General features: G+C 33.6%; 18 protein-coding genes across 24 annotated transcripts; 7 read left to right on the forward strand and 11 right to left on the reverse strand.

The window, feature by feature from the left end:
- Positions 1–43878: 43878 nt before the first annotated feature.
- On the reverse strand, positions 43879–47903 carry LOC106718120 (aldo-keto reductase AKR2E4). The gene is made up of 7 exons (XM_014512126.2): positions 47817–47903; positions 47446–47532; positions 46791–46973; positions 45947–46063; positions 45332–45499; positions 44561–44758; positions 43879–44181 (listed from the first exon to the last, which is right to left on the reverse strand). Exons 1-7 carry the CDS (start codon positions 47871–47873, stop codon positions 43942–43944), a joined length of 1050 nt encoding a protein of 349 aa, XP_014367612.2. The 5' UTR covers positions 47874–47903; the 3' UTR covers positions 43879–43941.
- Positions 47904–52113: 4210 nt separating this feature from the next.
- On the reverse strand, positions 52114–72437 carry LOC106718157. The gene is made up of 8 exons (XM_045679794.1): positions 72426–72437; positions 71736–71836; positions 56000–56153; positions 55063–55248; positions 54552–54775; positions 54143–54359; positions 52874–53077; positions 52114–52586 (listed from the first exon to the last, which is right to left on the reverse strand). Exons 1-8 carry the CDS (start codon positions 72435–72437, stop codon positions 52449–52451), a joined length of 1236 nt encoding a protein of 411 aa, XP_045535750.1. The 3' UTR covers positions 52114–52448.
- A 21129-nt stretch (positions 72438–93566) lies between these two features.
- On the forward strand, positions 93567–110486 carry LOC106718220 (phospholipid-transporting ATPase ABCA3-like). The gene is made up of 31 exons (XM_045679630.1): positions 93567–93717; positions 93915–94134; positions 94285–94544; positions 94854–95027; positions 95282–95526; positions 96481–96591; positions 96665–96806; positions 97396–97575; positions 99073–99285; positions 99663–99766; positions 100496–100628; positions 101489–101718; positions 102167–102332; positions 102793–103026; positions 103252–103393; positions 103550–103656; positions 103768–104156; positions 104535–104744; positions 105062–105166; positions 105460–105631; positions 105714–105839; positions 105911–106034; positions 106393–106514; positions 106806–106930; positions 107198–107381; positions 107603–107764; positions 108282–108439; positions 108985–109081; positions 109410–109601; positions 110071–110173; positions 110250–110486. Exons 2-31 carry the CDS (start codon positions 93923–93925, stop codon positions 110428–110430), a joined length of 5103 nt encoding a protein of 1700 aa, XP_045535586.1. The 5' UTR covers positions 93567–93717; positions 93915–93922; the 3' UTR covers positions 110431–110486.
- Positions 110487–115541: 5055 nt separating this feature from the next.
- Positions 115542–133446, reverse strand: LOC106718226 (phospholipid-transporting ATPase ABCA3-like). Its single transcript, XM_045679538.1, has 31 exons — positions 133202–133446; positions 129226–129474; positions 128625–128938; positions 127626–127799; positions 127094–127341; positions 126881–126991; positions 126407–126551; positions 126152–126325; positions 125633–125848; positions 125244–125320; positions 124938–125067; positions 124227–124456; positions 123800–123965; positions 123419–123652; positions 123156–123297; positions 122767–122885; positions 122277–122496; positions 121667–121832; positions 120164–120379; positions 119891–119995; positions 119561–119732; positions 119306–119431; positions 119106–119229; positions 118844–118974; positions 118516–118640; positions 117909–118089; positions 117371–117532; positions 117052–117209; positions 116502–116790; positions 115996–116107; positions 115542–115887 (listed from the first exon to the last, which is right to left on the reverse strand). The coding sequence occupies exons 2-31, from the start codon at positions 129459–129461 to the stop codon at positions 115692–115694; spliced, it is 5199 nt and encodes a 1732-aa protein (XP_045535494.1). The 5' UTR covers positions 129462–129474; positions 133202–133446; the 3' UTR covers positions 115542–115691.
- Positions 133447–138795: 5349 nt separating this feature from the next.
- LOC123721321 (cyclin-dependent kinase inhibitor 1C-like) lies at positions 138796–139287 on the reverse strand. The gene has a single exon (XM_045679797.1). It carries the CDS (start codon positions 139285–139287, stop codon positions 138796–138798), a length of 492 nt encoding a protein of 163 aa, XP_045535753.1.
- Positions 139288–140853: 1566 nt separating this feature from the next.
- Positions 140854–142284, reverse strand: LOC106718093 (28S ribosomal protein S7, mitochondrial). The gene is made up of 4 exons (XM_014512096.2): positions 142102–142284; positions 141829–142023; positions 141350–141584; positions 140854–141179 (listed from the first exon to the last, which is right to left on the reverse strand). Exons 1-4 carry the CDS (start codon positions 142173–142175, stop codon positions 140961–140963), a joined length of 723 nt encoding a protein of 240 aa, XP_014367582.2. The 5' UTR covers positions 142176–142284; the 3' UTR covers positions 140854–140960.
- A 272-nt stretch (positions 142285–142556) lies between these two features.
- On the forward strand, positions 142557–144527 carry LOC106718092 (DNA-directed RNA polymerase I subunit RPA43). Its single transcript, XM_014512095.2, has 4 exons — positions 142557–142806; positions 143037–143228; positions 143784–143936; positions 144118–144527. The coding sequence occupies exons 1-4, from the start codon at positions 142628–142630 to the stop codon at positions 144476–144478; spliced, it is 885 nt and encodes a 294-aa protein (XP_014367581.1). The 5' UTR covers positions 142557–142627; the 3' UTR covers positions 144479–144527.
- Positions 144528–145433: 906 nt separating this feature from the next.
- Positions 145434–148887, forward strand: LOC106718060 (dual specificity mitogen-activated protein kinase kinase 4). Its single transcript, XM_014512052.2, has 8 exons — positions 145434–145696; positions 145801–145993; positions 146213–146365; positions 146622–146766; positions 147122–147291; positions 147417–147546; positions 147743–147963; positions 148257–148887. Exons 1-8 carry the CDS (start codon positions 145663–145665, stop codon positions 148438–148440), a joined length of 1230 nt encoding a protein of 409 aa, XP_014367538.1. The 5' UTR covers positions 145434–145662; the 3' UTR covers positions 148441–148887.
- A 261-nt stretch (positions 148888–149148) lies between these two features.
- On the reverse strand, positions 149149–150731 carry LOC123721322 (transmembrane protein 186). Its single transcript, XM_045679798.1, has 3 exons — positions 150695–150731; positions 150162–150389; positions 149149–149871 (listed from the first exon to the last, which is right to left on the reverse strand). Exons 1-3 carry the CDS (start codon positions 150729–150731, stop codon positions 149576–149578), a joined length of 561 nt encoding a protein of 186 aa, XP_045535754.1. The 3' UTR covers positions 149149–149575.
- LOC106718221 (transducin beta-like protein 3) lies at positions 150731–153600 on the forward strand. Its single transcript, XM_045679879.1, has 2 exons — positions 150731–150870; positions 151181–153600. The coding sequence occupies exons 1-2, from the start codon at positions 150848–150850 to the stop codon at positions 153537–153539; spliced, it is 2382 nt and encodes a 793-aa protein (XP_045535835.1). The 5' UTR covers positions 150731–150847; the 3' UTR covers positions 153540–153600.
- Positions 153601–153626: 26 nt separating this feature from the next.
- On the forward strand, positions 153627–170611 carry LOC106717984 (pH-sensitive chloride channel 2). 2 transcript variants are annotated; one of them, XM_045679880.1, is made up of 8 exons: positions 153627–153946; positions 166982–167174; positions 167496–167808; positions 167941–168102; positions 168190–168345; positions 168511–168676; positions 168882–169080; positions 169842–170611. In XM_045679880.1, exons 1-8 carry the CDS (start codon positions 153873–153875, stop codon positions 170085–170087), a joined length of 1509 nt encoding a protein of 502 aa, XP_045535836.1. In that variant the 5' UTR covers positions 153627–153872; the 3' UTR covers positions 170088–170611. The 2 variants fall into 2 exon arrangements, with proteins under 2 accessions (XP_045535836.1, XP_045535838.1); XM_045679882.1 differs by having other exon boundaries at positions 167941–168096.
- A 1880-nt stretch (positions 170612–172491) lies between these two features.
- On the reverse strand, positions 172492–193466 carry LOC106718134 (kinesin-like protein KIF19). Its single transcript, XM_014512144.2, has 15 exons — positions 193202–193466; positions 191328–191396; positions 191057–191167; positions 190278–190463; positions 183084–183209; positions 182649–182764; positions 182245–182418; positions 181399–181564; positions 181185–181300; positions 180825–181103; positions 180258–180450; positions 179936–180149; positions 179583–179715; positions 172938–173072; positions 172492–172654 (listed from the first exon to the last, which is right to left on the reverse strand). The coding sequence occupies exons 1-15, from the start codon at positions 193271–193273 to the stop codon at positions 172567–172569; spliced, it is 2178 nt and encodes a 725-aa protein (XP_014367630.2). The 5' UTR covers positions 193274–193466; the 3' UTR covers positions 172492–172566.
- An 813-nt stretch (positions 193467–194279) lies between these two features.
- On the reverse strand, positions 194280–195479 carry LOC106718067. The gene is made up of 2 exons (XM_014512062.2): positions 195392–195479; positions 194280–195057 (listed from the first exon to the last, which is right to left on the reverse strand). Exon 2 carries the CDS (start codon positions 195054–195056, stop codon positions 194313–194315), a length of 744 nt encoding a protein of 247 aa, XP_014367548.2. The 5' UTR covers position 195057; positions 195392–195479; the 3' UTR covers positions 194280–194312.
- Positions 195109–199176, forward strand: LOC106718066 (mitochondrial dicarboxylate carrier). 3 transcript variants are annotated; one of them, XM_014512059.2, is made up of 6 exons: positions 195109–195383; positions 196202–196377; positions 196600–196712; positions 197149–197288; positions 198124–198331; positions 198762–199176. In XM_014512059.2, the coding sequence occupies exons 2-6, from the start codon at positions 196206–196208 to the stop codon at positions 199005–199007; spliced, it is 879 nt and encodes a 292-aa protein (XP_014367545.2). In that variant the 5' UTR covers positions 195109–195383; positions 196202–196205; the 3' UTR covers positions 199008–199176. The 3 variants fall into 3 exon arrangements, with proteins under 3 accessions (XP_014367545.2, XP_014367546.2, XP_014367547.2); XM_014512060.2 differs by lacking the exon at positions 195109–195383 and adding an exon at positions 195906–196101; XM_014512061.2 differs by lacking the exon at positions 195109–195383 and having other exon boundaries at positions 196109–196377.
- Positions 199177–201923: 2747 nt separating this feature from the next.
- LOC106718121 (diacylglycerol kinase epsilon) lies at positions 201924–206376 on the reverse strand. Of its 2 annotated transcripts, XM_014512128.2 has the most exons (13): positions 206164–206376; positions 205932–206094; positions 205503–205615; positions 205134–205257; positions 204921–204994; positions 204478–204612; positions 203933–204072; positions 203490–203658; positions 203126–203300; positions 202987–203042; positions 202820–202909; positions 202570–202715; positions 201924–202045 (listed from the first exon to the last, which is right to left on the reverse strand). In XM_014512128.2, exons 1-12 carry the CDS (start codon positions 206365–206367, stop codon positions 202581–202583), a joined length of 1578 nt encoding a protein of 525 aa, XP_014367614.2. In that variant the 5' UTR covers positions 206368–206376; the 3' UTR covers positions 201924–202045; positions 202570–202580. The 2 variants fall into 2 exon arrangements, with proteins under 2 accessions (XP_014367614.2, XP_014367613.2); XM_014512127.2 differs by lacking the exon at positions 201924–202045 and having other exon boundaries at positions 202479–202715.
- Positions 206377–207092: 716 nt separating this feature from the next.
- On the forward strand, positions 207093–210801 carry LOC106718112 (lysophospholipid acyltransferase 7). Its single transcript, XM_014512118.2, has 7 exons — positions 207093–207322; positions 208049–208362; positions 208526–208677; positions 209259–209470; positions 209660–209833; positions 209994–210132; positions 210527–210801. The coding sequence occupies exons 1-7, from the start codon at positions 207093–207095 to the stop codon at positions 210776–210778; spliced, it is 1473 nt and encodes a 490-aa protein (XP_014367604.2). The 3' UTR covers positions 210779–210801.
- A 405-nt stretch (positions 210802–211206) lies between these two features.
- Positions 211207–224883, reverse strand: LOC106718219 (keratin, type I cytoskeletal 9). 3 transcript variants are annotated; one of them, XM_014512250.2, is made up of 6 exons: positions 224669–224883; positions 216143–216209; positions 213970–214104; positions 213101–213652; positions 212890–212998; positions 211207–211395 (listed from the first exon to the last, which is right to left on the reverse strand). In XM_014512250.2, exons 2-6 carry the CDS (start codon positions 216201–216203, stop codon positions 211338–211340), a joined length of 915 nt encoding a protein of 304 aa, XP_014367736.2. In that variant the 5' UTR covers positions 216204–216209; positions 224669–224883; the 3' UTR covers positions 211207–211337. The 3 variants fall into 3 exon arrangements, with proteins under 3 accessions (XP_014367736.2, XP_014367734.2, XP_014367735.2); XM_014512248.2 differs by having other exon boundaries at positions 212890–213652; positions 224669–224882; XM_014512249.2 differs by lacking the exon at positions 224669–224883 and adding an exon at positions 219963–220016 and having other exon boundaries at positions 212890–213652.
- Positions 224884–263519: 38636 nt separating this feature from the next.
- On the reverse strand, positions 263520–268276 carry LOC106718630. The gene is made up of 2 exons (XM_045679799.1): positions 265703–268276; positions 263520–263717 (listed from the first exon to the last, which is right to left on the reverse strand). Exons 1-2 carry the CDS (start codon positions 268274–268276, stop codon positions 263577–263579), a joined length of 2715 nt encoding a protein of 904 aa, XP_045535755.1. The 3' UTR covers positions 263520–263576.
- Positions 268277–288358: the final 20082 nt, after the last annotated feature.

Here is a 288358-nt window from a genome sequence, read left to right on the forward strand (position 1 = left end):
CAATCTTACTAATATTATAAATGAGAATATTTGGATTGATTGATGAATGGATTTTGTTTGAAGGTATCTCCAGAACGGCTCAACGGATCTAGATGAAATTTGGTCTAGTTCTAAATCATAGTCTAGAGAATACATTGGATATTAAGTTACTTTTTTAATTCCGCGCGACAAAGTCTCGAGCGACAGCTAGTGTTATATACACTCCAGGGAAGTAAAAGAATCGAATGAAACTTCACTCGTCAAAATCGGTCCAGTCGTTATTATATACAAACAAACTTACGACAAAAATTTTAGTCTCCTGTCAGTCGGGTAATAAAAAAGGTATTATAATAAATCTTTAGCTTTACATTCATTTATTGAATTAATATTGAATTAACGAATTTTCCTGTTAAACAAAAAAATGGCGTCATAACTTTATGTAAATGGACATGGCAACAAAGGCTAGCGGTTAAATTTAACCGAAGGGGTGCGAATAATTCAGCAATATTAACTAGGCGTATGTGACAGTACGCCGACCGACCAGCCGAACTGATTTACAGCTCGGCCGACTCGGCCGGCGGTCAACGATGTTTAAGGGAAAATTAAACATTAGACCCTAACGTTTGCAACTTCCTCTCTTTTTTAGAACTGATTTATGAAACATTGTTTGCAAAACACACATTTTGTATGATTTAAATTTATATTTATTTGTTTACTGTTTAAAACGTCAAACAATTCAAACAGTTCTGGAGATGCCTTATATCAAACTTCCATCAAATATACGAGTACATAATATTTAAAGAGCAAAGATTTGTATTCTTGTATGTATTGAATAACTACCAGACCAATTTCAAAAATTCGTTTCACATTAGACATCTACATTATTGCTGAGTAATATAGTCTATATTTAATCTTGTTATAAGATATTTGGAAACAAATGTCTACCCGTGCGATGCAGGGATGGACCGCTAGTATTAAATAAATGAAAGAATTCAATAATAAGATATCGTGGACAAATTTGTACATTTGATGTAACACGTCATAAGCCTCAAAGTATAAAAATCACAAAGCTCGCTGGCCTCGTGAATAAAGCTCTAATAATGTTGTTGGCAGCACAAAGTCGTGTTTATGACAGATGTTACTAAACACATATATGAGAACATAAAAAGTACTCAGGGTTGTTATTTACTGTAAAGTACTACGATAAATGTAATCACAACCTTATTTGCTTTGAATCTAGTCTCTTTTGTGGTCTATGTGATATTTACCATACATTTTTCGTGACCTGCTCCAAAAAAAAAAACTATTTCACACTGCGCATATGTAGTGGGTGTTTTTAATTTGATGTCAACATTCATCTACAGTAGTTCATAGCCTTTGGCTTAGTTAAGTAAAATATGGATCACGATTTTTAGGTAGAAGCGTGTAAACATAAAACTTCTTTAATAAGTGGCCCGTTATGTTCACAGATTGTTTGAAACATTTTTTCTTTTAATTTCAAAATAGCTCAGATTAAAAAAGTTTTTGTTATATACAACAATAGTCGATTTAAAAGCTAGCAAATAGAACTAAATTGAATTATTAACCGGATAAAGAAAATTAACATTTTCTATTATGAATTTTAAAACTTTTTATTTTTATTGACAAAAAATTGAGATAACAACGTGTTTTGTTTTTTTTTCTTTACCTATTTGGTATTATTGTGTTTAAATATTTTAAGCTCTTTCGCTACTAAAAGTGTGTACGGAAGCGAGGCAATCTACGCGACCTAGATTTTGCGATTTGTGAAAATTTTCACTATTGAATGTATAAAAAAGAGAACCAAGTATAAAGACCTTGACACAATTTCGTTTATAGTGTAAGGTTTGACACGTTGTTTGGTCGTACACTTTCTAATGACCTAATTAGTCTAATAGAGGTAATAAAATGTTGAAGAAATTGGTCCGCTTTGGCTTTGTAATTGGTCAAATTGATGTAAACGTGTAATTCATTTTATGTTCTTTTTGGTAAAATTCTAAATACCTAGTTAATACAAATCTTATTTCTGATTTGTTTTGATTGATGAAGTATAAAATAAATGTAATACGAGTATATAATGAAAGCTTGGAAAGATTAAATCACGTATAAAGAATTATCTTGAAAAAGGAAAGAATAAAAAGACTGCTCAAAGGAGCGTTTCAATATTTAGCGGTATTGTGCCTCCCCGCATGGGCTCGTTCAGTATAAAGGTGGATTAATTTATTTGACCTTTTTTATTCCATGCAGTAATTACGTTGGCGGTGAAATTATTACATTTATGTATACATATAAGACATGACTATACATGTGTAATGAAACATTTCTTAATTATATCACAACTGCAAATGTCTACGAAAACGCCTACGCTTACGTCTACGAATAGGTCTACGAAAACAATGGCAACGAAATTAATACTTTCTTTTTAATACACGCGGATAAAGTAGCAACAACTATTGAGTTTTTATAAACTTTTTGTTATGATTTAAATGAGAAAGTATTGTGAGAAATAGTAATCATTGACCCGGTATTGTGGATTTTAATAGACAACAGTGATTTTTTAGGTTAATTATGAATGAAAGAAAGTCGGTATATAGAAAAATCAAATGGAATAAAGTTTATCAATCAAATACATTTAGTCTTTACTACAAATTGTTTCTTTATGTTACATAGAAATAATCTCAATGGGTATAGAGATTTGATTCGGATCAAGAGTAGCTTGAGCCCTCGTCAGAAAAGGCACCGTATTCAGCTATTTTATTGCAAGGTAAGACCTTAAATTGTTGATAGAGCTAAAAGGATAGTCTTGTAAGGAAAATACAGGTCAGCAATCGCATTCAAGTCACTGGTAAATAGAAACGTTCATCATTTAAATTCCATTACGTAATCGATACGAACTCGACTGAATGTTTGGGAGTGGAGCAACCGATGTGTATACAAAAATATTTGCCTACGTATTTTTATTGATATACACCAAAATGTATCCTATTTATAGTTACATTTTGTACATGCTAAATGTATACAATATAGTATTAATTAAACAGAGCATTTTTGTGTATTAATGATAGTGTTTTGTTACAATTTTAAATGCGGTAATCTTTTTAAGTAATAATTTCATTAAAATATTATTTTCTATTACCATTCATGTTATACCCATGGGACAAAGCTAACACAGATAGTCAGTAAAACTATTCCGTAACTGGATATTGCGCTCAAAGTTTGGAAGTTTAATGGAGTATCCCAAGACGTTGACCAACATAGTCCCTTGTTAATGTTCCAACTAACAAGAGTAATTTCTTTATGAATATTAAACAGATATTGAATTTTACAACAGTGTTTATTTGAATACTTTATCAAATTAAATATAAACGAAATATGTATTATAATATTAAACACATTTCATTTCAAAATGTTAGGTTCAATAATTCAACAGAGCATTGTAAGAAAACATTTCTACAAATATTAAAATTCTGTTATTTCTTAAACCTAAAATTTAAGCCATTTATACTTTCCGACAACATGTACTAAAATATATAAGTAATTATAATAATTGAAAGATTGGCCTTTAGTTAAGCTCACTTTGGGACATTCGGATCAACCCTTCTAAGATCTTCAGAAGGATCTCGTAGGCAGCCTACTCTGAATTGTCCTGTATATCCGACCTTTTACCGTCATCGGATATTCTCTTTACAAGCAATGCTTCTTGCCTAAGCTTACCAAATCTTTTGCTATGGATTAAACCATTTGTGATACAATATCGCAAAACTTCAAACATAGCCTTTTCTAAAACCTTTTGCAATGTAGAACCTCATTTTATCAAATAATAACAGAATTTTAAAATTCACGATTCCGCAATATAAAAGGGTGCCGAGCGAAAATAAATGAATTATACCTACCGCTTTCTTTTGTCATTTTTTTTGTAAAACCTCATTTCACTGTTCACGACATTGATAACGAGGTCGAGGGTAGCAAAATATTTTTTGATTTTATTTCTTCCTTTCCTTATTTACAAACTTTACGAGAAACCTAATTACGTGTGCAAACAATGTAGCTTATGTAAATCTCAGGTCAACACGAATTTAAGAGTTAACGGCAAAATAACTACGTTGATATATTTTTAAGTCACTTAGAATTTAAAGATATCTATAAATTAACGAAATAAAAATGAGACCTTATTAATTTTAATTGACAAGGACATCTATTAATATTTCAAATCGAAAAAAATAATAATTTTGTCACAATTAAATTAAAAAAGTAAGAAAAAAAACGAGTTAAAAAAGAATAACACTTAGATGAAAAAGTTAAAGAAACAGCCTGGAGTGAATGTTGTTCATTAGTGTTTCCTCGGGAGTAATTTGTGTTGAAACTCAATTAGCGTGGCATATCTATTGTAGAATGTACTTCCCGGGAAAGCAATGTAACTTTTTATACGGCTTTTAATTTTATTTCCTTATGTTTTAACTTTTTTTCAGTTTTGTTAATTATAAAGTTACCATTCACTTGGATCAACTAACTTGCTACATTATTAATAGTTGGTTTCTGAGACTAAAATCGCTGTATAAAACATATTGTTGTCTCCGTTTTGTCATTGATCATGTGAGGGATAACGATATGATCAATACATTAAAATCTTTTTTTTTGTAAATTAACTAACTAAACGTAATTTTATAAACTGTACTAAGATCTTTGCAAACCCTTCTAAAGCACCGGCTAAGCTAGTTTAATAATAATAGCAATTAAAATAGTTAACTCTGTAAGTTGTATATAAGGTATATTATCTTTATAAGTAATCTTTTGGCGTGAGTAAAAATGTTTCAGCCTGAATTAAAGACCACGTAGAGTTAAGATTGTATCACTTTAAGCGTCTATTAGGTGTTGTCTAGATTATTATCGCCTGCAAACTTCGTTGGCGAATGCAGACGGAAATGCTCTATCATGCAATCTAATGTCTTACTTGTTCATGTTTTACTAACAATAAAATAAAGCATGCTTAGTTTCTTATAATCGTTGTAATATTAATAGTAATTTTATTTAAATTACTTTGCTGTATAATTAGGAACAGTTAAAGGCATTGTAACAGTCATTTTAAGTACAAAGAAAATAGTTTAATGTTTAATTATTGGTAATCTTAGAGTTGGATTTGTTTTAACTTTTTGACTATATTAGCAAAAATACTACACCAACGCATAACTTTAACTCAGAGAAGTTTTATAAATACTAAAGCAGTCCATTAGTATAGATTTCTCATACTAAGAGAAATCATTGGTGACTATTAATGGCTCTAAAATGGTAGTAAGTGCGTTTAGAAGAAATATTGACCAAAAATTAAAATTCAAAACGCACACATGACACGTTTCATGTATGAAGCGCCTCAATAAACATAGTTCTGCATGTGAATTGAGTATGAAAAAGGCAGTAATGATAGTTTCACACAAGAGCAGTGAACTAGTGTACTAGGACAGTGCAGTGCTTCTTGATTGATCGTACAAAGCAGTAGCAATACTACACTATTTACTGCCCTGCCTCACCGTCTGTCCTTGTGTGAAACTAGTATGATAATATGCGGCGAGCGGTCGGTCGCGGAGGACCTGGTCGCGTGGCGACTGTACCTCGTTAAATATTCATGAGCTAATTCTAGCTGTTGCATTACGCTCCACTATTCCCACGTAAATACAAATGTGAACACGTTAAGCTACGCTTGTCGTGTTTACACCGATTAAACCGATCGCAATTATATATCATTCAGAATAATAAACTTTATATTTTATGACATTTTTTTTATAAATTTGTTTTTAGTCGTCCATCTAGAAATTTGTGCATTTAACACCGAGAATCGTCAGTACATCAATAGCCTTTATATGTGTATGTTTTTTTAATCTTATTAATATAAAGGCATTATTCATTACCAATTAACTTCTCAATGAATCACGGGAAAGATTTAATCTTGCAATCGATAAAATGGGTCTTGATTCTTAAACTATCAATATTATTACACATAAATTCGTACGAAGGTATGCTCGTTTTATCTTTTTATAGCAATATTTCTTGTCCCTCGTATTGTTCGTCCTTTTCAGTTTTATGGTAGAATATATCTAATTGCAAAGATATTTTACGATACTATTCCGTGAACGATAACTTCAAAAAAACGTCCGTTTAACTTTTTTATCAGATGTAAACGTTTTGGCAGATTTTTTCAGTTAATTACACTGAATGGCAGGCAGGAAATTAAACAATGTTGATGTGTTATATTATTGGGGCGTAGGCACTAATACAAAGTGCGTTAGCTTTTATTATTTTAAACAAAATTCTGACGAAAGTTTATTGCTGATAATCTATGCTTATTTTTTATTGATTTCGTTACGTTTAGTAAAGTAGCATATCTTCCTAATAAGCCATTAGTACATTATATTATATAAGTACTGAATTATTCAATTCTGTTATTTACCCACATTTATTCATGCCTTTTTGTACTAAGTATACTCTGCAGAAAAATAAAAACTTAAAAGCAGATGATAATATCATTCTTGTAAATATGAAACTAAACTTTATAAAAATTTACTTTTTACGTTAAATGAAAAATCACGAGTTTTCAATTAGCGTCTTATTCACATGTGACCTTTATAGAAATGAGTAAATCAGCGTTTTTCATTGGCCTTGTTTCAAGAATCCTACTCTCGATATAAAAGTCTCAGCAAAATTCAATGATCTCATTTAATTAATTTCACCTTTAATTTTATTGCACAGTTTTCAAAAGTCGTGATAAGTTTCAGACCTATCCTTAAACTTAGCGGCTACGAAAGGAGAACATATAAGAGGAAATAATTCACAAAATTAACTTTATGCAGTATTATACAAAATGTGTCTACTTCTGTATTCAATTCTGTAATGTAATATACAAATTTTGTCAATGCGGCTTGAAGTTACACGAAAGCAATTTAGATCAGTGAATGCACAGATGTTTGCAGAAATGCATTTGAAAATCTCGAGCACTAGAATTTGCTACGTTCAATGGTTACGGATAATTTCTCAACAGAAACATTGATTTTGGCTCAGAGTGTAATCGATTCTCTTGTCTTGCTTTGATTTCATTTAATCTCAATTTGCTTCAAATTGGAATATTTGTATAATTGAAAAAATCTGGAATACTTAAAATAAATTATTAATGAAAAACATTGTTGACGCTTAAGCAATATAAACTTGTGGTGATATGGAAGGTGTCATCCTAAATGGACTTATACCAATCATATTGATGACATAAAAGGCCTATCAAAAGCACTCGTACTCGACTACCATACATGCATATTAAATTAATTTACTACTAGCCCCACCCCTAGATCTAGATCGGCTGGTGAAACCCTTGCTCTGGCTGTTTCTGTAGGTCACTGAAAGGTATACCAGGAATTTAGGACTCTAATTTCAAATTAAATTTTAAAAGTCACATTTTATGCGTCACACGAATATTTATCAAATATTGTCAAGCAAATAAAAAAGTGTTGCTTAGACTTATGTTATACCTTATAGTGCCGCTATTTTTTGTTGTAAACTAAATTATACATAATTTAACACTTTAGTTGATTTGAATATTACGTAGTAGAGGGTCGAGTACGCATGTTTAATATTCATGAAATAAGTTTTCCTCTTGCCGATGTAACGATCAAAACAGCAATTAATGTAATAGTTACTGGCCAGCAAACAAAGCAAACAACTATAAATAGTAAGTTTAATTTTATAATGAATATACAATGATTTAAATATTAATTTTATGCTTTAAATATTCGTATTTAAGAGACTAAAAATATTTTACAGGATTTATAAGATAACTATTCTGCGCGGAATGAAAAATTATTAATATTCCACGCTTTAATCTGTCTCTAAATTTTACCCAGATCCGTACAGCCGTTCTTGCCTTACGTGATAATAAACATCCATCCATCCAAACTTTTGCATCTATATATATAAAAGAAAGTCGTGTTAGTTACACTATTTATAACTCAAGAACGGCTGAATCGATTTGACTGAAAATTGGTGGGCAGGTAGCTTAGAACCAGGAAACGGACATAGGATAATTTTTACCTCGTTTTCTATTTTTTATTCCGCGCGGACGGAGTCGCGGGTAAAAGCTAGTTTATAATATTAGGAAGTATGGGAAATTAGGTAAATTCCATATCGTAAATCTCAACTGGTGAGCAAATGATCCAAAGCTTAGAACACTGTTAACTGTTAACCTTTAAGTAGTAAAACTTTGTATAATAATATAGTTTGCACCCAATATAAATTCCGGGTGAGATTTTCCTTTGGGTAGACAAAGGCTTATTGTACCTACAAATATGTAAATTTGATACGAATGTGAGAGACTGTCGCCTGTCAGAGGCGCAATAACTGGTGAAGGTGATTTCGTGTTATTCGGCACAGGTGACGTAGACCTTAATACTGTAGCTATGAACATAAATACAGTTGGTTTTAGACACCATGATACTTCACCAACTTTTTTTTATTATGAATAATACCAGCCAGTAACAGTTTTGTTCCAATTACATTTGTTCAAATTGGTTCAATATTTCCTTAAAGGGTTATCATTCTTAAAATATTTCTATTGTACGACTAGTCATCATTATACGAGTAGTATATAAGTATAGCATTTTAATTTTTGAGGTGCATGGAAATTGTCATTTTATAAATGGAAAAGTTGCTATTATGAAAATTTCAAGTTTTAACTGTAAAAATGTATATTCTTTATAGATGTAAGAATCTGCAGCTCGGTTAATACGAACATAGCAAATGTTAGTAACATTAACTTTGCACTATTCAATATTCATGAATCAATTTAACTGTTGCACTCAAGACCCCGGTGCCCGTTTATCCAAAGCCTTTGTTTCAAGAACTTCTGCAAACTCGGCTAAGTTGCAAAATCTCATTTGAAAGTAAAATAGCAATTGATCGGACAGAAATATTGTTCGATTCATTTTTAGTTTTCTTTGTCCGTTGTTTAAATTTTTATAATTCAATCAAGAAAATTCTATTCGAACGAATAAAATTTACAAAGCTTAATAACTCTGTTAACATCTAATTAAAAAATTGAGAAAAAAAAGTTGTTCACGCTACGGGTGTTCACATGCTATACTGCTTTTAAATTACAATTTACTAAAAAGAAGTTATGTTTTTCATATATATTATGATGTAGAAATAAGTAGTGCGTACGTATCAATATCAATTATTTATTTGGAGCGGAGGGTGTTATTAGTTTGTACTGAGTAATGAATACCAGTTCATTAATCACTTAACGCTACGCTGCCTTATACGGGTCGTGGATATTAGCACTATTTATAATCAAACAAGCAGTTATACGCAAAACTATTGTACGTTTAACAATACATTGTAATTACGAATAACTTTTATATAACTTTACATATACGAGTTGAGTCTATCAATATCTTACTAATGTTATAAATGCGAATGTTTAGATGGATAGATGGATGGATGGATGTTTGTTTGAAGGTATCTCCGAAACGGCTCGACGGACATTGACGAAATTCGGCTCAAATATAGAACATAGTCTGAAAGAACACATAGGCTACTTATTACGTTTTTTTTTAATTCCGCGTGGACGGAGTTGCGGGCGATAGCTAGTAATATATACTTTCAAAGGCAATTCAAAGACAAGGTACAGTCAAAACGCTCCAATATTATTGAAGTCAAGCTAAATTTAACTTGAAATTTTTTGAATTGAAAAATATTAGTTTACTAAAATACAACAAAAACCATAAAAAATGAATAATATCCCGAAGCTTAACCAGAATTTAATAGCCAATGTGTTTTTTATAAAAAAAAAGTAATAAAGCAATCGACTTAATGTAATAAAATATAGACAATACTTCTTTTGTTTCCAAATAAACTTTGTTGTTGTAGAATAACAAAGATATAAGAAAATTTTGCCTTTCGTTCATAATTCATGTTTTATTTGATAATAAATACCTGTAATAAATTTGTGCGCGTTTTGAAAACGCTTGTTATCTTAATTTTTCTTTTGTGAAGAGACAAAGTTACGCGAAAAATTACAGTAGGGAGAACAACTTGAGAAATTATTCATTTCGTTCTACATTGCTTAGTTTATTGACTATATATATATATATATATATATATATATATATATATATATATATATATATATATATATGTATATATATATATATATAAATATACGTTTATGACAACTATTATAAATAAAAATATAAAAAATATAACAAGAAAGCACCTAATTTTCTTTTTTTTTAAAGAGCTGAAAAGAATAGAACCTTTTTACCTTGTACTCTGGGCGTTGAAAGTAAAATATTATTTTGTAATACGTTCTTTTATGGACATGATTATTTATCGAGGCTCTTTCACAGTACACGTGTTTCGATAACATGAGTGGCATCTTTTGAGACTCCGAATTTAGAAAATCTTTTTCATTACACGGAGTAGGAAAAACGTAAAAAGGGATTAAGTAAAAAGGATAACATTAAGAGTATTACTGATTTTACGGTTCAGGTCTATGTGCCGTTCTTGTTTATGATTTAAAATGATATTTCTATGATATACACAAATCTTGATGGAAAGCAAAGATCACTGCGAAAATCATATTTTATTGGTGATCACGAATAGTATTACTTCTATAAGAAATGATTTTGTAAAAAGTGCTGTAAGTCCCTCACTACCTACTTGGACGTTCATAACGTAGCGTAAAAACTTGTTTTAAGATGTTAATTTAAAAGAAAGTTTGCAATTGATGGTAGGACCACTGTGTTGGTTTCTACAATAAATGAAAATTTCTAGACTTTTTTATGTAATAAATAAGATGAAACATTTGTAATGTGGAATTTCGTTGTTAATTGCAATATCGTTATAATTTTAAGGTGCAAATTTATATTCAAATTTATTGGAACGAAGTTCCTTATCGCGCGTTGTGAAAGGGGGCTAGACGGAGAAAATTCTTACGAAAAGTTGTCACGACACTTTTTGCTATATCACTATGGCAACGACGTGACAATATATAACGAAAATTCATAGAAATAAAATGTACTTCTTGTGAAGACTTAAGTTTTTTATGCATAGAATAAACATTGGTTCCTTCACTAATTAATTTAAAGGAACTTCGTTCTATCCGGGTGACCCTTGACACCTCTCAAGTTTTTTTTTATTCAGGTATATTTTAGAAACATTTATATCTATTAACATTGTATTTCAGTTTCCCATGAAAGCCCTTATTATTCCGAACAAAAGAGCATTATTAATAAATGAAAAATGTTCTGTATGATTTTTATTTATAACATGGCTTTATCTCGAACTGACATAAACCGTGTTTTGTTTTGATTCCACATAAAAGGTAACAATGAATATTGTCGCCACAAATATTTATTTCCGATTCTAAATGTAGAAATAACATCTAGAACTGGAAAATGTAGCAATAACATCTAGAACTGGAAATCAAGCAAGTGGCTTTCAGAAAAAATAACGCTAAGTTATAATTAGTTGGTATATGTGCAAAGGATATAGGTACTATTTGTCAAAAGTTTAAATACCAATAAACTATGTCCATTGTTTTAATGATTTAAAGGATTTAATTACCAGCATATTTTAATTAAATTATGACTTCGTTTTGTTTTGTATTGATATAAATTTTCAATTTATTCCAATACGTGTCTATCATACTCGTACGAGTAAGTTTGAAATAAATACTGAAGTAAAATGTTATTTATAGTTCACTTTAATGCAATGATGATTGTTTCTATATTAATTATAATATTTAAATAAGCAAATAAAATAAAATAACTTTATTGTTTTCCCTATACGTAAGGGACTGGTGTCCAAACTAGGGTGATACCCGCCCCACAGACCACAAAATATACAATTGAAATTAAACATACTACAATCAAATTTTACAAAGTGGTTATGATTTTAATTAATTATGATAACAATTTTAAAAATATAATAAATATTTAATCGCTACCATGATTTTTAATGAGGATAATTATGGATATCTTTTAATTCCTAATAAGAAATTAAAGAAGAAAATATCGGTACATTACATTTAATAATCGTTTCAAAGTAAATAAAATAAGCAAAATATGCTTTTTCTGACTATCTACAAGTTAAGATTTTGAAATGAGTATAGTTAACAGTTTTTTTTTATTTCAGCGACATTTTCAATTTTCATCGTTAAAAAAAACCATTTACATTTGTGGTTCATCGTTAAGTTCTGATTGAAATAAATTGACAGTAAGCAAGCTTTTACACTCTCATTCATTAAATATGAAGTATTGCTTACGCTAGTAAGTTGTTGCTACGTAGTTTAATAGTTTAAATACTCTGTCAGTTAAAAACGTACGTGTAAGTGCAACGTACTGTATTCATGTCTCCGACGTAAATAGATGTGCCTTTTTTGGTTTAAAATATCATAAAATACGACAAAATAAACCCATTTTGATAATAAATAGAAAAGGGCTTAAGCGGCAGCTCTGGCCCTATAAGTAGTAGCCATCAAGGTCTCCTAGAATATTTGTATAGCAAAAAATAATACACTCAAAAACTTATAAATTAGTAATGCAAGTTAAACTTGATGTCCAATTGTGCAATAGCTTGTAATTGTTTAGTACGAATAGCCATACATTTCGAACCTCTTAACTGTTAGATCGACCACTCAGTTCTGTGGACGCTTCAATGCTTCAGGAGAGTGTTTGTAGTGCGGCGGACTCTCAATAAGACGACCCGTTCACGTACAATGGCGTGGAAACTGTCTATCAATTAAATTAAAAGCTACTCACTGTAATTACGTCACTACGATGTCGATTTATTAGAAAGTTAATTGATCATTTATCAATCAATATACATAGTATAAAACAAAGTCGCTTTCGCTGTATGTCCGTATGTATGCTTAGATCTTTAAAACTACGCAACGGATTTTGATGCGGTTTTTTTTAATAGATAGAGTGATTCTTAAGGAAGGTTTGTATGTATAATAAATGCATAATATAGTAGAGAAACACTGATAAATTTAAAGGTTTCTAATGTGATGTCGTAAATAAGCACGTTTTTTTGCGCTTATATTGCAAACGCTGGCTGAACCCTACGAGATAGAACAAAATAATGTACTACAGTATTGTTCACCTTAAAAAGTTCAACAAAAATCTCTTAGGGATAACCCAGCATAACCATTTTTATTCTTTTACGAAGTGATTTTAAATAATACAGCATTAATCCTTATCCATTTAAGTACCTTAAATAAATTGTGCATTTATTCTGTAGTAGGTATATTTTGCATTGCACCCGTGCGAAGCCGGGGCGGGTCGCTAGTCTAATATATAAAATTCTCGTGTCACAGTTTTCGTTCCCGTACTCCTCCGAAACGGCTTGACCGATTCTCATAAAATTTTATGAGCATATTCAGTAGGTCTGAGAATCGGCCAACATCTATTTTTCATTTTTTTTTTTAACTGCGCGCGGACGGTGTCGCGGGCGACAGCTAGTCTTATATATAAAATTCTCGTGTCACGGGGTTCAAACTTGAACTCCTCCGAAACGATTCTCATGAAATTTTGTGAGCATATTCAGTAGGTCTGAGAATCGGCAAACATCTATTTTTCATAACCCCCCCCCCCATTTAGTTTTTTTTTAACTGCGCGGACGACACCTAGTATTTCTATAATTATTCCGTATTTGCTCAACTGACAAAAGGATGACACCCTATTTCTCCAAATTGGGGAAATAATTTACGCATAGCTATCTTTATAGGGGTAAAGATAAGTTATGTCGGACTTGCACCGACTAAAACCCCATGGTTCCCCCATCGCTCATAGCGCTAACGATGGGTCATGGGATCTCCAACTGGAACGGAACCTCATCCCCCAACCCTTTGCTACGAAAGTAGCACATTTCGGTAATTCACAGCTTCCTCGGAACCTTTCTATTGAGACATAGAGCCGTTACCCTATGCACCGGAGACTCTAAAGCACCTGCGGCATCGAGGCTGGTCGAGAGAGAGGTCTCTAGCTCGCTTACCAGCCTCTTATTTCTGCACGACGGCCTCCGAAAAGGCAGCCTCTGCTTTCCTCGTTCCTAAAGCATGGCATCCTAACAACGCACAAGCAGACTACACCTAGAGTGCAGAATGGAATGGTGGTATAGTATGATCTCCTGGAGCCTACACGAGTTTTCCGATTTTCTAAAATCAAGGTATAGTTGGTCGGTTTGCTCCACTCCTCGCCCACCCGTCACCACACAGCTTCATGGTAGGCGAGGAAAAGAGCAATGTGGTTTAAACATTAAATTATCTTATTTTATTTAAAAAAGATTTAAAAAATTGTTAAGCTCATAACAAAATATTGTGTTTAAGCTTTACGCAAAGGTCAGTTAACGTCAAACGCGGTAACGGGTATTCATTTTTTCTATTAAGAGCTTTGCACTGGACGTGGAAAGCTTTTAAAAGCTGTGAAAGTAAAGTTATTATCGACGTCGATGCATCCTTTCATATACAAAAATTTGTATATAAATTACTAGTACGAATACCAGTTGTGTCAAAACAAGATAGGACATATTTATCTTTTAAATCATTAAAATTAGATACATCGATTAATTCATACTAAAAAAAAATATCTTTTATTTACCTCTATAAGTCTGACCAGTCAAATCTATAGTACCTAGATGTAACTATATGTGAGAACAATATGTAAGGTTCAACATGTGACGTTCACCGTACTTGAAATCGGCCAGAAATAGTGAACTGTAGTGCAACAGCTAAAATGACCTCATGAATATTTAACGACGCCGCCACCGCTCTCGACGTCCAAACTCGAACGCTTGCACATTATTACACACAATTTCACGTTACCAGTAATGCAATGTGTTGTGTTCATATAATCAATACATTCATATGTACCAATGATAGAGCGAAACTAGAATAAACTGATTTTAATAATTTGAGGCAAATAACTTCGTAGATGTTAATAGACTAAGATCACGGAGTAGCCAGTGTAACTTAATTTTTTTTCATAATCGATAGTTACGTCATGTAATGAGCCATTTATTTGCTATAAAAGTGATGTAAAATAACGCTCTAATTCTGTTGAAGCTCTATTTTCTAGTTTGTAATAAAAACTAAAAGAATTCATACCAATTTCTGGTATTCGATATAAATTTTATATAACAAAGTTGTGTCAAACATTACCTGACATATAGTGGAATAAACTTGACACCCTAAAATAACATTAAAAGTAGGGTGTACTTCCATAATTATACTGTGATTGTAAGAGATTTGCTCAGTAGGCTGAAAGTGGTATCACCTGGACTGAACAAGATATAAAATATTTCAAAGCGCTGTAAAATTTGTATTTTTAATGAATATTTTCCTATCCTCGACCTCGTTATCAATGTCGCGAGCAGAGAAATGAAGATGAAAAAATGTAAAATACAGATCGGTAGGTATAATTCATTCATTTACGCTCGTCGCCTTTTCTTATCACAGAATTACGAATATTCAAGAGCACTTTTTTTTTGAAAAAATGATAACTCAAAAATTAAAACTTTTTCATGACTTATTTCATAAGAACTAAATCTTCTAGTTTTTAAATTATAATGTTTGCAATCGATTAGTTTAAATATCATTATTATTCAGCTAAACAAGTTAAGTTTTTTTACTGCTCAAGTTTTTCTTACCAATTTTAACTACCGTTCGTCACTTATTTCTATTTTATATTATAATTATTTCATTAGTTACCTCTAATACATCGACCAATATATATTTCTGTATGTATCTTATATAAGTGTCTATGTATGTACATAATTTAACACACATAATGTTGGTATGCGGTACATAGTCTATATAACGAATCACATTGATACACGCTGTGTTTCCCTAGAGAATAAAACCTAGACCAATATTCCGAAGTGCACTCAGTAACAATGTTTTTTTAAGTCATGCCACCAGTATATTTCACATTTTGCAGCTGTAGCAATATTACATGCATTTTACAACGTCTTGCTAAGATATATTCTTCACACTATGTTTAAATTATAAAGATATTAGTTCTGAAATAACAGAATCAATATAATAACTATATATTATATAGTTTAGTTTTATGATCCAATAGCAAATGAGAAATATTCCCATAGGATAAATCCAATGTTCAATAAATATTTGCAGAACGTGAGTTTACTCTTGCGAAACTATTCAAGATCTTCTTTTTTATTTCATTTATGAAACTTAATTATTATTAATTCGTTAAAATCAACATTAAATAAACGTGTCTAAGAACACAAAAATAGTTTTACCGAATTAGTGTATTCCGAGTTCTGATAAGTCTATAAATAATTTTCAAATTTACATTTTATTTTAGTTATGTAGACGTATAAATCTTTAGGAATAGATACAAAATACACGGCTATTGGTTTCATGTTATTGGTTTTACATTATTTCTATGTATAACTACGTTTTGACGAAATGCAAATTTTATTTCATAGATTACTTCTAGAATTGGAAAATGTTTCACTGCGATGATCCTCAATCGAATTTTAAATGAGGCGTAACAAATGACATATTGGCGGCGAGGAGAGACCCCCTGAACCCCCAAACCTACGAACTCCTACCCCCCAGTTACTTGACCCCGTTTCAATATCTCAGGATATTCGGGGACTACATAGGAAAGTCAACAGAAAATTGGAAGATTACATTTGATGGCCGTAAACCTAATTCATTTTATCCTCATACCTAGATAATGCTTTGGTTTTCTATGCTTATTATATCTCCAAATGTATAAAGAGGACATAGACAGTCTCTAATTTTAGCAACTTTTCTAAATAGGCAGACAGAAATTAGACAGAGGAAAAACATTAGAAAAAGTAAAAATAAAACCAACATTATTAATGACAATGGTCATTAATACGAAGGCATAGAATTTGAAATAATTTTTATTAATTCAGACATTTTAAGAAAATTACTTTTCTTCGTAATGTAAATCTTACTAATATTATAAATGCGAATGTTTAGATGAATGGATGGATGGATGTTTTTTTGAAGGTATCCCCGGATGAAATATGTCACAGATGTAGAACATAGTCTGGAAGAACACATAGGCTACTTATTATGTTCTTTTAAATACCGCGCGGACGGAGTCGCGGTCGACAACTAGTATTAGATAAAATAAAAGACAAATAATAATAATTACATTCCATATTATTGAATGTCCCACCTTAAAGCTAACATAGGTAATAATTCATAAACAAACGAAACAGACCCATTACTGGTATCGCTTAATATTGAACATTTCGTAGTTGTAGCAATTTGAACCGCGATACACCAGTTATTTCCCACGGGACATAACTTCAAAGAAAACTAATTTAGCTGTTTTAGTTCAGTGTTATTATCCTTATCTTAAATAATAAAAAGAGAAAATGTACGAGAATTTAAATTGGTTTTTAAATAGTTTTCTATGCGTATTGCCATTCAAAGATAAATACAATATACCTATATATTGAGTTGTAATTTTATTTATCGTTGATTTGAAAGTTACTCAATGTTTAAATTTGTCCATTTATATCATATTTTCTCGTCTTTCTAGTAATAGGATTAAAGACAAATTAATATGAAGAAAAACGATGTTACCAGTATCACATCATTTTTCACATATTCCACATCGGAATTAGTGTCATTTATCTTATTGGCGGACAGGAATTACTTTGGATCAAGAAGATAAAGCTTGGTTAATTCCATGTGATACACGATGACTAGGCTTTGCCGTCCGGGTTGACTAATTTTAGCGGTTGGTAAGGAGATCAACAACTACCCTCACACATTTTGAAAATTCAATTAGACAAGAGTAATTTTAAATGTAAAATGTTTATTACCGACGCATCTTATAGAAATAACGTGTGTGCTTGTGTGTTTTTCTCTTTTCTTACACTCACCATTTATTATTATAATAGGTGAGTTAAGTTTTTATTTCTAATTCAATCAAGTAATTAAATATTTAATGATAAGGATCGTAATAATGCGGTACTAAATACTTTTATATCTAAAGAAATTAAAAATTCTAATGCTGTCATTTATGCATTCATATGTTACATATGCATATTAGTTGAAGTAAATATATATATTAATATATTTTTGTATTATATAATAATGATTGTAATTTTCGTAATATAAAACAAAACACGTATGGTACTTAGGAATCAGTAATAACGAGCAATTCCAAGCACGTTTGCAATGCGCAAGACGTTGATGAATAGAATGTAATTGTATTAATCGACAAAGCTCGTTCGTGCGTAGAACAATAACGCCTAAATACATTCTCTTGTACACGATATTTCGCTACCGGGGAATCTTGTCAACATCGTATACGTTATTATCGGGAATTAATTAGTGCTTTTGAGATTCTTGATATTAGAGTTATATTTAATTAAATTTCAATATACCAACGAAATATGTACCGCGTTGTATTACAAAAGAAGGTATAAGTAAATCTAACTCTTAGTAAAATTAGGAGTTGCAAATAACGTCGTGTAATAAAAGTAATTAATACCTTCTTTATCATGAAGTCCTAGCTTTAATTTGAGGTTATTTTTACTCTATTTTCCCAGAACAAATATTCATGACTGATACAAATTAAAATAGTTTCTAATTTTCCGAGTTGAAGTATAAATTGTGTTTATTACAACATTCAAGTCCTTAATGTAAATTGGAAAAACCTGCTGCATATTTCTGTTTAAACTTTTCCAGCGAACTTTTCCGTCTTCGAGTTGCACAAACTAATTTTTAACTATGCTAATTGTGATTGCATTTCAAACTTAAATTAAACTTGTTATGATTTGAGTTACATTTTTATTTCCTTAGTATTTCACGATAGAGTTGACATTTTTTTATTTAATAATCAATGCCGGTCTCAAATATTAAATTAAAATGAAAATAAAATTCGCAACATTTAAAAACAATTTTTTTAATAAAATAAAACACGTTTCTATCAAACTAAAATCTGTTCCAAATGAAACCTTTTCTTAACCTTAAATAGCTCATTTCGTTACACCTAAGCCCGGGTAAGGGTATGGTTGTTTGATCTTTTATACGCCGATATTTCTTATCAAAAGTATTATTCCTTTATTCAACCTATAAATGTCTCATTGAACAAGAAATGCTTACGTTTTTCCATTACATTTGTTACAAGAATTTAATAAAATTTAGCAAAATTGTTTCTCGTATTGCGATTTTTTAATTAAGTAACAATATTTGATGGAAGTAGTAAACATGCAATGTAAGAGTTAATTGGTGTTACTTTTCATAATATCTGACCAATTTCTTGATGAAATTTATGAAAACTAAAACTATTCGTATATCATGAATATAGCTAAATCAAAGCGAACCTCGGCTAACGTTTCTCCAAAGACTTTTGGCACGACGGAAGGATGTTATATGAAAGCCAATAACGGTATTTCATGGTTCGTTACATACCTTTCAAACATCTAGATTCCACACAATACGTAGTTTAGTCTTTGAATACTCGAGAACTTGTATTGTTACAGCGAGACTTTGTACATAAAACATTCCAATCAATGCAAATTTATTTCCTTCAAAACATGACGAACATTTTCTTGAATCAATGTACTTGAATTTTATTACGTAGCCCAGCAATCTTGTGACTTCGAGTCTTTTAATTTTATATACTACATTTATGACCATTCCAATATTGGAGATTAGAGAATACAGGACTTATGCCGCTCAGTTTCATCCACAATGCTCTAACTTATCGCAAGGAAAAACAATTATTCACTATCTTGAATATGATATCTTCCGTTGTATTGTGTTAGTCTTATCTCTTTTTTCGTATAATTAATCATTTCAGAGTAGATAATTAAAAACTAGTTTTGCTATATTAGTCTGTACCAGATTCTTTATATTTTCAAACCAAATTAATAAAGTGTTTTAATTTTTGGAAAATGTAATTTGAATTCATATTATAATAATAATTATAACAATGAAACTGTTAAACAATGAACTTAAAATTAATTGAATACATTATTCATTTGAGGGAAGTTCGTATTGTTGTTAATGACTTCTTAGTATGTGACCGTGTTATTTATTATAAGACAAAGAATATTTGTATCTGAATGAACTGAATCTAACAAATTATTAGTGGTATATGAACTGTCTAATATGCTGGAGGACGCGTAGGACGGGGAAATATCGTATATCTGTCCATCTCCTCCTTCGTCGATTAAAGGTAGGCAACGCATCTGCAATTGCGGATATCTATGGGCAACGGTCGCTTCGCCATTTCGGCCACAGCTTTCGACGTCAACTACATCTGCGCGGAATTGAATAAAAACTTAATTAGTAGTCTATATGTTCTTCCAGATTATCTATGCCAAATTTCAGATGCGTTGAGTCGTTCTGGAGATACCTTCTAACAAACACCCATCCATCCATCTAAATATTCGCATTTGTAATATTCGTAATATATTTATTTATAAATATTTATTTCTTTTCTGACTGTAAATAAAATTAAATCTGCTTTTAGAAGTTTACTATTCTCAACAAACAGATTTTACAACATTTTGATAAAATCGTTTATTTGCCAAGTTAAAACTTCGTCTATTTAAAACCAAACTTATTTCAGTTGGGGGAAATAGAGCAAAACCTAATGTTTCATCGCGTCAGACGAAGTTATTTCGAGCGTAGTTATTTCAGTGGCAATTCCATGGTATTGATTTTTAAAAGTTATTTCTATTTCTAGTTGGAAAAGATAAGTTTTGGTTTAATTTAAATGTCATAATTGTTAGGAACCGTGACATTATACAGTTATTTTTTATTTACTTTAAAAATGATTTGTACTCATTTTCTGTAGTTCTATTTTCTACAGAAATAAAAAGTTTGTGTATTATATAATTTAGCTATTACTTTAGTAACCTATTTTAAAGTTTTACTCTCATTTCAGAGTTATAGGTATGAGCTTTATTTCTTAGTTAATTGTTTGTATTACATGCCCTATAAAGTATTATTTTTTTTTGGAATTTGTTACATAAATTACATATATCTAGATACGCATCGTGATATTTATAAGGTTTATAATAAAAAGACTTGCGACTTAGTCTTAACTACTTTTAGTAAGAGTTTAAAATTAATCTACAACACTCGTGAAAACATGAAATCGATTACTAATACTTACTCAATTTAGATATTTATCTAATTATATAAGATCAAGAAACCAATGCTTACGAATGTATACCGTGAATTAAATTATCATCATTTGAAATCTTACTCGTGATATAAGAAATAAGAAGCTTTGCTGATTGCAAATTCCGCTTACAAATGGATACAAATTGGGACGAATTTATAGTCAAGTTGATTTCCGGACGACGAATTTGTTGAGGCAGATTTTACAATCTCATTACTTAAATGTAAAATTACTTAGGACTAAATTTTTTGCTGTCGATGGTAGGAAAAGATTGTACATTTTTATTTTAACGCCTACTAAATAAAGTAAAACAATCTTTCTAAAAAATTCGCATGGCTTCAATATTTCTAAGCCACAGAACAAATGATGGAACATTAGAAGAATCTTTTGAGGACATAAAAAAAGGTTTTTCGTCTTAAAAATAAATTAAAAAAAAATATTCGATTTTGAAGAAACAAAAATAAAAATGTTTATTAGAACTATTCGTATTACATTTTTTATTATTAGTTTGATTAATTAGACATTGGTGCAGAACACATGCGGGATTCAGCTAGTCATTTGTTATCTTTATTCCTTAAAACACATAAATAAAAGAGAAACACGAATGTAAAATTTTCCAAAGTCATTTTTCCTCCGTGTTATTTTTCCAAGAACATTGTGTCTCTTTGAGAAGAGGAGAATTCAGATAACGAGCGTTTTTATTGCGCGAATGCTTCCAACAAATTCCCAAAGGTATTTTATATAAATTTTAAACACAAATTGCACTTCGTTTGTCTTTCCAACCTTGCCACTAATGAAGATAATTAAAAAACAAACGACACTATCTAGTACTAGGCCTAATTCAACGGTCTAAACAATATAACAATTAAAACCTTTTTTCCTTAACCTTAATCCTAAAGGAAAAACTTTTATTGACTATCCTTTTACAAAATAAAAAAGCTCAATAGTCAGTTTCTCTTATCCTTAACAAAATAATATGTACGGTTCTATTTATATAACGTATTGACATTTTATCATCTAATGTGAAAAGGTCACAGGTTGGCGCCTTTGGGGATTTGTCGGGACTAGCGCAGAGAGACGATGGTAGCTATAGAAGATTCTGTTAGTATAATGTAAATGTATTTAAAAAAATAAAATTTCTTGAAATTCGAACTTTTAATGAACTGAAAAGTAATTTTGTAACAAATTATTAAACTGTTAATGAGTTCGCAAACCATTATCACGAAACAAACTTAGTTAACTCGGAAAATATATTATGTAAGTAACGGTAGTCTCCGAGCAGCGGGTGTGTTTGTCTGTTCAAGCTCAGCGTAATATGGCTATTTAAAGGTAAAACAACGTGTTAACAACTTAGGTAACTCTCTACTAAAGCTTTCGTGTAAAAAAAATTATAAATGCGACGTATCAATATGTGAATTGTATTTTTTTGTTTCTGATTTTATAACTCTGCTTCTGATTTAATATGTTTTTTTTTTTATAATAAATAACTTCATTTATTAATTTTAGAAGAGAGCAAAGTGTTTAAAAAAAGAACATATTATTCATACAAAATATTTTTGCACCGACTGCGGATACCTTACCTCAAGTTACCAGTAGTCACAGTTACAAACAAAGGAACCTCGAAAACTGGGCAGTGTAAAATTATAACATTCCTAGCTCACGTAAAATTACGTCATACGCTGACAGAGACAAAATGTGGGTAATTACGTATAACATAATTGGGTCATTTATATTTGAATTGTGGAGAATTGCCTATTGTTTGAATTCTTGATATGTTACGTATATTAATTAAACAATAATAACGTTGTTGGTATATTAAATTACTCGTTGATATGACTTTGAAATCCGGTCCACATTAGCATTTATATCATAACTGTTCTTATTATTTTAGTGTCGTTTCTATTTTGTCTTTTTGTATTAAATTAATAAATAAAAATAAAATGTTATTATTTTTCATTACTATATGTTGCTCACGACTCCGTTCATGCGGAATTTGATATTAAGAAAATAATAATTAGTAGCATATGTGTTCATCCAGACTATGTTCTACAGTTGTTCTAAATTTCATCAAGATCTGTTGTGTCGTTCCGAAAATACCTTTTAACAAACATCCATCCATCTAAACATTCGCATTTATAAAATTAATGTAAAATTCATTTCATTCATTAATTATAAATAAACATTTTTATATTTGCTTAAAATTAATTTTTTCTTCCTTCGTATAGCTACAGACTTTTGTGGGCTTAGATTGGTCGAGAAATTTAATTTAAAATTGATGTCATATAAATATTGTGTAGCAAACAACGATTGCGAGTAACTGGGTGGAATTTTTCGCAATGAAAACGGCAAATTTCAATTTGTATTAAGTTAGTTTGTTTTTGGATTTTAGGAATTGTTTTAGCGTGTATTTCGTCGATGCACAAACGTTTGCGGAACGTGAGCGAGCTCGTGAGGCAGGACTTAGGAATATTAACTAGCACACCTTATGACAAAACGTTTAATCCGAACTACTTTACATTTATATCCTTCATTATTTTTAGATTTCAGTTTAATATTTTATTTCGATTCTAGTTCGGTTACGTTAACGTACTCTCTTATGAATGTCAAAATGATGATATTTATAATGTGAATATAGACAGGGAAGTAATTTCTTGAGTAGAAAACGACCCTTTGACGTTACATCCAGACATTTTACTATTTTAATTTTTACAGACCATAGGAAAGACAGAGGTTAGGCAGGGGTTAAGTACTTCCACGGACCTGCTCGGTTGTCCGAGTGGGCGGAGAGGTGAACTCCGACGTGGCGCGTCCCCGGGTGGTGGATAGGGGAATGCCCCGGCCTTCTGCCGGGGTAGGGCTTCGGCCCCGCGAACCAAACACTGGGGGGGGAATGGGAGGACGGACCCCGGCGCGCACTAACCTGCCGTCGGGGAGGGGTGGGGGGGTATCCGTCCGAAACTAGGGGTGATGCGCCGCACCCCTAGCACACCCGTAACCTATGTGCAACCTCAACGACCCCCATCGTAGCGGCGCTATGGGGTACGAGGCCACTAGGACCGGAGGGCTTGCCTTAATTGGCCGGCCCGCGAGAGGGAAAACTCTATAAAACCCGACAGCGAAGTCGTTTAAAACCTGTAGATACCTGGCGACCTCTACAGTATGTAGCCTTGCTCTCTGGAATGGGCGTCACCCAGGAGCCGACCTTTGTTTCGTCCCACACTCGTGGGAACAGTATGGTAAAAACAAACAAAAACAAAACGTTGAGTGCAAGTGAAGAGGGAATGAGTGACTCGATGGTTAGTATTGAGTCAATATCGGAGAACAGTCGTGGGGCTAGCCCTACTATTAGAAAGAGAAGGGGTCGGCCGCCAACTGCAGGCCAGTATATCGGTCTGGCTCAAGCAAAGCTGGCGCTTAAAGAGGCGGAGAAAGAAGAGAAACGACGAACAGATGAGGAGGAAGTGGTTGCCGCTTCTCGAGAGGCCCGGGCACGTGCCAAAAAGCTAAATCTACCGGCCCTGCCCTCCGAAGAAGAAGAGTGTCAGACGACAACCTGTCTGAGTCAGGTAATTGAGGATAACGTTGGCATCATCAGGAGAGTGGCTGCCACGTCTAAAAACTTGAAAGGCGGATATGTGCGAGCTCTGAAAGATGCGGCCTCAGAGATCTCCAAGGTAGTTCTGGCCCTTCAGAATCGTTCCACCTCGGACGAGACGAGAAGTCTACAGGCGGATAACGCCCGCCTCCATGCAGAGGTTGCGCAGCTGCGCAAGGAGATGGCTGAGATGAGAGAGCGCCTCCTTCGGCCGATCCCACAGAGGGAAACAGCCCCGCCGATTCAGCCAGCTCCTCAACCGCAACAGAGGGACACTGAGGAACTAGTGCGCACTATACTCTGTCAGGTGGGCACAATGATGAATGCGAGATTCGAGGCGTTAGAGGAACGGCTATTACCAGAAAAAAGGCTACGCCCCTCATTGGCGGCGGACAGACGGTCAGCGGGGACGGAGGCCTCGAAAACAAAAAGGCCAACAACGAGAGGGCAAGCCTCGGATGAAGCTCGCAATGAGGAGGTGGTTGAACCCCAAACCCTACCAGAAGAAGAGCCCCTGGCGAATCAGCCTGGTCAAAGCCATAATCAGTTGCCTTGGAACGTGGTGGTGAGGAAAGGGTTACAAAAGAAAAAACAAGGCCCATTAAGGACCCCCACTGCTGCAGAGAGAGTAGCTAAACTCAACCCTCCGAAGTCAGCGGCAGTTGTGGTCACACTGACGCCAGAGGCTATTGACAAAGGCATCACTTACAATGCCGTTATTGCGGAGGCTAAGGCCAAAATAAGATTGCAGGACATAGGCATAACAAATGGGGTTCGCTTCCGCGTCTGTGCTACGGGTGCTCGGCGCTTCGAAATCATGGGAGTAGACAGCGGTACTCAAGCGGATGCACTTGCTGAAAAACTGGCCCAGATTTTCAACCGCGATACAGTCCGCGTATCCAGACCAGTTAAGATGACGGAAGTTAAAATCTCCGGTCTGGACGACTCAATTTCCGTTGATGAAGTACTCGACGCGGTCGCAGAGGCAGGGGGCTGCCCCAAAGACAGCCTGAAAAGCAGTGGTGTGGTCAAGGATACCTTCGGCGTGGGACACTCTTGGGTGGAATGCCCGATAGCAGCCGCAAAACGAGTGGCTGCAGCAGGACGCCTCTCTTTTTCGTGGGTGTCGGCCTCGATAAAGCTTCTGGAGCCTAGACCTCTACGCTGCTATAGATGCTTACAAAAGGGGCACGTCAGAGCACAATGCTGTGCAGACGTCGACAGAAGCCAGGAGTGCTTCCGCTGCGGAACAGTTGGCCATAAGTACAGGGAGTGCTCGGCTAAGCCGCACTGCTCCATCTGTGCTGCAGCCAAGAAACCAGCAGATCATCAACTGGGCGGCAAGGCCTGCTCTACACCAGCCCCCAAAATCATTAGACGAAAGACTGTACCTCCGGTACAGTCAGCTCACCAAGCACCAGCAGAAGTTGCCATGGAGACGGATCAGGCTTCAAACAAATATGGCTCTGCAGGTACTTCAAGCCAATATTAATCACTGTGCACGGGCTCAAGACCTGCTTCTACAGAGCATGGCTGAGTGGTCGTCACACGTGGCCGTGGTGGCGGAACCATATTTAATTCCCAACAGAGACAATTGGACAGGTGACGAGGAAGAGTTGGTGGCCTTGGTATTATCTAGGACCTCCGGATCCTTGACATTCGGAAATGTCAAAAAAGGCCGCGGATGTGTTGTGGCCAGCGTAGGAGGAATTCTGATGGTTGGTGTGTATTGTCCCCCCAGGAAAAGTCTTTCTGACTTCGAGGACCTTCTTAGCCAGATCGGGACCCTAGTCGGTGGCAATTCTCGGTTCGTATTAATAGCTGGCGACTTCAACGCCAAAAACGTAGCCTGGGGATGCCCAACAACGGATGCACGAGGGGCAGTACTCGAAGAATGGGCCTTAACGGAGGGACTCTGCTTACTAAATCAGGGCTCGCGCCCGACCTGCGTCCGGCCGCAGGGTAGCTCCATCGTGGACCTTTCGTTCGCCAGTCCTGCGATAGCTCGCCGGGTATACGGATGGAAAGTCTTGGAAAATGTGGAGACGATGTCAGATCACCTTTACATCCGTTTCCACATATCGGAGTCATCTGTGGTTCCAGCTCGCCCGGGATCCCGGTTGATGAACGATAGTAGCCCACGGTGGGTGGTAAAGCGCATCAATATGGACATCCACACCGAGGCCAGTCAAGTTGAAAACTGGATGCCTCTGGATAGCGTAGTAAGCGTTGATGAGGGGGCTTATGCGCTACGCCAATCAATAACCCGCGTCTGTAACGCGTCAATGCCGAGGCAAGGTCCCCAACCGCCGAAAAAGCAGGTATACTGGTGGTCAGTCGAAATCGCGGAACTACGCACTGCGTGCGTCACCGCCAGGCGCCAATATCAAAGAGTACGACGAAGGAGACGACGTGACGAAGCGACGGAGTTACTTCTGAGGAATGCCTATACGGCCACAAGACGCACCCTGTGCCTCGCTATAAGCGAAGCAAAAGAGAGTGCGCGGGAAGAGATGATCGAATCTCTGAATCGTGACCCATGGGGCCGCCCATATCGAATGGTGAGAGGAAAACTGCGATCACGGACATCCCCCCTGACGCAGTCTCTCCACCCTCAAGTGGTTACAGAAGTTGTGAGAGGTCTCTTCCCCCAAAAGGAACATCACAATCCACCTACCATGTCCACCACCGCAAGGAGCGAGACGACTGGGGTTGTTGAGGACATTCCGCCGATAACCTCGGGCGAGTTTGGCGCTGCGATCCGTAGGCTAAACGCCAAGAAGACGGCTCCAGGCCCGGATGGCATACCTGGTCGTGCATGGGTATTAGCCGCGGACGCATATGAGGAAAGAGTTCTCGAGCTTATGAATGCCTGCCTTTCCCAAGGACGATTCCCCCAATTGTGGAAAAATGGAACGCTTGTCCTTCTTAGGAAGGAAGGCCGACCCGAGAACGCTCCTTCAGGATACCGCCCGATTGTTTTACTTGATGAGGTGGCGAAGATGTTTGAACACATCGTAGCCAAACGTCTAACCAATCATATGACGGGAAGCGGTCCAGACCTTGATGACAGTCAGTTTGGCTTTAGAGCGGGGAGGTCCACTGTGGACGCTATAGTGAGGGTAAAAAAGATAGCGGAGGAAGCAGCTGCCCAAGGTGAGATCGTCTTGGCGGTATCCTTGGATATCGCCAATGCCTTCAACACCTTGCCCTGGAGTTGCATTAGGGAAGCACTCCGCTATCATCGAGTGCCAGGATACCTCCAACGCATAGTGGCTGACTATCTATCGGGAAGATCGATCTCGTATAGAAGTCGAGACGAGTGGTGCAATTACACGGTGACTTGTGGTGTTCCTCAGGGGTCGGTCCTCGGACCGTTACTATGGAACGTTGGATATGATTGGGTGTTGCGTGGGGATTTCCTTAATGGAATAAACGTCACCTGCTATGCTGATGACACCTTGGTAACGGCGAGGGGGAAAACTCATCGGGAGTGCACAATCTTGGCCACTGCTGGAGTGGCTCAGGTAGTAAACCGAATCCGTAGGCTGGGTCTAGAGGTGGCCCTTAGTAAATCCGAGGCTTTATGGTTCCATGGACCTCGAAAGAGGCCACCTCCTGGGCTAAACATAACAGTCGGCGGAGTATGCATTGGCATTAAACGCCAAATGAAGTATTTGGGACTCACGCTCGACGGACGATGGACCTTTGAGGCACATTTTCAGGAGTTGGTGCCCAAGTTGTTGCGGACGGCGGCTGCTCTTAGCAGCTTACTTTCAAACGTTAATGGCCCTAAGTCAGCCTGTCGACGCCTGTACTTGGGCGTTGTGCGCTCAATGGCTTTATATGGGGCACCGGTGTGGAGCGGCGCCCTGAACGGGCGTACGGTCGCCCTGTTAAAGCGGCCGCAGAGAGTGATGGCCATCAGGGTTATCCGAGGATATCGCACGGTGTCCTATGAGGCGGCCTGCGTCCTGGCGGGATCCCTGCCATGGCTACTAGAAGCAGAGATTCTTGCGGCGGTCTTCGTCTGGCGGAGCACTTGGCACGCGGAAAACGGTTCTCCACCCCTAAAGAAAGAAGTTGAAATGGTGAGGGAAGCAAAGCGGGAATCAGCTGTTGCCAAATGGCAACGCCAACTTCTACAGCCGAATTCCGGCATCAGGACCATCGAGGCAGTTCGTCCTGTTCTTAGGCAGTGGATGGACAGGATACACGGGGTGCTCACCTTCCGGTTAACACAGGTGCTCTCGGATCATGGATGCTTCGGCAAATACCTGCACCGGATCGGGAGGGAGCCGTCCGCGGAGTGTCACCACTGTGACGGCTGTCTAGTGGACTCCGCCCAGCACACGCTGGAGGAGTGTCCTGCGTGGGCAGTAGAGCGCCAGGATCTTATGGCCAATGTGGGCAATGATTTATCTTTACCGGCTATTGTCAGCAGAATGGTCGAAGCTGACCAAGCATGGGAGGCAGTACAAAAATTTTCTGAAGCGACCATGTCTCGCAAAGAGGAAGCGGAAAGAATAAGGGAAATAAACTCCCGCAATCCCATCCGCAGAAGTCGCATGGGGAGAAGAAGACGGGCGTACGCCCAAAACCTTCCCCCCTAGCATGACTCGAGTGGCGGGTTAGGGGAAGTCCGCCACTCAGAATGAGTAGAAGAGGGCGCGTACGGGTTCCCGCGCGCAAAAAGAGGCTTATAGTAAGAGGAGGCTGAGCCAATCACCACCGGGACGTGTTGAAGAATACATTAGTGTCCCCTCGCCCCGGTGCATGGTGAGGTAGAGGGAACCAGAGGGGTTTAGTGGGTATGCTCCCTTTCTTCCTGTCCCACCCGGGGCCAGGAACGGGGAGGAGTCCCACATACCCACGCGCCTTTCCCCAAGGCTCGTGGTATGCGTAACCGCATTCCCCTCTCTAAAAAAAAAAAAAAAAAAAAAAAAGGGGTTAAGTACTTGTCTTGTAATCTATAGGTCTTGGGTTCGAATCCCGCTATGTACTAATTGGTTTTTCGATTTTCGGTTAACATATGTATATTTATTCGACGGTCTTACAATCTGTCGGATGCAACCTGCACATATCTAAGAAGAAATTCAAAGCTATGTGTAAAGTCAATCAACTAGCGCTTGGTTGACTATGGCCTAGTCACCCCTAACTTAGTACCGGTGGGAACGTATAATGAGCTGATGATGATGAAGGATATGACCATATTTTTTTTAATATTTCGGCACTAGAAACTAAACTTTAAGTTTTAATACGTTATACTTATTTTATAATATTTGTGAAAAGCGGATAGTGATTACTAATAGAATACTTTTTTCTTGCAAATTAATAACGTACTCTTTTATAGTTTTACGAGAGATAATGGGAATTCCATTTGAGTTTTCAGACAAAATACAAGTGTAGCTATTATTTCACTTTTAGTTTTTAAGCTCTCGCAACAATTTTAATTGCCGAAAGTCTTTACACCTATTTAAATACCTCTCATATTTTAATGGTCAGACAAGATTGTTTTGTACTCTGTTGTACTAATTTTGTGAATAAATAAATGCTATATTCCTATACGAAAAATATTAATTTTTGCACCTACGTAACTCTAGATGTTATACGATATATTCAAACTGTAAAATCCAGATTAAAAAAGTTGCGCAGATTTAAGTTGATTACATTTTTAGGCGATTGTACTGTTGCATAAATGGACAAATGGACAATACATCATCTGAAATGTATTGAACGGTAAAATATATGACCATTTGTCACTCTAGGGTTTTATGTTCTTCCCGTTGGAGTTGCCTTCATTGTCTGTTTGTCTTTGTTTAGCCGGCATTGTTCGCAAATAGATTGATCACATAACTCTTTTAGGTTTTAACCGTTTATATTTTACCCATACCAGTATAACCATTTTAAATATTATATACATTGAGACAAAAGTTTATTATTACATCAACTTACTATTTAGAGATTCTTAGATCATTCTCTTGCTGATTTTTTTAAAGACAGAAAACATGAAATAGAGTTTAAAAAATCGTGGAATTAATTACCATCGGAGACATCATAGTCTCGCGTTATAAAATATCTACTTTGTGTAGTGCCGTTCCCATGTGGAAGATCGAAATCTTTATTGTCAGGGGGCCTTTTTCGTTGCTGTCCTAATCCGCGATCCTTCGCCCATATAGTCATCATCATCATCATCATCAGCTCACTATACGTCCTCACCGTGGGGCTCGGAGCCTACCCCGAGTTAGGGGTGACTAGGCCATAGTCAACCACGCTGATCCAGTGCGGGTTGACCACCTTATGTATTAAAGTGTTAAAATATCTTAATTCTCTATGAATATTTTAAATGTAAAAGTTTAATCTTCTAAGAGAACTTGAATGACAATAATGCTAAGTTAACTAGGGGAATGTGGCATAGAACGGTAACATTGTGCTGTTACATATGCATGAGGCAATTTCAGCTCACGGTAAACACTACGTTGGTCAACAACTTCATAGAAACTAGCCTGCAAATCATAATAATACAGCTTTATCAAATATCGACTTGTAAAATCCACGAATAAATATCGTGTTTCATTTCTTACGCTTTTAAAAGATTTTGATTGAAAGACAATAACAAATTATGCCAAACAAAGGTTTGTTCTAACGCGTCTACTTTAATAGTCAGGTGACTAATGACTATTAAGTACTATCTTCTGTGGACTGCACACAAACCAGTTAATATTTTACTACTGATATATCATATATGTATCGTATATGAGTTTTTACAGGGAAATAAACTTGTTAATAAATTGACATAGAGATAAAAACTGCATGATTATTTCATACGTTTTACTCGCAAATTATTGAGCTTTCATGAAACGATTGAAAGCATCGAGTTCTATAATAGCATTACGTTAAGAGCTTTTTACGCTTGCAACAGAGGAGAGGAGCACTTTGCTGTAAAAATAAAATAAACTATACTATATGTTTGAAAACTAACGTACGTTATTTGTTATAAGTGCAACACTCGTCTAAACTTCATACCTATAAATTGTTTTATGTATAATTTATTTCAGATATTACTTTTTAGATCAATCGTTTCAGTGTGCAATTCTCATAAAGCTTGACATTTGATAATTATTATCCTAAAATGAATAAGCAATATTCATACATTGTAACATTGTGATATTGTAATGTACTTTTGTTGTATAAACAACTTTTTATTAATAATAAAAAAAAATCAGGTTGACTTCATAATATTTCGGGGGAAAATATTAATCACTTTTTAAGCCATAATTTTATTCAAGGCTTCATAATTTAGCAATGGAACGGACAAAAAAATCTTTATCCATAAATCTACAAATAATTACGTATAACCGCTAGTTAACCTGAAATGTGAAACACAGCGGCTTTTTATTGCAGCGACAATTTGAATGTTGCACGTCGTTAAGCCCTGATTGAAATAAATTGCATTCAGAGTAACGGATAGTTAGCAAGCAAGCTTTTACACTCTCATTCATTAAATGGCCAATAAAATTTATATCACTCTATTTGCTCACGTTCGTTTTACAGTTCAACTGTGAAATTCCACTTGTGAAACAATTCTACAAAAACATATTGCTATCACTGCTAATTCAAACAGAATGTAAGAGATTTTCGATAGAGAGACGTTTCGATATGTTTAATTATATATTTAATTATATATTTTAGAATTCTCACGTTATATAATTGATGATATTGAATACATTTTCGTATCCAACAAAATGAAATTGAAACAGATACTTTATATTAGGGTTTTTGGGTTGTTACATTCTTTGTATTTAGCAATATTTCAATGGTATTAAGGGAAGGATCAGAATAAGATTCGAACTTTATAGTTTTCTATACTTAATAACAGGTTTGATAAACTCGAAATATCGTAGTAAATGAAGTCTGTAGACAATGGTAAATACTTTGAACTTTAGCCTCTTAGTCTATTATTAATGTTTTTATATATTTTATGGAGTAAGCTATCCATTACACTTGGCCAATTTTAGTTAGAGTTCCCCTCTCCACTCTTCTATCAAATTGTAAGTGAGCCGTAACAAATAAAATATTGAGGGGGTTTGAAAAAGGGCCTGACCTCGTTTTCAATATCTCGCGGTATACGACGGATAGACAGACGAAACCACACAAAGTGGAGGATTACTTTTGATGGATATGAGTGTGTAAATGTTTTCTTGATTCTTTACTTTCATTTTTACTTTGTTTCGATAAATCTGAAAGTATTTGCCACCCTAAAAGTAAATAATATATATATTTTGGATCCTAATATCATATTAGTACAGCACAAAATGACAAATTGTTTTTTTTAACAAATCGTAATATACAGTTTTCGATTATTTAAGCAGTCGATAATGTATGAAAAAACATTACTCAATGATTTGAAAAGATAGTCTGTTAAGTAATAATCAGAAAACAAGTTAGTCGATTGTGTTCTCGAGTCTTTAGTTCTAAATTTCAAAGTAGTAATTAATTTCTGATACAAATCGTATCGTTGATATAATTCCGCTTATGCGAAATAACGCGTACACGGAAATGTATTTAGGCGGGCGTTATTGTTGTACGCACGAACGGGAATTGAGGATTAATCGAATTGTGCTCTATTCATCAACGTCTTGTGCGTGTTGGGCCGTTCGGAGCCCGTGCGGTTTGTATTAAACGATTTAAGCTCTGTATAGGTAATCAAATAATTGTGTAACATATGTTAATGAGCATGTATTAGGTCCTTACATATGAAATTGGCGTTTTGTATGGGAGGAACAAAAAGTCGAATATTTTTTAATATAATATATTTAATTAATCAAAGTATGAACCATTATTTTCTATGCACTTTTGCCATCTCATAGGTAGTTCATTGATCCCTTTACTAAAAAAAACCAGTCGGACGGGAATCAATAAAATCTTTGAAGGCGATTTGGACTGCCCCATCGGAGTTGAATTTTTTCCCTTGCAAGAAGTAATCCAAATTTCGAAAAAAATGGTAATCTGTTGGAGCAAGGTCCGGGGAGTACGGAGGATATCTTAGACTTTCCAATTGAAGCTCTTCTAATTTAGTAGCCGTCTGTTGCGCAGTGTGTGGTCTAGCGTTGTCGTGAAGCAGCAGTGGCGTGGAGCGATTGACCAGCCTAGGTTGTTTAGCCGCTAGCTTTTCCATCATGGTTTGCAATTGCTGACAATAGACATCAGCCGTAATAGTCTGGCCAGATTTGAGAAAACTGTAATGAACAATACCGGCACTAGTCCACCAAACGCTTACAAGTAACTTTTTTGGGGTTAATTTTCGCTTGGGGCAGGATTTGGCTGGCTGGCCAGGATCCAACCATTGCGCTGAGCGCTTCCGATTATCGTAAAGAACCGCTTTTTCATCACAGGTAATGATTCGGTTTAAAATACCTTCATTATTGTGCCGGTTTAGTAATGTAACGCAACAGTCGACGCGCGTTTGCCGGTTTGCTTCAGTCAATTCGTGAGGTACCCACCTTTCAAGCTTTTTAATCTTCCCAATTTGCTTCAAGTGAATTAAAACAGTTTTATCACTAACATCGCAGCCTGCAGCTAACTCGGACGTGGTTTGCGATGGATCCGCTTCCACAATAGCCTTCAACTCTTCATTATCAACTTGAGTCTCAGGCCGTCCACGGGGCTTGTTCTGCAGATCGAAATTTCCAGAACGAAAACGTTGGAACCAAAAACGAACTGTGTTTTCTTTTGCAACACGACCGCCATACACATCATTCACCCTTCGAGTCGTTTCCGCAGCACTAGTGCCACGGCGGAACTCGTACTCGTAAATAATGCGATATTTTAAGTTTTCCATTTTGTAAAATGAGCGACGCAAACAGAAAAAAACAGAAGAAAAAAAACAAATGAATGACGGTCATCGAACCACAAATACATGAGTCTATAGCTGTACAAATTTGAATTTGGAATTCCTTACCAAAGAGGAGAAATTCGTGATTAAAGTGGCCAGTACGAAAAACGCCAATTTCATATGTAAGGACCCAATATTACGAATAATACAATTTAATACCTATTAATTTGAATTACAACAGAAGATATTAGAAATATAACTAAGGTGGAAGATTTTAAGAAAACTAAGACAGCTAAAATGGCGTTGGACGGGACATATGACCAGAGACAGCAAAATAAATTGGACAAAAATGATAACGGCATGGCAACCACGCGACGGCAAACGAAAAAGAGGCAGGCAACTCAAAAGATGGTCAGACGATATAAAAAAATATTGGAAGGACACTTTGGACAAGAAAAGCGCAAAACAGAAACGAATGGAAACAGCTGGAAGAGGGTTAGGTATCACAAGACACGCAGACAACTGATTTGGGACAAAATTAAACAAATGAATATACATATAGAATATGAATATACTTTAATAAATATAGAAAGTAAGTTATGCTAAATCGTAAATGTCAATGCTTTTAGTTTCGGCAATTAATGCTTAATAATAATAATAATAATAAATCAAAAATACAAGAAGGTAAAGAAAATTGAAATGTAAAGAGTCTGAAATGTTCTGTAATCAGTACTAATCCCAAATATATTATGTAACTAATTACTCGTATTATTAGACTGATGCTGATAAAGTATGTCATTCCGTTTGTTATATACTCTCTTCACTATTTAAATAATTATCACTGGTGATATTTCACTCATTTAAAAATAATTACTTAAAAGTTAAAATAGGTTTATGTACTAAAATTCAAACTTCACTTATTTTAGAATGTAAGGGTATAAAGTATTGATGTAGAAAAGTTCTTCGTATATTCAAATATCAAAATATACATATTTAAATAACCTCAACAGTAATATTCAGTGTTATATCTTCCACGATCTTATATTTCAGGTTACATCCTATGAGCTTATATTACTTGTATCTCTTGAGAACTCAGAGCAATTGCTGTTTGCTGTGTAATCGCAAATATGCCAGAAACGATTTGAATAATGCATTTAATACTAACGTATACATATATCTATAACACTATACATATAATTAACTTATAACTGATTGATGTCTATACATGAACAATATAAAAAACTTCTACTTATTTGATAGTCGGTGATTTTGTTTGCCGTTTTGTCTGTAACTTTGTGCGCGCTAATCATCGAAAAGACTAAGTCGGTTTTAATGTGGATTTCACGAATTCATTGTGTTAAGTTTTATTTATTAATTGTTGTATGTTTTATATAAATCAATGGAAAAATGACAAAGTTATTTTCCTAGATTTTGATTTTCAATATTGATGAATAGGGTTCATCCTAGCCTGGGCAGTGTCAGTGTAACACAACTATTTTAACATCTATTTATCTTACTAGCATCATAAATGCGAATGTTTAGATGTATGGATGGATGTTTGTTAGAGGGTATCTCCGAAACGGCTCACCGGATCTCGATGAAATTCCCATAGAAGTAGAACATATCTAGATGAACTCATAGGCTACTTATTAAGTTTTTTAAATAGTATATATAAGATATGCCTATAGTATACTATAAGAATACTATTAAAGGTATTTCATAAAATTCGTATACATTGCGAAACCTAACCGTATCTTCCACTTTGCTCTTCACTTAAATTAAACCTCGCTTCAAATGTAACCAGACCGGAAATTGAAAGCTCCGTGCTTTGACTCCTGCCCCAAAATATGGTTTTTAATTTTATACGAAAGTGATAATCGTTTTAGTTATTAATTTTTAAAAATAGTAACGAGTTTTAAATATTCTTAATCATATTCCATACTAGTATATTTATTACACTTGATATATTTTTACTTTTTACCTGTCTCTCTTCTTCTCTTATCAGTCGCTTCAGTCCTTATACAAACTATTACAAACTGGTCGTGATCATTATGTAGATGGTCAATATAAAAAATTATGTAACAACTAAAATAATTAAACCTGATATTGAGTATTGAAATAGACAAGATTAATTATTGTTTTAACTAAGATTTAGCTTTATTAATTAAACTAAATAAAGTAGTATGATAATCAGGGTTGATTATCATACTACTTTATTTTGTTTAATTACTTTAAATTGTAGAAAAAATGCTTTTGTATTTTTTGCGAATATTCAAAAGCAACTAGACGAAGTAAAATCATGTAAATTCTCGGTATAAGGTAAGTAATATATTGATTCAATTAACAAGCTATATAATGTATTTAAGTAACAACGACAGCTCACTAACGGCCTTTAAAAGGTGTTTCCATTCACATTAGCAAACCATTAGGTTTTATATTGGTGAAGCCAAGCAAATACTTCGTAAAAGCTTATTGTGACCGCTTTTACTATAAATTTCAGGTAAAAAGAGTATCTATTAATAATTTAAGAGTTTCGAAAAATTCAAAGGAGAATTATAAAACTTCAGTGGCATTCATTAGTCAATAATATTTTTATTTTAATGACCAATAAGTTTTCTTCGATTGAATAATAAAAGTAGAAAAGCATATATCAAATTTAGTTCAGGAAATGCACAACTCTTAGAAATTTCATTCAAGAATAAAAAGTCTTTCAATATTTTTAACATGAAAGAAATTCAGTGTGAAAGAGAAATGACTGATATGCATTAATATTAAAATTCCTCCAGCAACCGAATGTTCAACGGACTGTGAAAATTTCACTCCGTCTGTCTAATTTTCTAGAAATTTTCATCCAGTACCTTTTCAAGTCCAATAATTCCTTAAGCATTTAGGTGAGAAGAAACGTCAGTAAGATACGACTTACCTTATATGAATAAAAGACTATGAGATTCGGTTTTGTAATTCGAAATACACACGTACATATACCTTGATAAGAAACTAAAGGCTAAATGTACCTTAAATATGTTGAGTGATTCTTAAATAAACTTGTTTACAAACAACAGAAATTTAGCTATGTACAAATATATATGATCAGGGATAAATAAAACTGATAAATCACAAATTGCTATATATTATACCTTCCAATGTAATTAAGTGATATATTACGTCCATTCATATTTCTTGGCTTGTTTGAAAAAACCAAACCACCTGTGTCCCTACTTCGTTTATCGTTTAAATTAATGACTACCACATTGTCTATAACCTTTTATAACAAACGATTCAGCAATTAATAATATCTGTTTTTTTTACTATTGTATTTTACTGAGTTAATTGTAACAATTTTTTATAATTTCATTTGATAATTGGAAATAAACGAACTGGTGATTCCCTTTACATTTTTATTATCGGTTTCTCTCGGAATTCATATCAAAATAGGAAATGTTACTAATATTATAAATGCGAATGTTTTGATGTATGGATGGATGGATAGATGGATGTTTGTTTAATGGTATCTCCAGAACGGTTGCACGGATCTTGCTGAAATTTGACTTAGATATAGAACGTTGTCTTTATGAATATGTAGGTTTGTTAACAAATCTTTATTTAAATACCGCGCACGCGAAGTCGCAGGCAAAGGCTAATATAAAATAAAAGTTTAATTTAAAATCCTTAGCGTGTAACTTCGATTTATATAAACATAGCTGTAAAATTTGTACCCAACCTTCCTTTACATTCAACTACATTTGAAATTTTGACTAAGTGCAAACTAGATTATGCGTAAAGTTTTGCCCTAACTAAAACTGCTAAACTTTAACACACATGGTTTAAATTTACATACATAAGTGATGTATGTTATTTTCACAACAATAGAATTATTTATTATAAAACTAGCTGTCACTTGCGACTCCGTCCGTCAGATGTATACGTTCCAGATGCCTTGAGGCGTTCTGCAGATACCTTCTATCGATCGATCTATTCATCAGTACATCCTAACAATCGCATTTATAATATTTGTATCATAAGTGATCCTTCTTATCATGTAGTAAAAATGTATAACTTCATTATAAGAAAAATCTAGTAACCGATTATTCGACGCAATCTTGGCAAAATCTTTCGAGTCAAATAAAACGCGCACCACTGATCATTTTATGCCCGTTTGAACTTTATTACGGCAATATTTATTTTTCTTTGTTTACTGCCCTCATATTGCTTTTACGGGAATTGGTATTTAATTGTAATATTTTTATTAAAAGATTCGTATAAAATATAAAAGTATTATAGTTTTAGATGACCAAAAATAATCTCATTATAATTTTTTTTATCCATATTATTTTGTATTTACATTTGTAAAGCAATGGCTTCACGTTTAAAAGGACGTATTAAAGTCTATAGAAAACCTGATATATCGTCTACAGGACTATCAATCAATTTTTATACTCGAAGCCACGGAAAGTACTTAAAATAATAATAAGATCGACCATTGCGTATAAAATGTTTTTGACTACATATCACTTTAGTAAACAGTCGGAAAATAGTTGAATAAATCAATTTTTATAAGCAAGTCTTGGCAAAGTGCTTATACTTAACAAAGTTTTGCATATAAGTTTTGTAACCAAGTGGGCCGTTTTCATAAATTGTGTTAGACATCGTAAATTTCGTCGGGTAAGCAAATAATCCCTAACTCAAAACACTATTAACTCTTAAGTAGTTCGGGAAAGTTTCCTTGTATTATAATGTAGCTTACACCTACTCATGCCGGTTCAAATTCCAGAGGAATATAGAGAGCTTTACTAATCTTAGATTTATGCATATTTGGGTCACAGTTTATAAATGTTACAAACATATATAGTTTCAAGTTTATTGATTCAAAAGAATTAGCTAACTTAATATCTTACTCATTTACTTACTTTGTATTACTTATTTTCATCAATTCTATAGATGTGTTAAAATTATTCTTTAAAAAATAACATCTCCATTTACCTTAAGTTTGACAAGATATTGTGTTTTGTTTAAACTTCATAGTTACAATGATTAATATAATACATATTAATGCTCATTGAACCTCTTTAGTAGCACGGTATAGGTTGCCAAGGAGGTCGAGCTGGCCACTACACACCGTGGAGGAAATAGTAGTTTGAATAGAAGAGTGAAAAATGTGAGTTGAAGGAGAAAAATTGTTTTTTTTTTTTAATTCATATTTATTTATTTTGGGATGAAGGTGATTTATTTTAGTATGTGTATGGGTAATTGAAAACCAATTTATCTTACTAATATTATAAATGCGTATGTTTAGATAGATGGATGGATGTTTGTTTGAAGGTATCTCAGGAATGGCTCAATGGATCTTGATGAAATTTCGCAAAGATGTAGAACGTAGTCTACTTTACTACGTTTTATTTAATCAATTCGGCGCAAACGGAATCTCGAGTGATAGCTAATTTGTAATAAACGTTATGTGAAAAGATTGGTTTACAATGATTGAATCCTCTGTGTCAAAATGTAATCAGAGTCAGTTATACACAACTTTTTATGATTGTGTTTTGTTTTTATTATGGACTTTAAATTATTACAGTGTAATGAAATATCAGAGTGATTTATATTACGCGAAAGGAAATGTAAATAGCTCGTATGCAATTAATATCAATTGTTGTTGCAAATTGTAGTACGTTATTAGTTTCTATTAGGTACTGAATACACACAGTTCATTAATCATTTAACACTACGCTGCGCTCTGAGGACGCAGCTCGTACCTAACTAAGTATAATGTTGTTATTTTTGAGCACAGTTTTAATTAGATATCTAATCCTGATAAGAAACCTAACTACTTAAGGCCTTTGTTTAAGTTGGATGATGACCTAATAAAAATTATTATCATTTAAGAAGTTTAATCTGCCAAATTACAAGCTTATTCGTAATAGCAAACTAAAAAAGTAATTTCCTACGAGTATCGCTACGACATTTTCTGCAAGTGACGGAAGTAAACGCAAGAACCTTTTAATTAATACATCTCCATTTAATATAAGAAGTGCGGTATCAATTACCACGCCTTTGTTCCTTACAAATATATGGAATATATTTATTATATAAATATGGTATTTTCACTTTTCTTTTTGTCACCTGTCGCTTATAGTAGTACTTGTCAAAATAAGTTATAAGTTAATTGTGAAGGAAATAAATTTCTGTTATATTTAATGTTCTTACTCGGTTTTTTTTCTTTCTAGCTTATCTACGAAAACATTTTTTTTGCCTAAATAAAGAGAAATTTAAAACTAATTTTCAGGGCAAGCGAGCCTTAACCTAAACCACAATGTTGACAGTTTTGTGGTATAGTTTACTAATAAACTTTTAAAATTTCAAATATGGGCATACTGATTTAAATTTATATCTAGGTATTTGATCTATCGTAAAGATCCAATTTTATCCAAAAAATAGAAGATTTCATTAGAATGTTATTGTAAAACACATACAAAACCAAGCTTTTGCTAAACAAAAATTGGTAATTATTTTTAATTGCGTACAAAAATATATAAACATAGTATAAACTGATAATCATTATATTTGCGTACATCAAACTCTGTGATATAAATTGGCATAGACAAACATCAATCAGTCAGCTGCCGTATGATAAACATTTATTTGCTTCGATAATTCACTGTTTAGATAATCAATCCATTTAATAAACAAGTATCTGATTAACATATTTGTTTTGTGAATATTCATTGTTTTGATTTTGTACCATATTTTAATTGATCGAATTTAAGAAAACCCATATGTTCTGCTATTGCTTCCTAAGAGTTGCAAAATGACGTTTAACTACAAGTTATTTTAATTTTAATCTAAGACTTTAACATGAAGAAAGATTCACCTTCTAAGCTTAGCTAGAATTTCTCAATCATTTTATACTAGCTGTCGCCCACGACTCCTTCAGTGCGGAAATAAATAAAACGTTGCAAGTAGCCTATGTGTTCTTCCAGACTGAGTTCTACATCTATTCCAAACATCATCAAGATCCGTTTTGTCTGTGTTACAAATAAACATCCATCCATCCATCAAAACATTCCCATTTATAATATTAATAAGATTATCATATTTTACTGCTGTTTTTCTACTAGACGATAAATAAAGAGTGACTTATGAAGGAAATGACGTATTTTCGATTCATGTCGGTCTACTTTAATTGCCGGATAATATAAAAATTACAGTAGAAGTTACCGACCTACAAACGTTGAGTATAAAAAAGCTATCTATCCAACTTTATCTCTGTTATGTTCGTAATGTTACAAAAAGTACGCTACAGACTCAGTTATTAGCAAACACGTTGTAACGAAAAACTAATTTTATAAAGTAATAAAAAGTTATAAAACTGTGAGTAAAACGTTTGTATTTCTAAATTTGTAAAGGCGAAAATATAGCAAGGTGAAATTTGTCGCAAAATTTCCTATTATATAACTGAACAATAAAAAGATTCAAGGATTCAACTCCTGAAAACGTTTAAATAAAGTCTAGTCTAGGCCTTAGATTATCAATGAATATTAAAAAATAAATAGTGTAAAAAAAAATAACAAAATATTAATCTTTTATTTCGGATAAATACAAGAAATATATTTTATAAAATCTTCTTTTATCTGAAAGTAAATTATGTTTTTTTCGTTTGGGTATTAAAAAAAATCTGCAGTATTTATAAAGGTAAACTTCCATCTATAAATATTTGCAGTAGGTTATACGCCGGATGTTCGATTGTCATAATACTCAAGGGAGAGAAACAAACGATCCACATCATTTACCGTGTATCGATAGTCCAATCCACACTTTAGGGAAAACTCTTGTATTCTATTGATGTGTACTTAATGATGCTGTTACAACATAAATATAGGTAGAAACCGACGGATCTAACACAAAAGGTAACACATTTTTCGGAGGAATTCCTCCGATGATCGAAAAACCTGGAGCCTAAACGACTGAACCAATTTTGATGAGATGTCAGTCGATCACTTTTTTCCCCGGATAGGATATAGGGTACAGTCGTGTACAGTCGGATTTTTTTTTTGTTCATAACAAATTTATTATGTCTTCCGACAATATTCGTAGAGGTCATTAGCAAATGCACAAATACAAAATTATTTACTAGGCATACATAAATTATTAATCTAGGTAAAGTTAATCTTATTAAACTTCATGTCAGTGGAGTTGAGTGCGGTCAACTCAAGATAAAGTTTGTTGGTAAATTGTTAAACTTGAATTTCAGCTATTGCCTTTCGAGATTAAAATACAAGAGTAACACCGCAAATAAGTGCCAACTTCTTGAATTATTAATGCTCTGTAAACTCACTGAAGATTTATATATAATATATATATATATTCTTTAAGTCCTGAAAGTCTGAGAATGAGCGAACGTGAACCTTTAAAAAATACAACGTAATTAAATTATTCAAACTTTTGTGAGACATTATCATTAACTTATATGGAAACGGCTAAAACACTCACGTATATATATATATATATATGATGTCGTCACCGACTAGTTTCGAGCCCTTCGGGGGCCTTTCATCAGGGTAAGTGGGACTGGTATTATTTCGCGGACGCGGCCCGCGCCTTGAGAGGGCGGGGGGCGCGGGGTGCGTCAGCATCGTTGACGAGGTTGATACCAAAGCGTCATTGGTGTTGTCTAGTCTAGTCAACTAGTCGGTGACGACACCGGATATATATACGTGAGTGTCTTAGCCGTTTCTATGTAAGTTTACAAAGTAATTGTTTAACTTTCATAAAATTTAATTAGCAAATTAAATTACTCATTATAAGTTTAGAACGTTACAAGATAATGACAAAAGCTTTACGAGGATTAAGCAGGTGGTCGTTATTCAAAGAAACGGTTGCAAAAAGGTGTACATATGTCTCTCAAACAGGATTTATATTGCAAGGTGTAACATGTCAATCAAAACATATTCCTCCGCACATTTGAACAGCTCTGAAATTTGAAAATGTTCGTATTTTATTGTGCCTTTGCAGTGTATTTTAATTATACATGTGAGACACATTAAAAGAATATTATTTCAACTTTCACATTTACTTTACCTGACTATTTACAACTACCAAGGCTAAGAATTACGAACTCAAAGAAAATGTTCGTAAACTTTCCTTTTAAGTTCCAACGAGCTTTTATGAACGTCAAAGTTTAGAAAAATAAAACCTATTCAAGTGAGAGAATACATGTATATTATTTTAGATTCTTTAATACATATTAGTAAACAAGTAAATTAGTAAACAATTCTTATACAGGATGAGTAAATTAAAGTTTTAAATCTTTTTAATAGCCATACATCGTATTAGTCTTCAATACTATGCTCAATTATGTACTGAATTTCTGCATCAGTTAGATTTTTCTTTTCAAAAGGAAAGTGAGGATGTGAGTACCACTTTGCGGGTGTCCGGAGTCTGTAATTTTTATTAAAAGAAGACAATTCTTTAACTTCGTCGATCGTGAGCGAGAAATCCAATATATCAATGTTTTGTTTTATACGTTCCTTATTTGTGGAACGTGGAATGGCAACCATCTTGCGATCCAACTAAAACAATAAAAAATATATTTTTTACACACAAGAATTCGAACATAGGAATAAATACAAATAACATAGAAATATAACAACCTCCATAGAACATAATAACCGTCTAAATTGTGATTGACAGCTTGGCGTTAGATTTCTTAATTACGGACCATTTAATATATTTTATTAACCGCTCTATTTGCTTTAATTTTTGATTACTTATTGAAATTCGAAGTAAATAATTAGCTCCAAATATTCACCATCGAAAATACAAAAATTAACCTTGAAAAATTAGTACTTGAAGTGTCTATTTGATATCGAATTTTCGTGGTTCCAAAACTTTGATTTATTTGTCGTGTTATTTCAGAAAGCGCTTATTAAACTATGTAAAATTTCTTACCAGATATCTTAATAAGATCTGCGGCACTGTCTTATTATATTTAGCAGCAATTCTTTTTAGTATCGGATGGTCGGCGCGAGGTGGTGGCGCGTCTTGCTTACGTCCTAAAATACCACCGAAAGGACTATACGCCATCACAACCACTCCATGTTTCTGACACCAATCAACCAGCTCGTCTTGTGTTATAGTTGGATTTACCTTTGAAAAAATTAAATATTCGCGTTATTTAGTAGTAAATATGCGCGTTACACTTTCGGGAATTTCGGCAAAGGGCATCACTCTCTCATCCCATTAACATTTATATACCTTACCAAACTTGCACGCGGTCAATTTCACGTGCTGTTAATACCACTAATAATTAAAAATATTTTTATATCGCATTAAAGTATATCACTTAGCTTAGATGGTAACTAATATTATAAAGTGGAATGATTTGATTGTTTGCATTGAATGAACTGAAATGGATAGACAAATTCTTTCACTATTGGAAAGGTACACTGTCTCCGGGTGGCATAAGCTATATTTTTTAATTCCGCGCAGACGAAGTCGCGGGCAATTGTTAGTGGTAAATATATTGCGATTTAAAGAGAATGCTAACACTTTTGTAGCGTAATTTGTCTCTGAGATATGTATGTTTATCATAGATATTTGTTACAGGTGTAGAGTATATGATGTGAGTATGTATAATGTTTCAAAAGTACCTAAAAATATATATAAAACATGTATGATAGTATGTAAAATAAGTATATTATATAATGTCACTTTCTTTACCTCGATTTGCAAAACAGCTGGTTTTATAACACTATTATCCCAAAGGCGTTGCATCTGGCTTATGTTGAAGTTGGAAACACCAATTGACTTAGTGAGGTTTAAATTATAAGCATTTTCCATTCCTTTCCAAGTCTCCAAGTAGTCAGTTAAACTTATACTTCCGTCTTTCTAAGTAAACAAAAAACCATTAAAAGGTAAACTTGTTTTTGTCGTCGCTTTAATGAAAAAGAAAGAAAAAACTCATAAATAAAAACTCGAGTAGCGAAGTATTAAGGGACTTTGTAATGAATAGAAAAATACTCGTTAAGAGCAATCAAAGTAAATAAAAACTTTTAACGAAGAAAAAATTAACTAAAAACAAAAATTCCATTTTTCGAGCTCGCTTTCAACTTTATTTTTATTCGAAACAAATTATTGCTTTTGTCACTTTCTCAATTATAATGACACGGTAGTAAAAAAACATGTATAATTTCTTTTTAATTTTTTCATAATTCCAAAAATTTTAACTGTAAGAAAATACTTCATCATAATCTATGGCACTACAGCCGTGAGTGTGCCTCGTCCTGGTCTTATTGTTTTAAGAAAATACTTGAAAAACATAAATTAACCAATCACCTCGTAAGCCATTGGATAATGCATAAGGTATAAATCGACGTAGTTCAGTTGCAGCTGTACCAGTGAAGCAATTAATGCGGGTATTACTTCGTCTTTTTTATGAGCATCGTTCCACAGCTATGTAAAACAAAACTATAATTAAAATACAAAATAAAACCATTAAGAAACTTTCATCATCATCATCATCATCAGCTCAGAGTCTACCCCAAGTTAGGGGTGACTAGGCTATAGTCAACCACGCTGGCCCAGTGCGGGTTGGTTGACATATATCTTTGAATTTCTTCTCAGATATGTGCAGGTTGCATCACGATGTTTTCCTTCACCGTAAGAACATCGGATAAATGTACATATGTAAATCGACAATCGAAAAACACATTGGTACATGGCGGGATTCGAACCCAGGACCTGCAGATTGCAAGTCAAGTACTTAACCCCTGAGCCACCGACGCTTAAATTTACGGAAGGAGAGTCATATTTATCGCAGATTTATTGCGAATGTCCGGCCCGACACATTGAAAAATGTAGCTTAAAGTGCTTGAGTAGTATCTGTGGTAAACCATTTAATAGTCAGATTTATTTATTAGATAAATTTACTATTGCCTTTCCAATTAGTCATCAAGATGGCATTGTGATGTAACAATTGTAATACGATCTGTCAAAATACCAGACATGGAACTTAATATATTATGAATTCATGACCAATTTTGTTAAGGCGTTAATTACTATCGTTGGACGTTATCTTCTGCAAAAATACTTTTAAATAGGATTACACTGAAAATTTTCCCGACTACCCAACAAGAACATCCCAGGAAGATGAGGGAATATATTTGTAACTAGTACCTACTTTAGTAGTAATGTATATATCATCTCTATTGGTATGTGTGTCCTTCAGATAGTTATGTAGTCCCAAACCGACTTCATCTTCGACTCGGTACAACGTGGCTGTGTCGATGTGCCTGTAGCCAGCCTCAAGCGCCCACTGCACCGCGCGGGCAAGGGAATGATTCACAGGTAAGATTCGAGTACCCTAAGGGCAACAATTGTAAACTGTTTAAACTTTCGTGAGACATCATAATTAATTAATTAAGAAACGGCTTAACTCACGTTTTGATCGTCCGGTGGCGGCACCGACTAGTTTCGGACCCATCGGGGGTCCATCTTCAGGGCGAGTGTTTAATTCGAGGACTTCGCGGTCGCGTCGCGTCTCGCACAGATCAAAACGTGAGTTAAGCCGTTTCTTAATTAATTGTAAACTGTTGTTAATAGTGTACTTTTGTATATTATATCTTCTTTATTCTTTACCTTTATATATGTATGTATTGTTTGAATGTTGCTTCTAGCTTTTTTAAATTGATTTATAATAACTCTCCTCGAAGCGGACATTAAAAGATTTTCGAATATTTTTTATTAACGGACAAAGACACATTTTTGCTACGTGTATAAGAAGTTCTTATTTTGTCAGTACCTTACTGTGAAATAATAGTATACAAAATACTTACATCAGAAAGGTGACCCAAGCTAGTGCCCAATGCGACGGCTGGAATCTGGTTGCCATCGTTTAGAGTGAATGTCAACGTAGCTAAAACCTGTTTGTTACACGAGTATATGTTGTACTAACATGGGCATTATTTTCGCGTATGTAATATACCAATGGATGCAATAGAAGCAAGTCTGGTTATAAAATACCCAATAAAAAGACAAATAAATGGATTAAATTCTATAAAATTTTAAATTTATTTGTTATAAAAACAAATTATATTATGAGACATAATTTGAAGTACAAAATTTAAAATGCAGATTAACCTCAAATTATTCAGAATTTAGTCTGTACCACGTATGTTATACTATATGTAAAAGCGGGATAACATACCCGGGCACAGTTTAGACAAGCAAACAGTAGTGTGTACACAAGCCGAGCGCCGTCCATGCCGCTAGATAATCTACGTACAACTAACTCGCTGTTAACCGCACGTTAGTTATAAGCTTATCTATGTGCTCTGTGCCTCAGCCAATTATTAATACTAAACAGATATAACATAAGATTAAATTTCAACCAAACATCTGTTTATAAATGTTAAACAAAGTATATAAATACACACGCACAATGTTTTATTATTAAATATCTTTCACCGAATAAATTATTTCAGATATGTTTCTCAAGTAATGATATATGTCTGGGTACTTATGGTTAAAGTTTACCCATGCAAAGTCAGGAGGCGAGGCTAGTTATTTATAAGTTAATAATGTAACATTCTTTTGATAACTTGAATTATCCGCATCTGCAACAATGCGGGCAACTTTTCAATCGTATTTATTCAAATCCCCAAAGTTAGTTAGGATTTTAAAGTTATAATTGAGATCTATGTATTCAAGTTGAGAACAACGCCATCTAACCAAAACTTTAAACAACAGTTAAAGTAATACGCACTCGTTGCTTATAAGTACTTAAAAAACTCTTTGTACCGAAAACGAAAATTTGTTTGTGACAATCGCCATCGTATCGTTATCTACTAAATCTATATATATAAAAGAAAGTCGTGTTAGTTACACTATTTATAACTCAAGAACGGTTGAATCGATTTGACTGAAAATTGGTGGGCAGGTAGCTTCGAACCAGGAATAGGACATAGGATAATTTTTACCCCGTTTTCTTTTTTTTTTTTTTTTATTCTGCGCGGACGGAGTCGCGGGAAAAAGCTAGTTTATATTAAAATTTGTGCAGCTCCCTATAAACATACAGAAATAAAGCACACCAAAAATCCCATACTTATTTTGACGTTATTGACGATACGAAGGCCATGTTCACAAATAGTTGTACTCGGCTCATTATACAAAAATGAAACACGTAAAAATTCAGTATTATTTTATTATACAAAAAAAAACAGATCCAACATTCTCACTAACAAAACAATTTCTCCTCGAATCAAATATAACCCCAAGTCTCTAAAATAGACATCACAGATAAAAATACAGACACAAAAAATATCATTTGCCACTAAATTTTGTTACCATCAAAATTTATTTATAATATTTAGTCAATACAATTACATCAGCAGGTTTGTTTCGCAGGCGAACTTTCAAATACGATATAGTCAAAACTTAAATTTATTTGTTCTGTATTTATATTTAAATAAGCGTCATAACAATACAACCGTTTAAGGTAAGGCCATGTACACACCAAACGTATTATCAACCGCTAACCTATTACAAAACCAGATTTTAACTTAGATTAATATTGTATTTATGGTCGGCCACTACGCGATGCTTAGTGACCTAATTTAAGTTACTGCGAATTATACTTTAAAAGGAAATAATAAATTACGTTACGCTCACAGTTAGTGGCTAATAATACGCTTTGTTTGAACATCACCTAAGCAGTTTTATGTAAAACAAATGCAAACCTTAATACATTTAATAACATTTCAAATACAATTATACTTAAAATTACTTCTAGGAACCAAGTAGTTAGCTAGACGAAAACAAATACAAAAACCATATTTTTTTTAATTCAAACGATCCAATACAATGTTCTTTGACTAAAAACTTATGTACTCCTTATTGCATTTTGCTATTCTACAACGCAGAGCATGATATGTGCTAGTATAACACTAATGTGCGAAATAATTAAAAAAAAAGAATTGTGTCAGTTAATGAAAAATTAAATGAGCTTCTGTAAATTGAGTGAGACTCGTACGCATTAAACTAAACTGATATACAGGTTATAAACTTAAGTAACGAAACTTACCAGTGAAATAGCATATTCAGAACACGTAAAATAACTTACTGATGTTATTTTCCTTATGTCAATTTTTTTTTAAATAGACGTTACTTAGTTACTATATGAAAAGTCTTCATGTAATTTTTTAAAATATTAATTAATACAAATGCTATTAATCAAAGAAATATAAACGTTTAAAAACAATTAGAGTGTAAACTGGAGTTGGGTTGAATGTAAAAAAAAAATAATAATTAAATCTGAAATACAATAACAAATAAATAATATAGATATGTACATATTAATTTTAATAATACTAAAAATACATTTACATTATGAAATTGAATACGGACTCGACAACACCTAAACAATAGCAATGACTTTATGTACTTATTGTATACGAGTAAATAGTTTATTTACACGGAAAAATTTTAATATATTTACATTACACAAATTGAAAATTATATATTTTTGGTATTTTATAAGAATTTTTGACCAACTGAAAAGATATTAAATTAAAAGTGTCTGTAACTTCAGTAAGATTATTTTCATTTTAATAAATATATTATATATACGTAATAACGTATATGAACTGAAAAGCACGTATAGTTAAATCGGTGACGGGACCATATTTAATAAGTTAATAATTATATCTCAAGAAATTTTATATAATTTAATTGATATTAATTATGACGCGTTTTATACGATTTAGTGCGATTTTCTTAGACTGTTATATTTTCTTTATTAAATGACTAACATTCCTTATACAGACATTAGATTAAATATGATTTAGATATCTGATAAATTTGATAACTTATTTTTAAGTAAATTTGATTATATTAATATATTAGACGTATATATATATATATATATATATATATATATATATATATATATATATATATATATATATATATATATATATATATATATATATAATAATATATATATATATATATATATATATATATATATATATTATATTAAATAATACTGTTAACGCTATAAACGTTTTTGAGCAACATATTGTGAATGTCATTAATTTATCCAAATAGAATACTGACTATTTACGTATATAATAACTTAAAAACTAAATATTTGATTATAAAAAACAAACAATCTTGGACTGAAGAAATTACGAATCTTTTGACACTCTCTAATCAAAGTTGGTTCTGGAGTTTAGGCTCAAGACAACAGACAAGAAACATATAATAAAAATTAAGCATAAAAACATATCTAATATACCAATGAAAATCATAATGGTGCAATTTCATTAATCGTTAACACGTACTGATAATATTCAATGGTCGATGTAAAGCAAGTGTCATCGTGAGGGAAATTAAAAGACGATTATAATGCGCGGTTAAGAAAATTTTATAACGCATGCAAATAACGGTTCTCATATGCGACCTACAGCATGTGTGAACAGAAATCACACGAACTCGCGCTGAACGCTAACGACAATCAGTTGGGCATAAATTTTAGATTTTAAATGGCATTGATACTAAGTGGTCCTCTTATTATTATGCAATGCAGATGACTACAATATATATTTGAAATATTGTTGCAAATGTGAAATGAAAATGACCGATATCAAAAGTAAAACAGCAGAATATTATAAAATCTTATTTTGGTACAGTTTCATGAAAGAAAAATGAACAAATAATAAGTTTTTTTTGAGTAAGAGTTATGACATCATGGTTTCAAATTTAGAATTTATTTTTTATTAAAAATTTGGAAATTGTATGTATTTAAGAAAGTGTTGTTTTTTTTTATTTTTTATTTTAGATATTCGGTAATCTATTTAGTAATACAATTATGCATAAAAACTATTTGGTTGATTCATAAAATAATTAAAATGTCAAGAAAATTAAATTACACAAGTGGATATAAATGCTTTTGTTGTTCTAATTGTAAAATAAAATTAGACAGTGTTTCAATTACATTTTAACTTAAACATGTCAACCCGTTTATCGCCGCTGATATTGGACATTATCAGAAATCATGATTACTGAAATATGTTTATGAATAGGCTTCTAAAATGCGATCTTGACAGATAAATATCATAATTACGTATAGCGAAATCAGTTTTGGTGATACATTTGAGAATAAAATATACTCTTATATAACCATGTTGACGTTCTAAATATCAATCAACGGCGGTCAAAGGGTTAAAACACACACTAAACTGTGTCTCACTGTATTTTTGTAGTAATACAGTAAAATATTTACGCATTAGAATAGACACTGATGTCATTATGCGAACAATTTCTAAATACAATCAGATCTCTCAGTTTTGTATCTGATACAAACACATACCGAAAATGGTTAATGTTATAAAATATCCAGATATATTATAAAATAACAATAGTGAAAATTACCGAAGTAAATATTTTTTTTACAAGATATAAAGAGCTATTTTTTATTTAGTAATATTTGAAATGGACTTTGTATTGTATATAACAAAACTATACAGATAAATTTCAATGCAGGCTTAATACTTATAATTACTTAAGACCATAGAGTTTCAATATTGTCACGACGTGACGCTACCGAAAAAGCTTGCAGACATGTTACCTTATCTAATGCTATATTTCATGCGAAATTTCGAGAAACATTACGATTTAAGAGAAAGAACACGATTCTTTTATCAAGTTTCTCTGGTAACGATTAACGCGATAATATTAACCTTCCATGGCCGTATAATTTTAATATCTATGATATAAAGAGACCATTTTAGATATACTTGTAAATTTGTACAATCAGGGAGATGCTTCGAGAACCGGTTTAAGTGGGACACGTTTTTAAATATACATCCTTTTCAGCGTTGACCCGCTTGAGAAGGTCATCTGCCCAGCGGTGCGCTGTGCGGTCCACTGTCGACGGCACCGTCAGACATTGCTGTCCGCCGTACTCACACGCCATCTGTTACATTTATCACTAATTAATACTTAATATGTTGTGAATGACTTCAAAAAGTCCTTGAACTTAGGAAGGAACATAACACTTAAAACAAAGAATAACCTGCATGCCAAGTTTATACGATTTTTTTTGTTAAAATTGTGTTCTAATGATACTATGACAGTTTTACCAACTTGTCAGATATTCCTTCAACGCTGAAAACTTTAATAGTATAAGAACAGTAGAATTGAGCTCTTAAATATTTATCGAGAAATATATTATGTAGTCATACAAAAAGGTTCAGCATATACCCGATAGTGGTGCAGCAAGGCTCGGTCAGTGGGCACGCCGACGGAGCTGGCGCCGGGCGCGAGTTCCCACACGAAGTGGTTGCCGAGCTCGACGGCGTCGCGCGGCCGCAGTGCGTACTTGCTGCGATTCTTGACCGCGTGCGGCGCGGCCCAGCGACGCGTCTTGCGTGACGTCAACAAAGGCGCCGGGGCTTCGGCGTCGTCCTGTACATCAATCATGTGAGTTCGTTCACAACTTATTAATATCTTACTAATATTATCAATCAATACATAGTATAAAACAAAGTCGCTTTCGCTGTATGTCCGTATGTATGCTTAGATCTTTAAAACTACGCAACGGATTTTGACGCGGTTTTTTTTAATAGATAGAGTGATTCTTAAGGAAGGTTTGTATGTATAATAAATGCATAATATAGTAGAGAAACACTGATAAATTTAAAGTTTTCTAATGTGACGTCGTAAATAAGCACGTTTTTTTGCGCTTATATTGCAAACGCTGGCTGAACCCTACGAGATAGACCAAAATAATGTACTACAGTATTGTTCACCTTAAAAAGTTCAACAAAAAAGTCCGCGATGGTATATGTCTATCTCTTAGGGATAACCCAGCATAACCATTTTTATTCTTTTACGAAGTGATTTTAAACAATACAGCATTAATCCTTATCCATTTAAGTACCTTAAATAAATTGTGCATTTATTCTGTAGTAGGTATATTTTACATTGCACCCGTGCGAAGCCGGGGCGGGTCGCTAGTAATATTATAAATGCGTACATGTTTAGTTGGATGGATGGATGTTTGTTTGAAGGTAGAACGGCTGCATGGATTTTGCTGAAATTTGGTATAGATGTAGGACACAGTCTGGAAGAACACATAGGCTACTAAATAAGTTTTTTTTTTATTCGGCGCGAACGCAGTTTCGGGCTCCAACTAGTTCAAGAATTAAATCGGTAATAACAGAAGATAGTTTGAATATATGCAAAATATCCGCTAGTTGAGAGTTCTCTAAAAACCTCTATGAATTTCTAAGAATTTTCTAATTACACCCAGACCGATAAAATATGTTCAGTGGCGACATTTGCTAGTTATATAGACATATATTATAGCTGAGAACTAAGTTTTGAAATGAACAAATGTCGGATCATATTACTGGCCTGGATTCTAATAATATTTGTCACATTTGAACATATTGTGTTCCGCTAGATGGCACCAATGTTAAAACACGGTAATGCTATCTGATCTATTTTAATAGCATAGATTTTACGAACCTCCCAGCCCAAGTAGAAGAAGGCGTTCCTAAACAAGAAGGCGGAGGGTGCCTTGGAGGGAGGGTTGTATGCAGCTCGCAGGGCAGTGAGCAGCGCGGACAGCGTGCGCTCGCGCCGCGGCAGCACCACCTCGTCCACGTCGATGACTAGAAGCCAACCAGCAGCTGACATTGACCGGTACAGGCAGTCGTTAAATGCCGCGAACTGACCCTCCGTCCTGCAAATATTCATTTGATATTTCAATTTGTTTCTTAATCTTGACGAAAAGTACATCCTGAGCAAAGGTTAGCAGCCAGTTATAAATATTATAACTCTTTATTTCGCAAGGCGATATGAACATTTTAATGAGAAATAAAGAAAGGAAAGTCGCGTGCAAATTACTGCGAACAAGCGAGCCGCGTCAACATACCTTATTTCGACTTTGGACACAATGGGCAGCTTCCAGGGCAGCAGCGTGACCAGGCCCTGCTTGCGGTAGTGCTCTATGAGGCAGGCGACTGGCGCGCTCAGGGACTCGTTGTACATATAGAAGTGGCTGACGCCCAGCAGACGGTTCAGCTCAAACCACTCCAGCAGCCAGTCGGCGCGAGCGTACGAAAAGTGAAACGGCTTCACGCACACGTGTAGAGTTTCCTAGTAAAATCGTGGAATCGAGTAATAATTTAAAAAAATATAGTTTACGTTGTAACAGATTTTTTTGTTGGAACTGATTAGAACGAAAGATAATTAGCTGTAAAACTAACGCATTAAGAATATATGATATAATGGGTTCTTAAACATTCCCTTAGTATAGATTTGCCATACTTGATATACACTGTGGGTTTCCGAGAACAACAATTATCAATTCTGAGACGTACGAGACCATTCGAGAGACGTTTACTTGTTTAAATTTCTCTATCATCTTACAAATGTGAACTTACCTCAATACCCTTCCTAGGATTGGTGTCGAGGACAATGAGCTGGTTAGTGGGCGGGCGGTGCTGCGCCGTGCTGGCCAGTACGGACAGCGACGCGCCGACCGTCTCCTGAGGCTTCACGCCTGTCTCACGTAGCAGGCATAGCACGTATGTCGCACTGTACTTCAAGTTCCAGTTCTCTCGGATAGGCTGGAACGACGAATTATATAATTTTATTTGCTTTATATGCTTAATAACTTTTAACGATGACTATACATTTTGTACACAGTCAAAGAAATTAATTCGCTTCCCACTTAGGATTGAATATCGTACAGCAAACTGTCACCATAAGAGCTATAATTTAGCACGAAGGTTAGCTATAACAAGTTTACGACCTAATTGCATTTTGAGCGTCAAATAACATAAAAATGGGTGTTAAATAAACGGCGTCGTCCGTACATAAAAGTTCAATTTCTCCTTTATAGCAGAATTATTACAATAAAGAATGTATATGTAAATTCCCACTACAATTCTCGCCGACTGTACTCGGATAACGTACCCTGTAAAAGATGCTATAAAATCCTTGCGGCTTCAACAAACTCACTTCTACTCTAAAACTTTGTTTGTCCTTTGTTTAAATGTAGAACCATTAAATTTAAATACAACATTAGAGCAGACTAACTATTTTATAATTCAACTTATTATAAAAAAAAAACAAGTACATTCACAAGAAAAAAAAATACTTTTCGATTCAAATTAAAAGATGAATTTATACTTTGGGATCTAAGGATTCAATTTTGAAATACAAAAATATGTTTATAGTATTATGAAAAAGGAGAATTATGTTCCAGGATAGGATGAAATAGATATCTCTACACAACTCTGAAGATCATCAGTCATCAGTCGGATATACAATAATTTAAGCTAACTACTAAAATTGTACATTAAATCTTCTCCATACCTTAACTCTGGCCTTCAAAGTGAGTGTCCTGTTGTCCGGCAACCACATTCGACAGATAACAGAGTCAGCACCGCGAGTCCGCGTGGCCGCAATCACTCGCACGGCGGCCAGCGTTCGTCTCTCCATGTACGCTGAGTACACGTAGAATCGAAACCTGAAACGATTTGTAACAACACTGTTAATATCATAACGTCTAAATATACGACGATTTCATGCATTCTTAAGTCTATCGAACTTTAGCTTTCAATGTTTCGACAGTGGAAATTATTAAATATTAAACCTTAGATTAGCTGTTGCAAGCGACCCCATCCGCGCAGAATTCAGAAAGAAAATTAGTAGGTAACCTATTTGTTATTCCAATGTATATTCTACATCTTTGTTAAATTTCAGTGAAACCCATTTAGCTGTTCAGGAGATACCTAATAACAAACTTTCAAACATCCATCTAAAAATTCGTATAAATGATATTAGTAAGATTTAGTCATTCCGAGGTATTCTCGCTCCTAGAAACAAACATCAATCTCACACTTAAATTAGTCAATTTCACAATTGGGTGTTCACAACATCACGAAAAATCATTTAGCAATTTAAAAAGAAAATGCAACAAAACTAAGATAAGTCCTTGAGGTACGTTATTGCGCGCTTTTTTAAACAATTATCAATCCTATTGATGATATGTCTTAAGTATCATTTATTAGTAAAATGAAGTGAATACTATTTAAAAAAAAAATCGTAAAAACTGAAATAGCCTAGTATTTAACTCTAAACACAAACACGCTGAACTAACGACACCGCCACACCATTAAAAAAACAATGCGTTTAAGCAAAAACGGTATCATTTTTATTTGAAAACTAGCTGTCGCCCGCAACTCCCTCCTCTCGGAACTAAAAAAAACCTTATTAGTAGCTTATATGTTCTTTCATACTATGTTCCACATCTGTGCAAAATGTCATCATATGTTGAGCCGTTCCGGAGATATCTTTAACAAAAAACAAAACAGAGAACAGAACAGAACAGAGAACAGAGTAAAGAACAGAACAGAGAACAGAATAAAGAACAGAACAGAGAACAGAATAAAGAACAGAACAGAGAACAGAATAAAGAACAGAATAGAGAACAGAATAAAGAACAGAGTAAAGAACAGAACAGAGTAAAGAACAGAACAGAGAACAGAATAAAGAACAGAACAGAGAACAGAGTAAAGAACAGAACAGAGAACAGAGTAAAGAACAGAACAGAGAACAGAATAAAGAACAGAACAGAGAACAGAACAGAGAACAGAATAAAGAACAGAACAGAGAACAGAATAAAGAACAGAGTAAAGAACAGAACAGAGTAAAGAACAGAACAGAGAACAGAATAAAGAACAGAACAGAGAACAGAGTAAAGAACAGAACAGAGAACAGAGTAAAGAACAGAACAGAGAACAGAATAAAGAACAGAACAGAGAACAGAATAAGGAACACCAATTTCATTTAAATCGGTTCAGTAGTTTTGGCGTAAAAACGAGACAGACATACAGAGTTACTTTCGCATTTATAATATTAGTAAGGAAAGTAAGGATTACAAAACTCATATAGACTTAAACAAAACAAGTCTTTAAGCTTTTTTTTATACTGACAGTTTATGCACTTGTATGATGATAAGTTAGTTAAGAATTAATTAGATAAATTAGTTTTTAGTTATTTTTTCTGCATAAGTTATAATAGCAATAAGAGTTAATAAATAAATATTTTTTAAATGTCTTTGTTAATCAAATATGTACAAATATAATGAAATAAGTCAATCTATTAGTTAAATTAAAATTATTTGCTCTAATCCTAAAGGTTAAAAAGCTTGCCGTAAGCTTGCTTATCTAAAATTAATTAATCACTCAACCTAGAAAGCATCAAATTAAAATACTTGTATTTACAGAATTTAGAAGCTATCTTCACGAGAAATAGATCGTCAAAACGCAACATTCAATTTCAAAACAAGTCATTAGCCAGGAATTAAATTTAAAAGCACCTGTGTAATCTCTGTCTAATCCTTACAAAACAATACATTTTTCCATTTCCCTTACACAAAAAAATAAATCTAAAGAGCTTTTCCCCAGACCTTGATTAAATTTCCACGAACCCGGACAGCCTTGCTAGCAACTATACGTGTTTTTTTTTTTTTTGTTTTAGTTCAGAATAGTATCAATATAAAACTATAAACTCTCGAAACTGGTCCAATCCGGAAGGGGAGGACTGTAAACAAGCGATTGCATTGAATTTAAAAATAAAAAATTCAAGTTATTGTAAACATTGTACAAATAATCATTGTTGCAAGGGATTGTATTTTTTACCGGCGTTCTATCTATTCCTAATACAATCCAGATTGGGAATCACCAGCGAGAATTAATTCGTATTAAATTTTATTATTAAGATTTAAATTATAATGAATCTGTTCATCGTTAAATGGCACGGCGTTATCTTTTAATATAATCAAAGCCGGGATAATTAATTCCCTAACAGTCGAGAACATTGTCCATTTTACGATTAATGAGTTTTCTTTTTTATTATAATACCAAAAAACATTTGAATAAATGTAAGCATATTAAATTTTTTTAACAATTGCACCAATAGATAAGTGGTCTAACATTAATTCTGTTTAGGCGCTTGTCGCGCGCTAAGTTATTTTTTCCCTATCAGAAAATACATGACGTTTATTTATAAAAGTGAACTCAAAAGATACACAACACATCTATTATAAAATCTTTCCAAAGAAAACAGTGGTTTGACTGGTTTTTCAAATTAAAACTCTCAGAAGTTCTTTGTTTCGAACTGGTCTTTGTTTTGGATCATTTTCATTCTTTGTGTACACAGCTACCATTTATGTTTCATTTTAATTCAGCTTCTTTCTAACTTCAACAACTGTTAAAACTCTGTAATACGTTTTTTCAAAAGCCTATAATTGTTATCTACATAACTCATTAATGAGTATATAAACAACTTAACGCATGCCAGGTTCAGTAGTGGTATAATAGTTACTAATAACAATTGTATTATCAATACATATGTTATTATTTAAATCGGGATGAAATGGTGGACCAGGATCGCCTGCATTACTTTTGTTAAGCTAAATCAATACAAAAATATACCGTCATCTGTCACATTCATCCATGAATACGAGTATGTCAGCAATGGAAATCTATACTTAATAAAAAAGCTTAAATGAACTTCCAACTATTTGTATCAACTTTCAACCAAATCAACGCTCAGTATCGCAGAGTTAGTTTTAATTTTTCACTGGATTGCCGATCAAATGAAGCATAAACTGCACAGAAATATTTATTCGAAAACTTTAAAACTGCGAACACATTTTAAATGTTCCATTTAGTTTTCCACTCGGCATCAAAAATAGCTATGACGTGATGATTGACGTAGTGATTAATAAAAAAATACGACGAGCTATTATATTTTCCATACTGTAATTGTATATATTGTATATTCAGATTTTACTGCATTAATGAAGGAAGCTGCAACAAAACATATAAAACTAAGAGTACTTTGCTAAGAACCTCATGGTAACATGTCAACTATTCGAGCATTATACCAATGCAATTCTAAAACTTGTTACCGGAAATTGATCCTATTTCCACTTTAATTTTCCATCAAAATCAACAGCTATGTAATATCTCTGCGAATTTTTTACATGAATATTGAACAATTTTACGGTTTGTGCACAATCATGAGCGGATATGAAGCCTCTTAGAATCCCCACTGACTCGCGATACGCTACAGGAAATGGAAAGTGGAATGACATCGAAAAGCGAATGAGCTGTCGCATAGTTACTAAGTTATTTGTGTTATCAAAAATATCCTCCTAAATAAAATCCATTGTATCTATGAATTTCTCTTTAATTATAATATGCCTTAGCAATAAAGAGGTGTAATCCTAATCAAAGTCAGCATATTATGTATTACTTTTCCATACACCTCTATCAGCCGTCATATCTCAATACACATTTTCACACAATCCATCCATTCTTTTTAGATCATCCTCCTCTAATATACTGTTCGTAAGAAACGGGATTCTTACCACGATTAGGCTGTTTGAGCTCCCGATATTTCAGCACAGTTGCATGCGCCATGTTCACGGGTTGCCTGGTGTTGAAACAGCCTAATCGTGGTAATAATCCCGTTGCTTACGAACAGTATATTAGTAAAAACCACGAAAGTTTGAAGTTATACATCCTCCTCTAGACACACATCTATTTATTAAACCAATTTATTCTACAAAAATCCTACGATCCTGCAAATTTAGACAATGTAACATTCGATTATCGTTATCGCTAGTAGAATCAACAAAATGTGTCAAAATGTAAAGGAAAAATACGTGAAATGCACGTGACATATTGAAAATTATTCTTCCATACATTTTTGATTGGCGACTTCGCTTATCGAATGTTACTTTGTCTAACCCCCCAGAACATTAATATCGATTTGAAAATGTTATATATTCTTGGTACCGAATAACTAAAATGTTTTACTTTGAAGCAACAACGCTACACAACACGATAGACAGTTTCAAAATTACAAGAGTTACGACTGGTAACTTCGCTTTCAACAAGTTTGACTAGAGTCTAGGAAGTAGACTTTACCTCAGTAAAGTCTTACAGCAATAGACACAGAAATATAGCTTGATAGAGGCAGGAAATATTACAGCCAGTAAACTTAAATTGTAAAAAAGTTAAAATTAGCACAGTTTCTTGAAAAGATCATGATTGTTAAGAGAAGATCGGATTTTGATTGGTGTATAGCATATAAAAAGTTATTGAAGTTTCATGGACTTCAAAATTAACTAAGAAAACATTAACTTTTGACTCCAGAATATTCTTTATTCAAGCATCTTTGAGTACAAATTATGGTTAATACACAAATACTTTGGATTTAAAAGATTGCAAATATTACGCATAGCGTGTGCACGGCTTAGTTTCAGACAAAGGTTTCGCAACACATTTAAACCTTGACTTTGGTGCGCAATAACGCAGCATAAAACAAATAAAGCAACGTAATAAACATTACAACAGGCGCTTCAAGCGGTAAAGCTGAGACGTAGGAAATAAACGGAGCGGCCTAGGAAATGCCAACGACACCTTGAAATTCAGCTACGAAATGGTATCTGACAACACCAAAATTGTTGAATATTAACATTCCATTCCTTTCACAGGAATCCTTATTTACTATCTAATTACGAGGCATTTAATGGTTGATTAAGCAGTCGCTCATAAACCACATAACTTTGAGTACCGAAATGAGTAAATTTACATTAATTTAATGTTTAGTTACATTTTTTACATTTATTGTTGATTCAATGTTTATCAAAATATTGCATCGTATATCGAACTTAAAAAATAAAATAAAACAAGTTAAGCTTTAAATTTTAAATAACACAATCAACGTTTCATGTATCATTAATTACTCATTGTTAATCAAGAATTTATTAAGGAGTATGCTAAACGCTTTGCAAACACTTGATAGCATAGTTAAGCGGAGTACAGTTGCCGTACCGCAATCTCATTAGATCAGTCAACAAACAATGCGCCTTCAACTATTTGTTTTGCTCTAGAAACAATTTAATCTACGGACAATCTTTGTCTAGTTATTCAGGACACTTTTTATAACTCCTTGTTTTATAACTTAGAACTATTGTTCTTAACAATGTTGCAACTGACATAGACACGTCTGTGCATTTTTTTATAATAAAAATATAAAAATTACTATAGTTATAGAGATTTAAATGATGACTTGATTTTTTTCTTGAGCTTTATCGTTAGCCTTGTCCACTACTAGATATAGGCATTTGAAAATCCCTTTCCCTGTCTCATACAGGTCTGTACATTCAAGCATTTCTAGTCTTATATCTAATATATAAAATTCTCGTGTCACAGTTTTCGTCACCGTACTCCTCCGAAACGGCTTGACCGACTCTCATGAAATTTTGTGATCATATTCAGTAGGTCTGAGAATCGGCCAACATCTATTTTTCATTTTTTTTATTTTTTTTAACTGCGCGCGGACGGAGTCGCGGACGACAGCTAGTGTTTTATAAAAGACTGGTTTGGTACGTCTGGAAAGTTGTTGCAGTTTATTCCGCACTTGGCCCCTATTTCAAGCCTCGTGTCTGTAGGTTAAGTTTATATGCAAAGGTTGTGTTGGTAAAAATAAAAGTATGAATATAAAGCAACATAATTAGCATGCGCCGGCACCGAGCCTCTCATTAAGTTTTGCAAACAATCCGTGATGCGCCCCACTTTTTCACCGGTTCACTACCTAACGGAATATGCAATATTTCAGTACTTTTAGAGAACTGTATCAATAAATACGGGTATATTTTTAAATTTAATTTCTCTCACGTATTCCAGGTACAGTATAAAATAGTCATACGATGACTGAGAGCTTTGGTAATGTTATTTGTAACAATCTGTTTATTTTTCATACCCATTATATAAATTCGTTGATTCCAAAAATGGAGGTGTGAATACGAAGGGGATAGCTCTAGTAGTTTCACCATGAATGTTTAGTTAAAAGGTATGCCTATGTGTCAAAAGAATAAATGTATTTTTAAATTTTGTATGAAACTTATACATGTATTATATTTTACTTATGTCAATATATTAGGTAAACTATATTTTATATAATACATATCGGATATAGTTGTTTTACAAAACAGAAAAGGGTAACAAAAAACGATTCACGAATATGAAAAAGAAAAACAACAATAACATAACAGCTTTAGAATTCTCGTTTATTCACAATCTGATTGAATTAACACTTGACTGGCTTCGTCTTTGAAACAGTATACAAAGCTTCCAACACACAAACTCGTGTACAAAGGTCTCCCTTTACATAATGTATATAAGTTTTTGATATGACCTTAAAACTATTACTGCATGAAATTATAAATAACCTATACAAAATTAAACGCTTATTACCTTTAGAAGGAGCAAATACAAGATTAACCATATAATTTTCATATTAATCTTAAACATATGTTGATGTGCAGTGATCATATTTTTTTTTCTTCAAATTTACTTCTATTTTTCAAATTGATGCTACCTATTCTATTGTAAAATAATATATAGAAATACTAGCTTTTGCCCGCAAATCCGTCCGCGCGGAATTACAAAAAAAAACTTAATTTGTTGCCTATATGATCTTCCAGGTTATGTTCTACATGTATGCCAAATTTACGGTTAAATCAGTTAAACTGTACTGGAGGTACCTAACAAACATTAATCCATCCATCTATCTAAACTTTAGAATTTATCATATTAGTAAGATTTAGGACCAAACAAGATTCTCACAAACAAACATTTGACTAATGCTCATTTAATTTTACCATATTAGTATTACCAGTCCACCACGTAGTGATAAACAAATGTGTTAAAAGTAAAAAATTCACTACAATTCAAAGCAACAACGTTTAAAGCAAAAGAGTACTATCTCTCTTCTTTCTTCTTATTTCTAAAAATTCAAGAATTCAAATCCTACCTGTTCAATATGCGTTCGCTGTAAACTTGCTCTAAGCTAATAATGTAGTTTAGTTTATAACTCTATTATTAGCTTTATTGATGCAAATTAGGATGTAGCGTATATGTAAATTAGTCAATGAGCTAACTAGTTAATTGTACATTATGAAGTTTGCGTCCAGCGCACCGTACTCCTAACTAAAACTAAACGATATTATCGGAATAGCTAAGTTGTGTCGCGTTATATACATTTATATAATATCTAATCCATTAAATTAATTACATTGCAATTTTCCAATTCAATGAAAATTAATTTAATGGAAAATCGCTGCTGAATTTTCATATTACATTGATTTATTTGAAAGCTTTCATTAAATGGGAACATTATATGTCAGCATGTAGGTTGTTTTCATCAAGGTTGTCTAATTTCAAATGTAACAAATGTGAATCCTAAGTTGTAAAGTAGCTGTACATTCATTTATTAAACTGAACTGAAAAACATTTTAGTCTAGAAAATAAAAACTTCAATAATAATTTTCTTCATATTCGTAGCGAAAAGCCATGTTTTACTTAATAAATCATAAAATATAGTGGTATTTATAAAGAATTCATACAGGCTTCTGCCGCTGGCGGAATATTTTCTCGTTCTTAACATTATTGTAACACGTTATTGTACTTAATATTCGGTTGCCGACATTCCGCAAATAAGAGAACTTCCTCAGTGTTGAGAAACTCACACAAATTATTTATTATTACATACATTTTGTACATATACAAAATATTAATACAAATATAATAATATACGAATTAATTTATTTTCATATTTTTTGAAGATTTTCCAGAACAAAAACCGATTTTCATATTCAATGCTGCGTCTCATCAAGTTACGAGAGTTTTAAAAAATTAATGTTACGTTTTTACTCAGCAATTCTTAAAATACAAGTTTAATCAGGTGAAGTTTATCTTGTAATTACCAGAAAAAAAAATATAGCGTAACATATTGCCGGTACTGATCATATTTAATGAATAAAAACATGAAATTACAATGCGAATGAAAAAATTATCTTACTAAAAACCTAAACCAAATTGTTTGATTTCAATAAAATTTTCATTCGCGATAGCATATATCTATCTTTTATAGTTTTCTCACAATAACCATTTTTTTCTTCAGAAACATCAATTATTATTAATAAAATGACTCGTAATATTTTGTTTGTAAAAAGTATTGCCCGTCTATTTTTCTAGGATTTTTTTATTTAAATTTGTTTTTAACTTTACTATTGTTGAGTAAAAAAATAATAACTGCACATTAAAGATCCTATATTATGTATTCCAGTAATTAAAAAAAGAGTATTAAATATATAAACCTTTAAAGCAACGATAAACGAAACGGTTGTTTCGTATAAACTTGATCCACTTAAATCTTTTCATAACCGAGATTTTCAGTCTATTCGGGACCAGTTTAGTGGAAACGGATCCTATTACGGTGAAACAAAACAAATATTTAGGTTCCCGATATAATGTTATTGAATACTTATTTCATTTCTATTTTATTTTATACATTTTCTTTTTTGAAGCGTGCTTTTAACGATGTTGGAAACTGACGCGTTAGGTATCAAGATAGCACGTATAGAAAATACGATACGTGCTTATAATCCCAGAATAAATTTGTATGTTAGCGATCGATTATTAACATCGTCTGTTTATAAACGGTCTACAAATGTAATAAACTGTCAACAATATTCCGTTGCCAACTAGACAGCTAGACTGATTGATGTGTCATCGGTGTAGAGATTCAAATTTTTTACACTTTAAAAGTTGACTATAATTTGATTTTTATACTTATTATGGTTTAAATTACGCAGGCGTCTATTCATTTCAGCAGCATGATATGAGTTAATGTATTATACGCATGCTATTTGATGATTTATTAATGTTTTAACAATGGCATGTAGGCAATTTAAAACGCGCGAACCTTGTAGTAAATAGTTACAAGATACAGGATGTTGTAGATACACACAATCTGATAAAAATGATCGTTCGAACGTGAACAAAGGCTTAGATGCGAAAAACAAGCGCTACAAAATGAATAGCAGATTATTCTGACATCGATCGAATTTTTATTAGAAAATTTATTTGAAAATTATTGTTACCTATTTCATGTTATCCAAATACAAAACTTGGTAACATATTAAATTAAAGTTGTGGTTTGCGGTATTGTTTCATCCAAATATTGCGTCGGTTTTGTGGCTTGCCATTTGTAACATGTTGCTTCAAAATAACAAATAACTTTAAAAGTTCATATAAAGCTTTTTAAATTTAAATAATTATATGCATGAATCATGTAGAATAATTGCAAAGAAATTTCATTTATTCATGTTTCTATCTCATTCTTTATATCTATACTAGCTGTCGCCCGCGTCTCCGTCCGCGCGAAATTAAAAAAAAAACATAACAAGTAATAAGAAATCTTTCCGACTGTAATCTACGTCTATGCCAAATTTCATCGAGATCCGTTAATCCGTTCTGGAGATACCTTCAATCAATCATCTATCTATCCATACATCCATCCATCCAAACTTTCGCATTTATAATATTAGTAAAATTTTCATGTAATCAAGCACACGCCGAATACTATAAGTGTTTGATTTTGTATTCTGTAAAAAATACGAACTGTAAATACCTTTCCCATAGAAATAAATCTATAGTACGAGTATAAGTTAAACTAAATAAAAAGATATTTTCCCTAAGTCTATGAAACTAATCTCACAAGCGAAGGGTTTGATAAGAGAATGCGTTGAGGACACTCGAAAAAGGCCTAACGACGTCTATTCAAAACAGAAACTACGAGTATGTTACCAAATTGTCGTTATATAACAAAAACAACTTATATATAATCATACAAATGTCCATATGAACAGTACAGTCGAGAATGTTTATTTTCTATCCATTTCGCTAAAATGTCATTTGACACTCATATTTCGATTAGATCGAATACACATACGTACTAAAATATCCACTTACTAGAGATTACATCCTAAGTCGATCAAACAATCTTCACAAAATATATAGCAAGTTTGTAAAACTTTGTAGCATTTCCCACCACAATAATATAACTACAAAAGTATAAAGTTTTTTAGTCTGTTAGAATAACAGTATCGTAAAAAAGGTTATAAAATTTGACGCCCTTTAGTTTAGGTACTATTTGAGTGAGTACCTGTCTCGTCTTTGACTCCCTAGAGATTACGTTCCAATAAAATATTAAATGCAGCAGTAAGAAACGTCTCTATCAAAATATCCTACTATTTGTTGGATTACTCATTAATATTTTATAACTCCCTCACAGTCCTACTTCTTCACGCACATTTGCCTTAACTGAAAAGCGTCTACATTTTAAATAAAATACATTACCACGTCTGAGTGCCCTCCGTATAAAGAATATCGTATTGCTTAATTCACTGTGAACTGAAATCCATTTAGTGCTCAGAGCGTTCGCGGAATGCAAACGCACATTGCCAATTCACTGTGACTGACTTTGACTGATGGAATTAACATAGAACATTAATGACTAGAGACAACTCTAACTGTCACATAAGATTCCAGAAAGCAGCCCCTTAGTGTACATATAATTATACTAATATAAAACTCATTTAATAGTATAATTACTCTACACTAAGAGGCTGTTATGTTACCTTAATGCCATATATTAGTGATTCTGAGGAAAATGAAAAACAGTAACACATTCATAGAATGTAATTTAGTTAAATAAAAAAGTCAAAGCCGTCGTCATTGAAAGTCTACAAACCGTTTACGTTTAAGGATCAAATACTTAACCATTTCCGTTTAAAATATCTTTTAAAACTATTCCATGGAATATTTCCATCTCGGAAACAAAGAAAATTTATCTCACAGATGCCGGAAATTTCTTTTGAGCGAAATATTAAAAGACTTCATTTTCAAACCGCTATGATTACAAAGTGCATATTCTAAAGCTCAATGCAACGCCTCAGACGGGTAGCTCCGATGGAATTATTGTTATTATTTTTTTTTTTTGAGAAAACGTTACACTCGGAAGCATAACTGTAAATAATTTTATTTCAAAGAACATTTGCTATATATAACTTATCTCTACTAAAACAAATAAATTAATATAACATACTTAATATTAAGAACAATTTTATTTACACTATTTAACTCGCGTATTTTAGTGTTTTACTTCAATCATCTCCAATAAACTTTGCCTTAGAACTTTATATCGGATACGTAACGTATGAGTTTTAACAGCCTGACATATTACTCGAACATTGTTCGCGTTAAACTCACGCTAATATCCCAAAACCGACAGACTTCAGTGTACTAAAACAATTAAAAACTTTTGACTAACAAACTTGTACGTACCTACGTAACAGGCTACAACCAACATAAATCCGTAGTGTATCTCTTGTTAGAATTAATGTGTATAAACGTGAGGGAAAATTCATAAAAATATGTCACATAAAGGAACACTTTATATTGAAGTACTCTTTAAAAATAGAAACATTTCCTTAGGGGATTACAAAAGTGACTTTCAATTGAAGGCGTCACAAGAGAACCGCGTATTCGCGTCGAAAGCTTTTCACATTTCTTACCACAATATTATTTATGTATACGTAGAGAGCAAACACAAAGTATTTGATTTGAAAGCGACATGATATTTTATTTGACATATTCAAAAGAAGTTACAAGAATGAAGCGGAATAATATAGTTTTAAAATTATTACAATAAGAAACGTATAAACGTAAGAAAAGTAACTTAAAAAAATCGTAACCGAGTCAAGTGAATTGAGGTTAGTTAAAATATACTTTTTTGTATATAATGTATTTATTAGTCGTATTCGATTTTCAATATACAGGTAAACAAGAACGAGTTGGTAATAGTGACTATTAAAATTAACCGAGACTACAACAATGATACTCAACAGCGCTTACTGTTGCCCAATTAAGTGTTTAATTACAAAAGTTTTACAGCGGGAAACTGTTGTAACTTTAATTGCTAACACTTTGCGAGATCCACGTCACTTGTGAGACATTTGATTTGATGTTTCATTTGAAATGTAGATAAATTGAAAAGATACGTGCTACAGAATGTGAGACTAATTGGTTTAACGATGGCAGTCAAAGTGTTGAGAGATTAATTGATAAATGAGGCCATCAAATGTAGCAAAATTCCCCATAAATGAGTATTATTGACATTGCCTTTTGTGAACGTAAATGAAGCTTTTGACTTAAGACGTTTGAATACGGCTATATTTGCTAATTTTATGGCAGTTAACTAGAATTTAAACACAGAAAACATTCGTAGAATATTTTAATATCAGATATTTATATTGTAGCATGTCATGTGACTTTCGAAACCAAATAAATTTAGATATTTTTAAATCAATATCCCTTGTTTATGTTAACGAATTAAGTAAATAACGATTTGAATTTTTGATTTGAAAACGGGGAGTGGTGTGCCGAGGCGAGTGCTCTTCAAGCCACGAGCCTCTTGACTGAACCCTCGAAGTGCAGATTCAGTTCTTAATAGCAAGAGAAGGCAAAGTGATCCAGAATTTAAAAAAAAAATCCGTAAACCAGAATAATATTATAGGCTTATTTCACAAAAGTAACCGTACCTATACAAACAAGAAACTTTTTCTTGAATGATTTTTTTTTCTTTTGGCCATTTGACAATTACTTTAATAAGCGTTGGTTTCTGAGACCAAAATGGATATAGGAATGACGTCATTCCTCTCGCTATCTTTGATTAAACAGAGATAAAAATTTGATTTAATTAGGAATTTTGATATCAGAAACCAACGATAATTGATACATCTTTTACTTATTGGGTCTAATTATACAAAATGTTTCGTAGAAGTACTTCCTGTATCAGTTTAATCTTTTTTACGTAACATATTACTTGTAGGAAAATGTGCTCCAAACAAATCATTTCAAAGCAAGTTTTGTTATTGATTCGGAACATGTGTCTCGTAGTGTCATTATTTAACACTCAACAGACGTTAACATGACCGCTGTTGCGCGAGGATTAAATTTGTAACGAGGGTCACATCGTAAATTCGTTAAAAAATTAGACCGATTTAATTTTATTATCACTTTATGTAACTATTGATAACTAATTCTAATTTTGTAATGGAATATTGTACGCATACAAAAACTACAAAAACAAAAGTATGCCTTCTATATTTCGAGCTGCCGTGGCCAGAGTTCAAGTTGATATGATGATCGCCAATCTTCATTAGGAGATGGCACCAAAAGAAGAAGAAGAATGTAATATAGTGCAATGTTTGATTCCTTGTGAAAAAGTTAAAAATAGCAATAAAAGAAATAAAAGACATGAATAAAACTAAGACAGCTATAAACAGTTAACAATTAACTATTTTTAGCCTTAATAAATAAAAATAAAATATGTATGTGAATTCATTCCTCTTTATTACTGGAATCTCATAGAACGTGTAAGTTATTTTACTTTATTTTTGTGTATTAGTTTAATTACTTTCATGAATGTTAACAAAAAACTCATTACTTGTTAAAAGAGAGTTATTCATGATCCAGTAATGTATTGCCTGCAGTAACATTCCGTAACATCGTTGCCGGGAAAATCCTGCAGGATTTTAATTCGAAAGCAAGACGAGTTAGCACTTCACTATTAATTATCTAAGCAAAAAACATTCTGCATTAAAAAGGATATGCTTTGAAAAATTAAGCAAGAAAACTAACACAAAAAATGATAGCATGAAAGAAAATCTGTTGACTAATATTACCGCCATCGTTAAATAAAAATCAGAAACTTATCAGTTGTAGTGATAATTTTTATTCCTACTACTAAAACCTATAAACATTCTAAACTATTGTAAGTATTTTTTTAGTATAACAATTTTATAAGTCTATAGAATACTAGCTTTTGCCCGCGACTCCGCCCATCCGGAATTTTTAAAAAATGTGCCAAATTTCATCAAGATCCATTGAGCCATTTCAGAAATACCTTCAAACTTACATCCATCTAAACATTCGCTTTTACAATATGTATTAGTACGATTAAACGCTATGTGATAAGTGAATGTGACCAGAACAGTGTATATTCGACACAGTTGTGGTAAGCATTAATATAGATAACAATATGCGTTGGTATCTATGGTATCTGATGCGTTGATCGAAATACTGTCACGCCACATTCAAAGATTTATATGCTATGTCCATGTCGGTATGTCATTTGATATACCGACATGGACAGAGCATATAAATAGCATAAGCATATCACAATTATCTTACTAATATTATAAATGCGAATGTTTGCGATGGATGATCGTTTGAAGGTATCTCCGGAACGGCTTAACAGATGTTGATGAAATTTGACACGTTTGTAGAACATAGTTGTAGAAGAACACATGGGCTAGTTATTAAGTTGTTTTTAATTTCGTGCGGACGAAGTCACGGACGACAGCTAGTAGTCTATACTTAGTAGTTAATGAGTATTTACTATAGTTTTTTTATAAATAACTATGGGTTTCCGCTGCCGAAAGACTTGTACAAAAATCTATTGTCAATACTATTCATTTAACGAATTCAATTTATAATATATCTGGATTTCGCTGCAATGAAATTCATAGTTAGAATAAAATAACATATTAAATCACATTTGAATTTAATGTAACTAATTGTAACACATTGTCATAGGCAGCCATATTAAAAATGTAATATGATACTGTTATACTGTTGCATAAAAAATATTGTTGTCAAACAAAATAATTAAGAATCATTTTATCGAGACATTATCGTAATTTAAAGTGAATGTTAAAAAAATACATATCGAAACTCAACAATTACGACTGTTGAAAAGGCATTCATTTTTGTTAAACCACTGAAAGGATTATTGTCACCAATAAATCCTCTCGCAGCAGTAAATCACATTTATATTTCCACAAAATAAATGTAACAAAAGGGATTACTATTTATTCTATTTACATTCATTTATTTATTTAGTGTATTTATTTCATTATATAAATAATACTATTAAACTTCCATTCAAAGTATATGTACTTTAAAACAGCAAATTAAAAAACTATACATAGACACAAAAAGATCCATAGAATTTGATCAAAAATGTAGCTACAAATTTTTATAAGTACAGTTATACAATATAGAACTAAGCTGTCCATATTGGCAGTGAGTTAATTTTGAAACTAGTAGCTTGTACTCACCTTGTGCTGGCCACTGGCTGCCACACAGCATCGAGCGGTGCTTGCGCCGGCGGCGGTGGGTCGCCACCATCCCCGCCTGTCTCTGTTCGCCCTTCCCAATTCTGTAAACAAAATAAAACAGTAAAAATAAACTATATCATTCCTGCCTTTATCTCACTCTATGTACGGACGGCATTTAGATTCACCTTCCAATCGATCTTTCATTCGTATTTTTAGTTATCGATTTCCATTTCCAGTAGAATGGTGCGTGTTCCAAAAACACACTAATGCCTATAAGAAATGCCACCCCTCATCACCCCATCTGTTGTCCTGCGTGATTGTCATAATTAAGGCACTGACAGGATTCATGGATTATTGATATTATGAATAAAAGATGAGTTTAAACAAAACGGATATTAAATTATTTCGTTCAATCTACGATTTATTTAGGCCAAGAACAAAGCTGTGAACAGAACATACTTAATTATTTATGATATTTAATTACATCATTTTATATAACTTTTTTCTTTTACTAGAAAATAAATAACATGTTTAGTTAATTATTAAGTATATGCTTGCAAGAATATACGGGCCCGTTAATTATTTCGCCGCCATACGCCTTACTTGTCACATTAAAAGGCAGAAAACACCGTTATGTACAGAGATTACAGTTAGTTTACAATTAAATGCAACATACTGATAACCACATACCTTAGCAGCCATTGAAGAAGGCTTCTGGGCAAAAAGGATCCTGCAGTGGACAAACACAGGCAGACGATCATGGTGATGATATAAAAGTAAATAATATTTTTTAACCATTTAGTGTGTTAATCCAAACTTTAAAAAACTAAACCAATTCTTATCCCGACAATATCAAATTAACTCATCCCTAACTAACGAAGCTTGAATCATTTACTATCAACAAATGATAAAATATGACATGAATATCATGACATGAATACTTCAATTTTCTACGACGTCTAATGTAATATTCCGTTTGTGTCGAGGACTGGACGAGCGACTGCAGAAATACATTACGCCTTGTACGTGTAAGTGTAGACAAGACGCCACTACGTCTGCATATCACAATACTAGTCTACATTTTTAACAATCCGCATTAAAATACATTTTATAGTCGCTTATAGTAGCGAGATCAAAGTGAAAAAGTTATGCCCATTATAAAACTAAATCGTGAATACAACTTCAACGACATTCAAGTGGACGAAGAATTCGCGGCAGCGACGTGCAGTAGCAAAAAGTCTAATTTTGAACAGAATAGTCACGACAAACTATTTGCGTGGCAAACTTGCAATTTCTATGCACTGGTTATCTTGTATGACTAGCAAACATGCTGCTTACGACCTGGATGGTATTATGCGAAGGGAAATATCGCAACAGAAATAACTGGTACTATGATCAAACTATCTATGGCCCACTACTTTATCTGTACGGGTAAGTAATGGTCTTGTAGACCTTTTACTGGACTGACAAAAGAGTTTTTGGGAGTACATTGTCTTTATGTCTGGTAGATAATGATAAAAACTCTGTTACAAAATCTCTCAAATGTCAAAGTAAACGTTTAAAAATATGTTAGAGAAGAATGCAATTATCTTCAATATGTACATTATATCACGAAAGGATAACAATAACGTCACTCTAATTGACGTCGGTCGACAGGATGAGGGATGTTTAAAAAGCAAAAGAGAATAATGGACGGTCAAAAAGGTTACGCAATGCTTTGTGTGGAAAAACGTCAGTGTAAAAATAAAAAGTGTAATATGTCGAGGAAAATGTTTGTACTTTACACGATAATGTCGGTAAACTGCAGTGTAACGCTGTTATTTATCATTAGCAACACCGCCCTAGCTTCACTCACTGTTTATAAGATAAAAAAACGGGCCAAGTGTGAGTCGGACTCGCGCACCGAGGGCTCCGTACAAACCTGAAGGTATATAAGTAAAATTTAAGGTTTTCGCAATTTTTCATTTATCTGTGCTATTTCAAGATTCTGTGTTCACAGCGAGTACTCTGTAGATTTTGATTCCCCTACAAGTGTCGAAAATTTGCGGCATAAACGGCTGTATCTTTTAATTACGTTGGCTTAGTAGTTTGATTTTTTCACAGCTCCAAAGGACAGCAGACCTGAGTATTTTATATAAATTCTTAATACATCTATGTGAGCCTGAGAAAAAGGGTCTTGACAAACAGACGGACGGGTGGACAACAAAGAGATCCTATAAGGGTTCCGGATTTTCTTTAAACCCTAAAACATTCAAACCATTTCATTTTAACATTATATAATATTTAAAAAACGCAGAAACTATATGCCGCGTTCCGAAAATATACACATAATATTTTGTAAAATTTCGCAACACAATACAATAAAAGAATGGCTGAAATAAACGACAATAAAGTGCTTGTTGGAAAAATAGTTGTTTTTTCAAACTGTATTTTTGCTTGTTGTAATATTTGTGTCTGAATTTGTTACCAGTTTAACTGGAATTGATCAACATTACCAATTAAACTTTAATTTTGCTCTAAAAATTCGTCAGGTTAAATATAAAACGAACTAACGAGTTTAAAATAAATATTTTTTTACCACAAGTCAAAAACTAACTGCACGTTACAATTTACAATTAAGTAGAATATTTTGTTACATAAAAAACAAGTTTAAACCTTGTTTCACTGTTGTAAAAAAATATTAATAAGTTATTAATATTAACGAAATTGACCAGAATTACCATTCTGCTTTTTCATATTAAGATCGAGCTTGCAAGTTAGAGCTTTTCGTATTTCTCTGACCTAAGAGTTTCTGTATATTAAATACCACGCCAAGCTACAAACAATGCTTTGTGCGCTCAAAAATATGCAACGGCTTCCCTTACAGGATAATACAATTCATTTTTAAATTAAAATATATTTTTATCTAAAGAATGTGGTTAATTATTCGTATTTTGTAAACTGTAAACTAAAGCTACAAAATTTAAATACTTATCACAGAAAATTCAATTGAATTTATACGTAACTTAGTAATTAGGAAGAATGAATGCCTGAGATAACAGTTGATGTTTAATGAATAGGTACACTAAAAAGAACTAAAATTAAAAACCCGATAAATCGTTAAATTCCGATTACATTTTATTAGTTCTACGTCAATGAGCACGTTTGCTTTGAGAACGAAAACTTCGATTAGATGGAAAAGTTTCCACATCATTTCGCTAGAAGAATATCACTCGACCTAATCCTTGTAAATCCTTCAACCGATACTATTACTTATCTAAGATACTCGTAATTGCTTTATTTTTGTTAAAATGTTATTTGATATGTCAATTTACCATTTCAAAAACTACATGAATTTATTTTACCAACTCAAAGTCAGTTTTGCAAAACATTCATAAGGCCTACGAGCTGTATGATTTGAATTGGAAAAACTACGCACAATCTCAAAAAACGAGCGTGAAATAAAACTTTACCACCAGGAAATTTTCATGCGACAACTAAATCACTTTCCTATCCCCTTCCTTTTACCTGCCTCTATAAAAGTTAGTAACGCAAGTGCAATTCTTCCGGTGCTCGCGAATGTTTATGGGTTGCGGTTACTTTATACCAGAGGAACCGCTTCCTTGTTTAATAATACTTTTTTTTTTATTAAAAATCAATGAAATTGAATGATAATATTATAGTGAGTTAATAAAGTGTTTTAAAAATTCTTCAAAAAACAATTCTTTTTCTCAATGAGAGGGATCAAAACATGTTTTTTTGTCTTTCGGCAGTGGAAACTAAAATGCGCAATAAATTATTGGTAATTATCTATTTACATTACACATATAATAGTACACATATAAGAACACATATAGAGTGATAAAAGTAGACTAAACAGCTACGTTAAAGTTTCACATCTTATAAAACCTCCTTTGGGAGTTGCAACGCATAGATAGCTGACTCGATGTTTCAATGCTAAAATCTCAAGGGACTCTCCTCCATGCAATACCATGTAACATGAGGTCATCTATATACGGAACGAGTTTACATAAAAACTCTACACTCTGTGTTTGAAATGTATAGATTTTATTAACTGATTCTCACTACGAAATAGAAAAAACTAGGATACATCGTTAACTAATGTTTTATCAAATCTCTTAATCTAGAGAGATTAATTTAGAGAAATTAATTATTTAGAGAGAGTCGTTCTTTGTTACTTAAGCAATCCCTTAGTACATTTTTATCGTTTTAAATACACACTAAGGTACTGTCCAGTGACCAATAAATAATTATGAATGTGGTAGTAGTATGGAATGGTTAGTTATGAAATTTACTTAGGCATTGTCTAGGCATATTGGTGACATGTCGCTCGTATATTCCTCAAACAAATGATCCGATTCAATCGATAATAGTTTTGAATGCACGGTCAGGGACAGATGAACAATACAATCCTTTCAACTATTGATACAACTTTGATTTAAAAAAGTGTACTATGTTTTTATATCATCAATAAATGGTTAAAAATTATTATTAGTTTTTATTCTAACCGTATGTTTCTGAGACCAAAAACTTTTGTATAAATCATATCGTCATCAACATCAACATTTGAAAAAAACAGTGATAACAATATGTTTTAAAAGGAGGTTTTGGTTTCAGAATCCCACGGTTAGTTTAATTTATTTAACATTCTCTGTATATTCAATGTGGCATGTACTTTATGAATTCCATAAATTTAAGTCAGCTTAATCAAGTTTATGCAACATATCGTAATTTTCATGCTGGCATTCCTGTTTTATGAAAGTACGAGATAAGTTAGCAACTCTCGCTATTATTGTTCATTTCACTATATTGTATTTCCTGTGACCTACTTTCGCAAAGACCTTTTTGCAGTTTATCTAAGAATAATATTGTTTTGTTTTTAGTTATATTTAAAACATTTTATTTTCCAAATTTAAGAAGTCTCGTGATTCTTTGATATTCTTCAAAACTTAAATAACCTTTATCTCTTAGGATGGGATTTTGTATCGATTAAAATAATAAAAAAATAAGTGCTTCTTTATTTACCGCTATCTACAAGAATATGCTTTCGTCTCCCTGGCTTTTTCCCACTCACGGGGGGACTGCACACAGGGTTTTATTAAATCTTAAAGTTTTGGTTTAATTTTTTTACGGCCGGCCGCTTGCCTGCCAACCCTATTTGGGAGAAATATTTTAAAATTAAATATAATATAATAGCTAAATAATTCAAAATTATACAAGTAGGAACATGCTTTATATTGTAGAATACTATTACCATCAAGTGATTACAAAATGTATTGAAAATTTTTTCTTTGTCATTGCACTGTCATATCGACTACCACAAAGAGACGGTAATGAACGTTAACCCGCAGATGAAATTTAATATTTTATGAAGGTTCATTAGCAGTTCGATATAGGATACTTCTTTTCGTGTCATTAATTATAACTATTTATTCATGAATCGTTTTGAATGTTTCGTGTTTTCGAACGTACTAGATCGATTAATTATGGATTAGATATCGCCAGCGACTCGTCTGCGAGGAATAAAAACACATTAGTTATCAATATATTCTTCGTAAAATTTGGTTTCCGAAATACTGAATTTGTAAATAAAACAATGCCCAGACAAGATAAAAACATATATCTGTCTCGGCTGTAATGTTATTAAGAAATAAAATATGAGATGAAAAATAACACAACCAATTTGTGTTCCACAAACATTAGCCTCAATAAATTCAGCCGACGAAAAAAATATATAGCGCATGTTTCTCAAGAATAATACAGCATTCTAATTTTAAAAGAATGTTCTTAATCCATTCAGTAGTTTTTTCATTATAACTCATTCAAATATTTTCCCTTAAAATAAATTAGTAGACAAATAATAATATTAATGAATAAATTTGTAAATATCATAACTAGTGTTAACAAGGTACAAAAGAACTCGTAAAATCTAGAATATACTGATTATTGATGGAGTCATTCATTAGCCAAGATAATTTGTTTTCACGCCCTCTGTCAAATGCAGTAAAATATAAATTTAAATTTGCTATCGCCGGGCCCGCACGCGGCGCAATATTCCAATTTATACAAAAGAAGGCTTTACTATGAACCAGAAAAATTGGATGCATCCTCCATAAGCATACACAATACGTTTATAGCAGCTATTTATTTCGAAAGATTTTCTACACGGTTTGTGGAATAAGAGTTTGAAAAAGTTTAAATTGGTTCCCAAATAACAATAAATAATATTCGTGCTTTTTTTTATAAGAGAAGGGGAAAACGAGCATCGGGAACATCAAGGTATTCATCGACGCCCATGGACCTTTGCAATACCAGAGGGATCGCAGATGAGTTGCCGGCCTTTGAAATGGTGATACGCTCACTTCTTGAAGGACCCTAAGTCGTAGCGGTTTGAACTAAAAGGGATGATCAGATGAGACAGTTAAATTTTAAGCAACTTTTGAAATTTAATGAAAAAGTAAATTTAATTGCAATTAACGTTGTATTTAATAATGCAATAATATAGTGATATAGTATTTAGAAAAATCCGAGTATTATTTTTATTTTTCAAGAATGTCATTGCAACTGAATAATAAAAACACTGCATTTTTGCAGAATAAAATCGGCGTGGCGTAGTTGAATATTTGAGCCGAGAGCGCTAGTCACGTCTTCGCCATTTATTTCAACGTCCGTTATTTTTACACGTCACGGTTACTGGTATTCTTTTAAAAATACATGCTGGAAAATGATAGTTTGAAAAAAATATCACTAACAAGTAAACAAAAATGCAATATTTTAATAAAATATCGATTGTAGTCTTTACTATGACAAACAATACCTAAAGAAATTTAAATTTTAATATATATTTCCCTCACTCGTTGATCTGCTTGAAAGAGTATCCAAAGTCCAAACGTAATAGTTAGTATTGGAATAATTTTGGATAACGATCTCCCCTAAGGATTATATCCTCATTCCCTTAACTGTTACTACCAAAGTCCCTTCATATACCTACTTTCTAAAATATGTGTATTAAAAAGGTCTTTTTTGATATTCTTTTTTAATCTTTTAATTCGTCTTTCTAATTTTACAAACAATTCTGAATATAGTGTTTAAAAAGTCATGAGATAAATTGTTTGTAAACAGACTAGATTCTGTTAAATACAGTTTGGTAGACTAAATAATAACAAGTTTATTTAAACTCAAACTATAATTTGATTACATTGAACATACAATCTGCATAATTCTGTTTGAAACTGTCAAATTAGTTATATTTATTTGATAAAATTGGCCTACTAAATGTTGTTTGCGTTGTGAAGCCCACAGAGTGCTGCTAACAAAATTAATGGAGAGCTATCGAGCGCACGGGCGAAATTGGATACAGTCGATCGTTGATTAAAAAATGACTATCTATAAAAAACGGCTGATGCTCATCTACCGTCGCGAATATTCTAATATTTCGTCGAATTTTGTTATTTAAAATAATAAAATGACCTTTTCCGTAACAAGATTAAAAGTAACATTTTAAGCGAACAATATGACCTAAAAACAATGATAAAGCTTCTATAATTTAAATGTATAAGAGGAGAAAAATGGAGTAAGCGTGTAAATAATTTCTAGTTTCCGACACAACTTAAGTCCTCCGAGTCTTACATGCAATATTTATATAAATAGGTATCACAAAAAGGCGTTAAACAAAATATATAACTTATTACATTATATGTATCAAAACTTTAATAAAATACTTTAAATTGCCCTAAATATAAAAGTATTTAATGTTGAAATGTAGCAAAAGTTTTACGTTGAAACATGTCACTCAACAGAATGGAATTTAATATTAAAACTTCTACCATTTGGTACACAGTTTTAGCTCTAAAATTTACGAACGTGAATATTCATTTTAGTATACGTAACGATTCAAACGTGTCACGTAAAGCTATTTCATAAATGTACTGGAACGTAATGGAACTTTGATGTTAAGCAATGCTACGTAGTTAACGTAAAGTAAATAATCCTCAAGCTGACATGACGCGATTATGCTACGAAAATGAGTGACGTTGTCGACAGGGAACGTGAAAGAAGAACTTATACAGACAAAGAAGCTATTTTTGGAAAGAACGCTCGATTTCTCAGTCGTAAATTAATGTAAACCTTTAAATGATCGTAAGATAAGATGTGTGTTAAATACTAAGTTAGATACAAGCCAAAGAGGCCACAGCTCACTCAGTCTTATTTACATTAGCAACAACAATAAAAAAATTAAATAACATCACTCGACACCTGGACTTAATAAAGATTAAATATAAAAGTTTGCTTCAAACAATTTTCTACTTTTAGGATGATTTACTTCCGCACAAAGACATTTTTGTGACACCCGGCTGAAAATAAATCATAAAAGAAATATCTGTAAGCTGGGAAAGGCGAAACTCAAAAGACAGCAGTAATTATGGTCTAGAAAAACGCTGCCTTAAAGAAATTAAATAACATCGAGGTCAAAAATAAAAAAGTTTAAAACAAATTCATAACGAGATTTACTTCAATCCAATTAGAAAGCTTTCGTTTCTTTTAGTTCATTTCAAGCGAACTGCTTATGGTATTTCGTTTTTATTAGGTTTAGAAAAAAGTTTACATTTTTATTAAAAGAACTGTTTTAAAAACAAATAGGAACTGTTTTCCTATTTGAACAAAAACAATTTTCACACAGCAATAACCTTACTTTTGTTTTGAGCACCGGAATACGGATGTCCGCCCGCGTTATTCGGAAGTACAAAAGTCGATACAACTTAGAAAACAAGGAAATTATTTCAATTTATTCAACTATCGCCAATAACAAACAATTCGTTTATATAAGATTTATATGTACTCCACAAGAGTAAAGTTTTTGCGCATTTCCTTTATTGATATTTCCAAACCGATACATTTTAGAACATGTAACAAAAGATCGCTCACTTCTTTAAAAGTCATTACATCTCTTCTACTATTCTAATAATATGATCAGTGCCATTGTTCGCTATCAACGTTCAATACCAAAGTTCGCTCGATCTCTTCCATTACAAAAGGGGCATCATATTTTTGTCAACGTAATTTGAAAACACTCATCAATGTCATACCATTTAGCACTAGTTCACTGGTACGTTACGAACATGATATATTTTAATTCACAAATTTCTTTGATAGGGGCAACAACAACTACAATAGCGAGCATTGGTTCAAAGCATGAATGGGTAGAGTTGAATGATCTTGCTTAAGCCGGCACACGCTGTGAGAGCCATTCACAATGTACGCACAGTTTATTTTTATCTGTACAGTTATCGACAGGTGAATGGTAGCGATAAACATTAACCAGTTACACACGCATAACCAAAATTAAAAAAAAATGCAAATTCAATGTAAAAAGGACTAATGCGAAATAAATGATGAAACACATTTAAAAACCAAGACTAATTTCAAATTAAATCTGTATTTTTGTCAATTTAAACCTAGATGACGAAAAGTGTTTTATCTTACCTAAAAAAAGATTGCATCGCTTCTTGTAGCAAGATTGTAGCGAGACGTAGCAAGACGTAACCCTTTCCCAATGGATATTTATAGCTAACGCGAAAAATATAAGCTCAAAAAGAAATAGAAGAGTTTTCGTATTTAAAAACGGTATTTGAAAATATTTATCGAAGAGCTAATTGAGCGCTTGATATTTCTATTAACAGTTTCATCATTGCCAGCACGGGGGAAACGAAGGGAAGGGGAATCGAGTTAGCTCGAGCTCTACGACTAGCAAATTAAAAGCAAACACACAGACTGTCTGCTGCCTACTGATAACTGAGCGGTATAATAGAATACTAGTGCTATAGCATAAACATCTTTCTATAGGTATTTTTATAGAAGCCCTATGAAAAATGCATTCCATTCTTCAAATTATTTTTTTTATACAGATACATAAAAAGAAACAACTAAAGCTAATAATGGTACAATTATCATTATATACGTGAAGCGAAAACTTCTTACCTACGTACGTTTAAGAATATTGTAATAATAGATGAACATGAAATTTGACACAGAAAGTTAATGTGATGAAGAAGTGCGTTATTTTTAATTAAAAACGAAACGATCTTTGATTATGAACTTGAATATTTCAACCACTAGTGTAGCTTAAGTCTATTATTAATGGATTTGTAGATTCTTAATACGAACACAAATTTTTCGTTTCAATCTCATTGTAACGAAGGTTTTATAGTAATTTTATATACAGTAGGTAGCAATAATGTAAACTTGATATCACCACTTGTGTCCGTAACATAAAATTGACAGTTGCCGATTTGAGCGCAGAGACACGTAAAGCAGTAAAATACAACGTAAACCATCGAATGGCACGCACATTTCAGTTCCATATCACTAACGACCTCCTGTGTTACTCTCGAATAACATGAATAATAATATCTTTATCGAAAAACATCACATACCATTTTCTATTGATATTTTTGTGCGTATACAAATACATAAGCATATAAGTGTAAATAGGACAGGGTAGATGAAATAATGACACTAGAATTAATGAAAATCTCTACCAACGTATAGACTTACTAGATAAACAAGCAAATAATAAATTCTCAAGTTTAAACCGACCCAGAGTTGTAATTTAAAAGTGAATTCTAAAATATTAAATATAGCACAGGTTCCGTTTACACGAATGTACCAAAAGAGTTCTAGCGAATGAATGAAAGATGCAGGAGCAAGTTTAATCTCAAAGATTGATTTCGTTGAAGGAAATAAATTACTTTTATATTAACCGTCATCTTTCGTCATCTGGTCGTAAAGTAACTACGTTAAAACCCTTACCCTACAGTGGTAGTCAGGTTTTTTTTTGGACTGGCTTCGACTGGTGGTTGCCTTGTATAGGTTGCCAGTTTCACCAGTATTGAAATGGCCACAAAGGGCGCTTAGTCTAAAACTCGAGTGAAGTCAAGAGTTACGATCTCCCATTTCAAACAGTTTCATACGGTCGTAGGTGCATGACTGATTGGTAATAAATACCAAATAACCTAAATTGCTGGTATTTTAACTCGGTAAAGCTTAGATTTTTAATTTTCATATTATTGTAACGAATTACATAATACATAAAAAGCACTATATGAACATGATTTTACAATTCCCGAATAAAATGTTCACCGATGCTTAAAAAAAACGATTCTTATCATTAGTAACGTAATTTGTAGGTGTGAAAATAATTACAATGAACTTAATGTAAACAAATTAAAAAAGCAATTTGATATCATCGATGAGTTCCACTTTGTTACACCATCAGTCAATTATTTATCATTAGACTTTGTTTAAGAAGGCGTGGCTACGACATGTTTGCTTTCCTTCCGGAACTTCAGTTGAGGTAATAAACTAATTTACGGCTTTTTCTTTACTAACAGATAGTCTTTGCTCCGGCTCAATTCTGTTTACGAGCCTATTCATGGAGAAACTGCTGTAACAAAATAATTTTCTGAGTTGATATAAACTTGCTAAATATAAGTTCTTACGCCTTTGTCTCGGGCGGGTAATACAAGCACTCTGTAAAGTATATCCTCATTACGTAGAGGGTCTAGTGAGTCCCAAATGTGGCCGAAGGTGGATTTTGTGGCATAATTTGGGGGAAAACTAAAAAAGAATCTTGCGAGCTATGAACGGAAAAACATATCTTCATGATCTTTTTTTTTATTTACATGTCTATTAACGAAATAACTTCATAACATTAATTTTTTTCAAAACGAATAAATTTCATCAAAAGGGAAGAGATCACTCTACTTTACTGAAGCCCATAAAACAGAATGCTTCAATCGTATTGCTTGACATTATCCTCAAGGAATCTTAGAGAATATAGACGCTATAAAAACTAAATACTGAGTATTGGGAGTTCAGAAAGGTCACTTCTTATAACATAAAGTTATTTGAAACAAGCGGAAAATTACATTTTTGTATCACTCAGTTGGAGTTGATCATATATCATTCAAATTATGATCAGAACCGATGAACGGACTTTGATCGTAAAAATACTAGATTTCTGAGATTGACGATAAGAAAAGATCACAGATGAGTGTCGTTCAATTTATTTTAAACATCACATACTAATTTTCAAATAATTTTGACAGGTCTATATCGTACAAAGATATGTTGCGCAGATTTTAACTAAGAATCCTCAACAGAACAGGGTTTTAATAAAAAGTGATGTCGCTCATTAAATGAAATCCAGGCGATAGTGTTACTTGCAAAGATACTGTAATCATGATTACTGATATACTTCTATTTTAAAGTCAACTATAATTTAAGAAACGTTTATATCCAAGTCAGTATTTACCAGTAGATAGTAAAATAGAAAGTCAATGCAAATATTTAAATTTCATATTTTCACAAACATGAATTATTCAATTCAATACTGCAGTCATCTTTTACTGATATCAAAATTCTATATTTAGATGACCCATGTTTATAAATGAACTTTTTTACAAATTAATATTAAATATTTGCAACTGTTCTTGAATCTGGTTAATTGATAACGTTATAATTTATTACTAGTAGTATTATAAATTAACGTAATGTTATACCAACTGAAATTATGAGTTCGTGTATTATTAGATAGTCACGTTATTTTGTAATCTTACCAACAAATTATCACATTGTTAGTACTTACGTGTAAATAGATATACAGCATCACATAGAAAACAATTACTAAGCATGTAACACCTTCTATGTAAATTTTAACCATTCTACAATAATAGTTGTATTGTATAAAAGTAAATTTTTATTAAAATAATTGAAGATCAAGATTTAGTTAATGTAAGATGTTGAAATACATAAGATTTATTTTATCACAAAGAAGATAAATAAAATATTACAGTCGTAGTCTTTGTATCATAAACACGAAAATACGAGAAACAACTTACTGACAATTCCTCATTGTATTTGGAGCGTGTCGAGCCGGTCGCACTGGGACGTTCGAGAAGCAGTAGTTCAGTGAGGATGATCACGCCGAAGACGGCAAAGAACATGATAAAGATGAAAAAGCTGATGTTGGCGCGCTCCTTAGCGCGGGAAGGAGCCGCGCGCGCGCGCCAACGCATTGTGCAGGCAGTACCATGAATAAGCAGCGACAAGGGCACAACACTACCGAGCCTCGGGTCACCAGGGCCGCATCCCCCTCGCGACGCGTCACAACACAACGCCCGCTCACACTGACGCAACAACCAATGACAGCACTCAACTAGACTTCCACCCGACAGACAGCGAGACAACGGTTCGGGTTGCAAACGCTAATTCTATTTATCTACTATTTTATTATAAAACATAGAAGGCATACTGTGGTATTATCTTATGAATCTTGAAATAACTTATAACAAATTATTTGACATCAAAGTATGAGATGTAAAGAAATAGTGTTTTTTAATAATATGTGAAAATAATCACAAATTGTAAAGGCGTGCAGAGATGGATTTTACGTCAGGCCTAGATTGGACTAGCCATATCTTAGATTTTATATTATATATTGAACAATCATTTAATCACATCAACATGTTGTACAAATTGTTATTAATATCCTATACAATCAAGCAAAAATGTAGATAAAATTGATCATTACAGTGGTACTCGCTGAAGTCCTACATTCAAGAAATTGGTGATGGAACGACGGAATTTAACTCGAATTTTAATCTCATCAGAATCTGATGTAATAAAAAACTAGAGTTCTCAAAAACACTAGTTTTGTAAAATTTGTCAGCTTCTAGCAACACAGAAACGTGAGAATCGTAAAACGCATGCGCGCCGCCCGCCCCTCGTTCAATGACTCGTTTCGTTGACAACGATTACTGACAACGCAGAGCTTTCCACAAGCTTCGTCTCTAACTCTAAATAAATAATGACCATTATTGTATTTTGACTATTGTATAAATTAAACACTAAACTAGATAGAAACTACTGACCCACGTTAATGATTTCCAGTATTTAAGTTTAAACAACAGATATGGGGCAGGAAGTAGAATAAGGCAATTGTTTACTTTATTTGATTTTACAAATTGCTTTTTCCAAAAGTAGTTGATTGATTACGTATTATACTAAGCAGAGGGCAAGTTTTCTTTATGTATACCTATGTATTGTAGTAGATCTAGGAGCAACAGACAAGGTTATTTTCGCATCAATAGACAGCGGGCGGCCCTTTCATCTGGCTTTTCCACAGCCAGGTATGTTTCCTAAAAATAAAACGTTGTTCGATCTGTTTATTAATGTTTGTTCCAATATTTGGTCTATTTTGTCTTTTCAGCTTCACAATCGAAAGTATTGTTGTTTTATTTATGTGCAATTTAAGGATATTAGAGCATAGATTTTTTACAGAAATAGCCAAAAAAGGAAATGTAGGTCAAGTCAAAGTTTTCCTTTGTTTGCATCTTCATAATATGATCGCTTAACTAAATATAGCTTGTTACAATATTTGCTTTATTTAGTTTATTCAGCTTTACAATACTTTCGTTATATTTATGTACTGTTTAAGGATAATAGAGCATAGATTTTTTTACAGAAATAATAAAATAAACATGGGTTAAATCAAATTTTTCCTTTATTTGTATCTTCATAATATGATTGCTTTACTAAATATATTTTGATTTTCATTTTACATTTACAATTTGTTAAACATACAAAAAAGATTTTTCTGTTTAAGAGGAAACAATCCTTTCAATCGTCAACAACGAAATTTATAGTCATCTCTTTGTAAGCAACTTCGCTCCCTCGCTCTGCCTCTCTTTTCCTCTCAGTTCTCTCTCGTTTTTAAACTGGAAGATTTATAAATTTCCCTTGTACGGTATGTTATTTCGTTATATTTACTTGAAACGATTACACTATCGAATATCTTAATATATATATTTCTTGTGTGCGTGTGTATGTGACTGAACTCCTCCTAAACGACTGGACCAATTTTGATGAATTTTTTTGTGTGTGTTCGTGGAGATTCGAGAATGGTTTAGATTTACAGTTTGGTCTACTGGAAAATGTTTTTTCAATTAATTTCTTATTTATAAGGAGTTGTTGATTTTGGAATGTTTTACATTAGATCCGGCGGACGGCGCTATCATCGCATTCAATATTATTCTATTTCAATTTTAGTTTGTCCCGACAGATGGTGCTACGATTAATTTGAAAAAAATTTTGTTATTCAATTCATGTGCTGATTAAAATATTAAATGTAATTATTTTTTAAAGAGTTTTGAAGTGTGTATAAATAATTTTGTGAATTCAGATGTTTTTTTAATTAATTTTTATTTGTAAGGAGTTTTTGATTTTGGAATGTTTTACATCAGATTCGATGGATGGCGCTATCATCGCATTCAATATTATTCTATTTTAATTTTAGTTTGTCCCGACAGATAGTGCTACGATCAATTTGAAAAAGTATTTCGTTATTTTGTGTTATAATTATGTTATTCAAGTGAAGTCGCTAATTAAAATATTTAATGTAATTAGTTTTCGAAGAGTTCTGAAGTGTATATAAATAACTTATACATTTTGTAAATTTAGTGCGGAATCGAAGTGAGTATAACCTTCAAGTTTATTTGTGTAGTTAGAGGATTGAATTTTTTTAATTATTTTTATTGACAATTAATTCATTTTTGGAGATATTAAATAAAAAAACTCACAAAATGCGATTACATGTTCTTTATCTAAAATTTGTCATAATAAATCTTTTGAGTTAATTAATTAAAAATTCATTATCAATAAGTAACTCATATTCATTGTATATTATTTTGCAATATTTTATTTTTGTAGAAAAATGCCACGTCTTCGTGGAAGAGCAAGAAATATTGGTCGACGTACTCAGCACGCGCAATTAGTTCATGATCATCGATTGAATAGAACAGTAGAAGAACATTCTATGGATAATGTAAATTTAAGACATCGAGCTGCATGTACACGTGCAAATGAAAATTTAGAGCAACGTGCTCAACGTCTTCGTGCTAATACATTAAGACAACGAGAGGCACGTCAACGAGCGACCAACGCACATAGAGAACGTAACCAACAGCGAGTACAAGATAATCGAGCATTGGCACGAGCATCACTTAATCGTCTCGCGTTTGAATATGATCCTGAAATAGATTATTCATCACATGCATTGATCACGATTGGTAGTATGGACAAAGAGTGTCAACATTGTCATGCTTTCAAGTACAAAGGTGAATCAGCTGGTTTATGTTGCGCATCTGGAAAAATATCACTGCCACCGCTAAAACCACCACCAGAACCTTTAAAAACGCTTTTAGCTGGAATCACATCTCAATCGAAATTATTTTTACGGAAAATTCGTAAATTAAATTCATGCTTCCAAATGACATCATTTGCAGCAACAAAAATTATTCATAATGAAGATGGCCGTAATTTTGAATCCACATTCAAAATTCAAGGCCAAGTATATCACCAAATTGGTTCGTTACTTCCAATGCCTGATGCCGATCCAAAATTTTTACAAATTTATTTTATGGGGAATGAAGAGCAACAATCACATACACGCTGCGTTTACAACCATATAGAACAGATGGAGGAACGAGAAATTGTGGACATTTTGGAAAGGTTTTTGCAAAACCATAACCAATTAGTACAATTGTTCAAGACTCTTTCTAACAGACTGCAAAACGATAACTATGTCATTGTTATTAAAGCAGACAAAGTACCCTATGGAGAGCACGCAGGCACATATAATGTTCCAACCATTAATGAAGTGGCAGTTGTTATGGCTGGTGACCCATGTGAACGTAGAGACATTCGCATACAACGCAGAGATAATACGATGCAAATAATTCAAGACAATCATCGTTCTTACGATGCTTTGCAGTATCTGTTAATATTTTGGGAAGGAGAAGACGGATATCATTTAAATATTAAACAACGGAATCCAACTACAGGTACAACTTATAGATTATCTTACAATTTTTTTTTGAATAAATAATTTTTGTTTATCTCATAATTATATTTATTTAAAGGTGAAGAACTGACCAAGAAAGTTAGTGCCATGAATTTCTACGCATATCGGTTAATGATTCGTGCTAATGAAGATAAGAATATTCTCCGCTGTAGACAGCTATTTCATCAGTACATCGTCGATATGTATGTAAAAATTGAAAGTGAAAGATTAAGGTATATAAAATTCAATCAAGCAAAACTTCGAGCTGAAGAGTATATTCATTTGCGTGATGCAGTAATCGGTAATGTAGATGCAACAAACGTCATTAACAACATCGGTACCACATATATTCTCCCATCATCATATATTGGTAGTCCGCGTCATATGCAAGAATATATTCAAGACGCTATGACATACGTACGTGCATACGGTCGACCAGATCTTTTTATCACATTTACATGTAATCCAAATTGGGATGAAATCAAAAAGTTGCTGTTGTCAGGTCAAACATCGATGCATCGCCACGATATCACTGCGCGTGTCTTTAAACAAAAATTAAAATCTTTGATGAATTTGATCACACATTACTCGGTTTTTGGTGAAACACGTTGTTGGCTTTACTCTGTTGAGTGGCAAAAACGAGGTTTACCTCATGCGCATATTTTGATTTGGTTGGTGGATAAAGTACGCCCAGAAGAAATTGACAAAATTATTTCAGCGGAAATTCCAGATCCGAATGTTGATCAAGAACTGTTTAACATTGTTACTACTAATATGATTCATGGTCCATGCGGTACTCTAAACATGATGTCACCATGCATGAATGATGGAAAATGTACGAAACGTTTTCCAAAACCATGTCAAACTGATACTATCACCAATATTGACGGTTATCCATCTTACCGGCGCAGAGACGTAGATAATGGCGGTCAATCGTATGAATTGCGACTGTCAAACGGTGTAAGAGTAGATATTGATAATCGGTGGGTGGTTCCATATTCGCCATTACTATGCAAAACCTATAAAGCGCACATAAACGTTGAACTGTGCAGTTCGGTGAAATCTATCAAATACATTTGTAAGTACGTTCACAAGGGCAGTGATAAAGCTATATTTTCTGTTCAAATCATTCTGTTCTGTTCATTCATGTAAATGACAATGACGAAATAACACGTTATCAAATGGGTCGATACATAAGTAGCAATGAAGCTGTCTGGCGCATTTTTACGTTTCCTATACATGAAAGGGATCCTGCAGTTATACATTTGGCTGTGCATCTTGAAAACGGACAGCGTGTTTATTTTACAGAACAGACTGCACTACAACAAGCATTAACGGCTCCAAAAACAACTCTTACTGAATTTTTCAATCTTTGTAGTCGACAAGATGTTGTTGGTCAATTCGCGAAAACATTAATGTATACTGATGTTCCTAAATTTTTTACACGGAATAAGCAATCGAAAAATTGGGAACCACGAAAACGAGGGATTCCAGTCACAGGATTCGCCGACATATTTATGACAAATACTTTAGGTCGACTATATACAGTTCATCCTAAGCAACGCGAATGTTTTTTTTTGCGTTTGTTATTGGTTAATGTTCTTGGACCGACATCCTTCCAATATTTACGAAAAGTCAATGGTATTTTATACGACACTTTCTTCGATGCGTGTCGTGAATTACATTTATTGGAGGATGATAACCATTGGGATCTCACACTTGCAGATGCAGCACTGAGCTCATCTCCACAACAAATTCGTCAATTATTTTCAATAATATTAACAACGTGTTTTCCGTCTGAAGCATCTGCTCTCTGGAACAAATATAAAGACTCAATGAGTGAAGATATTTTGCATCGGATTAGAATTACTAATCAAAATCCTGATATTCAATTCTCCGCAGAAATATACAATGAGGCTTTAATTATGATTGAGGATATTTGTATTCTTATTTCAAACATGCCACTCATCCATTTTGGCATGCCGGCGCCGAACCGCCCAGCAGTAGATATCATCAACAGTGATGTTCAACGTGAACACCAGTTTGATAAGACTTCGTTGGCTACTTTTGTTGCTAATAATGAACAATTGCTTACAGCTGAACAACGAAATGTATATGATCAAATTAACGTATCAATTGCAGCACAACAAGGTGGATTCTTTTTTTTGGATGCACCAGGTGGCACTGGTAAAACCTTTCTCATCTCACTGATACTTGCGAGCATTCGATCACAAAATCATATTGCATTGGCCATTGCTTCATCAGGCATTGCAGCGACGTTACTTGATGGTGGACGGACTGCGCATTCAGCACTTAAGTTACCTTTGAATGTTCATACAAATCCCGAAGCAATGTGTAACATAAAGAAGCATTCCGGCATGGCTGAAGTTTTGAGAAAATGCAAAATTATTATTTGGGATGAATGTACAATGGCCCACAAGCATTCGCTTGAAGCTCTCGACAGGTCCCTGAAGGATATCAAAGATAATACTAGGCTTTTCGGTGGTGCTCTACTGCTACTGTCTGGTGATTTCAGGCAAACATTGCCAGTAATTCCACGTGCGACATATGCAGACGAAGTAAACGCATGTTTGAAGGAATCTTATCTATGGCGGAGTGTCAGTAAATTGAGCCTTACTATCAATATGCGCGTTCAACTACAAAATGATCCATTAGCGTCAGGATTCTCTGAACAATTGTTAGACATTGGCAACGGTAAAATTCAACTGTATGAAGATACCCAATTTATTAAATTTCCAGAGAACTTTTGCAACATGGTGGCTACCAAAGATGAATTAATAAATAGTATCTTTCCAAATTTAAGATATAACTATACTAATCATGATGACGAGAGCGAGCTATTTTAGCTGCAAAAAATTTAGATGTAGACGCCATCAATTTTAAAATACAACAGTCATTGCCTGGTAATGAAATTACATTTAAATCAATTGACACCGTTGTTGATCCTGACGAAGTGGTCAACTATCCAGTAGAATTTTTGAATTCTTTAGATTTACCTGGAATGCCACCACATAATTTGCGACTGAAGATTGGCTCACCTATAATTTTGCTTCGTAATTTAAATGCCCCGAGATTGTGTAATGGCACGCGATTAGTTATAAAAAAAATCATGGGCAACATTATTGAAGCGAATATTTTATCTGGAAAATTCCAAGGTGAAATTGTACTTTTACCGCGGATCCCAATGATTCCTTCGGATTCACCTATACCATTTAAACGCTTACAATTTCCGATCCGTTTGGCATATGCTATGACTATTAATAAGTCACAAGGTCAAACAATGACATTTTGTGGCTTAGATTTAGAAAATCCGTGTTTTTCTCACGGCCAATTGTACGTTGCGTGTTCCAGAGTTGGAAAACCATCGAGTTTGTTTGTTTATACTCCTCATGGACTAACTAAAAATATTGTACATCCAATGGCATTACGATAAATTAAGTTTTTGTAAATTAAAAATAAATAAATATATATGTTATAAAATGTTTTGAGTGCAAGCTTTTTCACCTTTCATTAAAATGAGTTAAAGTTTTCATTTACGATGCTGTTATTTATTTAACAAAGTTATAACTTTTCAATAATAATTTTCATCAAAGCGGTCCAAATTGTTTCAGCTCATTAAAAAAAGTATGAAATTAAAGACGTGTGTACAGGACAACGTCTGTCGGGTCCGCTAGTATGTATATATGAAATTAAATACAAAAAAGTATAACTAACTCAAGAATAAATTGCCGTTATCGTAGTGAAGAACGTAATTTTACAACAATCAGCTTCGGATCGCATCTAAGACATTATTAAAAAAAAGCACGGCTGGCGAACCTGAATATATTTGCCACTATAATGACTTTAGAAGTTTTTGTTAAAAAAAAAAGTCGGTAGCGTAATTTTTCCGAAGCAGTATTTAACCAAATATTTAAACTTTTCTTTCAAGGAAAGGTAAAATTGGATACAATTTTTATGTGTAAAAGTATATAAACGAAGTAGGTACCGATTACTAAGTTATCATTTTATTCAAACTGACCCGTATACTCTTTAACCAGTTTCACGAGTACATCACCTAGATACTCGTATATTTGTCATTATGGTGCTAATAACCTAACGGCCTGTCTCTATAACAAATACGTAGTTACGACAAACACTATGACCCGACGCGTGACCAGTGCGAATTATTGTCAATTAGCACTTCTGTGTTTGTTTCGTTTAGTGAACCTGGCGGAGAATATATATCCTCACATATTACAGATCAGAACGAAAGGAAGGCAACATTAAATTTTCAAAAGCTTTCTATCAATGTTATTGAACAATTGACATGTTGTATTAATGTGTTAAGGTTCAAGTTAAGAGGACGTCCAACATTTGAAAGAGGACTTAAAAAAGACTGGAAAATTGCATCATAATTTTTAAACGTAAAATTATTTATTTTAGGATTCAATAGTAAAATTTAGATAAAAAAATCCTTCCATTTCAGAAATATATAAGTTAAAACGCCATCTTTTGGCAAAAAATAGCATTTTAGAATAGTTCAAGTTTTGTTTTAAAATTACATGAAAATTTTACCACATGGATTTTAACAAAAAAAAATTAAATGTTGCTTCTTTTATTATATTAAATGAGTTAATCAAAAAAAAAATCTCAAAAGCAAATCTTATTCAACGAATCCTTAGTGCAGCTAACAGCACTAATAAAAGTTCTACTGATGTAAAATAACAAGCTATATTATATTCTTACAAGGACGTTTAATAATGCAATAAATTATTAATGTAATTCCAGAAGTTAATGAAAACATGTATTAAATATTATTGGTAGTCCAATTCAAAAGCTTTTAAAACGTCCTGCTTCACATTAGGTAGGCTTTGATTATCTGTGGATGTTGGACAACTGTCAGTCATTGACCATTTTGTCAAATACTAATTTCATCAATCAATTGTAAATCCTGAAACGCCTCTCGCTATTAGCTTCGTAGTTTTAGTTTCAGTTTTTAGATGCTAAATATCTAAACCAGCGTCCTACTAATCATAAAAGTAAAACTAGCCCAGCGATTGATAGTAAGGGTGCGATGAATAGGTAAGCTTTTCTTTATATTTTCAGGAAAGCGCAAAAAATTCCTTTACTGTAATTTAATAATAGCGGTAATTATAAATAAAATAAGACGTTTTCATATCTTCAATAATATTGGTAGTCATTTAAAAGGCAGTTCTTTTTAGTGATAACATATTTTATATTTAATTTTACCACGAGCTTTGTTTCAATTTTTTTTTCAGCGAAAAAAATGTCGTCCTATGAGAAATTAAAACTTCTCGTTTGGAAAAACTTTTTATTACAAAGAAGACACAAATGGCAAACTATATTCGAAATAGCTTCTCCTGTGATATTTTCATTATTTTTAATACTAATAAGATGTCTTGTGGACCCAAATTCCAAACCAGATATAACATACAAACCATTTCTCCCAACATATTTCAATATAAGTGGAAAAACGCTGTGAGTACTATTGATTGAAATTATTTAAAATATTTTGTAAAGTGGAAAAATTTTATTAAATTTTTAAGATGTATTTAAAAAAATCTTGTTTGTGTAACTGATTGAATTAAATGTAAATTATCGTAAATACATAATTATTGTACTTTTAAGGGGAAACCTTACTACAGCAAAAAGAGAGGGTACTCTAGCATTTTCACCAGAAAACCCACTGACTAGAAAAGTAACTGAAGATGCAATGGCTATGGTTGCTCTTGATAATCTTAATGGTCTACTGGCTTTACTATTTGACACGAAAATGTTACCTCAGCCGAAAGGTTTCAACAATTCATATGAACTGGAGCAAGCTCTCACTCAACCGAATGTTATGAATCAAATTTTAGTTGGTATTCAATTTGATGATAATATGGCAAGTAAGTGATTGCTTTTCATTTAGAATGTTTCTATTGTATTTGTTATTAGTGACATGTCATATGTAACTGTCTGTTAAATGAATTAAATTAATGAATGAATTGCTAAATTATAAAAAATGTATGTTACAACAAGATCATTTGTTACTGTGAATCTAATGCTGTATTTCTATAATTATACTATCGATCATAAAACATTCATTTTACTTAGAAATTTACTTAAAATGTCAAAATGATATAAAGTATCAAGTTGTAGAAATTTTGTATTCTAATTATTTATATAGGATTTTTTTAAATTAAATATTGTTTTAGATGCAACAAGTTGGCCAGATGATATTTCAGTAACATTAAGGTTTCCAGCAGTAATGAGAACTCCTATGGTAGAACATCCTCTTAGAGCTAGTTGGAGGACTAATTTATTGTTCCCTCTGTTCCCTCGACCTGGGCCAAGAGACCCAGATGATTTATACGGTGGAAAGACTCCAGGTATATATAAATTGTAACACATATTTGATTTATTCTCCAATTGCTTCTATTCTACTAGAACTAAATTATGTCACTTTGTATTTTTTATTGGCAAGCTGGAATAAATAAAATTAAAACAATGAAAATCTGCCCTAAACATGAGTTACTTTGTTATAATCTTATAAATACTCAATTTCTTGTGGTTGCATGATTTTTTTATCTTTCTGGAAATAAAAAAAAATTATGTTTGGTTACTAACTTTTTACATCTTTTAGGATATTCACCGGAGATGTTCTTAGCAGTACAACATGCAGTATCCCAAGAGATTATAAAACAAAAATCAGGGAAAACAATAGATACGAAAGTGTATCTTCAACGTCTACCTCAGATTGCATATAGAGATGATGACTTACTGATAGCTTTAGAAAGATTTATATCTATGATAATAATGCTGTGCTTTGCGTACACCTTCGTCAACACCGTCAGAGTTGTGACTGCAGAGAAGGAGTTACAACTGAAGGTAAGTTTGCATTATATATACTTTTTGTATTACATTAATACATATTAAAAAGTTATTATTCAATATCTCACAAAGTTTATCTATATTTTTTGTACTTAATTGGATGTTTCTTTTGTTGACATAAGCTCCATTATGTATCCCTGACTATATGTACACATATAAGTCACATTTGCAGTATTAGTCATGACTTATGTTTACATGTATGATAATCTTACAATTGGAATTCAATTATTATGGTGGAAGGAGGAAAATAAGTGATTTGTCATCCAACTACCATTACCTATTAAAATGTATTACTATTACAATATACTAACGTAACGGCTCCTACGTAGACTGACGTAAACCTCAATTTTGCAATTTACTCCCAATCTTTTGTTAATTAGCTTGATAAATGTCAATTTCTATGTAAAATTTGAAAGTAACGTAAGAAAGACGTAGAACTGTAGATTTTAGTTGTCTATTGTATGTTCATGTTTGATGTGTTACTTAACTTTTCTTGCAAAATTGACGATTCAAAACATACCATAGTTTACGTAGGAGCCATCGTTATTATGAGTACACAAGGAAAAGTGATTAATGTTAAAGGAATAAGCATTTACAGTACTTGTCAATAGAAGAAACTTATCATCAGTATAATAAGATTCAAACTGTATGGCTGCTCAGCCTCACTGCAAGTGAAGAAAATCAGGCTTTGACGAGTACGTCGACCGATCCCTGTATGTCCCGTCGATACCAAAAATTCTCATGCGCAGCGTCTAATTTGATTAAAATTAGAATAGCACTATACTCAAGTCATAACTGTATGCCGACACGAATGGGACGATTTCATTGTGCTATCAATGATTTTTTTCTGCATATTTTATTGTCTCCTTTGTGTAACAATGGATTTAAAATATGTAAAGGCGACGTATTGTATTGTTACATTTGATATGATTAAATCGGGTTCTATTTCAGGAGACTATGACGATAATGGGTCTACCATCGTGGTTGCATTGGGTCGCTTGGTTCATTAAACAATTCTCATTTCTTTTCATATCAGTTATTTTAATGGTTATACTATTTAAGGTGAGAGATTGAAGTATATTTGTTTTTTTTTTTATATGTGGTACTCTTACTAGTTCAAAGGTTTTTTTTTTAGACTCCATTCAACTCAACGGCAACTGGAGACAAATATTCCGTCTTAACATTTACACCATGGACTGTGTTATTATTTTTTATGGTGTTATTTGTGATGGCGTCATTAGCTTTTTGTTTCATGGTCAGCGTTTTCTTCTCAAGAGGTATGTTGTATATTTAAATAGCTTGCAACATATTTCGTAATGAATCGTCGTTTCATATTTTAAAATTAATGATATCGCGCAATAACCCATTTAATATGTCAGTAACGAAATAAATTATTAAAATTTCATTTTGTTAGCGTATTTGAATCTTTTTAACCCTGGTTAAATATATAACTTTATTTTCATCTGTTTTACGCTATTATATTATAGGAAATAACTACCATTTGATGATAAACCTTTTCATTACTAGCTGTCGCCCGCGACTCCGTCCGCAGACAATTAGAAAAAAATAATAAGTAGCCTATGTGTTCTTCCAGACTATGTTCTAAATTATGCCAAATTTCAACAAGATCTGTTCAGCCGTATTGATCCATCCCTTTAAACATTCTCATTTATAATATTAGTAAGATGTATTGCTTCATCAAAACATCTTATGCTAATGACTATAAGAGCTATTTTCGCGTACTGTGGCACACTTGAATGACAACGTTCCCATGTAAGTATACTATAATCATGTCAATTGATGTCAACTGCCGCAATACAAAGTTTAGTTAATCATTTTGTATGACACAATTGTTGTTGATTACAGCGAATACCGCCGCCTCTTTCATGGGCCTTGCGTGGTTTTCAACGTACTCTGTATTTATGCTGACTCAAGTTTTATATGAGGACATCAACCTGTCAACTAAGTTAATGCTGAGTCTTATATCAAATACTGCTATGGGATATGCATTTCAAATGATCGTTATATGCGAGGGAACTTCTAAAGGTAAATTAAACGATTACTGTCGCACTCGGAGACGTTAAGCCCCTTAGTATGAAACATCTCCACTGAGGGTTTTCAACACTTAAAATCATAAAATCTTAAACATGGGTCTGAAGTTCAAAGTCATTTCTTAAATACCAAAAACAAATTGCTAGCATATTTTAATTTGGCAACCTTTTTTAAGCGACATAAAAACATGGAGACGAAATGTGTGAGGATCATCATTTGTGTTTATTTAGTGAATATGTTTGTACAGTGATAAACATGTCTCGTTAGTGGAAAGAAATATCAACAGTTTTTTTTTTCAAACCGTATCAAGTTGTTCGCTATTCAGGAATTTGCTATCGTTGTAACAATTTTAATGACGTATAAATTCCGGAAATATATACAACGTACAAAGTTCGAAAATATTACATCCTTTGTATTATAACAACAACATGGAGTGATAATTATTTCAATAAAAAGTTTCCATTACAGATGCGTCAGATGCATTATATATTAAGATAAATACTTTGTTTAATTTTATTTTATTGTTTATTGTCTTTATTAATTCCATAGAGAAAATACTTTTTGTAAAAGATACAAAATATATATATTGTTTAATTAGTATTTATACACCGTTTCGAGTTAAATCGCTTTTAAATGCAGATTTTTTTTTTATTATTTATTAAACAATAATTGCTACAGAAACGCTAAGAATGTCGTTTAATATATAAGTTGTATGACTTTATAAATCTAAAAAACACAAAGAGATGGCTCTAAAGCTAAGGTATTATCGATCCAGTGACCTTATGTTACACTAAGCACGGGTAAATAATTACCTTTACATGTTACTTCACGAGCCTTGAATACGATTACCGGTAGATGAAAAATTGCTGACTTTTAAAAATGAAAATTCATCACTCTGGCTTGCACTGTTTTAAAAAATCTTATTTTAAATTTTATACCCTAAATAAGTATTGTTAAAATATTAGCAATTGACTGTGAGTTACTGAGACCAAAATCTCCATTTAAAACATAATATCTCTGTTGTGTCAAAATAATTAAAGAAGTGATGATGTGTTTTATACAGAGACTTCGGTCTCAGAAACTCACGGTAATAGGGTCGTTTTATAGTATTTATAAACATCTTCAGGTAGATTCACATTGACACTGATTACGCAAAAAGATGCAAGGTTAAGAACCGCATATAAAACCAGTTTTTAAAATGTAACTAATTAAATCTTTTTTGTTAAAACTGGTATCATTTCGAGCGCATCTTTTATAAAATTATAATGACGCAAAAATTATAGTTTTTTTACACAATTTTTTGTAAACAATTTTACTCTTTATAATGCTGTAATAACAGATTTATTAAAAAACAGACATGTTTGTATCAACAATTTAAAAACTAAAACATTCCAAAATAAATCCATAGACAATAAATTATTTTCAGCCAGTGAAATGTATATAATTTTTAATTTCCATTGAATTCGACTACATATTGTTATTTTTTGCCAGGTTTACAATGGAATGAGTTTTTTACTTCCATATCATATCATGATCAGTTTCAACCGGGCCATGTGGTTCTCATGTTGATTCTGGATACAATATTATACATGTTAATCGCAATGTACGTGGAAAAAATAAGGCCCGGTTTATACGGAGTACCTTTACCGTGGTATTTCCCTTTCACTAAAAGCTTTTGGTGTCCCAATAAAAAGAAAACTGCAAGTGAGTATGTACTTAGTTATGGAAAAGTTGACATTTTTGTAATTTTTATTCAAATAATATATTTAGTGTGAAAAAACTTTACGAGACATATGTATGTATAAATTACACACGGACAATATGAACCTTGAAATTGAATATTTAATTATAAAACCTTTAAGGAAATATTGATTATTTTTCTACGACCTTCTTACATTTACAAAACAACGTAACAACTGTTAGTCTTTTTAAACTTCGATTTAATCCATTTCCTTGTAACATTTCGATCTAAGGGGATTGACCTATTTTAAATTGCGACATGTCATTCCTTTCATATTTATCCCCGGAGTGTCATAATGACACTTTCAGTTGGGTATATAGTTTTTTTTAAATTAATTTAGAGATAACAATGAGCGATGGAGTGGATAAAGATTATAATGATGCGCTGTTGCAAGTCGTTCACGATGAAGAGCCGAAAGGTGTACCAATGGGAATCTGTATAGAGGTCAGTTTTATTTAGTGGATAAAATTCTATCTAACCGTGGGCTTTCACTGACGACATACTTATATAAAAATGTATTGTCACATCTCTCATTACCATTGACAAAACTGAGATAATTACATGTTTTTGGTACATTTTTTTCTATATGATCTAGTGAAGGCTCACGGTAACAACATACCGTATTTAGATATTGTAACTAAGCAAGGTATTTTATTCTTGACCTCTTACATATATCTTAGTAAAGAATAATACTATCTGTACGTTCTGACTATGAGTACTTATAGAGTTGTGTGTGTAAAAACTAGGCCAAGTTTAAGAACGTTTTTTATTCACATTAATATTCAGACAAAGTTTATTAATATTATTGCGATGAGTATATAATATTGAATTTTATTGTTAAACTAGAATTAAAAAAAAAAACTTGCTTATGTTCCTCCCGCATATAGATACTTTCCAGTTCCAGTCGAAATCTATCCAGCCGTTTCGGGGATTACTTGGAACAAATACGCATTTACAGACAGACATACAAAAATTTTAAAAATATATGTTTTTCGTTATAACTAACGCAAATAAATCATGTGTTTATTTTAGATATTATCATAGACCCTTTAATTTTAGTAATAATGTTTAGATGCATAGATAATCCTTTAACCGTTCAAAGAACAGATTCTAACAGAAAGGGAACAGATAAATGTTCAGTTGGAATAAAATCACAGGTGTTTTTTTTTACAGAATCTCACAAAAATATACAAAGGTCGTAAAAAAGCTGTAGATAATTTGAATCTCAGGATGTATGAAAATGAAATAACAGTATTATTGGGACACAACGGCGCTGGAAAAACTACCACCATATCTATGCTTACAGGTACTTTGTTTGTGACTATTTAAATGAACTTTTTATTTTTAAACTAGCTGCCGCATCCGATTCCATCCGCGCGGAATTAAAAAAAATCATCCAAATCCGTTTAGGCGTTCTAAAGATACAATTAAACATCCATCCATCCATCTAAAATTTTGCATTTATAATATTAGTAAGATATTAATTCTTATAAAAAATAACGTTCTTTTTACGCTTCTACACAATTAAAAGGTAAAATTTATTCCAATACGGAACCAAAGGTTTGTAAAGAAAACAAAGGTCACCTACTTTCACGTTGTGTCATTGAATTTTTTGTGTATTATGTAAAGTGTGCGATAAAGTAAAATTGTATAACATGAATATTAAAAATGTACTAGTCTTCTAGTTATTTAAAAAAATAATCAAAAAAATGGGACCCATCTGCAAGCATAGTGCTTTCGATTGAAATATTTTTTGTCAAAATCAGACCAACAGGGGCGGAGCTTCGCGGTAACACACATAAAAAAATACATTCGAATAGATAACCTTCTTCTTTTTGTCGGCTAAAAAAGTTGTTACCCTTAAATATTCTGTAAATTACGAAAGATTCACGTGAAAGGTTAGATTAAACTTTTGTTTACAGACTTAGCTATATTAATAAACTATATTTGTAATCATTATTGGAATACAGTGGAATCTGGATAACTGAGAGTCTAAGGGACTGCGATATTTTTCGCTTATAGAGTATTTTCTCAAATCCGAATTTTTCGATTACAAAAAACCGAACTGTGACTATCTCTTATAAAGGTTTCTCATTTACCCTGGTTCAACTGTACTATATTCTACTAAGTAAATTCTTAATATTTTTTTTAAATATCTTTTATCAGGTATGGTACCACCCACATCAGGGTCGGCCTCAATAAATGGGTACAACATAGTAACAGAGACGGAACTAGCTCGCAAGTCTCTCGGCATCTGTCCTCAGCACAATGTACTATTCCCCGACCTGACTGTCGCCGAACATATTATATTCTATTCACGATTAAAAGGAGTACCTAATAACAAACTACAGGACGAAGTCAATCATTTCGTTAAACTATTGGAATTAGAAGAAAAGGTAGGTTTAGACTAAACAGGAAGGAACTTTTAGCATTTAGTTTTGGGTTGATTTTGAATTAGGTAAGAATTAAAATGTTGCTTCAAAAAAGCCACCAAGAATATAACAATTAACGGCCTAACCCAGTAATCGATCTTTAAGATCGATCTGAGAATAATTTGAACTAGCTTTTACCCGCGACTCCGTCCGCGCGGAACAAAAAAAATGCACACAAGATAAAAAAGTTCCTACGTCCGTCTCCTAGTTCTAAGTTCTCCCCATCAATTTTCAGCTAAATCAGTTCGACCGATCTTGAGTTATAATTAGTGTAACTAACACAACTTTCTTTTATATATATAGATGTGAAATGGTTCATTTCGTTTTTAGATTGCTATTGTTTTTTTTATTAGTTGATAAAGAAAATAGTTTTTAAAAATCATTACATGTATATTTTTGTATTGTGATACAGAGAGATGTGGTGTCAAATCACCTCTCGGGTGGTCAGAAGCGACGTTTGTCTGTAGGCGCGGCGATGTGCGGCTCCTCCCGAGTTGTTCTCCTAGACGAGCCCACCTCGGGCCTAGACCCAGCAGCTAGGCGATCTCTCTGGGATCTACTGCAAAAGGAAAAGAAAGGTACATTTGAGGATAGTTAAAAAAATACAATATATTACGTGTTTGAATTGCGCTTCTATTGTATTAATTTGTACAACTGTTGTACATTTTTTTTTTTAATTTTTACCGGCCTTTAAAATACGTAATTTTTATTACATTAAATTTTGATATAAAAAGTTTTCAATTCTTTATATTACATTTGCTTGGTATTGGATGTTTTTGTATCATTTTTAATGAGAGTTATTTTGTCCAGTTATCTTTTGTTATTTATAACTCAACTAGCTGTCGCCCGCGATTCCGTTCACACGGAATTGAAAAAAAGTTATTGAGTTAGTAAGCTTATGTGTTCTTCTAGACTATGTTCTACAACTGTGCTAAATTTCATTAAGATCCGTTGAACTGTTCTGGAAATACCTTCAAACATCCATCCATCCATCCAAACATTCGCATTTATAATATTAGTAAGATACCGTACTTGTAGGACGGACAATGATATTAACAACACACTTTATGGACGAGGCGGACGTCCTCGGGGACCGCATTGCCATCATGTCCGGGGGTAAGCTGCAGTGTATCGGCACTCCATACTTCCTCAAGAAGCACTACGGCATCGGCTACAAGCTCACTATTGTCAAGAAAGACGAATGCAACGTCGAAAATGTTACAAGTTTCTTCAAAAAATATGTGCCTGATATAAGAGAGAACACTAATATAGGTTTGTCATATTTTATTTAAAAAAACTAGCAATCTTAAGATGAAGGAAAACATTGTGATGCAACCTGCATCTGTCTGAGAAGAATTTCAAATATATGTGTGAAGTCAATCCACACTGGTCCATCGTGATTATGACCTAGTCATCCCCAACTTAGGTTATAGTCCCTCAGTGAGCTGATGATGATGAAGGAATATTTGTGTTAACTTTTTTAATTTTTTTTATTAGGGTCGGAGTTAACCTATATATTGCCAAATGATCATGTCAGTAAATTTCCTGATATGTTGAAAGAGTTTGAACAGAAGAGAGAGGAAATGCAAGTCTCCAGTTATGGTCTCTCGGTTACCAGCCTCGAAGAAGTTTTTATGAAGTAAGTCCTTTGTCTAATTATTATAAAGAGTGCTGATAAATTTATTCCCGGTTTAAAGCACTTAAAAGGATTTTAATTTTTGGAAGCATCTTAGTTCAGTAAAATACTTAGTAGAAAAAAATATTTTCATCATAAAAATGCTTATTTTCGTTTAAGGGCTGGCGTAGAGGATAATACTGAAGTGTCTTCGGCCAAAAAAAATAATTACGTAAATAGAAACGACGCTGCTATAGTACCAATTGAAAGCCATCAAAATAACATAGGTAAGGTTACGAAAAAAAAAACATTACATTCATTTAAACTTAACCACAAGTTAACATATACAAAAACTTACATTAAAGCGTTTATTCTAACTAAAGTGAAATTCATTTCAGTGACAAACGAGCCAATACAAAAAGTACGAGGATTAAAATTACTTAAGAATCATATAAAAGCAATGTTTTTGAAACTAATTTATAATACGATGAGGAACAAACTGGCGGCTGTCATACAATTCATAACACCGATAATAAATATCACATTGTCAGTGATCATAGCACGATCATGGCAGTTTATCTCACAGTTACCTGCATTAGATTTAAGTTTAAAGAGTGGCTTCAGAGCGACTGAGACATTAATGTCTCAAGATCTAAATGTAACAGATAATAGTTTGGAACATAAAGCCATGCTCGCCTATAAAGATTATTTTAAAACATCAGATTATCCTGGAATGACGCTCAATGATCTAGGAACTATGAATCTTGGGAAATTTTATATGAAATTGGTATGTTTTATTTTTAAATTTTAATGTCCAAACATTTGTATTAAAATATATTTTTGTCTCTGTTTGCTCAAAATGAAAGTTAGAAAGGAACAAGATGGTTTTATAGAAGTGTTTTTATAGTGGAAAGTCACACTATATTTTCTAATTAAATGTCTATCTAGAACAGCCGTAACGCCCGGTTTACATTATACCAATACAGTAGGACAGTAGCGTTCAAAATCATTGCTGGCATACAACTGACATAATGTAAACATTAACTGGCGCTACTGTCTATGACTGGCCAGCACTACTGTCTTATTGTACTGAAGTACAAATTAAAAAAAAAGAAAAAACATGAATATTAAAACCTCTTTACTCTATACTTTTTGGTATTTTTAGTGTGAAGCAGACTTATCACGTGTGCGATACGAGAATCTGATTGGTGCGACGTTCGCGCCGCACCGCATCACCGGCTGGTTCAGTAACTACGGGTACCACGACTCCGCTATCTCGCTCGCACTCGTCAACAACGCCATACTTTCTGCTCTCTCGCCCGGCAGCACGCTCAGGATTATAAACCATCCGTTGCCTTATTCCATTGAAAATTTGGTAAGTTATTGATATATAAATACGACAGAGAGTTAATTTTTCTCGGGTATGTTTGTTTTATGTATGTGGATTTATATATATGTAAATCACATTTGACGGTCTAGAACGGAATTTTAAAATCTTTGTTTAAAACGTAGACAATAGATGATACTTTTTCATCTATTAGAGCATCAGGCAGTCGGGTTTTTTTTTTAATTAAGGTTTTATTTGATCTCGATCGAGGAAATTTTGCCATTTTGATTTAACTTTTCTGTGAGACAAATTATTATAAAAAAAAAAATCATTCTAATTAAGAAGCATTGTGTGTGAATTTGTAGGTGAGGGTGATGGCGACGGGTAGCAGTATGGGATTTCAGTTTGCGTTTAATATCGGGTTTTGCATGGCTTTCGTGACGTCCTTTCTTGTCCTGTTTGTTGTCAAGGTAAAGACTATTTCTATTATTTAAAACTTCATATTACAAAATCTGCCATTATTTCTAACTAGCGATTAAATCCGTGAGGCATTCAAAAATATATAAATAGCCTATGTATTCTTCCAGAATATGTTCTACAACCGTGCAAAATTTCATCAAGATCCGTTGAGCCGTTCTGGAGATAAAACAAACATCCATCCATCCATCTAAACATACGCATTTATAATAAATATTATTAAGATATTGCGGTTGTTTGGTAAATTTAAGGAATTTATAAAATGTTGTTTCAAATAATGTACTAGGAGCGCATAAGCGGTGCGAAGTTACTGCAGCGTGTATCTGGAGTACGTCCGGCGGTGATGTGGGGCGCGGCCTTCGTGTGGGACTGGGTGTGGCTCTTCCTAGTATATCTCTGCATTGTACTCACATTAGCCTGCTTCCAAGAGAACACTCTCTCAACTCCAGAAGAACTTGGTAATCATAGATTCGGATTAAATATGTCTGATTGTATTTGTGTTATCTACAATGTAGTCTACATATTTGTATTTTTTTCCAGGTCGTGTTCTTTTAGTGTTAATGGTATTCTCAGTGGCGACTATACCTTTGCACTATTTAGCGTCATTTTACTTCGAAGCAGCCGCCACCGGATTCTCTAAAATGTGCTTCATGAACATATTCTGTGGTAAGTCTTGTCATATTTCTTTGAATGTACTCCATCTATTTTGTTATATTTAATTTTTTAATATGTTACAGGTTGTATGCCGTTTCTTATAACTGAGGTATTGAGGTTGCCAGAAGTAGGCAGCCCCTACTATGCTCATATCTTCGATTGGATATTCTCTCCGTTGCCAATTTACTGCATAAGTCGCAGTTTCAGGTATTTTTTTTTCATTATAATTATTTTTTAAGTTACATGTCCGATGCCGAAAATAATATTTAATCCTATATTAAAAAATTCAGATTAAACTTTTCTGACATAGTTTGGTTAAGCTATTCATCAAACATAATAAACACAATTGTATCAAGTAATTTTAAAAACACGTAAAAATTTACAAGGCCTTGTAGTGTTTTTTTTTTTCATTGACAAACAGTTTAATATTGCCATATGCACATTTTCATTATCTACTATTGACAAACCGTTTAATATTGCCATATGTAAATTTTCTATTGTCAAACTGTTGCTAAAGACATGTAATGGTAAGAATATATTTCCAATTGTTGTATATGTTATATAGAGACATGAGCGTGTCCTCGTTCTCTATGCTGGCGTGCGATGGTCTTTGCGAGCAGTTCGTCAACATCGACAACTGTACACGTCACACCATCTGTCAACATCTCAACATCTCGGTTTGTTGTAGTAAGTGAGTCTGCAAATATCACTAAACACTGTCTTACTTCCTCATACACGAATTTCCCATTGATTGACGACAAAAGACTTGAAAATCTTGATCTACACTTCAATTAGTCATGTTTGTTTTAACCAGAAAACTAGGAACCTCTAGGAAAAAATAATTTACCTTGAGATTATGTGGTTTTGTTAAAACAATAGTAAACTATCATGGATCTGATCAGTGTTATTTGCCCATGAAAGAAATACGACTTATTGTTAAAGTATTTTATTCAATAACTATTATATTATTTGTTTTAGTCGAAGACGACCCGTTCCTCAAGTGGAGTGAACCAGGCATCGGCCGTTACTTATTTATGATGGCGCTAGTTGGAATTATAGCTTTCATTATTTTACTTTTAAAGGAATACGAAATTATAAACAAGGTAAGTCTCATAGTTTATTATAGAACATCGGTAATTTAGTTACATTACAATATTTTACGTCTTATGTTAGTATTTAAGTGTAGATAACTTAAGATACCTAACAGTCCAGGACGTCAAGTACCTGGAGCTCAATCGTTTTTGCTCTTATCCTCATGTCTATTCATCATATTCTTTTCCTTTTATGAATTTTCCAAGGTTTTATGATAGATGCAACAGTGTTGCGTATATTTAAGTGAAGTGCTCATCCAAAAAAAACATTTCCCTAAGGTATTTTACAAGGAGAGTCCGCATCGACCGCCGGCTGTGGACCCTAAAGAGGACACCGACGTGGCGGAGGAACGCGCTCTGGTACAAAAACTAACTCGACCAGAGATCTCACAGCACAGTCTCGTCTGTAGGGACCTTACCAAGTTCTATAAAGATTTCCTCGCTGTTAATCGATTATCCTTTGGTAAGTATCTACTTGTATAAAGTTAAAACTTCACACACTTTCGAAAAATTGAGTCGAGTTTTTTTTTTGTCTTCGAAAACAGTTTATATACAAAAAAAATGTTATGTATTTTCACTGCGTATGCATGTAAGGTCATTTGACTTGAAAGCTTGATAGTTAACTCTGGCAACATTTAACCGTTTGTTGTTGAATTATTAAGCAATATTATGTATTATGTGTAGCGGTACACAAAGGTGAATGTTTCGGACTGCTGGGTGTGAATGGCGCGGGCAAGACGAGCACCTTCCGCATGCTGACTGGTGACGCGCGCATCTCCTGCGGCGACGCATTCGTACACGGACTCTCTCTTAAAACGCATCTTCAGGACGTCTATAGGCATATCGGTAATTTTTTTTTTTGTTCAAATAGTTTTTGTAAAAACCATAAACAATTTAGGCAGTGTTTCAATTATAACTATTTAAGGTTAAACGACAGATTTAGATATTAGAAATGTCTGATAATGATCAGAAATCATGTTTACTAGAGTATTAGTATGCGTAGCCTTATGAAATTCATGATAAATAACTTATAAAGCAGGTAGCAGTTTTAGTGATACATATTTATCATTAAATGGTATACATACATCGGGACTTTCTATCACAAGTACCAACCGGATACTTAAATGGAAGTCCCATCAATAGTTTAACTTTGTACTATGTATTGTTAAGCCAAGAAATTATTTTCATTTCATACATTTTTCATATGTATGGGTTGAACGCACTTTCACAACCACGTTAACGTTCGTAATATCAATTACCGGCAGTAAAGGGTTAAAACAGGTGTTCAACTAAATAGCCTTTTCTTGAATTTAGATTTTGTGAATACGGTCACTTGTATGTTCTAGTGATTTTGAAATGTTAGGTTACTGTCCTCAATTCGACGCCCTGCTGGAGAACCTGACTGCGCGGGAGACGCTGCGCATCTTCTGCTTGCTGCGCGGCATCCCCGTCAGAGTGGGCTCGGCGCGAGCGCTGCATCTCGCCAACCTGCTCGGCTTCACCAGCCATTATGATAAAATGGTTCATATCATATTTGTAATGCCTAACTTACTAATATTATAAATGCGAATGTTTAGATGGATGGATGTTTGTTTGAAGGTATCTCCAGAACGTATCTCGCTGAAATTTGGCACAGATGTAGATCAGCCTGGAAGAACACATAAGCTACTTATTAAGTTTTTTTTTCTGCATGGTCTGAGTCGCGGGCGACAGTTAGTCTGAAATAATGATAAAACTTGCAAATGACATCATATTTTGCATGTGCATTGTTTTTGCATTCCGATTTAAGTTCTTTCATGAAAGGAGCGTGTTCATTAAAGACTGACTAATTTTGAAAGCGGAAATTACTTAAAATTACATTAATACTCTGCTTGTTTTTACCTTTATCATACTATAATATATAAAAAAGTTTGAAATTTGGCATAATGTAGAACATAATCTGAAAGGACACATAGGCTACTTATTACGTATTTAATTCCGCGCGGACGGATTCACGGGCGACAGCTAATCCTTCATAAAAGCAAGTTAACTGTTCAAGGCCGAAAAATTTTTTTTTTTACTATTAGGTACACGAGTGCAGTGGAGGCACCAAAAGGAAAATCAGCACCGCTCTCGCTCTATTGGGTGATTCCCCGCTTGTGTTTCTTGATGAACCAACTACGGGTGAGTGAAATAAATATATTCGTGGACCTTGCAGTTTGCTCAGTTTGCTTTAGATTGTCAGTAATTTTTGAAATAATTCATTTTTAAAGCTCTAATGTCTATTTAAATAATAGGATAGAAAAATTCCTCTGGTGTTGCAAATGTCCATAGGCGTTGACAACTCTGTGTTCTCGCCGATCGTTTGCCCTCTTCTCTTATAAAAAAAGAGATTTATAGGAGATTGGGGGGGGTCTGGAAAGAGGATGGAAGGAAATATTTTCTATTACTCCTCTACTCTGGTCTTTCATAAAAAAATATATCATTTTATAATTTGCAATGTACTTGTTAGGTATGGACCCGGCGTCGAAGCGTCTGGTGTGGTCGTGTGTGAGCTCTGCAGCTCGCGGCGGGCGCAGTGTGGTGCTCACCTCACACAGCATGGAGGAGTGCGAGGCGCTCTGCTCCAGGCTCACAGTCATGGTCAACGGACGTCTCTACTGCCTCGGCCCACTACAGCATCTCAAGACTAAATTCTCACAAGGTACTACGATACACATGCACTGCATAGGTCATTCCTTGGAAATTACAGCTTTTGCGTCGTCGTTCCGTCTTTGTTCGAATCTCCACTACCGCTATCTACCGCAACCGCCAGCGCTAAAATGGCAAAGATCAAGTAGGCACAAAATACTATGGTTTATAGCCTGTCCATTTATAGAATTCAGTAGCACACATATACATATACACAACCACACGCACGCATTTTAATGTGTGCATGGGTACAAATACAAGAACCACCGTTTAAACTATATTCAGCGCTTCACATTAACTAAAGGTTCACTTTAGAGAACCTTCTAGAAGACCATACATTTTTACTCATATTTGAACTTGAATAATTAGTTGTTTCTTTTTTTTTGTGAAAAATAGTATTCTGGTTATTGATTTATTTTATTGTAACTTTATTGTAAAAACTTTAAAAAAATGTTAAGTGGGTTTTTAAAATGATTTTACAGGTTACACGTTAATAGTGAAAAGTAAATCTGGACCTGACAGAGATAGTAATGTATCTCGTATAAATCAACATATAGCGGAATACTTTAAGGAAGCTAAGCTCATGTAAGTAGAACTTTCTCTTAAGGCATGAAATTGTCGCTTCGTCTATCGTTTGAATTATTTTCATGTTTATTTTCAGTGAAACTTACTTAGGAATAAGTACTTACTATTTGAAAGATGAAGATTTGCCGTGGTGGAAAATATTCCACATCATGGAGAATGCACGCCAGGATCTGCCAATAGAGGACTACTCAGTATCACAGACTACGCTCGAACAAGTCTTCCTCGGCTTCACGAGGATGCAAGGTAATACAGTGTGATTTTAATTATATCTCTAGCATCAATGCAATATACAGTATGTTTTTTTTTTACTTTATTTTTTTTTAATTAAAAAGTTTTCCATTAAATATTTATATACATAGGTATGTCTTTGTTGCGATTTAAAAAAAATCGTGTTATGAAATTAAATTATATTAGAAATAGGTGGTAAAGTAAATAAAAGATCTGATAATGAAAATGAAGGCAAATCTATGTTTTTAAATATTATGTTTTTATATGGAAACTTTTATAATTAATTTTCTTGCCATATGTCATTTACAATTTTTATTTTTTACCAGTGACTGAAATACTTGATAAATCAATCTTTAACCTCGTTTAGATGAATCTCTACAATAATAGATAAATTTATTAGAAATTATAAGTTTGCGTGCGCAGTAACATGAGATGATAGCATACAATGCATAGTCCTGTCTCATTCTCTCCACGTAAAGTTATATCTTGCTTCTCGCTCTTGTAACGTAATTTGATTCGATAAGGAGTCGTGTTATTGTGTACGCATTGCATTATAAATGTATTAATATGGAAAGTTTTCTAGTAAATAAAGTTTTGGAAATATCGATGTATCTTATTTTATATTGGTGTTTAATGTTTAGATGTGTATTTGGAATAATGTTCTATTACCGTGGGTTTCTGAGACGAAAATCACAGTTTAAAACATATTGTTATCTCTATTTTTAGCCGACTTCAAAAAGAAGCAGGTTATCAAATTGACTGTATTTTTTCTATGTGTGTTACCGCGAATCTCCGCCCCTGGTGGTCCGATTTTGATAAAAATTATTTTAATCGAAAGTAAGTGCTTGCAGATGGGTCCCATTTTTTGGATTTTTTTAAATAACTAGACGACTAGTAGATTTTGAATTTAGCTTCAAAATTTGTTGCGAAAATTGACATTTTTGCTTTCAGCGCTTACGTAGGCTAAAGTATAAGACCTACATAAAAATGATGTATGGACGAATTGTAGCTCTTTAATTGTGCTAAATAAAAATCCGCGATAGCATATATCTATCTTTTATAGTTTTCTCACAATAACGATTTTTTTCTTTAGAAACATCATTTAAATTCATGCCCTATTTCCGATGTTATTATTGTTAATAATAATGACAGGGATGAAGATATGTTTTATATAGAGATTTTTTATCTCGGAAACCCACTATTAGTGTTGTGATCGTGTTTTACTGTAACTAAATAAATTATTATCGACAATTATAAATATTGATATAACATGAAATAGATGTTGTGAAATAGTGAATCTTTAAAATATAGCTTGGTATTGAAAATCAATTTATTTGTGTTACTTAGCAATTGCTGTACGCATTATAAAGTTAAAAAAACTTATTGTCTTTGAAATAATTATTGTAACAAAGTCATTGTTTTGAATAAACTTACAAAGCAGCTAATAGTTATATATTAGACGCTGTAAAATATTTCAAAATGTCTTATTTTTTTTTTTTTTTTTTTGTTAAATACTTCTCTCAGATTATACATAGGATATGTATGACTAAATCCGGGAAAAAAACATAAAAATATATCTTTGCGTCAATTTAATTATTCAATATTTAATTATCTATGTACTTGTTTTTTTTTTTTTTATAAATTTTCATTATGTTGACATACTTTCTAATGGTTGACGATGAAATCGTTTTCCTGTTTTATTTATGTCATGAAGTGGAAAGTTTAAGCATTTTCTTTACTATAGCCGTTATGAATAGAAAGTCTGAACTAAACATATAGAAAATTTAATTCTACAATCATTATAACTTTTTTTTATAATATCCAGCTATGTTTTATAGATTATTTTACGTCAAATAAAATATTTCAGCTTTCCAAGACTGAAAGAACAATTTGCCTATTATACTACGTTTTCTTTACACTTTTACAATTGTATCCAACTGAAAATCTCAAAAGCCTTTCATACATAAGGCAACGTAAATCTTCGATACTCGGCGATTTCAGTCGCTAAGCAACTTACGCAAAATAATTTAATAGAGGTTCGAATAAAGGTCCGTGTCGCCGAAATTTTGCTCTTTAGTCGTCAAAACCTTTGCAACCTGTAGTCAAGATTGTCGTGACAAAAGTCTGCGATTTTCAAGATGGCATATCAAAATGGACGACTCGCGTCGGCGATTCAATATTGTGTGTATGAAGTGCGCGATACTCGTGACGTCATCATACAATATTATTTTCCAAGATTTACGTTACCTTGTGTATAAAGGGCCTTGAATTTTAGTACATGTCTAGAAATTATAGTTATAACTAAAGATTTTGTATTACAAGGTACTTATTTTAATTGCATATTATATTATGGTGCTTTAATATTGTGTGCTTAGATTATTGTAAGTAGATTAATTGTTCAGAATTAAATACTAATGAAATAATAGCTTATTTATGTTATGTTGGTTAAAAACTTCTTTAATTACGAACGCATCTGAATTTTCCTTGACGTTTTTTTTTTCTCGAATACATCGAAGAATGTCGCAAAAAAAAATCTAGTATTTAAACTAAAGAAGTATTATTCAAAAACATTTTTAGCGAACTTTATAGTTTTAAGTAATTGGCTTTCTTTTTTATTTGGACTTATGTTGAATACGATCCAGACCAAATTTAAAATTATATTTATTTATTTAATTATATGTATTATAGTACTGTGATACACATACGTATATCTGGAGTTAGACAAATTTATTTATTGCCAAAAAAATTATATTATTATTTTTATTTATTATTCACAAGAATTACTCATGATCGATATGGTTTTGGCTTTATTTTAAGTACAATTGACTTAAATGAAAAAAAAAACATGAATATGGTAATCTGTTTTCTTACCTAAAGAAATGATATAATTAGACAAAGAAATAAAGTTCCCATGTATTTGACTCAATAGAGATGAGATAAAACCCCATACAAAGAGGATTTATTATAAATGTTTATTAAAAAAGTAAAATTGTGGAAAATAAAAAATAATTCTGTACAATTCATATTGTGACAATAAATCGTCATCCTTAGGATTGTTGCAAGTTACAGTATTATTGAAATCTATTCAAAAATTTATTTATAAACAATTAATTAATAAACAAAAAAAAATGATATCTGAAAAGGATAAAAATGTGGGAACTTTTTAAGAAGTACATAAATTTAATCATTTTAATTCAATTTATATCCAAAATGTAATAATTTTTTTTTTTTCAAATAATAAATGTGTAATTATAGGTAATTTAGAATTAATAAAACCATATTCGTGTTTAAAAATAAATGTTACTCAATTTGCTTAAGATCTTGTATTGGAGTATAATTTGTGACGGCTGTAATACAATTTGATTGTGGGTTTGTGATATTGATTTGTGATGTGTTAGCAACTTCAATTAATTGCCTATATTTATTTATTTAATGTGATTATCACTTTAAGGAATGACGTTCCTAATGTTGCCAGTTTTTGTCACAATGTCGCCAGTTTTTAATAGTATACCTTACTAAGTATTATTAACTCGAAAATTTATTTTTGAATATTGCACCTGATCGCATAACCGTTCAGATAGACCGAGATGGAGAGCAGAGCATATTTTTCTTGCAAATAAAATTTAACTTTAATCGATTTGAACAAGGTTTGATTTAGCGTCTTATTATCAAGAGCAAGCGTAAAATAGCTGTGAAAAAGTAAAATTAAATCTTATTTCAATTTTATTTACGATAAAAATCTGTTTTGATAATCACTCCGGTCTGTGTGAACGGGTCCTAAGTAATTAAATTTTGAATGTTAAGTTTAAATATGGCTTTACTTGTGATACCTTTATGCAGGACATACTTATTTTGCTTAACTATATTTCATAAGAAAAACCTTCGTATGTATTGTATCGATGTAGGTTTACATGATTTGTAATAAAACTAAAGTACTTAATAAATGTGTTTTATTTTTTACATTAACTCTTATATAAAAAATATAGGTACTCTGTTCACAATACAATGGCTTGGGTGACGTTTAAAACGTCTTTATACTAGCTGTTACCTGCGACTGTCCGCGCGGCATTAAAAAAAACTTTACAAGTGACCTATGTATTCAGACTATTTTCTACATCTGGTACAAATTTCATTAAGATCCGTTGAGCCGTTCCTGAGATACCTTCTAACAAACATCCATCTAAATATTCGCATTTATAATATTAGTAAGTGGTAAAATATTTTAGGTGGTAAAATACAACGACAAACTTCTTAAAATGTTACAAATTTTAGATGATTTTCAATTATTATCCTATTTTCTATCAAGTTCTTACATAACTTCAACAAACTGTCACTTCTGTATTTAAAAAAACGCACAATGTCATGTTTTATATCGATGTCCTACATCTGACTGCAAGTTAGGCAAACTGGCATTATAAAATTACATATATTTACAGCACAATACATTAAACATATACATTTAACAAGTATGTTCCTATACTTTTACATACATTTTAAAGTGTAAAAGTTTACAGTTTTAAATCTTTAAGATATTAAAACTTCATAAGTAAATAACAAGGAAGGCAATTTTAGAGAGCAAAATTGTTTTAAATACATATTGTATTTACACATTTTTTCTTATCTTGACTGCATTTCATTAGTTCTACAAAACATTAGTTACACAAAATAGAGTTTATCTTAATAAAATAATAAAAAAACAAGCACTTACAACTAAAAGACTGATATATATCTCATGCATAATCCGATTGTATTACCAAAATTTGGTCTATATCACTTTTACGGCCGCGTTAAAATAACAAAATAAACACAATTGTGCGCACATTTCAACAAGTACAAAAAGGAGGAAATGTTTGGTATAAATAAAATTGTCAAAAATTCTGTCGTGTAAGGTAGAAACAGAAACAGGTAAACCTACAAGTATTAACCAATGTTATCGTTGTTTCGACTACCTAAACGCTACTACAAAAAAAAAAGATAACAGTAGTAAATTAAATAACACTATATCGAACATACGGCACAAAACAGAGAGCAGTGTGCCTGCACGAATATATGCGACAATCATCTTCGTACCATTAACACCAATTATGTCAAAATTAGTACGATATTTTGTGTACTTCACGCGCGACTGCACTGTCCTAAATGCACAAATTTTAATACAAAATTTTTCGATAACGATATGATGGCGATTGTCACAAATATTTATGCTAGGCCCACAGATTGCATCTTATAATCTTCAACGACCTATCATGAAATTAGTAAGGCAGTAAACAATTTTCCAAAACACCGGGCACTACAAAGAACTTTGCTGAATACCTTCCCTTTGGTATTTAGTGAACTGCAGGAATATCTGCTCGAGCGTGGTCTGCGATATGCTGTAGTCTTCCACCTCCAGCTCTCGCTTGGCGCGCTCAATAATGCCGAACATTCTAGACCAAGCCATGCTTCTGTCCGGTAAGTAGTATGTCAATAGACCTTGATACTCTTCCCTGGAAATAAAAAGCAAATGCATGATGACACATCCAGCCATAAAAAAATAGAGCCAATTTTTTTAACCAAATTGTTGCTTGTAAAAAATAAAAATGGAAGCTACTTACATGAGTTTTGGATCGGTGAAATTGCAATTGATGAAGTTCTTCACAGACACAACTGTATTCTCATTTGGTGTTCCATCTTCATCCATTTTCATTTTAATCGTTAGAGTGAAGCCTGAAAATAAACGTAAAACACTTTGTAAATCAATCGTAGTTTTAATATTTGTTAAATTTTCTACAGAAACGCAGATAAATAAATAATTAAGAATTAAGTTTGTGCAATTTAAAATATTATTTGTTTATGACATTGCCTATTTTTAAATTAGACCAAGGCTGCACACTTATGATTCTTTTTTAGATAATCTTTACCTAGATAGATACATCGTCGTGCATAACACGCAATAGATAACGTTTGATGACATATACTTAGTTGTAGTTTTAACATGTGTATCTCATAAGAACCACACTTATACTGGAGCCCATATTAAATGAAGTTTTTTTTTTATTTCAAAAAGATCGGCCATGGGTTGTATGAAATTAAATAAGTTATTGTATATTTGATATCATACCTTCGGAGAACTTATTCTTGAGATGTTGGGGCGTGCCCAGGCACTTGAAGCGTCCATTGACCATGATGGTGAGCCTAGAGCAGAGCGCCTCGCACTCCTCCATGCTGTGTGAGGTGAGCAGTACGCCGCGGCCCGCGCGCCGCGCCGCCTGCACCGCGCGCCACACCTGCCGCTTGGCCGCCGGGTCCACTCCGCTCGTCGGCTCGTCCACGAACACCAGCCGCGTGCGGCCCAGCAGCGCCACCGCCGTACTCAGTTTGCGCTTGTTGCCGCCAGAGTACTGCTCTACCTACACGGAAAATCACCAATTTCGGTGTCTGAGATATGAAATGAGCGGCCGCACTATCTCGTATAAACTTCAACCCTTTTGCTACTGTCTGCTTCGCAGGCAAGAGTAGATTTGAGGCAGAGTTATCTCTGGCAGCGAGTTAATAATTTCGTATCTGATCGTATAAAACTTGAAAAACATTGCAACTCCAATTACCTAAATTAAATGTACTATTAAATTAAAAAGTAACTAGACTATACCTCATCGTGTAATATTACTTACCCTTTTATCTAAATGTTTAGTAAAGCCGAGCGATGCCGCAAGAATTTCGGCTCGTACGTCTGAGTTCTTGTATGGCAGACCGCGGAATAAAGAGAACAGCAGCAACGTTTCTCGTCCTGTCAGCTCTCCAAACACTGCGTCGAACTGGGGACAGTAACCTATGGATATTTTGAAAGAGAATTGTGTTCGAATTATTACAAACCAATAAAATACGAAACAAACAAATTGCAACTAATGTACAAACAATTTTTAATCGCACAAACTAAGTGTTTCAACACTTTCGTAATCTGTCACTCTGTACTTTAATTGTAGCGCTTACCAATATTCTCGTAGACTTTGGTGATGTGTTTTTTGACCGAATAACCACTGACGTATGCTTCACCGCTGGAGATAGCCTCATCGCCCATTAACATCTTGAACGTACTGGTTTTGCCAGCGCCATTCACACCGAGCAGGCCGAAACATTCACCGTCGCTAACGCCTAAAGAAAAATAACGATAGTTTATTTAAGGATTTGTTTTGTAGGTAAATAATTATTAAATATTATTTTAACACGGCTTCCGTCACGCACTCATTCGCATTTTAAGTGGCTAACAAAGGTTAAAATATTTTTTATTATAGTAATTGTTACATTAAAATCACACACACACAAACTCTGTCAGTAGATCTCATAAAATGATTTAACAAATTTTAGAACGTTACTGTAAACAATTCCGTCTAATGACAAATTATGTGATTGATGAAAAAATTAAATTCATAACACAAGTATAATAGAATGAATTAAGTACATTGAATGACCAAATTCTTCGTCAATTATGCATCCAAACAAACACGTGATTGTAATTACGTATGCTTACTGAAGGACACTTGATCAACAGCCAGATGCTTCCCGTAGTATTTAGAGAGGTTCCTCGCTACAAGTCCGTGCTGAGCAAGCGAGGAGTTGCCAATGCGCTGCACATGGCGCCCCTCATCCGCCACGTCCTCGTCCAACTCACCCTCGGCCACCGCCGGAGGGGCTTTCTCACGAGCAAATATCTACACAATAAAGAGTTGACTGACCACATTCAAAGTTGTTATAATTATCATTAAGAGACACCAAAGGCGTCGCCAGCCGATGATCAAGGGGGTAAAAGTAGAAAAAAAACTTTTTTTATCGCAAAAGTAAATGCTTTTCCACAATTAGTTTTTGTGTTATCTGGGTGGATATATAGAGGTTGTAGGAATTTTATTCCTATTCTCCCTTGACGACCCTCATGACATACACCCATAGTGTACCTATATATTTAACATGACAAATCTAAACTAATGGATTAATTAAGTAATTCTTTAATAACACATAGTGTCGCCCACAGTTCGTCGTCATGAAGAATTGAATCCATAAACAGAAAAAGACAAAAGTAACGTAACAGATTTAACTAATTTTATTTTATTTTGTAGTTAATTTTAGAGAATATGCTTTACCTTTTGAATCAATTTGTATTCGATCATCATCAGCAGAAGCCAAAAGACAATACCGGAGATTATCATAAACACGAGGTATCGCAGGATACCCGGCTCCTCCCAATCGAAGTACGGGTTTTCACGGACTGCAAAAAATAGATTACACAATTAACAAAGTACAGTGCAACCGACTCGCCTTGCGATTTCACTTTCGGTGAAAATCGTAGTGGCATAAAACGTGTCAACATTTATTCTTATCGAAGTCTAAAAATTCCATTTGTTTAAAAAGCCCTGTTAAATTAAATCTTTATTTATGAATAATCAATACTTTCAAGACAATATCACTTACCGCAGCATGATTCAGAGAAGGATTCGCAAAGAATCTCCATCGTGCATTCTCTCATATTTGGCAAGACGGCGGCCAAATAGTCGCAGCTCTGCATGCACGTGTACTCCGTCAAGCCTATTTGATTTAAACTCCTAAAATTGTAAAGTTATTTAATAAATAATTTTAAAAAATAACTTAATGATATCGCACATACAACTTTGTGTGCAATAATAAAGATTTTCATTTTCATTTTTTTTTATTTTCATCCATTAACACGAATTACCTGATAGACGTGACAAGGCTATACAAGGGGAAAAATTGTAAAACTTTATCCATAACGTCGGCCACTTCCTTCGTGTCTAACTGTGGTGAGGCCAAAGCTTGGACAATCTGGGATCCCATCATTCCTGCAAAATAACCATTAATCAAACATACTTTCATTAAAACATATTTGCTTTAAAGTAGATTTTATGCAAAACTTACCAAACAATACATTAATAAAGAACATAATCACGAAACCGAGTGCCGGTCCAGAAAACACATGCGAAAGGAGATAATGCATCGGTAACATGGCGGCCCCGTAGATCATCAAGCAGAGGTACAAACGTCCTACGCAAAAATATACACAATATATAATGCAGCAGTTTTATTTTAAACATTATTACACCAACGACCTGTTCAAAAGACCTAACCTAAGATTATATGTCACAGATTTACAAAAAAATTTTTAATGCTTACCTAATTCCGTAGTAGTTGATAGTCCAATGACATCGAAGGCGACGCAGGAGATGATTATGGTGACGGATATTAGAAGATACCAGAACCAATCAAAGACCGCGGCGGCGCCCCACAGCACCACGGGTTGAACACCGGCCGCCTTTTGCAGTAGCTTAGCACGAGACACACGCTCCTGAAAGTACAACGTTAATTTTAAACCCAAAAGTATGCTACCAGAAGTAATAATAAATAAGGAATCATACCTAAAACACTTTCGAATTTCTTCAATTATAGTTAAGTATCGAATTTTAGAAAGAATTATGTGACGATTGTTAGAAATAATAAAATTACCTTGACGTAGAACATAACGAAGGCAGCACTTATTATCCCCAAACTATTTCCGACACTGCTAGCGATTTGCATCGATAACAGAGTGATCATTATTTGTAAGTTCCCCTGAAAAATACAGCAACTATTATTAGATTATAAAATGCAACATTGTAACTTTTTTCAGTCTGTATATAACATCGTAACACTAGTCTCATCTCAAAAAAAGTAGCAAACATTGTGTCAGCGTTTTATCTATCCAATATTAAGATCACAAAGATGATGTAACTTCAATACCTGATCTCTGTAGACTGCTCTAAGGGGATGATTAAAAACATTGATATTGGCGGTGGAATTCCACGCTTTGAGTATAGCAGAGTGCATTGTGGCCAGCGATGTAGCAACGTCGTGGTAGCCGAAATTGCTGAACCACGCCGTCGCTGAATCGTCGGTGAACGATGCGCCGATCAGCATACGATTGCGGATATAGCCACGCGTTATTGAATTCTCCATCTGTTACAATAATAGTATTAATTGTTTTTTGCAGCCAAAGTTCTCGTTGAATTCTGAATATTATTAATGTGAATGCGCTGCTATATGACAACTTAAGTGTTATGGAAACATTGCCTGGCATCGATTTTGTTTTTTTTTTTTATTTTTGTTTAATCCTCAACTGATAATCACCGATTGGCGTATTGCAGTTTTCAATGTGGGGTAATTGGCTGATAAGTTGTAAGTCGTTGACTTGCATGAATCGTTTGCAAATATTTCCCTCAAGTTGCGCATTTACCAATTTTATTAAAAAGGTAATCTATTTTTATCCGGAAATATAAACAATACAATTTGATTATTTAAAAAGAAATATCATACAACACAAGTTTTGGTATACATTACTTTATTTGATATGCTATTATCGTGATTTACGAATAAAATATGGGACAAAGTCGCCATTTTAGGCTCTTATTGACATATTTTAGTCTTTAATTAGTAATGAAACTATTTTACCTATAAAATAAAATAAAAACGTGAGCCGTCATGGGACGCCTGGCAGACGTGAAACATCGAGTGTGTACAAGTAATATGCATAAAAGAAAATATATATATATATATGTATACCACAGTATAGCGTGGCGACCCGTCGCCACACCGTACACTCTACTACACATAAAATACATATATGTATACCTTAGTATAGCGTGGCGACCCGTCGCCACGGCAAGCGTCGCCACGCCAACAATTGGGTTTACAAGTGAGCCTATAGATGTTTCACATTAAAAGTATAAATATTTATATATGGAGATTCCTCCTGATTTATATCAAAATAAAACTGCCTGATATATATCATGATGATGTATATAACCACCGACAGATAGATAATTACGATTATTGTTGACGTATTTAAGTGAATTTTATCTTTAATGTACAGGGAAAGTGATAAAAATCATAATCTTTTTATGATATGTACTTGTTTTGGTGATTAAATTCACTTTATTAAACCTACTTCATTAAATTAGTATAGCATGCCGTAGATATTTAAAACTTAAAGTAGTGCCAATCTTAGCCCCTTTTCACATCTCTTATCTCTACCATCGCTCGCCCAGTCTTAACCATCTAAGTATCATTTACTTTGTGCTACATAAGACTGAGACAATTTACTTTGTTTCACAATTTAGGAGAGTTGTATATAATGTATGTCAACAGTGAATAACATAGCTTGAATTACTTGCTCGCTTCCTTTGTTTCTATGAAAAGTTATGGTTATGGTTTATAGGTTATGAACAATAAATTGTATCAACTAACTTGCTCCATATAATAATCATCGATTGTTTGGTCGTCGAGTACTGTAAGTTCCATCGCGTCTGACTCGCTGCTCCCGAAGAATAACTCGTAACCCAACTTCATCAAGCCACCCATTGTCGATTCTGACGTTAGATTGTAACTTAACAACGTCTCCGTTGGTAAATATCTGCATCAAAGAAATATTGATTTAAATATAACATCATACGAAAAAAAAATACCTCGGTACCACCAAAAATTAAGGATAAAGAAAAACGTTTACAGTGCTTTTATCGAATTGCCAGATTAAATATTTTTATCAGGTGTTTATGAAACCAATTATTAATTTATCTATGTATGCCGTTGTCCTTTGCGTGTCTAAGTGAATAAAAATCTTCAAGTTCAAGCAAGTAGACTGTCCATCGTTCAGCTGAACATATAATACACATCTTTATTGATTCCCTACAAGTTACGGGTATTTCCTTTTCCTGTCACTGTTAACTGAATATTCCGATAGACGGTAGTACTCTCAGTCGTTAAGGCAGGACTTTATTGTAGATTAAGCACGGCAACTAGGCAACTACTAACCTTAATGCTTAAGTATCTATAGTGTGGCAGTTAGATAAATAATTACCCTTGAGCTAGAGTGAGCGCCCGGGACTGTATAGTTGGTACAGTAGAGACGATGTACTGCAGCACGCCGAGGGTAGCGTTGATCATGACGAGCGGGACCAGCACCTGCAGCACGAGCACGCCCCACGACCGGCTCCACACCCACCACAGCTTCTGCCACACGCCCACCACGTGCAGCCACGTCAGACGGTAGCCACTTAAGTTCTCCTCTTGTTTATCCACTGAAGGCAAAGATTAAGTTATTATGAATGCAGTCCAATTATGATTTATCCCGGTGAAGAACTTTGGACGGGTCAGAAACTAGTCGTTATCTATACTAGACTGATAAGTTAGTGTTAAGTGGTTACATTTCTTTTTTATAACTAGGACATGACCACGATTCCAACTGATGTTAAGCAGCTATAGGATAGGTTCTAGGACGGTACGCTTCAATTGCTACTTCTAGTCAATTCTCACCTTCTCCATAAATATGTACAAAGAATTATACTAACGTTGGTCTGTAGAAGTCGTTCCCCACTCGTACTTCAGAATATCTTCAATGCCACTGGTCGAGGTGCACACAGTCGCTGTGTCGTCCACGTCCGATTGAAGCTCTACGTCAGAACCCACCCTAAAATATATTTTTTATTTTTGTCTATTATTACTGTCGCTAAAAAGTTTATTTATTGTCATATTTGTCATCAACCAATTCTGGTGATATTAAAAAGAACCTGAATTTATGACTGACAAACATCAGTCAATGTTAATTAATTAAATCCAAGACATGTTTATAGTCTGTCTCACTCAATTTGAAAAATCAGAGATAACAACATATTTTGTATTGGTGTTTTGACTATGAATACCCACAGTAAGAAATGAAAATATAGATTTGAAAACCTACGACATGAAGACATCTTCCAATGTTGTTGCAACCAATCCATAATTCTTGAACTGTATTTTCTCAGCGTTACTCTCAAGGTCGTTTAACATATCCTCAAATATATACGAGTAATTATTTGTTAACGCATAAGTTACTTCTGTACCTGTAAAAAAGAAAAACTTAACTACTTGTAATTCAAAAACTTTCGTACCCAACATTAATCATATATGTCTACTTGGATTCAACAATCTTTCACAAGAAGTACATAATAAAGGTCTCCTTACCTCGGTCTTCTTTTATCGATGTATTCGGTATATATTTATTGATGATTTCAGTGCACATATCTGATGAAAAGTCTTCTTTTTTAACAACAACCAGTGTGTATCCGACTCCGTAGTGTTGCTTGAGGAAGTACGGTGAGCCGACGCACTGCAACCGGCCGCTAGACATGATCGCCACGCGGTCACCCAGGATATCCGCCTCGTCCATGAAATGCGTAGTCAGGATCATTGAACGACCTAGTAACAAAAATTGGAATCACTTCGATCTTTTACTATGGTGTGCTATATTGTCTAGGTTCATAACTCAGTATAGGTAACTTTCTAGTTTAATGCACCTTAAACCACTTACTTAATGATCAAGGTTTTTTTCGTTCGTTTCATTACCTTTCTTCATTTTCTGCAATAAGTCCCAGAGCGCTCGACGAGAGGCGGGATCCATGCCGGAGGTGGGCTCGTCGAGCAGCACCACGCTAGCACCGCCGCTGAGCGCGATTCCCACGCACAGCCGCCGCTTCTGCCCACCAGACAACCCGCCCGCTAGGTAGTCGCGCTATGAAACAATTGCATGTTATGATAAAAAAAAAAAAAAACAATTCTCGACGTCTTGTCACCCGAAAGAGAGTGATAATCCAAATATAAGTATCCCGTTTATTTAGCAAACTTATATGAGTACGAACTTGATATTCCTCCATCAGAGCCCGCAGATTTTTTGGCTCTTCTTAAAAGAGTTTAGCAACCATCTTGTCAAAAGCTGTCAGATATGACAACCACCAACTTGGAAGAAGATTTAATTACAAAAAAAACAAATTACTTTGTCTTGCATTTCTAAATTGCTTATAAGCATATCCACTTCATCGTGGACCTGTTGCCCCGTGTATCCTTTGAGTCTTGCGTAGAACTGTAGATGTTCTTTGACTGTAAGCTCGTTGAACAGCACATTATGTTGTGGGCACAGGCCGAGGTTAGCGCGGGCCTCATTCAAATGCTTGCGTACGTCGTAACCCGCCACCCATACTGTACCGCGAGTCACCTCTACGTTACCTACAAATTTTATTATAGATTTAGTGATTTGAAGCAGGTAAAATCAGTTTAGTTTGCTAAGATGAATAGACCAACATGTTATCTTTTGATTATATCTCCACTCAATATGAAAGCAGGATTGACTTGTGCAGTTGTTTCATCTTATTTGTGTTAGGTAAAGTAAAACAACTTTTCTTTTAACTACTTTTTGCATATTTGTTTTCATTCATTCATGCATACAATTTTTCTTCTTCCAGACTGTGTCCTACATCTATACCAAATTTTATCGAGATCCATGCAACCGTTCTGAGAATACCTTGTAACAAACATCCATCCATCCATGTAAACATTTATAAGTAAGATTGTTTTATTTGCGTCGATATCGGTAAATTAACATTAATCATTTCTTATCATTTGAGATATATCGATACAGGTATTATAAATCATTGTCACGAGTGTATTTTTGTACTAACAACTATTTTTTCTATTTTTTCATACTAACCGGTAATCATAGAGATTGTTGTGGATTTTCCCGCGCCATTATGCCCTAATAGTACTGTTATCTGGTCTTGGTATATGTTTAAATTTAAATTATTTACTGCTATGTTGTTGCCGTATACTTTCGTTAAATTCTGAAAATATAAATAAACAAGTACACGTTGATAGTAGCGTCATAATCTTTTAGATTTTATTTTATATCTACATAAATTAAGTCTGTAAATTTTATAGGAAAAATAGGTTGTATTTGTTTAATATATTATTGCACAGTATATTAAATATATAGTTAAGAGTTTAATTTATCACTCACAGTTATTTTGACTCCGATTTCGTGGCCAAGTGGATCTTTCTCTTTTATTATATTACTATCCTCATCAATATGATCATCTGTAAGTTAATCAAACTTCTCAATATTTCATTCTTAATGATTGGAATTAGTACCTTTATTTAAATTAATCATTTGTTAATATTTACTGAGATGTTAGTTTAATAAAAAATATAGTAACATACCAAAGAACAACTCTGTAAAAAATATTGTTCATTATCAGTTTCTTTAATTATAGTTCTTACAAAAAGAAACACATTGAATAAAAAATTGTAGTACTCCATAAATTAATGACTCCATCCTGTTTTTATTAATAATTTACAGTTTAAATACTGGCAACAAAAAATTATATTTAAAATTATAGCACCACTCACCCGGTACGAGTTTCTGCTGAGGGCACCAAAATTCTCGCATGAAGGGGAAGTACCACGGCTGCGCAACGCCGTACGGCCCGGGTAGCACCTTCTCAAGGTACAAAGCAATTAGCATGTAGAGCACGGAGTCGACCAACAACATGATGATCACGTGCCCGAACACGAAGCGCGAAGAGTCCACCTCGTTGGATGTCATGAATTGGCCCCATTGGATGCCTACAGAAGACATTTTTAACCTCTTTTATGCAACAGGTACTGTACCAACATCAACATAACATTTAAGGAAGGCACAACAATTCAAATCTGAAATTTTTGCTTCTTTTGCTCTTAACTACATGAAGATTTATGTTATTCGTAAGTGTCTCAATAACGCAGAATGCGAAATAGTCTTAACACCAGTTGAGCTGTTTGTATATCACATACAATCATACATTTTGATATAAACAGATTAAAATAATAGAAGCTTTACAATTTAGTCTAAATTAAATAGAATATTATCGGTATAGATAATAAACTCACCGCCGGTACTTTCTTTCGCCAGCATCAATTGAAAGCCATAAGACATGGCTGTGTTAATACTGAAGCAGGTCAACACTTGAACTGCGGTGGACACTTCAAAATCTAGACTTAAGAGAACAGCAGGAACATAGCTCAGGAACCAAACAACACCAGCGAACAGAGCCGCTGAACTTCCTATAGTAATTAAAGTATTTAAGTATTAATGAGTTAAGCGATAGTAAAAAAAAACATATGTAAATAATGATTCATACACACCTCTAGAAAACATGCCGCTGATCATGAAGCAGAAAAATATCATGCAACTTAAATATAAAGTGATAAAGAAGAATAGAACAGTCCATGGCGTATGAGTAAACACGGCGTAATCGTTGAAACCTTGTTCATTTGTAAACCAATTCACCTACAAATAAGTTTAGGTACATTACAATAAGTCTAAAATCGTATAACTACCAATAACAAGAAAGAAGACAGTTGTTAAGTGTCTCATGAGTGTGCACGACTGAGGCCTAATTTTAGTCCACTATCTCTTCCCACCGTTTCCGTAAAATAGGGTATGTCCTCTTTCTGTGCGTCCCCTCTTCAGTAGATAAAGGTTGGCAACATACTGCAATTGCAGATGTGTATGAGCAGCGGTCGCTTCCCTATTACGGCGAATTCGGGTGGTGGCTGCTCGCTCGTTTGCCAAGTTGTAAAATATAGTAAAAAACAAAAGAAAATCTAATAGCTAACCTTTAAAAGCACGACTATGAGTACCGTTGAAAATAATAAATAGAGAAATTGTTTGCAAAACCACGCCGTCCAATGTAACCATGTAGGTAAACCCATTATTTTCATCGATTCCTAAAACATACTAAAACATTTTAATATGAAGAATTACTTCTTCCATCCAAACCAAAAATGTTAACGGCTCTGTGTGCAGCCTAATGCGGAATTAATACTAACTTTCAGCTGTAGTTCCTTTTCCACGGTAACCGCTCTGACAATGTTCACAGCCGTGTAACTGAAGCTTAGTATAACAAACATGGGAAATAAAAGCTGCAACGCTTCTATAACTACGTCCTCAACGTACGGCGGGTGTGGGTATCTTTGCAAATTGACTGGGAACCGACGCAGATTGTTGCCGGTCATTCTCGATATTAGTTCCATTGATACAGCGTGTTGCAGCGCAATGAAGATTTCATTGACGTATCCTAAAAAAAAAAATAATAAAATAATTTTATCCGAATTTTACATTATATATGTATTGATAAGGAATATTTTTAATGACAGAAAGTAACTGAACTGGCTGTCTCCACGAACCGAATTTCTGGCAGATGGTAAGTTTTGGAGATGATATCCAAAATCTTAGTATCCAAACTAATCTAGCAGTGTGTTTGCACTGCCGTTATACCTCACATTATCTCTAACAGAACAGTTATAACAATATCTTTTTGCACAAGTATTTCAGCATTGAAAATTCAAGGTATTAACTTACCGGGATCATTGCCTCCTTCCCACGAATAAGGAAATCTTGGTCCCGGTAATTCGAAAACCGGAAAAATGGCATCTGTCCGCCATGTGCGACCTCCTTGTAGGTAGAATGAATTCAGTCGAGGCCTTTCGGGAAATCGTAACGCGTACGATATATTTATCGGCAATTCAGTTGCGTCTAAAATTAATAATTATTTAATTTACACTGTGTTATTTGCATTTGTTAAAACAAAATGCATTGAAAAGTAACAACTCGAAAGAAGGAAAGTTCTCTTCTTTCTTGTAACATGTCTAAATTGTATAATTATTGTTATTTCGCAGTCGGTGTCGGCCGAAGTAAATAAGTGACATTGAGATGTCTTAGATAAGTTACGTTTATGTTCCTACTTTTTTTACATAAGGGTTAATACTGAACTCGAATAATAGCGTCGGAAATGGGTAAGAGTTTAATTGATGTTTCTAAAGAAAAAAATGGTTATTGTGAGAAAACTATAAAAGGTAGATATATGCTATCGCGGACTTTTATTTAACACATTTAAATAGCTACAATTCTTTCATACATAATTTTTATGTAGGTCCTACAGTTTAGCCTATCTAAGCGATGAAAGCAATAAAGTCTCTAATTTTCGCAATGTATTTTGAAGCTAAACTCAAAATCTACTAGTTGTCGTTATTTACAAAAAAAAAAAAAAAATAGGACCCATCTGCAAGCTCTACCTTTCGATTAAAATATTTTTTTTTTATTAAAATCGGAGCACCAGGGGCGAATCTTCACGATAACAAACATAAAAAAAATACAGTCGAACTGATAACCTCCTTTTTGAAGTCGACTAAAAAGTAAAGGAAAATTTAAATTTTTAATTTGGAATAGATAATTACCATTCACGATAACTAACTTTAGCTATAACATACTGTAGAATTCGTAGTATTAAATTCCAATGTTATAAGAACATTCTAAGTAATTACACTGTAGTCAAAACAATAAAAAACAAGGTAATCAAACCTTTCATATTGTCATCAAATTCAATAGCTGCTAATACTTTTTGCGTTTCTTCCTCTTGTCCATAAATACCTTCTAATTCTGCACTACTATTATAAGGTTTAACTTTGACAAAGATCTTTAGAAATTCAAAAATAAATGTCCTGTTTAAATTTCTAGGCCGTAACTCCACCTCGGCCAGGTCCGGGAAAATGGTAGGTAATAAATCTCTTATATTCAGTATTAACAAATTTACAACAGCGCTCCTTACAACATCATCTAACATCGGGTTCTCAGGAGAATATGCGAATGATAATTGGGTAATGTTCATGCCGATCCTAAAACAAATATATAGTGTGAACAAATACGGCTAGCAAAAAGTTTCAGCGCCACAACATTTTATTAATTTACCTTCTTAAAAAGTGTAAATCATATCATATCATATTATAGTTTTTACAACTCTCTTACAAATACTTACACTGATAAAAATTTGATGAAAACAAACATTGAACTTTATGCAAGGCCTAGATTGGATGAAAATGACACGATTGATAGTAAAGGGATTACTGAAATAATTGTTAAAAAAGCAGACAAAAAGTTTGTTTTAAATAAAAATAATACTTACAATACCGGTAAAGAATAATTGAGAGTATGCGCTCTAATCGGCGGATATATTTTGGTGTCTTGTACCACTGGTTCTATCTGTTGGCGTAGTATCAGCACTAGCGCCATGGTGATGACTGGCAAAATTAACTCTATCAGAGTTTGTTTCTTGTGTCGCCATTGGTGCATGAAGTTCTTCCACATCAGCAGCTTGAACTTCATCCAGGCGCTTGCCTGTGTCGCCACACTTGCTTTCATCCTAACATATGGCCTAAAGGCAAATACACATATAAACCTTATAAAATAAACTTAATATGAAGTATATTCATTTAGTTGTACTCCTATTTAATAACGACGTAAATCGAAAATATCGCTTTACATTAACATAAAATACTAAAACGTGACTTTTATATGACAGCTATTTACTACTATGAAACATTAAAATTTCTTTATCATATAAATAGCTTTTGATTATTTTATCCTTTATGTACAAAAGTCTGTCGACAGTACCAATATCTACTTCCCTATAGCTGTTTTTAATCTATATATCTAAAAGAAAGTCGTGTTAGTTACACTATTTATAACTCAAGAACGGCTGAATCGAGTTGACTGAAAATTGGTGGGCAGGTAGCTTAGAACCAGGAAACGGACATAGGATAATTTTTACCCCGTTTTCTATTTTTTATTCCGCGCGGACGGAGTCGCGGATAAAAGCTAGTATATATATAAAAGAAAGTTGTGTTAGTTACACCATTTATAACTCAAGAACGGCTGAATCAATTTGACTGAAAATTGGTGGGCAGGTAGCTTAGAACCAGGAAACGGACATAGGATAATTTTTACCCCGTTTTCTATTTTTTATTCCGCGCGGACGGAGTCGCGGGTAAAAGCTAGTAGATAATAAATTATTTGTCGAATTTGTTTTCTTCTTTTTTTATTGGTTGATGATATCTAATTGGTGAAATTAGTTTCAGCAACTGTGGGCCTAGCACAAATATTTATAAGAAACGTCACCGTATCATTATCGACAAAATTTGTATAAAAAATTGTGGAGCGCCAGTATACCAATAAAGTATACCAATAATCTCATACTAATTTTTACATAATTGACGATGACGAAAGCGATTGTCATATTTTAAAAATATTCATCTTAAAAAAACTAGCTTTCGCCCGCGACACCGTCCGCGCGGAATTAAAAAGAAACGTAATAGCAGCCTATGAGTTCTTCCAGATTATGTTCTACAACCGTGTCAAATTTCATCAAGATCCGTTGAGCCGTTCTGGAGATAACTTCAAACAAACATCCATCCAAACTTTCGCATCTTTCTATATATCTATATATATAATAGAAAGTCGTGTTAGTTACACTATTTATAACTGAAGAACGGCTGAATCGATTTGACTGAAAATTGGTGGGCAGGTAGCTTAGAACCAGGAAAAGGACATTTTTCTATTTTTTTATTCCGCGCGGACGGAGTCGCGGGTAAAAGCTAGTTTATAATATTGATAAGATTTTTATCGTGTGGTTTACTTAAGTGTTAAAAAATTGCACTTTAATTTTACTTGACCTTTGTACTATTAGATTATTACTAGTACATTTTTAGTTGATAGAGAAATAATATATGATATTGATTTTACAAAACTGATAATCTAGTAAGTAGTAAGTGTAGGAATTATTGATAAGAAACTAGATATAGGAATACTATATGAATCACCATATGAAAAATATTTCATAGGTTTTAGACGAAATAAAGTTATCAATTACAATAAACATTATGAGTCATACAAAATGCATAATATTGTTTTTCATTTGTCTTTTGGTAGATACATCGTAAAATAAATAATTCTTAAAAAAACCTTGCTACGTATTCAAAAGGCTAAACACGCTATAAACGAATACAAAGCAATATCGAAACTATTTAATAAGACGAAAAAAGTCTGTCAAAATGTTACAACAATCGAAATATTTATTAAAAGAATAACAAACTACCTTTGATATACAACACATTAGCATTCATTAAGAGAAATTCATTAAGATTTTGTGATAATTGGCTGATATATCACGATGATTGTTGAATAACACATAATATACACGCGTAAAATATTACAAGAAAATATTCCTTAGTAAAAAATGTGAGACACACGTTGCAAATAATATTTTTGTTGTTTCATAACATATGTATTGTGTTATTTACATTACCGACTTGTGTACCACTAAGAAGAAGAAATATATGGAGATTTTATGTGTTCTTTATGTTAGTTTTGTTGAATACAATACCTGTGGTATTGTCACAATCGCACAATAACACGACCGCTACAGCGTATATTTACGGCGGCAGACGTGCGTCAAACGTTACTGAATGTCCTTATCATTGTTGAGGTGTAGATACCTAATATCGCAATTGTCGCAGTCAAATATAAAACTATATCACGACCAGTCATTACTGTACGTGTAAAAACTATAAATTATATAAAATTCAATCAACTAATTACAATATAAAGTTATATTGCATTGATAACGATAGTCGATTTCTACTCGTTAAACGTGTTACACGTAAAACGTTTTTTATGTTCTGATTTGTAACATATTCTACTTCTAGCTGTCGCCTTTAACTCTCTATTTGAGGAATTAAAAAAGTTCTCAAGTAGCTTATGCGTTCTTCCAGAATTTGTTCTACATTTGTACCAAATTTAATAAAGATCCGTTGAGACGTTCCGGAGATACTATCCATTTAAACTTTCGCATTTATATTATTATTAAGATTCTACTATACTACTACTATATAGATTTTTATAAGGAAATGTAGTACAACGGCTGGACGAAAAACACATTGTAACAGTAGGCTTCCACTACCGAAAAGGAATGAGTGAAAATACAATGATGACGACTTTGTACTGATCTTTGGCAGTATTTACCCACTTTAAAAAAGAAGTTTTCTTGAAATATAACATTTATATATAAAAAAACATAAAAAAGAAGAAAAAAATTGTAAGCTATAGCTACTCTGTGTGTAAAATTGGTCATTTTAGTAAAAGGCTATGTTATACATATAACTAAAACATTTTGTTATCGCATTAATGACCATTCCTTTTAGTGTATTGATTTAGTGATAAGTACCTAAAATATGTGAGTAGCTCGGGAAGGGGACTACGATTTTGTAATAAATGCAAATTATGTTTCTTTTCAGTTATGGCTATATTTGACAGAAAATAAATAAACCTATACAATTTTCAAATTAGAGTATCTGCGTAAATAAAAAAATCTCATATTTCCCGAACATTATGATTTGCATTGCTTATGACGTAAATTTTTTTAAATCTGTTCGCAAATCTGCGTTTCTTCCGGATAATTTCCGAATCAGCTGAACCCATTGTAACGGAACTTTGATTAGAATTTAAATGATGTATGCGGAAGTAACATAAGTTATAATTCTTTTTCTTTAATTCTACGCTGACGAAGTCACGAGCAACTGCTAATGCGCATTATAAAGCTAAAAGCGGTCATTTAGAAGGACTCGCTAATCTCGCTACCTTATCCAATTATATAAAATATGATTTAATTTTTTTTAATGAATTAATAATAATAATTTTTTCTATATATTACTTTCAATTTATACCGAACTGCTACTTAGGACCAAAATAAGGAATGAATGTTCTTATGAAAAATAATTTTAAAAATGATTGCGTTCAGTGTTATAACAAAATTCTTAAATCGATCTCATCCTACCTGAGAAAAAAAGGAAAAACGACCCTTATATCCGGGTAAAACCACTGAACAATTTATTTATCGATCACTGCACAATTAATTTTAATTAATAAAATAAATGGTATAATTGTAATACTTAATGAAGTTAAAATAATTATGAAAAAGAAATAGGTACTATGAAGTTATTAAATTGCTATGCGTATTTCAATTTTACCGAGCGAGAACGAGCAATATTTTTAATTTATTTGTCTGTTTTATAATAATTTCAGTATTGCATACAAAAAATACTCACCGAAAATCCGCAGTACCCACTGAAAAAGTCAATAAACCCTTGCTTTTTTTCAGCTATTTGAACAGCACACTAATCTTACTTTAATTCACTCGTGATACATGAATTAAGAAAAATTAAAACACCACCTGTACGTCGCAAATATAATGTCGTATTGGAAAACATAAAATCAATTAACGATAAATTAAAACAACTACATACAGGATATTGATTAACTCTAATAAGATTAGATAAAGAATGTAAGGACGGATTCGCGTCGGCGACAGTCTCACACTCACACGACTTCAAGCTGTGTTTAACATCTTCGTATGTTACGAGTAGAATTTAAATGCAAACGTCTCCACTTATTATTATGTCATTGCTATCTGAGTTTACTACTGTTTCATATTTTACACGTTTATCTGTACGTATGATGCGCCCTTGATCTAAATTATCTTACAACTCATATAAATTTCACCTGTTTTCTTTTGCGAAAGTATGCTGATTAAATTATCTCCGCTTTCTCTGGGCCCTGAATCTACTATTGGGTATTTTGAATTTTTCACATGATGAAGAAACCGCAAAAAAGATCTCGTTATTAACAACTTGACAGTGGTAGACTCGAGCAACATCTATTGCACGAATGGGCTGGCTCGCCTTGTGCAATACCACGACCACACAGAAGACAAGCGTGAAGTGGAAGTAGTTCCGCGTTTCGTCTGTTGAGTGTGCCTTGTCTGAGGCACAATTTAATCCTCTTTCCCTTGGCTATGCTGGGCATAGCGACTATGCCGAACGTGACCACCGCTGCCATCGACTTCTTTTTTTACCTTTGCAATGTGAACAAAATCAATAACTCAAAGGGGATTATCAGTAACAATGTGGCTTCACGATTTTACGACTTAAGATCGTAAAACTAACGGAAGAACTAGATATGGCTCGTTACAACAAAGATATAAATAAAAAACATTGCTTTTGTACGTGACAAACTTGAATATTTCAGAATTCTAAATAAACTCTAAGAATGTGAACCATTACGAATTGCAAGTAGGACAAACACCTCAAGAAAATGAGTTTTTTTTTTTTTGTTGACGCGGGGAATGCATTTACGCACTTCGCCGTCCGTGCTGCGGGGGCAGCAGGGACGGTTTCGTGTGGGACTCGCCGGCCGCAGAAGGCGACCGGAATACCCACTAAACCCCGCGGTGTTCTCCTTCGCCTGACCGGGCCGTGGCATCTACGTTAGTTTATCCACGACCCGGCTAGGGGAGCCCCTTAGTAGGGGCTCGACACGTGTAGGGAGGGGCTGTTTTTAACACCCCCTCCCATCACCCTATGATGCCCTCCCTCGGAACACAGGAGAGAGGGCATCCGCCACATTCGGCGCAGCAGGCCCCCCGGCCTGCCGCGCGTGGCCACCTCAAATTGGTTGAAGGGCCGCGGCGTACCTCGTACGCCGGCGGCCCCTCGCTGGGGCCCTGCGGGGCGGCAGCGTTTCGCTGGCGAGTTCCCGTTCCCGCAGGGCTTCTCTCTTGGCCGCCATCACCTCGCGTGCAAACGAGGCGATGGCGGCCCAGCTCTGTTCGCTGTCGGCCATCGATCTAACAACGGCCGGCAGCGACAGATCGCGTCCTATTGCGCCAGTGAGTGTGGCGCGTTGAGCGTCCCAGGCCGTGCACACGGCGAGCGTATGCTCGGCCGTGTCCACGGCGCCGGTCGCACAATGTCGGCAACCGGGATCCGACTCAATTCCCACAACTTCACACAGGTAACGGCCAAAACAGCCGTGCCCTGTGAGAAGCTGCGTCAGGAAGTAAGTCGGCTCCCGGTGCTTCGCCTCCACCCACTGGCGCAGGACGGGGCGGACAGCCTCGACGAGTCGCCTGCTCACCGAGGTGTCCGCCAACCTCTCCTCCCATCGCCGGAAGAGATCGTCACGTCCTTCCTTCCTCCAGCGTACGATCTCTTCCGGGAGGGGTTCTACACCTCTTTGCCGCATCAGGGCCCTTCTCCGGTAAACCTCCGCCAGGACCCCGGCTTCGAGGTCCCAAGGGAGGCTCCCGGAGATGAGGCACGCCGCCTCGTACGAGACGGTGCGATACGCTCTGGAGGCCCGCTGAGCCATGGTCCGTTGCGCACGTCGCAACAGGACCATGTTATCCTTGCTCAGGGGCCTCGACGCCCAAATGGGCGCTCCGTAGAGCGCCTTAGAGCGCACCACACCGTCGTATAGGCGGCGGCATACACCGCCCGCCCCCCCGCAGTTGGGGAGCAGCCTGGTGAGCATTCCCGCATACTTCACCAGCTTTGGTGCAAGTATCCGGAAATGCTCACCGAACCCCCATCGGCTGTCGAGGACGAGACCAAGATATTTCATAGTCCCCCCGACAGCAATGGGGGTGCCGCTCACAACGATGGAATAGCCGCGGGGGGGCTTAGTCCGAGGCCCATGGAAGAACATGGCCTCGGACTTCTCGAGGGCCACGTTGAGGCCCAGGGCCCTGATGCGGCGCACCACGTGGGCCGTGCCCGCAGTTGCGAGCACGCCCGCGTCCCGGAACGTTGGGCCCCGCGCGGTGACCAGGGTGTCGTCGGCATAACAAAGAACTTCGACACCCCGGAGATTGGCACCGCGCAGAACCCAATCGTATCCGATGTTCCACAGGAGCGGCCCGAGGACCGACCCCTGTGGAACACCGCACGTCATGTCCCTGCGGACTACCTGGTCTCGGGCCGGATAAAATATGGCCCGGTCGACGAAGTAGTCCGCAAGGACTCGCCTGAGGTACCCCGGGACGCGGTGGTACCTCAGCGCCTCCGCGATTGTCGGCCAGGGGATCGTGTTGAAGGCGTTCGCGATGTCCAGCGACACCGCCAACAACACTCCCCCGTGGCCGACAACCTCCTCGACCCTGTCCCTGAGTCGAGTGATGGCGTCAATGGTGGACCGCCCGCGACGGAAGCCGAACTGGCCGCCGCTCAAATTGGGCCCAACCGCCTCCATGTGCGCGACGAGACGCGCAGCGAGCACTCGCTCGAACAGCTTGCACGCCTCGTCGAGCAACACGATGGGGCGGTAGGCCGACGGCGAGTCGGCCGGGCGCCCGGGCTTCCGGAGAAGCACGAGCTTACCCGTCTTCCACCGCCGCGGGACTCTTCCGGACGCCAAGCACTCCGACAACAGGGACAGCGTCTCCTCCTGAAGGACCGGCACGACTTGGGCGAGGGCGCGCCCAGGGACGCCGTCTGGGCCCGGAGCGCGGTTCTTCAGCCTTAGCTTCAGAATCGCGGCTCCGAGCTCGGCCTCAGATACGGGCGGGATTACCTCGCCCGATACGGCCGGTCCCTCAGGATCCGGCGCCGCCATCCTCGGCGGCACCCACTCCTCCCTTGCCGGGAAGAGGCAGCTGACCACCTGCTCTGTGAGGAGCGGGTCGAGAGACCTGGTTAGCGGGGGGGCCCATGGTCGGAGCTTTTGGCTCACGATTTTATATGGGCGCCCCCACGGATCACGGTGCAGGCTCTCGAGCCACTCCTTCCAGGCTTCCTCCTTGGCGGCCTTTATGGCCGAGGTCAGCGCCGCACGAGCGGCCCGGTACGCGGCGAGCAGCAGCGCCTCTTGGTCCAGGTCCCTCCTGCTTCTTCTGCGGCTGCGGGTGTACGTGCGGCGTGCCACCTGACAAGCCGTACGAAGACCGGTCAGGTGAGGTCTCCACCAGTACACCCGCGTTCGCGGGAGGGCCGGACCTGCGCGTCGCAGACGCGAGTCAGTGCTCCAGCTAGTCGCTCGCACCTCGCGTCTGCGTCCAGGCCGTTCAACGTGCCATTGGCGCCCCACCTCTCCACAATGGCCGCCTCCTTGGCCAGCTCCGGGTCCAGGGTGGACACCTTCCACCGTGGGCCCTCTCCCGGCAAGGGACGGTCCGGTGTTACGGCCGAAGCGTCCGCGGGGGTGGAGACCATGTCGAACCGGATATACCGATGATCCGACAGAGTCTCCACCCCCTCCTCCACTCTCCACCTCCTCGTGCGGCGAGCCAGGGCGGGGCTAGCGAATGAAAGATCCACGATGGACGCTTTTTTTTTTTTTTTTTTTTTTTTTTTTTTTTTTTTTTTTTTTTAACGTCAGGAAATGCATTTACGCACCCCTACGCCGGGCTGTGCAATGGCGTAGGGAGTGTGGGACTCGCCGGCCGCAGAAGGCGACCGGAATACCCACTAAAACCTGACTGCCCTCCGACGCATTATGGCGGGGCCACGGGAACGCGTGAGCTTACTTCCGTGACCCCGCCTGCATCCACGATGGACCCGCCCTGACTGCGCACGCACGTCTGGGCCGCCCCCCTGTTCAGGAGGACGAGCCCCGTGGACACCGCCCAGTCCGCCAGTGTCTCCCCCCTGAGGTCTGTCACCGGAGAACCCCATGCACTCGATTTGGCGTTGAAGTCTCCAGCGAACACCACAGGGGTGGGGTGCACATCGGCCACAAGAGCGCCGACTTCAGCAAGCATCCGCTCAAAGTCGGCAAAACTCCTGCTCGGCGCGAAGTACACCCCGATCACTGCAATGCCGCCCAGCGACGCAAGAACCCAACCGCTACCCTTTGTTACACTTTCGAAGGGTGTGGGGCCCGTGCGTCGCCAGGCGACGATAGCCACCGAGCCGTCGCGATCGCCCGCCCATCGCGGGCGCGGACGTAGTACGGCTCGGCGACTATGGCTACATCGATCTTCCACTGCGCCGCGGTCTTGATCAATAAATCTTGGGCCGCGACGCAGTGGTTGACTTGATTCGCCTGCAGGATCGAGACACTGGGGGCCATTATTAATGGGCGGTGTCCATCGCCTCCACATCAGCTGCAGCTGCAGCTGTAGACGACGAGGCGGGGGGTCCCTGATTGCCCCCGCCTTTCTTTTTCTTGCCACATTTGGTAGGGGGCCGGTTCATCGCTGGACACTTCTTGTGTCCCAGACGATGACCGGCCTCCACGCCCTCCGAAGCACAAATTGCGCAGGAGGGCTCCTCCTCGCACGACGCAGCCTTGTGGCCCGGCTGGCCACACCGAAAGCATAGCTCGCTGCGGTCGACGCCGCAGTCGCACTGCACCCCTAGGTGGCCGGGGACCAGGCAGCGGTAATACCGCTGCGGCCGCGCCTCCAGGAGGGTTGCCCTCGCCGTCGACCAGCCGACCGTGAACCGGCCGGCGTCGACGATCTTCTTGGCCGCCAGGACGGGGCATTTCACCCACACGGTACCCTGGCGGCCAGGTGGGCGATTTATAACGCCCACCTTTACACCTCCGGGAGGGCAACCCCCCAGCTTCGCCACTTGCGCCGCCACCGCCTGGCTGGTGGCCGCATCGCCCAGAACGGAGATGCGTATCTCAGCGCAGAGCTCCGGCCGGGAGACGCGGGCTACGTCACCGATGGTCGCCCGCAGCTTGGCCGCCAGTTCATCGGCCTTTTGGCCCTTGTCGGCGCCAGCCACCTCCAAAACTCGGCCGCCGGTTCTCGCCGTGCGGAACCGGAGCCCCTCTATGCCCAGGGCCGAGAGGTCGACAGACTTCTCGGCCTTGTCCAGGACGGCCTCGTAGGTCGTCATGGACCCCTCGGGTAATGTTATGACGACTGCTGCCGTTTTAGGAGCACGCAGTCGCCGTCGGGGCCCCTCTTCCTCTTCTTCTTGGATGCGGCGGGCGTCGCGGGGGCCGTTGCCGCCTGCTTCGGGGCCTTCGCCTTCCGCGTCACCACGTTCCAGGCCTCCTCAGGTTGGGGCTGGGGAGCGGGGGGCGCCGGCTCTGGCTTGCGGGCGGCCTCGGCCTCGCGGGCCGCCAAGCTCTTCTTGCCCTTCCCCTTACCCTTTTTCGCCGCCGCGGCATAAGTCGCAGCGGGGACTGGGGTCGGGGCGGGCACCGGCTCTACGGCCGGGGCGGGCACTGGCTCTACGGCCGGGGCGGGGGCAGCGCGCTTCGCCTCGCGGCGAGTGCTGGTCGCTCCTGCGGTGGCGGCGGTGGCGGCGGCGGCATTATGTGCGTCCGCACCCAGCGGAGGGCGCAGCCTCGGCTCAGGCAGCAGGCGGTCACCAATTCCCGCGATCCGGGAGTCTACCATAAATAAGATCTCCTCCCGGGTCATCTGCGGGGGGGGCAGCCGCCTGCCGCTTTACCGCCTCCAGCTCCGCCCTCATAGCGGCCAGCTCGGCCTGCAGGTGGGCGACCTCCTGCGACTCAGTGCGGGATCGAAGCGCTAAGAAAATGAGGTTAGTTCATGAAACCTTAGCATTAAAATAAGCAGGTAGCCTTTCCTTGATGATAATCATTAATTAAGACTAAAAAGAGGTATTTTTTTATTTACTCCTCTTTCTTAGCCTTATTAAGTAGAAGCGATATGGAACAAAAACATATTACCCGACACTGTTAAAACTACCGGCATTTTGTAGTGTTTTAAATTTTGACTATTAAGACAATCATGAAAGAAACGATGAAAATAAATAAACCCATTTTATTTTAGATAACAAACTTCGACATATTCAAAGGGAAATTTATACATTGAATGGAAATAAATACGAATCCTATTTAAAAATTGGCATTTAAATATTTTCACTTATTGGCAGATCTTGAGGGTAGATATTTTCAGACAGTATCAGTCGCACGTATCTAAAATCGATTAATTATAATAATCTTATCTTTCAGATTACACTATAAAAAATACGTCGAAAAACATCTTCAATTGTATAGTTCATTTAACCACTTTTCTGTGAAATTATGAAATTACTTAAATGTATGAAATGCAAAGTAATTGCTAATAATAATTTATCAAATAATAGTAAATGTGTGTTGGAAGAGGATCGGCCATAGTTGAAAAGAATGAAGCTACTTTAAACTTTATAATAGTTTTTAGCAAAATCACAGGACTAATGACATTTAATAAACCATTAAACTAAACTATGTTCCAAAGTAACAATTCAATAAATAAGCCTTAAATAATAACCAGGTATAATTAGTCTAGGGACCAAATTATAGCACCGGAATAATAATTAATTCGTTTTCACAAATTAACTATCCGAAGCGTCTAGGTTAAGCAAGCGAAGTACAACTAGTGAACCGAGCCACGCTAGAGCCAAGACTGCCTTTCAAATAATGTTGCACGTCTTTTATAGCGGCAGAGCTAGTAGTGGGGAGAGTGGGGGCATCGAATGACGCAATCGGTGACGTGATCAGTGCACGTGTTGTTTACAGTTTCGCTCAGGTGGCGCGCGGGCGCCGACATGTGCATACATTTGATTATAATCTTACTAATATTATAAATGAGAATGTTTGGATGGATGTTTGTTTGATGGTATCTCCGGAAAGTCACAACAGATTGTTATGAAATTCGGCATAGATATAGATCATAGTCTGGATGAACACATAGGCTACTTATTATGTTTTTTTTAATTCCGCGCGGACGGAGTTGCGGGCGATAGCTAGTAATGGATCATTTTAAATAATCTTTCTTAATCCTGAGAATTTAATTTAAACTTTAGAACATCACCTTGTTTTTGATTCACCATTGTTGAACTAAAATGTAACCAAAGTCAACTTTAAATGTAAGTTGAGTATTTATTTCTATACCTGATAATTGATTTTAAACTCTTGGCAGTAAAATTAGGGAACAAAAATACTTTTAGTAGTTTTTATATGTTTATTTATATTAAAACATAACTAAATTACTTAGTGTACATTTTCTACATTAAATGCTCACAATTTCTTATAATTTTTATAGCTGGCAACACAAAACACCCACTACTGCCATCTATAATGAGCATAAGCCCTATTTGCCTCACACTGTCTATGAAGATCTTGCTTTCTCTTCACCACTTTGCCAGTATTATTAGCAGCATCTAATAGTTCCCAAGCAAACTGTTCAGGAAAATGTACTGTCCTATCTTTTTCATTTGCAGCATCCAGTAACCATTTAATAGCTAAGAATAATGATCTCTTTTCAGTTATAGGTCCTGGTACCTAAAATAAAAAAAAATTACATATATCAATCTGCTGATCCCTTAATTTTTGTTCCTAGTCTATGTACTTGTAGACATAAAGCGAAAAATTTGAGTTCATAAATTTTTGTTTGTCTTTTACAAAATTTTAATGGGAATATAATACCATCTTCTAAATTCCTTATAACATACCTGATAGGTTATGCCTCCTCGTTTAATAGGAGTAAGCTGTAGTAAAGGCTTACAGTTTTCAATTGCCTTATGCAATACATCTTTTGGGCTTAATATTATCTTTGACTTCTCTTCTGGTGTTGTAGCTAGGTGGTACCGTTCAATTTGTATTCTCTTAATATTCTCAAATGCTTTTTCAACTAAACTGCGAGCCAACTGTTTCTTACCATCTTCCATCACATGATTTATAACTTTACTACAAAAGACATAAGCAGTATAGTTCAGTACAAGCCTTTTCCAGATATATAATAGTTTTACAATTTAATTAGCATACCAGGTTTACATAAATCAGTATTGGTTTTTTGTGTATAAATGAAAGTTCATCAAGTTGGTGGCTTTTTTTTACAAAAAATGGCCCAAGTTAACAACTATAACTATTATACATTAAAATTTTTACTAAAACTACATTTTTATAAAAATGAATGCATGAATATCCTTACTTTACAATTGGATCATGATACACAGAGGACGTCTCGTAGGAAGCTGGAGGTCTGAACGGAGTAGTAGCCAATTTAGATAGGTCATTGTTTTCAATCAGCTTTGCCTGATCTTCCTTTCTAAATATTGGATTTTGATAATAATCAGGAAAACTTGTTGGTCGAGAATAAAACCTGTTTTGAGTTATCTTCACGGTACTGAAAAAAAAAAAACATAAAAATAGGAGTTATTTACAAAAAGAAACATTTGTAAGGTTATGTTTATTTTTGCATTACCTATTGAACGCACATCGGCTTAGCTGTGATTGACATCTATTCAATAAAATTAATTTATTAGTAAGATTTCTCATTATGGCGTTAAATATAATCACCAAATAAATGTTGCATTGAATCAAACGCTTTAATTTTAATTACAAAATGAAATGAAAAGACCATTTGACATTTCACTACATTTAATGTTGACGCTTAGTGCTTGACATTGACAAGCTCGACAATTGGGACAAACGCAATATGATTTGTTTCAAACTTCAAGCTGCGATCAAGGGTGTTAATATTTAAATTCTTTCCTTTGCATTTTAACTTTTCCATACTTTATAAATTTACAGTGAAATATGATATTTTAAATTTAAAGTACAAATTTGTCATGCAAACACTGACCTATTATTTTTTCCATTCTTTAAATAAAACAATTTTTTGACATAATTAGACATAAGTCGCTTTGACATAAGTGACATGATATGAGGGGAATATTTTTGTAATGTTTTGTTATTTTATAACATTTGGTTAAATTAATGATTAAAAGATGTCTGCTATTATAAAATTCGAATTAAAAGAGTTGAGAAAACTAACCAATGATAAAAATTCTTGTGTTGTTGAAAGGAAAGTGACTCAAAATTTAGCTTTACAACCATGGTGTTTAGGGAACTTAAAAGAGTCTATAAAAAAGTTATTGGATTACAAAATTGGAAAATATGATAAAGAGTAAGTAGAATTTTTTGCAATACAATTAACAAAATATGTTTCAATAAAATATGCCTTTTGTAACATAACCATCTTTAGGAAGTGTGTAATGAATATACTATACATTAACTAAAAGAAAAAATCTATAAAGGTTCCACAGAAGTTTAATTCATAATATAGGGCATATACCCTATATTCTTAGCAACTGATACTTTTATTCCATCAATTGTTTATATTTTAATTTGTTACAGATTTCAAGGAATAATAATGAGTTACAAAAATTTACGTGTTCTTCAAAATGTTGGAACAATTCGAAATGACAATGGCGATATATATTTTCAAGTACAAGCTGACTACTTTGTGTTTCAACCCCGTGTAGGTGCTACTTTAAAAGGCATTGTCAACAAAAAGAGTGTTACACATTTAGGAATTCTGGTTCATAGGTAAGATACCACATTTTATACCCTTGTTTGTAAATATTAGGTTGTCACAAGTTTAATGTAGGTTTGATCCTCAGATGATTTTTAGTTTGTTTGATTGAATTTATCATTATTTGTTTAGACAGTTAAAGATGATTGCACTTCCTACTGGCTTGATGACATATTTTAATTTAATCTCACTTACTAATTTTATTTTTGCCAAATTGACAAGTAAGAGTGCACAGTTCTAAAAAGTATTCGAGTTACTAAGCTTATAGGGCCTTACCATAAAAATGTGAGACAGTGTTTCAAATACATTTTAGCTTATACATCAACCCTTTTGTACTGGGAATCTAGCACCCGGCAGTGATTTTTGACAAATCAGATTTATGGTGAAACATTGAGCCATGTTGACATCAATAATGTCAAACAGCAGCGGTCAAAGGGTTAAAATTCCTGTGTAACTAAACAGTGTCTAACAATATTTTTTGGAGTAATACAGATATTTTCATAGCTAGAAAACTGCTTCCTTTAAAATGTATATTAGCATACTATATCTTCTTTTCATATTTCTTACAGAGTTTTCAATGTTGTTATACCAAGACCCACAGAAGAACCAGGCAACAAATGGATTGGTACTACTATTGATGAAGGACAAGAAGTTGTATTTCGAATTGTAGTTTTGGATCTGTATGGGGCGTTGCCATATATTAGAGGAGAACTTGATGAAAGGTAACAAAATATGAAAAATATTTGGGACACACATTTAAACTCAACTTTGTTTAGGATCTTTTTGGTAATTACATTCATGTCAAAAGTTGAACCTAATTTTAAACCCTGTCTTTCAGCATATTTACTAATAAATACTATAATTTTATTCAGAGATCATTAAAATAATTTATTTCATTTTCAGGTGGATAGAAAATGAGTATGAGGAAGAAATCATGGATTCAAAACCATCAAAATCTAAAGTCATTGATGTTTCATATGTTGATTTCAACAAGACAAAACCTAATGTGGCTGAAAGAGCTATAGGTGATGGATGTGAGCAAGTGACTCCACAAGTAAAATCAAAGTCTCTCAAAAGAAAGGATAGCAGAAACAGAAATGGGTCTATAGATGACAGTAATCAAGAAATTACTAATGGTCAACATGATGATGTGAAAAGTGTTGTCACAGAAAAAAGCAAAACTAAACGACACAGTAAACATGAAGATGCAGTTAGACAAATTGAAACAAGTACGAAAGTGTCTAAAAAACAGAAAAGAATATAACATTATGGAAACCAAAATAAATGTATACCATGTGTATTATATACATATAGAATTTTCAAAAAAACTTATGAAATCACTTCCTTTGTGCACTCATTATCAGCATTTCCTAATTTCATTTGGTCTAGTGATTTACATATTTTAACGTACTACACGTTAAAATATATGAATTCTACTAAATAAATACGGTAACCACATACCTAAATACCCAAAAAGTTCCGTATATTTATTGGGCACTGTTCGAATCATTTCGAGGTGAGGATTGTAACAGTACCGCGGGAACACAATTCGTACAGTATTATTATTAAACCTAAAACGTACTCTTAAAAATTACATCAGTTTCACGAAAAAAACTTGAGCAATTAGTTTATATGTATACTAGCGACCCGCCCCGGCTTCGCACGGGTGCAATGCAAAATATACCTACTACAGAATAAATGCACAATTTATTTAAGGTACTTAAATGGATAAGGATTAATGCTGTATTGTTTAAAATCACTTCGTAAAAGAATAAAAATGGTTATGCTGGGTTATCCCTAAGAGATAGACATATACCATCGCGGACTTTTTTGTTGAACTTTTTAAGGTGAACAATACTGTAGGTACATTATTTTGGTCTATCTCGTAGGGTTCAGCCAGCGTTTGCAATATAAGCGCAAAAAAACGTGCTTATTTACGACATCACATTAGAAAACTTTAAATTTATCAGTGTTTCTCTACTATATTATGCATTTATTATACATACAAACGTTCCTTAAGAATCACTCTATCTATTAAAAAAAACCGCGTCAAAATCCGTTGCGTAGTTTTAAAGATCTAAGCATACATACGGACATACAGCGAAAGCGACTTTGTTTTATACTATGTATTGATTGATAGTCTGTTACCGAGATGTTGGAATAGTGGCAACACTTTCAATTAAAAATATCATAGACGCTGAAAATTTATGTACTCTTTGCTCGATACTCTGTGAAAATGTCAAATTTTGTCGTGTGTCTTGTCTATAGTCTGTTTCTGTTGTCGAATTTTATGGCACCTACGATGCATTATTTAGTCAAAACATCTTAAAATGTGTTGTTAAATTAAACTAAACGTTGCAATTTAACTTCAAATGGCGGATTTTGGAGTAAACACTTAAAATAGGGGCCTTCAACATAATTGATTGTTGTTTTGCAGTGTTTATAAAGATGTCGAAGAATGGCGAAGTATCGTCAAGTCAAGGTAAACCTCGATCAAAAAACATTCAGTTCGCTTTATCAATGAATTCTTCTTATATAAGTAGGTTTACATGCTTAAATAAATGTTTATGAATTTATTTTTTACAGGGCCAAGTAGACCAAACGTGCCAAAACCAGATTTAAATTTATTCACTTCAGAAAAACGCAAAATGTTAGATTTACAGCTTGGTGGACCATCAGGTGATGGGGCAGCATTTATGCCGTTCCCTTCAAATCCACCGGGGCCGAAAGCGAGAGTCCCAGCGCGTACTATCAGAGACGTTTTGCCTGACAATACCAGGTAAATATTAAAACTAAACAAATGTGTTTATTTCGAGAAACATTAGCATTTCCGATTGCATTTTAACATCTTTCACTAAATGTAGTTCAACCTGCGACTATAACAGTAATAATTTATGGAAAAAAATGAAATTTTTAAGAACTATTATCAGTTTCTTCTTATCTAAGCTTGATTACCATTTCTTTTCATTGTTTATTAGTCTCGTTTTTGTATTTTCAGAGACAGATGTAGAATTTATCCTACAATGCAGTCATCAGGAAAGTTGCAATTATCAGCTACAGAAATATATGATTTTACTGCAGATGACTTACAGGATCTTGGTGAAATTGGTAGAGGTGCCTTTGGTGCAGTAAATAAAATGGTTCACAGAAAGTAAGTACAGATTATTTATTCATCTTAATAAAAATTGTTAATAATTACTTTACCTTGACTTCAGACTTAAATTAATCACCTTGAGTAGTAGTGAAAATAACATAAATTGATTTGTTAAAGATTTGCTTTTGTGATTGGTTGTTTTTGTTTAATTTAGAATGTTAAAATTTATTTATTCTATTATGTTTACCATGTATTATTTCATATGTTATTTCCTTTGTGACATTTAACTTACACAGATCTTATTTTATAATAGAACCAACAGAGTGATGGCTGTGAAGAGGATTCGTTCCACAGTAGATGAAAAGGAACAGAAGCAGTTGCTTATGGATCTTGAAGTTGTCATGAAAAGTAATGAATGTGTCTACATTGTACAGTTTTATGGGGCACTATTTAAGGAAGTAAGTACAAAAAAGTGTTGCTTGGATAGCTTATGTTTTTTTTAATACTAAAACTATTTCTCGCCCTTGACTTCATCCATGCAGAATTAAATAATAACTTAATAAGTACCCTATATGTTCTTCCAGGCTATGTTCTACATCTGTGCCAAATTTCATCAAGATTTGTGGAGTTGTTATGGAGATACCTTGTAACAAACATCCATCCATCCATCTAAACTTTTGCATTTACAATAATAGTAAAATTTGTTTCTAACACATTGTGTGCCACTGTCTTGTCTGGCAAGTTCATTTTCCAAAAAAGTTGTAGTGGCGTAAAATGAATTTAAAATGTTATGGAAGGAAAATATTTTTTCAGGGTGATTGTTGGATATGCATGGAACTGATGGACACATCTCTAGACAAATTTTACAAGTTCATCTGTGAAAGGATGCAGACTCGAATACCTGAAACTATTTTAGCTAAAATTACTCTTGCAACAGTCAAAGCTTTAAATTATTTAAAGGAGAAGTTAAAAATTATTCATCGGTAAGTGATTAAAACAAAAAAAAAAAATTACCTAACATTGTTTGATATTTAATCTAAGACAAAGGTAAATTCACAAACAACCTGGATGTTTATTTGTCGTAAAAAATTGTGATGCTTATTTTCAGGGATGTAAAACCTTCTAACATATTATTAGACAGAAGGGGGAACATAAAACTATGTGACTTTGGTATATCAGGTAAACTGGTGGACTCAATAGCGCGGACTCGGGATGCTGGATGTAGACCCTACATGGCAGTAAGTATAACATATATTAGTAAATTATTACATTAAATAATTTTGATAAATTTTACCATTTTAAAAACAAAATTTAATTTTTTATGTGATGGTAGCTGCAGAACGCCTTCCATTAATGAATTGATTCAGTATGGTGATGGCAAAAAACATTCAGAGACAAAAAATCTTATAGACTAATTGAAAATGTATTTTGTAGCCAGAACGGATTGACCCAGGTCGTGCAAGAGGATATGACGTGCGCTCTGACGTTTGGTCCCTTGGAATAACATTAATGGAAGTGGCAACAGGAGCCTTTCCGTACCCCCGTTGGGGTTCAGTGTTTGAACAGTTACAACAAGTAGTACAAGGTGATCCCCCGCGTCTCACCAACAAGAACAACTCATTCTCAAACAACTTTGTACACTTTGTCAATACTTGGTAAGTTATTTATAAGCAGTTTATAAGTTAAGGCTATAAATTTAAAAAATATGCTATAACATGTTATTTTTGCTAAATTTATGCTATCACATGTTATTTTTGAAAAATAGGATAAGATGGATGAAAGTCCTACTATAGCTTTTGCAGTGTATTTGATTTGCATTAAACATAGATCTATGAGAAAAATTAATTGGATTTTTAAGTAAAAAGTTTACTTCTATAACAGTTACAGACAGAGAAGAATCGGAATGACTATATATTTATACTAAATTTACCTCATACTAATTTTTCAGCCTCATAAAAGAAGAAAATCAGCGACCAAAATACAACAGGCTATTAGAGCATCCATTCATTAAAGGTATAGAGCAAAGTCGGGCTGACGTTGCGGCCTATGTGTGTGAAATCCTCGATGCAATGGAGAGGAACGGAGTTAGCCCATTCACCACAGACCAGCCCGCGCAAGCATGGGTTGACTAATCACAGATAGTGTAGACATGGCTAGAAATTAATTCTAGACCTAGCCTAGTCCTAGATAAAAACCAAACACATAGAACACTTATCATAATCAGCAAGTGAATTAATGAAGCATTGGGCTACTAGAACCCCTGTTTCTCAAGCTTTAGCCATGCAAACAGTATTGTGGAATATAATTTATATCCATCTTGTCACATTAAAGTAGATGCACTTTAATTTAGGTTTCATAAAAACAAGAAAATTTGTAAGTTCAACATCGGCTTGCCTTAGTAAAATCTTAGAGAAAGGGTTGAATTTTGTGTCTATTTTATACTGTGAGAGTATAAAAATGGCATAGTATAAGGAATACGCTAGAACAAGTAGGAAAATTTTTGTAATATCTTCTGCAATCCTTATAGCACTAAAAGATACGACAACTTTTATATTTTCTAAGTAAATGTTGTCGGGTTCCCATGAATACAAGTTAGTTTTTTTTTATATTACATATTTATTATATTTGTCAGTTTTTAATGTATAATTTGTTTTTATTTATGTTTAATACAATGCAATATGAAGTATTTTTTTTTAAATCCTAATCAAGTTGATAAATAAATATATTTTATTAATCAATTTTATTTATTGTAATCTTTTATACTACCCATGTTTCAATTCTAAATTACATAATTTCTCGGTGAAATTCACATATTTGAGTAAAAATGTTTAATAAAATATGATGGGAGCCTTGTCTTGTTGGTTAGAAATGTTAAAAATGTAAAAATAAATTTTTATTGTGTATGTGAAATGCTTATTATTTTATTTGGCTGACTGAGGTACACAAATTTAAGGCCATTTAGGTCTTATATATAGGTGTAATTTTGTAATAAATTTGTAAATACAGATGGATAATAATTAATTGATAAGTAAACAATTTAAAGCAACCATTTTATATGGTAGTAATACACTTAAATTATAGACATAAAAACACACATGCAATTGATTTCCATTCTATTTAATCTAAATTTATTATATTTTAAAAATGGTTCACAATATTGTAATATTTAAGGAATAGAATGATGTGATGCATTAATATTGCTTGTTTTCTTTTTCTCCTTTCTATTCCCGTAATAAATAGATGTATCAAATACATTTTCTTTGTTAGTTATTCTAAAACTTGACCTACTTTCGTAGCATTGATTATGTTACCATATTTCATAACAAGTTTATACTTTGTGCCATCAGATAGATGTGGAGTGCAATATAGTGAGTCGGTAAACTTTGGCGCCAAATCATATAATGGTATCCAATCATCTGCATCTATTATTCTATCTTTCCGCCTCCCCCAGAAGTCTACTGAGGATATTTTTATAAATTTATTATCTTCACTTATATATAAAAATCCTATCATATTCCGAAATGGAATACTGGCCAGTGATAAAACAGCAGCTCCAGTTATACCTAAAAGTAAACGTAATTAGTTCATTATATGTTTTGTTTATTGTATAAATCATGTTCTGGTTGATGCAAATATATAGTTACGTTTTATTTTTAGGGACCTCAGTTTACCATTTAATAATTTCTCCTCGCACACATGTAGTTTAATTATTAAGAAATCTATGGGACACTAAGGTACTTCAAGCAGTAAGAGTATCATAGCAGTCTTATAAAACAGCGAGAGAATTTAATTTGCATTAACAAGAGACTTGGTGTATCTTTCCTGTAGTATACATAAATAACTAATTACTTACCTATGTATGATGTCGTGAGAAACGCATTACTCGACAAGACATTAAACATTTCCAGTAAGCCACAGCTAGGTATTGCTATACCTGTTCCCAAAAAATGATATACTTTCAGTCTGTGAATAATTGCTACATACTTGATTTGCGGAAATGAATATACCGTTTCAAAAGTATTTTGATGGCAAACATTATTTGTAACTTTTTGCGAAGAAAAGTTTTTGCTTACGTAATTAAAAATTCTACTTTTTAACATATTAATAACTTTAAAGAAATATTTGAGGTTATGTTATTATTGTTCGTTTGACATGACAGATTGACAGATGTTTGTGACTTTGTAATACTTCAAAAAGGCAGAAGGGAAGAAAGTATAGAAAAAAAAGATTCGTGGTTGGCTTCAATATTTTGTGAAACTTTACTGTAAAAAAAGTAATTTTTTCAGTGATTTAACTTCTATTTGATTTAAAGCTTACCACTTCATTAGAAGTAGAATTATATTTTATGAATTCCAGTGTACGTCTAAACTTTAAACGAAACGAAACGTATCGTTTTGACTTTTGTCAATTTGTCATATTTCATTTAGAAATTGACGTTTTTGCCCACGTGAGAAAAGAAAATAAATATCAATTTAAAACCAAGGTACCTACTGCAAGATTCAAGAGAGATATCTTATCAAAATTTATGTATATGACAAAATGGCACACATGCTAAAAGAATTGTAAGTATTTATTTACACCCCCACTCATTTTTGTTACTTATCACCGGTCTTTCTTTGATATTCGTTTAGTCCAAAAAGTCTTGTAATTTAAATAACTATGAATTTTTAAATAAGCTTTGTTGTGTTTATCTTTTAATGCCGATCTACATAAATGTTACTGCTTTAACGTGCATTTTATCATCATAACCCTGTTCTTTAAGGAGGTAAAATATATTATGTATTTTTAAATTAATTTGTAACGTTATGGTGTGTAAACATAAAAAAACATATATTTTAAAGAATAATTGATATAATTTTTTTTTTATTATAGGTATGAAAAGACTAATGAGTACACTGCTGTCTATACTGGTGGAGATATTCAGTGGACATCAGATGGAGGACAATTTCTTTGTCAATGCGAAGATGTGATCAAAGTTATTGACATAAACACACTTTCTAATGTTTTAACAATTGGTGAGGTTAATGAAGACAAAGAAGAAACTGACCAGATTTACACATTCCAACTCTCTAACAATAATGAGATTGTAGTGACTGCACATAAAAGTGGTTTGATGAAACTATGGGATAAAAATACAGGACAACAAAAAAAGGTTTGGCGATCTGGTCACAAAGGAGCAGTAGCACAACTGGCATTTGATTCTACTGATACTAATATTGCATCTGGTGGTTCCGATGGTAACATCAGATTGTGGGATCTAAATCACTATACTTGTATTAGTAGCCTTCATGGAGCTATGGGAGTCTTCACAATTGTCAAATATCATCCAGATGTATCGAAGCAATTAATCTTTGGTGCAGCTGATGATACAAAGATAAGATCTTGGGACTCAAAATCTGGAAAAGAACTACAAATATACTCTGGACATTTTAGTAAAGTAACATCTCTACTTTTTACACCTGATGGTGAGCATATGGTCAGCTCTGGTAGAGATAGAGTTCTTATACTATGGAAAATTAATGAAAGTAAAGCTCTCAAAGTTCTCCCTGTCTATGAAAGTATTGAGACAGCAATATTATTACCACCATCATTCAGAATACCTAACTTCAAGAAGAAGTTAGAAATGGATGGTATATATGTTGCTTGTGCTGGTGAAAAGGGAGTTGTTAAAGTATGGAATATGCAAATGAGTCGTCTAATGTTTGAACAAAACAATAGTCTTGTTTCCCCAGCAACTGAGGAAGGTGGATTAGCAATCACTCATTTACTATTTAATGAAGCAAGAAATATGCTATCAGTTGTTACAGTAGATCATAATATTATCATTCATGATTTGGAGACTTTTAATTGTTTAAAACAAATGATTGGTTTTACAGATGAAATATTAGATATAATATTTATAGGAAAAGATGAGACACATTTTGTTGTTGCAACCAATAGTCGAGACTTGAAGCATTATGAATTAGATAATTTGAATTGTAAAATTGTAAAAGGACACACTGATATTGTTTTATCACTTGCAAATTTCCCAACCAAACCAGACATGTTTGTATCATCAGGAAAAGATAATACAGTTAGAATTTGGATTAATCTATCTAATAATGAAATACAATGTTTGGGAGTAGGATACAGGCATACTGCTTCTGTAGGGTCTGTATTTACGGCTCAAACATCAGACAAGTTTTTCGTATCTGTAAGTCAAGATAATTGCTTAAAAATCTGGGATGTGCCTAAAAATCAAGATGTGGTCGATGTAAAATTAAATGCGACGCATACAGAATTAGCTCATCAAATGGATATAAATTGTGTTGCTGTGTCGCCCAACGATAAAATAATTGCTACAGCATCACAAGATAAGACTGCGAAGCTTTGGTCTGAAGATTTAATACTGTTGGGAGTTTTGAAAGGGCACAGAAGAGGAATATGGTGTGTTAGATTTTCACCAGTCGACCAAGTGGTGCTAACGTCTTCCGCCGATAGTTCGCTTAAACTTTGGTCTATAGCTGATTTGAGCTGTCTTAAAACATTCGAAGGTCACGAAAGTTCAGTATTGAAAATAGAATTTTTAAGTAAAGGTCAGCAAATTATATCGAGTGGTGCAGACGGTCTTTTAAAACTCTGGAATATAAAAACTTCTGAATGTAAAATGTCCTTGGATAATCATGACGGAAAAGTATGGTCATTGACAGTCAATAGAAACGAATCTCTAATAATAACAGGAGGATCCGATTCCAAATTAGTGAAACTAAAAGATGTGACCGTAGAACGACGCGAAAAATTGGCCAAAGATAGAGAAGAATTGATTTTACAAGAGCAAGAATTACAAAATTTATTACATGATAAGAAATTGGTAAAAGCTTTGAAATTGGCATTAAGAATGGAGAGGCCCTTACATGTCCTTAAAATAATTAATGAAGTTTTAAAACACGGCCACAATAAGCTTTTTGAAACACTAAAAGAAATAAATCATACACAAAAAGAAACACTTTTAAGGTTTGCTGTAGAATGGAATACGAATAATAAAAATTGTCATGCGGCTCAAATAGTATTCAATATATTAACCCCAGAAATTATTTCCGGCAATCTAAAAGTGGCTAATTTAGAAAGTTTTATCGAAGCATCGCTCCCTTACACTGAACGTCATTTCGAAAGGCTAACAAATTTGTTACAAGATTTAAATTTTATAACATACACTGTTAATAGTATGCAACCACATGCGGTTAAACATTAAAATTGTAAAATTACGTACACCGTGTTTTAATTTAATTTAACCACGATATGTATCATAGTTCTATAGACTTGTGTTATCTGGTAATGACGCACATAATATTGTTTAAAATTTAATTAAGCTACTGTGTTAATTTATCCTTTAAATGTATGTATATGTGTAAAAGCTCATAGCAAACAGCGCGCGCGCAACCTCCAACTAAGTGGTACGGAAAAATAGCCTCCCTAATTATTGCTCTGTGCATAGATCAGTAGTGGTGCAACAGTCGTGCGGTGTAGACGTCGTTTGGACATCGAACGCGAGTAAAAACCGCGTTGTTATGTTAAATTCTTCAAAATGAGCTTAAAAACTTTTTTAATATGTGCGTTGACTGTATTTATGTTTAATAATGTATCAGGACAAAAAACAACGTAAGTTATATATCCTATTTTTATGTAATACTTTTTTTTAGTGATTGTACTTTGCTTAAACGAATGAATTTAATTTAGATTGTCGATTTCGTTAATTTATTTAATAATGATTACTCGAAAAAAGGACTCAACATTTTAAACCAGATAATTCTTAATACTTTACAAATATTCCTATTGGATTCCTATGTTCAAAATACATAAAACTATCAAAGTAAACAATAGGTTGTAGACATGCTATATATGTGTGTGCAAGATGAATTAGGAACCTTGCGACGCCATTATTCATTCATAACAGAACGCACCAATGGATAAATATACCGAACACTTTTCTATCTATTTATCTGGCGTTATTACAAAATTTAAGTCCAAAAAAGTCATATTGAAAGAAGAACAGCAACAGATAATATGAAAAAGCTATTTACAATTTTAATGAGCTAGTTTATTTTTGGGGTAAAACGTTTTAAGTTCAAGTTAGATCTCCGTATCGCGGATAAATATACCAACAAAATATAGGGTATACTTTCTAAATCCCACATTTTATGTAAGAGAAAAAAATTACACATGTTCAATTTTCTTATAAGAACTGTGATACCCTCGCTTTACTGTATATTCCTCATTTATTTTTTATATGCTGTTATAGCCCTATATTCTTAACTATTCGATTGTTGCTCAATAAAAAGCATACTAAACTTAAAACTAGATTGGTCCATTGCCGCTCTTTTTATTTTTCTAGTGGATTCTCGTAATATTACGTAGATCATTATACTAATTTTGTAGAACTACCTACGCGATATATGTGTCGGCTGTTTTAGAAGCTATAGGTACCCTGCATTAGTTCAGCAATTTATATTTTGTTATGTAAAATACGATAAGCTCTACAATCTACGTTACTAATACTAACGTTATCTATATTGAATATCTGCGAAAATCTTATTTCGGTTCGATTTGAATCTGTACTAATTAGTAGAACTAATGCGTCTCTTTATACTAATTAGGTGCTCAATTATAGTACGTTAAGTTATCCATGGCTATAATTTTGTTTGTTAAAGAAAACTATATAAAATAGCAATTGACATATATTTATTATAAACAGATTTAAAAATAAACTACCATTTACAATCGAAAGTTGGCTATCTTAGTGTGATTATGAAGATTTGAGTTTTTGAACACTGATAGAAGCCAGCAACAATAACATTTATTGCACGAATGGGCTGCAGAGATCAGTGCAATATCACGACCACATAGAAGACAGGCGTGAAGTGGGAGCAGTTTCGCGTTAAGCCTGATAAGTGTTCGTGGCCGAGGCTTAATTTTAGTCCTCTTTCCCTTTTCTTATAAAGAATGGATGGGAAGGGAAAGAGGAATTAACAGCGGAGGGGGAGGATAGATAAGGGATATGCCCTTTTTGTGTGCGTCATTCGTATTAAAGGTAGGCAACGCATCTGAAACTATGGTGGTTTATGGGCAGTGCTAGCTTCGCTATTTCGGCGTATTCAGGTGATATAAAAATAATGTTTTGAAATACGACATTAGTCATAATAAAGCTTTCCCTTAATTGATATTGTATTTAGAATGTAAAATTATAGATATTTTCTTTCTCTAGATATATCGATTTAATGTATCAAATAGTTAAAGTGAATCAAGATTACGTTCTAATTGTCACGTACATTACATTTTTATTTTATCTATTAGTGAGTGTAATTTGAATAAGTTAATTTAATTAACAACGACAGCCACTGCGCGTACTATTATAGTCTTGTTATTTGCTGCCATCGAAGCGAAGAATTTGTCGTGCAAGTTAATATTGGTCTTATATTTGAGTAAAGATTGCGTGTCTATGAGGTATATATAACTTATTAGCGGAAATCTAGGAAAACTTTGATTATACACATTACTAATTATTATTACGCGAAGTGGTGGCGAAATGGTTAAAAAAGTTGCGAGGTATCAGGTTTTTATTTTTGCTGTAGCATATTTTAAATATGACAAATGTTTTTGTAATACACCTTCAGCTTCGATTTAACTTCGTGATAAGGTTATTTATAGTTTAAATTAGTCAGCATCTAATATTTGTATTATGATTAATGTAAGTACATATTTATTCTATTACTTTATAACACAAGGGTAGCTGGATATGCAAACGAGATATCTGCTGTCTAAGTTTAAAGAAAATATTTTTCATTTTATTGATGGGAAATCTAGATACATCTAGGAAATATAGGTCATATAAAAACACGTGTCTTGTTCATATTGTCTTTGTTAAACACCTTATTTTTTTAACATAAATATTAAAGCGCGTACTTGTAATTCGCCTGGTTGTCTTAAATATTTATATCAAATAACGATCATAGCACCAGATAAATAGATTTTCTCTATTGTCTTTTTTTTAATCAAAAGCAACTTTCAATTCTGCAATCAACATTTTTAAGGTTTATAGTCTTTATGAAGATTATATCTTTCATTTGCATGTCTACAATTAACGTTTGAGGCATTTTATCCTAGGATTAATTAAGTCCTGAGTTTACGTCCTTATCTTTAGTGAGATGGACTAATCTTTTGAGATAGCCTCGACCAACACGATATCGTCACAATGCACCATACCATTTCTAATGTCCAAAAATTACGTTTAAATACCTAACCTAACAATATAGTCATTCTTGTAAAGCGTGTATGAAATTTCATTATTTTTAAAAATTTCAATGAAAAGTTTGCAAAAAAGTAACTAAAAACTATTTTTGATGATTCTATTTTAAAATTGTAGTCCATTCTAAGAAAAGTAAAATAGTAGTGGTCCCTGAAAAAGAGGACTTTGGGAAGCCCTGGTCAAATCCTACGGGATTCCTTTCTCATAATTTATTATGTTGCAGATGTGGTGATAAATTATGATAATCAAGAAAATTGCCCTTCTGATAATACATTTTAAATATGTTTTACACATGTAAACTAAAAACAACATCTAAAGTACATAGATTTTCCTCAATTATACTGTTCTTGTGCTAATTTAAGTTTTGTTTAATAGAAAAGATACATATCTTTTACCCTTTTTATAAATAAACATATTCCATAATCGTTTAAAGAGTAATAATTTGAAGTGAAGCATTGTAGCGAGCTGTCTGATAAAAAAAGTGTTGAGAACGTCTCTGCGGACACGGTCCGATAATTTGCCATGACCGTGCATTAGCATTGTCTAAGAATTCCGTATTTCGGATAAATGGAGAACAACTTATTCGTTAAACAATTGCTACAGAAATGGTCAAAAGAAATTTTGATTGATTAACGTAATATTACTGATTCTGCAGCCTACCTCACATACAAGAAAACTTATTATTATATTTATCATTCTTACTGTATATTTTTGTTGAATTTGTTAACTAGCCTAATAAAAGCAAACTGTATTGTGTACCATGGTGCCCTAGAGCGATAAATCATAAAAAAACTAGCTGTGCAAAACTAAACTGTAAAATGTCATTATGTTTTTAAATATGTTATTTCACACGACTACCGATACTTCCAGTTCTCAAAAACAACAAAAGTCTACCAATAGATGGAACGATTTTTTTTAGACTTATACATTGGTACATAACACGTTGAGAAATTACATACAAGAGTGCTTTAGAACATGTTGTCGCCATTGACGCATGTGATCTTTTTTTTAGTTATACATGTAAACATGAATTATTTACATTAACTTTTAGGGTAACGCTCTATATTCGCAAATAAACTAATAACGATCATTTGTAATGTAATCATAACCTCACGATCGCACTCCAGCGGACAGTTTATCAGTCATGATTTCACACAGACATATATATTTTGCTAAAAAGTAATTTTGCTAATCATTGTGTTTACAAATGTCCCCGGAAAATCGTGTACATCGCCCATTTGAAATTTGTTTAGTCAAAATGTAAGACTCTGTATATTTCATATTAAATGAATAAATTCACGAATTCAATTTGTCGAGGCATATTCCTAACGAAGTAGTTAAAGTTAATCCGGTGACATCTACTCTCTCTCTTTGAGGTCGAAAGAACCTCATTTGGTCAGGTTATTATTCAGAATAGTCCAGAGGCACCATGGAAAACATTCGTCGTTGAATTTACTTAACTACTTGCAGTTTGTTTTAAGTAAAACCTTAATTAGTAGCCTATGTTCCAGTACTATGTTCTACATCTATGCCAATCGATCTTCATTTAGATCCGTTGAGCCATTCTGCTGATAACTTCTGACAAAAATCCATCTATTCATCCCTCCATACATACCTACATCCAAACCTTCGCATTTATAATATTAGTTAGATTAAGATTTAGGCTTCGCTTCTCAGAAAAACAAGTATTCTGATAATGAAGGTAATGAAACCGGGTCATTAAACATATCAGGCGTGTTCTGATTGAAGTGATTTGTCTGTTTCAGTTTTCTATGAATCCTTGATGACACTTGAACACTATAATAACCACTTCAAATTAGTTAAATTATATCGGTTTCCTTTTTGATAGCTGCCAAGGAGCCGCGATAGGTTGGCGCCCTCGTTATTATTATCTCATATTGGCCTTATGTCAAAATACACGGGCATTTTGATCAACACCACAAAATAAGCAATAGTAATTGTAAACTATTTCGTTAAAACATACAAAAAATCTTCCAGATCTGTAAAATCTTTATATAAACAATAAGAAAGAACAGAAAAAAAAAATGTAGAAATAAATTTATAATAAATATTATGTCCTTCTAACCATGAGAAGATTAGTTTGGTTCGTTTGTGTGTATTACAATGTTTTCGTATCATCTAATTAATAAAAGATTCAAATGCATTTGATGTTTAAAGTAGCTATAAAAGTAATTTATTCCCGATAAATTGGAGATTACATTTTACACTCAACCTTAGCCGAGTCGTGCCGCGCACTCGAATGAGGATTCAAGGTACCACCGGCCTTTTGTTTTACCCTTAGCAATTAAGTTAATGAATGCGCTAAAGTGACACACGTTACCGTAATTCTTACGTTTCAATATGAAACTGTGTAAAATGTAAAATATCTATTTGATTTTACGCAGACACAATTTAGTCATTTTTTTAACTACTCACAATATAAGAAGAGATAGTTTGCGGTGGCATATGAATTTAACACTACACTATTGACAAAGTCAGAACATAATCAGAGGTCATCATCATAAGTTCTTTTTATGAAGGAGATAAACCCCACCCAGTTGCAAGGTACGAAGCAATTTTTTAAATTGGAGAGCGTCAGCGGAGACTTGTATTTACATTAAAGTGGTTTGTAGCATCCAGTGTAAACAATTGTATACGCTTCATTTACTATTAAGAGTACGCTCAATGACAGTGACCCGAGTGGCATTGATCGATTTGTGATGTAATAGTATTGAAGTAATACATTCATTGACAAATAATTTTATGCGTTAAATCAATTAAGAATATTTTACTCTTTTTTTCTGCTTTTTACTGTACATATTAATTTCTTATTTAATTTTTAAATATTACTGTTTTATAAATAAGTCGTAACAATTTACAATTTTAAACGCGATTTCTTGGAATTGGCGAAATAAGGATTACGAAGTATGAGGTTGTTAGTTCGAATCCTCATTTAGGAATTAGCGCAAACCATATCATATCAAAACCTTAGGCTTAACATTTTTAATACGTTACACATACATATATGTTACATATAGTAGATACAAGCATTCACTTACTAGCAATACTACACATGCGGAAAGGCAATGAGTTTAAATAATGAAGTATTGAAAAGTCTTTGATTTTTCATCGAGTTTGTAATTGATAGAGCCGCTATTGCTTCGACGGTCACATGACCGTTCGAGACCGTCGCCGCACGGTCAAGGTAGACCGATCATCGACGCGAATTATTTAGAAACACTAATTACAATACGATATGGTTCAACTTTGAAAATGTTTAAGAACATCTGTTACGTTCAAAAACTTGTGAACGTGACTGTCAATTACAATGACACTATTTTAAATAATCACTATTTTAGCTAGACTTTGTTAGAAATTATGGGATCCAATTTTGAAGTGTTTTGTAACCATTGCTAGTCATTGTCTTATAACTACTAGTTTATTTTTTTACAATAGGCATTCGCCACTTTATGTTGCTAAACATTTTAAGGCTTACATCTTTATGTGCAATTCTTAAAAATAAAAGATAGTTAAAGATATGTAACGTGTAGTCGTTATATGATTAACTCACGCAACTGATTAACATAATCATATAAATACTATAACAGAGTTTAGAAACAATACGTTGAGAATCGGCCATTTTGATGCATATGGCGGCGTGCGGTAACAGTTGACAGGACTATGTGGCCTTGCAAAGGCGTCACGAACGCGCATTCTTTGATATGAAGCCAGTTAATGAGAGTCTCTTTCCAAATCGACTTTCCTTATCCATGGCCATGAAATTAAGGTAAAGTGAACTCTTTATTGACAAGTGACGATTGAAACAAATAGAACAATTTGAAGAATTTACTTACATCATTAAATATAAAGTCTGGTAATTGTTCACAGAGAAAACGGTTCTTAAAACTTGATATACTTCGAAAAAAATTCTGCGAAGATCTTAAACTTCATAATAACACAATCTATTTTACTATCGGCTTAATAATTATTGAAAATAAAATTTAATTTACACACAAAGATAATATATCTTATTTCAGTTCCTGACAAATATGTGAAGCTGCGACATCATTATCGTAATAAAATTATAAAATATTTGTTTACACGTTTGTGATGAATGATGCATTATTCCTTGGTGTTATCTGTAGATTTATGCGTTGCCAACAAACGTATCAAACATACGTAACGTGTTACTTAAACTGTAAAAGTCCGAACAGTAAAGGTTACAATTTACCGGTAAACATCAACCTTTTCCTACTACATTTCAATATAATTTCTAAAACTTTTAAAACCTTATGTAATAATGCATCTTAGTTTTTCTATTAATTCGATTTTAAACAGTAAAAACGGAATTTTTGCTGTTTGGACATTTGGAAAATGTTTACGACATTTAACATCAATCAAGCAATATAATTTAAGTCTTTGTATTTTGCGATTACATCAAATCCTAATCCTACTTTAATTAACTTATTGTTTGTTTCAAAGTCACCCTTTTAATAGTTAATTCTGTCAATAAATGATACTTATATTAAATTTGTGCTATTGTTTCTGATACTTTAGGTATATTATGAAGAGTGGTTTAACCGATCTTTTAAATTGAGCTTCGGTGGCTCAGGGGTTAAGCAGTTGACTTGCAATCTGCAGTTCCTGGGTACGAATCCTGCCATGTACAAATGTGTTTTTCGATTAACGTATGTACATTTATTCAACGTCCTCACGTTGAAGGAAAACGTCATGACAATAACAACAACGACAAAGATATGTGTAAAGTCTACCAACCCGCACAGTGCCTGCGTGGTTGACTATTGCCTAGTCATACCTAACTTATTGTAAGTTCTGAGCCTCTAAATGGATACGTATTTAAAGATAATATTTATTATTTACGAAGACGACTCTAGTCAGTGTCGGCATTTAGCTAAATCAGGTCGTAGGCGATAGCTCGCCGGACACTTTTATAGCACCTACGTAGCTTTACTCGTGATAAAAAAATGTAAATTTACTTCTCAAACGAATTGAGATAGATTAGGTAATAAAACTTTACTAATTCGAGTTTATATAAGGCCCCTTTTGCTATCAAACAAGTTTTATCTAGATAATCATAAGAAAAGATTTAGGTACATGTTTTGATGGAAAGATGGATCACCCACCCATTCATGTTTGTTAGAAGAAGTCTCCAGAATAGCTCTCAACGGGTCGTAGTGAATATTGGCATAGATGTAGACGTAGCCTGGAAGAACACATAGGCTATTAATTATTTTTATTCCGCGCGGACGCTGTCGAGGACAACAGCTAGTTATTATTTAAATTGATTGTGGTTACGATTAGACAGAAGAATTATCAATTATTACACCCGTGACTGAGAACTTGGCAGATATTACAAATTTCAGTTTCTAGACCGGACGTAAATATCGTAAAATATTTATTACGTGAAAATCTTGATTACATTTATTCATTCATCTGCGCTTCAGACTATGTTTATGTTTTTTTTAAGATTTGGTTAAGATTTATTATAAGATATTAAAATATTTCGATAATTCAATTCGATTTAAGTTGATTATCATTTCGCAATTGTTTTATTTACATTTCCCAGTTTCTCATCCATTTTCTGTAAACGTATCAGTGTTATTGTATTTATTATACGATGGTATCATGTAAGATTAAGTTTACTGCGTCACTTAAATAAAGCTAAATGAATAATTGTGCATATTTACAAGACATTATCTAATTGTTCATATCACTTTATCTTATTTTGATAATTTTACAAGTAAAAAGTAAACAAACCGATGCACCAATTGTACGGCGTTTTATATAACAGTTGATTTTATAATTTTACGTACATATGATAAAGTTAAATTGCCAGCTAAAGAAGGAAATGCGGATTGATTTGAAATGTTGGTTTTGGCATAAATTTTATTAGTTTGGTAAAGGGTTGATAACTCATTATAACCAGATAAAAACATTGAAGATTGCTGCGGGTTATTATCTGGTGGTGTTATATAATTCGTCAGTCTCGCATGTTCACATCTGCGTGGTGTCAAACTTCCTGGTTTAGAAGGTATGCGGTCTACGTCTGACATTAATTGATCGACACACGTTGATACTAGCCCTGTCGTAAAAACATCTTTGTGTCGTTTAAACATTTCTTAAGCCTTGAATTTTAAAGCAGCGAGATAATGATTGACATTAGTCTGACGCATTGGTCTACGTCATCGTAACGCGGTAGACTGTTGACATATGACAGTGTCACTTATATGATTAAGATTTAAGAGTAGTCACAGTCAAGTCCAAGTTTAGGTTATCTCCCCTAAGTTGAGGTCTGAAAAACTTTAGTGACCTAAGTGAATTTTTACTCGAAATGGGTATATTCAGATCACCTTCATGCAGGCTGGTTATTTCTCAAAATTAGTACCAAGGATATACATGTCATTTCATATTTAATGTTTGTCTTCTTTAGCCCATGTTTTGGTATAAACAGTGGATTTGAAGTTTTGTTGTTTTGTTTAACTTTTGGTCCTAATAAAATTTATTTGATATGAAATTGTTTTCGTTTTATGTTTTGTTAAAAGAAAAATGTTGGGACCGAGTTCGGTTATACTTGTTGATTTAACTTATTAGAGTGTAAACGTATACTAATAGATTTTACTTATAACGTATACATTCTAATAAGTAAAATCATGATGTTATTCATAATGATCCGGAGTAATGTAAATAAAAATTTTTAGTTACATTATTTATTAGATCTTGCTTCCTACTTCTTACTAATCTTATTATCGTACTTCGTACTATTATTATAAAAGTTTCGATGTTTCTCAGAAGGTATTACCAAAACGGCTGAACTGTTCTCGATGAAATTTGTACAACATAGTCTGGAAGAACACATAGGCTACTAATGAAGTTTTTCTCTAATTCCGCCCGTACGGAGTCGCCGGCGACGGCTAGTATTGTTGTAAAGTTAACTTACATTCAATTTTACAATGCGTTTTGTAATTTATGCATAAGAAAACCATTTTAGATTTATTTGTTACGTCTCTAATACCGGTACGTGTTATGAAATTTATTGCCCGCTGTTTATATATGTTAATCTTTTTATAATGTAATGAGTTATTAACATAAGACAACGATTGCAGTATTGACAAATAAGTTTTAAATAATGATATTGCACGGATTCGTACTTGATGTCATCAAGTGTAGTTTGACAAATAAACGTATTAAAATTAGTTCTTAGGACAAGATTTTTATAATCTGTTATTATTTCCTATTAACAACACTTAACTCAAAATAATACTTAATAAAGTCGCTCACTCTAAGTAATTTCATTCGAAAACTTAGTGATTATATAAAAAAAATAACTTGTGTTTTTTGAAATGTTATGCGATTGTTATTATATTCAGATGTGCCCTTATATATTTATAATGAGTTAACGAATTAGCAGATCGATTAAATTGTTTTAAATGTTACGTTAAATATTACAGCATACAACAACATTTTGAGGTACAAATTAATTATAAATACATTAAAATTGGAACAAAGATATAATGTTATGTTTTAAAGTGTCTTATCAGTTATCATATTTGTCTCATTATTTATAACCTTTGTGTGAATTGTAACACTGCACGGCGTTGACTTTATTCCACGGGCTTTGTAATATAAATTAGGATTAAATTTTAACTAATGAGTATTAATGAAGTAAGTATTAAGGTTCTTTCTATTCCCAAAAATATCAAAATAATTTAGAACTGTTGTTTTTTAGTTGCCCGGTTTGTGGCCTTCGCATCTAGAGTATAGTTCTAGTAAAAATTCGTGGACCTAACATACTTTAGTTAGCTCTACAACTGCTCCGATTACTTTTATTTAACTAATATGTTAGTGCTTAGATTATCTTTCGTTTCGTATAAACATACAATGTAGGTTTACTTTCACAAGGTAACAGGAGCGGAGTTCTTCTTGTTCATAGTTAAATATATTTAACGAAGACGTAGGTAATGGCTTAGCGGGTTAATCTGAGAGCAAATCTGTTGCTATCACAACGATTTGGCTCATAATGTTATCGGTGTACAAATATTTGCAGCATCGCCGTCGGCAGTTACGACCTTGTTCCGCAATGAATCTGTATTAACCTAAAATAACGACCGACTGCAAACAAAGGTATCGTTATTTAGAAAAGAGCTTTAAGCGGCATTATTATTGCAATGTAACTAGGGTTGCAGCGTATTTTAAACATCAATAACCATATTTGGAATTTTGGTAACGGTATCATATTAGCTTAATTAACTGTACTTTATATGTTCCCAGTATTTGTTTAGTTGTGTTTGGTACCAAATGTTTTCATGTAATTTGCGTATCTGCAATTGCGGATATCTATGGGCAGCGGATGCTTCGCCATTTCGGCAAATTAGGTAGCCGCTTACTCGTTTACCACCGTGTTACGCAGCGCTGGAAAGGGAGAGTTTGTTAAACCTGGTCACGCTTGAGGTGAGTGTATGGGCCACCGATGTATTCCTCCGGAGACGCCGCCGTCATACTGGAAGATGGCCATCGAGGGGTTTTAGTAGGTAAACCCCACATAATGCTGATTCTCACCAGAAGCATCTTTGTTAAGATTTCCCCCTCGAAACCAAAAAAAAGGCATATAGCAAGTATTTTTGAGAATTGCCATTGGTTGGTATGACGATCGTAAGGTTTTTATTAAATCTTTCAAATATATTTCAGAGTTATTTAAGCTATTAAAATTAAAATAAATGTAAAGGTTGTAATATGTGTATCGTTATTTTTCTCTATTGATATGTTAAATAACATCCCTAACAACTAGCAGTACGTGACAAAGTAAATGAGCGTCCCGATACCTTTCTTGCGCGTTTGCATACGTTTTACAATAAAGTGCGCATAATGTTTCTGTTAATAAATGATAAGAGATGCTATTGTTGAGGCATTGTTTGGAAGCATGGTTTGCTTGGAGTCTGCATGCTCGCGCGTGATGCGATTCCTTAGTAGATCATTTAACGTTTTAATGATTACTAAACAAATAATATGTTTTATTTATGACTTTGTTTAACTATATCTTTAAGTACTTTAGTTTACCGAATTGAGGAAAACATAACTATGTTTTTAATATTTTCTCTTAATAATATTCAAAGACTACAAAAATATACCATTTTTATCTTTACAAGATATATTAGAAACCCAAAGTAACCTGACGTAAATGGTTTGCCCAATTTGATGCGATAACGTAAATGTATACTCGCTAATGAATTTGACTATTTTCTGAATTTGTTTGTTTTAATTTTAACATTCCTAAAAATAACTATTGCGATGTATTAATTTGGTATTACAATTGCCTATAAGAAGAAGTAAGATTTTTCTAACGATCTAAGTAAATAGTAACCAGTTCTTTCAGGAGTAGGAACTAGCGTAACGAATCATCATACAAAACCTTAAGTAACCATGGGTTTGTGAGACCAAAATCTCTGCATAAAACATATCGTCATTCCTGATATATTTTAGACAAGACAACAAACTCTTTCAAACGGAGATTTTGTTCTGGGAAACCCACATTAAGGAAACTATTTTTATAGTTTAATATTTTGTTTACTATAAATTATTTTTGTATTTCAACCAATAAGTATATAAAAACTTATGCGTACAATCCCTTAAGTTTTCCGTCTATTACACCGTCTTTTACAAACCATACAAGTACAACCGTCTATTACAAAATCCGAAAATTCCCATAAAACCTTTTTACTTCAGTAATATTAACTTAATAATTTAGGAATCCATTATAAGGGGAATTATGATTAATTTATACAGAAAAATTACACCAGTGTTTAGTTTGGTGTTACATCACTTGTATCTTTACTGATCGGAAGCAATGCTAGACAAGGTGACTGATCTACTCAGCCACCTTAAAGAGGCAGATTTTTGTCCTTGAATATGTATATTATTCGCAAATATTTTACACTACATGTAAAATGTACTAAACTGTTAAGTACTCATAGAATACGTCAATAATTTAGAAACTATTTGTCAGGAGTATTCTTGTCTCTTCAAATACGGACATGTCATATACGAAGCCAAAAAATTAAAGCAATCGACGTTGTAACTTGCAAGTCACAAAAGCATCCATACCTCGACAATTGATAATTATAATTTAACAAATAAATGTTATATGGTTTCGTACTCATAATAAGGTTTAGTGATGTAATGAGATGCGGTTCACTCCCGCATTAAAACCATAAACCATAATCCAGAAGGATGTAACGAAAGAAAGGACGAATCAACCAATCTATTGAATCCATTATTCTCCATCCTCCATTAAAAGAGATTGGGATCAGGTAGGAATTTGAACTTGACTTTAATTTATTTCTTCTTACTGTATGATCAATATATATGGTTTCCAGACCCAACGTGGCGCTGGAGTGTCCGTCACTTGAAAAGGGAGATATATACACACAGTCGGAGTTCCTCTCTCGGCTGGCGCACGAATGCCGCTACGACCGTCTGCTGCTGCCTACGTACCAGACCGGTGAAGTGGTCTACGTACACGCTAGTGCTTACGTATACTTTATACAGCCCGCTGAAGCACACGATTTGGTGAGACACACTCTTATATTCTTATTATTGAATTCTATGAGAAGGGGTCATGGTCAAGCGTCATAAATCACAATAACATGGTTTGTGAAGGAAAGAAAATTATTATTTGCAAATGCATAAGGTTGTACAGAAGCAGTTAAATGTATAAAGTGGAATTCTTTAAGAAATCCTGAAGGAGACTTTAGGCTTTTGATGAGAGATTTTTGTAAAAGTGCTTTAATTTTGTTTTATGGCGTCTTTATTATTAATTTTTAATTCTATCTTTCAAAACTTTTTTGTATAAGAGCTCTTAATTAACACCTGAATTTTCATGTCTTACAGAATTTCAAATTGCACTTTCTTCTGCAACTACGCTGGACGGATGCGCGTTTAGCTTACGCGCTCTATTCTCCGGAGCGAACGAAGATTATCGGAGAGAGCGATCTGAGGCAACGTATCTGGGTGCCACACTTGTATATGTCCAATGAACAATCGTCGAGTCTCATGGGTACTGATAGTAAAGACGTACTCATCTCTATAGCACCTGACGGTGAAGTCCTATTCAGTAGACGTATGCAAGCTGTACTATACTGCTGGATGAACCTACAAAAGTTTCCATTCGATGATCAAACGTGCTCTATGAATCTTGAAAGTTGTAAGTTCAAATCAGAATAATGACTTCTTTATTATTTTTAACACAACTTTGGTTGTTGTTAGTTGAAATATTTGTGTCGAGATATTTTTCGGAAGTATAATAGTAATTATAATGTCTTTAACTCTTTTCCAGGGAAATATAACGCTTCGATACTTCGTCTAATGTGGGAGAAGGACAATCCAGTTCGACTATCATCAGAGTTACACTTAACAGAATATTCGCTGTTAGATTACTGGACGAATGAATCAGTCGTACGAGGCGACATTGTGAACATGCGTTTGGGAGGAGGTAGATGTAATGTCTTTTACGTGTTCGTGCCGTTTGTCTTACTGAAGCGCGGCTTAAAGTAAACTGTTTATTTAAATATTTATTGCGTTTCAGCTGGCAACTACAGCGCCCTTAAGTTTACGTTTAAATTGGGACGCGAAGTTGGTTATTACCTGATGGATTACTTCATACCTTCGATGATGATTGTTGCAATGTCGTGGGTTACATTCTGGCTACAGGCCGATGCCTCCGCACCGAGAATTACTTTAGGTATGTATTTAACCGGTTCAAATCCTAAAAGTTATAAAAACGCAAAAACTAAAACTCCATAAATCATCTTCTTTGATTAACTTCTTCTAATTCGTTGGATTACTACATTGTGTTTGTGAGCACATACATATGTTGGTATATTAACGGTTACATTTCTTATTTCAGGAACAAGTACAATGTTATCATTCATTACTCTGGCTTCATCTCAAGCGAAGACGCTGCCGAAGGTTTCGTATATAAAAGCCAGTGAGATCTGGTTCCTCGCCTGCACTGGATTCATCTTCTCAGCTCTCGTGGAATTCGCATTTGTTAATACTATTTGGCGAAGAAAGTAAGTACTTGTGATGATTTAAGTGACGCTTAGTTATAAATAACAACAATAAATGTACAAATAACATAGTACTTGTAATAAATGTTCTCATAAAATCAGAAGATATGCAGTATAAAATTAATTTTCTTAAATAAAACTGCTCACAAGCCGAATAATAAACATCACTGACATAAGTAAATGATCGTCCATTTTTATCAATTTATAGGAAGGTAGTAAGTTTGAAGAAAGTGAATAGCAAATACATATTGAAGAGCACTCTAACGCCGCGGCTGGCTCGGCGCGAGCTGCAGAAGGAGCTGCAGTCGTCGCCGCAGCTCAGCAAGTCGCGCTCCTGCTCCTCGCTGCAGCAGGAGACCAGCAGCGATCCCGCCGGACCCGGCTACAACAACTACCTCACTGTACACGTAAGTCATCACTTCTATCTGTAAATCTCAGTTTGGTCTAATTTCAATTTTCATGTAGTATTCTTTTTGCATGGCTTCTCAGAATCTTAGGAGTAGTATTTTAATTAATTCTTGAGCTGTAAAATGCAAAGAAAACCTATCATACGGAAAGTGCGTGAACAGGGAAAAAGAAGAGTAGATGGTCCATTTACGGGATTGAACGCGCACACATATAATCTGGTTTTTAACCATGTCTTTAATCAGATAATAATGATAAGTAATTAATACTAAAAATCAACCGTGTAAATGTGTTTGCTGTATCGAATAGTTTTTAAAAATGATTACCTCATTTGTAGCAATATCAAGGTTACCAATGAGTTATTTGTTTGTTACCAATAAATTATCTTCGTGGTTCTTATTTCATTAAATTTTTTGATGTTTGAGGACGGATAGGTAATAAATTTTAACCAAGTCGTTTTTCTTGATTTCAAGCTACTGTGTCTGGATTGTGGAAGGTATTTTAATATTTTAATCCAGTTTAATATGTTTATTACGTTTATAAATAATGTTTCAATCGTAATCATGAAGTGCGTTATTTGTACCCAAAGCGTGGACTGAAATATTGCAAAAGATTGCCAAATTTTGAAAACAGCTATAAGCTGTTGTAATAAAAATGATAGTGAAACACTGATAAGTGATTCCCTTGGAAAGCTTAGGGTTGTCAGCACTTAATTTACATGATGTTCAGGGTTGTTACTAATATTTATAATAATATATTTCAGAGTTTCCCGTCAGCCTTAAACTTGCCGACTATAACGACGCAGAGCTACGACGACCTGATAACAGGACAAGGGGGTCAAAGAGCGGGTGGCAGCGAGGGGTCAGACGAACCTCCGAAGCACCACACATGGACGACAATGACCCCACAAGAGATCGCCACGTGGATCGACAAACGTTCCCGAATCTTATTTCCTTTACTGTTCATATTCTTTAATATCCTCTACTGGACATTTGTTTACTGCCTGTGATTTTGAATTTTAATATTTCTTGTGCTTTATTTGAAAGGTGCTGAAATATTTCATTGTGCCTTGTAAAAGATGTACCATTGTTTTTGACTATAGAACTCTTGTACAAACTACTTCAGTCGTATATCTTAATAACATTGAGAGATCATTCTACAAATAATTCCTACGAAAATACTATAGAGTAATGAATAATATATCGAACGAATTTTGGGTAGTTCACTAACAATGTAACATTTAATTTGATAAGATGTAATCGACAGTAAAATTTGATTTTAACGTGAGACATAGACGAAGCGTAGTAAACGTACATTTATTTTTAGAGCATTATATTTTATATTTTATCTTATGAGTCGCAAGTACGCGAATACAAGTTGATCTTGACTTTAATTTAAGATGACTAATATAAATGGAAATGACGGTATAAAATTTGCTCGATTTATACATAAACTGTTTCGTAAGGATCCCTTTGAGAGGATACCTTATGTGTTAAATATATTTTTAAATTATTTTTCTAATTTTATAAAGAATGTCAGACATTGAAATATAAAAGACAAGTAAAGTGTTGCATGCCACCTCCTTGTTTTAATTTAATACGTAAAAATAAAAAAATAAAATACTTCTTCTTTTTGAAGTATATAGTAGGTGTATTTATATAAAATAAAGCAATCGAATAAAATAATGAACTATATGTATAAATAAATTAACTTTAGTTTTATTTAAAAAAATGTTATGAATGATAAGTTCAGTCGTAGTACTATTGAATAGCCAAATTTATTGTAGTTCGTATGTCTTAATTTAACATTTAATATAGTCGAAATATTTTATTATTAGTAAATACATAATATTTATACTTGTTAAGAAAAATATAGAAAATAATTAATAAGTTAATATTGCGTTAAATACGTCATAAGGTTTAGTCAAATTATATGGTCTATTATTACAATTTGATTTTGTACATATCTGTTGTTATATGTTAAGTATATAGGTAGTCACATATCAATTAAAATATAATTTATGTCTACATAATGCTTTTTTTTTTATTAATTTAGTAATAATTTTTGCTCTTTATCCTTATTTTATAAGTTTGAATTTAGTTTCACCTGTATCTATGTTTGTTATCAAATTTTGCAAATGAACTTTAGACTACTTCCCGGCTGCTCATTGGAGCTGAAATTTTGCATAAATATGATGACATGGTGCTGATCTGATGATAGAGCTGGAAGGTGGACGTAGGAACTTCGCAATGAAACGTCACACAACATCATCGAATTTGAACTCTTTTGAATCGTCTTGACGATCTTTTAGTTTTTTTTTAATGTTCTTTCAATTAACAAGAACAAAATAAAAGCTTGTTTTATAAAAAAAAATATCTTCTTTAAATTCTGGCTTTTTGTAACAACAACTCAACAAGAGTAACAACTCTGCAATGGATTTTGGTGGACCTTCCTTGCTCTACCTGGTAGGAATCGTTCATAGCGATAAAGCCGGTCTTGTTCACATTTACACGTCTGAATACTGTTGTCAATTATTTGTTGTAATTTGAGCAATAAAGTTTTTATATATTATCCTTTAGGCAAATCTTATGAACAAAACGCAGGTATTATTTTACAAACTATTATTACATACCTTGACACAAAATTATGCAATTATCATATATGATTGCAAACACAAAATAGATTCAGGAAAAAACAATACTATGAATACAAAACAAGACAAACGTCATCAAAAAATCGTAAAACGTACCGATTCAGTTTTTAGCTATGGAACCCTTTTAATTAAACAAATTATATTTGTGACAACCAATCTCTTTATTTAACGAAATCTCTTTACCTAATAAAACAACTTCCATATATAAATTTCAAAACTTAAACATTAGTATACATAAAATAAATATAATAAATATTTATTTACCTTAAATAATGATGACTAGAGCACACGATAGCACGGATAAAGGTCCGTTCACACAAATCGGGGCGGAGAGCAGTTGTTTTTTCGCAAATAAGATTAAGCTCTAATAATCTAATAACATCTAATTTTACTTTTCACGTCTTTTTTACTATTGCTCTTGATAAGAAAAGAAGTGCAGAGTAAAATTTAACCCTATTAGAATAATGTAAGGCTCAATTTTATTTGCCTTTAAAAATCAACTCTGCTCTCAGCCCCGGTCTGTTTGAACGGAAAGGAAAGGGAAACCCTAATAATGGTGATATCACAAATACTACATTTTATTAATACTCTTCCATTTAATTTTTCCTAAATATGGCTTTTACAATTTACATACATATTAAGAAAATAACGAATTAAAAATTCCAGGATACAAAACTCTGTCTCTCGGAGAAGGCGCCTTGTTTAATAAATTGATTCACATGGGACAGATACGTAAACGATGTATCTCAACTTCATAAGACTGACCTTAAATTGTGGGTTTCAAGGAACTAGTGTTCTCAATTTTTAATCCATATCTCATATTCGAAAGACTCGTTCAAGGTGCGGCTTCACTTCGACGAGGTGCCGCGATAACCAGGCTGTCATCGCTCGCGTATCGCTTTAATGTCGATGCACTAGCATTACTGAAATACAAAAAAAAAAACTTATACCAACGACAAAAAAACCCTTAATAAAAGTGTATAATAATAGTTTAACGCTCACTGGTTCTCTAAACAGAGACACTATACCTGTAATAGTGGACAGTTAACACAACAATCGTTTGAATTTCAATACGACGGCGATTATTCGACATTATAACACCTCTTAGAGTTAATGTAGTGAAAGTTATAGAAATTGCAGCCAAAATGGATACACAATACGTAGGATTGCAACGAAAATAGTTACACCAGGCGCCCATAAGAATACCTGTACTTAGTCCGCGGACGCGGTGTGGGAGCAAGTCGCGGCAGACGCGCTTCTAACGCTATGGTGCCTCCGGAGCCCGAACTAGAGCCACGTGCGGACCCACTTGAACTGCCTGACCAGCCCAGCTCAGACATACTGCTGTTATATTAAAATTTACCTTCAGTAACTACTAATTATGAATCGTCAATCAATATGAGTAACGATCAAACAGTAGTTATTATTTGTTTAATATAATAATAATAATATAAGCCTTTATTCAGACAATATACAAACAAACATAATTTAACGTTGTAATTAATAAAACAATCATTGTCCGTGTGTCAATTTGACAAAGGCCTCCTCCATTTTGGACCACATTCTTCTGTCTCTCGCTGTTCTGGGCCATGCACTCCCCGCTACCGCTTTTATCTCGTCTACCCAACGAGTACATGGTCTACCTCTTTTTCTGTTCTTGTGTTTAGTATACCAGTGCATTATTAATTTCGACCATTTTTCCTTTCCTCTAATAGTATGGCCCGCCCATTTCCATTTCAACTTTTTGGCTACGATTGCGACGTCTTTTGTTCTGGTATGCTTCTTGATATTTGAAATTCTTATTCTGTCCGACAATCTCACGCCCATCATACATCTATCCATGGCATTCTGACACACTGATAATTTTTTATTTTGAGCCTTTGTGATTGCCCAAGTCTGACAACCATATGTCATTATAGGTAGAATGCAGGTATCAAAAAGCTTTCGCTTGATAAACATGCTGATATCTCGATTTGTCATAATTTCTTTGAAGCTCCAGAATTGCTTCCAGGCGTTACCCACACGTCTATCTATTTCTTTCGAGGTTGCATCAGTTGGCGAGATTAAGTGACCTAGATAAATATATTCTTCAACATATTCCATTATAGTGTTGTTTATATGTATAGGTATTTTCTCTCCGTTTGTCATGATTTTTGTTTTTTCTGTATTCATAACTAACCCTACTTTTCGACTTTCTCTATCCAGGTCATGGAGCATTACTTCCAATTTTTCAGCTGAAGGTGAGAAAACTATCAAATCGTCCGCAAATCTTAGATGCGAGATGTTTTCGCCATTTATGGTTAGTCCTTCTTCCTTCCAGTCTAGGTGCCGAAAAACTTCTTCCAGAACGGCTGTAAACAATTTTGGTGATATAGGGTCGCCTTGACGGACACCTCTTTCTATGTGTATTTCTTTCCCTTCTTTTTCTAACTTTATTTTTGCTTTGCTATTACTGTACACTTTTTTCAATATTCTTATATATTTATTTTCAATACCTTGGTTGAGGAGTGCTTGCCATATGAAGTCATGTTCAAGGGAATCGAAGGCCTTACGATAGTCTACAAAACAGCAATAGAAATTTATATTGAATTCTTTGGCTTTTTCAAATAGCTGTTTCACGACATAAATATGGTCTATTGTGGAATAACCACTCCTAAATCCTGCTTGTTCTCTCGGCTGATTCTCATCCAAAGTTTTTGTTAATCTATTTAGGATAACTTTGGAAAATACTTTATAAATGTTAGACATGATACTTATGGGTCTGTAGTTATTTATGTTATTCTTGTCTCCTTTCTTATGAAGTAATATTATGGTCGATGTTGTCCACTGATCAGGTATTACCTCACTCTCTAAAACGTCATTAAATAGGTAGGTAAGGGTAGGTACCAGGTGCTCTCTATTTGCTTTAAGAAACTCGTTGGTGATCCCATCTGAACCTGAAGCTTTATCTTCCTTTTGGGTTCTTATAGCTTCGTATACTTCTGCAGGTAATATATCCGGTACACTATCTCCCCCTGACAGGTCTGTGGTCTGAGTGGTGTTTGTTTTTGAATACAGATCTCGGAAGAAATTAGTAGCTCTCGAAATTATTTCTGGTCGTCTTGATTCTATTTTGTTATTTTTTATTTATAATATTTGGTATCCAATCTGTTTTATCTCTTAGTTTTTTCAATGCTTTTTTAGTACCTCCGGTTTTTTGAACACATTGTTCTAGTATACTTAACTTGTATTTTCGTTTATCTTTCCTCATGTTAGTTTTAATTGCCTTACTTAAAATCGTTATCTCTTTTCTCGTATCTATTGTTTTTTCGTTCATTGATATTATTTCAGCTCTTTTCCTTAATAGGTCTTGTGTTTCCTGAGTTAACCACTTTGCCTTACCCTTCTTATTGCTGGGAACACTTTTTTCTCCTGTAGTTATAATTTCTTCAAACTTGTTATATTTATCCTGAATATTGAGATGTTTCATTTTTTCCCTAAGAACTTTAAGTTTCTCTTGCATGTTTTCAATGTTGATTTGTTCTTTAGTATTAGATACTTTTATTTTGTATGGTCTGTTCCTATCCTGTTTTATTCGTAATTTTGCTCTCACCATTCTGTGATTGCTGTTAAAATTAAGGTTATTTATTACTCTGCAGTCCTGAAAAGCTTTGCTTTTATTGGTCAATATATAATCAATTTCATTTCTGTGTCGTCCGTCTGGCGACTCCCATGTCCATCTGTTATTGACACGTTGTTTAAATGAGCTATTCATTATTTTAAAGTTATTCTCGTATGCTAGTTGGATAAGTTTTTCCCCATTTCTTGTTCTTCTTCCATAACAATATGGGCCTAGTGCTATGTCTTCTCCCTCTACTCTTTTCCCAGTTCTGGCATTAAAATCGCCCATCACTATTAGGTTCTTGTGAGTATGGTTTTTAATTGCCTCTGAAAGGGTAGAATAGAAACATTCGATTTCAACACCAGTAGACTGTTCTGTTGGAGAATATACTTGTACTATCGACCATATCTCATTGTTCGGGGGTAATTTTATATTAAGAATAACAATACGTTCGTTAATACCAATAAATCCGTCTATGTAATGTTTTAGTTTTCTTTTAATTAGAAAACCTGTGCCATAAAGACCAGGAGTGTCTCCTTTGAAGTAGAAAATAAAGTCGCCATAATCTTCTATACTCTCCCCTAGTCGGCGGACTTCGCTAAGTCCCACTATCGACCAGTTGATGTGTTCGAGTGCTAAGATTAGTTCGGTCAAGCTTTCGTCAGTTCTTAATGAGAGAGTGTTGTATGTGGCAATGTAGATTATGTCTTCGCTTTGTGTGGATGTAATATTCTGCGGGTGTGCCTTGCGTTGACCTAAGTTATTTGGAGGGTAATGGTCATCTTCCCCCACGGTGACCGGCCGGATTGGGGTGTATTTTATTTTTGTTGTGATTGTATTCTTATGTTTGTCTATATCTATTTTCCGGTTGTAAGGCGTGATGATTAGTTTTTTGTTGTTGAGTCCGTTAATGATTGTGATCTGGGTCTGCTGGATAGATAGTCCATCATGTTCGTTTTGTTTCTCTTCTTATAGTCAGCTCTACTAACGACTTCTTTACTGTTAGATTGTTTTGATTGTTCTTGTGTTTGTGGTGAGAATGATGTTTCTCTTTTTCTTTTTTCACGATTATTTTCTTTCGTCGTCTTTACTATGAGCTTATCATAGTTGAAGTACGCAATATTTCCTTTCTTTCTTTCTTCCTCTAATTGCATTTGTTGTTCTTTTCTTCTTTCTATTACACTTTTTGGAAGATCTTCTTTAAGGTAAATTCCCTGTGGTAGATTCTTCTTACTTCTCATAATAAGTTGTTTTTTCCAAATTGTTGAGATGGACACTACAACTGGCCTAGTTTTGTCCGTCATTTTTCCAATCCTATAAGCTTTGATTATCTCATTGTTTTCAATCTGCACACCAGTTGTATTTATAATTCCTTTAGTGCAATTTATAAGTTCTATTTGATTTCTTTCTTTCTCCTCAACCCCGAAAATCACTATGTTACACATTCTTCTTTCTTTTTCCATAAAAGCTATTTTTTGCTGAAGTTCTGAAGTTTTTACCTTTAGGTTTTCATTTTCTTCTACAAGGCATTTTACTTTATCGTTCATAGCTTCCATTACGTTTTTAGTTACGGCGTTTGTTATTTCTATAGTTTGCTTGCTCAATTTTTCTTCTAAAAATTCAATAAGTAAATGCATATTTTGGTCCATTTTTTTTAACTTTTTTTTTTGTAACTTTGGTTAATATTTTCCCTAATTCTAGGGAAAATCGCTTAGGATGGCAACTCCAGGCAATGATGTCAGACAGACAGTGACTTTGACGTCTGTCGACAATGACTTTGACGTCTGTTGACAATGAATTTGAAGTCTGTTGACAATGACTTTGACGTCTGTTGACAATGAATTTGACGTCTGTTGACAATGACTTTGACGTCTGTTGACAATGACTGACGTTTCTTGACAGTGACACTTGACAGTTGAAGTTGCCGATAGAATACGATGACGCAGTCTTTTTTGATGTTGGCAGAATTGTGTAGTTTTATTTTAAAATGTTGGCACAATGTACACAATATGGCTAGCTGACTTGCGGTTATTGGTCTTGAGTGAACAAATTATTTCTCCTTTTTCACTTTTAACACTACGATTCACCAGAACTGTCACTGACATATGTAGTTGCGAGTACTTAATATCGGTTTTTTGCACTTTTGTTGAAGTTTAAATGAGATAACTATTAATATTGAATTTAAACACGGCAGTCGTCGATAAACAATGTTTGCTTTCTAACGCCGGAAACGGAAATGTTTAATATAATTTGGGTAAAAACGGTACGGATGTGATATGCCGATCATATGTTATCGTTTTAGTTGACGATTAACAAATCTCTTAGTAACAAGACGTGAACTGTGATCTAGAATGTTTCATAACAGTCTTTTTAAATATGCCATTCCTTCTTAGTACTAACACTTTACTTTCAAATTAACACTTTGTAATTCAAAAAGGTCAAGGATCAAAGAGTTGTAGTTGTTTACGTTTTCAGATCACAAGTCATTGAGGTCGTGTGCCAACTTAGTATTCCTTGCGCCCTTCATATAACATGTCCGAATTCATTCAAACGAATGGGTATTGTTTGGTTGCCTGCATTGGTGGCGGGTCATTAGGATACGTGATTAGATTAAACGTTGCGATTAATACAACCTTCTTACTGATCTATAGATATATTAATAGATACGGCAAATCTATACTAAATTACAAGTATCTCACTTATTATGAGGTTAGCAAAATAACAAGTCGATTGCTTACGAGGAACTACAACATTGTGTTAATTTTTTTTAGATTATAAGACTTCCAGCCTGTATAATGTTAACAGTGTAATAAATGGGTAGCTAGTTTTTAAATTGCTAATAGGTACTTAATTATTCAGTATCCTTCAGTATACAATATGAAGACTGGAACACGTTATTGACTCATTGGTGATAAGAGTCGATTAGGTTTCAATATATTAGGTCCTTACATATGAAATTGGCGTTTTTCGTACTGGCCACTTTAATCACGAATTTCTCCTCTTTGGTAAGGAATTCCAAATTCAAATTTGTACAGCTATAGACTCATGTATTTGTGGTTCGATGACCGTCATTCACTTGTTTTTTTCTTCTGTTTTTTTCTGTTTGCGTCACTCATTTTACAAAATGGAAAACTTAAAATATCGCATTATTTACGAGTACGAGTTCCGCCGTGGCACTAGTGCTGCGGAAACGACTCGAAGGGTGAATGATGTGTATGGCGGTCGTGTTGCAAAAGAAAACACAGTTCGTTTTTGGTTCCAACGTTTTCGTTGTGGAAATTTCGATCTGCAGAACAAGCCCCGTGGACGGCCTGAGACTCAAGTTGATAATGAAGAGTTGAAGGCTATTGTGGAAGCGGATCCATCGCAAACCACGTCCGAGTTAGCTGCAGGCTGCGATGTTAGTGATAAAACTGTTTTAATTCACTTGAAGCAAATTGGGAAGATTAAAAAGCTTGAAAGGTGGGTACCTCACGAATTGACTGAAGCAAACCGGCAAACGCGCGTCGACTGTTGCGTTACATTACTAAACCGGCACAATAATGAAGGTATTTTAAACCGAATCACCTGTGATGAAAAATGGATTCTTTACGATAATTGGAAGCGCTCAGCGCAATGGTTGGATCCTGGCCAGCCAGCCAAATCCTGCCCCAAGCGAAAATTAACCCCAAAAAAGTTACTTGTAAGCGTTTGGTGGACTAGTGCCGGTATTGTTCATTACAGTTTTCTCAAATCTGGCCAGACTATTACGGCTGATGTCTATTGTCAGCAATTGCAAACCATGATGGAAAAGCTAGCGGCTAAACAACCTAGGCTGGTCAATCGCTCCACGCCACTGCTGCTTCACGACAACGCTAGACCACACACTGCGCAACAGACGGCTACTAAATTAGAAGAGCTTCAATTGGAAAGTCTAAGACATCCTCCGTACTCCCCGGACCTTGCTCCAACAGATTACCATTTTTTTCGAAATTTGGATAACTTCTTGCAAGGGAAAAAATTCAACTCCGATGGGCCAGTCCAAATCGCCTTCAAAGATTTTATTGATTCCCGTCCGACTGGTTTTTTTAGTAAAGGGATCAATGAACTACCTATGAGATGGCAAAAGTGCATAGAAAATAATGGTTCATACTTTGATTAATTAAATATATTATATAAAAAAATATTCGACTTTTTGTTCCTCCCATACAAAACGCCAATTTCATATGTAAAGACCTAATATTAATATAAACAATGTTACAATGCGTGACCTGGCGGAGATGGGCGGCAACAGGTATGGCGGCGTGTAGATATCGTTGGTCTCTGTGTAGGTGGAGGCGTGGATCTCTTGCTGGTACAGCTCGTACAGCTGCGCCAGCTCCGGCTGGATGCCCACGCCCACTTCTATACGATAAAAAAATTTATTCAACCTTTTTGCACGTGGAGTTCACCTCAAATCGATATGGATGGATGTATAGCAGACCAGATCACTCCAAAACATATTACGTTAACGTCACATCGGTCAATACTGATTTTTTTATTTCAATACAACATACATCCGGACAACAACTAATAGTTCTATAAGTAAAAGTTCGCCATGATTCATTTTCCTATCATAGCATACCTTCGAGAGCGCGTCGTTGCCTGGTAATGATCTCGTCAGTGAGTCGCCGCTGGGCATCACGTCGCTGCAGCGCGAGGTCGCGGCGGCGCAGGTCGTGCGCGCGCGCCGCCCTCTCGCCCTGCAGCGCCAGCTTGTCCGCCTCCAGCTCGTGCACGCGGCACACCAGCGCCAGCACCTCCCGCTCCGGACCGTTCCCGATGTGAGCCGGCAACTCCTGATACAATATTTAATCTTTCTTCACGAGATATATTTGTTCACTATACAGTAGCTGTACGATCTCTGACATTTATATTGTGTGTTGTGCAGTTGGTAGTAAGCCGACCTGTTCCAGTTGTGCTCCTCGTAGGCGCACTTGTTCTAGCTGTCGCTCGACACGCGCTCGCTCGCTGCGGGCGGCCTCCTGCTCGCGCTCCACGGCCGCGAGCTCCGCCCACGCCTGCTCTACAGCAACCTCCGCCTCCGCGCGCTCCCCCACACTAGACACGCTGGATGATACGGACGCGCCCGTACCACCCCTACATAATGATACTTAAATTGACCATTATACATTTATGTATTCCTTCCTAAATAAAGTAGGATTGAAAGCAGTCAATTTAGTTACAGTGAAGTTTATCCCGTGACAAAGATATAACCTGAATCAAGAACAGAGTTGATGCTAATAAAAAACAGTTTAGTTTGTTGGTAGTTTGAATCGTAATAACGTATCTGAAAGCCACGTCATATTATCTCATTTTAATTCGTTTTATTTGTAAATATAAGTTGCCTTGTTTGTGGTTTAATGTATCAAAATTGAACAAAGAGTATTCGAGACACTTAAGAATAAGCCAAATTAGAATAAATACGTTTAATTACATGTAGTCAGATTTAAATGAATTTATGTACACCGTACCTGTAACTTTGCTGAGTGCTGAGCCTGGTGCCGATACTGACGGGCTTGTAGAGCCTGTTGAACCTCGCCTCCCAGTGGGAGATGGCGGCGTGCTGGCGCTCGGCGTCCAGCGCCAAGCCAAGCAAGTGACTGTCCAATTCCATGAGACGTCGCCTCAGCCTCATCTGTTGCTTGAACGTTGACACGATAGCTTCACGTAACGATTTCAAGTGTGACGCACTCGCTGGCTCTTCGTCATTCACTTCATTCCCATCCATCTTCTGTTCTTCCTTACTCCTACTACAATAAATAATAAATATATTTCTATAATAAGGTACATGCAGTATACATAAAATATTTAAAAATTAGATATTTAGGTACCTCGATCGATCATCTTTCATCTTGAATTTTAAACGAGCTATTTCCTCTCGCAGCTCGTTGATGACCGTCCGGTATTGTGACAAATGCATTGGAGTCTCCACTATTTCACGCTCCACCTGGTAAGAAAAAAATAGCAATTTGATTCATTGATGATGTTTAAGATCAATGAGAGCAGAATGGTCTGAATGTTATTAAATTATAAAGAACTGTATACTCTATTGGTGATGGTTGCAGCGCGCTGTGCGTAGTGCAGTGTGGAGCGCGTGGTGTCGCGGTGCGCGCCGCCGGCCGCCGCGTGCGCCACCATCACCGTGCGGCAGCGCCCGCCCAGCACCTCGCGCAGCAGCCGCGTCAGCTTCGAGTCGCGGTAGTTCACGTATCTGACCACATTAATATTGTTTACTTATTCATTCATTTTAATCATTTATTTATTAATGTATTATAAATTCATAAATTCATTCGTACTTCCAATCATTGATTCATTCTGCCATTGAGTCATTCATTCCTTACGCCATTTTTTGATTCGTTCATACATACTTATATTCATTCATTAATTGATTTTTGATGTGAAACATCTATAGGATCACTTGTAAACCGAATCGTTGGCGTGGCGACGCTTGCCGTGGCGACGGGTCGCCAAGCTATACTAAGGTATACATATATATTATTATTATCATTATTTTATCATTATATAAACATTATTTTATCATTTTTTATCCTTATTTTATCATTTTTTTATCCTTATTTTATCCTTATTTTATCACTATTTTTATCATTATTTTATATTTATTTTATCATTATTTAAACATTATTTTATAATTATTGTCATTATTGTCATTATTGTCATAATTATCATTATCATTATTATTTATTTAATTATAATATTTAATATTTTATGCATATTACTTGTACACACACGATGTTTCACATCTCGCAGGCATCCCATGACGGCTCACAAGTTTTTTGTTTACGTGTTCATTCGTTCCATATATTTATTTATTCATTCAGTGGTCATTCATCCAATTCTGTTTTATTATTGATATAAATTCTTAAAAATTACCTAGCTCCACCTGAAAGCGCCATGATACAGTTTCCCAGAGCCAGTAGAGATCTATTTATATGAGCACCTTCCAGTCTTCTAGAGCGCAGTCCTGCTCTCTCCGAGCCGGCCAGGTCGATGAGGAACAGACGTCCGCGCTGTATGCTACCTTCCACCTTTTTACTCACTGAAACGCTGGAAATATAGAAGATTTTTTTTATAGCCAATATTAAAAGAGAAGTAATAAACCTCAGTGACACTTTGACTAAATAATTGGAATGAATGAATGAGAAAATATAATTAACCAAAAAAATCCGCATTGTATGTGAACTAACGAAACGTAACAACTAAATTAAAATTCGAAGTTTCTCATTTAACAACAAACAATAATGTACTTAAAACATCTATCTTTAGGATATAGTTACCTCAGCAAGGCGTGGCCTCTTGAAGAGTGTTGGTTGGCGTGCGTCGGCTCCGCGGTGCGTGCGCGGTCACCACGCGTCAGCAGCTCAGCTACGTGAGCTGCGCCTAATGCACGCACCTGAAATTAACCCACCACAAAATCAAGAATAAAACGGACATACTATTAGGAATGTTTACTCTCACCCTATGTCCGGTAGGCACAAACCGGACATAAAGAAAATTATTTTTACTTTTTGTCAAAAACTGAAATAGCGTATACTTGAAAATAAAAAGCATTCTCTTATAAATCCGCACGTTGCAATACCATTTTTTATTTCTAAAGGCTCTGATTATATCTGAAAAGTTAAATTACTTTTTTAAAATGCTGGAACTTGTATGTTTAAGTCCAAATTCATAAATCCACGTATACAAACATGTACCATGATACAAACACGTACCTCACTAAGTCCTGCGACGACGGGTGCTCCATTGCCGCCCTCGTCGCGAAGTTCCAGAGGCCCAGCCCCCGGATTGAGCAGGTCGCGGATATTCTCATTGTAGATTTCAATATACGACATCTTTACCTACAACATAACAAACACCAGACAGTAATATTTATTGATAACTAGCTTTACCCGCGATTCCGTCCGCGCGGAATAAAAAATAGAAAACGGGGTAAAAATTATCCTATGTCCGTTTCCTGGTTCTAAGCTACCTGCCCACCAATTTTCAGTCAAATCGATTCAGCCGTTCTTGAGTTATAAATAGTGTAACTAACACGACTTTCTTTTATATATATAGATGAAAACCTTAAACAAATGACACAAAAACAAATCTTTTTCTACAATTACCCTGCAATATTCCTTCAGTAACTTCTAGACTGCATTAAACCCAAATTACAAATTTAGTTTAGTTTATTTACACTTTCAAATTACTTAAGTACACACAACAGCTACAATATTCAAAGTAGCTTTACCATAAATTAATGGAAAATTCCTGATAATAATACATCATACCTTTACGAGACATAAATGGAAATTCGATGTGAAAAGCGTCAAAATCAATCAATATGAGTAGGCGCGGTTAGAGTCGGGCTAGGTAAGTATTTAAAAAGTGGCAGCTAACGACCGCTAATGATTAACCTTCGGAAGCGTCATTAAACATATACAAAACAAAGGTGTAACGTTTGTTTGGTAAATGTTTTTTTTTACATAAAGACGTAATTGAAATACGTCTTTATATATAATACTTTTATCGAGGGTTTTCACTGCCAGAACACTTAAAAAAAACATATTTTTCTCTCTGTTTTTTCAAACAATATATATAAGTACCGTACATTACACTATTACCGTGGGTTTCTGATACCAAAATTCCCGTTTAAAACAAATTGTTATCTCTGTTCTGTCAAAGATAATCAGTCTCAGAAACTAACGGTTAGTCTAAAATGAATGACAATATTTTTTTAGGATAGCGGACTGCCGAGATGATATGTATTGCTTTGCAAAAACTTGATTAGTTTTTTTTTTCGTTGAAAAGATTTTTACGAAAATTGCACTATGATTTTTTTCACGCAAATAGACGTTAAGAATGCAGCTGAAAATTTGCAGCAATGGCGCAACATTATACACAAGATATGTATCAGCAATGCCGCATGGCACCATTCTCTGAAACGTATATCGTAAATTTACCTAATGCATGGACAAGTCACGTTATCACGAAAACCGAAATGCCCGCTACAGTTAGTGGTATGAATTAAAGCGATATTTAAACCTAATCCAAAGCCTTGACACGTTTTACTTTTAATAAAGCAAAATTAAGATAAAGTTTAAAGAAAAAAACAAACAACAAAACCACTAGACCATTCAATATCTTTAACTAGCTTTTACCCGCGACTCCGTCCGCGCGGAATAAAAAATAGAAAACAGGGTAAAAATTATCCTATGTCCGTTTCCTGGTTCTAAGGTACCTGCCCACCAATTTTCAGTCAATCGATTCAGCCGTTCTTGAGTTATAAATAGTGTAACTAACACGACTTTCTTTTATATATATCTTTAATAAGTAGAAGTAATCTCTAGAAAATATAATAGTTTTCAATTATTTTTTTTTTGATGCTGAACAAAAACACTTTTGTCATGGAATTCTAACTTTTCAAAAGTAGGTCTAGGCCTCAACATATCGTCATGTGATTGTATGAAGGGATTAGGCATTGTATTCAAAAAAATAGCAAGGATATATTTCAGGATTCTTACCGCGTCAAGGCTTTGAATAAAATATAAACAATGTAAGGATATTAATCATTAATGCTTATATTCTTGCATTGATCTATTATTAAAAAGTATGTGACCTTACTTGTAAAGCGGCGAATATCTAGTTATTAGTTTTTATAAGGTATATAGTTGTACAAAGAACTCTTTTAAAAGTAAAGCTTTTGTTAGCGTGTCCAGTTACCTAATGTTAATCGAGCCCGGTCTCTTAAAACGGGGTAAGAATAATTTAACGATACTCTATTCGAGTTAACTTCATGACGTCAATGAATTTGACTGACTCCAAGGTCAAGTCTCTTGTTAATCGTTACAATATTTATAACACGAAACGTTACATATTATATACGTGTAAAATTATTGTTAGATTCACTTGAGTAATGTTTTCCATACATTCGCCTGTTATAACTATAATTTGGCAGATGAGGTGACACTTAAATTACTCTACTATCAGAGTAGCATAAAGGTAACTTCAACTTGTGCTTGACAATAATTCCATCACAACAAATTTGCGTTGTTATAATGTCCATACCAGAGTGTTATTCTATTCATTAGGGGAAAAGACAAGATAATCAGTAAAGCGTCCTGATTGGATTTGAAACGATTAATTCACTATGTTAGTAAGAAATAAGTATAACGAATTATTTACGAGCTACACAACTTTTGAATAAGCCGAGTAATAGTGTCAAATTAAAAATATGAAAAAGAACACTAAAACAGTGGACGTCTATGTTAATGGCATTTAAATGACTTGGTAGCGTTGTAGTAATAAATTACAACGTCCACCTTCTTCCTGAAAAGGCTTTAAATTAAAAATGTATGGCTCACTCCACCTTAGACGTGCAACGTTAGTGAATATTGATATTTTTTTTACTTGCCAGTTCAGGATTATCTTTACACACGTAAAGAAAAAAAAGATACTAGAACAAGTATGTATGTTACTCGAAAATATCGATAAACTCAAAGACATCGATGTAGGCATCACCTAATATATTATGTCCCCAAGAAAGTGTTCGGAGCATACTCAAAGTTAGGGTGACTAGGCCATAGTTAAGTCACACTGGCCCAATGCAGGTTAACTTCGCAGATATATGCAGCCTTGCATCACGAAGTTCCATCGCCGTAAGAATGTAGTATATATGAAATTCAAAAATTGAAGTACATAAAGGGTATTAAACCTGGACGTATATAGATTTCAGCCCGGTCAAGCGCTCAACAATTGCGCCACCGCCACTCTAACTAGACGTACTAATTTACTATTAGCGTATATAATAGGCCATTTCTACATCTTCTTCTATTTTTTACCGTGAATTTCAGCTGTCGTAAACATGTATAAGAACAGAGAATGGTATTATTATAATGAATGAGACAGCCACTACAAGAGTGGTACAAGAGTGGAGAATCACCATTAAAATCATGGATAAGAAGTACTGAGGACTCGATATTTTTTTTTTATTTCCCTAAACCAAAACATCGAAATTAAATGAACGAATCATTGACGAAGTTGTCAATAAATAACGAGCGGTCAGCGAACGTGTTAATACGGACTAATAGAGTGTAAGTCGATAGCATTAGGTGGCATTAGGCAAGGAGTACGTGTCAATCACACTGGCCTTAGCCAATGACCTTGCCCCTAGCTCCGCGGGTGGGAACACGTGCCACCCCGACTAAACCTACCAACCAAAGCTCGTGGTTCTAAAACATCAATTTCGGTCTAAAGTATTATGAATAATTTATTTGTTAATTTTCTAAACGTACTATATTTCTAAGAATAAGATTTATTATATGCAGTAATTTATGTATTACTAGCTGTCGCCCGCGACTCCGACCGTGCGACATTAAAAAAAATTAAATAATAACCTATGTGTTCTTCCTGTCCACGTTCTACATCTATGCCAAATTTCAGCGAGATCCATGCAACCTTTCTGGAGATACCTTCTAACATCTATCCATACATCCAAACATTCGGATTTATAATATTAAGAAGATTTAAAATTTATTTTTAACTAGCTCTTACCCGCGACTCCGTCCGCGCGGAATTAAAAAAATGCACATAAGATAAAAAAGTTCCTATGTCCGTCTCCTAGTTCTAAGCTAGCTCCACATCAATTTTCAGCTAAATCAGTTCGATCGATCTTCAGTTATAAATAGTGTAACTAACACGACTTTCTTTTATATATATAGACAAGATAGATTTTGGCACTCGTGTTATTAAAAAAAATTATTACATCTATTTTGATTGCTTAACAAATATTGTTACAACTGGTCTTTGCAATTTCTTCTTCTACAAAACTTACAATTCTATAAATCTTTCATCCATTATTTCAATGGGTGCTTGTTTAGTCTTTTTTGGCAACTTTTAACTTCTTTAGTTTCATGTTTATATTAGAGGAAAAAATTCTAACATTATTCTCTGACTACCTCTCTGGGTTACAAGCGTGAGTATATCTCATATTGGGGACTTTTATAAAAAAAATCTTGCAGCGTTCACTCTAAACAATGATATCTAAATTAAATCAACTGGGGGTGATTTCATAAAGCGATATTGTTAGGTGTCGACAAATAAAACCGCAAAGATTTATACTAATTTCCGTTTTGCTTTGTAAAGCGAAACACGAAAAAGTTTCCGTAGATTTGAGAATAGAAACTAAAGGTTTTTTATCCAATGCTAAAGAAAGGTATGTTTCGTACACTTTCTTTAGAGGATTCATGGTCGCTTTTGCGTTTATTTTGCAGTGCCTTAAGGATTTAAATAGCAATCTTAAAGATTGACTGAAGCAATACTTTATAATAATCGTGGTCCAGTGTCGGTAAACTGTTTGCATGTGAAATTAAATTTATTTGTATTGCTTGATCAAATACACCGCGATAATATAAAGAATTTTTTCTTACTATTTACTAAACTCATTCAGGCGAGGTGACCGCGAGTGCACCACTCTTGGCTGCAGCGGCAACGGCTGCGTTGTGGATTAGATTAGCTACGACTTTAAATCTACATGCATACAGATAAATTCCTTCGTTGAAGACACATTAAGGAGTTAAAAAGAGTAGAGTAAGCAAAGATTTTACGATTTTATCTTTATGGAGACGTGTTCTCGTAAAGAAACATCACCTATCACCATTATTCCTTAAATATAATTTAAATAAAATATAATAACACAAAATAGGTAGAGGTACTTTTAAATTACGGTTACTGTACTATGTTTCAATACTTCCGACCAGCCACGGAAACGGAACTGCTATAAACCACATAAATAATATCTGATTATGTCCGGTCAAGGTCTAGAATACAATTTGCATGAGGGTGAATATTTACTTCGAATTCTTTACAAATTCCAACATGTTTGTATACTAAAAAAAATAACTGATAGAAATGCTTGTGCGATTTGTCACTGTTGCGTTGAAATTAGCTAGTAATCTTACTATATGTGGGGAGAATAAAATCCGATAAATAATGAGAGTAGTAGAATTTACAATTCCGATTGAATATTGAATGATAATCAACAGGACAAATTTTAAAAGGATTAAAGTTCAAACACCTTTATATTCTTGAACGGTATAAAATACAAATTGTTACAAAAACCGTGTATAGAAATGGGGCCAGTCAATGTTCCGTTACGTTTAGTAGACAGACAGGGCACGCCATGGAACGGACATTCGCCAACATTGCCAACTCAGGCAACAAGCCGGACATAAAATGAAGTTACATAAAGTCAGTTCAATGAAACGGAGAGTTTCCTCGTTGTTGTTGTTAAACATGTTACGATAGTAGATAGGAAACTCGTCGGTATAGGATAAGAGTATCGAATTTAAAATTACAATTTATTATGGCCTTAAGAGAACGAAGACGTCAGTGGTCAATCTACAGGTTCGATTCCAGCCATATACCAATGTGTTTTTCGATTTTCGAATTACATGTATACATTTAATTTGATGTTGTGGCGAAGAAATTCAAAGATATGTCTGAAGTTAACCAATTCGCACCGAGCCAGCGTGTTGATATGGCCTTTTTTTCTGGTGTCGGGCGGAAAATCTTCTAAAGATACCCTCTCCCTTTAAGGGAGAAGACAAGGTTATGTGGGATTTGACACACTAAAACCCCCTCGGTGGCCAAACGTCAATGCAATAGAAGACGGTTCCAGGATATGCAAGGAACACTTGCTTTGGCCTAGTCCCCCTAACTTGGATAGACTCCTAGCTCCTCGGTAGAGACATGAGCTGACGGCGATGCCCTTTAACGAAATTGTCCACCGATAAATTTATTTCGGTAAAAATCTTCCTAAAACTTCAAGTTGAAGGATTTTTCATAACTTGAAAGATTAAGATGAATTTTAAAGATGCATTTTGATCTCACTTATAAGTAATAAAAGAAAACTTCAAATTACATTGTAGAGTCAAAAATCATGTGTACGACATTAGTCCATTATCAAGTCGATACTATATCCATTATGTGTGTGGTGAGGATGTGTGGCGTAGATGTCATCGTATGTCGTGTGTTGGCACCATGTGGAACGACCTCGCCAATACCTCATGACCTGACAATTAAAACGCACTAACAATGAATACGTATATTCATATAGAATAGTAAACGTGAATTCATAGTATTCAATATGAGGTCACATATTTTCTACAAATTCGCTAGGATTAAGATAGAAATTAAAAGCCATTTTGCAGTAACTAAAAGCTTGAGGACTTAGTCCGATACTCTGATCGTTAGTGTAATGATATTGCATCATTAGAAAGTCATCAGGTCTTAGGTCATTTAGGCGGATACTTCATGGGTGTAATTAGGCTTTCTAGAGCCTAGATACTAGGCGTCTATGGCTGGCATGATGTGATTCATGTGAGTACTCAGAATATGCTGTCTCTGCCATTTAGTACAATGTACGTGGCCCTATCAACATTTTTTTTAACATATTAGGTAGAAATATTGACAATAATAACACAAATATTTGTGATATTTACACACAAAATGTTTTGCTACTCATTGCAAAATAATTGTCGTGCGGACAGTAATGGACAACGCATGACCGTTTAATAATAACAACAACGTCATAAGTCTGCATTTAATTTTAGCAAAACGGTGACCTTCCCTGCAACCTACATAGTTTACATAATATTTGTTAAGGAAATGAAGAAATATATTTTTGCATTGTCTACTTAAAATTTTACTATTATTTTTATTTCTAGAACTAAGTTCATTATTGTGTATAACTCCGTCGTTTGTTATACGAAGCTCTGTTAAATATCCTTAAAAACATCATTCTTAAATTTACTAAAACAATATTTCTATGACAAAATGTTGTCACATATATAATGCACAACAAAACAAGCGACGCCGATGTTGCTCGCTCGTATTTCGACAGTAAAATCCGACTGCATGCTACTAACCTCATAAGCATCAGGGTCGTCACTATCAGCGATGGACTCGAAGAGATGTGAGAGAGCGCGCGCCATGAGCCCCGTCATGGTGTAGGTCTTGCCGGCTCCAGTCGCGCCGTACGCGAACACCGCGCCCGCTATCCCGCGTAGCGCGTCAGCCACCAACGGGGCACAAACTGTCTCGTATACCTCTTCCTAAACGCAAAATAATATGAATTAGAAGCCAGATTGTAGCATTTGAGAATCTAGGAACGGTTAATAATGAGGTTTTGCTAGCACCAACGTCTAAATGCAAATGGCAATTTCTGGTTAAACAAGAAAACATGCTTATCGTTAGGGTAGTCAATTCTGTTTTCAATACCCTAAAGGACCAATCCTTATCGGCCAATAATAATAGTGTTTCGTGCAGGAATTCGACAAGGGTTTGTTCGGTATTGTTTTCTAAGTGGAGTTTTACATTTTGTTTATTGAAATAAAGCATGTTTGTGGCGACGGCCATTGCATGTCGCCCGCCTAGGCTACCGATGTACCACGGCGTCACGATTATTTAAGAACTTTAGCGTGTACTAGAGCTATTTCTTTTGGATTTCCATTTGTAAGCAGATGACCTCATCCTCTTTCACTTCCCAAGTCAGTTTCAGAAGAAATAGAGTCAATAATGGTTAATGATACGGACTAGAATCTAGAAATATTAGTTTCGATCCCCGCTATTTGAACTATTGATGTGAGCCATATTCTAGCGCAAGCTTCAGGCTTAAAATATTTTTTTATGGAGCGATAACTGATACCTGTGTACTTTCTTCGCCAAAGACTTTGTCGTATATGTAATGCTTGTCATTGACTCTGCGTTGACGGAGAACATCGCGTCGGCTGTCAGCCTCTTCCTCTAGCACCAACATCTATTGAACATAAACTATTAAATACTTATGTTGTTTTTCACAAAAGTAACTGAGAAGATTGAATCAATTGTAACATCTGGTCTTGTCACATTCTATAAAAACAGTGAGGACTAAATTTAATACATAAGTTTCGGGAGTTATAATAACAAAGTCATATAACCTTATCACTGACAACATGTACGATCCGTGGGCCCTCATCATTCCGCAATGGCCGCACACGAACTACGACCTGTGGATAAAATACTTAGACATTTCAATCAAAAAAACACAATTCAGGTATTAAATCAATTGATGAAAATAAGTTAAAATTGAAAGTAAAATTAGAAAAACTCATTGGTAAACATACTCCATCAAAAAAATTAAAGAAACATGCGGATAATTAATAAAATATTATACTTAAATCGCTGTTTTGTGATACAATAAAATTAACGTGTTTATTGTTGGCATACACTATGCAAGACCTTTGCAACCTTCGCCTTTTTACTATCAAGACCTTGACTAGTGGCCCCATTTTTAATATAAAAGCATTACTAATTAAATTAACTAAACTGTTTTTATTTTTTCACGGAGAAATCTAATGACTTACTTTAACACTTTCCATGTCAATACGATTTTTTATGTATAAATGAAATCACCAAACGTTGGCACTGTACGTGTTAAATATATTATGTAGATTGGAATTAAAGAGAATGTAATAACTAAAATCACGCAGAATTGAGTAGAGTCCTTTTGAATGTAGAATAGAATATAATCTAAATGCGAAAATTTCAATGATGCCTTTAAATTGCGCTCTTTTAATTGGACAATTTTGATTCATGAATCTTTTAGATAATGAGACGAGGGAACACTTGTGTATTAACATTAACAACTTATACACTTTTTCACATTACATAAAATTACTAGATTTATTAGCTGCCTGTATGAGTTATGTACCTATGTCTAACAATTATACTAGAATATAATAATAATAATAATAAAGATTCTTTATTGCATACTTAAATGATTACAACATCAGTATCGCCTTGGCTCCTTAACTAGGTTCACCTGTATTTAAGGAGCCAATGACTTCCCTTTCTATTGCATCATACAAAATAGACAATGAGTATAACAAATGTAATAATTAAAGTAGAAATTAAATTATTTTAAAAACATTAATAAGAAAAAAAAAAACAAACAAAAAGAAACTATGGGTGTGTAGGTATGTATGTATGCTCAGACCCTCGTGTGTAAATGTGTGTGTGTATGTGTGTGTGTTGTGGGGAGGGGGGGGGGTGTTTGTGTGTGTGTGTGTGTGTGGGTGAGTATGGGTGTGTGCATTTGTGTATTTGTAAGTGTATGAATGCTGAAAGCTAGGGTATATAAATATATTATGTCTATTAAGTATTATATTGGAATAGTTGTTCACAATCATTGTAATTAAGATCTTCCAACCACTTTTTTATAGTCCTCTTCACGTGGTACATTTTCTTGCACCTGATATAATATGTAGAAACAACTATCGAGCAATTTTTTTTTATAAGAGAAGGGGGCAAACGAGCGGCGGGAACACCAAGGTGATCATCGACGCTTATGGACATCGGCAACACTAGAAGAATTGCAGATACGTTGCCGGCCTTTAAGAAATGCTCGCTTCTTGAAGGAAAGTTTGCTACAAAATAAACATTATGAGATATGACATGACCATAGTCGAATTAAAAGTACCTTCCATTTAAAATATACTACGACAGCGTAAACCAAGCAGGAAAAATTAAACATAGACGATGGAAAAATTAATTACAAAATGTACGAGCTTACACAGGCAAATATCGAACATTTTATCTTAACAGATAAGAGATAACGTACTCATATTATTTTACAAAGATTTATAAATATTTATGGTTATGACGTAAATGAATAGTATTATTAAAAAATAGACTCATTATTCATGTTACAAGAGCAATTCCAAATCGTAAAGAATAGTTTGACCTTCATATATCTATGTATATTAAGTAAAAAAAACCATTGTTCAAGATACTTAATTATTAATTGAATTACCATAAGTTTTTCCTCGCTGACAGTGCGGACTCCGTTATGAAGTTTTTCGTTGCTTGATGTACTTTGAGTCATTGCATCGTTTTATCTAATAACTTAACACGACACTACTTTCACTATCGAAAGTATAACAGAGGGAATTATTTGTCATTACATTAATGTAAACGCGTGAGCAATCATTCCAATTTTTTATGTTTTGTTTATGAAAAAATAAACGTTACATTATTTCTCGACAGTTTTACATAGTATTTTATGAGGGTAGTTTTCAACTCGGAGGTTCCACATGGACTGCGAGTTGATCCAATCTTAACCTTCGCCTGGCCGGTTTCCTAGCAACAGCCAATCACCACAAATGAAATTTTCATGCGACATTAGCTTTTTTGGAATACCGAATTTAATCCAAAAGTAAATAATTTATTTAACTAAATGGCTATTTCATTTACTTTAGGTAAACTTTGTTTTGATTTTATTATGTATGTATGTATTTTTGAAAGTAGATACTTAGTTATAGCTCAACAGTTAAGCGACACGCCGATGATTCTAAGGACGCGTGTTCAATGCTGCATAGATAGTATATGTACATGTTCTTTGTATTTTTCTTAATTTTCCTACAGTAACTAATATTGATAGAATTCGTCACATATTTTCACTTGAATGAAGTAAAATTCTTGAATTATTCGGATGTTTGTATGTAATGGGAAACACACAATTATACTTTTCTGTCCATTTCATTATTAGTTTAAAGATTGTAGAAAATAAAATAGTAGCAAAGCGCTGGGGGGCCGCGGTTGCGTTCCTATTTGGAGATCCCGTGACTCCTCGTTAGTGCTGTGGGCGACCACCGTGGGGTTTTAGTCGGTGCAAGCCCGACATAACTTATCTTTACCCCTATAAAGATAAGTATGCGTAAGGCATTTCCCCACGTTAAAAAAAAAATAAGACATTTTAATATACTTTTTATTGGTATTGAAGTTTAAACAATACATTAAAAATAAATGTTATTTTTTTTTTGTTAAAAAAAATATACACTAATGTAAAACTTATTTGCAATTTATAGTTATTTACATTTACTCACTTCCATATAAGCAACATGTCAATAAACACCTTCAAAATATTATACAGTACCAGGTGCAAGTAGTTTCACACCTCTATCAAATAATTTGAATAAATATTGAGCCGGTTTGATATCCAATGAATACATGTGTTCTTTATCAAACTTTTTGCCAGGATATTTTATTGTCATATGCCCTGACACATCACTACTCCATCCTGATGCGAGATTCTCAACTTCAACCACCATAAATGCTTTATGTGAAAGAAAATTAGCCAAAACATGAGTCAAATCATGATCATTGGCTACATTACAGTGACATATAAGTAATGAGTTATACTCTCTAATTAATTCAATAACCTTTGAACAAATTAGATTAACTTCTTTCAGATTATAATGCATATCTAACAAATGTGATACACCATCAAATATAATGTTTACTACATTATATTTGTTCCTCATACATTCAGCTTTATCTTTGATGTTCTGATAAATATGCTCCAGAGATATATGATCATTTTCCAGCATTTTGTCCACATATTCCTCACCTAAATTGTAAAACTGTACCAAACCATCATCTATACATCTGTTTAGGTTGTAATTCATTTTCAAACCAACATTCTGATAGTGTTTTATTGAATTATGAGTAGATATAATAAGAACTGCACTTTTCTTCTTTATTAAATGACCTAAAACACTACTGGTTATAAAAGAACTACTACAGTTATTGATTTCCTTAACCACTATAACCCTACTTTGAATATTTTCCTTATCCAGTTCCAACGCCGAAATTACGTCTGTGGCCATGCTGAAAAAAGTATTATAAAAATATATTATTGTAGAACGTGAACTGAAAATTATGACTTGACGAGTTATGAATAACGTTAAGAATCACGATAAACAACTACACATTGCAACTCATTACAGAATATTTGTATTTTAGCACACATGGGAGAGTGATTTCTAGCTCGCGTCCTCAGTGTCCGTGTTACTTGCAAGGTTAAAACTCCGGTCTAATATTACATAACTCAATATACAGTCAGTCATAACTCCAAAGCGGTATAATTAAGACCACTCAAATGTGAAGAAAGTTTAGTGAATTTAATACAAAATATAATAATATAACCAAAACAAGTAAGTACCTCACTTATTTAGTCAGTATTTCTTGTATAAATATTTTGAATTTGTATTCTTGAAAACGTATTTTTACACACAGAAATTATGTAATTAAGTATTTTATTACGGAATTGTTAATTAATCAAAACAAATGAACGTCTTTCAAACTTAATTTTTGATTTTGACGTTTTGTTTGCTGTTTGCTCTTGCTGAGTGATGACGTTTGATTGTTTTCAATTTCGTTTTTTCATTCATCAAAATAAAAATAACCCTTACATAGTTGGTTTTAGAGGTTGCCTATAGCAGTTATATCAAACATTCCGTTTATTATTTACGGTTTTATTCTCGGTTTGGTCTTGTGAATTTCAAAAGGAACTCCAATTATCGTTGGATATGTCTGACTCTGAATTTTAAATGACATGAATTCGTTTGATGTATTGACAGAATTTTAAAGTATTACAATATCAATGGAGATTGTGGCGCTCGCGTAAATGGATTATTACCTTATTGGTCAGGTTTTAAACAATGCCAGTGATGTATTTATTTAATCTATAAACCTATTGATTACGTTTGACAGATGACATTTGACAAAATGCCAATTGAAGTTCAACTACATTATCATATTACTGAACACGCTCAAGTTCTGATAATGGGAAAATTAAAAATTGATACGTTATCAAATTTGCGTATAAATATATTTTAAAGAACGCGATACAGCACTTATAAAGAATAAATGGTACGAAGTTTAGTACCTTAAGATAGAAGTAGTCATACAATTAATGTTGGCAGATAGGTTACTTTTATACATATCTCCACAATTTGTGAAATTATTTCAGTATTATGAGTAAAGCAACAGAAATTAGAGTTTCACAATGGTACTTCGGGGGCTTGGCCTCAGCTGGAGCAGCATGTGTGACACATCCGCTAGATCTTTTAAAAGTTCAAATGCAAACACAAAAAGGAAAAAACATCTCAATGTTGAAGCTTACTGGAATTGTTTTAAAAAATCAAGGTATGTTTTTAATGATGAGTCATTTACAATATAAGGTATTTTTTTGTCATGTATTTGTAATATGAAGATTTATAATAGTTAAATAAAAAAAATGAGAATTGATTCAACTCATCTTAATTTCATAGCCATCAAATTTCTCTTTTTGATTAAATTCACACTTTTACAAAAATATACAGTATAAAAGAATGATTATATAATAAAATACATTTTGTTATTTAATAGGAGTAATGGGCCTGTATAATGGCATATCTGCATCTCTTCTGAGGCAGCTAACTTATTCAACAGCTAGATTTGGTATTTATGAGATGGCTAAACAGCATTTGGCACCAAAAAATGTAAGTTTTCATTAATTTGACAAAAGTAAGATTGTTATCAGTCATGTTATTCTATTAGTTTGGCTTAAATATGAAATGTCTATACATTTTTTTAAGTCTAAAGGGAATACATATACAGTCAAAATCTGTTATAACGACATCGAAGGGACTACTCATATTGAGTCGTAAAAACCGATAGTTGTAACAACCGGTGACAGGTATTAATAGGAAAGATATGTATATAACATTCAGCCAGGACCTTGGATTTTGGTCAATTTAACCGGTATGTTGTTCTAAACGATGTCGCCATAAACGGTTTTGACTGTAATACATTTTGTCTAATTTTTTAGTGAAAAATTTTCAAAGTAGTTTATATTTATTTTACTATTTATATTTATATTCATTATTAGAAGTATTGTAAATTGTCTCTATTAAGAGTTTGGATTTTTTTTTTCAGGGTCAACCCATATCATTTTTCATGTCAGCATTCCTAGCAGGTCTTGGTGGATTTGCTGGAGGTTTTGTTGGCAATCCAGCTGATTTAGTCAATGTTCGGATGCAGAATGATGTTAAACTCCCACCAGAACAGCGAAGAAAGTGAGTTCCAAGCAGGCATAGATATTTATTTCACCAACTGATGTGCCACTCATTCAAACATTATTTTCATCATCTTTTTTCAATAGTTTATCTATTGCCCCCTGTAGTTTTTGTGACCGTAAATAAATGTTTTTATGTCTAATGATAACATCTCATATCTTTTCTGTAGATATCAATTGTTGAGAGAATTTTTATCTCAATATCAACCATCAATTTGTCATCCAAACTACTCTTTCAGTTATCTTAAGTACATTAGATAAGAAACTTGATATATATATAGATATACTATCATGTAATATATAAAGCATTCTTGTTATTATAAAACACCAAATTAGAGTAGATGTTTATGTTGTTCTTTCCCTTTCCCTTGTTGTGGTTCTACTGTTGAATCACATCAAAACTTGTTATCCCTTCAATTTTGAAAAGAGACAACAATATGTCATGTAGTGTAAGCTCAAGCCCCTTGGCAGGGAGGAATATGAACTAACATCATTAAAATTACCTTTGTATAACTTAAATAATACAACATTATATTTTAAAACATTATCATTATTATTGTAAAATAAAATATATTATTTATTTTTGTTTGTAACTAGTACACATGATTCTTAATCATAGAATACACAAGACTAATTTGACCTTTACTTATTATATGCATTATGACAGCTTTTTGGCTTTTGCGGCAACTTTACAACCATTTTTGTTTACGAATTTTCTTAGTGAAATTCTTAAAACTTTTTCATAAATTAATTTTCTGGTTAATATGGGGTTTAGGATAGAAAAAATTCTGAAAATTAGTGCATACTATTCTACAGTAAGAATGTTTCGTTTGCAGTTACAAAAATGCTATTCATGGTCTGTGGAAGGTAGCCACGGAGGAGGGAGTGTTGCGACTATGGGCTGGCGCCTCCATGACGTGCAGCCGCGCGGTTCTCATGACCATCGGTCAGCTATCCTTCTATGACAAGATAAAGGAACTTCTGCTAGGGACTAAATACCTAGATGATAATGTCTTCACACATGTCATGTCCAGTTTGTTAGCAGTGAGTATAATCTTATTTATTTTAAGGAAAAAACAATTTTATGAAACAATCATTCTTGGTAAAGTGCTTAAAATATAAGATTTGACTATATATCATTACCTTTTGAATTGCTGATAGTACAATACTAATATTTAGAAAATTTTAAATAGATTTAGAATTATTTTGGATGTGACTCGAAGGACCAAATATTAATAGTTGTGGTTAACTGCAATGTATCGTATTTGCAGTTTCTTATAATATTAAATTTCTTAGTAAAAAGATATTTACCACAGTAGTTACCGAAATTAGGTAAAAAAAAAACAATTTATGTTTGCACTTTTTCAATGGTTAAGGTTGAAATTGAACACCTTAGTGTTCCTGCTGCTCATTTGTTTTATCTTATAAAAATATCTTTTTTTATTGCTAACTTTAGCCTCCATATTTGTTTTAGGGTGGTATTGCAACAACTTTGACTCAGCCAGTTGATGTATTAAAAACAAGAGCAATGAACGCCAAACCTGGAGAAGTGAAGAGTATATTGACTCTTGTAGTTGGCACGGCTAAAGAGGGTCCACTAGCTTTCTTCAAAGGATACATTCCAGCGTTCGCAAGGCTCGCACCTCATACGGTACTCACTTTTGTGTTCCTAGAACAACTTAGAATTAATTTTGGTACAATCAAAGCAAACACTTTTTGAAATAGAATTTATTAACTTATATAGTCCCACAAGGATCTTATGGCAGATTTTTGACATTGATAAGGGGGCACTTACAAGCTTTAAGGGTTACCAGTGAGCAAAAATTTCCTCACTTCTTTCGAAAGTAGTCCATCTTGCAACACCAAGCAATTGATTTGCAACTTATGGCTTGATCCTTCGTAGTAACTTACTATTTAAATTAATAGATCCAAACATATTAGCAAATTAACCTACTATGTATGGCAACATTATAACTTTCAGCTGCCGCTCCCTTATTGGTCAAAATATGTCACTGTTAAGATGACATTATTAGTTCACATATTTTCCGATTGCCAAAAGATCCTTGTCGAACTATACTTGATTGTTGAAATAGATGTAGTTTTGGACTGTATTTTGATATTTTTTAAACAAAACATTAATCTCAAGTAGTGTAATCCATGTATTTATACATATTCAAGTGTTCAAAATATTAATAACAATTTAGAAATGTTTAATCGTTTTTTAAACCGTATAAAATTTACAAGATTTTATCTTACGAGTAGATTTATATGTCCAAATAGTGTTTTTGAAGAATAGAAGGGTACTAAGTTTTTAATGTTCTGCAGTAGTTAATAATAAACAGTAGTGTGTGGTAAAAATTGCTTGTTAAATGTAGGTGATGCTTTGCGATTATTTTTCTTAATTTATTCCATTATGCTTTGCATTTTTTTTTCTAGAATGTATGCAATACATTTTTTTTCATACAAGAGTGAGACAATGTTTTTATAAACAATATGTGAGATTTTAAAATAGTTTGCTTTAGTTGTTTTTATTTTTTTAATGACAGAATTCTACCGGCCTGATATCACAAGGCCTATATAATCTGTGTTAAGTATAATTTATTTTATTCTCAAAGAGAATTTATTTAAGTCATAAAAGTTACCCATAAATTGTTATTAAGGCAATTTTATTGATATATTTTCTATTTTTTTTTTGTACAATCGATAGCTATTGAAAGATCTACATTTCTGATTAATAGTTTGTATTTATAATTTTTTATTGCTTTTGGTAAATGTTGATTTTAAAGTCGCAAAATGGACAAAATTCAATTTTCAGTTTTTTTGTGGCAAGTTTATTGTGATAGCTATACAAAAACCTTAAATTTTATTTATTTTATCTGCATGTTGAAGTGATCCTTAGTATTATATATTATGGATCATGGACCTTAAAAGGGTTCTAAATATATTATTAATAGCTGTCATTGTCATTCAAAGTATGTATTTTTTGTTGGTTGTCCTAAAATAGTAAAATTTTAAATTCTAAATGTGTTTTCTGAAAAACTAGCTAATTTAATATATCGATAGAGAATTATTTAATTTCAAAGTGCCAAAATTTAAATAATTATGCCACCAAAACATCTCAATATTATGATAATTCCATTTTATAGGTCTGTGGAGAAATGTATCTTATTTTTTATATATTTTTTCTTTATTTGACATTCCGACATCAATATGGACAATACCCAAATATATGTAATTATTTTTTTATAATGTTTATAGTGCATTTGAATGAATGCGTAACAAATTGTGTAATTTTTGTCAGTCAAGCAAAAAACATTTTCAAATATAGGGCCAATTAATTAAAAACTTTTAGTTAGGAATGTTACCTGACCAGTAACATGGGACTGGGATCACACATATTTTCATCCTTGTCATTTTCTTTGAAAAAAAAAAAAAAACAGAGACAACAATGTCAAGTGTCACGTCGGTTCAAACCATTAGTTTAGACGAAAATGACATAACAGAACTTCGTGAATTTGAATTAAGTACTTCAACAAAATGTTAGCATTGCTACATGTGGTCGCCTAGCACGAAAATATTCATAGCTTTATGAAAAAATTGTATTAAATTTGTACAGCGCTCGTCCTATCTGGAGTAAAGTACGACAAATCTCATGCAAACTTTCACAAAATCTTGTCTGACGTTACGTCTTTGTCACAAATTTTCGTGCTAGGTCCCCAAAAAATGTCAGTTATTTCTTTCTATATGTCTTAATTATAAAACAATGTACCGTAACATAATCTTCCATTTTTTTTTGTAAATCATTTACAAAACTTGTTATCTAGTTGACTATTCATATTATAAAAATATTAGTAAAAATTGTATACACGTCAATAAAGTTTACATTGTTTTTTTTTCTAGTTAAAATATACCCAAAGGTTTACGATATATGTAAATCGCAGATTTCCAATTTATTAGTGGTTGTGTATTAAAATGTTATCAAAATAAATTGTTTTTCATTTTTATTGTGTCCTAATACTACCCTGGGATAAATAAAGAAGCCATAGTTCACTTTAATTTTTTTTTATTGACAAACATCGAGATTTAAAATTATCTTTGGCGCGTTGTAAAAATGTATAATCTATATTTTTAAAATACGAAATAACGTGAACAACATTAAACACACATAATTTATAATAATAATAAAATACAATTTAAAATCTAATATTTATTATAACATTCGTGTAGATATAGTATCTTTTGAAAATGCTCTTAATACTGACAAATATATTTTGGAAATGTAAAGATTCGAAATACATATATACTACGAAAACTTATACATCTGTTATGACTTATGTCACCTACTTAACAAATTAATAAGTTTTTATGAACATACTTTAAAATTTATATGTAGCTGCATACTGCAGAATAATGGAGATAGTTATGTAAATTGACAAAGTAAATTTGTTAAGCAATCCATAAATATATTAAATATTGTTAAATATCTATGAGTATTATTAATAAGTAGAGAATTATTAATATTACAAATAACAATAAACATTTAAAGAATAATAAAATGTAAAGTATTTACAATTAAAGTATCTTTTTTACGTCAATTCTAATAACATTAGGGAAAAAAAACGATTGACTGCACCTTTCTTTAACAGCGTTTTATTAATTTAGTACCCATTTTCACTAGGGAGTTATGTCTTCTATTTCCACTGGTACAACCGCGTTTGTTATCCAAAATGTCAGCTCCTAGTGGTCAGAGTCGCGGGTCTGCGACAATTAATAATCCCTACAATCTCCATGACGCTTCTAAGAATGTACTCCCACAGACCTTATGGCAGTTTTTTCACATTGACGTCCACGAGTTTTAAGAATTAGCAATAAGTAAAAATTTCCCAACTTCTTTCGAAAGTCGTCCATATTGCAACTTATGACACGTGTTCTCGTAAATAATTTCAAACTATTTAAATTGATACATCCAAACACATTTGCAAATTAACCTACATGCGTTATATATTTATAGAATTTCAAAATTATGAAAATGGCAACATTTTACTGTGAAGCTGCCGCTCCCTCATTGGTTAAAATATGACGCTGTCAAAATGACATTGTTAATTCACATATTTTCCGACTGTCACAACATCCTTGTCGAACTATACAAACTGAATGACATCTAACACTTCATAATTAAAGAAGCCGTTAAGGCTGTAGAGATATTAAAACGCAAATGGAGAATTTAACCCCCTATCAATTAACCAAGTGTAATATATTTGATACAATGTAAGTTGACTTACAAATGTAGACATTATCCAGTGTCAGTGTAGTGATGTGGTGGTCGCAGCATGCAGCACTGACCATCAGGTTCAATGGTGATTGTTGCTGCAGATTGCATCCATGGCTCACCGTCCACCTGCATCGCGCACGACCCAGACAACTCGATCTGGTGAAAATATTATTTCTTAGCTCAATATATAAATTATATTCATATATCTTATCTTTTAAAGTATTTTTTTTTAATTTGAAACAGATGATGTTGGCTCGTACCTTAAGCCTTGATGTTTGTGCGAACCGGTAGGGCTCCGCGAGACCAACCTGCAGTCTCGCGATATGAAAAGACGATGAAATACCGACCACCTGTAGATAATACACAATGTTATTTAATTTTTAAAGAAAACATTTTATACGGCAATAAAATAAGTTTGTGAACATACCTCTAGTTTTCCATCGCTGACACTCTGCTCGGGCATCTCACCCTCATTGCCCATATCTTAAGAAAATAAAGAATTTCCATAATAAATTACGTATTTTACGAAAGTGTAGGTAATATATAAAAGGTCGTCGGGCACTCACTCCAGAGATGTACTCCGGCGCCCCATGAGGGTATATTGAGTGCGACGAGCGCCTGCAGCGGCGGCAGGGACAGGGGGTCGCGGCGGCCCCCCAGCCATACACGCAACCGCTTCTCCAACCCCCCGCACCCCCCGTCGTCCAGCGCCCGACCCATGCCCAGGAACAAGTACGCCACCTGCACAACACAAACACAAATCAGTGAGTCAATGCCATATTAATGATCGTGTGGCATCTCTCTTATATTATCCCAGTGTCATCTTTCATTAATTGGAACTCTTTCCTGAAACATACTTTAATTTTATATAAAAAGCTATATAAAGTTTATCGTTAAAAGACGGCACACAAAGGTAATTAAAATACATACGTAGTTAAGTGTGCGGTTGGCGAATCTGTATAGAAACTGCGCACGCGCACGATGAAAGTCCAACGCGACTTGTGCGTCCACGCCCACACTGGCGTAGTTGTACGCGTGGAGTACGCGCTCGCCGCGACCGCGCAGACCAGCGCGTTTAGGTTTAATTGTTATCTTCCATCTGAAGACAGAAGAAAAAAGACTAATTGAAATTAAAAAAAAAAAATGGTAATTTACTGGATTAAATCGGTAGAGATTTAGTTTAAAAAGGCATGACACAAAGAAATAGAAAACTTCCCTTCGAGTTTAACATGTAATTTTTAAACATGTTTGGGTATTTGAATAAGGTGCGACTTAATAGTAAAGATTTACTATGAGACTTACACTACGGGACTGTTTAAAAACAATTCAACGAGTTTCTACGATAGTTTCTGAGTGCTATGCAATAACGTTACCTATCCAGAGGCTGTTCTTCCGCATCTCGTACAGCTTTAACGATGGCGTGTGCATCAAGACGGGCGTCACAACCGGCGCCCCAGCCCAGAACTCGCGACAGATCATTGCCTGTACCCATCGGTAGGATGCCCACCGAAGCCTGCATCAACAAACATATCACTATATCTATACATTTCATAAAATTGGAGTGTCTGGAATGTAATATCAGAAATAAAAAATATTTCGTATATGATGATAAATAACTTAAAACTAAAAAAAAAAAAACAATTCTTCAAAATTTTGTCTGTTTGTTTGCTTTGGACAATTTTGATGAGACTTTCACTGGAAGGTAGCGGGCATTTTTATTTTGACTGCTGAATAACTCGCGAGCGACCACATAATCATCTCTAACTGTAAAGCTGAATACTTTAATATAGGTAGGCATTTGTAGATTATCAAGTTGTCAGTCTAGTAAGAGTTGGTGGAGTAATTGATAAGAGTGATCAAATATCTTAACTTCCTGACGAGGTTGACGGACCTTCTAGTGGTCTTAAAACTAACTAACCCTGATATGTGTAGCCGGCTGCAAGGCATTGAGGACCCAAGCCACAGTACCATCACCACCAGCGATTAGCAACCGACATCTGCTTGGCAGCCATTTTATTACTTTTTCTGGAGCAATAGAACTTATATCCACCACCTGGAATTAATAAGTCAGACGGTTTTTAAGTACGCATAATTTGACATTTTTAACGATATAACAAAATATTCCCGTAATAACATGAATTTGATGTCATATTTACATTACATACCTTGTTAGGATGTCCATAAAGTAAATAAAACTATAATTATGCACTATATTTACACAAAGTCAATTAATTTCCTACATTTACTTTCAGGCCTTAATAAATAATTCTAATTAAATACAATGAGTATTTATAACTGTAGAGTATAATTTAAAATTATAATTAAAGCTGACCCATATTGTAACAAATACATACAAATTACCTGTATTGGATTAAGTAGACCACGGAATATTGATATTACTTCATCACTTCTACTACTTCCTGATTTACCGTTGGCTGGAAAAAAAATATTTTTCGTCTATGGTATGTAAAAGGAGGTATTGATTTGTGTACATTACTTACTATAACACCTTTTTGAAAAACAGTTAATCTTGATTTTATAAATATACAGTACACTAAACAAAGAAAAAATTACCGAGAACAATGAGAGGTTCCCAATCGTCATCAGGTGGAGGTTTGATATTGCTTATAGTTCCTCTGTTAAGTTGAACACAAGCTGGGGGAATTATCAGTTTCCTGTATTTATTAAAGTCACATTGCTGAAATAAACCAAAATGAAGAATCAAATTCAAAATAACAAACGAGAGTAAGGAATTTTTTACACAACGTTGCAAATGCCCAATCATGTTGCCTGATGTTCAATGACTAATACCCATAGACATCAACAGTGTTTTAAAGAAAAACTGAATTGGTTACAGATCTCTTGCTGTAACTTAACAGCTTAGAGCACAAACAACTCTCTTACTAAGTGATATAAATGATAATTTATTTTGCTTTTACCTACCTCATTGTCATCAAGAAAATTCTCTTTAATAACTTTAGTTCTTTGGCACCAGGAGCAAAACAACTTTTTAAAATTCTCATTCTGGGTATCATCTTTTCCACTAGTTGTGCCAACTGTAACATATTGTAATATATTTTTTTAACAGTAGTAGTCGCTAAACTAATTTTAATTAATACTAAAGGATGGTAAGAATATTCGCCTCTCTTTGTTTATCTTATTTAATACTATAACTGTGAAAGTTTATGGGATGGGTGGATGTTTGTTAGAATATATCTCCAGACAGCTCAACGGATCTTGATGAAATTTAGCACAGATGTAGAACGTATTAAGTTTTTTTTTTTTCAGTTCCGTGCGGATGGAGTAGTGGGCGATGGTTAGTAAACATATAAGTAGTGGACATAGGAATAATTTACAGTAAAAAAAACTTACTATCAACCCAATGATGATAAAATGGTTTATCACTTGGCCATGATATGTGTTTGCATCTAAACTTCTTGTCCAAAATTCTGTTGCATTTCTTGCATGCACTGAGTGCGCAGCACTCACAAAAAAGGCCAACTACAGGTAGCATTAGTTTACTACAAACAGAACACTGAAAATAGAAGAAATATTTTAATGTGCCATAAATAAAAATAATAATGAGCTATTGAATTAAACTTACGTAAATATTATACGGCAAAGATTTGTTACATTCAATACTTCTCCAAGTATGTCCATACCGACCTCGACTGTATATTGTCTGCATAAAATTATTACCACTTACGAAGGAATTAACTATTCTATAAATCAAATAACTTAAGAAAAAACCACCTATGAGAAAATAATAATTTGTTGTAACAACAATGTAACGCAGGTATGATTCCATTTTAAATAATAATTGGTCGAATGAATTAATTTTGGAAAAATACTATAGCGAAATAAACACTTTCCATGTAAGCAAAGTTGAAATTTTATTTTTAAATACACTCATCAAATCAAATCAAATCAAATCAGTTGTCAATTGTCATTGTCAAATCTAATATTATTTTGTTTCCGGTTCCCTTTCTTGCCTTTCTCCAATACAGTTCAAATTCAAAGAGTATAAAAACATAAAGTATGATATCCTTCACGTAACTAACAGCTTAGTAACGTAAATTTCGTATAAGAAATCTATACTAAACGATTGCTTCTGTAAACTTTATACGACTCTGAGTACGGTAGTAACTAGGTTCAGATTAAGAATTAGGATAATTTATTTGGGTTTTCGGCTAATTGTCAAAATTGTCTTTGGTAACCAATGAGCTTACAATTATCAAGGTCAAATCAAACTACAAAACATCAATCGATCAATCAAAGTCAAACGTGATTTGTAACTTGTAAAATTTCGCGTATAATTATATCAAGTTGTTTTGTTTCTTAGCAGTATTTATTAATTTTCAAGAATAGAATAAAATCTTGGATAGAATTGAAATTACTCAAACCTCATTCATCGTTGTTAAGCTGCAAGTGTGCGGCTATGAAAAATATGAAAATTAACAAACCATTCTCTAAATAAAATTTGTGACTTTTTATCATATTTATTATTCACTTCGGGATATAAAAATTTAAAAAATGTTAGCTTTTATAAATAAGAACAAAAATGACTTAATTTATTTAGGACTTTTATTATTTAGTGTATTTATAGGTCGATATTATAGAAGTATAGGATCAGTGCAAGCTAAGAAATGGGTTGGTTCAATAATTGGACTACTTCTAATAGTAACTGTATCTGGTTACAATGCTATACATCCAATATTTTCAGCACTTCTTGGAATAACAATCATTAAATTGACAACAGTAAGGTAAGATCTAAATACAGTGAAACCTGGTTAAGTGAGACATCAAGGGACCTGCAATGTCGTTTCACTTATAGAGGTATTCCACTTACCCAGTGTTTCAGATAAACAGGTATAAATAAATATCTGTCTCATTTACAGAGGGTTCCATTAATAGAGAATACAGGTTATTTCAGTTTGACATTTTTCAAATAAACATCTGTATGATAGTAAAGCGAAACTTAAACTGAAGGTAATTGAAGCTCAAAATTTGTACTTACGTACTTGGAATTACGTGTGGAATTTGTGGGTAGAATAAGAATGAGTAAACAAACAATGTTATCTCAGTTACAGAGGTTTATGCATGTAAAATTTACTCGCTGTCTCAGTTATAGAGGTAACTATGATGATAAATCGAAAGAACAAATCCCAGATATAGAGGTTTACCTCGTCCCACTAACAGAGGTAATTCAGTGCCAAAGTGTTGGGACCTCAGCATGAGTTCCAGTTATGGAGGTTTCTCACTTATCCAGGTCCCACTTAACCAAGTTTCACTGTATTTTGTGATTTTTACAGAAATTTAACTCTATTACGGTATGAGTGACCCTGAAGAGTAGGCAAAGGCTACATTTTTTTCATTAAGAGTGGTCCGTTTGTGTGACATTTAGTTTTTTATTTCATTCATGCAGATCGTTAGTACTTTCTATTTTCTACAAAATGTAATAAAATAACTAACAAGTGTATGTTTTTCAGATACTGCCATGTAGCAACATTCTTTCTAATGTTTGGATATTTGTTTTTCTTCCGATTGGCAGATAAATTTGGTTTACCATTATCATCAGGGCAAACTAATTTGATAGAAATGATAATTGTCTTACGAGTTGTTGGAGTAGCATTTGAAATAAATGGATCTTGGATAACTGTTGGTAAAACGAAGAAGCAAGAAAATGATGATAATAAACCTCAAGTAAAAGGAATTGATCGAGATGATGATTTTGTTGAAATTATTAATCCATGTTATGCTGATTTATTTCATTATACTTTTAATTATGTAGGATTACTAACAGGTAATACTTAACTAACAAAGAGTTTCCATTGCTAAAATATTTGACAAAATGATATTCACATTCCTTTCACTCTCTTTAACAAAACAGAGATAACAATATGTTTACATTCAGGTGTTTCAGAAGTTGTATAAACAAAATATAAAATTGTGCTTTTCATTTTTAGGTCCGTATTACAGATATAGAACATTTGATGATTACTTTCATCTGCCATTCAGTAAATATGTAGACTGCACAGGTTTCACTATCAATACATTGAAGATAGTTCCATTATATGTCTCTCTATATTTAGCATTATCTAACCTTTGGCCTTTGGAGGTGAGTAAAATTATATAATTTTGCTTATTTACTAAGATTATTTGACAAAATCAGAGTCAGCCAGAAGGATTTCGATCACACAGTAAACTGAAATTAAGATCATCATCAGCTCACTATACCTCCCCACTGAGGGGCTCAGAGCCTACCCCAAGTTAGGGGTGACTAGGCCATAGTCAACCACGCTGGCCAAGTGCGGGTTGGTTGACTTCACACATATCATTGAATTTCTTCTCAGATATGTGCAGGTTGCATCACCATGTTTTCCTTCACCGTAAGAACGTCGGATAAATGTACATATGTAAATCGAAAATCGAAAAACATATTGGTACATGGCGGGATTCGAACCCTGGACCTGCAGATTGTAAGTCAAGTGCTTAACCCCTGAGCCACCGACGCTCAAACTGAAATTAAGATGGCTTGACGTAAATCAAGATCTTAAAAAAATTGATGTTAAGGCTGGAAACAAAAAGTCAAGTTTAGACTGACATGTAAAAAAATTCCGGGACCAGGCCCAGATCCATTTCTGGCTGTAGTGTTTTTGGAGATAATGATTAGACAATTTCTTACACTTTCTTTTTCAGTATATCCTAAGTGAGGATCACAACAATAGGAACTTCTTATATAGAATGTTATATCCATGGGCATTATTTGCTGCATTTAGACAGCGTGTTTACTCTGGTATGACTTTGGCGGAGAGTGTGTGTACATCAGCGGGTCTTGGAGCCTATCCTGTGCAGGGCAGGAATAGAACTGGTCACGGACCAACTGTAGGGTATTTGAAGCTTAAAAAAATGTGAGTACTTGATTGAATTGAATATTTTTCTTGTGATTTTTTTTAACTCCTAATGCATTGTCAGCCTTTATAAAAAGGAAAACAAATAAGGTTTAAGCATTTTGCAATGTTGTCTAAAGTAGCAAGTTTTATGATTATTTTGCGTAAAATTTGTTTAGTTTATATTAAATTTATATGGTTTTTTGACAGGAGTGAGGAGGAAGCAAAATCAGCCCAATATGATTTTAACACTGTGGAGTCAATGGATGTTTGGGGTTGTGAAACTGTTGTTACTTTACGGGACTCTATGAAGGTCTGGAATAAGGCTGTGCAGTATTGGGTTGCTATGGTTGTCTATAAGAGATTCCCTGTAAAAATTCTAAAGTAAGTTGTCAGATCTCATTTATTAAAATGCTAAACACACGGCATTTGCTCTCGCAAATAGGCAACAGGAGTGCTCTCCTGATCTCCTGTTTTATTTGCCAAGACAATAGTTGGGTACAAAATAACAATTAACAATGATATCTTTTAAATTTTCTTTCAGAATCCATGCAGCGTTATTTGTGTCTGTGATTTGGCATGGCTACCATGCTGGTTATTTCTTTTGCATTTACTTTTGTCCATTTTATTTGATGGCAGAAGATATTTATTACAAACTATATTATAAGGATGCCACAGGAACGGTAAGTTACATTTTCTAATTTTTTGCAATTTTAACCAATTTTTTTTTACTTCTCTTAATTGTTTATTTTATTGATTTCATCTGTATGTGATTTTAATTAAGATTTGTAGATTTGGATCTCAGACTTTGACATAATTGTATTACCAAGTTTGATTACTTTTTACTTTTTTTGTATATCTATATAAATAAAAGAAAGTCGTGTTAGTTACACTATTTATAACTCAAGAACGGCTGAATCGATTTGACTGAAAATTGGTGAGCAGGTAGCTTAGAACCAGGAAACGGACATAGGATAATTTTTACCCCGTTTTCTATTTTTTATTCCGCGCGGACGGAGTCGCGGGTAAAAGCTAGTAGGTGTTAAAAAATTTCATTATGTTTTTTTTATTTTTCAGAAAAAGAAGATTATCGGCTTCATCATGTGGTTCTTACGATCTCATTCAGAATCTTATCAAGCGGCAGCATTTTTACTTTTAACATTTGATAGAATTTGGATTTACTATTCTTCGGTATATCATTATTGGTACGGGGTATGGTTTGCCTTCTTAATACTTGGTTTATTGCTAAACCAAGTACACAAAATCGGCAGACACAAGAAAATAGAAAATGTTGATACAAAGGAAAAAATTAAAAATGTAAAACAATAATTATGTATACATTTTTAGATCTATTTTAATAAAAAGGGAATGTGTTTATATATTTGGATTGTATTTAAAGGTTGTAGTGGTTATAGTCGTAGGTATAGAATTTTATACTGATGGAATTTAGTCATTGTAAAATTATATCCTACCTATATAAAAAAGACAAGTACATGCATTTTTTTTGTGATAATTGTTATATGTACAATTTTTTTTTTTTTATTATTAAAAGAGTAAAAAAATTCTCTGTGAAGATTTGTCTTTGTCATTAGTTTTTATAATCTACTTATAGCCATAACTAACTGTGGGTTTCTGAGAATACAATCTCCATTTAAAATATTGTTGTCTTTTTTCAAAGTGAATGAGAGAAATTATTATTTTTGTAATAGACATAGATAGAATTTTGATAACACGATCAAGAAAAAAAAAGACTCGAATAAAATTAAAATTTAATGTTAATAATTTCACAACATATACATAATATTTGACGGCAACAATTAATCACAAGGCACCTGAATATATATATATCACAATTTAGTTAAAAATAAAATATTTTTCTACATATCGTTTAGTTGAGTACCACACTGTAGATGTAGTGATGTACCACATATGTCAACATGGCCACACTGAAATAAATATAAATTATGCAGAATTAAAATGGCACTGGATTATAAAAAAAAAAGAAATAAAGAGTATTTACAGTGAATCTATTCATTTACCTTAAGAAAATATAAGGTCAAAAAATAGCAAAAATAAATTTCTTGCATACAAAAAAAAATTACATTAAATTTGACAACTTTATAAAATATTTATTTAAATACATGTTTTATTATTTATTTCTTATTAATCAAATCTGAAAAGTTATTTGTAATAACTGAGTATTTTGCGTTGTCTAAAAAGATAAAAAAAGATGAAATGATGCAATCTAAAGCGTAATAGAAGTATTTTTTAGAATATTAATAAAATATCAGTTAGTATATATGTGATGCATTCCATTTGCTCATTTTTTTAAGTTTAATTTTGTATTGTTTACAAAAAATATTGAATTTTATTGTTCTTATATTTCTTAAAATACAATTATTAGCAAATTCTTGAAGTGTGTTTTTTTATTAATAAAATGAGGTAAAATATTCAGCTTTTTAAAGTCTATAGATTGAAAAGTATTAGATAACATTGAGTTTGTCTAAAATTTCTATATTATAAATGTTGAATATTTTTTAGTATGACATTTATTTTCACTATAATAACAGTGTTCAGATCCACAAGATGGCAAGCTCTAGCATAGGTGCTTAAATTTTCTACAAAGAAGCAATTATACATCAAAAATATGTTTTTTAATTCTTACATGATTTTTTTTTTTATATCAAAAGGTGGCAAACGAGCAAACGGCCACCTGGATTCGTCGAAATAGCGAGGCGTTGCCCATAGACATCCGCAAATCCGCCAAATTCACTTCCCCTTCCCATCCTTTCCTAACAAGAAAAGGCTGGGAATGGAAAGAGGACTAAAATTAGACCTCCGGCACCATACTCACCAGACGAAACGCGGAATTTAAGCATAGGCAAAAAAACACTCCAACTTTTTTTTAATTACTTATTATTATAGCGGTGAAGGCGCAGTGTATTGCATTGCACAATAAAACAAAAAATATTAAACCAAAATGCTTGTTTCTACTCATTTTAAATAAATTCTTCAATAGGGAAGTTTTATATATAAAAAAAATCTTTGGTGTCATTTGACAGTATTCACTGGGATGAGAAAAAGCCTTTTCACACTAACTAAAATTGTTAAAATATGCATTGATATTGTACTGCACAACAATGCAACAAGCAAAGATAGTTAAATACAACTTAATATCTAAGTTACCCTTAACCAATCTAAATATAAAGAAAATTACTCTCAGAGATTCATTATCAAGCTATTGATAATTGCATTTTAGTTTTGTTATTTGTGACAAAATTATAAAATAAAAAGAAACTTAAAATTACAGTTATTCTAAAAGTGGACAGTCGCAACATCGCGAACTGTTGAGTATAAAGTTATTTGCATTAAGTGTTAAATAGTGTTCATGCAAAGCTAAAGTCCACTAAAGCCTTCGTTGCAACTAGGGTTGTATTTACCCGAAGTTCCAGCCATAGGTCGCCGGTTTTCTCGTAGTGCCTGCGTTGTAATGGGCATTACTTTGTCCATAGTTCTTGTTCTGACTTGGCGCTTGGTACGCTGGCTGGCCTGATGGATAATTTTGGGGATTAGCACTCCTCGAATTCGAACTGTGCGACGCATAATTAGGGTTCTCCATTAAAGGCCTAGTGTTTACGAAACCAGTCAAACCTCCGTTTTTGGATAAAGTTCCCAGTATATTCCCGAAGATGTTGGATAGACCTTGACCGCCGGTTCCCGTTCCTGTACCTCCGCCGTTGGCGAAGTTGTTTAGTGTATTAAAGATGTTATCCAACGGACTCTTTGTTCCTGTTGGATTGGAGCCACCGTAAGGCGAACTTCCTCCGTAAGGGTTATTTCCACCGCGGTTGGATGATCCTCCATATGGCGAACTGCCTCCGTAAGGCGAATTGCCTCCGTATGGCGAATGACCGCCTGTTGAACCGCCATACGGAGAACTACCACCGTAAGGCGAATTTCCACCATAAGGTGAGCTACCACCATAAGAGGAACCGCCTCCGGTGTGTGAGTTCCCGCCATAAGGCGAGTTGCCTCCGTAAGGCGAGTTGCCGCCGTATGGCGAGCCTCCTGCGTGCGTATTGCTCCCCATGTTTGGCGAAGGCGGCGCTGGCGCAGGATAATGAGGTGGGGAGTCGAAGTCGTTCGTGGGAGTGTGCGGCGCCGGTTTCGGTACCGAGGGCTGAGCGGGTTCAGAATGGGTGCCTGAAAAGCGAACATTAAGGATGTCTTAATTGGCTGAGTTAAAATACCAATATATATAGGTTGTTCAAATTTTTTTTACGATTATACGATTTTATAATAAAAATAACAAGCGATGCTCATATTAAACAGTACTTTGTAATGAAGTCGTAAGTCCTTGACCTCGAAAGAAAATAAGCGGCATCTGCGGACTAAAGCGGCAGGTAGTGATTGCGGATTTCCGGTTTGTGCGGTCCTGGTATTACTATGTTCGGCAGAACATAGATCTTTCTGTTTTAGTTTGTTGAATGTTACCAAATGTTTTCCTAAAGAATAAGTACCTTCTACTTTAGACTTCTTCTTGCAGGTAGGGTACGTTCCGCAGTCGGTGGAGCGGCCAAACGAGCAGGGGTCCTCGGCCAACACGCACACCTCGCTGTTCAAACATCCTATGTCTCTACACGTCCTTCCGTATTCTGTTAACAAAAGAAAACATTTATCCAAGAATACAACTTGTAAGTTTTTTTGTAAAAAAATGCAGTGCAAATCTTCCAGTACCTCAAACAAATGTTATATGATACAGGGTCGTAGAAAGAGCCAGTTATTGATATAATAAGGTTTTCGGAAATGTAAGCGCGCCCATTCAATGTATAAATTTTATTCATATAACTTCGGGTATTGTACCCTTTTTTTATAACCCGAAATCGTGACCGAATAAAGGATTCAGTTGTAAGGGAAAAGGGTCATATGAATATACAAGGTTATGTACTTAGATCCGGTTCACCATGGCCCCTGAGAGTCAATGCCGAACGTATTACAAGGCGAGAAACTTTTCACCACCGAAGTGTTTTCCCATCCTTTGCACTTCGAAGTTATAATATGCGCTAGATTCCCCGTTTTATTGTTACGCATTCCAGTCTTACAATAACAAACAAACTTATAAGAAGAAAAAAACTTATACAAAAGAAAACGGCATGATAAAATGGAAATGAAGTATGGGCTTTGGGGGAAGTTTGAGTATGTTCCATTCGGCGTTTTTGTTGTAACGGTACGGGAACTGATATTAAACTTTCTATATAAATAAAGAAGTTTTTAACACAGATATGCCTTAAAATGGAGCAACGCAATTTTTCTAGTAAAGTTTGCGGATTTTGAAGAAAATTTTCAAAAGCCTTGGGTCATCCCAACAGTGTCATCACTATTTTATAAGTTGGTACGTGATGGTATTTGTGATGTTAGTTTTAAATTTAGTTAAAACAATATTCTTATTCAAGAACCGTATATTTACTACTTTCAAATCTATATTTATGAGAGTTAAGTCACATGTACATATACGTGTTTTTCCCTGCAAATATTCATAACTAACAACTGTGAGAAGCGGGTTAAACGAGCGGCGCGAACACCGAAGTGATCTACTACGCCCATGAACATGTGCAATACCAGAGAAACTGTAGATGACTCCGCTATCGCTCGTTTCGTGCCCATCGCTGTATCGTGCTATATTTCGTTTACATCACCCCACTCATCGTAAATACCCGCGACCTGTCACTATTCGTGGTTGTTTTTTAAGAGCCAAGTATAAGAAAATTTTATAGCACTTGTGACTTAAGATGCAATAAAGTGGAGTAAAATGCGAGCCGTAAGTTCACATCATAACTCATTGTTTTGTTATACTTCGGTGACTGCGACTGGTTTATGAGTGCATTAGATAATGGAAAGTACATACGGTTTATCTAGGGTAGAATAGTAAAACATGAAAACTAAATACGTTTCCAATAGTCTTTCATCATCTCACTAAACGCCAAATTAAGTTTGTTTCGGTTAAATTGATTCAAATACAGCAAATAAAATATTTCTACATAATTATGATTTATGTTGGTAGGTACAGATGAGTGAGTTTTTCTATAAAAGAAGTGCTCATTACTCCAATATTCACACATACTGGGGTAAAGTGCAAATACCTGTGATTAATTTTGGTTCCAAAATTAAATGATGTACCTACAGCGGGGGATTTTGTATTTTGATCAGATTCCGAATTCCATCAGGTGAATGCCTTATACGTCTCATCGCCTTTAGATAAAAATACTAATCGAAATACCAGTTTAATTAAAATACCAAATATCGACGATCGTAGCCGGTTAAGCAGGCAGCTTAAAGTTTTTTTCGACTATTTATTTTTTTATTTAACTCTTGACTAAAATGCATTATCTTATGCACTGTAAACAAACACATTTATACATTTGCTATACGTTAAACATAACTTCTTCGTTAGTAACTTGCAATTTACAGAAACATAATCACACTAATATTATAAATGCGAATGTTTAGATGGTTTGAAAGTATCTCCGGAACGGCTTAACGCATCTTGATGAAATTTGGCACAGATGAAGAACATAGTCTGGAAGAACACATAACACATAGGCTGCTTATTAAGATTTTTTTTTAATTCCGTGCATACGAAGTCGCGGGTGACTGCTAGTTTATTACTAAAAGATAAGTAATACTAATACTTACTAGAAAAAGCATCAGCATAAAGCACCAAACAGAGCGCCACTAGACCTGTCCTCCAATCCATTATAATCTGAAATCATACATTAAGCTTTATGAAGAAAATTTAATCTCAAATATTTCCGAAACCAAAAAAAAAATACGGAAACTGAAAAATTGAAAAAAAGACAATGTAAATTGTGAAATTTTTATCACAGAGCAACATAACTTAAGACTACTTTGTAAATAAAACATACATCTTCCATAACAATTCATTTAAATAAATCCACACAATGACACGGCCAGACACAAAGGAAAAGACGGGTAAAATGTGTCTGCGAAATCAACACACCATAAGGCCAACAAAGTAGGACCTTGCACTTAATAACTCGCCGGCATGTAATATAATAGGAAGCTGAGAACAGGTGCCGCTTGTCCGACGTTCCGTCCAAACTTTATGACACCCGAGTACATTCCCCGAGCAATTTCGCCCCAAACTGTTTCATATAACCTCGTTACCAACTACTGCGCCAGGTGAGTAAACGTACGGGGGCTTATACCGTAACTTGTGTTACCCTTTATTGAAAACTGAAATGCAACGTTACATACCGTTGCTCGTTTACACGACTCACGTTCCAGAATCAAAGCTGCTAACAGACTTACACCACCGTGAAGTTAGCAAAGGAATTAAGTCTATTATGCTCTTGTACTTTCAGAGTTATGAAACGAGTTGGCTATCCTTTGAAGTTAGCAGCGATTAACAAATAAAGCCACCCTGTATAGTGTTATGCGTTAATGTTAGCAAGACCATGATTATTTTCATTTACAAACAGAATTTATAAGTTCTTGTACAAAATAGCGACAAGACTTTGCAAATATAGATTCAGTCGCTTGCTATCGTCAATCGTCTGTTACTAAAATCTAAAGAGTTTCTCATCACATAGCAAAAGCTTTTGTTTTATTTGGAGCGATGACCGCGTTAACATTGTGTATAGAAAAATAACGAACTATAAGATAACAGAGGTTCGTTCGTAGTATAGTTACTTATATACGTTGATGATGTAATTAGTTAGCCACGTCCTACTTCCAAAATAAAGTACATAAAACGATACGTAATTTAGAAATGTTTAATTACATAATAACAGTCACTCTTTGCTGTTATCAGTATAAAGTTTCCTTAAATAAATATAAATGATGTCGATTGTAAGTAAATCAATTACCATGGAGGGGTTTAGCAGGGGAGACAGGGGCGTGTTGGAATGGCAAAGGTCAGACGTTGGGTCCGGGGTGACCAAGTCACGCAATTCACTCCCAACTTTAGGATATTCGACGCACGATAATTTGCAATTAGGCCTCCATTTAATGCCTCATTATGACAATCCCCCTTTAGAAACAATTCGGATGAAATTCGGCCGGAAAGTTAGGTTGTCTTGCATTATAGAAAATTAAGAATTGATTTTCAACCAAAAGATTATAACTAAAGTGAAATGTTTTTAATACAATGTTAAGTTATAAATCCACAAGAAATCTTTACGTATAAAAATTTTCAGTAAGAAAAAAAATTAAGTTCATTATCGTTTGAAATCTATCAAAAAAAAAAAAATTACAAATTAGTTGGCGCTATTACAAGAGTAACTTTACTAGTGACAAATTCACAAGACACACAGTACAAAACAAAATTCATGAGCGGTCGATGGCGAGCAAGTTAGATTAATTTGAAGCTGCTCGGCAAAGTAGCGACATCGGGGACGGTCAACTTTTAAATCGCTCTCTTGGCAAAATGTTGGCAAGTTAAGCTGCCGCACATTATTACATCGTTTTGTAGTGCGACGCGCGACCAGACAAATAGCCGTCTCTGCTTCTTACAGTGTTTCGCTACATTATTTTTAGAGCACACTTCAGAAACTAAATTTCGGTGGATTTTCGTTATATTTTCTAAAACATTTTTGCAACAGAAACTAATAAAACATTTCTAGAAGCTCTGGTAAATAGTTTATATTTACCTCAAGTTGATAACCACACAAAATAAAATGGGCATCCTATTCGAGCGAGTAATTAGATGTTACGAACATAGAATCACAAAGCACAGAGATACTTTCTTATCCCTTCGGGATTACAAAAAAATCTTTCCCAGCAAATATACGGTTATAAGACTGGAATTAATGGTCTGAAATTAAAGGCCGAGGCAAAAATTAAAAGGATCGCTGTGGGATATTACACGCCATAGAGCAGAAATTGGATAGAGATACGAGAGATATATTGCCGGGCATAAAGCCGCGCTCGGCGATTCTCTATCCATTTCTCGGGCCCACTTGTGAATCGTATTTCGGAATGCCTTTTATCTTTTTGCTCCACGTGAAGTGACAGCGGCGCGAAGACACTTAGTGGCTCGTTCATCACTCGCTCGGTAACGGCCGCTTTAACGGTTACACTGTCACCGCCATACTTCACTTGTGAACGACTATAACCCTCCGATGACGACGTTCATTGTCTATTGGCTTTCGATAGCAGGGAATCGACTCTCTATGTCTATTTTACTATCTTACCCACTGATTTATTTCGGATATGTAGTGTTACATTGGGATTACCAATACTCACACTTCGAAGTAGTTCTTTATTAAAGTGGTATATAGTGCTTGGAGGTACACTATGACAGAAAAACCCGAACAACAGAATAATATAACATGTCTTGTGGCGCGACATTAGGGAACTCCTAGTTTAATTACTTATATTCTACCTACATTTATCACACTTTTAATCCATGTAGAATGATAATTACTAGCATAATTCATGGTAATTACTAGCATAATATTTGTATAATAGTTTTCATCGTTTCCTGTTTATATGTGCATGTATATGTGAATTATGTATCAAGTTGTTTTAGGTTTCGTTGCTAGTAATTCCCACCAAGCACTAGCAACGTGAAAAGCAACTATCGACATTGTATGTGTACGGTTTAATTCCAATTTTTCTCGAAACAAAAGGCAGCGTGCACTTCAAACAATAGCCGGGCTATAGACAAAACTAACTAATGCTGGGAACGTCGCAAACAGTCGTAATGTTACGGTACTTTAAAACACCGGGAGCCGTGTATCACAGTCGGCTTTTCAGTGTAGAAATTCACGGTTTGCCGGGATGTGGCGCGTGTAAAGTGAGGATGTCGCGTGCTGGGATTTATAACGACGGAAATCCCCGCCGTGTTTTCGCATCGACTCTAGTGCTGTCCGATAAACCGGAGCTTGGTTAAAAATGCATCGATATTTAACGCTGTATTAACATATTGAATATACATCGAACCAATGTTGAGTGTGAGAATGATTTTACATATTGTGAATTGAAAACTTTTTTGTTATATGATCTCTTCACTGATACGAGTAGTTTGTTTTTGTTTGAAGAAAACGGAAGAACGGTGTTGAAAAGCGAAGTGTCAGTATTTAAAAAAAAATGCATTTACCGTATGTTGAATACCAGCAGGAGAATTCTATTACAATGAAATCCATAGAATCTCCATGATATTAATATATCGATATTGATCGGACATCTCTACTTTAGTGTAGTGCAGAGACTCTAAATAAAAATATTCCAATGGTGAAATCTTGCACATTTCCGCAGATTTGCAGCCATATCCCGGCACTACATAGAATTTTTATTTTCTTTGCAATTTCTCACTACTTTTCACAAAGAATTTCTCGAAGGTACTTTATGAAGCAAAGCTCAGAAAGAAAACTGACACCACATTTCCTATTTGCAATAGTCTCGAAAATTTGCGGTCGTGTTTACAATACGTTTGACATGTTGAAGTTTTAAAGTTCATGTATTTCAGAGTGTAGTTAAGTAGAATTTTTACCTTATTAATTGATGAGGTTTACAAATAAACACATTAATTCAGAAAAGGTAGAATCCCATAATATATTATGTAATAAAAAAGACCAGCACCTTGTTATCTGTCACTATTCCCTATCATTAGCATCACAATTTGGCACAATACAGCATATTTAAATGAAAGCCAATATGTATCCAAAATTCCCACTTACAATTCTAAGAACTTAATAGAGTAAGGTCGACTTAAGCTCATGATAAGATAAAATTAAAGAAATAATTTAAACAAAACATATAAACACACGAACCACAGTTAAAAAAACGCTGATTGATAGAGAAGTGTGTAATTGCGCACAAACTTGTTAAATAGACTATTTGGTACGGAGGAACTATGGAAGCTGTTTGTTCATAACGTGAGAGATAAGGTCGGGTAAATTTATATGAGATCATACAGTCGGTTCGTCATACAAACAGCTAAATGTCCAGAACGTTATCTTTTGTTTGTCAATAATATTTAGTACGTATTACACAATAAGCAGTATTCTAGGGATAAATTAAGAACATTATCTTTTCGTTTAGCAGAAATAATTACTTCTTGATTAAAATTTCAATTGACTTTAGGGATTAATGTGAATGATGGTACTAATGTGGAAGACCTTATCAAACCGTACTGACCATTCCCTTGATGATACACAACATAATGAACTAAAGATGAAACACTTAGAACACGCACGAGTGAAATCTGTAAAGGCTTGTTGGGTGTAGTAGATTACTAAAAGTCTGACGGTAAATTGATGATGGCGGGATTTGCAAAAGTAGTTAGTAATTAGTCATTAGTACGTTTTCGGTTGTAAAACATAATAATATAGGAAGCCGTTTTATTTCTCAGTTTTCTAACTGTATAAATAAACAATGAATGAAATGTACACTAAACAACGTTGTAAGGATAAAGGTACAATCAAATAGAAGGAGCAGTTTGCCGAATAGGGTCTCTATATCAATAATCAAGCAGACTTATCTCGACTTAGTGCAAGAGTAAATCTTCGGAGGCGTCCAAACTAAGCGAACGTATTAAGTGAAGCGAGAACTGATTGAATTTGTCCTAATGCGATAAAGTGGCGGTGTTTCCATGTTTTGGACCGTCGCCAAAACATAATCGGCAGTATCGAGAGAGGGTAATATTTTTAGATAATCATTTATATATTACTAGCTTTTACCCGCGACTCCGTCCGCGCGGAATAAAAAATAGAAAACGGGGTAAAAATTATCCTATGACCTTTTCCTGGTTCTAAGCTACCTCCCCACTAATTTTCAGTCAAATCGATTCAGCCGTTCTTGAGTTATAAATAGTGTAACTAACACGACTTTCTTTTATATATATAGATGTGTATTGGTGATCGGCGAAGAAGGTACAGGCGTGTGTTTTAACAGGTGAATAAGTTTATAGTATATTTTTGTATTAAAGTAAACAAGCAGATACTTTTGAACAAGGTTAGGAAAGCAAAATTCTTGATTATTTTTTCGTAAATATGTGTTTCTGTTCCACTTGTATTCAGTTGAAAACTTACTATATTATTTTGATATATCAAACTGATTGAAACTTTATAAACTCAAAACTAAACTAAATAAGGAATCAAGACTAAAGAAGAACTCTGTCAGAACAGAGAAAGTAAACATTGACACCAATTCGTATACCGTTCAATGTTTAATATATGAACAGAAATTCGATACTAATTTCAACAACACACGTTTACACGGTTTTCTTTACACCTTTTGAGAACTAGTTCACATGGTGAATTATACGCCGTGAGAAACCGGTTATTTTTATTATTATTTATTTAAATAACCTTGACTGGATCTCAAGAAGTTCATTGAGAACGTTAAAACAGAGTACGATTTCAATAAACGTCATAAATGGTGCTAATAATAATTGTCTTATTACGCTTTAAGTACAGGAAACTTCCATCAAAGTATTTGTATTTATATAATGATAGTACAATTCTTGTGTAGTCGCGTTATTTATCCTTATTAGTTGTAATTAATTCGCACGCACTTGATAGTATGTAACAACAAAGACATACTTATATAAGTTACTACGATCTATCAAATTCACAACTAGATTAAACCATATTAAACGAGTAGAAAATAGCTACTCGTGGTTTTTAAGTGTTGTCATATTTTAGTCGGGTAACCTTAAATTCTTATCTATTCCTGAATTAGATTTACAGTGCTGGTATTTGTTGATTTTGTCGATATGTGTTTCGTTATATCGTTCGATATAAGGCAAATGCTGGCTATCCGCCATAATTGTTCTTGGTAGCCCACTGGACTTTCGGGAAATTCCAAAGGAAGTTATTCCTCACATAGCGAGACGTCTTTATGGCGAACTGTTCACGCATGACGAAACTTTTTAGGATGAATGGGCCTTTTGAGAATATCAAGTTAATGTTGGTTGGTAGTAAGGCTCATATTTGAGTTAATATGTGTGTTTGTATTCAATGTTTGGCCAATAAATGCTCATGAAAAGATAATTGATCGAACATTTACGTAACAAATAGGGGTTTTATTGTGACAGTTGTATATGAGATCTGTGTGTAGTATAATAGTTCTTGGTAAAATGAAATGTATATTTTTGAAGAAGTAATGATATTTTTAAACATTGTTGAAAAAATATCAATCATAGATTTCTGTATCTACATAGGTGTTTTTGCAGTAAAAATTTATGATAAACCAGTTCAATTAGTAAGCATAATTATCTTGTCGTTCTTTAATGAGCCCATATTAAACTAGAAATTTATATGCTGAAATCATTTGAACTTGGGTAATCTCATGTAGTGGCACAAACATAAAAAGATTGCAATCAAAGGTCAATCTCATGGCCATAGCTACTCTATAAATTAAAATAATGATTTTACAAAAGTTTAAAAATAAATTAGGCATTTTATGGTACATTACATACAAGTATTATTTTCAATATTATAAAGTGGCAAACAAGCAAACAGTCGCCTGAATTTGCCGAAATAGTGAAGCAATCACTGCCCATAGATATCAGCAATTGCAGATGAGTGCCTACCTTTAATAAATGGAGGAGGGGATGCACAGAAATTGCATATTTCCCCTTCCTATGCACCGCCTCCTTCACCAAATCCATTTCCTCTTCCCATGATTACTTTGTAAGAAAATGGTGGAAACATGGACTAAAATAAGGTCTTTGGCAATCACATTCATAAGACAAAAGACGGAATTGCTTCTACTTCACGCCTGTCTTCTGTGTGGTAATGGTATTTCACCAGTTGACCGGAAGATCGGTTGGAGAGATCATTAATTCGAAATAAAGTAACCCATTTGCTAGAATATATATTCCAAAGCCACCGTACAATAAAAACTAGTTAAATCATTTATGCTACAAGTAGATAATCATACAACATTTCACTCCTTTTCAATGAAGATGTGTTAGGGTAGTTGAAACTTTGGCCCTATTAAGCAATTGTACAAACAAGCAGACACTTAATATCACCTAGTTACTTATATTTGAAACATTTAATTTCATAGTCTCATTATTGTTTATGTATTTTGTTATGTAAATAATATTGAAATACAAAAAATTATAGACACCAATATGTCTATAAATACACTCCTATTGAATGATAACCTCTTGCAAAACTAAATTGTTATTACAATTTAACAAACAACAGGATGTACCACTTTAGACAACTGCGGATAAAAATAATAGTTGTCACAGTACATGGCAAAAAGAACTCTATGTATCTGTTTCTATTGAAACAACAATAATATTTTGAGTATAATAGTAGCGAGTTTTCATGGTAAAGTAATGGAATACAAAAAAAAAAATATTGGAATGTTTTGTCATTCATTGTTGAACTTTAAAAAGGTTGGTTTAATTTTGCTATAATTTTATAATTGCAAATGTAGACCAGGAATCCCCAATCTATTTTGGACAAGTGACCCCTTTTCCAAAATGAACTGTTACCTCAGAGCCAAAAGTAGATAATTTAGCCATAGGGGGCTATGGCTAAATTATCTACTTTTAACATCAATTATTATATTTTTTTTTTCATTCCGACAGGTCAAGAGAAGAAGACAGAGTGAGAATTAGGAATGCTTTAAGTTCAATATCGACCCCAGGCTGTCGATATCAACCCCTTTTGGAATCTCTGGTTTAGACAGATGATTGGATATTTGTTAAAAGGTATCTACAGAATCGCTAAACAGATTTTTGGCATTGATGTAAAACATAGTCTGGAAGAACACATAGGCTACTAATCAGGTTTTTTATTTTGCGCAGATGGTGTTGCGGGCAACAGGAAGTTGTTTATAATAACACAACAGTTAACTTGTTAAAATTTCAATGTTTAAGATAAGAGTAACATAGCAAAACAATGAAGTTTTGTCTATTAATACCTATCTTAAATTACTTTAAATTGTATTATTTTTATGTATGAGCAAAATAAAAACCTTTAAGAGAAAGGAAGTTTAAATTTTGAAGAATAGAAGTTTTTCTTTGAAATCTATACGTAATATAATGTTTGGTAAGTATTGATTTTAAGCTAAATCTATATAACGAAAACCTTTTCCGACATAGACTTTTTGAGGTTTTTGGATTAAAAAGGGAGGAAATATGCGTAAAGATGCGTCATAAGTTATAATTTGAATTACTAAGACGTAAGCAAAAAGGTAGGTGTAATATTCTAAGAAATATATCATAAAACTTACATTGAAATAAAATACAGGATTTGTTCCTCTTGCCCCACTTTTGTTCAACTAGGACCTATATTTCCTTATGCCGTCGCTCTAACAACACAATAATACACTGAACAACTTGGCCTATCGACTTACACAAGGTCAATAATAATCGTCAAAAGGAAATACAACAGCAACGTTACTCGCTTTCAAGTTACTTCGTATTTAAGATAACAGGAAATCATAACAGGTGACATTGACAGTAGACGTCAGATTAAAATATAATTTGTTTTAAGCATGGAATTCTCAAGTCTTTTTGTAATTTCGTCTCTCCTTAATTTCTTATTTATTGTAAAACTAAATTCTACGTTTTTTTACTTATAAAAAAGTTGTAAATGTTTTTGAACGTTTGGTCGTTCGCTTTAGGATACTTTTTTGGAATATTTATTGAAGGAAGAGAACGATCCCGTACATTTAACGATGTACGACAGAAGAATTTATTTTCTAACTACCTACCTGCCGCCCGCAACCCAGTCCGCGCGGAATAAAATATACTTAATAAGTAGCCTATGTGTTATTTCAAAATATGTTTTACATCTGTGCTAAATCTCATCAAGATTTGTTGAGTGGTTCCGGAGATACCTTCAACCGACCTCCCATGGATGCGAAATTACTTCCATATAACGCCTATATTCAGCGTGGTCGTGGTATAGTAGCGGTTGAGCTAGCCCATTCGTGTAACGGTTGTTGTTGTTAATGGCCTCTATCATAGTTTTCAGCTATATTATTTGCATTGCAACAGTTTTGTTACTATTTTCATTACGTGAAAATTAGTCTCAAACTAAAGTTAACGTTAACCTGCAGCGCAATAAAATCTGTTGAATAAAATTCAGAGTTGGTGCGAAGCTTTATCCTCTTGAGAAATTAAGTGCTCCATTAGTTTTAATTTACTCAACGTTCGTGCAGTCTGGTTCATTATTTTTGCCGCTTTGTGTGTAAAATGCATTTAAGCATTTCTGTTTCACAAAACTAAAGGCTCCTTCGTTCAGCGTAGAAATGGCTCCGATGTTAAGATAGCGATAATTCAATGACTAAAATTGCACAATTGGGTTCCTAGCATTGAAATTGACAGTTTCAGGTATCTGGCATTGATAAATAAAATAGTTACCTAACTCCAAGTTGCATCCATAAGCATACTCATAATAAGTATGTATAGTTAATACTTAATAAAGAAATATTGTAAAAACGGCCATAGAAGACCTGAGTGATATACGATTGCACCCGTAGCAGTAAGTAGCTAGGGGCCGCTCTGTCACTCCACATGGACCAAAAAGATAAGAAGGACTTAAAATAGGATTTAGAACCGGACCGGGCGGGGCAGAAGACCGAGTTTGGATAATAAACGAGTATTTCACCCTATCTTCAACAAGTTTTACTGCATTATTTTTATTGCTAAGTGAATGATTGAATTGATATACATTAAATGTTCCATTACTTTTTATGAAAAGTTAAAGCTCCTAAATACTTTGGCCACGATTGTTATTTATTGGTTTAAATAATAATTCGAAAATTATTAAACGTAAACATAATGCAAAGTATTTATGTCCCACATTAAACTGATTGTAAAAATTGAAAAATATAAATAAAAAAATCTAACCTATATTCTAACATTATAAATTTACTTTTTGCAGTAATAAGGAAGTATAAGCGAAATAATCCTAAAAAATATTACGGGAATGATAAAACCGGAACGCGATAAAATCTGTTTGATACAATACCGCCACTGACGCTGTTTCCTCTTGAGAAATTAACCGCACCATTAGTTTTAATGTTCAGTCAACATTTACCACGCTTTATTATTTTTATATTCCATTTTTAAAATACATCGTGTACATGAATAGTAGACTGTGATTTTATAACTTTACCATCATCATCTCTCTGTGCTTATGTTCTTAGTGCGTTCGGTTAACAAAAATGTTCATCCTCAAATAGATTTTCATTGTCGTCACCTTGTTAATAATGTCACCGATCTCACAATCCATTAATTTACAGTTTTTGTAGTTGATTAGTGTCTTCATAAAATTTCAAACAGATGCAAATAAGTTATACCCATTCCTTTAAACTAGCCACTGCTTTATGTAGGCTTATCTCATGAGTCGATAAAGTTAGGTGTACTGTCAACCTCATCCAATGGACCCCCTTAACCTTAGACACGTGGGGTCATTTTCCGGAAGCTTTACCTTTATCTACGCTGCATCGACCTTTTTGCTTCTTCGGTCGTTAATTCTACCAATGTTTGCCCGATAGTTTTGCTATTCTATGCAACATTTTATTTAAAATATTGTTTACTGTGTCCTATTTCTATTTTATGAATGTCACAGTATTTTTTTTTCCATCAGAATCATTAATCCCATGGATTTAAAAAACAACATTAATGAAGTTTACATGATTTGGGCTCGTTCATAATTTCACGATATTCCCCTAACTTGTATCTCAGATGGCTCGCCCTGTCAGGGTACACTCCACTGTAATGAGAGTGTGGTTCACAAGTTTACGTTGCGAGGGACGACGCATCGAAATGTAATTACAAACTTTAATGATACTATAATTTTGTTAATATTCATGTTGTCTAGAACGAATATAACCATTCGTTGATCCTTATATGTTTACGGATTACATTTTTTAACATGCAATAGTTAATCTCAATCAATAAACCCGACTGACTATCATCTATTGAGACACTGGGGAACCGAGTGTCAGCTTGCTTTTTAAAACCAAACAAGTCGTTTTGGTAAATGGAAAGTCTTAAGACACGGCCCATCCTAGACTTAAAATTATATTATTGGTTCAATTTTAATCGTTTAGAACTCTGATCAACTAGAAAAAAATGATACGTACTGAAAGATGATTTATTAAAAAACTGGAGGATCCTTTGCGCTTTGATAAATTAAAGAAATGTCTAGATCTATGTCCGATAGATATGTTAGATTTATTACGATTTAAAAAGCTTTGGATCTTGTACGAGCTGGTATTCCGGTCCATCGAATGCACCGGAGATAGTCCATTCATTCCACAAAAGTCGTGTCTGTACTTTTGCTAGGAATCGATTGCTCGAGACGTTGGATCTTGAATCACTTTGTAGTTCGGAAATGTGGCTTTTTATCGATATTCGTTTAAAAGGTGGTATTGGTAGAGTCGTTTAATATTATTTATTGGTTTTATTGTGTAATATACCATATTTTTGAAAGGCATTAACAAAACAGATATAATTTCGATAATATGTTCCGTTAGCAACTACAATATTATGTCTCTGTTTCCGATACATAAAGAAATAATTAATGAAGCATTACTCTGTTCATTATTACACATTTCATAAACAAATAATATAACTTGTATAAAATATGCTTGGCAGTATTTATTTGAAATTAATAACTTCAATTACGAAAGATGTTCTCATTTCGATGAAAGTTGTAAATAATCTAAATAAAAATAAAAAATACTCGTTAAATTAGACTGATTTACCTTTATGCTACAGAAGGCCACGATGAAATGGACAGCGATATAAAAAAAAAGGGAAAACAGTATACCTTCCCAATTGTCAAACGCCTAATCACTGAAATTATACATTTCATAAACCATAAATCAAAAAAAGTAGCAATCATCACGAATTTAACGTAAGCTAAATTCTATTCGAGAATTCTTAGCAATGACTTAAATCGGATTCTTTCAGTGTTCTCGTTGTAAAGAGAATGTCAACCCTTGTCAACATGGCAGACGTGGATTCGAATGGAAAATATTGCTTGTTTCCTCTGTGAAATGATAGCATTGTACAGGATGATATATTGCATTGTATAAATGCGTAAAATGATTACATTATTATTATTTATTTATAAAATAAATAATATATTAAAAGTTGTCCTGTTTTTTTTAGTGTGGGACAAGATATTTTTAAAAGTGTAGATGTTAATTGATGATTCCACAGCTCCAGTTATCAGCTTTTTGCGTTCTTTTTTGAGAATGCATTATTTTTTGAACTATAATTTTACTTGACTCCCTTTCCACTCTTTCATTCAATGTTCCATTAAACAACTTTAACCTATAACCTATCAAAGTCGTAATTGTATTGTTGAGGGAGCGAGCGGAGAAAATTGTCTTGGAGTTTTGACAAAGTTATCTACTAGTTACTCGACTCTCGATGTATCGTCAGGAAATTTTTCATACTTACAGTTTTGAAGGCTATAAAATATAAGTTTTGATTTTGTTTAAGATTGTATGCTTAAAAATTTTATCGACACAAACATAAAGAGTGGAAATTGTTTTTCTGTTTGTTTGAAATTAGTACGTACATTTGTATGTTTCGTAAAGTAAATCAGACTTCTTATACTATCTCTTTAATAACAACTAGTTTGAAAACATTGTGACTGCATTTAACAAGAAAAAAGTTAAATTTTAAAGTTTAAATAGGACGCCTTGCGAAATCCTTTGAGAGTTTCCGCAGCACGTTTCATATGAGAACTAAATTTACTTCCATAGCTGTCGCTTTAAGTATATACTTTTTAAACTTTCTGTGAAAATAATACCCAGCCTAAGTCAGCGGGATGTTGAAAGTTAGGAAAACGGTTAAATTAAACGTCGGCGAAGATTTTATCTAAATAAATGTTTATCCAAAGAGTATTTCCCTCTTCCATTCTATGACTATCTATATTTTTGCACTGAATCATTGAATTCATCGACGATGATATACAACTAGTCAAAGTTTTAACTCAAAGTCTAGATAAAATCGCGTTCTCAGTTGGTATTCAAATCAAAGAAAGTAACGTCTCGAGGAAAGCCGTTTTCATTTAAATAAAACAACTGTCAGATGGATCCATGCAGAAAAAAAGGATAATAGGAGAATTCTTGAAAAAGGGTGTCGAGGATAAAAATTGCTTGGTTGATAGAAAAATAGCTTCGTCCGTTTATATACTTTGTTTCATTTACTTTTATCAATACCAGCAAAGAAAATGTCCGATTGTTACATTTAAAATAAATCGATTTATAATAAACTTATTGCATCACTAAATGAAGTGTGAAGTTTTTCAATAAAGTAAATAAAGAAAAATGTTCAAGTAAGTAATCTTACTAATGTCATAAATGGTTAAGTTGAGATGGATGGATCTTTGTTAGAAGGTAACTATGGAACGGCTCACCGGATGTCGATGAAATTTGGCATAGTTATAGAACATAGTCTGGAAGAACACATGGGGTACTTAGAGTCGCGGGCGACAGCTGGTAGCTAATAAACAGATGTACATAAATGGGAAAATATAACATCTTTTCTACTCCAAAAAACCTTGTAGAATTTCAATTTCAGTTCTCCATAATGCCAGTGAAATTTCCATTGACCTAATACGCATTATGTGTTAGATATAAAAGTCTGTAGTCGTATTTAAATTTTCTGTGTAAAACGAGGTTAAAATCTATTTCTCTACAGGCTTAATTTCATTCTCTGTGCTCGCAGCAAAAGTTGACTAAAACTAGATCGTTAACATTTGCGTCGACAAGTTTGAACCGTAATAAACTATATTTATGAACCATTGTTGAACTCGAAATGTATTTAATTTAAAATTGAATCTCTTTGGTAAAACTACTAACAAATTTTAGTTGTTTACTCACTACGAGTGATTAAATTTAATTTTGTATGTTAAATATGAGGAATTATTTCTACATTTGTATTATTGGAAAATAATATTTAAATAATTAAACATTAGTTACCGATTCTGGATAACATTTGAAATAACTTAAAAATTAATATAGGTTAACCAATATATTTTACTATTGAAAACTCTAGTATACCTAAGAAAAATAGAATAAGTCGTTCACACTGGGTACGGCGATGTCTTAAAAAGACAAACTGAAAACATAAAGCTTCCAACATTTGCAAACACACTCTTAGTAGAAGTAGATAATACACACAAATGCCTCTGGTTCCAATCGAATATGCAAGTTAAGAGCATTACAGCTAGAAATCCCATTAGCAGGTGAGCTTTGAACTCGGATGATCGGTAAGCCGAGGCTTACGATTCTATTTTGCTTTTATCTATTGCATATTTCGATTGCGTCTACGTATAGGCATATGTGTATTATCAATTTTACAGGAAAGAACTTTAGATATATTATATACTAGCTGTCGCCCGCGACTCCGTCCGCGCGCAGGAAAAAAAAACTTAATAGCGGTATGAATTTTTTCGCGCCTTTTAAACCTTCCCTAGACCTCCACGAACATTTCAAGACTAAGATAAGATAAATCCGTTCAGCCGTTCTCGAGTTTTAGTGAGACTAACGAACAGCAATTCATTTTTATATATAGATAGATTAGGAATCACAGTATTTTTTCCCTTTCAATTTTAGTAATAATATTGATTCATACATCTATAGAAATATACTTGTATGTGCTGAGGAATACAAAGGATACCGAGCGACCCTTTAGTAACGGATATCACGAGTTAGCTCGAGCATTATAATAATGAACTATTGTGTATAGAAGCAGGGAACAATACTTACTGAAGTATTGTTAAGAAACTAGCAAATTATGTTTATTTCACAAGCACTCACATAGAAAATTGTAATTGATTATTTAATTTCATTCATGTTTATTATCTCCCTAGCCTTATTCCATGCACATTAAAGTTTTTTATTAATTTTTTACGGCCTGCCGCCTGTCTGTCGCCAACTAAGATACTTAACCGATTATTTAATTTCATTTTGATCAAAAAAGTGATACGAATAACTCATAAGAATATTGAATACAAGTATTTATTTAGTTTCACCTGTCCCGATGTTTGTCATCAAATCTTGCAAATTAAATTTGATCCACTTCCTGGTTACTGATTGAGTTAAAATTTTGCATAGGTACGTGTTGTGTAAAACGTGTGACAATGTGACACGATGCTGATCTGATGATGGAGCTGGAAGGTGGCCATAGGAACTTTGTAATGAAACGACACAACCCTATCGAGCTTGGGCTCGTTTGAATCGTGTTATCGAGTAGTTTGCTTTTTCTGTATTTTTACTCATTATAATTAACATAATATAATAAAAGCTAGTAGTATTTGGTAGTTGTGTGATTATTCTGTTGTGGTTACTGTAAGGAAATCGAGACGCTAGTGGGTGAGCCGAATATCATCGAAGAAGCCAAAGCTCAAAGACTCCGATGGCTTGGCCACTGGACGAGGATGGGGGAAGATCGGAAAGCCAAACCCCAGGACCTCGACTAGCCGCCGACCTATAGGCCGGCCCAGATACCGCTGGCGAGGCGCCGTAGAGCTGGACCTATTGAAGCTACAAGCGATGGACTGGCAGAAGAAGGCACAGGACAGGTGACTTTGGCGATCTCTTGTGTCGGAGGCAAAGACTCGCTTTGGGTCCCTGCGTCAGCGGAGTAAGTGGTTACTGTAAAGTCAAAATAATAGTAAATATCCTTTATTGACTAGAACAATTAGTCGAGTACAAGTTAAAGCCAGCCCTTACTACAAGAGACTAAAGGGTGTTGCGGTGATTAATGACTTTCGCTTCGCCTCTTGTCGGCTACATTGCCAAGTTTCTGTTGGAACATTGTCAACCGAAGTCATTTAGTTACCGCCCTTTTGAATTCAACTCACAAGATGTATTGAATAAACTTTGAGATGGTTGCAAACATAATAGTGGAAGCTTGTTAGGAAACCTCTTAAGAGTTTGTCACCTAAAGTTTGTTTGTGAATAGAGAAATTTAAACTATTTTTTTTCCTTTTAATATCCCAGAAGTGCTCTTATTGTATTAAAAGGATTATTAGAAAGTTTGAAGGTACTGATTTCTTTTATTTCCACTTTTTCTACCTGTGTATTTTACCCATACAAAGACTTGAGCGTGGAACTCTTTTTATATAGTGGATTCTGACTTTGTATTGTTTACATCTGTTTACATTTGTACATAAAAGTTTACAAAGTCAACTTGTAGCGGTCGAAGCTGCCAGTGGCGACTTTACGACCGCAGCCGATATATAACAAGCAATAAACATAAACGCGACGTTACGTTCCCGCCATTAAATTACAACATTATTTTTTTCTTCAGTAACAAAATTTTTCTTCCTTATTAAAAACCTAATCCAGGTCTAACCAGACTTGCAACGGCTATAAAGATGAGAAAGCTTAATAAAATATTAAATTTCTATTTCCTATTTTGAAATAATTTTGGAACCATACCTATTATTCAAGTAACTTTTAAATAGATATAAAATTAGAACGTCCCATTTCTTTTGTTAATTGGCAGTTGTTAGCCGAAAATTGCCCCCAGCGGAGAGGAGGACTGCCGCAATTGGTGCAATTAAAATAATTTTGGGTGAAATCTCTAGTGGCTTGATGGTGTTATTTACATAAATTGCTGTTCCGCTCGCGAAATACAACTCTTTTGAAATACGACGTCATAAAAGATTCTCTGCGTCACTGAGCAATAAACAATCAAATTAAATTGGATTAACATAAATATTTCTAATCTAAACTACACCATTCTTTGTTATAAATGCAATAAAAGTTAACCTCTAAAACCATCCACGACTGAATGAATAAAATTGTTCTACGCCAGATAATTTCTCATGAGAATTAATTTTATATTGCCTCGAGCGCTCCTTTAAACTCTGCCTTCGACAATTAAACTTATTTTAATTAACCTTTAATTATGAATCTGACTTTGAAACCTATTAATACTTTGTATAAATAAATTAGTTTTCATGTTAATCTATGAAAACATTTATCTCTGGTTATAATACTTTAAGTATATATATTATGTCAAAAACGTTACAAGAAATAAATATTGCAGTATCCTATACTATAGTTACTATTTTATGAAATTATGCTTAGGTGTACAAATGAAATATATTATGAAGGAATACCTATTATTTTGAAAACAAGTTACATTAGTAGTCTTGTAATAAAGTATGTTTTCCATATGTTATTTACTTCTTACGTGAACGATAGTACGTAAATAGCTTTCCTAACATCGAATTATCAAATTATTAGTAATAATAGATACTTGTACTAATCTAATCGTTAATTAAATGGAATTTACTAAGTTATCGCTATGGCATTGATAGATTAATTGCGTCTTTAAATAAAAGAAAGTATTTGAAAGCTATGAAAGAAATGTTTCTGGGTAATTAACTTAATTTAAAGAGTAACGAGATTTCAACGGCTGAATGAATTTCTGTTTTCTATTACGGTATTACGACATTCGATTTAAGATTTCATTGAAATAATTTTAAAATACGAGAACTTTTACTTGATGTTTCCTAGAAAACGTTACTTAATATCTCTCGTTAGTACAGGAGATTAAAAATTAAAGTACTTCTGTTTGTTACTACTATTTCATTTATAAATAATAAGCTCTAAAAGATATTTCCAATAAACTGAATAGCACTTAGTAGGTAATAATATTTAATATAGAATGCACTAGACTTTTCAACTTGAACAAAGTGAATTAGAGACATTTTTCCTCATTTCTCTTTCCATCTCGGTAACAGTGTAGAGAAAGGAGAATTATTGAATTTTCTTCACTTTGCGGCTTCGCGTCGCATCAAATGAACTTTTTGATTTTCCACCTTCAATTCCTTTTCGCCTTTGATCAAATACTTCAGATTTTTATTTCTATTAAATGACTTCATGTTATGCATTACTATAAATTTTATTTCGGAATACTTCTGTAACGGCTTATTTAATACGTAAGACAAGTGTCAATGGGATGGAGACGAGGAGGAGAAAAAGGATGCCAAAGTCTAATGTTCTGGATTTCCTATCTGAAACATCCTGGCCCAACTCTATTGGTTTATAATATCGATTTATGGATTGTCAATAATAGGGATTAATACTTTAAAGTTCATAATTAAATTATTTTTTCCATGTCTTACCTTGAAGCCACATTTAAATAAAAACACAAAACTTGCATATTTAAAGTAACTAAGAAAAGGAAAAGAAAATTAAGGGTAATTGTGGGGTATTACAAATGGAAATTAAAGCATTAATGCATGACTTGTAGAGAGTAATGAATATTTTTGTAAATACTAAATAACAAACACATTTAGCAGTTAACGTTGTAACATAGATTTTAGGGAATTTCGATGCGCCGCCGAATCGCCCACGTTATCGGACTGGGTGCGATGTTAACATAATGTTTGTTAAGCACAGGTGGCGCTCTCCACTACACAAACGACAATTAGAGGCTGGAAATCGCAAGCAAAAATTATATCTGTTATAAATTTTGTTTGTTTTTTTATATAGTATAGTAATTTTAATTGATCCGATGCCATCCATGTCCATCATCTTCGACACCAGAGAAACCACACATGCGTTGCTGGCCATGGAATTTTACGGTCTTTTCTTGAAGGCTCCCAAGTCAAGTGTTTTTAACATCGAGGTGTTTCTTCATCGACGGCCATGGACATTCGGAAATATATTCGTATACCGCACAGAACAGATGGTCCGGGAGCCAAGTGCATTTTCGGTCAATTACTTCCTCTCGAGCGAAACTTACTATGAATACTCGCGACCGTCAGCTGCGACTACGTTGATGGGGTGGGCAGTGGCAGCATGGAGAAAAAAAATTTTTTTTCAGTCATTTCCTTTCATTTGAAAATTTATCAGAGTATAGTTTATGTTGTATTTTGAAAGAAAAACATAGTCAGCTGACCATAACACGGTGGATTATACGTCAGCTGGGTCCTTAACATGAAAAAAACAATATTTTTTTCAGTGATTTCCTCTTAACTAAAAATTTACCTGGAGATCGTTTATATGGTACTATGAATGAAAATTAATGTCAGCTTACTGTATCTCGGTGGAAAGTTTGTCAGCTGACAAACTGAATTATTTTGTCTACTACACGTTATGCACATTAAGCAACTTCGTCATAACATTTTAAATTATGTAAGATATATCCTATCTAGAAATTTTTACGAAGCATTGAATAATTTTGTAAGCCGACTAAAGTCGTTCTGGCAGCCGTTGCACATTTAATCTTTCTCAATATCTATTTTGTTTATGAGTTCGACCATTTATAGGGCGCGATAAACGTAATTTCGAGTGCATTTCTGTGAAATTTTTGTTACAGACTTTAATAAAACATTTTTACGTAAAAATTATAGAAAAATAATTAAAAAGTACCACGAAAAAAACTGAATTACCATTGGACCACAATCCCAGATATACAGTGGCGATATGATCGTAATATTATATATACTAGATTAGAACCAGCCTAATAATAATTCTTTTTTTCGTATTGTAATTAATTGAAAAGAAACGTTTAAGCTACCAACTTGTTTCAATCGCTTACAAATCCCTGCTAAGAATTTACTTAAATAATATCTTCACACTTTGAGAGAATTCAACAAAATTATTTTAATCGTGGCAATTATGAAAGTCTTTGGTCTCCGATGAGAGTAATTTTCCGGCAGCAGACAGTTAACGACAGAAATTAGCACTCAAGAGAGCCAACCGTTGTTATTAACATCAAGTCCACTTCTAAACAAAAGAAAAATTATATTTTCAAACATACTCGAGTTTAAAAATGGTATGCTTTGAATTTACCAAATTAATTATTATTTCATAGGCTTTTGAGAAAAATATGTTAAATGTATATTAAACAAGTGCCTTTAATAATCTTTCTATGGGATGTTTTTATACGTTTTTAAAAAGATTTCATCTAATTTATTGAATACTATAAACTAATTCAATTTTTAAGTTACAAAACAACTCAAGTTGATTTATTTAAGATTAATTCTCGCACGCAAAATAAATGTTCTTTTACCTTCTACTATTAATCTTGTTACAGATTTAATCATGAAGTGAATCTGACGAATTGTAACGTAAAGTAATTAATAAATGAACATGTTTGTACCTGTTCCCTTCTGATAAAGGGCTCGTTTTTGATAACTAGAAACAAAACATTAAGTAAATTTTTGTTGATTAATTTTGGAATAAAACTTTACTTGAAATTTACACAGTTTTATTTGTAGTTCTAAACTTTTTCATTTATGAACAACTAAGTTTTGTTCTTTTTATTCCTTTATATACTATGTAATAGAAGGTGACTAATAAATAAGAGCCGCGGGTGTTAGCAACATGTTACATTGAGCTGGGAAATGTATTGACGTAGCGAATACCGAAAACATTGTCCAGAAATTTATAGCGTTCATGTTTACAAGTGCAATTTGCAACAGAAATATTGTTTGTTATACTAAAAATAATACGAACAGAAAAACGTTTTGAGTTACAAAAATATATGGTCTTATTAATATTAGTGGTTTCCATTTAGTAATATTTTTAACATATCTTAGGAGTAAAAAAACGATATGAATTGAAGGAAAGTGTATGGTACTTCTGTCATCAAAGTGTTAACTTCTTATTGCAGTTTTTTTAGAGTGAATCTGTAAACATAAATTTCCATTGCCTAGAGATTTAAACAAAAACAAGTCTTATAAATCTGTTTAATTTCAAATACAATGACGACCGTCTTTTTGTACATTTGAACAGTCAATCACTAAAGCTATTGCTTTAGATTGAATTTATCTGACGTAGTAACGTGGGCAATTGTCCTACTGATTTCCATAGGATATACATAAAGACATGTGATGTTTTTATAATTATTTTCAAAGACACCTTCGTTAATCTTTGATATCTCAGTTAAGTAATGTTATAAAAGTTGTATGCAATATTCAACATACAAAAGCTTTAGAAATTTGCAGTAATCGTTGTATTCTCCGGAGATCAGTGCACTTGTACTCATCGTTAAAAGCTCACTGTATTATTTATGATGCAAGAACACTTCCCACAACGTTATGAAATTATTATTATTCCTTTAGCATTCATGTTAACATTAAACCTGGAACCATTTGAAATTAAAATTTTAAATCTTTTTGCTTCAAATTCAACAGTATTAAGAAGCGCAATAGCAATCGCTTTTTTAATTTAATTATCGACAAAAGATGTCAATAATAAATGAAACAAAAATAACATTAAATGAGATTACGTTACTAACCGCGAAGTATAAAAGAAGCTAGTCTTTATAGTTGTATCTTTTTACATAGTTTTATTTGAACATTAAACCGTTATCTTAATTTCATGAAGCTCATTTGAAGTGCCACTTTGTGTCACAAGGAAGCAGGTACTGTAGAAAGCTTAGCCAAGATCTTAGTGCAGAAAATTAAAAGGACAATTTTCAGACGCCATTTTTAAATAATATTCACTGTTGATTATAAAACACTGATATAAAAATAACGGGTAAATTGCACATAAAAAAAATCTTTTTTTCTTTATCTAAGTTAAAGCTAATACAGTTTTAACTTTACAACTATATTCTCGTAGTTAATTGTTAAACATAATAATTTTCTTTAGGTTTCATCCTATTTAGATATATAGATGAAACTTTTAAATAAACTTTAGATTTTTTTATATTAATATCGTATTTCGCCAAGGTAGTGATATTTTCTCAGCAAAGGCTTTATTTCACACTCCCACACACCACACAGGATATGTTACGGTCATAATATGTTCTCATTATCCTCTAAGATATGACTTGCTACATGCTCGGTAAGACGCTTTAGACGTAAAACATTAAAATGATCAATGTTATAATTTTAGTACTGCATGAAACTGCTTAGGTTACATACTTATTATATTAGGAATTTCATTTCATAACATGATATTTGGTTTTTAAATTTCCTACATTATTATTATTATATGAAGATATTATGTCAAGTCTATTATGAGACCTGTCGTAATGTATATGGATCTATTGAGCCAATAATTTTTCGGATTGGTTATGACTGATATACGCATATTAAGATGAATATGTGATTTGACTAGAAGGGAAAAAGTTAAGAATGAGTATATTAGAGAAAGTTTGAAAGTAGTGCCGTGCCAGTAATGGAAAAATTGAGAAGCAAAAGTTTAGTGTGGTATGGACATATTATCTGGAGAGATGATGACATAAAAAAGAAAGTAAAGAGATTGAATGTGGATGGGCTAGTGTTGTGTGATAGAATAACAGCTGTGTAGAAATTATTTTTTTCAGAATGTCTGACATTAAAAGTTACTTAAGAAAATTTAAAAGAGGACGTCAGAGACAATAAAATGTACCACAAATGTTCTATAAATTGAAAGTAATGGACGCGTTAATTTCTCGAGAGAATAAGCATTCACAGTCTGAATTTTATCGCATTAAAGATTTGTATGTTTTGATACCTTTGATAAAAAAATAAAGATTATTAAAAATATCTTGACTTTAATATTTGCACTGAATTATTATCTCAAATGATTCCCTTTTAAAATGAATACACTGCTTATATTTTGGATATACAATCGAAAATTTGCGCAACAGTACAGTATGATAATAAAATTTAAGAGCGTAAAATCAACGTATTAAAATTATGTTGGTATTTTCAAGCGGTTATTATAATTTTAAATTTTAAGCTTAAAACAACTCTCCCAGGCCTTGTTATTGTTCATCTTAGTTTGTATACGTGCCACGTCTGCCTTAGGTTTTTTGAAGACAAAAGCCTTCGTAGCTTTAAATGCATTAATTACGTGCCCCTTTAGTCGAATAAGTTCACTGAAGTTGTCAGGATTTACTTAGTTTAAGGCTTTAATTAATTTTGTTTTCGTACATTGCATTTAGAATAATGAAGTCAGAAAATTCTGGAATTACATTCACGTTCATGATATATATTTGCTTTATAAATATTAAGAATACAAAACACAAAACATACGCGTATTATACTCGTATTTATTCTTTCATAAGTTACCAACAGAACAATAACAAAAACAACAGAGAACAGTTTATGCAAAAACATTTAAATCAGAAAAACAAGCGAAGAAACAAGTAAAAAGAACAATAAAAAGATATATCTTTTTATCAGTAGCTACAATAATTCACTTCCCCACATACAGCGCCTGAATAAATCCTTGTTAGTAACTTACGTGGAACATAATTTTCTAAGAAAATTAAGAGCAACACCGTTGTGATTTATTACATCGTACGTGAAATATTAAATATGTTACCCTCATGTTCGTGATATTAATTGATAATATAACTTAATTATAGAAGTGTTAATAGTTTAACAGTTAGTGTTATGTATTGCGAAACAAAGTCGTTGGTTATAACTTGCCAATTGCCGAGTGTAGTATTACTGTTAAATTGAGTTAAAATTCAAAGCATTTGATTTGGTACACATTAGTCATTTCAATGCAAAGTACGTGTTAATTTAACACAACTTGGTGTTACCAAAGGTGTTGCTTTTAAATAATAGTGTAGATGTCGACATGTTTAATTCATTTATTACTTTATAAATACACTTATAATAAGTTGTAAGATTATTAAATTTTCTCATCGTATTTAACAGTAGCTTGATCTGCGTTGTAACAGAATCCTTTTATCTTTTTCCGGTGCGAGAGGATAGCGGCACGAGCCACTTAGCAGGCTATGTATCACTCTGGTGCTAACGGTCACTTAATGGCCACACTGTCACCGCCACACATTTCCTAGTCTACGTACTTTTTGATTACCTAAAATCGACCTTTATACTTTTTCTAAGCCATTACAGTTGTGTGTGTGTAATGTACTCTAACAAGAAATATGATGGCTGGGTATATTTACCCAGCCATCATATTTCTTGTTAGAGTATTATCGAATATGATCGATTTATTAATTTCAAAATATATGAGTTTTTTAAATAAACAACATAATTGCTTTTGTTAATATGAAAAGTTATATAAAAACAGGTTTCTTTTGTAGACAAAGGAAAAATACTTTTATGTGCTACTGTCGCTGTTATGCTGACGCAAATTCTGAGGGCCTAGCAAGAAAATGTGCGAGAAAATATTCGTAATGTCATCGACAAAATTTGTACTAGACTTGAGCAGCGCCCCTTTTGGGCTTACACTGACCTTTCCTGTAAAATGTACGTTGCGTAACATACATATGTATGAACCATATACGCTACAAGATATTTCATATCACAGATAACAGACATTGAAATTTAATTAGTAGGAATTACCTATGTAACGCTATGAAATACAAAAATTTCTTCGTAATCCAGTGATTCAAATCTAGGTCATGTTTTTTTTCGTACAGTTATGAATATGGCATACAGCTGCAAATATAACCAGGGAACAGAATAATTATCTTATCGTAGTCCGGTAAAATGGCTTACAAGGTTTAATGCGGTAATAAATTTCGAAAATGGCGTTATCGCTTACAAGAACATCGCTTCTTAAAATTAATGGTGCATAAAACAAAAGATAAATAAAATATACGGCGATGTACAATAATATCATAGATTTTAATGAAAAGCCGTTATTGAAATATTTTATTGGTAATACATAAATTACAATTATGATCTTGAGGCGGATATTTTTAATTATCCGTATATGTATATAGTTATATGTGTATATATATACATATATATCATATATATCACATATACACATATATATACCAACATTAAATGTAGAAAAAGTAATAGTTAACAATCTTGACATACAACTTTTTACGTTTTGCTTTACAATTTCGTTTTTTCCTCATCTGAACATTGTCTTTTATTTGAAAATTAATAGGCGATTCTTTAATTACGATATTTCAGAAAAAAATAAAAACATTCCTATCTACTTATTGCTTATTACTTCAATACTGTTGCGTGTGTTGAAATTCAAAGTATATAAATATAATTCAAATTATATGAAATAAAATATCCAGGGCCGTCAAATAAAATATATTATTTTATATAATAAAACTGTTCTCACGTAATATTTCAAAGGTGATTTCCAGCAGGCCATTGGCTGTAAAGATACTTAGAGCTAAGTCAATTAGCAAGAGTGGTCGGTGGGATACATTGAAGAGGTAACAATAGAATGAAAACAAAGACTTTATCTTATTTGTAAAGCTTTGTACACGATTTTATAGAAATAAAATGATTTTGTTGAAAACTAATAGAATAAATGTCTTATTGTCTGAGATATTTGATAGACCAATCTCTCGTTTACAAACTTATGTTTTTTTTATAAGTGCTGATTCCAGTGTAAGTAAACAAATATGAAAGTATTCATTACAAAGAATTGTGTTTTTAATGTAAAAAAGAGAATAAGAATGGTAAAGAAATGCTAAGATAGCTTTAAACATACTAAATCACTAGATTTAGTGTTCCGAGAAAAATGTAACATTGTGTATTCAAAGAGGTTTCGTAAACCCGCAATTCCCGCCGCTGGAAATTCGTCACGTCTCGAAGCGAATTAGTTCGATACAATTTGGCTGATACAAATGAACGCCTCAAAAGCTTTGCTATTCCAACGAAATCGAGGTTTCTAAGATGTACACGAGGTTTTGTAAAGGCGTGGGAAAGTGTAATGTATGCGCATAGTTTATACAACTTATTGGTTTATTTTACATTCTAAATGAAAAATTATAGCGACATTTTGAATTACAATATGGCCTTCGAAAAGTGGGATTATGCAGATAATTAGTTTTTTATTGTAGAAAGTGGCAAACGTGTATTAATAAATAAATAATAAATAAGTATCGTGATTTTGCTAAAATAGCGAAGTGACCGCTGCGCTTAGGCATCCTCAAGTTAATAGTTGTATCATATGCTGTAAGTTGTAATTACAGCATGCGTTTAAATAAATTTTGCATTTTAAACTTTCTAGCCACAAAAATTTAGATTTGCAATTTTGGTTTGTAACAAATCCGTGTGAAGCCGGAATTTCGTCGGGAAAAGTAACACCAATAACATAAACAGTCGTAGAAGGATACGATACGACACATTGAAACTGCAGCAGAGCACTGGCTGAAACGCAATATGCGACGTTTTTATACCAACTTTCCTTGTTCATTTACCGTGAAGAATATTAACACGCTGTTACATTTTTTTTAAATACACAAAAAAAAATTAACATTTTTTACAGGTTTGAACGGACAACGTCGGAAGTTGGTGACGACAAAATATTCCCGTAGTTATTTTAGTGCGCTAAATTCTATCTCTACGGAATGAAAAATAAATTGAAATACGAGCAACCAAAATATTAAAAGTAATGGAGCATTTAGTTTCTCAAGAGGATACAAATTTATTTAGACTCTAAATTGTAATAAGCAGATTTTATTACGTTTTCGGTCTAATATCTTTTTGTCAAAGCAGGTATTTTTTATCAAAATAAAAAAAATACTGAATTAGCTTCTAAATGAAATTGTAATAAAATGAATTCCGTTCATAAACTTTCAGAAAGGTTATTATTTAATTAAGTAATTCTCATTTCCACATTCCTATTTCACATGCCAAAGAAATTTCGAACCAGGTAAAAATTACAGGTTAAAATCCGGACAATTTATTTAGCCATTGCGAACTTATTAAATGTTACTTCAGAACAATTAATAATATGATTTGTTAATTATAAAAGAAAGACTGACTGTAGACCTTTTGACATCCCAGGGAAGAATTCGAATAGAATTACATACGTCTGAACAATTGCAATTGCAGTTGCGGATGTCAGCTGTTTCGACGCATTCAAATGTCCGTTTTCTTTTGTTACCATATAGTATATATAATGAAAAACACTTATTAAATAAAAAATATACATACGCACGAAAAACATAACGGTAGTGTAAAAAGCCAAAGTAAAGAAATGTAACTTAATTCAATATCTCTAAGATGTGGATTTAGTATTCAGTTTCAGTGCTCAACTAAATACGGCATGATCTTCCACGATTTAGAAGGGTATCTATTATTCATAGAGTTGCCGCAATTCTTGACGCCTCAGGTCCGCTCACACAACTTGGAATAAGTGAGAAATCTTGAATTAATGAGCTTTGTTTTACAAAAAAATACGTTTCCACTCGTAAAATACAAACAGTTTATCTGTGAAGTATAAAACAGTTTATATTTATAATAGTTTTCGAACGCGACTTCATCCGCGCGGATTTAAAAATAAATCTAGTAATAAATATAGGCTATGTAATTAGGAGATAATGTAGCTTTCGTACAGAAAAATAATTTGTGAAATCGGTCAAGTAGTTTTGAGTTATGGATATATAGATGTAAAACAAGATAGGATTAGCTATTATGAGCTGTCGTATTAAACGAATTGTTAACAAAATTTTTAATTAAAGTTATTTGGAGTAACAACTATTATGTAATCGTATCTTAGGTATGTAAATGCATACAACGCTTAATAAATGCTTTTTATAAATTAAATTTAGGCAAATTTGCGTCCAAACTAAACTTAAGCAACCATTTATAATATATTATTAAGCATGCGTAGATTTAAGTATTACGTATCAATATTGTATCAAGCGGCCTTTTAGTTTCTAAGTTAGCAAACATGTTGCAGGTTAGATTTGGAGGCGGGCCACGTCCGCGCAGTACTGCTTCCTAATCTGACACCGCAGTAGCCTTATTCAGTTTCAGCTTGTTACCGAGCGTTCATTAATGTAAGTACCCAATTTGTAATAGAAACGTTATACAGAAATATGGTTTGTTTTTTAACTAAATACAAACCATTTTCTAACCCAATTCTATTTAGTATTGGGTTAGAAAATAAACTAACCTTACAGAAAAATACGAATTGACACAGTCTTATATGAATTATGTGTAATGTATTTTTGTTTTGTTTTTCTAATCTTATTACTAGATTCATTATCACTAACAAATCAATTATTGTTTGAGATTGATGTGTGAACCTCATGCGACATCACAAAAGTAAATCCGTTTTCAATAACCAATTTTAAAAATATAAAAGGTTATACAAGAATTGTTTGTGAGAGAATAAAAGAGAATCGGTAGTGTTAGAGGCGCTGCAGAAATCAATTTACAGCGTCGAGAGGTTTTATTGGTTTTACCAAGGTTTGAGCAACATGAGAATGGGATTGGAACGCAGCATTAAATCTACAGACGGGAAATGGGATACAAGAATTTCAATCACTAACCACGACTTTCTTTTACTACTATACACTATAGCGTTCTATTTCGCATGTTTAGTGCGGTTTATTATTTCATCCGTTAAACTAAAATGATTTTGACTGTAGTTCTATTCATGAACTTACTCGCTCTGTTATAACCTCATCCAGTCTTCGAATCAGCTTAAGAAATATATATGGCAATTAAAAAAAAAAACTAATTTAATAAAGTTTAGGCTAAGTTGTGAGGTTTAGGCTAAGCGCCATCTCCTCCCGGCCACCTCACGCCCGGTGAAGCTGTAAATGCGTCTTCAAGGCAAACAGTGACAACACAGTCACAAAAAAAAACTAATTTAATATATAACCTTCTTACTCAGAAATAATTTTGTCAATCAGATAGATAATCGGGTTTCAGTGATTATTATTTTATTTCACAATATAAGTTTATGTTTCACTGGATTTATCTTTATACAGATTTCCTATTAAACTATCCAGTTTTCGTTGTGAGTCTAATTACACTTTGGACTAATTCTCCGATGTGATGTTGTAGTTACGCAACTCAATTAAACATTAGTTAAGAGGAAGCTGTGCCTAGATATTAATTTGTCAGCTCCCCTTTGAGTTGCCTCCTTTTGTCATCCGGCAAGTAATTTAAGAAGTTATTTACCCAAACAATTCGTAAAAATTCGAAAAATCTTTTAAAGTCCAAGCCTTTTCATTTTACACTGCAAATTTTTAATAAAAGAGAAGCCTTAATTAATTTTGACGATTCTATGGTTGAGTTGAATAAAAATCTATTTTAATAACATTGTTATGTCCTGTAAAAATCATTACTTCACTTAAAATTGTCAGTCATTGGCACTATTGTTTTGTGTTGTTGATATTTGCTTTTGTCTCGTTCACTTCATTAACTAGGGTCGATTGGATTTGTTAAGCTTCGTTGAGAGTCATTTCATCTGCCACGTTTAATTAGAAAATCACTCCAAAGCAATCAAGACGTATTCGTCGTTTAAAACGATCCAACGCTCGATTCAGATAAATGCTTTTGTGATTCCGTTAATATTAGCCCAATAATATTTGGCAATGGTTACAAGTAATTAAAAAATGACGAGGTTTAAACTCCTTTTGTTTCTTTGGTTAATTGTCATTATGTTATGGAATCGTCAAAAGTGCTCCAAATTCATTATAGTCTTGTTTTGTTCTGTTTATTATTTTTTCCCTTTGAATTTCTAAAATTTAAATAATTTTTTTGTAATTATTATGCTACGGTTTTTTGTTATTGCTTCGATATTAATAAAAACAAGTCAAAGGCAACATGAAAGCTACGCAAAGGCTACGATAAGGTAGAGCACGTAGCAATTAGTGAGGCCCAATTCAACAAGTATTAAAAGAAAACATTTGTGCTCACAAAATCTTTAACACGGTTGTTCGGTCTGTTATTGATAAAGAAATTTTGCTCGAAGCAATTTATTAACAACTTTTCCAATTAACCGTAGTTATCTACGAAAATATAATTAAAATTTTCTCCTCTTTAAAGTTATAATCTCTTTATCAAGAAATAGTTCAACAGCCTATTAAATATTATCTGGTTCGTCTATAACGTTTATTTCCTTAAATATATTTTAACCAACTCTTTAATTTATACAAAGCTCAGTGTAATATAAACATCAAAGTTAGATAAAGTTTGAAATTTAATAATTTTAATCAAAACTGATATAATAAAGCGTTAACACAAAATTATTTATAACACAGGATCGTAGCAGTAACGGCATATTTTTGAATAATTCTATTTGTAATAAAAAGCCCCACACTTACGACACGCTTTAGGGCATACATTTTCACTTAGGGGTGTGTTAATTGAAAATAAATGTTATACGAGAAAGGAACAAAAATTGCAAACAAATGGCAGCTAAGTTACATGGTTGTCATGGTAACGGTAATTCTCAGCCAATGTTGAAGGCCTTCGTTCTAATTTGAGCATTTGAATTTTGACATTTGCAATTGAAAGTTTTACGCAATATGAAAAATAAAACAAAGTGTTGCTTTGTAACAAAAATGATTGGAATTTCATTCGTATGAAGTATTTTATACCTTAAATAAGACAAAAGTTTAGGATTCATAACTTAACATTTTAAGGTTTATTTAATTTCGTACGACGTAAATTTATCATTACTTATGTATTATTTCGTACCGTATATTTTATAAACTCCAGTTATCTTGTAATCACGATTTTAAACTGCTTTGTAAGTAAAACAGAAAGTTAAACATTGAAAATCGATGTGCGGCATGTTTGCATTCTTGTTGAACCGTTGTTACATGTATGGACTCGTTTGTAAGTGCATCCGGTCTTTTAGAATCCTTTGTGATATGACAGCAAATTGCTCTTCGATACATTATCTTCCCGGGAGTGTCATTACTAGAAATAAGTTTTCAAAATAACACAAACGTTTTTTGTTGTATCGTTTTAGCTACACTAAATAAAAACAGCTACAGTCCTTAATAGTTATAACTCTATAGAAGGGACTTGAAAGTGGTATTTTCTGACACTGGGTTAACTATACGTGAGTGTATTTTTATATATGTTACATACGTTTTTATTTAGCTTAATGTTTTACGAAAGTTTCAAACATCTTATAGTGGTAGACGTCAGCAACAACAACATCTGTTGCACGAATGGGCCAGCTCACTCGGTACAATGCAACGACCACACAGAAGACGCGTCAAATAGAAGCGATTCCGCGTTTTATCTAATGAGTGTGCATGCCCGAGGCCTAATTTTTTTCCTCTTTCCCTTACCACACTATTCTTATAAGGAACGATGGGAAGAGGCCGTGGTTTTGATGGAGGAGGGGACGCATAGGAAGGGGACATATTCTCTTTCTGTGTTTTCCTCTTTTGACGATTAAAAGTAGGCAACGTATTTGAAATTAGCTTGCGATCGCATCGCTGTTTCTTCAAAGTCATGTGGCCGCTTGTTTGTTTGCCACCTCATAATATAAAAATTTCAATACTATTGCTTCTTTGTAGAAGATCAATTAATAATTCCTTTAAAATTGTATTTGAATCCGAAATATCAGTTTCATGTTCGATTTGATATCCAATTAAAAATGTATCCTGTTGATTACATACGTAAATGTGTTACGCAAACTGTTTCAGGTTAATTTCGATCGCGTAGTAGTGATTCTAGTTAGTTTAATTTTACTGCGCGTGTTGTTAAAGTTAGTGGATTCCATTACATTCAGAGACATAAAATGGCGGCAAACTTTGTTCGTGTTCATTTCAAATGTACCTTTGTTAAAAATACAATAAATATTTTTATTTTAGTATTTTTGAAAACATTGGCAATGTAGCTAACTTCTAGTGGGCTTCTGAGTCCGATATCTCCGTTTAAAATATTGTTATCTCTGTTTTGTCAATGATAATGTCAGGGATGACGATGATATGTTTTATGCAGAGATGCAGGGATTTTGGTCTCAGAAACCAACGGTGAGTGAAATAACTATAGTTAGGTGTAGTGGAAATTAGTTTGTTTAAAATTTTTTGTTTAATGCTAATTTTATTGTTATTATAATAAAAATTTGCATAATAAGCACTCTTTCTCTCTTAAGCATATTACTCTTTCTTAATTTTATTTTATTTTCACTAATGTATATTCATTTACTATAAGAATCACGTTATAGTTATTAGACGTTTAATTACATTTAGAATACGTCTGTAAATCATTGAAGTAGAATTCATTAACAAGTTTCTCTCAACAGTAGTTTAATATACTGTCGGCAGATGCGCTGCGCTCTACGTTCAAACTCACATTAATGTTATTACAATATTCGTTACTCCAATGTAAATGTAACAAGGAAATGTATCCTATACATTTACATTGGAGTAAAAAAAAACTACAATACAATACAATTTTATAGATAAATATTGCTATAAGATGTAATAAAATTAGATTTAAAAATGGTAATATTAGAGTGTGTATGTACCTTTTCGTCCCGATTGGGTTAAGAGTCATGTCGGCTTTTAATTATTTATGTTATGGGACACATAGCACATATATAATTTAATTAAATTTTCTACATATCTCATCATTCCCAGGATACCATTTGCGGCCGAATTATAATAGAATTCCTTAGTATTTTGAATTTCATGTCCTTTGTTCCTTTGAAATAGCCTAACAAAATTTTTGTTTGACATTATCAATAATTGTTCATTACTTTGAATTCCGTCAACCTTTTTTTCCTAGTATGAGATCGGAAACACACCATATTAATAGTTTATTATTAGCCTCGCATCGTTGGTTTTTGAGACCAAAAGCACTGTTTAAAACATATAGTCATCCCTCTTTTCTTTATCTCCCATTATCTTTGACAAAACAGAGATAACTATATCTTTTATAGAAGGAGTTTAGTTAAACCTACGATTAGTGCTTTCAACAAAAACATCAATTTTAACAAAAAAAGAAAAATGAATTCAAAGCAAAGTATCCTAAACCAAAACGCAGTAAAGTGCGATTACGTAAGTGCAATTTCTTGTGTTTATATAATATCATTTTATTTTGGAGTCTGTGAAGTCCGTTAATAAAATTACAACGAATAAATTAAATTACAAGATCCACTGACATGTATACGAGATAGAAACCTTTTAGTTACTCACTTGAGAAGAAACCTACGAAATGATCGGAGCGCGATAACAAAGTTTGATTTCGGAAGACAGCAAACAACCCGCATATCGATTTTCATTGCCCGGCAAGACACACAAGAGAGAATGTGAAATTTTAAATCAACTTTTTTTTCAAGGCAAATATAATTTTTATACTTTTGTTATCACATTTCCTTTTCACGGCTTCCTTTTTATTAGAATTACAAAAGATAAAAATATTTCTCGATTGACAATTTCCGAGAAAGTGTGAAAATGTTTTAGAAATTTCTTCCGTCATAATAGAGGCGTTGTATTCAGAACAATTTAATGTAAAATAATGTGGAAGACGAGAGTTGAAGATATACTAAATGACGGAACAGCAATTTTGAACAACGAGAACGATTAATTTGAAGGTTTGTTTGAGCATACCTTGAAGGCATCAATGGGAAATATCCTCGGGAACATTTGTAATGAAAGGAAAGTCATTTTTTATAATGGGCGATATTATTGTTTTTTTGTTTGTATTACTGATGGTACAAATTGAATAGTAGAGTGATTTATTCGACAACGAAATTCAGCTATTATTGCGCCCAGTAAATAAAAATTGTCGCGTCCAAATTCATGTTGACAGTTATCGATCGAAAAAATTGTCAATTTCGTTCATGGTAAAAATTGTTAGGTTTCCGAGCGCTATATAGTAGTATAGTATAAGTTTTAGTCCATATTAAAATTATGAAATATTAAAAGAAACCTAGGATTAGAGACCACAATAAAAATTACCTGAGGTAAAACAGATACAGCTTATTTTGTATCGAGAATTGTTCTCCCTTGGCTTGCCGCCAAGATGTAACATGTTTCAATAGGCAATGCTCAATAAACGAGGACGTGGTAGCTCCGTAATAGATATACACCAATAAGGTTTAATGGAGCATTGTTTAGTTTATTGCAGGAGACCATTCAAACAGGGACTAATTGCCTTGGCGTATTGTTACATTACTGTAGTAAAGAATTTTATAGTATATCATAAGTGGTCTCAGGATTAATTAGGATTATAAAAAGCAAAGGTTTATTAGTTAAGCAGGAAGATAAACCGTGGAAAACAAATAAGCAGCTTTTTTTAGTCTATTCTTATAAAAATTTCTGAAAAAAATGATGTAATATTTCACAAAGACAATTCTAAGTGTTGAATATATTGTGATAAATCTTCGGAAAGCTCTTTAAAGACGCAATCGGATGCATCGTGATCGTCGCAGCGCAATGCAGACACGAACGTCTTTTGGCGTTGACATCAAAGGGTACCGTTAGTGTCATACATCGAAACACAGTAAAAACAAATGTTACAAATATATATTGAGACATCGTGCAAAATGTTTCACTACAATTTTAAATCACTTCATTTGGTTATGTTTTAAATATTTTTGTCTTTGTGGTACTTTGTTAGGGATCAAATAGGACAATTCTAAACTAGTGGACATCATAATTATTTATAAGAACCTATACAAAGCTTTTGTGCTATCAAGTTGAATGTTAGATATCATATAATAACCTAATATACTATCTAACATGACCGATATTTATATTAAATACTAGCTGTCGCCCGCGACTCCGTCCGCGCGCAGTTAAAAAAAAAATGAAAAATAGATGTTGGCCGATTCTCAGACCTACTGAATATGCTCACAAAATTTCATGAGAATCGGTCAAGCCGTTTCGGAGGAGTACGGTGACGAAAACTGTGACACGAGAATTTTATATATTAGATATTAAAATTTCGAATTAAAATACTAATGATAAATTTGAGATCCTATCGAAGTAAATATCTATATGTCATTGTATCGACCCTTCTAAAATGTCTAGTTCCAACTTCTATTACAATCAGTTAACGTAACGTAATCGCTCCCTGAAGTATAATAAATCATGAATTAGCATTTCCCTTCCCTTTGTCACATTGATCAGATATTGGGGAATAAATATAGACGGTTAAATTATAGAACGAACAGAAGGCGAGCAATTGTTTTATATGTTCTGAATTATCATCAGCCAGTCTTGTATCAATTCGCTATTAGTGTCCGCTGAATGTCTTCTACAGTGGTCTTTATAGTAAAATAATTAACAGGAAAATATATTCTTCCTCAAGAATTGCTTAAAGTTATTTTCAATTTCCACTCTTGTTCTGTAACTTGGTATTAGATATACGCACTCAAATAACTTGATAGATTTTTTTAGAATGCCAAAAATCTGATATCGTTTGAAAGGTTTATGATGTACTTAAATAAAGTTAATGGCTCCCAGGAAGTTTGAGTACGGTCCCTAACTTTACCTTTAGCCCATTACACGGTGTAACGATTGGATTTATACCTCATTTAAAGACTTATTGCTTCGGAGAAAAGGGTTTATTTTCTTCTAACAACGGAGTGAAACGAAGTCGCTAGATCGTGTCGTTTAGTGTACTTTATAAGCGCTGTAAACTTCCTGCAAGAATGTACTCTTTTCAGTTTATTTTTTACTGTTAAATAAGATTTTATAAATAGTATGATATGAACATATAAATGTTTTAAATATTTGAAATACGATTTCTAGCAGTATAATTAATGGAAATATCTAAAAAGTCATAAAAACGCTTTAAATAAAAAACTGATAAGACTTAAAAACAATGACAATAACCGAATGAGTTCAGACGAATGTTTTAATACAACTCTATTAGTTAACAACAAAACGTAGTAGATCTATATTTTTAAGAGATCAACTAGTCACAACTATATTGACGGTATGAAAAAATCACAAAGTGATTACTTTCAAGTCTAGATAGAGATTTGGAAGGAAGTTAAAGAAAGCTCGTTTGCAAGATGAATGAGCCATCTCCAGCACAGTTGGACCTGAGTGAGTTGTTTGACGCCGCGCTAAGCTCGGAAGCTTTCTAAATTGTAATAAATCTTTTAAACTATCAATGGTCGTGGGTAAAAAGTTTAGTATAGTTACTTTTTGTTTATATATTAAATCAATAAATTAACTAGTTGCAATACCATTTTATGTCTATATGTACTTTTACACTTCATACATCATATTTATATTCTCGTGATTGTATTTTCATTATCGTAAATATATTGTTGTACAGTTAATTTTGAAATTTTATAAATTTTATCGGACGTTCTAACGGCGAAGGAAAACATCGTCATGATGCAAACTGCACTAATCTGATAAGAAATTCAAAGATATGTGTGAAGTAAACCAATTCGCACTTGGCCAGCGTGATTGACCGAGCAACCCAGACCCTCAGTGGGGACGTATATTGAGCTGATAATGATGATAGTAAATTTTATCTGGGTTAAAATTAATTAGTTCGTAGTCATTACTAGACCTTGTTTAATTCGATTGCTTGCCAAATGTGTGGCTAAATGAATGTGAAAATGTGGTAGGCATGTCCAGAAAACAAAGTGCCGCGGCTCGTGCCTGTCGCTGGTACAATAACCGACGTTCTCGGACAATTCTCGAATCAAATTAAGGAATATCGCGTCGTAGAACGTTTTACCGAAATAAAGGGTCTGTCAGTCGGCTCCTTGCAGTACGAAGGGATAATAAAGGAATGTTTTGCAGAAGGGTACCGTTGATAAGAAATCGTTTGTACAAAAATAGCTAAGTTTACTTTTATTACATGTCCTAAATGGTCCTTTATTATTTTTCGTATCTATTACTGTAATAGTTATCATTTAAACCAAAATTGTTATTGGATATCAGTGGTTTGTTTTAAAAAATAATAGAATTACAATTATACGACCATGTCATCATAATCAGCCTATGTTCGTCCACAGCTGAATAAAGGCCTCCCCCATTGATTGCCATAATGCCCGGTCCTTTGCCGCCCGCATCCAGTGCACTCTTTCAACCTTGACCACGTCATCGGTCCATATAGTAGGAAGTCTACCTACGCTGCATCGACGTATCCGTGGCCGCCGTTCTAGGACCTTTCGGCCCCATCGGCCGACCATGTAGAGAATGGAAAACCTTGGTCTCTCAAAATTACGGCACGTTAGACGTTTCTTAGTTCGTCAGTTTTTCATTAATAATAAATTTTTAGACGGAATTATCTATGATAAAATAATAAAAGTTTTCCTATTTGTTTTGTGCCTTTAAAATGCATGGCAAAAAGAACTCCTGAAATCTTACGCTGCATTTTCGAACAAAGCGTTACTTTGATAGTCATGAATTTACAACTTTATTGGGTATGCATATGCATGGTCTGTATTCTTCACATACTTCGACGTACGTATATTTTTCGTTAACATAACGATTTATAATATTTTTAGACTAAAATGTAATATACACATTACTCTTAGAGAGAAAAAAATTACTAGTAAAATAAACAAAAATAAATTACAAGTATTGTGAATAAATTACACTTTCACATTTTAAAGAAAAATGAGAAGCTTTAAAATGTCCTGATTCTGACATATTTCATAAATAATGAATACAAGTTGTGAAGCAGGCGTGACGCGGATTAATGTGTACATACAAAAATGACCTCAATATTGCAAATAAAACTTCAAGTACTGTTTTGTTATGTATTAAATAATCGTCTATTGAATTTTGTATATAACTTACAAATGTTGTATACTTTTTTATTTTAAGCATAACATTTAAAGCTCTAGATTTTTTAAAATCATTGTATATTGTAAGGTGGCAAACAAGCGTGCAGTTACTTGAATTCACCGAAATAGAGAATCTACTATCTACTATTGCTCATAGAGATTCGCAATTGTAGATGCGTTAATTAACTTTAACCCACGGAGGAGGAGACTCACAGAAAGAGACTATTTCCACTTCTTATGCGTCCCCTCTTTCGTCAAAAATGGTGGGAAGGAAAGAGAACTACAATTAGGTCTCCGGAACGCAAGATATTGTATTCATGTAATTATGTAATGTCGAATACATGATCCTTAATTTTCGACGAACGATGCGATTTCCCGCTTATTGAGCGTATAGAAAAGATTATAAGTTTTCTGCATCAATATTTTAAACCAATATTTAAATGCGAAGGGAGTCACGTCATGATTAAATTTTAAAAACAGTGTTCTTCAGTAAAAATAGTGTAAATCATCCTTACTTGATCTCCGGCTACATTTTGTGTTTCAATTATTTGTTTTTTTAAAGGCTAAGTTAATTAAGGGTCTATTTCAAAGTGAAATAACACGAAATTAATTCTTATGTGAAATAGAAATTCTATTTCACTGCAGCAAATATTAACTTAAATGTTTCAACGTCAACAAGAAATGCAAATGGATTAGTGGCGGATAGAGCTCTATTGCTAAGTAATGAAACAGGGAACGATACTTTACTGGCAGGAATGCTTTTTGTATATCGGATACTATCAGTGTAACGGTTGTACTTTTATTTTAAGGTTTTTCAGTTTGCAGTTTCTTTTTTCATTTATTTAATCAAATTCACTATTCGTGATAAAAATATTATGACAAAGAGCAATTTAAAATCTTTTGCTTTTTAAATTTGTACTACGTTTTTTTCCTTGGGTTTGGACTAACGAAACATTTACATAGACTAAGACTAAGAATATAAAAACCCTCGCCATAATACTGAAATATTTGGAACTAATTCCTTTGTGCACGTTAGAATTTATTTAAAAGGCGAGAGAGTCACCCAAGGCCAGGATTTTTATATTCTTGATGAGGCCATACAACAATAATATTATATTGTCATCTCTCATTACTCTTGAAATTATTGATAACATTATGTTTTGTTCTGATGTTTAGGCAGTTAAAACTCATAGTAATATGGTTTGTTTTATACTCAGCAATACTACATAACTATTAATGCAACTAAGAGGCTTTTAATTCTAAAGTTTGTATCATTAAATGTAATGTAATTCTCTAAATATTCTTATAATATACGAGTATATAGCGTGAATGTATTTAAGCTCTCCATTTATAATCCGATAAGCTTTAAATCTCGTTGATGTAAATTGATTTTGATATAACACCAATGCGGATATATGTCTTTTATCTTAAAAATATTAAAAAAAATCGACATCTGAATAAACACATACATGAATGCAATATAGTATTGCATGAACTTTGATGTAAAATTAAATTGTGTTTTCTTATAACATTTTAATTATAAATATTTTAATATGAAAATGTTGCCTAATTTCATTTTAAATAAATGTTAATAGATAACAAAAAGCAATAGAGATGCTTTATCAGAATATTCTTGATAATAACAATTGTTTATTTTCCAAAAGCTACATTGTAATTTCTGAAAATACGCTTTGTTTATAAAATTACAGATAATTTTATTCAGAAATATCAAATAACTTGAACGCTTCGTGGAATTGTTTTTGTTCTTTTTAGTAAACGTATTTATTATGGTGCGTAACCTGAAATATTTTATGTTATTACTCTTCTAATTTTTGTTTTAGTTAAATATATAAAACACACAGATAAGAGTTCTGAAATGTGGTTGTTTATCGCTTAGCAATTAAAATGAAACCTAAAATACAGCAAGCCTCGTTATATATAGAAGTATATACAGTGCATTTTTAATATCAATGCTGTATGAATGTTGATGACACTCAGGCCCTAACACTAATCTTACTAATCTTATAAATGCGAATGTTTGATGGATGGATGGATGTTTGTAGGTATCTCCAAAACGGCTCAACGAATCTTGATGAAATTTGGCATAGATGTAGAGCATAGTCTGGACCGCACATAGGCTACTTATTAAGTTTTTATTTAATCAGAGCGAACGGAGTTGCTGGCGTAAACTTGTATTGTATAGTTGCGTTGCGAGAATCGTGTTGCGCGCGCTACGTACACACAATGTTCAATCATCGACGTGAGTTCTTTATTCGGTCAGTATAGGCATAGCGACTACATGTCAACTGGATAGATTTGCACCGCCAATTTAAAAGTTGCTGCGAATTTTCTCACTTGACAACCAGACGGTTGCGAGCTACTGTCTTTAACGATAACTGATAGAAGTATCAGCGACAAGCGCTGTGTACGAACGTGTATTGCATTGCATAAATCGCTTACCGACTTAATTAGTCAGGTTTCGAAGACTTGCGTTGCAAGTTGCGTCTAATGTGCAAAGGGCTTAACTCAATGACATTCCGAGGAGAGGTAAAGTGTAAATCACATAGTACACTTTTATTCTACTATCAGTCGAGAAAAGAGTATCTGACCATTGAAAATTATGTCCTTCCAGTGGCTTGTTTAGAGTTTGAATTCATTTGTTTATTTGTTTTTTAAAAATGTATTTCCTTTTTAAAACTCCTCGAGTTTTCGAGCGGAATATTTTTAAGGTCGCTTTAAGATACAATAGGGAGACACGATAATGGAAGCTTTAAGCTGCAAACTCAATATCGCCACGCTCAGCGGGGATCACGACGTCCGTGGTATTACGCTGGTTATATCGCATAAAGTGAAAAGTGGTCTGTATCCTTTTAAATAAATTTAGAAAAATACTTCTAAACTTACTATTACTAAATCTTTTTGGAGTTAGTTACGAAATATAACTACGTCCTCGATTTATTATATGGAAATGGATGAAACACGAGCCAGACAAAGTGTTATATAAGAATATGTAAAGTTAAATTCCTTGTTAATTTAACTCCATTTCGGGATTGATGGGAATGGTTTTAAAGTATGCGCTCACTGATATCTGTAATTTTTAACAAAATAAGTACCACCAAAACATATTTCTCTTCACTATTAAAACCGCTACCAAAAATTACAAAAAATTAACAAGATTTAACTTATTATGTTATAAAATTAATATCTCCTTCTTTAAAACAATTTATTCAATTTAAATATAACATTAATTGATATGAAGTTTCAATGTTTCAACGAATACTAAGTTTCCTAAGTATTAAGAAATTTGAATAATATTAACAATTCAAATTTTAAACTCCATCTCAGTGGACGGGTCTCATTAATTCTTTAAGTGATATCCTAGAGGTCAAAGATCTTACAGCTTAATTGTTAACTTTTACCGTCTCTCATGTAATGTAATTAAAAAAATCAATGTTCTTTTCAACACGTCCCCCCATGCTTCTATGATTTTTTAATTTTAAAGTGAACTCGTAGGACTTTTTAATATAATATACGTACACATTTCTTATCTGAGTATTTTTTATTCATTAAATAAAATATAATAGACTATCTTTACAAAAAGCGAAAATCATAAAACTATATATTTAAACCGTAGATAAAGTTAACATCCAAGCACTTAACATTAAGTTGGATTTACCAAAGTTATTGAAATGCAATTGTAATTTTTACAAAATGTAGATATATGCTTCAATTCACTTTTGAATTCGCATCAATCCGCACCATATATTTCTCTTTGTAAAGCATAAATTCACCGAGTGCCAGAAGAGACGGGAAAGCAGTAAAAGATTCGCTTCCGGGAATATATCGATGAAAATCTTGCCTGTATACGCGATTTATGCTTGTACCATCGTGATAATGGTTATAAATTTTCCAATAATGTATATAACTTTTAGTATTATATCAATTCATAATCATCGTTAATATTCAATATTTAGATAATAAGAATGGTATGCTCATAGCTTTCCACACATATATGATGAGCATACAACCTCAGTTTTTTTATTGTGAAAGAGGAGAGCTAGATTGTAAGTATTTCTACAGGGATAAAATAGTGCACGTCTAAAAGTTTTATTAATCAAAAGCAAAATCTCGTAAATATGGGGGACTAGCTGTCGCACTCGACTCCTTCAATACAAAAAAAAAAAAACTTATTAAGTAGCCTATGTTCTGTGTTCTTCCAGACTATGTTTTACATGTATGCCAAATTTCTTCGAAATCCGTTGAGCCGTTCTGGAGATACTTTCAAACAGACATCCATCCATCTAAACATTCGCATATATAATAAGTAAGATAATACTAAAAGCAACCATATTGACAATCGGCTTTACGTCAATACTTTATGCTTTGGGACAAATAAAACGTTGCATCAACATTCGAATGACATTTAAGTACTTCTCAAAAGTTATTAATGACATGTTTCAAACAAAATATGAAAGAAATGTATGAACAATTGAATTTCATATCACTTATTTATTAATAGGAAATGGCGGCTTGTATACATTTATGGTATATGAACCTTATGAATGAAAACTGTGTAAACGATAAATTGTATAACCTACCTCTTTATAGATCTACTACAGTTCAGATTATAGTTTTACAATAATCCCAAAATGTCAGTAAAGAGCTTTAAGTAAGAATATTACGTAATAAAACTTATTAAATAAACCAATTTTTGTTAAAATAGATATCATCAAAAACACATTCCAATTTCATCACAATTCCCGTTGACGTTTAACAAATTGTATTGTTTGTGCAAACAATATTTGTTGCTGGGAATCGTGCTAACATTTGTATCAACGCTATAAATATCAGGGCATGTCGGTGCGTCAATACATTTTTCCTAATCCGCTGTGCCATGTGGCCCGCACTTGTAGTATTGGTCAGATTTTCTGATTTTCTATATTGATGTGAAAGATTCAAATTATTTTGTTATATATTTAAGATAGTTGATTACATTAAATATATCATAAAAATAATCATCCATGTTTTAGAATTTGTCAAATATGTAAAAGAAAATCCTTTTGTTATACTTTTTAACATTGAATTTGAATTTTCAAATTAACTTGTAAAGAAATTTAAAAAGTAATGTTATCTAAATACCAGATATAAAAGCATTTCTTTAAAATTATATTAAGTGAGGTTTATAGTACAGAATTGGTTGATGACCAAATTAAAAAGTAAAAAAAAATGGCAAGCGATATTATTTTCCGAAGAATTAATTAGACTTTAATTCTAGATGTACTAAGGATAAGTTTCGATATCATTATTTACAATCGTCAAATTATTATTTTTTATTACCATAATGATTTACATACAAAAGGAAATGTAGGGAAATATTTCAAACACACTTTCCATTCCCAAACGGATTCTTTGTATAGCAGAGAAATATTGCGTTGAATGTAGAATGGAAAGATGTTGAAGAATACAAACAGAACGTTTAATTCCGGTTAAACGTACATTTCCAGTGAAATATGTCACGCCGTTTATATTAAACTCACTTTCGAGTCATGAAAAATGAATAGTACTGTCGCATAGAAAAATTACAAAATTTTGTATTTATTTCTTTTCTTTTTGACTATAATTAAAAAGGAAACAATTTAGAAATCCATACTACGAAAATCTCCTATACAAATCCTGAACTGTGAAGGCAAAGGTCACGGAGTCAATATTCAAACGGATAATAAGATCAGAACATTCTAGAATTTTAGATACTTCCGAACATTCGTGACAAGCTTCATTAAGACCCATGTTCAAGGCTGTTCAATCCAAGCCTTTATTCTGTTCTCATAAAATCGTGTCACTTTGTATCGTAAAAACAGTAGTTTTTACACTTATTCAAGAGTAACGTTACAACATTTTAATGAGATTTTAAGAACTATATTCACTTCATAGTTTGAATTTTATATTTCGCTCATGAAAATAACAAGTTACAATAATAGTTTATTTGATTCATAGTCCACCTGCTTCAAGACATAGAGAAGCAACAGATGCATTGTTCCCTTAGGAAGAAACAACAATCTTGGGAACATTAGCCGTTCTATTCGAATAGTCTTCGTTGTACTAGAATATTTATTTATGAATTGATAAAATTCATTTTATATTTAAGTGTAAAAAGTAGAACTTGGGTTGATTTTTTGCTCTCGTTGGCTCATATGTTTTAGTTGCAGTCTAATTTAAAACAACCGAGATGTTCTGAAGACCAGTTTCGATTTAGCGAGAAGCATAAAACAACAATGAGACCTTTCGACCTTCCTTCCTTTCAGTAAAATTAGAAGGGAAATTTGATGTGCCTGTTAACGGAAGCACTTCATTTCCTTGTTGCTTGCGTCCGTCTTGTGACAGAAGTAAATGATTTTTACTCAAACAGCCTTGGCAATTGGATTTATTGTGACGCTTGACATAAAAAGTTAACGCCTTTAACATGGCTTAATTAGTATCCTAGGTGTTCTTCTAGGACTATCTTCTACATCTATGCCAAATTTTAGCATGTTCCGTTAAGCCGTTCTGGAGATGCCTTGTAACAAACATCCATCCATGTAAAAATTCGCATTTATAATATTAGTAAGATTAGATTATGTATAAAAATATTAAGTAAGGGAGTTTATGAATATTTAGTCAGTGAGACAGAGCAGTTTGACAAAATAATAAAAGATTAAAATGAAATACCAATCCAATTTCAGATTAAGTATCTTATAGGTGAAATTAGATATTATTTAGATTAAAAAACATAAAAATTACTTATGGTCCTATTCTATTAAATAAAACAATTTTTATTATAATACTAAACGTCTCATGATGAAAAATATGTTCAACATTTTTACTCTGAATTCTTTCACTCTTTGATTCAACAGTTTAACGATATTTTTAGTAAAAGCCATTTAAAATTTTCGCTACAATGTGTTCATTAAACGGAAAGCTCGGCTGGCGGCGTAACTGCATGCTTTTAAGCTCGCAGCGACTATCCAAAGAGTCGCCATTACTGCTCATATTAACTGCGAAAAGAATGAAGATTATTTTTATAAAATATTTATAAAAGCTGGATAATTGTAGATTCTTTAGGAAATGTATTGTTCAGTTAGTTCAAAATAAAATTTAACTATTATTATTCTTGGAGCGTTAAAAGATAACCATTCATTAATATTATCTGTGTGTGTAGTTTATTTTATCACCTCTATGCCCCAATTTCACTGATGTAGGGTCGGCACAACAATGTAGTCGTTTTCTGAATCGATCTATCATTTTTCATTTTGCCACATATTTCTTAATCGTGAAAACTTTATTGCAACCCATCTTTTTTTGACCTTGTAGTACTACTCCTCGTACTTCATTTATGTGACATAGAACACTAATTTTTTGAATAAAGATATTACTATAACATAGAAGAAATAATATGTTGACATAATTATTTGTTATATTTAACAACGTTGAGTTTAATTACTTTTCAAGTGAATATAAAAAGCTTTTTCATTCGCAAAAGAAAGGCAATCCATTTCAGGGCGTTAAGGAAGACCTCACAAAATCCTGTTTAGAAAATTGCTTTCTTTATCACGTTCGCGCCTAAACGTTTACCTTCAACATTGTCTCGAGTAGACAATTTGTTTTCAAATTATTTTTTAAAACTAAAAGGTAAAGAATATTTATTACTCTTAAATAAATGATACGAGTAACATATGAATAAATGTAGAACAGTCTCATATTAATGGATAAAATCTATTTTGCCACATTCTAACACACTGTTTTTTTTTTTTAATTTTTCACTGGATTTTTATTTTAATTTCAGTTTTTTGTTTTCAATAAAATGGAAGTGATTGTATGTGGATGGCTATAAACGTAGAGGATGAACGAAGAATGCATTACAATTACAAATGCAATGCATGTGTTATGTGAAAGAGGATATGAATAAGAAGGGAGTAAATGAAAAAGTAAAACAGATTTGACGGCTGATAGAGATGTATGGAAGAGTAGTAAATAGTGTGCCGACCTTCCGGGACAAAGGCAGGCTGGCTAATGATGAAATCTGACTGTTAAGATTGATCAACATTTATTAAATTGTAAAGACGTAATATACGAAGGCAAGTGAGGACAAGCGTATTTACCGGAAATTCGAATACGTGATCATATTTACGTTGTAACATTGAGAAACCGGATGCACGATTTGATAACGTTAGAATTTGCGCGACAGATCTTCACAAGAGTGAATAATTTTAAATTATGTATTTAGATTCAGTTCCAAAGTAAAGGTTTAAAGCAATAAATGCAATAAAATTGAAATCAATGATTAATGTCAACTTAACTATAAATCGCATTTTATGACAAAGAAAATATGTATAAAAAAATAATTTTGTTATTTAATTTGTAAAATGGCAACTTTAATGGCGTCTTAGAAATATCTTTAAAACAGAATCGTTTGTATGATTTTAAAAAATTACTGGCGTCTTATTCTATTGAATAAGTTGACGTATCATTTTAATTCAATAAGATATCAATTCCTACGACATTTTCTTTGCAATGCTTTTTCTTCAGATAAAAAGCGAGAGTAAGTAAAAAGTGCCTTTTTATTGTATTATATTGTTCAAAACAAATCTACATACAATTTCACGTCTCACAAAAGATTACTACTCATTGTTATGTGTAGTCGAATTCAGAAAATACATTTGAACATTTCACTAGAAGCTGATAATTTTATCTTTTGTCTATGCATTTATTCTGTGCCACTTCTGTGTGATGATGATGATGGTGATGTTACAAACATGACTAAATTTAATAACTCTGCGATTACAGCATTATAGATGTAAAATATTTTAGATTGGTTTGTTATCATTTTTTATCTTTGAAATCGACTTTCGGTTATAATATTTGATAGAAATCTATCCACCTATTTTGATTTCTAAGTGTTACTTATATTTAGAAGATATTTGTTACTATCAAAACATGACTCAGTTATTTGAAATGAGCAACTTTCAGTTATGACACCTTAGAATTTCTATTTCGAAATTAAATTGGATACAATTTGAATTTAACAATGGTTCGTAAATAAACTTTATTATTATTTGAATTTGTCGACGTAAATGTTAATGGTCCAGTTTGGGGAAACTTTTACAGCGGCAGTATAAAACGAGATTAACTTCGTGTAACTTCTCTCTGATTTTAATTTTTCTCGTTGTCACATAGAAACTGTAATTGGGAGCAAAGCCTTATTTTTTAAGTACCAAAGTTTTCAGAGATTTCTTCATTAGTATTCTCTAGAATTTGATAATATTTTCCTTAACAACTTAATTGTTGTTTCCATTAAAAAAGATAATATTAAAATCATTCAACCAAATGGTCAATAACTAAATAATTCAACTAAAGCTTTGCAATAAATTTTGATCTGTTATAATTCCATGCTAATTGTAAAGGATGGCGGCGATGCAGCAGAAATGAAACACAGGTTTTCAACATGGGTGCGCACAGTACGTTCGACGGACGACATTCGACTGCAAAAGTGCCGTCCACCCTCCAAATTCATTTTATTTTTTATATTTAAAAACTACTAAATATTTTTACATCTACCTTGGTAGGTTACAGATAACAAATAGTATTTATGGAATTAATATAGTAGAATACAACAAAGAAATTAAACAAAATTATATGTTACAATATCAGTAAGGTTAAATCACAAATAACAACATTATGACGGCTTTTAAGTTCTATCGTCAACACCGCCCCCTAGTGCTGACTCCTCAGCACTACAAACCTATACCTCAAGCAATGCTACTCTAGTTACTGGACGCTTTAAAACGCCCGTGCGCGTTTGCACATCAACGCAACGCACTCTGCCGTCCTCTCCGGCATGGGCCGCACTCACTACGCCATGCTTCCACGAACCGCGTTCTAACTGTGGGTCGACAATCAATACGTAATCCCCTACTGATAATGCTTTTGCCTCGTCATTCCATTTTTGCCTAGGTAATAATGTTGGGAGATATTCTTTTAACCAACGACTCCAAAACAAATCTGTGAGCCTCTGTGCTACTCGCCAACGCTTGCCTAAATTACAAAGGTCACCGCTGTCGTACTTACCGTAAGGAGTTCCACTCCTTACGGAGGTACCTATTAAAAATGGTTAGGTGTTAAAGCTTCTGGGTAATTAGGATCAGTAGAAACATGAGTGATGGGTCGGCTATTGATTAAAGTTTCCACTTCGCTCATCAGAGTAGACAAAGTATTGAAATGAGGTGCTCGTTCCTTAAGAACGACCTTAAATGCCGTTACCTTTCTTCTACGGCATCTATCTATAAAAATAAGTACTCGAGCTTTCGAGCGGAGCAACCGTGACCAGGACGAGAATCTTTCTTCGTCTGGTAGACATAAAGCGAGGTTAGTTGGAGAGCTAGCGCCGATAATATTAATACTACGTTGCTCGCAAGCTACCTCTTCAGATATTTTTTCTGAGCTGCTTAGGTCTGCGGGCCAACTCACTTCTGGAAGTCGGAGGTATGCTGGTCCCTGGAACCACTGGTTGTCAATGGTGAGCGGTGGGGCGTCCTCACGCGTAGCAACATCTGCTACGTTCAAGCCTGTTGGTACGTACCTCCATTCCATGACGCGAGTCAACTCGTCTATCTCGCCCAACCTATGGGCGACGTACGGTTTGAACGTACGTGGAGCGCTTCGAATCCATTGCAAGATAGTTTTAGAATCTGTCCAAAAATACCGTCTAGTCGGTGTAATGTCGGTGTGCTCCGTCCGGACCGTGCTCGCCAAACGTGCAGCTAGCAGTGCTGCTTGAAGTTCCAACCGGGGTACGGACACCGGTCGTAACGGGCTCACCCGACTTTTGCTAGTGACAAAACAAATGAACACCTTACCATCTGTGCGAATAAATCGCCAATAAACAACAGCTGCATATGCCTTCAAGGAGGCATCGCAAAATATATGCATCTCGGTGTTGATTATTCGTTCAGGATCATCTGAATTTGTTTGGGGATAACAATCAGTCCACATACCTGTGTTGTTGTACCAACGCGGGATACGAAGTTTCTCTAATAATCTTAAATCGTTAAGCCATTTTAAAAAACATTCATAATCTTTTAAGTGGATAAGGCAATTCCAGCTCACTCCACTCCTATGTACATTTTGTAAAATTATTTTACCCTTTATAGTTATAGGCGTTATAAATCCTTGCATGCCATATATAGACATAATTAAACTTAACATCTTAGCTTTGGTTGGTGGTTCACTACCATTAAGTACATTATCCGATAAGCGGCTAAATGAAATGTTAAATAAAAATGTGTCATCTGAGGGATGCCACATCAAACCTAATGTGCGCTCGACTACATTTGTGGCTCCGTCTTTAAGTTGTATAGCGCTGCTAGCTAATGACTCATTGGGTAAACAATCTATTACCTGTTTACTGTTGCTCGTCCAACTTCGCATGTTAAAGCCGGCGTGCCCGTGAATTTCAGTAATAGTTTTTATTAATTTAATTGCTTCCTCTACAGTAGTCGTCGAATGTAAACAATCGTCCATGTAATGATTATTTAAAATAACTCTAACGGCCTCTGGATGTAAATCTTCGTACATGGATGCATTTTTATTTTTGACATATTGAGCTATAAAAGGTGAGCACGTCGCGCCAAATATTAAACACTGCATAACACATACCTTGATCGGAGCATCGTCACCAGCAGCGGGGTCCTTCCATAAAAAACGAAAGACATGTTGATTATCAGGGCTTATCCTTATACGCAAAAACATATCCTTTATGTCACCCATGATAACCACTGGATGAGTGCGGAACCGTAGCATTATTCCAAATAAAGAATTATATAAGTCGGGACCTGTTAATAAAAAATCATTAAGACATAAACCACTGACCTTAGCTGCTGCGTCGAACACTAGTCGCAACTTCCCAGGCTTGTTAGGGTTCTGTACGCCAAAGTGTGGTAAATACCATACATGACTCGATGACTGCTCGCTGCTCTTAATTTCCCTCGCATAACCTTCGTCGAACAATTTTTTAATTTCTCTGCTGTACCTGTTAGCATAATCCCTATTGTTGTTAAATTTTTTGTTTAATGAAATCATTCGAGACAAAGCATTATCGTAGGAATCAGGCATAGTAAATTCGTCACTCTTAAATGGTAAACAAACTTCATATTGTTCATCTACTTTACGAAAAGATTTATCTAAAATGTCAACCGCACGAATGTGAGCTTTATTCTCACGACGTAACGGTGATATTCCAATCGAATCTATAGCGAAAGAATTTGTTATTAACTCATTAAGCTTCTCGCCGTCAGAGTGAGCGAGATAGAAGATACTACGCGCGGAGGGAGTGTGAGTGCGACCGCTGTAGCCGTGAATAGACCAACCTAACCTGCATCGAGTAGCATAAGGTTCATTTTTGCTTCCACTAATTATTTGTAAAGGTGCAATAATATGATAATTATCTTCGCCTATTAACAATTTCGGAATAACATTCTCTTTACAAACATAACCCTTTATACATGTTAAATGTTTACAATTAATGTTATTTATAACAGACAAATTTTGCATAGGTAAATTGAGCTTTGACACTTTGCGTAATTGAATTTTACAATTATAAATATTATTACTATCGGTACTGCTAATGTCCACCGTAACCTTAGGCGTGTCCGCCTGATACACTTCTATACCGAACGCGTCGACGAATCTTACCGCACTAGATTCGCTAGCCACTAGGCCTAACTGGTCGGCTAAGTTCGCGTCTATCACTGACACCGAGGCACCATCGTCCAGTAAGGCATGAGATATAAGTTCAATTCCGGACGGACCGCGTAATTTCACTCTCACCACTTTTAACAACACTTCGTCGCGCGGAGCACTGGAACCAGCGGCTAGATTGGCCACCGTGCCCACCGCGGCGGGCGACGGCGACTGCGCTGACAGGGACTCCGGCGCCGGCGGCGCGGGCGGTTCGCGCCCACTAGGCGGCGCGGGCGAACGCGAGCGATCAGCGGCTCGCGCGTCGGCCGGCGCGTGTACAGCTCCTTTATTAAAATGTAATAAGCGATGATGTTGAAGTCCGCATTTATCGACGTCGCATGGCGGTGCATTGCATTGCATGGCGGCGGTGTGTCGTCGATGTAAACAAACGAAGCAAAGACCTTGCGATTTTACAAATTTCCATCTGTCCCGCCGTAATGCACGCCGAAATATTCGACAATCCGTTAATTTATGTACTGATTTATTACAAAATTTGCATAACTCATTGGCATTATAGTCTGTAGTACTCAAATTAAATACCTTGTGTCTTTTTCGTGTCTTGTTTTCTGTCTGTTGACTATTATAATTATCCAATGGAATAGTTCCCACGCTTAGTAATATCTGTGATTCTTGTTTTAAAAATTCAGCTAATAATGTAAGCTTAGGTAAATTATCTAAGCGCTTACTGTAAGCATAGTCTGTCCATTTACTAAGCAAAGTGCTGGGCAATTTAAATATAACTGCATTTATTAACTCTGGACTTCTAAGATATTCTTCCTTTTTTAATGCTCGTAATGTGGCAACTGAATTAATTATTTTAGTGGAAAATTCTACTAAGTTGCTTTGATAAAATAAGGGTAATGGTGGTAGCTTCTTTAGCTGTGTTGTGATTGTGTGTACAATAAAATCAGAGCGTCCAAACCTCAGTTCCAGCGTGTCCATCACCTGCGAGGGCACCGTGTTGCCGATGAGCAGGTCTGCCACCGCTTCCTTGGCTGCGCCGCGAAGCGATCTTCTTAGCCGCCACAAGTTTTCACTGTCACTAAATTTACATATTTTCGTGGACTCCTCGTAAGCATTTTTGAAGTGAAGCCACTCAACATAGTCACCGTGAAATTCGGGAAGATCTCGTGGGGTGGCGAGGCGACTTAGGAGCCTGTCCTCTCGCTGTGAACTCGTTTGGGTCATCATTTCCTTCAGTACATGTGCCAGTTGTTGGACGTCAGATGTAGCCTCCCGTGAAGGCTGATCGGTGGTCAGGAACGTCGGATAGGTCCGAGCACGTGGCTCGAGGGCTGCACAAGGTTCCCCTTGGCTACGGTCCAACCATTCCCTTACACTTTCTTTCGTACGTTCGTCTGCAACAAACCGACTTTCGGTGACGTCATCAGCCACCTCCTCCTCTTCCAACTGTGCTAGATCTGCCTCCAGCTGTTTGTCTATGAGCTGCATTCTTATCTCGGCCTTCGCCTGTTCAGCTTTTAGTTCCAATTGCTTCCGTCTAGCGCTAGACGAAGATGAACACGATCTCCTTGCTGTTGCCGACCTGAACGTGTTTGCGCTGGGTGACCTCTTCGGTGTCTCCTCCTTGGCAGCCTGGGTTCCTCGCGAAATTATATCATCGGCTCCACGAGAAGGCTGATGTGCTGCCTCCGGGGCAGGGTCCGAAGCAGACGCTTGGTGCTGCCGCCGCGTAGTTGGCATCATTAACCGTTTTATTCACGCGAAATTAATAAACAATAAGCTCCACGGGAATCAACCAGTTCAAGATGCGGCTCGAAGTGACCAAAATTGTAAAGGATGGCGGCGATGCAGCAGAAATGAAACACAGGTTTTCAACATGGGTGCGCACAGTACGTTCGACGGACGACATTCGACTGCAAAAGTGCCGTCCACCCTCCAAATTCATTTTATTTTTTATATTTAAAAACTACTAAATATTTTTACATCTACCTTGGTAGGTTACAGATAACAAATAGTATTTATGGAATTAATATAGTAGAATACAACAAAGAAATTAAACAAAATTATATGTTACAATATCAGTAAGGTTAAATCACAAATAACAACATTATGACGGCTTTTAAGTTCTATCGTCAACACTAATGTTATGTGCTTTTAAAAGGCTTAGAGGTGAAATGTTAAAACACTATATTAATTTAATTTGGTCGGCTGGATTTTAGTACAATTATATAATTACTAGCTGTCGCCCGAACCTCTCCGCGCGGCTATAGAAAAAAAAACTTTATAAGTAGCCTATGTGTTCTTCCAGACTATGATCTACAACCGTACCACATTTCATCAAGATCCATTGAGCCGTTCTGGAGATACCTTCAAACATCCATCCATCCATCTAAACATTCGCATTTATAATATATATAAGTTACATATAAAAATATATTTTTATCGAATGATCTGATGGCTGTCGTTTGTGATGCTTATTTTTTTTTGTTCGCTATTCTTTGCTAAACTAAATATTAAAAAGATAAAAAATCCTATAAAACTAATATTTAATTCGAATAACAACAAAATATTAGCTGTATTTTGTTGCAGAGGCATGTAAAGATATCGTTAAGCAAAAGTTTGTAAAATACAAATTGATAAGTTCTATCTTTAAAGCAGCGTTGGAAGTTATTACATTATGGATGGAGCGAGTGGAGAAAATTGCCTTTGACGTTGTAACAATGTTAACACTTGGCTCCCACTCTACCTTCAAGTTCACGTATTTCATCTCGTTTACAGAGAAAAGTTAAATATAAAAATTGCTTACAACAAAACCAACAACAATTTTATTTTAAAAAGAAAATAAAACTGGTTGAAATGTTTTAATGCATGTTGTTTTTATGATAAAGTCATCCAGTATTTTTAGTAGATACTATACGTAATTTAATAACATTTTTGTTTATCTCCGAAATAGCTGCACCGATTTTGATGGGATTTTGATTGTATGTATTGCCAAGTTGTTAAAATAGTTGAAATCGAGTAGGTTGATATAGAGAGCGTTAGTGGTTCAGGGGTTAAGCATTTGACTTGTAATCTGCAGGACGCGTTCGAATCGTATTACTATTTTCGATTTACACGCATACATTTATCCTACGTCTTACGGTGACCTGTACATATCTGTAAAGAATTCTGAAATTCAAAGATGTGTGAAGTCAACCAACCCGCACTGGGCGAGCGTGTTTGATTAGGGCCTAGTCACCTCAAATGTATGGTAGGCTCTACCCCTCAGTACTCGTATACATAATAATAATAATAATAATAATAAGCCTTTTTATTTCCATATTTACAATTGAATTTTGTTAGTATTGTTAGTTTTAAACTTATTTTAGTTATTAGTATTGTTAGTCTGTTATATTCAAATATGGATCCCACTTTGGGTAAAGGCCTCCTCCATCTTCTTCCAGCCTGTTCTGTTTTTGCTGAGAGTGAACCAATCTTTCCCTGTTACTTCGGTTATATCATCAGCCCACCGTTTTATTGGTCTACCAACTTTCCTTTTCCCTACTGGCCCTTTCCATCTTGTAGCTTCTAAAGTCCATCTGTTGTCAGTCATTCGTGATATATGACCAGCCCATTGCCATTTTAATTTTAGCGCTTGCATTAATGCATCAGTTAGCTTGGTTTTTTGTCTGATGTTTTCACTTGAAATTTTGTGTATCTTCCTTATGTTTAGTATGCTCCTCTCCATTGCACGTTGCGTTCTATATCTCGTATACATATACACGTTCAATTTTTGAGTCGTTAATTTGACGGTGTTGCGCACTTAAACCCTTTGTAGTAGAGAAATAGCATTTATTAGCGATGCCTAAAATGCAGGCAATAAAGCTATCCCCTCATTATTAATGGAGTTAATTTACGAGAGACGCGTATGTTTCAACTGGCTCCGCTGAACGTACTGAGAGAAAGCCTTTGTGTCGCAAATTGAATTATAATTCTAACTGGCAGGTGTAATATTGTCTTACGAAAATGTACCCGCTTTTAGTTACACATTATTATATAGCAGTTATATAATGATCCTATATATATACTATATATAATTCTTTCAAAAAGAAAAAGCATAAAATATGGTAGTCAATAAACTTGCCTATGATTTATGCGCCGTGTTTATGTAAAATACCAATAGAGTACTCATATACAAGTTCGTTTACTTTTGCCTGTTTTCCATGCGTTTTGTTTTTATAAAAAAGTATCTTCTTCTTCAGAAAAGGAAGTTATTTTTTAATGTTTTAAAAATCGCATAAATATCAAACAAAAATAAATAAATAGAAACAATCGCGAAGTTAATTCAGAAGAGTTAACATCAGCGGTTTTTCAACAAACATGTTTAGATGTCTGGAGAGTTTAGGATAGCCAAGTTGACAAATTAAAACTCAGTTTTGTGTTATCTGTGACTTAACTTTAAGACGTTTTAGATTAGACTATGTCTTTTAATAAAGTAGTTACCTAAATATTTGTTCAAAATTGATAACCTGTTTTGGACCAACTTGTATATATATATATATATATATATATATATATATATATATATATATATATATATATATATATATATATATATATATATATATATATATACATACATACAAATTTAAATAATGTGTATATAAAACTAAAAATACAAAATATATAATATATATAAAAACAAAATAGCGACCTAGCGTATAGAGTTTAATTGAACTAAAATACTCTTTAAACAATGTATGAATGTTTTCGTAATGAGAGCTATAAAGTAAATATGCATGAACGCATGAAAGTGTAAAAGGATTTAATTTCAGAAAGTAAAGAACAAAAAAGACCTTTATGTCTTTTCGCAATACGCTCAATTGCAATGTTACGCAATATTTCCATTTTAATTTGGCCTGGAAAATTAAATTAACAATTCAAATTTTAAACAAAAACATTTCTCTTCGTGAAGTGAAAAAGTTATGAGGTGTTTTTCATTTAATAATTTTCAATTTTAATAAAAAGTAAAAGGATAAAGTTAATGAATTTGAAATAGTTAACAATTTTGGAATACGAAGACTAACCAAGTTTTCAGTTTAAAATATAGAATATACCCAAATAGTTGTTGTATCATCATCAACATCATCATCATCACCATCATAATCATCATCACCATGATCATCATAATTAGCACGTGTCAGTCCAATTCTGGACATAGGCCTCCAATGTCGTCCACATTATGCTGCAAAAAAGTTATATCTAGTCAACTTAAAAAATGGATCATACCAATAAATTATCACATCATACAATTCTACGTCACTTACACAAATATCACTTTTGTAATATATTTCATGAAAGTATTTGTGTAAATATAGGAGGAACTCGTCTCGTCACTTCCAATAAACTACGTTATCTGTGCGCAATAAACTGGAAGCATAGTAATGATAAGGTATTAAAGGAAAGTCAGACTTGTAACTTATTCTGACAGGAAATACATAATAAGTGTGTATGTAATTAAGAATATTTTTGACGTGCATCTCCGAATAATGGAAGTTGGCGGTTAGTACTTCCAATTTATCTTATATCGGAGTTTTGATAAATAAAGGCTAAGGCTGACTGTATCCCTATGAAATTCGCAGAAGGATATGAATCAACTGACACTATCTTTTCGAGGTTAACAATGTACTTATTATCAATCGATGTATTTCACATTTGATGGCTCGTATTATCCATATAACAGCAACGAATGGTTTCATTCCTATTGCTATAGTAAAATATAATCCGCGCGATATGATCATGCAATAAAAAGCAATCGAGCGTACAATTCTAATTCTGAGATACGGGATCACACTACGGAAAATTGCTTTTTGATTTAAACATCATGTGTGGTTTGAATTTAACACCGTAGTTTCGATTATTCTATATCACTTGTATTATCATTGTTTTTATTACCAAGTACATGAAATATTTGTTAGATTAGAAATAAGTTACCAGATAGTTGACTCATGTTATAAAAACCATTTTAAAAATATAACATAATTCTGTTTATTTTCGTGCATTCGTGAATTTGTAATGATTTAAACAATTAACTGTTACAATAATATTGAATATACTTTATAGTTTATTAATAAAAAAACAATTACTTTTTATTCAACTTAATTTAAATCCAGCAGGAGAAGAGGCAGAAGAATAATAAATTAAAATCATTATTTAAAATCTTCAAGTTTATGTACAGGATAAAAAAATTATAATAACATACAAATTAACACTTAAACATAGCTTTTAACTTCAGTAAAGACAATTCTACTTATGCCTTAATTGCAAACCAAGAGCTGCGCACGTTTTAATAACGCCTTAAATAAAGTGGTCCCAAATTGTACAAAACAAATCCCCTGCTAACCCACAACTTGCGAACTACTTAAGTTCAGAATTTAATTCTGTGCGCAACTTAAACCTTCACTTAATATCTAGTATTACTTAGTGCGGTTGAAGGCACAGTTTAGTTGCATATTAATATAGAGAGACTTACCAGATGAGTGCTTAGAGTCTAACTTATTCGAAAATTATATTCAGTGTCAGCTGAGTTCATTTCTAATAAATAGTTGCTTTCTACTTTGTGAGCATTAGGTTATTTATTTTTTCAACCAGATGTCGCTCTAATTGGAAAATTCTAGTTTTATCTATAAGCAAAATATTTGTGGCTGCCGAAATTTTCAGAATTTCGATTAACAAAAAATCATCGTAATAATAATTTTCCAGGTAATATTTTTTTGAAGGAAATATTAAAAATTAACATAAAAAAATAATGTTTGACAATGTGTGCCAAGTTTATTCGGCTTAGTATTATACCGAAGCATTAACATTTTCCATTACGATAACTCAGTCTCATGATTATTTATTACCTAACCTTACTACTGTCGTATAGATTTGTTACCGTATAAAATATTTGTTATAAATCACGGTGATATTTTTCTGTTTAGCATATTTTGATAATAAATGTCGCTTAATAAATGAATTCGCTTATTTAATATTGATATTATAAACATTTGATTCGATTTTAAAGTCACCAAAGCAACAAGGACCTATTTAAATGAGAAAACCGTATTCGATTCTCACGGGGTTGGAAATACATTGTTTATTTAATGTTTTAATTAAGTTTTTTTTAATCCCACGCGGATGTAGTGGCGTACGACAGCTAGTCTAATAGAAATCTATTAAATAGCTTTTTAAAAATCGTAAGTTTCATTCCAGAAAATGCACATTGTTATGCTTCGTAGCTTTGTATTTTCGTAGTACATGCGTAGAGGCAGTCGTAGCAAATTTGTAGACCTTGAAAATAGTAGAAGAAAAATTATAATCCTAGCTGTGAATAAATTAACCATATCTAACATTTTATTACAGACAACCTTCGTAGTTATGTACTTTTATAAAGTAAAATATTAACGATTAAAACCTTCTTCAAGGTCTTTTGTAGGATAAAGACATCTTCGAAATTACGAAATAACATACAAAAAGGTTCTCTTGTAAAATTATAAATTAAGCGTCTTAAAAAGATTAATCTTGTGATCGTGATAAAATTCTTTCTGTGCTTATTCTCTTGAGAAAATAATGACTCCATTTCTTTTAATTTTCTCAACGTTTGTGGTATACTACAATCTTGTTAATATTTTATTTTTGTTCTCTTTGCAAAGAGCATAATTATTTTTAAGAGGAGAATATTTGTTTTGTCATTTTCTAATAGCTGGAATTTTTGATATGTCGGATGTTTATATAAGTACTATCTGTGGGTTTGCACTGTTGCAATACTTGTATAACAATGTGTTGTAATCCCTTTTGAAAAAGTGACAACATTTTTCAATAAAGAGACACTGAAGTGTTTGAAATATTTTACTATTATAGTTAATTAGAAAACGTTGTCACATTTAAATTTACTAAGATTCGATAAGTTAGTTGTGATTTTTTTTATACCTATTAAGGGACTTAATTTACTTAACAAAAGTTATCTTTAAATATAAAATTGATTGCGTATACATTTTTATACATTTTTCAAAAACTTTTATCCGAAACACATAAAAGAAAACAGTTATCTAACAAATGCTCATTTAAAACGATTCACGTGACTTTAAACATATGCTGGAGTTAATTTCTCCTGAGAATTACGTTTACACTACTGAGACGCCGATACAAGAACATATTGTTATGTCTTTCATTGTCCTAGAAAAAAACAGCAATGGAATATGATTTTGTTTAAGTGTTTCGGCTGTGGAAACTTTCGATTAGAAATTTCACTCTATTGTGCGTTGACTTTTCCTTTTTTCTTATTGTTTATTGTATAATTTTAATATCAATTCAATGGATTCTAATAAAAAAATCTCCGCTTCGATATATTGTTTCATTAAATTAAGAAAATTCATTGAAAATAAGAAATTTCTTCTTTCTCTTTACAGCCACCGCTTACGAAGTGTGAAAAGCAAAATGAAGAAAAATGTTCCTAATTCAGTTTGTTCGTGCTGAAAGGTTTATTTAGTGTCTTTGAACTCAAATGTGAGTTATAAGGGATGTTAGTTACGTGACCACAACGACATATTAATTTTCCTATTTTCATTTATCTAACAATATGTTAAGAGATTTTAACTTTGTAAAGTGTTGAACATAAAATAAAAAATAAAAATGTGTGACACCAAAAATTTATATTTCATAAGCAAAACTCAAGTTATGATTATCTTTAAATATTTACATTAATCTTAATACATTACAATGTTTAATGGATGTAGTAAATAGACACTATTTCAGAGCCCTATAAAGTAACAGTCAGTATTTATATACTTATGTACATATGTAATACTAACTGCTCCAATCAAAATCACTAAGTAGTTTACTTAAGAGTAGACTTAATGAGATAAATCTACACTAATGGCTTTTTAGTGACTAATTAAGGACTCGTGCGGTGGTATTTTTTTCAAAGTAATTAATATGTTTTTCTTATATACCTAATCATTATAAAATATATAATTGGGCGATGTACCTCTTTTATAGTCTATTCCGTATGAAGAGCTTTACATTAAACCAGATCAAAGTGTTTTAGAGAGTACAGCGGCAAAAATTACATTATGTCTTGTTTGTATCGTGAAAGTAAATTTGTTAATTATCAAGGTAAAACATGAAATAATTTTTTTCTAAATTCTCGTATTCGCTTTTAACAAGTAAGGTTTGTGTTATTTGTATTTAACCAGTATTATTAAATGATATTTATCATATTTAAGCTTGACTTTAATTAATGTAAAGTTTCGCATATTTCGTTCATTGAATCAAAGTTTTGAAAATAGCGTATAAAATCGATTATATAGATATGGAGCTGACGTTTCACGAAATTAAAATATTCAATATACGAATAAAATTTATTTAAATCTTCTTTATACCTACAATAAAATATTAACACAATAAAACGGAAGTCAATTCAACAACCGCTTATAGTGAAATTCATGGTCTATGGTTTTATTTAGCTTAAACATAAAATCTGTATTTACCGATGTACATATAAGGTCAAAATGAAATTAATAAAATGTTGTACATGAAACAATTCATGAACATAATTGTGTGTACAAGATTAACGATGTGTATTAATAAATAAATACTAATTTGATTTTTCACTTTCCCTCACAACTGTCCTCGCTGAAAACATTTTTTCATTTCAGAATTTAATGTTTTGGAACTATTTGATGTTTAATTTTACTTTAACGCCAGTGTAAAGCTGTACGTTGTACGAAAACTAAGAGAATTTCCCTAATGAACAAACTTTAGCGCTTTGTCCGTCCCTATTATTGTTTTAACAAATTATCAGCACAGACATTTAAACAGGTAGGAGTAAATTAAATTTTCAGAATTATTATTTAAGTTACATACTACAAAAATAACATTCCCACTCATATCTAAAAATGCTGATGTTTATGGGCAGCGGTCATTTCACTATTTTGGCGAATTTAAAATGGAAAATAAAAAATAGAAAAATGTTTTAACGATGTCTTTAAGTGTGTTTTATGAATTGTCATGTCAGCTGAGTTAGCAAGTTTTTTAACCCTTTAGTTGAGTTTAATTGGTTTTTTAGAACTTTTTCCACCTCTCACACGTTGAAAATGACTAGTCTTAACTACTGGTCAAGGAAAACATTTTATACCCTAATATCTCATTTCACTAAATCGAGTATTTCTCCGCCAGATGTCGTCAATGTGCAAAGTTACCTCGTAATTTCTAAGAATTATTTTGCAGGTGTTATCGACATATCAATGGTCAGTACGTTGAAACATTTTATGTTCATTTTCCCGCGCACAAGGCGCAGAATTACCTATAAGTTACGAAAAGGTTCCTATTAAGAAGTTTATTAAACAACAAAATTAAATAAAACAAAATATAAATAAAATCTTTTAATAATTTATATGTAGAAACACGTTTTGAAACGATAAAAGCCTAGTGGTTTAGAGTACGGATATCCAATCAGCTGGTCGTGGGTTCGAATCCCATCATTCGTGAAGTAGCACAAGAATTGAACTTAGTTGGAATAGTTACAAGTATTAGTAAATTTCTAATAATCTGTTAATATTTTTAATAATCGTTAAAACAAAAACACCATGAGAAAAAGATAGGGTTATTCATTTTGGTCATTGTTTAAATAAATTCAAGGGTTAATTGTTCATCCTACATTGTAATATATGATTTAGAACATGTTACTCGAGCAGCGGCTGTGAATGTCCAAAGTTAGCTAATAAATCACACGCTTTTGTTGTTCAGATGCTATTGACAATGTTTGGGTCATTAGAACTTGCGTTACACGTGTAATTAACTATAGATTTGGTAAAGAGCAAAACTAGCTATTTACTCAACCAAATAGCACTCAATAAATAATCGTAATCTTAGTTCCACGTTATGCTCACCAGTTACAACCAGAAACTTTTAATGATTTGAATCCTATCTGTTATAAAGAGATGTAGGATTAAAAGTAATTTAAAATATTTAATACAGATCTCAATGGATTACACATCAGAAGTGTTTAATACATGTTTTGTTTTAAAATATAAATTCTGATTAAAAAAAAGTATAAACCGTAACGCGATTGATCATAACGTAGACATTAATTACATTGTTTGTCGTTGCTCATTATTTTAACTTATTCCAAGTTTATTTGCTTAACAAAATCATGATACTTACGTTCAGTAAAATAATTTATCAGAGTTTAATAAATAGAAGATAATAGGACTGAAATATTAAATGCAAATAGCATTACAAGGCTCTGTTAGTTGATCGTATGAGCTTAAAGCGAAGCTACTAATGGTGTTCCCGGTTGAAATGCTCTTAACGTGCATATTCGATTCATGCAATAGATGATTTATTTATGTATTGTGATACTGAATTTTTTATATATAGGTCTTTTATTTTATGTTGCTAAGTACTGTAGCGTAATACACTTATAACGATTTTTTGATTAATTTTACAAATATTTGTTTTATGAATAAATTTAATAATGCAGTACGATTTTATGGAACAATTAATTTGGGTTATACTTTATAATTTTTTATCTACTGGTAAATTTCAAAAAATTCATGACCTCAAAGGCATCTTCAATGGACTTAAAGTATATTAATTGCTTAAATTAACATAAATATATATGTACTTTTATGACTTTTAAAGTAGTGACTATACCAGTCAAGTAAATGTATTTCTAACTTGGTATTCAATTTGTAGGCTATGGGTAACCCTAACATCAATTGGTTTCATTTGAAAGCTCAACAAAAGAGACTAATTGAAACCCGGCACGGTCATGGGATTCAATCATGGCCGCTGTCGTGGAAATTCGTTTCAACGTTTTGTTTAAAAAAATCTATTCCTATGGTTAATTTGACTTTGTGTAATGTTTCATTGTATCCATCGAGTCGTTATTGATTTTCTTGTATTAACGAAATAGCAGTATTCGACAAAAACAATCACCACTAAAAAAATCATCTCATAAACATTGACGCAAGTGACGATTAAAAATGGCTGACGAACCATGAATTTTAGAATACGCTTGTTAGTCTACTAACGCTTTACTTTTCATTATATTTCCATGATAATGATTACCAAATCCTGATAAAAGAGCATCACAATTCTGTCTAAATGTAAAAGGTTTTTTGCTATTCTTCTGGTGTTATTTAATCACTGTTAGAAGCTGGTTCATTATTTGCATTTAAATAGCCTCTACAAATTCACCGATTTCTCATTCATTCATTCCCACCATTTATTCGCCTTTTTTCCAAGTAACTTGCTACCTTTTCCTGTTTTCCGTTCCCTTTTAAATTTCTTTCAAAGACATTTTGTGATTTGAAAAAAAGGTAATTATATAGTTTTTCCTTTGACCAGAGGAAAGTTAGGACTATTTACATACATCGGAACAACCTAGTAGTTGTAATTTTTCGTTTGTAAGATGTAACAAATAACGAAGGTTATGCCCAACTATAAAAAGTTAAATGAAATAAAACATTGTCTTCGGTCAAAATGAACAATATATTTTGTACAGTCTTCCATGTGATGACGTCATAAAACTTGATCGAAGCTTAATCCTTTGTTGCTCTGTAAACTTTGTATGTTGGAAGTTAAACTTTTAATAGTAAACTTTTTCAATAGAACACTTCCCTGCTGCAACTTTTTCTTGCAATCTGATAATATAGGTTTATTTCTAGTACGCTTTATAGATTCAGAAATTAAAACTAAAGTTATTGTGTGTGAAAAATTATTTAAAGCTTGAGAAGTATGACAAAAGAATTTCTTTTTCAGTAAACTATAATAATACAATAACTTGTGTAATTAATTGTGTTACATTATAACATGCATATATTTAAATTTTTTTTACATAGTGTTAAGAGAGAAATAATTTCAACTAAAATAATAACACACTCCCAAGGAACATTGAAAATTCGCTTGTGAAAAATGTATTTCCATTATCGCCGCTCTACTAACATGAATTGGGAATACACCGTGGATAGTCATCGATATATATTCCAAGAAGTGACTCCTTTACTGCACTCCCGTTGCCCGTCGCGACCCACGTACAATGAATTTATGTTCACAAAGACAAATGTAATATGCTGTGAAATTTAGTCTACTTGTAACCTTTGCTAATTTTAACACGTGGATAATAGTTCTTGTACGATTTCAAACAGCTTTCAGAATTACTCGTATACCCATTTTAATGTGTTTTATTAGCTTTGTAAAAATTATTTTCTATAAATAATGGAATGGAGGCTAAAATAACTCGACAATAACTTGTTAGAGAGATTTGTTAGAGTGCAGGTTGCATCACGATATTTGGAAAATATCGTGATGCAACCTGCACATATCTGAGAAGAAATTCAACGATATGTCTGAAATCAACCAACCCGCACTGGGCCAGCGTGGCTGTCCCAAATTACCATGGAAACCCGCCCTAAGGCTTTGCAGATATCTTTGTTAAAAAAATATAGACTAAACTATAGTGCAAAGTTGTAAAGATGTGCTTTGTGAATAAAATCTTTGTCTCGTAACAAGGAAAAGTCGCCTCAAAACAAATTGTCTACTTATGAATCAAGGTTAGTTGTAACCGTTTAGCAGCGAACGCGATAAAGAAAGCAATTTTCTAAATAGGGTTCTCAAGGTTCCTCAGTAACGTACCACTGAAATGGATTGCCCCTATTTTACGTAAAGAGAAAGAGAGCTTCTTAAATTTATCTTTATTTACAATTATCTTTAAAGTAGCATTTTAAAGAAATATCTAAAGATACTTAACTTCAAACACAAATTTAAATATTTTTAGAGGAACGTAGTAAAAATACAAACGAAAAAAAGTAGCAATTTAAGTCTTAAAAAAACAATTTATATTTTGTGACAAATGAAATAATCTTTAAATTAATTGTGATTGTTCATTACGTGTTACCAGCATCATCATTTCTTGTTAATTTTCACCTGACATAGTTATTTTAGAGATGTTTATGAGTCCATTTAGTTTAGAATTACCTTTAGCAAGTTCAACTAGAATTCAAGGAAATGAAGTGCTCCAGAAAACGGTACCTTAAATTTCCTTTCTAATTTCACTTTCATAAGGATGAAAGGGGAGAACACCCAAAGGTTCTTAATTATGTTTGCTTTACAAATAGAAATTCTTTAGGTTAAGTAGAAATCTTAGAATTACAGCTCGTCTTGCCCGCTATTAGTTCTTAGAAACTGTTCTATTATGAATTAGAGAAACTAATTCCTTTATATAATCTGTACCTAATTACCGAAAGTAATGTAATACGCGCGTAAGTTTATTGTAACCGCTTAAACGACTAAACCGATTTTGACGAGTGATGTGTCATTCGAATGGCATGTTTTTCCACGTGTCATAGGGCAGTTAGTTGGGTTTTTAGTTTTTTATTTAACAAATATTGTTACCAGATAATATAAATAATTTGTTGATAATTATTTTAATACATTATACATATTGCTTCAAAGAAATATAAAATAAAACTCATCAGTCGTTAGTAGCAGAGACGGGCTATCCACAATGATTAATGAACGTTTGTTGTAAGCTTATATTACTTAGTTTCAAGAGTTAAATTGTCGCCCGGAGTCATTTAGCAGCGGCCCTTTTCAATTCACATTATTAACTTTAACATTGAATAGTTTAACTTCGAAATTACTACACATTACCAGAAGGTAATTGTTCATTTAATTTATTTGTAGGTAATATTATTTTATTTTACTTTAATCTTCTACATCTGAAGTAACATTTTAACAGTAGTCATACAATCAAATTAGAAAATTTTCACATGTTTGTTTCACACTCGAAATTTTCAACGTTTCACCGTCGGAATATCTAAGCTACAACATATCGTTATTTCTGTTTTCTCAGAGAGTATGTGCGGGATGACAATATGTTTATGTACAAGTGTTCTGGGATTTTTTATAGAAAGTATAAGCAATTTTTTTAAACATTCTACTAAATATTAATTTGAAACTTTACCGCATACTTAGCAAAGTTTAATTTCCTGTCATACTAAAATGAAAGTTTCTGAACATATAAAGAAGCGAACTTATCCTTGAAATTAAAAAAGTTGCTTCAGATTTATCTGGTGTAATTTTATAGAATTAGTTTTTGATATTATTAACTCACGTTCATTTTATAGATCTATTTTCCATTTTGTGATTTGCCGTGTGCGAGCGGCCGCATTATGCACAAAATTTATGGCCTTGGGTCTTTAGCAGCTTTGTGAAAAAAGGCACTTAAGTCACATTTGAAAAGAAAATGTAATAAAATACCAGTCAAAATACATTTAACTCTATTTTTGCATAAATAAGATAGTTATATAAGAAATAACATGAATTTGATAAGGTTATAACTACCGAAGATTATTTGTACATTTTACAGAATTGAACATTCTGCCAAATAGGTGGCATTCTGGCCACCAAAGCCTTTGCCTTTTTATTTTAAAAAAAGATAGACGAACAGTAGAAGAGAAGCTCACGGGTAATGCTAACCACGGAATGTATTAGTTACTAGAGTTTGATAATTTTTTTGTGTAAATATTATATAGTTTCAGAATAAGTGATTTTAACAACCAATAAAATGCATTTTTCGCTGCCGTGCTGGTGTTTTGAATTTATACTAATCAGAATTCATTTGTAGTAATATTTATCGCATTCAAACAGAATGCTGTATCCGAGCTCCCAAGAACGTTATATTGCAATTTGGGGGATTTGCACATGACCCCTATGAATATTCATAACACTAGTCACAGTCTGATTTTCAATGAGTGCTACCTGCTTTAAATTATGTGTTTAATGCATTTTAAAGATAGATTTTATTCATATAATTTATTTGATACGTAGTAATTTAATTTTATCCAAAGAATACAACGCAATGCAAACAATAACCTACTATTGCGTTGTATTCTTGTTTATAATATTTTATATGTTTCTAATACCTATTTTATTTCATTTTAATTTATACCTTATTTTTTAATTTTAAACTATATAATGGTAGTAATTTATAACACCACAACTTTTTATTTTCATATTGTATAACCCACAATATTTTATCAAGGTCAGTTTTATATTGTTTACGCAGAATACGTACCGCATACTAAAAACTTCTTTTAATTTAGGTTTCTCATTTAGAAATAAATCCAATCGATAGGCTGCATAGCGACCGAAAGGTAAAGTAAGGGCTCGTGAAACTTCCTGGGAGCCATTAACTTTATTTAAGAATATCATAAACCTTTCAAACGATATCAGACTTTACTATGTCCACCGCTATTTTTTTCCGCTCTGGAAACCATTACTTTGGTAAGCACAAAAATTAGTGCAACTTGAGTATAAACTAACAAAACAAAGTATTATTTTAAGTTGTAAATTAAGTTTAACTTGTGTTTATACATATTAATATAGTTGGTGAGTCTATATGTAATATCGAGAAAAAATATAACATACTTTATATACGTGTTGCTGCTAACGAAATACCACTTTTTTAAATTTTTGTCTGTCTGTCCGCAGAGTTTGTTTTGGGTAATCTCCGGAACAGCTGGACTTATTTTGACGGGACTTTGACGCGAAGGTGGCTAAGTCACGTTGGCATATTATAAAAATCGTCTTCGACTGCTAAGTACTAACTAAAATTCCAAGCACAGCATATTAAGATTTCTATTACCAATACAATGCTTTAAAAACTGTAATTTTTTAACTCTTTCATTTTCTACCATTTTGATAGCTTTACTTATGGGTAAAAAATTGCACATAAATTATAATGAACTTTTAGAGATTTCTAAACTATAAAAATAAAATGTCTACGATGGTGTATGCTAGCTTTATTAATCAACTACGGTACCGAAACAGAACCATATAAAGTGTTTAAAATGAACATAGTTTTTCAAACGTCGACCATTACACATCTGTGCTATGTTCAAGAAAACAAGGACAAAGGAAAGGTCCATGATTAATTCTAGATTCATTATTCTGTTGGGGACGATAACGTCATGTTAACTGATTGTAATAGAGGTTATAACAAGAAATTTTAGGAGGGTCGGTCCATTACGTGAACAAACACTAACGATCCTATTAATTTCTCGGAACGAATCACGACATTGCTTAAACAAACTTTACTTACATTGTACTAAGTTCCGTATGTAAGGTCATTAACATAATATTAAATTTATAGTAACAAAAGCTATTAATATTACGTCAGTATTCTTTTTATGTGACGTAGTGCCTATTGATTTTTATTGTCATTGTCTATAGATTTAAAATTTAAGGCACGATTTTCAAACATGGTGCATCACCGAAGTAGAAAATGGCATCTGGGAAAAGCTTACACTTCTTTTTTTATGTTGTATATTTTGAGTGCAGCTTTAATTTTTTTTATAAAAAATACTATTCTGGTATACTCTAATAGTTCTGTGCACATTATCATATGCATAGTATCATCAGCAGAGTTTGATTTGTTATTAAGTTTTACCAATTAATGCTAACTTGGGATGATTGGCGATTCTAATACAGCGCGACTAAAGCGCACCGAAATGGAAGCGTATCCGGAAGAAAACGGGAGCTTACAATTTCAAAGTTACTTTTCGTACTTAACTCGTCACAGAAACAAGTTTTAAAGTTTACGAAGAGCAAAGAGGGAAACAGAAAATTGAGTTTCAGGTTTTTCTTTAGTTTGTCTGAGGTAAGTTTTTTTAAGACGTATAGTAAAGTTAAAAAAAATCTACTGAAGACTTGGCTGTATGGACATAGTTCCCTATGCCTAGCCAGAATGGGTGAAGAAAACAAAAAAAACTCTGCTTATATTCTTTTACGGTTGGCGCTATTACAACTTTTATAAGAAATAAATGATTAGTTACTTGGTTTTATTGTGTTTTTATTATTCTATTAAATTGATTAATTTTTTAGCAACTATATTAATAATAGTTGTTCAGTACACGTGCGGAGCCGTCATTGCAACTTGTTCCGACTGTGAATCCTCACCTTCGGCTGCACTTCAGGTCGGATTATTGTTTTTAATTGGTATTGGGTAACAGTACAATTTACAATTAAGCATCATTGGTATGTATCTATTAGGATACAACTGCGGCTCATTTCACTGAGCATTGCCTATTGAAACATGTTACGTTGGCAGGAAGCCAAGTCAGACCATCGCCTAATAGAAAACGACGTGAATAAAGACGTGTCTCATTCCTACTACAAGAATAACTTACTGTTTGTTCTATGTGTTCTGAATTCAATAGTCACAATATATAGTACAAGTGCGAGTTCAAATTCGAATTTATTTCCTTTTCGATTTTATAGTCAATAGAGATGAAAGCATCAAAGCTTGATCTTTAGAAATCTTATGACAAGAGATGAAATCAAAGTAGATTTTGTTTCCACTTGAATAGGTAAGATCAGTGACTGTTTGATAATGTTTCATTTCAAAGAGAGTCTCACTTCCAGAACTTCGTCTTAACTATATTTAAATTTCGAATATTAATTTAATATGCGTGACAGGTCCTCTACTTTTCAAAAACATGAAAGATTTCCGTTAATAAAAACTTTTAATTGAATTTTACGAAAGATGATGATTCGTGTTCGTGGTATTTCATTAGTAGAGCCGGCCTATTCGTGCAAAAGATGTTATAACGGGCTCTACCGCGGTTAAAATTACTTCTGTTGAACATTCAGTAAATAAAAAATATATTATAGATCATAATCATCCTGGCCTTAACTTACTCACATGGGGTCGGCTCACAAGGTTTAATGCACCTAAAATTTTTGGCTTAAGATTGTACATAGATTATATTGTACATATTTATGTTATATCTCTGTAAAGAGACACATTTCCAAAGTGTTTTACTATGAAAAAAATATAATAGCGTCGGTGACACAGGGGTTAAGCACTTGACTTGCAATCTGTAGGTCAAGTGCTTAACCCGTGATTTACATATTTACGTAACCTGCTCGTGATTTACATATGTACATTTATCCTGATTTATCGTGATGCAATCTACACATATATTAGAAGAAATCAAAGATATGTGTGAAGTCAACCAACCCGCACTGGGCCAGTGTGGTTGACTATGGTCTAGTCACCAGTAACTAGGCTCTGAGACACTCAGTGGGGAAGTATGATGCTGATTATAATGATTTTACAAATCAATTTTTTTGTTCCGAATTATAACGTTATGTTTGTTAAACAATAATACGAATAAACAACGTCAAAAGAATAAAATTATAATTAGGGGCGTAGTTAATTGAATAATGTTCATTCGGGCCGGAACATCCGTCGGCAAACTTTATTACAAGCCGTAATGTATGATAAATAATTAATAAACATTATACCGGGAACATTATGTATTACTTCAACTTATTTATAAATATTATGTTATAAATTGTTTGTGTGCGCTAATTTCAATAACTGCATATCGTATTTGAAAAAGTATTTAAGCAATTAACAGTCTCGTTATTTAAGAACGTTACAGTCTATTTTTTAAGCAGCTGCCATTAAAGACAAGCAAAACAAAAGAAAACAGAAGCAGTCCTCGGGCAAGCTGTGTAAAGTAGGTGCTTTGTTAACATACTAAAGTTTCTGTTGAGTTCTGCTGACTGACGATACTGGTACATTCAAGCATTTGTGTCGTTTAACCTTAAATCCTCACATTTTCGCTCCTGTGAAGGTACTCTAGTAATAAAACGTGAAAAATACAAAAAGGAACAAAAGCTACCTCTTGCCATTAATTCAAACGATTCTCTTGTGTATTTCAAAGAGCGTTATTACCCGGTTTATTCACGCTTAAAGAAATCCTTAAAATACCGAAGAACAGCTATTCCCTTTCGCTAAAGAAAGCTTTTTTCACTTATTCTTTCGGCGTTACACCGTCACTTATGAGACCGCTTCAGTATTTGCATTCAAATAACTCTTACATCGAGTTTCTGTTATTTGGAATATTTTTTTCATTGTTAAACAACAGTAGTATTTTAAACTGCTTAGTTTGGAGTTGCTTAGCTTTTATAAGAAGATTGAACCAAGTAAATGAAATACGTTATAGCACTAATGCACATGCAAGAAATTAATGCCACCAATGAGTTACGGTCTAAGATGTTACAGCAGTGGGAACTCACGTTTAATGCGAATTAAAAATTACCATTAAATTTTTTATCTATAACATTAATAAAATTGCAGTGACTGATATAATAAAAAAATACATTTTCTATAACTAATATAGAAAACAGCTAAAATACCAGTCCCAGTCACCCTGATGAAGGGCCCCCAATGGGCTCGAAACTAGTCGGTGCCGACACCGGATAAATGCACGTGAGTGTTTTAGCCGTTTTCTATATACATAAGTTAATGATAATGTCTCACGAAAGTTCGAACATTTTTCTATATACACGATGATTTACGCTACTTGTTAAACAAATAATAAACAAATTTTTATATTTTTTTGTCAGTCTATCTGACCGCAAGTCGGCGTTTGAAACGGGTTTTAAATTCCACGCTGACGAAGTCGCGAGCAACAGCTATTATTTAATATAGTAAGTTGTTCGCTTATTTAACCGCCGCTGTAATAATTTTGTTGCGATAGTAAAGTATTGCAATATTTTAATACTTTGTCTGGCATAATGTTGAAATGGAGCTACATTTAAAATAGTAAATATTGTGGTTAAGATAATGTAAATCCATTTCTCTTGCCAGATTTTCCAGTAAGGTGCTTTTAGTTGTTTTTGTGTCGAGTTGAATATGCAATTTATCCGAGGCCGGATGACTGAAAATATTTAAGTGGGTAGTTTTTGGCATAAAAGGATCAATTACTTACGACTCACAGTTTTTAAAAAGTGATTTTTTGTATTAATATTATCTTTTAAAACATTCTTTGGAACTGATAGATACTTAACATCAAGAAAAATTATCTTTTTTCTATATACAAAAAATGTATTTTTCGTTCATTTTCATTAACTTGATTACATGGATTCTCATTACAGATTTCGTTACATAGTCGTGTTAGCTATTAGAAACTAAAAATAATCTTTTTTAAGATATTTCAGCATAAATTAAATAAAGAAAAATAGATTATAACACAATAGAAAAGCTAATTATGTAGACAGCTTTTAGTTTGACATAGTGCAACTAAGCCAAGTTTTAGCAGCAGATGTTTCACAACAGTGGAATGGAGGATTAAAACTTTGCTTTTCTAACTTTGATCTAAACCACTAGGCACTTTAACTATCAATAGATTGCAGTATTCTCCAATAAGTAAATATCTATATAAATGTAAATCAATGTTTCTATGTATAATATTCTATGTATTCTATGTATAATAGATATTGATTCTGTTCGTGTGTGTTAGTTTTGTTTTGTTCAGTGGGCACGAATAATTGTGAAAAAAAAATCGTCAAACATATCAAAATTAGTATGAAATTTCTGGTGTACTTTAAGCCAGATAGGGGGCGCTGCACAAATTTAATACAAATTTTGTCGATGACAAATGATGATAGTCACAAATATTTGTGCTTGGCCCACTGAAGTACAAATGTAGCCGTGAGTTTCCAGTTACTTGGATTTTACTAACTGTTATTTAAATTCCAAAGGAAATGACAATATTTTTATAAATATTTCGGCAGTGAAAGATGATATTTACGTGATTAATACACTTTTATGAAAGGTGTCAGAAACGTGACCATGTGATAACTGAACAGTTATTATTCAAGTCATGTGGGGGAGAGCGGCTAAAATTGATTCATGGATACAAGGGTGTCCACCATGTCTTACCAAATCCAAACCGGAAAAATAAAATCCTCCCTAAGACGTGCTTAGTTGAAATTAAATAA

This window comes from Papilio machaon, chromosome 10 (genome assembly GCF_912999745.1).
Source record: "Papilio machaon chromosome 10, ilPapMach1.1, whole genome shotgun sequence".
Lineage (NCBI taxonomy): Eukaryota > Metazoa > Arthropoda > Insecta > Lepidoptera > Papilionidae > Papilio > Papilio machaon.

Coding starts and splice junctions, on each gene's coding strand:
- LOC106718120 (XM_014512126.2), bottom strand. CDS start 47,873: ATGGACGGCGCTCGGCTTGTGTACACACTACTGTTTGCTTGTCTAAAC. Junction 47,533..47,816: donor CTTGTCTAAACTGTGCCCGG/GTATGTTATCCC, acceptor TGTAACAAACAG/GTTTTAGCTACGTTGACATT. Junction 46,064..46,790: donor ATATATACATTACTACTAAA/GTAGGTACTAGT, acceptor TGTTTTACATAG/CTGTGGAACGATGCTCATAA.
- LOC106718157 (XM_045679794.1), bottom strand. Junction 55,249..55,999: donor CTTTGAAGGCCAGAGTTAAG/GTATGGAGAAGA, acceptor TCGTCGTTCCAG/CCTATCCGAGAGAACTGGAA. Junction 54,360..54,551: donor GTGTCCAAAGTCGAAATAAG/GTATGTTGACGC, acceptor GAATATTTGCAG/GACGGAGGGTCAGTTCGCGG.
- LOC106718220 (XM_045679630.1), top strand. CDS start 93,923: ATGTCGTCCTATGAGAAATTAAAACTTCTCGTTTGGAAAAACTTTTTA. Junction 105,632..105,713: donor CTCAACTCCAGAAGAACTTG/GTAATCATAGAT, acceptor ATTTTTTTCCAG/GTCGTGTTCTTTTAGTGTTA. Junction 108,440..108,984: donor CCAGCCATTATGATAAAATG/GTTCATATCATA, acceptor TTTTACTATTAG/GTACACGAGTGCAGTGGAGG.
- LOC106718226 (XM_045679538.1), bottom strand. CDS start 129,461: ATGAAAGCAAGTGTGGCGACACAGGCAAGCGCCTGGATGAAGTTCAAG. Junction 125,849..126,151: donor GGCGAAAGAAAGTACCGGCG/GTGAGTTTATTA, acceptor TGTCTTCTGTAG/GCATCCAATGGGGCCAATTC. Junction 122,497..122,766: donor AACGACTTCTACAGACCAAC/GTTAGTATAATT, acceptor CTTTGCCTTCAG/TGGATAAACAAGAGGAGAAC.
- LOC123721321 (XM_045679797.1), bottom strand. CDS start 139,287: ATGGTAGACTCCCGGATCGCGGGAATTGGTGACCGCCTGCTGCCTGAG.
- LOC106718093 (XM_014512096.2), bottom strand. CDS start 142,175: ATGAGAAATCTTACTAATAAATTAATTTTATTGAATAGATGTCAATCA. Junction 142,024..142,101: donor AGCCGATGTGCGTTCAATAG/GTAATGCAAAAA, acceptor TTTTTTTTTCAG/TACCGTGAAGATAACTCAAA. Junction 141,180..141,349: donor GAGGAGGCATAACCTATCAG/GTATGTTATAAG, acceptor TTTTTATTTTAG/GTACCAGGACCTATAACTGA.
- LOC106718092 (XM_014512095.2), top strand. CDS start 142,628: ATGTCTGCTATTATAAAATTCGAATTAAAAGAGTTGAGAAAACTAACC. Junction 143,229..143,783: donor TTAGGAATTCTGGTTCATAG/GTAAGATACCAC, acceptor TATTTCTTACAG/AGTTTTCAATGTTGTTATAC. Junction 143,937..144,117: donor AGAGGAGAACTTGATGAAAG/GTAACAAAATAT, acceptor TTTCATTTTCAG/GTGGATAGAAAATGAGTATG.
- LOC106718060 (XM_014512052.2), top strand. CDS start 145,663: ATGTCGAAGAATGGCGAAGTATCGTCAAGTCAAG. Junction 147,547..147,742: donor GATGTAGACCCTACATGGCA/GTAAGTATAACA, acceptor TGTATTTTGTAG/CCAGAACGGATTGACCCAGG. Junction 147,964..148,256: donor GTACACTTTGTCAATACTTG/GTAAGTTATTTA, acceptor CTAATTTTTCAG/CCTCATAAAAGAAGAAAATC.
- LOC123721322 (XM_045679798.1), bottom strand. CDS start 150,731: ATGAAATATGACAAATTGACAAAAGTCAAAACGATAC. Junction 150,390..150,694: donor GACAAAAGTCAAAACGATAC/GTTTCGTTTCGT, acceptor AAAGTAGAATTT/TTAATTACGTAAGCAAAAAC. Junction 149,872..150,161: donor TCTCACGACATCATACATAG/GTAAGTAATTAG, acceptor GTTTACTTTTAG/GTATAACTGGAGCTGCTGTT.
- LOC106718221 (XM_045679879.1), top strand. CDS start 150,848: ATGGCACACATGCTAAAAGAATT. Junction 150,871..151,180: donor GCACACATGCTAAAAGAATT/GTAAGTATTTAT, acceptor TTTTTATTATAG/GTATGAAAAGACTAATGAGT.
- LOC106717984 (XM_045679880.1), top strand. CDS start 153,873: ATGAGCTTAAAAACTTTTTTAATATGTGCGTTGACTGTATTTATGTTT. Junction 168,103..168,189: donor GCGTTTGGGAGGAGGTAGAT/GTAATGTCTTTT, acceptor ATTGCGTTTCAG/CTGGCAACTACAGCGCCCTT. Junction 168,346..168,510: donor CGCACCGAGAATTACTTTAG/GTATGTATTTAA, acceptor TTCTTATTTCAG/GAACAAGTACAATGTTATCA.
- LOC106718134 (XM_014512144.2), bottom strand. CDS start 193,273: ATGACTCAAAGTACATCAAGCAACGAAAAACTTCATAACGGAGTCCGC. Junction 182,765..183,083: donor TCGTCGCAGGACTTAGTGAG/GTACGTGTTTGT, acceptor GGTTAATTTCAG/GTGCGTGCATTAGGCGCAGC. Junction 181,565..182,244: donor GCGCTTTCAGGTGGAGCTAG/GTAATTTTTAAG, acceptor TAATGTGGTCAG/ATACGTGAACTACCGCGACT.
- LOC106718067 (XM_014512062.2), bottom strand. CDS start 195,056: ATGGCCACAGACGTAATTTCGGCGTTGGAACTGGATAAGGAAAATATT.
- LOC106718066 (XM_014512059.2), top strand. CDS start 196,206: ATGAGTAAAGCAACAGAAATTAGAGTTTCACAATGGTACTTCGGGGGC. Junction 197,289..198,123: donor CCACCAGAACAGCGAAGAAA/GTGAGTTCCAAG, acceptor TTTCGTTTGCAG/TTACAAAAATGCTATTCATG. Junction 198,332..198,761: donor TCATGTCCAGTTTGTTAGCA/GTGAGTATAATC, acceptor TATTTGTTTTAG/GGTGGTATTGCAACAACTTT.
- LOC106718121 (XM_014512128.2), bottom strand. CDS start 206,367: ATGGAATCATACCTGCGTTACATTGTTGTTACAACAAATTATTATTTT. Junction 205,258..205,502: donor ATTTTCTTGATGACAATGAG/GTAGGTAAAAGC, acceptor GGTTTATTTCAG/CAATGTGACTTTAATAAATA. Junction 202,716..202,819: donor CACAAACATCAAGGCTTAAG/GTACGAGCCAAC, acceptor TATTTTCACCAG/ATCGAGTTGTCTGGGTCGTG.
- LOC106718112 (XM_014512118.2), top strand. CDS start 207,093: ATGTTAGCTTTTATAAATAAGAACAAAAATGACTTAATTTATTTAGGA. Junction 208,678..209,258: donor CTAACCTTTGGCCTTTGGAG/GTGAGTAAAATT, acceptor TTTCTTTTTCAG/TATATCCTAAGTGAGGATCA. Junction 209,834..209,993: donor TTCCCTGTAAAAATTCTAAA/GTAAGTTGTCAG, acceptor ATTTTCTTTCAG/AATCCATGCAGCGTTATTTG.
- LOC106718219 (XM_014512248.2), bottom strand. CDS start 216,203: ATGGATTGGAGGACAGGTCTAGTGGCGCTCTGTTTGGTGCTTTATGCT. Junction 213,653..213,969: donor GAAGAAGTCTAAAGTAGAAG/GTACTTATTCTT, acceptor TTCGCTTTTCAG/GCACCCATTCTGAACCCGCT. Junction 211,396..212,889: donor ACCTATGGCTGGAACTTCGG/GTAAATACAACC, acceptor TATTTATTTCAG/TGTGGCCATGTTGACATATG.
- LOC106718630 (XM_045679799.1), bottom strand. CDS start 268,276: ATGCCAACTACGCGGCGGCAGCACCAAGCGTCTGCTTCGGACCCTGCC. Junction 263,718..265,702: donor TGTTCGACGCAGCAGCTAAG/GTCAGTGGTTTA, acceptor GTCGACCCACAG/TTAGAACGCGGTTCGTGGAA.